Raw genomic sequence first — 288,358 nt, forward strand, 5'->3', positions numbered from 1 at the left:
GGCCATTACATTACCTTTAATCCTAGCTTGCATCCGGCGGGCAAGAAAAAACACACAGTGGGAAAATACTTCCCTTTCCATTCAGGGATCCCAAAGCTACTGACTTATCCAAGTTTCCTAGAATCAAAGGTTTCTAGCTCACCAGCCTTATTCACCTCTGTTCCCCATATCCTTCTCTCTGCACAAACTCTGCACAAACTGGCTTCTCCTTTAGCATTCCGCCATCTTGGCTGCTTTTCCTCTCCTCCACGTGGCCTTTATTTGCTCTCCTTTTTCTGCTCTCTCCTCCAATGCTAATCTCAGGAACCAAGAGAGAGCAAGCTCCCGGTCTGCCCCCACTTTATAGTATAGAAATCAAAACCTTTAATCCAATATACAAACAAGGAAGTCTCTGATACAAAGTCACATATCTGAGGCATAATGGGATTCCTTATGAGAGTGCACCACCCTACATCAAAAAAGGTGGGAAAGGCTTAGTCTTAAAACTACGCCTTAGGCTATAACGACCCTGCCTGCTTACAGCCTGTCCCCCCACATTCAATGTAAACTATAAGCAAGCAAACATATATATCATTATTTACAAACTTGTTTGACCAACAACCAGCAACCTCTGCACATTGGGACAATGCTCTAACCAACCCAGCTATCTGGCTAGGGCAGGCATTAGGCAATTTTAAAAAGTTTGCTTCACAATGGTAGGGCTAGAGGTAAAGAGAAGGCAAAAGGGAGTGTGTGTGTGCATGTGCTCACACGTGCATATAAATTACTGTGTAATTGAAAAATTTTATACAAAAATGATTAAAGCAAATATGATAAAATACTAACATAAATTAGTATTTCTGTTATGGGAATATATGTTATCTACATCCTTTTCTCTATTCTACTTTTATATAATCTGTATTTTTCAAAGTTTTGAATGTTAAAAAGAAAAAAGTATGTTTACCTAGATGTAGATAACTAGAGGATGTGGATTAAAAGGTACTAGAACTCTTTCACAAGGTATGAGATGCTTCTGCTGACCCTTTTTTTAAAAAAATGATTGATTGATTGATTGATTTTAGAGAGAGAGGAAGGGGGAGAGAAACATCAATTTGTTGTTCTACTTATCTATGCACTCATTGGTTGATTCTTGTATGTGCCCTGATTCAGGATCAAACCTGCAACCTTGGCTATTGGGATAATGCTCTAACTCCCTGGTCGGCAAACTGCGGCTCGTGAGTCACATGCAGCTCTCTGGCCCCTTGAGTGTGGCTCTTCCACAAAATACCACATGCAGGTGCTATAGGAATAACCTTGATAAGGAATGTACCTACCTATATAGTTTAAGTTTAAAAAATATGGCTCTCAAAAGAAATTTAAATTGTTGTACTGTTGATATTTGGCTCTGTTGACTAATGAGTTTGCCGACCACTGCTATAACCCACTGAGATACTCCCCCAGTGCTCTTTTTTAAAATGTAGTCAAGGTTCTACATCCTTCACAACAGCCTTAAATGTCAGGTATTACAATTTTCATTTTATAGGAACAAAAAAAGAGAGACACGAAGAGGGTAACTAACTCAGATCACACAGTTGAACTCGGCTTCCAACCAAGCAACCTACCATTGAAGCCCTTCTCTTTAACCACTATTATGATGAATTGGGACACCAAAATTTCTATTATAGAATGGAGCACCAAGAATAGTCCTATCTCCTGTCATCTGTCATCTTCCTGAAGTCAAAAACTGAGCTGAGAACTTGTTTTCTCAAAAGCACTGTTTCTCACCTCTTTCTTTTTTCTTCTTTTTTTACAGAGACAGAGAGAGTCAGAAAGAGGGATAGACAGGGACGGACAGACAGGAACGGAGAGATGAGAAGCATCAATCATTAGTTTTTCGTTGCACATTGCAACACGTTAGTTGTTCATTGATTGCTATCTCATATGTGCCTTGACTGCGGGTCTTCAGCAGACTGAGTAACCCCTTGCTTGAGCCAGCAACCTTGGGTCCAAGCTGGTGAGCCTTGATCAAACCAGATGAGCCCGCGCTCAAGCTGGCGACCTCGGGGTCTCAAACCTGGGTCCTTAGCATCCCATTCTGACGCTCTATCCACTGCACCACCACCTGGTCAGGCTCATTTTTTTCTTAATTGCCCCCTCTTCATGAACTTTGAATACTACAGGTATACTGTATCTCTAGTTATGCAATATGAATGGTCATAAACCACCGTAGTATCTGGTTTTCCTCAAGGAACCAATTTTCACCTCCTTGGAAATATTATCCTCCATTAAGAATATATCTTCTAGCCTAACCAGGCAGTGGCATAGTGGATAGAGTATCAAACTGGGATGCAGAGGTCCCAGGTTCGAAACCCTGAGGTTGCTGGCTTGAGTAAGGTTTCATCCAGCTTGAGCACGGGCTCACCAGCTTAAGCAAGGGATCAAGACATGACCCCATGGTCGCTGGCTTGAGCAAGGGGTCACTAGCTCTGCTGTAGCCTTTCAGTCAAGGCACATATGAGAAAACAGTCAGTGAACAACTAAGGAGACTAAGGAGCTGCAATGAAGAATTGATACTTCTCATCTTTCTCCCTTCCTGTCTGTCTGTCCCTATCTGTCCCTCTCTCTGTCTCTCTCAGTTTCTGTCACACACACAAAAAAATGCATGTTCTACTCCCTTTATTTCTTCTTCTCTCTCAAAAAAAAAAAAAAAAGAATGCATGTTCTTCTTGTTTATTTGTTTTATATTTTCATAATTTTTTTTTATTAATTGAGAGGCAGGGAGGCAGACTGACAGACTCCCGCATGGGCCCCAACCAGGATCCACCTGGCAAGCCTCCTACGGAGGGATGCTCTGCCCACCTAGGGCGTTGCTCTTCTGCTCAGCAACCAAGCTATTTTAGCTCCTGAGGCGAGGCCATGGAGCCACCCTCAGCACCCGGGGCCAGCTTGCTCAAACCATTTTAGCCATGGCTGCAAGAAGGTAAGAAAGAGAGAGAGAAAAGGGGGAGAGGTGGAGAAGCAGGTGGTCATTTCTCCTGTATTCCCTGACTGGGAATCGAACCCTGGACTTCCATAAGCCAAGCCAATGCTCTACTGCTGAGCCAACCAGCCAGGGCCTAAGAATGCATGTTCTAAAGAAGCCAATTTCAAGGATTACTGTAAGACCTTTTATATTGTCACGGTTTATCCCCATGTTATAAAAAATACATATGGCATGAAACAAAAGCTCCCTTGTCACCTGAGGTTACAGGAAATACACTCATGGAAGAATTTCAGTTCTTTCTCCCCAGCTTCTGAGAATGTGTGCTTGAGAGCGCTGGTGGGTTTTGAGAGAATGGGGAATGAGTAACACCAAAGTAACTGCCTCCCAGCTGGAGATTCCAGCCTTCCTTATTATACAGAGTTGGTTTTCAATTACGCGTGCTAATGAGGTCCAGCAACAGGATGTGTAATTGAAATCCACAAAGAATTCCCAAACCTCATTTAGAAAACTATTTCTAGCTCATCTGTGAGCCTGTGAACATGTATGAACCAGACTGGGATAACTGTTCATTTTCTTCTATTGTTTCCAGCCTCAGATGGAGTGGGAGTAACAATCATGCCATGTTCAACTTGTATTCATTTACTCCAGGCCTTCTCCCCACTAGTTGCTTTGTGAGTCCAGTTCACTGAGGTGTCTAAGTTTAAACCCAAGGCTCCATATGCGGTAGGTGTCATCTTTTATATTTTAAAGATGGGACAAATGACTTGCTCCACGTGCTGCCCATAGGAAATGGTAGAGTCAGGTTTCACTCAGGTATTTCCAATTCAAGCATTGAATTGTTCCTTTGTGGTATCTTCAAAGCCTTGAATTGAGTGTATTTTGAATTGTTAAACAATTCAAATGTTAATTATTTGGATTTTAAAGTTAGACAAACTGCATTTATTTCTCTCCAGTCATATGTCCATAATCAAGTATCTTAACAGTTCCTGTGTTTCATTCATATTCATGCCAATTAGTAAAACTGTTTAATAAGTTGAATTAAATAAGACAATGTTTCCAACTGCCTGGTACAGCATCTACATCAAAACATCCTGTTTCCTTTCTCATCCATCAATTTAGCCCTCAAATCATTTATTTGTCTCTTGTCTGACAGTGCCAGGCAGTGTTACCTGTCATTTTATAATATCTTCTGGCTTATTAACTCAACTATAAGAACTTCGGGATTATAATCTGTTCTTATAAAGGTGGTTTTTAAATTTTCATATTTGTATCTTTTCAAGGCATGAAAATGTGTACGTTGCACATTGGCACTCCTAATAAGACAGTTCTAAGCTAATTTTAGACTTCTACATATCACCAGTGAGCAAGAATTAGAACTCTCAAATGGTGGAGCCTCTTGTCAGGATGGCAACAATTTTTGTTCTGTTATATAAATAGTTTATTACATTTGCCCTTCTAATTTTATAATGAGTGAAAAATAAGAAAGTGAAAAATTTTGCCATGGTAGAAGATATTCCTTAAATGACTTATCAATAGCCTCAAATGGACGTTTATTGGACTTTAGTCTGTATCCATATTCAACTTTGAAGAGTAAGAATTAAGTGAAAGGTCATCCATGAAACACTGCAAGTCTCCTTTCTGACTGCCTCGAAGGAGAGGAGCGGTAGTAGGAGACATGAAGACATCTTTAGATTGTGAATTGTGAATCTCTATGAAAATCATTATTACTAGGTTTCAAATACCCAGAGGAATTCAAGGCTGAGAGAGATACTGCCAGGTGTAAACTCAGATTCCTCACTCAAGGAGAGAATGCCATCATTCAACATCCTCTGACAAAAATTTCACATAAAAATTATGATTCTATAAAAATTATCATTATAAACTCCTGCTCAATCTCCTGCACAGTTGTACTTGCAAATCCTTATTCCCCACAATGAAATGATTTGTTATTTCTGTGTACAAGGTGTCATTTTTAGAAAGTTAAGTTTCTCATGGGTAATCATACCTATTATATTCAGTTATGTGCTCCAAGCACACAAAGTACCTGGTGTAGAGTGATCACTTAGTAAATACTTACTAAATTTAATTCAAGTAAACTAGTTGAAATATAATATTACTTTATAAAATTATTTGCTCTATTTAATTTTCTCTGTGCTTAAAAATCATGTAAGACTGGTATAACTTAGAAGTTTAAACCAAAAATGAAAAATAGAATTAGGATTTTATTATTTTAGTTCTCTCAGGTCCAGAAAAATTAAGTACCAGATTCTGTCCTACATTAAGCATGTAATATTGATCAAGTTACTAAACACCCCTGAACCTGATTTGAGATACAAGAGATATACCCACCTCGCAGCATTAAGAAAGCTTATAAGACTATCATACAATAAACCAAGAGAAATACATTGAATTAAAAATATATATATATACACATGTAAGTTTCAAAGAAAAAATAGGTTAAATGAGAGGATATGACAATGAAAAAAGCCTCCATTTTTTTCAGTTTTAAGTTGAGAAATGGCACTAACTTCACAGGTCAATGTGAGTATCAAATAATTGTTTGATACATCAAACAAGTTGAGAAATGGCACTACCCTCACAAGTCAATGTGAGTATCAAATAATTTAATGTGATACTAATTTGTTAAAGTTAGCACATTTTAGACTTCTTAGTTGAAGCAGTTGTAATTTTATCTTAAAGATGAGTAGGGTAATTTAGTGTTTTCTAACTGTACAGCATTTGTGGCATGACTCTCCCCTCTTGTGAGCTTCATGATGGTTGTGGATGGTGCTCAGTGGGTTTTTAGAGGATGTTACTGAAAGTGGCAGTGTGTGGTAGGTTATATGCAAAGATGCCACCAATGAGCCCTCTCATTTCTGCATGCCTTCTGGACCTTTCATCTAGAAGTGGAGTCTATTTTCTTTTCCTTTAAATTTGGGATGGCCTTGTGAGTTGCTTTGGCCAAGAGAATGGAACAGAAGTAACATTGCATCAAGCTTTGAAAAGCTCTGAAACTTGTATTTTTACTCTTTTGGGAGCCTTGAGACATCATGAAAAGTAGTCCATCTACATTGGATGAAGAGGTCATATGGAGAGAAACAGGCCTAGCCATTTCAGCCACCCCAGTTGGAGCTCCAGACATATGACTGAAGCCATCTAAGATATGGAAGCCCAGGTGAGTCACCCCAGCCAATACCATCTGGAGAAGAGAAGAGCTGCCCCCACCAAGTCCTGCCTCAATTGGAGAATCATGGGCAAAAACATGGCTGTTGTTCTTTTTTTTTTTTTTTTAAATTTTATTTATTCATTTTTAGAGAGGAGAGAGAGAGATAGATAGATAGGAGGGGGGAGGAGCCAGAAGCATCAACTCCCACACGTGCCTTGACCAGGCAAGCCCAGTGTTTCAAACCGGCGACCTCAGCATTTCCAGGTTGATGCTCCATCCACTGCGCCACCACAGGTCAGGCGGCTGTTGTTCTTTTAAGCTACTAATTTGGATACGTTTCTTCAGGCAGCAGCAGATCAACGGTGTGGTTTTCTCTGGGCAGAACTCCAGTTTCAGAAGTGCCCTGTCTCACCTTTTATCTCCTGTCCTGAGCAACTTCCCTTTATTTTATTAATTATGGCTCCATTGTCTGACCTATTCATTCATTACCCACAGATTTTTAGGTAAGTTCACTGATGTTGTGGGAAAAGCCTTGACCTTTGGTTGATGTCTCAGAGAAGACTACCAGATGTGAGCACTAGGGGACAATAATATTTAAAACTCAGAGTTGTTTGGTAACACAGAAATGAAATCTGGGTCCTCTATAGAACAAATACCAGAAATCAGATGTTGCAGTAGCTTATTTGCATTAGACAAGAAGGAAAGAAAATGGCATTAGTCAGTGCTAGTGGAGCCCAAAGAGATATTGGTATTGCGCAGGAAATGCAACCTCACTTCCCTTATAAGGTGATAAAGAAGATTAATACACAAACATGCCCCTTTTTATGCCCAATTTTAATGTATTGTACAATCAATATTTTATTGACAAGGAAAAGAATAAACTAAGCCACAATCTTACCACCAAATGCAACCATTTTCATTGTGCTGAGTTCCTTTCCAGTCATTTTCCATGTGTATTAACTGTAAACACTTATTCTTTGCTGGATAATTATCCAACTTCTCTTGCATGAAAACATATGAAAACAAAACAATAAGGAAGGCAAGAAAGGGAAAATAAGACAATTGTGTTTCTTATCTCCCTGGAGGCTTGGAGAGAAGATGTAAATGGTTAATTTATTTCTTCATTTATTCAGGTAATGAACATTACTGAAAATATTGTATGTTCTTTCCTTTTCTTAACATTTTGCAGCTTTGTGATTACTTATTTATCTTCTCTCTAATTCGACTGTAAGCAATAGATGATCAGGTCTGTTTTATCTTATTCACTATTATTTTTCCAGCATATAATATAATCCCCAGCTCTCTGAAAGCATTAACTAAATATATGTCAGATTGAAGTGGGGGAATTGCAAGTCTAGAGAACACGTTTACCAAAGTAGAGCTGAAAAGGAAAGAGATATTGTTGTTGTTAAATTAAACAATGGTGAGTCTATACATTAAAAGGATGGCATGATTGCCCTAATGTACTTTAAAATAAATGCAGTCTACTTGATCAATGCTCATAGTTAAAATTTGGGTCTTCTGGAAAAAATAATTATAAAAAATCTCTGGAGACATTGTGTATTCACTTTATAAAATATTTATATCGAACTTTCTAACTCAGCATCCTCAAGGAGACCAGAAATGATCATTGGAACGTACAGAGTGATACCCAGGAGGCTGAGGTAAGAGCACTCTTCACTCTCCCAGTCCAAGATAAATCAACATAGACTGAGTGAAATTTGGGTTCTCTCCTAAGGGGTAAAGGGAGAACTCTAGAATATTTGGAAATGAAATAATCCTTTCTCATTTCTTTACCCACGAGACTCTGGCAGAGATTTAAGAAATGGATTTGCTATTACAAAGACTAAAAATTAAGTAAGTTAGGGTAGAAGTAAAAAAGAGACCCCAAAGTTATCTTATTTAAATAAGATAAACATTTTATTGTGCTCTCTCACAACAGTTTACAGTGGGCAGAACAGGCTGGCAGATGGCTCTACTCAACAAAAAAATAGAGACCTAGATTCTTTCCATCCTGTTGATCCATCATTCTCTACCAAGGTATTATTTCCCAAATGTTAATGTGCATTCAAATCACCTGCGGGTTTTGCTAAAATGGAGATTCAGATTCAGTGAGCCTGGAAGGGGACCCAAGATTCTGTATTTCTAAGAAGCATCCCGGTGATAATGATGCTGCTAGTTCAAGGACCATACTTTAGTTAACAAGGTGTTAGAGTACTGTCATGGCCAATGTTAGGTGGCTGACACATCTGGAGTATAATTCCCAGAAAGGGGAAAGAGAACAGTCAAGAGCAGGAAGTTTTGTCTTGGAAGAAAACATAGGCAATAAGCTCTCCGATATTTCTTGCAGCAATATTTTTGCTGATTTATCTCCACGGACAAGTGAAATAGAGGACAGGATAAACAAATGGGATTATATGAAACTAAAAAGCTTTTGCACAGCAAAAGACACCATTAACAAAATAAAAAGACATCCCACACAATGGGAGAATATATTCACCAATACATCTGATAAGGGGTTAATAACCAAAATTTATAAAGAACATGTAAAACTCAACACCAGGAAGATAAACAATCCAATCAAAGAATGGGTAAAAGACGAGCCCTGGCTGGTTGGCTCAGTGGTAGAGCGTCAGCCTGGCGTGTAGGAGTCCCGGGTTTGATTCCCGGCCAGGGCACACAGAAGTGCCCATCTGCTTCTCCACCCCTCCCCCTCTCCTTCCTCTCTGTCTCTCTCTTCTCCTCCCACAGCCAAGGCTCCATTGGAGCAAAGTTGGCCCAGGTGCTGACGATGGCTCTATGGCCTCTGCCTCAGGTGCTAGAATGGCTCTGGTTGCAACAGAGCAATGCCCCAGATGGGCAGAGCATCGCCCCCTGGTGGGCATGCCGGGTGGATCCCAGTCAGGTGCATGTGGGAGTCTGTCTGACTGCCTCCCTGTTTCCAACTTCAGAAAAATACAAAAAAAAAAAGGAATGGGCAAAAGAAATGAATAGACACTTCTACAAAGAGGACATACACATGGCCAATAGGCATATGAAAAAATGTTCAACATCACTAATCATTAGAGAAATGCAAATTAAAACCACAATGAGATACCACCTTACACCTGTCAGAATGGCGCTCATTAACAAAACAACACATAATAAGTGCTGGAGAGGATGTGGAGAAAAGGGAACCCTCCTGCACTGCTGGTGGGAATGCAGACTGGTGCAGCCACTGTGGAAAACAGTATGGAGATTCCTCAAAAACTTAAAAATCAAACTGCCCTTTGACCCAGTTATCCCACTTTTAGGAATATATCCTATGAATACCAAATCACTGATTCAAAAGAAGAAATGCACCCCCATGTGTTATGGCAGCATTGTTTACAATAGCCAAAAACTGGAAACAGCCCAAGTATCTGTCAGTGGACAAGTGTATTAAAAAGCTGTGATACATGCCTGACCAGGTGGTGGCGCAGTGGATAGAGCGTCGGACTGGGATGCAGAGGACCCGGGTTCGAGACCCCAAGGTTGCCAGCTTGAGCGCGAGCTCATCTGGTTTGAGCAAAATCGAACCGGCTTGAACCCAAGGTCACTGGCTCCAGCAAAGGGTTACTCGGTCTGCTGAAGGCTCGCAGTCAAGGCACATGTGAGAAAGCAATCAATGAACAACTAAGGTGTTGCAATGCACAATGAAAAACTAATGATTGATGCTTCTCATCTCTCTCCATTTATGTCTGTCTGTCCCTGTCTATCCCTCTCTCTGACTCACTCTCTCTCTGTAAAAAAAACACACACACAAAGAAAACAAAAACAACAACAAAAAGCTGTGATACATATAAACAATGGAATATTACGAGGCCTTGAGGAAGAAGGAAATCTTACCTTTTGTGACAACGTGCATGTTGTCACATGGACCTGGAAACTATCATGCTAAGTGAAATAAGCCAGGCAGAGAAAGAAAAATATCATATGACCTCACTCATTTAAGAAATCCAATGAACAATGTGAACTGAGCAACGGAACAGAGGCAGAGGCGGGATCAAAGGGACCAGAGGGAAAGCAGTCAGAGGGAAAGTAGAAGAGAAGATGGGATCAGAGAAGAGAAGGAGATTAATGAAAGTATATATACATAACACAGAATTATAGAGAACAGGACAGCAAATCCTGGAGGGAAAGGGGGGAAGGCATTTGGGGGAGGTGGCATGGGGGGGCAAAGGGGAATAAGAGGGTAGGGGGAGATATATTCGGTGGGACACTTGAATCTATGTAAATACAAATTAAAATCATAAATTTTAAAAAAAGAGCAGGAAGGTTTTTTTAAGCAAACAATGTAGAAATGAAAACACACCTTCTACTTACATTCAGAAGTCAAAGACTTTGTACCTGACCAGTGGTAGCACAGTGGATAGAGCACTAACCTGGAATGCTGAGTCCTAGGTTCAAAACCCTGAGATTTGTGTCTTGAGCACAAGCTCATGTGCTTGAGTGCAGGCTCACCAGCTTGAGTACAGGGTTGCTGGCTTGAGTGCAGGATCAACATGATCCCAAGGTCACTGCTTGAGCCCAAATGTAACTGGCTTGAGCAAGGAGTCATTGGCTCGTCTTGAGCCCGTCAGTCAAGATACATACAAGAAGCAATCAATGAAAAACTAAAGTGAAGCAATAATGAATTGGTGCTTCTCACTCTCCTTTCTCTCTCTCTTTCTCAAAACCAGTTAAGAAGAAGAAGGAAGAGGAAGAGGAAGAAGAGGGAAGAGGAGAAGAAAGAAGAAGAAGAAGAGGAGGAGGAGGAGCAGGAGGAGGAAGAAAAAGGAGAAAGAGAAAAAAGAAGGAGAAGGAGAAGGAGAAAGAAGAAGAAGAAGAAGAAGGAGGAGGAGGAGGAGGAGGAGGAGGAGGAGGAGGAGGAGGAGAAGAAGGAGAAGAAGGAGAAGAAGAAAAAGAAGTCATGCCTGACGTTCCAGGGGCTGTCATATGTGCTTAATCTCTAGCTGACAGCACGTTACCAGCAAAAATGTGGCATAAAGGGGAAAGCACTATTACCATAGGAACAGAGAGAACGGATATTGAGGAACAGTTAGCACTCTGCACCACAAAAACAAAGGAGGGCCTGACCTGTGGTGGCACAGTGGGATAAAGCTTCGACCTGGAACACTGAGGTTTCTGGTTCGAAACTTTGGGCTTGCCTGGTCAAGGCACATATGGGAGTTGATGCTTCCTGCTCCTCCCCCTTCTCTCTGTCTCTCTCTTTGTCTCTCACTCCTCTCTCTCTAAAAATTAATAAATAAAATATAAAAAAAAAACAAAGGAGGAAGGAGCTTATAATTAAGCTAAAGAGATGAAATGAAATACAATAAAGTAGGATGTATGAGATATTACTCTGAAACCTATGAAAAGGGTTTTAGCAAAAAACTATTGGATAAAAAGTCAAGGGGCATTGGTAGCATTTCATTTTCAGTTTGCAACCCTTGGCATGCTTTGTTCGCATGTCCTCTGTGACTTGCTCCTGAGGCAGGGTGTTGCTGACAAAATGACAGATAACTGGGAATGACTCACACTATTTTAGAGACACTGAGTAGACTCTGAGTTCTGCCTATGGTTTAAAAAAATAAATGTAAACAAGAATCAACAATATACTTAGATTTTATTAAAGACATTAAGCCAAATATTAAGCATAAATTAGAAATTTCTGGACATATTTAACATGAATTTTATCCCTAGAACCATCAGTTTATCCAGGACATACTTTGAAATTTCTGTGTTTCTGACAGCATCAGAAACAAAATTCATTGTCCAGTCCCTTGGATATGACACATTTTCTTAGAACACTCAGTTAAGTAATAAATTTTAGAAGCTTCCAGTAAAAAAAATAACATAGCCTTTTCTGGTATCCCTACTTCATTTTAACACTTAATTATTCTGTATCTCACATAAGATTCTTTTCTCATCTAATCTAGTTAGAGTGACCACATTGGAACACTGCTATATTGAAGGGGGCATTGTTAATTATGCCAGGACAACAGGTGTAAACCAGGACTGCCTGGGTAACTTAAAAGGATATATAACTAAGTCTAGGTAATAACTATAATATATTTTTTCTTTACACACACATACATATATGTATATATTTAAATATAAGATAACATTATATAATTACTTAATATTACATATTTTATACATATTATTTCTTAGGTAGAAGGAAGGAATATTAACTGTGTTACTAAGGCTCTTTAATTTTTTTTTTTTTAAAGGAAGAGGTTTGAACTTTAATTTTTATTTTATTTTATTTATTCATTTTAGAGAGGAGAGAGGGAGGGAGAGAGAGAGAGACAGAGAGAGAGGAGAGAGAGACAAGGGGGAGGAGCTGGAAGCATCAACTCCCATATGTGCCTTGACCAGGCAAGCCCAGGGTTTCGAACTGGCAACCTCAGCATTTCCAAGTGGATGCTTCATCCACTGCGCCACCACAGGTCAGGCCTAAGGCTCTTTAATTTTGCACTGGATAGTCAGTTGCAGATTACCTTTGGTCCTGAGAGTTTGCTTCAAGTATTTTAGTTAATAAAAATAACATGGTGGTGTGGCTGGAGAACTGTGCAGTCCGTCACTGTCAACTCTAATCCTGTATTTTCAAGAGTGTAATGTGTAACAGGCTAGAGTACAACATCATTCTGGGTTCCACTGCCCCCCTCTTTGTGTGCCTTTGTTGTTCAAAGATACTGCCATGTTCTCTTAAAGCACTTGGCCTCCCTAACATCAAGTTCATGCATCAGCCCTGGACAGGTAGCTCAGCCGGTTAAAGTGTCATCCCAATAAGCCAAGGTTGTGGGTTCCTGGTCAGGGCACATTAGAAAAATCAACCAATGAATGCATAAATTAATTGAACAACAAATCAATATTTTTCTCTCTCTAAAAAAAATCAATTAAAAATATTTTTTAAACATGCATCTATTTATTGCACATTTTCAGTATGACAAACTCTATGAAGGATACTATAGTGGATTTAAAAATAAACAAGACATAGTTCCTTCACTCAAAGAACTTTAATAAAGCATGCACAAATTAATACCTGAGCACCAACCAACCAAAGGAGCAAGCTAACTATCAGTCATAACTAGTATGTGCTCAGAGTTTATGATTGTGATTTCCTATGAGACCACATGTTTGTTTAAATCCACAGAGGGTCAATGCCAAGAGCAGACACAGTTAAACGAAGAAATTGAAGAATGGCCAACTGAAGCATAGTTGGTGAATGTAAAATAAACTTGGTTTGTCTTGCAATTTCAAATTTCAATTTTGCTAAAAAATCAAAAGCCCAACTTATCAAAAGTGGCTTAAACAAGAAAAAAGTATATTTCTCTCTCTTAGGGCATCTTAACAATTAAGGATAAGGTGTAAGGCAGCTTTCCAGTGTTAAAGGCCCAAGTTCCTTCTACTGCTGTTCCGAAGATGTTACCTTCTCCTCATAGTTGAAGGCGGATTGCCAATATCTCTCCTTGGTCAGCATTTCAACAAGTAGAAAGTGGGGAAAGATTCAAGAGAAAGACATGCTTTTTGCTTCTAAAACTGCAATCTAGAAGTAGCAAACGTCATTTCTGCTCAAATCTCATTGACTATATATATAAGGGAGGCTGGGAAATATCTTATGTAGCTAAGAGTTCTGGTAAAAGGCAAAGAGGGTGGACACCAATAAACTACTAGCAATCATGCCATAGAAATAAGGATTGAATCTATCAATGTCTAGGGAGAACCAATAGGCATTATTTAGTCAACTTGTATTACAGGAAACCAAGGTTCAAAGAGCTCGAGTGATTTACCTAAGGTTACATAGCAAATTATTAAGAGATCCAGGACACAAATTGGTGTCAGTCAACTTCAGATCATAGACTGTTACTATTACCCTCCAGGGGTCCCCAAACTTTTTACACAGGGGGTCAGTTCACTGTCCCTCAGACCCTAAAACCCTAAAAGCACAAGATGCAGATGCATCCTGTACTCTCACTGACCACCAATGAAAGAGATGCCCCTTCTGGAAGTACGGCGGGGGGGAGGAGGCAGATAAATGGCCTCAGGGGGCCACATGTGGCCCATGGGCTGTAGTTTGGGGACCCCTGGGCATATGCTGTCTTTCAAAGTGCTTTTTCACATAAAGTGGAAAAAAGGAAAGTAATAGAACAATATGTCAGTTGAAGTTTTTATAAGAAATGTCAAAAGGCAGAAATACTGATTTTTTTTTCATTGCATAGTTGATAGAGCCTACATAAATTTAAAACTAATTAATTGTGCTATTTATTTCAAACTAATATGCAATCATAAAAATTCAAATACTACAGAAGTGTTTAATAGTAAAAATCATTCTGGCCAGTTAGCTCAACCAGTTAGAGTGTTGTCCCAAAATGACAAGGTTGTGGTTTGATACCTGGTCAGGGCACACACAGGAAGCAACCAATGAATGCACAACTGAGTGAAACAACAGATAAATGCTTCCTTCCCCCACCCCACCCCCTCTTTCTTTCTCTTTATCTATAAAATCAATCAATAAGTTAACATTTTAACCCTGGCTGGAGAGCTTGTTTGATTGGAGCACCGTCCAGAAGCACAGAGGCGGCCAGTTCGATCTCGGTCAGGGCACCTGCAAGAACAGCTTGATATTCCTGTCTTCCTGTCTCTCTCTCTCCCTGCCTCTCTAAAAAAAATAAAAATAAAAATCTTCTTCCCAAGGGTAACCCCTGGTAACAATTTATGCACATCTTGTGTAGATTTTTAAAGATTCCTTTATCTATTACCAAAGTGAAGGTGTTCCCAGCAATATATTTTCAGTAGAACCAAGGGACAAGGAAAGGCAAGTAAATCAGCAGAACTAGTCATTGCAAATTGGGATGATTCTTTGGTTAGGAAACTCTGGAGGCACCTGAGACCAGGCAGCAAAAAGACGAAGAGCTGCATTGAAGGGGTGGGGTGCCCTGTACTTGTCATCTTGCCAACACTTGGCACCAATTTCTTCTTCCACCTCCACAGGCCAACACCCCCCACCCAATTTGGCATTATCACTAAGGACACCACCATATTTCCTCCCTAAAGATTGGCATCCATAGTCAAGTTCACTAGGTAGAAAATATTAAAGGTGAGAAAATGGGAAGAGAAGGAGTATGAGTTTTCTGTGTGATTTCTTAGCCATCATAGCTGACCGCTCCAGAAGTTTCTCTGTATTGCCAGTTCACCCCATCTTTCCATGAGAGAGTAGGTGCTGAATGGCCTAAGAGCTGGGTTCAAGGCCTTCTGCCACCATTTACTATGCATATGCCTGGTAACAGGTCAACTCTCTGAGCCTTAATTTCTTCATGGTGACTGGGGACAATTAATCTCATAGGTTTAGAAAATTAGTGAGATGCCATACATGAACACTATTGTAACTCTAAGTCTTTGCGGAAGAGATGGTTTAAGATTCTCTTATCAATAGGCCAGACTACCTTTTTTTCTTGATTAAAGTAATTCTTAGTATCACAAGAGTAAACAAACTCAAGCACCATTGACATTAACATTGACAAAATCTTTAAATTTTGATTTATGAAAAGGTTTTAAGCCCTGGCCGAGTAACTCACTTGGTTAAAGAATTGACCTAATACATAAAGTTTAGTGGTTCAATTCCCAGTCAGGGCACTAAAAGAAACAACCAATGAACACATAATAAATGGAACAATAAATTGATGTCTCTTTTCATTCCTCTCTAAAATAAATCAATAAAAATTTTTTAAAGATTTTGAGAAATGAGGACATAACAAAAAATATTAAATAAAACCTAATATTTATAATTCTTTAAGGACTTAGCAAGCCCCAGGTAATAGACTTAAAGTGCCCTGGACATTTTTAACATTAATAATAAAAGCAATCTTCTGAATGAATAGGCAATAATTTTATTTATAAAATTTTACTTGATCTCAGATGCAGTTCAGAGGAGCTGATCCTTTTGGGAAGGTGTTATTATTTCTATTTTTAGTTCTGAATTTCATATGAAGGTTCTCTAGGCCATTACTATGTTGACAAAAAGAGAAATGGATTGAGGGAGCATAATAGGTAAATACCATTAATTTAGACTAAAAGTAGTGGTGTAAAGCTGGCCTCTCTTCTGAGGAATACCTATACCAGTGCTAACACAGACCTTTGCTTAAAAAAGCAAATGTCAGTTTCAAAACCAACTCATTCTTGAGGAGGGTAGAGTAAGTTTAAAACAGCTTTATTTTATTTTGATAGAGAGGTTTTAATCAAATTTTTGTATTGTTTTTTAATTTTCTTAACAAATGTCATTCATAAGTTGACTAAATTGCATAGACTTGTCCTTGAGTTTTGGTACTGTTTTAAGCATAATTTGGGGTTGCTTATTAGAAAACAACAGCAAATAAAGGCCAACCTCCTCCACTGCTTTCTTCACTGCAAATAAACCCAACACACAAAATCAGTGGGTGTCGTTAATGCACTCGCCCTTGATACTCACAGACACAGGCAGCCTGGGTGTCTTTCTTCCCAAGATTTATTTTCAACCAATAGTACAAACAGGTGTTTACAACTAATCCTTCCCAATCCCCTAATGACACTCTGAACCTACATTTTCTGTTTAGATTTGAAAAGCTTTAAACAGAGACAATATTATATTTATTGGCTCTCTGAAGTGTTTGAAAAAGGTAATTTGTGAAGTGATGTATTAGTGGGGTTTTTTGGGAAACATTTAAAGCTAGTGACTAATAAAACTATGATTTTTCAGCTCTTTCAACTAAACATTAGAAACCCTGCCCATTTCTGGAATCTCATAATTTTCCTTCTATTCATAGGACACAAACAAAAGACAGCATGAGGAAATCAATTAGTTCATAAATTAATTCTCTGTCATTTGTATATATAGAAATCAGATACACAGATATAAAAATCAAATTATAAGCCCTGGTCAGTTGGCTCAGTGGTAGAGCATTGGCCTGGTGTGCAGGAGTCCCAGGTTCGATTCCCAGCCAGGGCACACAGGAGAAGCGCCCATCTGCTTCCCCACCCCTCCCCCTCTCCTTCCTCTCTGTCTCTCTCTTCCCCTCCTGCAGCCGAGGCTCCATTGGAGCAAAGTTGACCTGGGCACTGAGGATGGCTCCATGGCCTCTGCCTCAGGCACTAGAATGGCCCTGGTTGCAACAGAACAATGCCTCAGATGGGCAGAGCATCGCCTCCTGGTGGGCATGCCGGGTGGATCTTGGTTGGGTGCATGCGGGAGTCTGTCTGACTGCCTCCCCATTTCCAACTTGAGAAAAATACAAAAATAAATAAATAAATATCAAATTATGAGGAAGATAATAAATTAAAAGAACTCAATATTTTCTAACATGACCAAATCAAAACAATAAATTAGCTACTATACCTTTCCAGGCTACACATAACTTAAGTAAATGAAGAATTAAGTTTGAATTACTCCCAACTATCAAATTATTTCTCTACTGATACTTTTCTACAGTACACTAAAAAATTTGCTTTTTATATTTTAGATTGTGGGTGATCAATTGCTATCCTTTTACTTCAAAGATTTTGATTTACATATATTTCTAAAATCGGTATTAGTTTCTTCCGAAGCTGGAAACGGGGAGGCAGTCAGACAGACTCCTGCATGAGCCCGGCTGGGATCTACCTGGCATACCCACCAGGGGGCGATGCTCTGCCCATCTTGGGGCGTCACTCTGCCACAATCAGAGCCATTCTAGCGCCTGAGGCAAAGGCCACAGAGCCATCCTCAGCGCCCAGGCAAACTTTGCTCCAGTGGAGCCCTGGCTGTGGGAGGGGAAGAGAGAGACAGAGAGGAAGGAGAGGGGGAGGGGTGAAAAAGCAAATGAGCACTTCTCCTGTGTGCCCTGGCCGGGAATCGAACCTGGGACTCCTGCACGCCAGGCCAACTCTCTACCACTGAGCCAACCGGCCAGGGGGTATTAGTTTCTTAATTAGAAAAAATGAATAAAATATAAAGTAATTTTTATTATTAGAATTCTAAAATGTTGATTCTACTGCTTTGCTAAGTTTAAAGAAATATGAAATGTAGGAATGAATCATTTACTTTGCTGTTGTCCTCTACTATTCAATATAATTAATCTTACAACTTTTTGACAGAATCTATCTTTGTTGACAAGATACCATAATTCTAAAGTCAGCATACTTTCATAAAATTCAATCTTTCTCATATGTACTAAGTCTCAGGGAGGTGACAAAAGCCAAATTATCCAATCTAGAAAGAGCCTTAATCACCTCTGGTGGAAGCTACAAGTCATAATTTTTTTTAAATTTTGTCTTATATCCATTTTATGAACTTTAATTTCACTTAAGAAGAGTGAAGTACCAGATTTTAACCAAGAAATGAAACAAAGACTTAAGCATATTTGTTTGAACAAGTAAAGTTTTAAACTTTTAACATTAATATAACCATATATACACTAATCAAAGTGGGGCAAAAGTAGGTTTACAGTCATGAATACATGAAATACAGAATTTATTCTTGTATTATTTATTTATTTTTATTAATGTTTTTGAGAGCGAGAGAAACAGGAGGAAGAGAGAAAGGGAAGGAGAGAGTGAGAAGCATCAACAGGTAGTTGCTTCAATTTTAGTTGTGCATTGATTGTACCTCCTATATGCCTGGACCAGGGATCTGACCAGGAACTTGAGCCCAAGTCAAGCCAACGACCCCTTGCTCAAGACGGAGACCTTGGGTTCCTGCTGGCAACATTTGAGCTCAAGCCTGTGACCCTGCACTCAAGCCGTCGACCTCAGGGTTTCAAACTGGTGATCTTGTGGTAAGGTACCAAAGAATTAAAAAATTAATATTGATGTTTTAAAGCCAGGTTTCTTGTCCTCTCCTTTCTGTAGGGAGTGAAAGTAAAGGGATGTGGGAGTTTCCTAGCTTGCAGAGACATACTGTGTAGGAAACCCTTTTTACCAGGAAGCTTAAAGGGCATTTTATTTATTTATTTATTTTTATTTATTTATTTATTTTTTACAGGGACAGTGAGAGAGTCAGAGAGAGGGATAGATGGGACAGACAGAGAGAAACGAAGAGAGATGAGAAGCATCAATCATCAGTTTTTCGTTATGGCACCTTAGTTGTTCATCGATTACTTTCTAATATGTGCCTTGACTGCGGGCCTTCAGCAGACCAAGTAACCCCTTGCTCAAGCCAGCAACCTTGGGTCCAAGCTGGTGAGCTTTGCTCAAACCAGATGAGCCCACGCTCAAGCTGGCAACCTCGGGGTCTCGAACCTGGGTCCTCCGCATCCCAGTCCGATGCTCTATCCACTGTGCCACCACCTGGTCAGGCTTAAAGAGCATTTTATAATTTAGGCTAAGCATACCGAAAGATTTTGTAATATGATTTTTATACTTGTGTGTGATTTGCACAAACTCAGGATAAACAACAATATTGTATTGATTTTGTGCTAGGGAGACTTAGACCCCCCTCCCCCCACCCCTGTGAGAAACAGGGTAAACACCTAGCCTGGTGTGGGGAGGCTAGGTAGAGATAAGGGAAGCCTTTCCTTTCTCTTTCTTTCTTCTTTAATGGGTCATTCCCAGGGCTTAATCCCCTGGCACCATGTAAATTCCCCCTCCCCTCCTGAAAAACATGTGATTGATGTATATTCCTCTAAACAAATGAATGGTAAATGAACACTAAAAAATTTGGGAATATCTTCTAATATGTAGAACAACATTTTTCACTATGGTGTTACCTTATAAGTTTTAATATGTAGAAATGTTTTTTTATAAATCCTATAGACAAGTGTTATAAGCTTGCTAATGAATTGTGTCATCATTCCACCTAGCCCTTCTCCCACCAACGTGTGTGTGATCAAAGGTATATAACCTGCCTCAGGGCTGTGAGAAGCGCACATGATTTGGGTCAGCTATACCCTGTGTTAGCCATATGTGGTCGCATATTAAATTTCCTCCTTTTATTAAAACTCCTTAAAAATTCATTTGGACTTGGTGTCTCTACATAAACCCAGCGAAACGGTACTTTACAACAATCTCAGCATTTTGGGTCAATGCTCTATACACTGCATTACCACAGGTCAGGCTACTTATTAATTATTGTATTATTTTCCATATGAACAACTGTAAACCTGCTTTTGCCCTACCCTGTATAACCAATTTGTTACTTTTGACTTTTTGTTGCAGGAAAGAAACCCACTGGAGGATTGACACTCAGATAACTATAAGAGGAAAAGAGAGTTTATTAAAGCTGGTGGAGCATGCGGCTCCAAATAACACATGCTCCCCAAAATTAGATTTCTTACATCTTATGTACCTTTTATGAAACACAAGTTCATAAAAATGGATCTCATGATTCCTTTATCTAGAGGTACATACGTCAATCATATGATTTCAGGATGGGAGGGGGCTTATATGATGTCAGAAGATAAGTGTTTGTAAATTGCCCATTAAGGAGAAAAAAAGGGGAGAGGAAAGGGCTACTCAAATCTCCCTTCCCCTCCCACATTCCTGGCCATTTACCTTCTTCCTTATAGGTGTGGGGAAGTGAGGGATTCTGAGTCTCCTTCCTCCTAAAACCTAGTACAGTTCTAAAACCTCTCCATTGACAATATAATAGCCCTTTCTAAGCAGGAATGCGATCGGCCATCTTGAGCTGGTGTAAATCACACATAAGTATAAGAATCATATTTACAAAATCTCTCTGAACACTTGGCCTAAATTACAAAATGCCTTTGAAGCCTCTTAGTGAAAAGGGAGGTTTCTTATCTCATTTTAACCATACAATTTTTTTTAAATATCAACCAACACTAATAATCAATGAAAATCCCATAAAGGAAATATCATAAAATTTTTTCTCAGTTTAATTTATTCAATATGAAATCAGTCAATGAGAGTAAAAGCAAAATTTGCCTCCATAGCAAAGATGAGTGGTTTATTGTAAACTCTGAATATTAGCAGTCAATTCACATCAACATTAGGCAAGAAACATGTTAGTTAAAACACATTAGGACAGGTCAGAGTAATGGCGCCGTAAGGAGCGATACTGATAAATCTCCCCAAAAATTCAACAAGATCTTCAACCAGAAACAGAAAAATCTATCCTTGGAGCCTCCAGAAGTTCCACACTACACGCGAAGGTATGATATAGCAAAAAATCAGCTAAATATATTATCAACCCTGAAGGAAATAAGGAGGAAGAAACACTCCACCTTCTTCACTAAGCTAAATAAGGGCTGCTTTCACTGGGAGCTGAGAGTATAGGAACTAAGGCAGGCAAAGGGGGTGAATAGATCCAGGCCACAGCACAAACGGCCAAACCAGGCTATGGCACAGACATCCAAGCTGAGGAAAAACTGTGCTTGTGGCAACCCAGTCAACACAAGCTAACGTTCGTGCCAAACCCAGACAAAGAAGGACAATTGGGACAGCCATCCACCCCGATCTCCTGGTCGGCATGCACAGATAGTGGGTGAGAGATTCCTCCTAGAGCCCTGGGAGTGGGCTCCCATGTTACCGGACAGAGGGGCAGAGTTAGAGGCCTTGGTGTGGGCCAAAAGCAGAATCTCGGGGTCATCCCTGTGCCCTGAAAAAGCCGCGCACGAGGAGGGAGCAAGAGCTAATTCCAATGCTGGAACTTTTCCGTGCAGGCGAGGGTCTCACTCGGAGAGAGAGGCGGCCGACCTGTTTCACATCCAGGTCGGCGCACGCAGAGAGTGGGTGAGAGATTCCTCCGAGTGCCTGAGAGTGGATGCCCGTGTTACCAGACAGAGGGGCAGAGTCAGAGGCCTTTGTGTGGGCTGAAAGCAGAATCTCGGGGTTGTCCCTGAAAAAGCAGCGCACAGGAAGAGAGAGGGAGCAAAAATCACTATGCTAGAACTTTTCCGTGTGGCCGGGGGTCTCATTTGGAGTGAGAGGCAGCCTGCTTCATATCCTGGTCAGCATGTGCAGATTGTGAGTGAAAGATTCCTCCAAGCACCCCAGGAGTGGGCACCCGTGTTCCCAGACAGAGGACAGAGTCAGAGGTCATTGTGTGGGTGGAAGCCCCACCTGATTATGCTAGCAGCTCTGACTGACTGAGCCTTACCCAGAGCCCTGCGCAGAGTGGGAATAGAGTGGGGATTTGCCGGCTCTTTGAGCCTCTTGCTCTCCAGGCAGAGGCAGCAGCAACCCCATAGCTGGATCATCAGGCTACTAATTCAGGAAGGAAAGACTAGGAGAGAGGCTCCGGGAACATGGACTCTCTCACTGTCGGAGCCTACAAATGCTAATGAGCCTCGACTGCCAACGAGACTGAAGCCCAATATATGACATCGCCATAGAGACCTATCAACTGCAAACCTCTACCTAAGTGTGCCACAGGGGCAGAACTCGGGGTACTGAGTCACCGACCAGAAAGAGGGAGAGAAAGAAAAAGCAAGAAGATAACCTCTCAAAATCAAGAATAATCCACAGACTTTATAACCTATCCCATTTTATTATATTTGTTCGTTTGTTTCTCTTATCTTCTTGTCTTGATTATTTTCTTCCTCTTCCAATTTGGTTTTTAATTCTCTGCCGGTCTTACTCTCTCCTCTCCTTGAACTACACTACCTATAAGTGTTACATCTCCCATTATCTTTTCTTTCTTCTTCCTTTCTCTCTATGAGGGTTGCACTCCAAAACCCTTAACTCTCTCTTCTTTTATTCTTTTTCCTTCTTTTTGTAGTTTCCTCTTTTTTTCTTTTTTCTTTTTCTTTCTTTTCTCCCTCTATATTAGTTTCTTCCTTTCTCCTTTATGTCTCCTCTCATTCAATCCTCAATAATGAACAAATTATTTTATCTGGGACTCAAATTCATTTTTCTGGAGCTTTGGGGGTATTTTACTTCGCTTTTAAAACTCACTAGCAGTGCTTCCAACCCTGGCCATCCATTTTATCTAGTTCTTGCTCCACTAAATATAATAGTAATTTTTTACTTTTCCCCCTTTTCCCTGTTTCCCTCTTATTCCTCTCACTATATCTCTTAGTCAACCAACACCTAAAAGCAAATCATTTTATTCTTGATCCAAATTTTTTCCTTATTTGCATTTTGTGGGTCCATACTCCCTTTTTTTGCCCCTTTATTACTTCTCGCCAATTCAGGCCCTCCATTATAGGTATTGTTTATTCTATTTAGCGCAATATAATTCACAGTTGACCACAAGATTTTCTCAAGAAGGAGGGGAGAGAAGAGGGAAAAAAGGGGGGAGGCATAATTTTTTTCTTTTAATTTTTTTTAAATTCTTTTATTTTTTATTTTAATTTTTTTAACTTTTTGTACTTTATTAATTCTCATTAATACCATCAACAAAACCAACCTCAGATTCCATTAAGGAAAAGGAAATCGAATATCATGGATACAAAAGAAAGAGAGATAACACATATAGATGAGGAAAAATCTATGGAGAAAAAATTTAATATATTGGAAACCTTGGAGCTAAATGACAGAGAATTTAAAATAGAAATCCTAAAAATACTCAGAGATATACAAGAAAACACAGAAAAACAATTTAGGGAGCTCAGAAAACAACTCAATAAACACAAAGAATATATTACCAAGGAAATTGAAACAATAAAAAAACAAATCAAACAGAGATGAAAAACTCAATCCACAAGCTGAAAAACGAGGTAACAAGCTTAGCTAATAGAACAGGCCAGATAGAAGGTAGGATTAGTGAAATAGAACACAAGTAACTTGAGGCACAACAGAGAGAAGAAGAAAGAGACTCAAAAATTTTTAAAAATGAGAAAGCCCTACAGGAATTGTCTGACTCCATCAAAAAGAATAACATAAGAATAATAGGTATATCAGAGGGAGAAGAGAGAGAAAATGGAATGGAGAACATATTCAAACAAATAATAGATGAAAACTTCCCAAGCTTGTGGAAAGAAATAAAGCCTCAAATTCAAGAAGCAAACAGAACTGCAAATTTTCTTAACCCCAACAAACCTATTACAAGGCACATCATAATGAAATAGACACAAACCAACAACAAAGAAAAAATTCTCAAGGCAGCCAGGGAAAAGAAGAATACAACATATAAAGGAAGACCCATTAGATTATCATCAGATTTCTCAACAGAAACTCTACAAGCTAGAAAAGAGTGAACCCCAATATTTAAAGTCCTGAAAGAAAGGAACTTTCAGCCATGAATACTATACCCATCAAAGCTATCCTTCAAATATGAAGGAGAAATAAAAACATTCACACATACAAAAAAGATGAGGGAATTTATCATCAGAAAACTCCCACTCCAGGAATTACTAAAGGGGGTTCTCCAACCAGATACAAAGAACAAAACAAAACAAAACTGCAAGTAAAAGCTTCACCAAGAACACAATAAAACCAAATTTAAACTGTGAGAACAACAAAAAAAAAAGGGGGGGGAGAGGATGGAGATGAACAGTAGTAAAGAATGATGGAGTACAAAAGTACTCACAAGATAGTGCACTGTAATGAACAGGGTAGGAACCCTTTTCATTACTTAATGGTAACCACCATTGAAAAATCACCACACAAGCACATGATTTAAAAAAGATAGCAACAGAGGAAAGATGTATGGAATACCACCAAATAAAAACAAAAGATAGAAAAATGAAAGAGAAGAATCAAACAAGACACAAAACTAACAGAAAGCAATCTATAAAATGGCAATAGGGAACTCACAAGTGTCAATAATTACACTAAATGTAAACGGATTAAACTCACCAATAAAAAGACACAGAGTAGCAGAATGGATTAAAAAAGAAAATCCAACTATATGCTGCCTACAAGAAACTCATCTAAGCAATAAGGATAAAAACAAATTCAAAGTGAAAGGCTGGAAAACAATACTCCAAGCAAATAACATAAAAAAAAAAAGCAGTTGTAGCAATACTCATATCTGATAATGCTGACTACAAGGCAGCAAAAGTACTCAGAGACAAAAATGGTCATTTCATAATGATTAAGGGGACACTGAATCAAGAAGACATAACAATTCTTAATATATATGCACCAAACCAAGGAGTACCAAAATATATAAGACAACTAATTATTGACCTTAAAACAAAAACTGACAAAAATACAATCATACTTGGAGACCTCAATACACATCTGACAGCTCTAGATCGGTCATCCAAACAGAGAATCAATAAAGATATAGTAGCCTTAAACAAAACACTAGAGCACCTGGATATAATAGACATCTACAGGACATTTCATCCCAAAATGACAGAGTATACATTTTTCTCCAGTGTACATGGATCATTCTCGAGAATTGACCATATGTTGGGTGACAAAAACAACATCAGCAAATTCAGAAAAATCGAAGTTGTACCTAGCATATTTTCTGATCATAAAGCCTTGAAACTAGAATTCAACTGCACAAAAGAGGAAAGAAACTCCACAAGAATTTGGAAACTAAACAACATACTTTTAAAAAATGAATGGGTCAAAGAAGAAATAAGCGCAGAGATCAAAAGATATATACAGCCCTGGCTGGTTGGCTCAGCGGTAGAGCGTCGGCCTAGCGTGCGGAGGACCAAGGTTCGATTCCCGGCCAGGGCACACAGGAGAAGCGCCCATTTGCTTCTCCACCCCTCCGCCGCGCTTTCCTCTCTGTCTCTCTCTTCCCCTCCCGCAGACAAGGCTCCATTGGAGCAAAGATGGCCGGGGCGCTGGGGATGGCTCTGTGGCCTCTGCCCCAGGCGCTAGAGTGGCTCTGGTCGCAACATGGCGACGCCCAGGATGGGCAGAGCATCGCCCCCTGGTGGGCAGAGCGTCGCCCCTGGTGGGCGTGCCGGGTGGATCCCGGTCGGGCGCATGCGGGAGTCTGTCTGACTGTCTCTCCCTGTTTCCAGCTTCAGAAAAATGAAAAAAAAAAAAAAAAAAAGATATATACAGACAAATGAAAATGACAATACGACATATCAGAATTTATAAGATGCAGCAAAAGCAGTGATAAGAGGAAAGTTCATATCACTTCAGGCCTATATGAACAAACAAGAGAGAGCCCAAGTGAACCACTTAACTTCACACCTTAAGGAACTGGAAAAAGAAGAACAAAGACAACCCAAAACCAGCTGAAGAAAGGAGATAATAAAAATCAGAGCAGAAATAAATGAAATAGAGAACAGAAAAACTATAGAAAAAATTAATAGAACAAGGAGCTGGTTCTTTGAAAAGATCAACAAAATTGACAAACCCCTGCCAAGACTTACCAAGGTAAAAAGAGAAAGAACTCATATAAACAAAATCCAAAATGAAAGAGGAGAAATCACCACAGACATCATAGATATACAAAGAATTATTGTAGAATACAATAATTGTAGAAATATTGTAGAAAACTTTTATGCCACCAAATTCAACAATCTAGAAGAAATGGATAAATTCCTAGAACAATACAACCTTCCTAGACTGAGTCAAAAAGAAGCAGAAAGCCTAAACAGACCTATCAGTAGAGAAGAAATAGAAAAAACTATTAAAAACCTCCCCAAAAATAAAAGTCCAGGCCCAGACGGTTATACTAGTGAATGCTATCAAACATTCAAAGAAGACTTGGTTCCTATTCTACTGAAAGTCTTCCAAAAAATTGAAGAAGAAGCAATACTTCCAAACACATTTTATGAGGCCAACATAACCCTCATATCAAAATCAGGCAAGGATGGCACAGAAAAAGAAAACTACAGACCAATATCTCTAATGAATACAGATGCTAAAATACTAAACAAAATACTAGCAAATCGAATACAACAACATATTAAAAAAATTATACATCATGATCAAGTGGGATTCATCCCAGAATCTCAAGGATGGTTCGACATACGTAAAACGGTTAACGTAATACACCATATCAACAAAACAAAGAACAAAAACCACATGATCTTCTCAATAGATGCAGAAAAGACATTCGATAAAATATAACACAATTTTATGTTTAAGACTCTCAACAAAATGGGTATAGAAGGAAAATATCTCAATATGATAAAGGCCATATATGATAAACCATCAGCTAACACATAATAAATGGCACAAAACTGAAGGCTTTCCCCCTTAAATCAGGAACAAGACAGGGTTGTCCACTCTCTCTACTCTTATTTAATGTGGTACTAGAGGTTCTAGCCAGAACAATCAGACAAGACAAAAAAATAAAAGGCATCCATATCGGAAAAGAAGAAGTAAAGGTATCACTTTTTGCAGATGATATGATCCTATACATCAAAATCCCCAAAGAATCTACAAAAAGACTAGTAGAAACAATAAGCCAATACAGCCTGACCAGGCGGTGGTGCAGTGGATAGAGCGTCGAACTGGGAAGCAGAGGACACGGGTTTGAGACCCCGAGGTCGCCAGCTTGAGTGCGGGCTCATCTGGTTTGAGGAAAAGCCCACCAGCTTGAACCCAAGGTCACTGGCTCCAGCAAGGGGTTACTCGGTCTGCTGAAGGCCCGCGGTCAAGGCACATATGAGAAAGCAATCAATGAACAACTAAGGTGTTGCAACGCGCAATGAAAAACTAATGATTGATGCTTCTCATCTCTCTCTGTTCCTGTCTTTCTGTCCCTGTCTATCCCTCTCTCTGACTCACTCTCTGTCTCTGTAAAAAATAAATTAATTAATTAAAAAATAATATGCCAATACAGTAAGGTCGCAGGATACAAAATTAACATACAAAAGTCCATAGCCTTTCTATATGCCAACAATGAAATATTTGAGAACGAACTCAAAAAGTAATCCCCTTCACGATTGCAACAAAAAAAATAAAATACCTAGGAATGAACGTAACAAAGAATGTAAAGGACTTATATAATGAAAACTACAAACCATTGTTAAGGGAAATCAAAAAAGATATAATGAGATGGAAGAATATTCCTTGTTCTTGGATAGGAAGAATACATATAATCAAGATGGCCATATTACCCAAAGCAATATACAAATTTAATGCAATTCCCATCAAAATTCCAATGACATTTTTTAAAGAAATGGAACAAAAAAATCATCAGATTTATATGGAACTATAAAAAACCCCAAATAGCCAAAGCAATCCTAAAAAAAAAGAATGAAGCTGGGGGCATTACAATACCTGACTTCAAACTATATTATAGGGCCACGACAATCAAAACAGCATGGTATTGGCAGAAACATAGACACTCAGACCAATGGAACAGAATAGAAAATCCAGAAATAAAACCAACCACATATATATGGTCAAATAATTTTTGATAAAGGGGTCAACAACACACAATGGAGAAAAGAAAGCCTCTTCAACAAATGGTGCTGGGAAAACTGGAAAGCCACATGCAAAAGAATGAAACTGGACTATAGTTTGTCCCCTTGTACTAAAATTAATTTATAATGAATCAAAGATCTAAATATAAGACCTGAAAAAATAAAGTACATAGAAGAAGACATAGGTTCTAAACTCATGCACCTTGGTTTTAAAGAGCATTTTATGAATTTGACTCCAAAGGCAAGGGAAGTGAAGGCAAATATAAATGAATGGGACTACATCAGACTAAGAAGTTTCTGCTCAGCAAGAGAAACTGAGAAAAAAATAAACAAACAGCCAACTAAATGGGAAATGATATTTTCAAACAACAGCTCAGATAAGGGCCTAATATCCAAAATATACAAAGAACTCATAAAACTCAACAACAAACAAACAATCCAATAAAAAAATAGGAAGAGGACATGAACAGACACTTCTCTCAGGAAGAAATACAAATGGCCAACAGATATATGAAAAGATGCTCATCTTCATTAGTTATTAGAGAAATGCAAATCAAAACTGCAATGAGATACCACCTCACACCTGTTAGATCAGCTATTATTAACAAGACAGGTAATAGCAAATGCTGGAGAGGCTGTGGAGAAAAAGGAACCCTCATACACTGATGGTGGGAATGTAAAGTAGTACAACCATTATGGAAGAAAGTATGGTGGTTCCTCAAAAAACTGAATATAGAACTACCTTATGACTCAGCAATCCCTCTCCTGGGTATATACCCCCAAAACTCAGAAACATTGATACGTAAAGACACATGCAGCCCCATGTTCATTGCAGCATTGTTCACAGTGGCCAGAACATGGAAACAACCAAAAAGCCCTTCAATAGAAGACTGGATAAAGAAGATGTGGCACATATACACTATGGAATACTACTCAGCCATAAGAAATGATGACATCAGATCACTTACAACAAAATGGTGGGATCTTGATAACATTATACGGAGTGAAATAAGTAAACCAGAAAAAAACAAGAACTGCAGGATTCCATACATTGGTGGGACATAAAAACAAGACTAAGAGACATGGACAAGAGAGTGTTGGTTATGGGAGGCGGGGGGAGGGAAGGAGGCAGAGGGGGAAGGGGAAGGGGAGGGGCACAAAGAAAACTAGATAGAAGGTGACAGAGGACAATCTGACTTTGGGGGATGGGTATGCAACAGAACTGAATGACAAGATAACCTGGACATGTTTTCTTTGAATATATGTACCCTGATTTATTGATGTCACCTTATTAAAATTAATAAAAATTTATTTATTAAAAAAAAAAGACACATGCAGCCCCATGTTCATTGCAGCATTGTTCACAGTGGCCAGGACATGGAAACAACCAAAAAGCCCTTCAATAGATGACTGGATAAAGAAGATGTGGCACATATACACTATGGAATACTACTCAGCCATAAGAAATGATGACATCGGATCATTTACAACAAAATGGTGGGATCTTGATAACATTATACGAAGTGAAATAAGTAAATCAGAAAAAACTAAGAACTGCATTATTCCTTACATAGGTGGGATATAAAAGTGAGACTAAGAGACATTGATAAGAGTGTGGTGGTTACGGGGGCAGGGGGGAGGGAGAGGGAGAGGGGCACAAAGAAAAGTAGATAGAGGGTGACGGAGGACAATCTGACTTTAGGTGATGGGTATGCAACATAATTGATTGACAAGATAACCTGGACATGTTTTCTTTGAACATATGTACCCTGATTTATTGATGTCACCCTAGTAAAATTAATTTAAAAAACCCACACATTAGGAATTTAACTTTATTTCCACCATTTAAAATTATTATTTCAAACAAACATTTCTCCTAATGTTTCAATAACTTAGAAGAAGAGCCTCTACTGACTAAGCAAAAGCAAAATGTTTATAATTTTTTACCAAGAATTGAGGATAGAGATTATTAGGAATTTAAAATTTTTTTATTTATTAATTTTAGAAGAGAGAGAAAGGGGGAGAGAGAGAGAGAGACATCAATTTGTTTTTCTACCCATTTATGCATTCATTGGTTGATTCTTGTATGTGTCCTGACAGGCACCAAACCCACAACCCTGGTATTTTGGGACAACATTCTGATCAATTGAGTTACCCAGCCAGGCCTAGAAATATTTTCAAGTTAAAATAATAGACATGACTGCAATAAAGTCATGCTTTTCGTGTGCATTGCCTATTTTTACTGAATTCAGTTCTGAATTTCAATGAAGATTCTCTGGGCCATTAATACCATCCATGAAAAAGCAGAATACCCCAATGTTTAAGAGCCAGAATCTTGTAATCAAATCTTGGCTCTACCATTACTAGTGGTGAAACCTTGGACACGTTATATAACCCACTGGAAATTCAGTTCCTTATCCATAAAAATGGGAATATCCTATTGGAATGTTTTAATCATTATATAAAATACAAAACTGCAGTTTCTTATCCAAAACCCTAAGGCTAAATGTATTTTAAAATTTAGAGAGCATGTTTATGAAAGAAATATGGTATATATATTGTATATTATACAACTCTTCCAACAGAGTCTGGAGCAGTACTCCAAAATCAATTACATTGTATTACTCATCTATTGCTTCTATTATTCCTCATAGTAAAACACTCCAAAATTCAATGGTTAACAAAAGCAATCAATTTTTTTCTTATTTATAGGTCTGTAGGTCTGCTTCAGGCTTTAGATCATCCAGGGCTCAGCTAGGATTGACTGGGTTTGCTCCAGACTGTATTTTGGGGAGGCTAATCTGCAATTCTCGTTCTTTTAGGATCCACGGGGCAAATTGTCTGGTGATGCATTATGGGAAGGCCAGGCACAAGTACAACCCAAACCCCACAAGTATAGTTAAAGCCACTACTCTTATCACCTCCACTCTTACTCCATCAGCCAAAACAAGGCTTCTAAGTCCAAAGTTAAGGAAATATATTTCAGAAGAAAGTAAGTGAACTATTTCTGTAACACATTCAAATCTATTATACAAATAAACAATTTTTATTAAAATATATAAAAATATTCATATTAAGTGGAATAAATACAAATTATAAATAACTTCATGATAGTTTGGTTTTCACAACATTTTGGATTTCACATTTATAGATAAGACAATGTGGATCAGTAATGTAGGCAAAGCACTTAGCACAGTGCCTGATAATAGCCTTTTCTTTCTTTTTTTATAGTATTTTATTTATTATTAATTTTTTTGAAAGAGAGAGAAAGGTGGGGGAGGAGTGGGAAGCATCAACGCATAGTAGTTGCTTCGTATATGTGCCTTGACCAGGTAAGCCCAGGTTTTTGAACCAGTGACCTCAGCATTCCAGATCAACGCTCTATCCACTGCACCACCACAGGTCAGGCAAGAATAGCTTTTTCCTCTGTGCTCAGGAATGTTTTATAATCTTTAGGTTACCTAGAGTGTCTTAACTATTAAAAGCTTTTCCCCATGTTATGGCAAGCATATTAAAATGCATCTCTATCCTTACTTGAGTATATAAATAAAATTAAATTATAATTAATTAGATGATATAATTACAGATTGTAATGGTGCCTAAACATTTATTATTCTAATTTATTTATTTTAAGTTTTCTTTTTGAATGTTGAAACCATTCAAATGGTTATGCTTAAAAATGGAATGTTTGGATCTAAAATACATATATGTAAATATAACACAGTACTTATTATGAGTCAGACACTATTAAACTTCACATGGATAACTACCATAATTTAATCTTCATAACCACTCTGTGAGTTAGGCACTGGTGTTATTCTCAGTTGATATCCTCTGATAAACTTGGATCAAAGACATTCTAAAATTTTAATCAACTTCACATACCTAGAAAGTTGAAGAATTGGGATTCAAATCCAGGGACCACCCCTATTCTTTTTTCCTTTCTCTTAACTTTGGGCTAAACACTTTTATAAACACCAAAAAAGCTCACAGCTCCTCAACATTGGACCAGGAACCCACTGTGGAAGAACAGTCACTGTGCATGAATAGGATTTCTCCAGCTACCTTTGAGATTTGGAAAACCTAGTCCTTAGTTTACTTTTTGTAAAATCTTCATCAAATCATGTGGTATTTCCTCCCCTGTTCTTTTACTTTGCAATTTTGATTCCCATGTCTAAGTGCTGCCATGAGGATGGTCTCCCCTCAGCTCAAGGCTGGCACATGCTGCTACTCTCCACGTTGCCTTGGCTGTTTCAAATTTCACCTACTTCTTTTGTTGCCCTCACAAGACCTTAACAGAAGCTTCAGGCTCATAAGAGGGCCAGAAGAAAAATGCTTATTCAATTGGATTATAATGTCAGGAGAGTGTAGACCTCATGCAAGCCAATTGTGAGAAGGCTCAAGGAGTTCAACCCCCAGGGACATTCCAGTCATTCACTGAGTGCATCTCATCCACTCCTACTCTGTAATCTCTGCTTAAAGAACATCTGAGCAATTTGCAGGTGTTAATTAAACTTTGCATTCTCTATTTATTAACTATTTTATACCAACATGTATTTAACCAGAGTGAGATAGTTACTTAAACTTAAAGGGGGGAAAAAGTGTTGGCATTAGAGTTATACTAGTAACATCTAAGACCGACTAATAATTAGTGATTATACCATTTTTCCAAGTCCCTTCATTATCCAAGAATCATGTATCTAAGGAAATTTGAAGGTATGCTGTTAATTTGTGATTAAAGTGGAATATTGCCCAATAGCAGTGCTATCTACAACATATTTATTGCTAGCCCTTTGTAAAGCCAGGAGCCATGGCCAGGGCTACCACTATCACAGCAGCCCGGCCCTTGCAGGTTCGCATTGGATTCAGACAGTCGGTAAAGAAACCATGGAGCCAAAAACTGGTGGGCCATAGCCTTTAATCTAGCTTGCACCCGGCGGGCAAGTAAAAATACACACTGGGCTCCAAAACCCAGTCACATTCAGTGCTCACAAAGCTACTGATTTATCCGAGTTTCCTAGAATCAAAGGTTTCTAGCTCAACAGCCTTATTCTCCTCAGTTCCCCATTTCCTTCCTTATCCCAGATACAAACTCTGTACAAACTGGCATCTCACTCAGTACTCCGCCATCTTGGCTGCTTTTCCTGGCCTTCTCCACGTGGCCTCCTCCCGCTGCTGGCTCTATTCTCTCTGCTCTCTCATGCTAACCTCAGGAACCAAGAGAGCAAACTCCCGCTCCGTTCCCATTTTATAGTGTAGAAATCCAAACCCTTAATCCAATATACATAATGGGGAAGTCTCTAATACAAAATCACTTCTATGAGGCATGATAGGATTGTACCACCTCACACCAAAAGGGTGGGACAGGCTTAATCCCAAAACCAAGCCTCAGGCTACAACAATTCTCAACACACATTAATATCACCTGGGCAATGGCCTCTTTAACAAAGTGAGCATAATACATTTTATCTGCCCAACACCCTTCTAGCCTAGATTATAATTAAAAGAGAGGGTTACTAGAACTGCATGATTATTACTTAATTCACGTTACAAGAAGTTGATACCTTCTTGAAAATAAAGAACTCACCTGACCTGTGGTGGTGATAAAGCAGATAAAGTAGATAAAGTAGATAAAGCATCAGCCTGGAATGCTGAGGTTACTGGTTCAAAGCCTTGCCCGGGTCAAGCAAGTTGATGCTTCCTGTTTCTCCCCACTGCCTTTCTCTCTCTTTCTTCTCTCTCTAAAATCAATAAATAGAATATTTAAAAATGAAAAAAAATAAAAAATTCAACTTTAATTTGAGGTATTTTTCTAAATATTCCAGTGTAGTACTTGAATATGCAAAGTTATGATATCTTAAGTTTTGCAAGCCAATTAAATGAATTCAAATATTTATGAAAGAAAAACAATACAACTGAAATACTAACGATTGAACCAAACAAAGGCATAAAAATAAATTGCATTTATTTTTGAAGCTAGATCATAAAGAAATAGCAAATCAAAGATAAATAGTCTTGACCTGTGGTAGCGCAGTGGATTATGCGTTGACCTGGAATGCTGAGCTTGCTGGTTCAAAGCCCTGGGCTTGCCTGGTCAAGGCACATATGGGAGTTGATGCTTCCTGCTCCTCCACTTCTCTCTCTCTCTCTCTCTCTCTCTCTCATTCTCTCTCTCCTCTTTCTCTCTCAAAATAAACAAACAAACGAAATTGCAATTAAAAATAAAAAAGATAAATAAAAAAAAATTTTATGATCCCAAAGAAGATTTCTGGATATTTTCTGGGACTTGAAAATTGACACAAACACACACACAAAATTAATACAAAATTTTCATCACTTAAAAAATTAACTAGCTTATTTTATTGTAGTGGTAATATAAGTTCAATATTTATAAATAAACAATAGAAAAGTATAAGGCAAAACATAAAATTTTCTTCTTCTTTCTCTCTATTCTATAATTCTACTTTCTGGTGGTAACCGCTGGTAACATTCTCTTTCTTTTAAACCATTGGAAAGATTTTACTTTTACTATTTATATTGCTAGTGTTGCCATAACAAAATAGCAGATACTGGGTGGCTTAAACAACAGAAATTCATTTTCCTTTTTTTTTTTAATTAAATTAAATTTTATTTTATTTTTTAAGTGAGAGGAGCAGAGATAGTGAGACAGATTTCTGCATGTATGCTGGCTGGGATCTACCCTGGCAACCCAGTCTGGGGCCGATGCTTAAATCAACTGAACTATTTTTAGTACCTGACCAAGTGAGCCATCCTCAGCATCTGAAGTGGATGCTTGAACCAACTGAGCCACTATGGGATGAGAAGAGGGAGAGAAGGGGGAGAGAAAAGGGAAGAGAAGCAGATGGTCACTTCTCATGTGTGCCCTGACCAGGAATCAAACCTGGGATTGACTGGACACCTGACCAATATTTTATCCACTGAGCCAACCAAACAGGGTCAAAATTTATTTTCAAAAAGTCCTGGGTGCTGTGAGATCAAGGTATGAGCAGAGTTGATTTCTTTTGAAGCTTCTCTCCTTGTATTTTTTTTAAATTTTTATTTATTTATTCATTTTAGAGAGGAGAGGGAGAGACAGAGAGAGAGAGAGGACAGACAGAGAGAGAGAAAGGGGGAGGAGCTGGAAGCATCATCTCCCGTATGTGCCTTGACCAGGGTTTCAAACCGGCGACCTCAGCATCTCCAGGTTGAGGCTTTATCCACTGCGCCACCACAGGTCAGGCTCTCCCTGTATTTTTAATGGCCATATCCTCCCTGTCTTCACACTGGTCTTCCTCAATGTGTCTCTTTGTGTTCTAATCTTTTTTTATTGGGACACCAGGCAAATTGGATTAGCTTTCAAACCAAGATCCTCATCTTAATTTAGTTACTTCTTTTTTTTTTTTTTTTTTTTTTTTTTTTTTTTCCATTTTTCTGAAGCTGGAAACAGGGAGAGACAGTCAGACAGACTCCCGCATGCGCCCGACCGGGATCCACCCGGCACGCCCACCAGGGGCGACGCTCTGCCCACCAGGGGGCCATGCTCTGCCCCTCCGGGGCGTCGCCATGCCGCAACCAGAGCCACTCTAGCGCCTGGGGCAGAGGCCACAGAGCCATCCCCAGCGCCCGGGCCATCCCTGCTCCAATGGAGCCCCGGCTGCGGGAGGGGAAGAGAGAGACAGAGAGGAAAGCGCGGCGGAGGGGTGAAGAAGCAAATGGGCGCCTCTCCTGTGTGCCCTGGCCGGGAATCGAACCCGGGTCCTCCGCACGCTAGGCCAACGCTCTACCGCTGAGCCAACCGGCCAGGGCAATTTAGTTACTTCTTTAAAAGCCCTCTCTACAAATGTAATCACATTCTGGATTACTAGGGATTAAGGCTTCAACATTGGAATTTTGGGGAGACACAATTTAGCCCCTACCACTATTAAAAGCAGTGCTACAACAAAACTATGGAACTCCTATAGATATATCTTCAAACAACTTTGCAGGTATATGAGTAGGATAAATTTCAAGATGGAGGTCATCTCTATATTTTTAAAATATTGACTCATATCCAAATTAATGGGGTTTTTTTTAATTTATATAGTTCTTCTGTTATATACCTCAGAGTAATTTTAAATTTCTGTGCTTTCTTGTTACATTTATTCTTAGAATTTCAACTTTTTATAGTAATTTGAATGAGATATTTCTTTCCATTCTACTCTCTGACAATCATTATTTTAAAGTAAAGTAATTAACTTCTATATTAAATTTGTTATCCATATTAATAAATCATTTTATTAATTGAAATAAATTTTATTAAAATGTTTTGTCATTTTAAGTGTTTTAATTACATCTAGTATAAATAATTATGTTTATTTCCTCACTGCTTCTCTTTTTATTCTCTTGTCCAATTGCACTGGTTAGCATTTTTAAAACAAACATTAAATAAAGTGGTGACTTTTTAAAAAATTTATTGATTGATTTCAGAAAGAGAGGAAGCAAAAGAGAGAGACAGAAACATTGATCTATTCCGCTATGTGCCCTGACTGGAGATCAAGCCCATAACCTTTGTATAGCAGGGTGACGCTGTAACCATCTGAGCTATCCAGCCAAGGCCATAGTGGTCACTTTTTAATTCTACATTGTACTGGAGGAATTAGCCATTACAGTAAAACAAGAGAAGAAATAGAAGCTACAAAGTTTGGAAAGGAAAAAGTAAAGTTATTATTATTTACCTATGACATGATTGTGCATGTAAAATATCAAAAGAATCTATAAATAAATTATATTCAATTAATTTTACAAGGTTACCAGATATAAAAGTTAATATAGCCAATTAATTGTGTTTACATAAATCAGTATCAAACTAGAAAATAAAAATGTTTAAATTATCATTTTATCATAATAACACCAGAAATCCAAATATTTAGGAATCAAGCCAACAAAAGAAATTTAAGACCTCTTCCCTCCCTAAAAACTATAAAATACAGCTGAGAGAAACTAAAGAATACCAATATCAATAAAATAAATCCTATGTTTATTGAATGGAAATCTCAATATATACGATATTAAGATTTCAGTTTTTGACAAATTGATTAAATGCAATTCTAGTCAAGATACAGCACATTTTTTAAATAAAAATTTACAGGGTGATTCTAAATTGATTTGAAATTCAAAGAATCTAGAAGAGTCAAAGCAATTTTGAGGAACAAATCTGTTAGACATACTGTATATCAAGGATTAGTATAAAGCTTCACTAATTAGAACAGTCTGGTGTTACCACAAGTTGAGATAAATAGACAGATGGAAACTCAGAAGAAGACCTGCACAAATATAGTCACCTACATAGCCACTACATAGCAATTCAATGAGGAAGATATGAGGTTGGGTCAATTGGCGATAAACATTGAAAAATTAATTTGAATGAATCATAATCTATTATGTAAATGTTGGGGACCGAATACATAAACAGGTTATTTTTCAATCTGGACAGAGGTGGTAGGCCCAAACCCCACCTCATTAGCCTAGTTAACAAAGAGCTACACCTGATTCTCATTTGTCTCAACCATGTTCTCTGGAGGAGGCTGGAAACTACTTTCTTATTAGTGTAAAGTAGATTTGGATGGTATGTTGGGGGTTGTCTTTGAGTTGCCTTGGAAACTTAATTGAATTGCTGATAGACCACATTTTTTCTATGAATAAAAGTGGATGTGTTTCTGGGAGCAGGGACCTTATGGCTAAGGAACAGTAGAGACTGTTTGCCGTGGTGTCCTCCTGAACCCATCTGTGTATGTGTGTGTGTGTGTGTGTGTGTGTGTGTGTATGTATATATATATATATCTTTAAGTCCCTGTCTATCATTTATTTCAATTCCATACCTTTTCCCGTTCGAAGACCCCATAATAGACTCGTCGTTGCTGGACCGCGACATGTAAAAGTAAAACAATCAAGCTACAAGTTGAAAACAGAAAAATATCTTCATCACCTTGGGTAAGAAAAGATTTCCTAAATGGAACATCAACACAAACCATAAAAGGAAAGATTGATGCACTGGACTTAGTTAATATTAAGGATGTCTGTTCATGAAAAGACATGATTAAAAAAGAGAAAGACAAACCACAGACCAAGAAATAGTATTTGCAATACAAATCCTTAAAAATGGTCTGTATCCAGAATATATAAAGAACTTCTGCAAATAAATGTTTAAAAAGTCAACCAATTTTAAAATGGAAGGGTTAAACAGATATTTCACAAAAAGAACATATCAGATAGCCACATGTCAATAGCATTAGTTAGCAGGGAGATACAAATTAAGCCTCCAATGATACACTTATACATCCCCACCAGATTGGCTAAAATTAAAAAGAATGATAATGCTAAGTATTGCTGAAGATGTGGAACAACTGAAAGTATGAGTGTATGTTGTCATATCTACTTTGGAAAATTGTTCTAAAATATCTATTACATTAAATATATCTATATATCTATAACCCAGCAATTCCACTTTGGAATATATACCTAACAAAAAGGAATGATTATGTCCACCAGAAGACATATATAAGAATGTTTACTGCAGATTTATTCATAATAGCCAAAACCTGGAAGCAACTCAAATGTCATATGAAGTATATTTACACAATGAAATAAAATTTAAAAATATGACTACATTAAATAACATGCAGACATTATGTTGGGGGGGGGGGAGAACATCAATCCAAAATATATGAAGTTCAAAAACAGGAAAAAAACATGTCAATGGTGATAAAGGTGAAACAGGATTATCACTGGAGGATTAGTTGACTAGACAAGAGAACGGAGGAGCATTTTGAGATGATGGAAATATTCTATATCTTGATCTGGGTGGTTCTACATCTTATATATACACTTGTTATGGCTGTTGTGATCCCCCCTCCAAATTCATATGTTGAAGTCTCAACCCCCAGTACCTCAGAATGTAACTGTATTTGAAAATAAGGTCTTTAAAGAGATGATTAAATTAAAGCAGGCAATTAGTGAGAGGCCCTAGTCCAATATGGCTGTCCTTGTAAGAAGAGGAGGAGAGAGGCACCAGTGGTACAAACACATGCAGCGAAGATCAAGTAAAGAGGAAGTAAGGGAGTGGCCATCTGCAGCCATGAGGTAGGCCTTGAGAAATCCAACCCTTCCAACACCTTTTTTTTTTTAAAGATTTTATTTGTTTATTTTAGAGAAAGAAAGAGAGAGCTAGATGTAGTTGTTCATTGACTGCTTCTCATATGTGCCTTGACCAGGCAAGCCTGGGGTTTCAAACCAGCAACTTCAGCATTCCAGGTCAGTGCTTTATCCACTGTGCTACCACAGGTCAGGCCCTTCCAACACCTTTAAGTTGTTCTTACAGCCACCAGAACTGAGAGCAAATACATTTCTGTTGCCTAAACTACCCAGTCTGTAGCATTTTGTTATGGCATCTCCAGCAAACAGATACAGTATTTATCTGTGGGAATTTGTCAGCGAGTACACCTATGATTTATGCAGTTTACTGTGTGTAAGCTATATGTCTAAATAAAGAAACAACTAAGCAAGTAAGTAAATAAAATTTCCTTTTAGGAAACAGTTCAACTTTCCCCCAGCATGTCTATTCTACACCTCATCACAAACCTGCTTCATACATTTTCTGCGTGGGCCATCATTACTGTTTCTGATTGCCTTTTAACTCTGCCCTTTTCAGGTACAGCATGTTTATCTATTTTTCCAAGACAAGGAGAGAAAGGGGGTTCATGTATGGAATTAGTATGATCTTGTTATTTTGGACACTTTCGTGAACGGCTAATTAGAGACCCATTTCTAGATCCATCAATAACATTTCGAGCAATCCTGGATTTCTGCCTTTCCCCCCTTTCCCATATGAAAAATGGTAGTAATTATAATTGGCCAAACCTCTAATGTTGTGAAGATTACTGAGATAGTATCTTAACTTAAAATTGTACAGAATTGCTGCTTTCCAAACATAGGAGGAGGTGTTATTATTCCCAGTCCAGTAATAAACATGCTTTCAAATAATAGCTTTCAAAGATCTATGACCATAATGAGAACATCATTTCTCAGAGCCCTGGCCGGTTGGCTCAGCGGTAGAGCGTTGGCCTAGCGTGCGGAGGACCCGGGTTCGATTCCCGGCCAGGGCACACAGGAGAAGCGCCCATTTGCTTCTCCACCCCTCCGCCGCGCTTTCCTCTCTGTCTCTCCCTTCCCCTCCCGCAGCCAAGGCTCCATTGGAGCAAAGATGGCCCGGGCGCTGGGGATGGCTCTGTGGCCTCTGCCTCAGGCGCTAGAGTGGCTCTGGTCGCAACATGGCGACGCCCAGGATGGGCAGAGCATCGCCCCCTGGTGGGCAGAGCATCGCCCCTGGTGGGCGTGCCGGGTAGATCCCGGTCGGGCGCATGCGGGAGTCTGTCTGACTGTCTCTCCCTGTTTCCAGCTTCAGAAAAATGAAAAAAAAAAAAAAAAAAAGAGAGATGAGAGAACATCATTTCTCCACCCCTGTTATGTTCCTATCTCCCATGGCTATAGCTTTCTAATGCAATATGCTGGAGACAAAGACATATTATACCCACTTTTCAGCCAGATATATGAGCTTTAGGATCTACTGTTCCCTGACTTTAACCTTGCCCATATATATATTCTGCAGGAGAACACCTACTCATCTTTCAACACTCATCTAGAGTTATCTTTTGCTCTAGAGACTCATCTAAGCTCCTTTCCTTTCTCTGTTATGTACTCCCTTCATTCCTGTTTTCTAATGCCAGTGTATCCTTACATGGTAACACCATGGCTACTACTAACTCTAACTGCTCTTTACTTAGTGTTACCATGTTCCAAGCACTGATCAAAGTCATATATACACACACACACATGTGTATATATATATAATATATATGTAACATACATATATATACATGTAACATATACATATATAAACATATATATACTTAAAATCTTGACAGAAATCATATGAAGTAGGTTTTTAAAAAGGAAAATGAGGCATAGTTTAAATAAATTTTTAAAAGTCACACAGGAAGTAAGTGGCAAAGTCAGGCTCTGAACAGTCTATCTGGCTCTAAGGTCTGTCCTCTTAACCTCTCTGTAGTTCTACATGTCATACTTCATTGTACTAGGTGTTTTTAATGTTTTCAGTTTCTAGATATTTCTTTTTTTTATTATTCTAAAATATTGAATGTATTGAGGTAAATTTCTTGGTTAACAAAATTATACAGGTCTCGGCCACCCAACACTACAACACATCTCTGTACACCGGGATTGTGTGTTCACAGCCCCCAAGTCAAGTCTTAGTCCATTACTATTTATCCCCCCGATACCCTCCTTCATCTCCCCACCAGATATTTATTTTTCTGAGAGAAGAAACATTCTCTGAAGTATTGAAGTATTTAGTGTCTTGTGTATAGTAAGGGCTCAATAAATGTTTGCTGAATGAATGGATTGTCAAATGAATAAAGAGGCTCTCATTCTCATACTAAAAGAGTACTTGAGCCTGACCTGCCTTTGGTGGCGCAGTGGGTAAAAGCATCGACCTGGAACACTGAAGTTGCCGGTTCAAAACCCCGGGCTTCCCTGGTCAAGGCACATATGGGAGTTGATGCTTTCTGCTCCTCCCTCCCTTCTCTCTCTCTCTCTCTCTCTCTCTCTCTCTCTCTCTAAAATGAATAAATAAATAAATAAATAAATCTAAAGAGTACTTGAAAATTTGTGATAAATAATACAAGAAATCTAAAATTCCAAAGAATTATGAAACAAGACTTTTAGAAGAGTAAATGCATACCCTTTTTTAAAAAAAGATTTTTATTTATTAATTTTACAGAGAGAGGAGAGGGGTAGGGAAGCGAGATGTATCTCATAGTTGCTACACTTTAGTTGTTCATTGATTGCTTGTTGCTTCTCATATGTGCCTTGACCAGGCAAGCCCGGGTTTTTGAACTAGCAACCTCAGCATTCCAGGTCAACACTTCATCCACTGCCCCTCCACAGGTCAGGCAATGCATACCCTTTTGAAGTGAATATTCACTTCCAGATTTTTTCATGTTTTCAGTTTGAATTTTTATTTGGCTTTCACTTCCAGATTTTTCTATGTTTTCAGTTTGAATATTTATTTGGCTTTCTTTAAGCAAAGTCATTTACATAAAAGGTGTTGTGGGAATTGAATGAAATAATACATTTAATATATACAGAGCAGTGCCTGACACATAGAAAACCTTAAAGGATGTTACTATTATGGTTATTTGAATCAAAGAAGATTCAGAAGAGAGTAACTGTGAAGTTTATAGAATTTGGTACTACCGTGATTGGGTCCAAAGTAAAGCTCCAGTGTTTATTTATTAGCTGTGTGATCTTGGGTAAATTACTAAAATAGAATAACAGTATGCATTTCAAATGGTAGTGGTGAGGATTAAATGTTCTCTGTCACATGAACAAGAGTACACTTAGAACATTTAATCCACACCACAACCATTTGAAAAAACATATATATTTTTATTATACTATTTTAATTCTGTGTTATATTTTTATATTATCTATCCTCTATCTCACTTCAAACAGTGCCTTTCACACAATAAGTATGATATAAGTGTTAGGTGTTATTATAATATGTTATTTAAGATGCCTGACAGATAATACAATGTGTCCGTCAAGTCATGGTGCACTTTTGACCGGTCACAGGAAAGCAACAAAAGACGATAGAAATGTGAAATCTGCACCAAATAAAAGGAAAATTCTCCCAGTTTCATACCTATTCAGTGCAGTTCGATGTGGGCTCACGCACAGATTTTTTAGGGCTCCTTAGGTAGCTATCCCTTATAGCCTCTACAGACTCGTCACTGACTGATGGCCTACCAGAACGGGGTTTCTCCACCAAACTGCCGGTTTCCTTCAACTGCTTATCCCACCCAGTAATGTTATTCCTATGTGGTGGCGCTTCGTTATAAATGTGCCGATATTCATGTTGCACTTTGGTCACGGATTCGAATTTAGCGAGCCACAGAACACTGAACTTTCCTCTGTACTGTCCACATCTCGACTGGCATGGTCGTGGGCTGCTCCGCTGTATACGTGGTGTTACATCATCATCTGCACATGACAACATGCTGCCACATCATCCTACAGAAACTGGGAGGGTTTTCCTTTTATTTGGTGCAGATTTCACATTTCTATCGTCTTTTGTTGCTTTCCTGTGACCAGTCAAAAGTGCACCATGACTTTACAGACACACTGTATTCTCAGTATCTGTTGACTACATTTATAAAGGAGACATCTAGGATGATTTCTAGGTCTCTATTTGAGTCTCTGGATAATTATCACTTTAAAATAGATAATATAAGAAGAGGAACACTGTGGATTTACAGCTCACTGGCACTATTTTAGGGGTTAACTTGTCTATCCCAATGATCATGTTATAAGGAGAAAGACATGAGCTAGACTGAGAATTATATACAATTAGGTACAGAGAAGTGCCTTGGTGAGTCTGGGAACAAAAGGTAGTCCCAAGCATCTAAATCTTGGAGAGCTCAGTGAGCTTTTGCTATATATGGACTTTAAAAGTTAGGCTTCATTTGTAGGCAGTGGGAAGATGTTGCAGTTACACACAGAAAGTGAAGACAGATCTGTGTTTTATAATGATTACACTTTTAAAACTGTGTACAGACTGAATTATCTATAGTTAGAAACCAGAGACTGGAGATCTGATACAGAAGGTCAAAAGGTCTTCAATAGTCTAAGTTGAAGAGATGATGAGGGTCTGGACTTGCAGAGAGGTTGGGAGGATGGCGAAGAGAGGCCAACCATTATGAATAAGGCAATAGAATCTGATCTTGATAACTGATTGATGTACGGGTAATGAATCAAGGATGGCTTTGAAATATGTAACTTGGGCAAATCGTTGGAACATTAAGCCACTAAATGGGATAGGAAGACATCTGGTTGATTTGGAAATGCATGCTTTTTTTTTTTTTTAATTTTTTTTATTTATTCATTTTAGAGAGGAGGGGGGAAATAGAGAGAGAGAGAGAGAGAGGGAAGGGGGAGGAGCAGGAAGCATCAACTCCCATATGTGCCTTGACCAGGCAAGCCAGGGTTTTGAACCTGTGACCTCAGTGTTTCCAGGTTAATGCTTTATCCACTGCGCCACCACAGGTCAGGCCAATGCATGCTTTTTTAAAAGCAGAGATGACTAGGAAGCCCTTGGTCAAGAAATGAGGTCTAAAGATATAGACTTTCCCACCCACCCTATGAGAAGAGATGACATAAATAAAGTGATACTAACATTCAGGGAATGGTCAGAGGAAATGAAGCCAGTGAAAGAGAGAGAAAGGAATGTTAGAAAAATAGGGCTCTGGCCGGTTGGCTCAGCGGTAGAGCATTGGCCTGGCGTGCGGGGGACCCGGGTTCGATTCCCGGCCAGGGCACATAGGAGAGGCGCCCATTTGCTTCTTCACCCCCCTCCTCCTTCCTCTCTGTCTCTCTCTTCCCCTCCCGCAGCCAAGGCTCCATTGGAGCAAAGATGGCCCTGGCACTGGGGATGGCTCCTTGGCCTCTGCCCCAGGCGCTAGAGTGGCTCTGGTCGCGGCAGAGCGACGCCCCGGAGGGGCAGAGCATCGCCCCCTGGTGGGCAGAGCGTCGCCCCTGGTGGGCGTGCCGGGTGGATCCCGGTCGGGCGCATGCGGGAGTCTGTCTGACTGTCTCTCCCTGTTTCCAGCTTCAGAAAAATACAAAAAAAAGAGAGAGAAAAATAGGAAGAAGACTGAGAATAAAGTAGGGAGAGATTTTTCCCAAATGAGATGTGTTAAATTTTAGAAACATCAAGTAGAATGCTCACCAAAGAGGTTGCTGGTGAGCTTTGGCAGAGCAGAGTCAGTGGAATGTAAAGTCTGAAATAGAAATTGCCTGTAGAGGGTCAGGCTGGGAATGGAAAAAGAGGTTATAAAACTAGCAAATGTGCAGTTTGTTTCAGAAGTTTGATTTACAATCAAAGGCAAAAATCCAGTGAGTGATGAATTATGTAGAATGCAGGGTTGAGAAGGATATATTTTATTTGAGGAAGACTTGAGAGTAATATTGCGAAAAGGTATGAAAGATCATCATCAAAGAAACAAGTCATAGAAGGTAATTAAGAGTAGTTAACATTTACTGAGTTGATATCATGTGCTAAGTACCCTATCTAGTAAGTACCTTGTACATGACTCATTTAATCCTTACTCTCACCCTAAAGTCAAGGATTCAACAAAGCACATACCATTAACCTGAGGCTATGCTGGCCAACTCTCTAAAATAGGTCTAAGACCATAATAAAGGTATAAAGGTGGGTCATTACTTCCTTGAAATAGAAAAACAACTAGTCTGGAAGATGACCTGATTGGCTCGTTCCCTCGACTTCCCCTGTGAAATAGAACATCTGTTTTGAGAAGGAGATAAAGAGGCAAAGATCTGGAAGTATCACTACAGAGCCTGGGTGGGATCTACTGGAATTAAATAAAAAGACTTTCAAGCAAAACACAGCCCTATTATCTTAAAAAGAAATGAAAGAAAACACAACTGTGATCTAGTGGGGTATACATGACAAGTGCCCAGATAACTGCAATACCAGGTAGCATGTGTGAAGGGCCATAATAAATACGGCTTTATGAGTATCCCAAGGGAGAGAGTACATCTGCTTAGGAGGGAAGAGGATCAAAAAGTATTTTAAAGTATGTGTGATACCTGAAAGATAGTTTCAACAAGCAGTCCTGGAGGCTTAGTATCCCATTCTTTCCAAACCATAGCTGGATTGCTTGCTAGGAGTGGGTTATTCAATGAAAGGAGTTGTCAACAAGGATTTCAGGAAACTGGAGTTGAGGGTAACCTGGAACACGGGAAAAAGTGTCCCTGAACAGTGCAGAATGGGAAGGCAGCAGTTGAACCTCAGTTTTCTAACTAAATAATGGGTATTGCCTTTACAATAATCCTACCCCTCCTCTAGTTCCTTCTTATTATTTAGTATTATAAAATACTTGGCACCTTGCTAAGCTCTTTATACACCGAATATATTCAATCCTCCCCACAGGTTTTGTGAATATACCATTATTTCCATTTTACAGGTGACTTAGCTAAAGCTCTGAGAGCTCAAGTTACTTGTCCAAGGTCCTAGAATTTCACCCAGATCTGTTTAATGCTAAATCCTTGCTTATCATACTGCCTCCCATAATTATGCAACAGTACTTGGCATATAGGAGATGCCTAATAAATTAATAATGGATACTAACATTAATTACTAATGAATATATGCTCAACCACATGTGATGCTTGGGGATTTAGCAAGATGTTGAAAGTGAACAGAACCCAAGGCATTTTTGTGGCAGTGGCAGAAGAGGAAAAATTTTTTGTTTGTTTTGAACAAACACATTAAACGTACTAAGTTTCAGGAACTATTGTAAATACTTGACACAAATTATCCCATCTAATCTGCATGACAGTCATATTTGGGGAGAGTATTATTATTCCCATTGTATAGATGAGGGCACTGAGTGACAGAGTGACTAGTCCAGGCACACAACGAGTAAGTAGTAAAGCCAGATTCAGCCCCCAGGTAGTCCGTCTCCAGGACCACACTCATCACCACTACACAATGCCGACCCTGCAGAGAGCCAATGGAACCAGAGTGTGAAGTCCCTGTGTACCCACCCAAGGAGAACACCTTGTTCTGTCTTTTTCTTAGATCTGAGGTCTCCTTCATGCCTCTTACACCTGTGATTCTTCAAGACTTACCATGTTGGGTAACAGAGTCCTTTTACATATCTGAAATGATAAGCTTGCTCCTTTTGTATGTGTAGCCCAGTAATTGCCAGACACCTAGCATATAGTAAACACATAAAATATATTTATGAAATAAATGAAGAAAAGTACAGTCAAATCATTCAGGCTTCTTGTATCAGATTTCTTAAAAAGGTAAGATATGTATCAGAAGTTGGGTAGATGCCTAAAATTTTAAAACATTTATTTGCAAAGATATATGCACCCCTGTTTATTGCAGCATTATTCACAGTGGCCAAGGCATAGAAACAAGTAGACTGTCCTTTGATGAGTGATTGGATAAAGAAGATGTGGTACATATATACTATGAAATACTACTCAACAGTAAGAAATAATGAAATACTGCTGCTTGTAACAACATGGATGGATCTTGAGGATGTCATGTGAAGTAAAATAAGTTAGTCAGAAAAAGCTGAGAAGCATATGATTTTACTCATATGTGGGATATAAAACTGAAACTCATAGGTACAGGCAACAGTATGGTGGTTACCAGAGGGAAGGGGGTTAGGGGGTAGTAAAGGGTAAAAAGAGCCAAATATATGATGACAGAAAATGATTTGGTTTGACTAGTGGGCACACAACGCAATATACAGACTATGTGTCATGGAAATGTACACTTGAAACCTATATCATCTTATTAAACAATGTCACTCCCAATAAAATTTTTTTTTTCAGAAAGCTGTAAGGACTGGGGATTCTTTTTTATTTTTTCTTTTCAAAGCCGATTTTTTTAATTGATTTTAATTTATTGCATTTACATAGATTCTAGTGTCACCCTGAATGCATCCCCCCCTCCCCCAGGGAGATGTTAAATTTAATTTTTTTTAAATTATCAAATTTTTAAATTTAAAAAATAAAAAAATAGTTGGGAAATTTACCCTTATAAATTATATTAGCCTACCTGTGGTGGCATAGTGGATAAAGCATTGACCTGGAACACGGAGGTTGCCGGTTCAAAACCCCGGGCTCACCAGTCAAGATACATAGGGGAGTTGATGCTTCCTGTTCTTTTCCCCTCCCTCTTCAAAATGAATAAATAAAATCTTAAAAAAATAATTATATTAAGTTGAATAATGTTGATAAAGCAACTTGAAATCTTTGTTAAAGAAGGTCTTTATTAGGAATTCATCCATGACAAAAAAATAAACAAAAATATTTTAGAAATCAGTTTCTAGCTTAGCTAAACCAAAATTAATTTTGTGTCCTGAATGTCTTTTGCTAACATGTATTCTTCAAGGATGTCCTTAAAATGTTCTGAAATTGTGCTTAACAATTACTTGCATGAGTCATTTGTCTTGAAAATTGATCTTCAACTTGGAAAAGCCTTAATGACAAAAAACCTGCACAGAAAGACTTGCAAAGATTTAAGGTTTAATTGGAGGGAGTTTGATCTGAGTGGGAGAAAGGTGCTGAGGAAGGAAACAGAATTGAATGTATGAACAAAGGAGTAGCCAAAAAACACTAAAACAGTGCCTGTCTCAGAATTGGCAGGAAAGGAGTTTCTGAATGAATGTCTCCTGAGAGCTCATGGGGCACAGCAAGGAGGTGATTTCTACTCATTTCCACAGCCCTGCAGGTTTCTTTCTTTGTTCAGTTCAAAGGGCACAACTGACATAAAGGAGATAAAAAGTAAGGCTCTGTAGTAAGCTTTCTTTTTCTTAATTCTTTTTTTGTTTGTTTGTTTTTTGTTTGTTTGTTTTTTGCAAGAGAGAGAGAGGGACAGACAGAAAGAGAGAGAGATGAGAAGCATCAACTCATAGTAGTTACTGCACCTTAGTTGTTCATTGATTGCTTTCTCATATGTGCCTTGATGGGGGGTGGGGGCTCCAGCCAAACCAGTGAGGTTAGGCTCAAGCCAGCAACCTTGGGCTTCAAGCCAGCGAACTTTGGGCTCAAGCCAGGGACCATGGGGTCATGTCTATGATCCCATGCTCAATCCAGCAATCCCACGCTCAAACTGGGTGAGCCCACGCTCAAGCCAGAGACCTTGGGGTTTCAAACCTTGGTCCTCTGCATCCCAAGCCAATGCTTTATCCACTGCACCGCCACATAGACAAGCTCTTTTTCTTAAATTTGTTAAAAATTTATTGATTTTAAAGAGAAGATGGGAGAGAGAGAGAGACATACAAACAGACAGATATATCAATCTGTTTCTGTGTGTGCCCTGACCAGGAGTCAAATTAGCAACCTCTGTTGATCTGGAAAATGCTCTAAGCAGCTGAGCCACACTGCCAGGTCAGTAGGCCCTCTAAATGCAGGCTGTACGAGGGCAAGGCCTTTGTTGGGCCAACTACTCTTCCCCAGCATGATCATCAATTCCTGGCATTCATAAGCAGTCAATCAATATTTGGTGGTTGAATGAATGGTGTATTGTATCTATCTCAGAATCTGAACTCCCTCGTTTGCTAGCAGTGTGATAAAACGATTGTTCCTTCATTTTTCTGAATTAGCTTTCCTTCTTTAATAATAAAATGACTACCTACTCCATAGAACTGTTGTATGTATTAATGATGATAATATATGTAAAGTGTTTAATTTAATCTAGTGCTTGGTACCTAGGAAGCAATCAGTGTAAGTTCTTCTTCTTATTATAATTATTGACATTATTATTAAGGCCTATTAGCTGCCGTTAAATCTGATATTTGGGGAACTACTTCCGTCTTCACTTCCTGCCACCCCAGTTTCCTTTATCTAATGCAAAGTGGAAATATGAAAGGTCCTTGACTTTCATGTATTTTATCCCCACACAACCTTTACTTTCTTACATTACATATAGATGCCTGAAGCTGTTTTTTATTAGAAATTATCTTTCGTGCTGAGCTACTTAGTGATAAGTCTGAGCTAATTCACAATTAGCATGGGGTACAGATTGGCCCACTTCAGGGTCTATTCTCACCCCAGGTGGTTTAGGGCTGAGGTTAAATCTGAGCCCCTTAGGCCCAGCCTGGCTGGCTCAGTGGTAGAGCGTCCGCCTGGCGTGCAGGGGTCCTGGGTTCGATTCCCGGCCAGCGCACACAGGAGAAGCGCCCATCTGCTTCTCCACCCCTCCCCCTCTCCTTCCTCTCTGTCTCTCTCTTCCCCTCCCGCAGCTGAGGCTCCATTGGAGCAAAGATGGTCTGGGCCTCTGCCCCAGGCGCTGGAGTGGCTCTGGTTGCAACAGAGTGACTCCCCGGAGGGGCAGAGCATTGCTCCCTGGTGGGCAGAGCTTCGCCCTCTGGTGGGCGTGCCGGGTGGATTCCAGTCGGGCGCATGCGGGAGTCTGTCTGACTGTCTCTTCCCGTTTCTAGCTTCAGAAAAATACAAAAAAAAAAAAAAAAAAATCTGAGCCCCTTATATTTTTACTGGCCATCTTGAGGGGAGGGCTTCCTGATTCCCTGGATAGCCAGGGACTGGAATGTATTCATTTATCATTTATTCATTCATTCAACAAAACTTCTCTGCTGACTGTGCCTTGGTGTTGGTTATCGTCTGCATATCACAGAATTGCTCTACAGAGCAGGTGTATCTTGGCCTGTTCAGGCTTTCCTTCCACTGCTATTCTCCATGGGCAGGAGCAGATGGAGAGAAGCTTATGAGTGTGACAAAGTACAAGGTGAGATAGGGAGGGAAAGTAGTTATGAGGGTATGGCAGGGGGTGGTGGTAGGGGATCAGTCAGCTCAGACCCCATTAGGCTTATGCCAAGGAAACTGGCAGAGGGAAGGACCCATTTTCTTACCTCTGCACCAGAAACAGCACATGCCATCTTAGAGGTGTGCATCTGGAGGCATCCCAGCTCTCAGCTGCAGCCTCTCTCAAGCCTGGGAAACAACAGGAGTCTGGCTAGTTGTTTTGAGATGTCAGCTGCCTCCCACAACTGGCTTCTGGAAACCTATAAAGTGTTTTTTACCTGCCTATTCCAAGTTGCCTGGGTTCAAAGAGGCAGTTTCATAAGAAACAATTATTAGGAAATTTAGAGTTCTTTGTTTTGTTTTGCTATTTGGGAACAGAAACCTCCCTCTTAGGACAAGCAAAACGTGTTGAGTACCAACTTTGTATCAGGCTTTATATGTCGAGGAACTTTAAAACATTTTTAAAATGCTCACCACAATGTAAGAGGTTGGTATTAGCATCTTTTTTAAAAAAATGAGAAAAGTAACTCTAAAAAAGCTAAATAGTATTCTCAGATTTATATACACAACTAGAAAGACTTAAAGCTGTGACTGAATAAGCCTAATGTGTGAAATATATGTGATGTTAAAGAAAAGGTGAAACGGAGTTTATTCAGGGTGAGTGCTGATGTGTAAAATAGGAGAGGGTGTGGGATATTTATGAAACAATCATATTTAAATATCAGGTGGTAAGAGCCAGTTTCCCCAGCCCTGGGTTCTGAATAGATCTGAACCAAGTTAGTGTGCAAAAGAAGGTGCTAGAAAAGGTCTTGCATTTACATACAAAACAAGACAAAGGAGCTCATAGAGAGAAAGGTGATGGGTGGCTCCTTTTGAAAAAAAAGAATAGCATTTTAAAAGAAGTTCTGACTGTATATGTATTCTTTTATCTATTTACCTATTATCTCTCTCTCTCTCTTTCTATCTACCTACCTATCTATTGAGAAAAACAGAGAAAGAAAAGTGACACTGAATAATAGAGTGTGAACCCAAAGCATCTTCTCACATTCACAGGCATTAACTTCGAGAAAATACCAATGACAGAGATGCCATTTATGGATAAAAGCTATTTATAAGAACAAGAGGCCTCAGAGTGAGATTATTACTCTTGTTAGGTCCCTCTGGGAAGCAAATTATGTGTTTGAAGAGGTATATGCAATTCTTTCAGATCTCTACATTACATTTATTGCAATGATGATAATGATATGCTGCCTTTGGCTTCCAAAGGGGGCTTTCTCAGCTTCAGGAAATGAGCCCTCCTCTGTGCAAGGTGCTGTATATACTGGGACTGTAAGAGACAAAGGCTTAGGTCATATTCTTCTTAGTTTTAAGGAGCTTGCAAGCCAAGGGTGGGTGACATGTTACATATATAGATGTAGATGCAAACTAAGACCCAAGATATATGTGCCAGATAGGCATTTAGTCAGTAAATGCTGTATAGGAATGGGGCATAGGGGTCAGGGGGAGAGGAGTTACAGTTAATCCACCTTCAGTTAGTTACTTGCTTATTATACATTTATTCATTCATGCATTCAATAAATACACACTGTACATCATTATGATTTCCATATGTCAAAATCTTCAAATAAACAATGGGTAAATCAGGATGTCCAATTTAAGTCAAGTGAAATGGAGTTGAAATGATTAATTTTGTTTGCAAAGTTGGAGAGCATCCTTGGATTATCTTATTCTCTGAGACAATCTACCTGGTAACCCAAAACACATGTTTTATTAGCGATTGGGAGAAGTTTTTAGAAATGTTTCTATATTTAATGTTCACTGAATGCTGTTCATAGCTCAATACTAGATTTTGGCCTTATTAGCCCCCTTGTAAGTTAGAGTATGTTTCAAAAATAATTATAGCGTGATAAAATTTTAGAGCTGAGAAAGAACCAATGGATGAGCAATTTTATTATATAGTTTTTTTTACATGATTATTGATCTTCCTTAAGGGTTCTTAATCATAATATTAATATCTTACAAGAACACCATAGCTAGGTACTATTATTATCTCCATTTTACAGATGAGAGAACTTAACCTTGGAGTGGGTAGGTGACTGTAATGGCCCATGGCCACAATAGCAAAGGGCAGAGCTGGGAGCTAGGCTCTTTCTCAGATCCAGACCACTCAAACACTCATGCTCTTTTCTACTGGACTGTGTTACTCCTTTGGAAGATGAGAATCCAACAGTTACTTTTAAAAAATACATACTAGAAACTGTAATGTTAAAAAAAGCAGTTCCTTATGATTGATGTTGCATATGTCTGACCCTCCCTCAGTTTGGCAATATTGGTAATCTCACACAAGTTAGAAGCACTGGTTAGCAATTAGAAATATTTCCTTTTAATTAAAATGTTAAATAACAAATGCCCTTTCAAAATAGATAATCACCTTGATAAGGAACTAGAATTTTATTCCAAGTCTCTCATTTCTAGACCTTAAAGAGTTAGGTCAGTTACTCTGAGGACACATTTGAGAGCCAAGGGGATGGAGTGTGTTGTGACAGTTGACAGAAAAGGGAGTTGAGGAGCTCACTAACCTTAAATAAATAAGCCTATTCAACTAGCCAGGAATCACTTATAGATCCAATTCATATTTGAAGCACACAGGACATCATTTCTTTCTTCCTAAATAGTGAAAAGTAGTATCAATGAAGAGTAAATCTTGATGAATCCTATTAACTTTAGTTTTAAAAATAAAATGAACAAACAAACAAACAAACAATCTCCTGGTATTAAAAAAAAATTCTAACCCTAAGGCATCATTATTATTTAAATATGTGGAAGTTAGCAGCTTGCTGAGATGGGAACACAGAATGCAGAATTAACTAGAGTTCAACAGAGATGAGAAGGACACTGTTTCTATTTATGATGCCCTGGAACCTCCTCCTGTCAGAAAAATAAAAAAAATTACATAATCTTCTGAAAAGGTAAGAAAGGAAAGCAAATAACTCCCACTGGTCTATGTATGTTTGGGTACCAGTCAAGCACTTCTGACCACTACTGTTGACAAGAATTCTTTCTCTTCTTCCCGACTACTCCAGAGTAAAGGTTGTTAATCACTACTCAGTGAATAACAGTTAGTTTGGAAGCTTAGACCCCAAGACAAGGGCAAGTGCTTTCACATCTTGGCACCCCCAGGGCTTAGGAAAGCAAGCCTGGAAAGGGATATGTGCTTAATAAGTGACTACTGGAAAGAATGAATAAATAGCAAAATGTATCCAGAACTATTAAGAACTGTTCAATTCTAAGAAAATGGAGTTTTATATGCATAAAGTTTGGTACTAGTCCCTATGAAGTATCTAGTTGAACTCTGGAAACGAGCACCTCTATGATGTGTAACCCACATGGCATCTTCTATGAGGACAATGAAAGTTCAGAAACAGAGTACAGGAGGAGACAGAACTTGGGATATTGCCTAGGCAATGAGGAGGGTTCAGATGGAGAGGAGGGGCATGAAACCAGGTATGTGAGGAGTGGCGGATGGCGCAGCCCAGCATGCATGGGAATGGAGAAGGGAGGTTCCCAGACCAGGGTCTGTTGGGCAATGTGTGTTGTGCTAGCCTGAAACACAGAAAAAAATGAGGTCCAGGAATTTAGTTTTGATAGAGTAGGAAATCTCTAGAGTCCCCTCCCCCTCTTTCTCCCTGGAAGTTAAGTATAAATATAAATATATCCTCACTAAGAGAGAACAAACATTGCAACTTAATATGTATACGATCTAAATCAAAGGTCTCTTTTAGGTTTTTGAAATGCAAACGGTGGGCTTGCTTTCACATTCACTTATTTATTCAGTCAACAAAAGTTTATGGAGGACCTACTAGAGCTAGAATTTTGTTAGGCATCATGGTGGGTGGTACAAAGATGAATAAAACTTGGTCTGTATCTAGGAGTTTAGGCTCTGTGCTGGAGACAAACGTCCTCACAAGTCCTTACAATAGAAGCTAAGAATGTAAACAGGAACTATAGGGGCTTAGTTCCCGGAGATATTAAGTGAAGGTGGTTTGGAAAAACAGCAAGATTTTTCAGACGAGTTGGTTTTCAAATGTTTAAAACTCTGATGGAATTAATTCCCCCCCCTCCCCTAGCAAGAGCCAAGGTCAAGACCCTAGAAGCACACGGAGTGGGGTATACTGTGGTAAGGCGCAGTAGTCTGATTTGGCTGGAGCGCAGGGTCCCTCAGGGGATTCCATGGGGACATTTAGCTGAGTCTGTGCCCAATGACCGAGGCTAGGATCAGGTAGAAGGAAGCTGAGCTGAGACTTTATCCCGCATCACTATTCTTTGATTTAAGCATCTTTGGGTCCCTTTAAAAAATTCTTCTCTTTCCTAAAAGAGTGCTAGCAGTTGGGGGATGGGGACCATTTCCTAAAGTCAATGCCTAAGTTAAAGGTCTGTGAAGCTATCCACGGGTGATTTAAACCTCGCACCAGAGAACGAAACGTGTAAAGGCGGAGTAGGGGAAACCCACTTAACAACAACCTCTACCCCAAAACGACAGCAGCCTCTAGCGGGACGAGCTGCCTGCCAGATTTGGGAGCGGGACGCCAACCCCCGCCAGAGCTCGGTGCCCCGCACTAGCGGGCAAGGGGGTGAGGAAGAGAGGGAGGGAGGGAGGCAGGGAGGGAGGAAGCGCGAGAGGGAGGGAGGAAGAAAGGGAGGGAGGCGGCGTCATGTGATCCGCTTCCCTGCTCCTTTAAGCGTCCACAGGCGGCGGAGCGGCCACAATCACAGCTCCGGGCATTGGGGGAACCCGAGCCGGCTGCGCCGGGGAAATCCGTGAGGGCGCCTACCGTCTCGGTCCCATCTTCGCCGCGCTCCTGCACCCCTGAAGTTTTGCAGCGCCCAAAAGGAGGCGAGGGAATAGGGATCGTGAGAGGAGAGCGAGCAAAAAGCACACCCTAAAACATTTATTTCCAAAAGAAAAGAAAAAGGGGGGCGCAAAAATGGCTGGGGCAATTATAGAAAACATGAGCACCAAGAAGCTATGCATTGTTGGTGGGATTCTGCTTGTGTTTCAAATCATCGCCTTTCTGGTGGGAGGCTTGATTGGTAAGTGCAAGAGCTCCAAACTTTCCCCCCTTTCTCTCTTTTTGGGCCCCTTCCCTCTTTGCCTCTCCGGCTACTTGTTACAGTATCACTGTCTTGCTTCTATGATCTAATTAGTCCAGCTATTGTGCTTAAGAAAGCAGAGCTCCATGGGGCTCCGTGGGGCACAATCCAGTCTAGTGGCTAAGAGAAAAGGAGGGGAAAAAGTTTTGGCCTAGTTTCAGTATCCACTTGAAAGGAAGGAGGGGGGTGGCGGGGGTGGGAATCTTAAGCATGGCGACGGATCGCGCGAGGAAGCGCTGGGTTACAAAGTTGGTTGCTGCTTCCCCCCAACCCCCGCTTTTTCCCGCGTTCCCCTTTTTCCTCTGAGTTTCCTCCCATTCAGCTCCAGAGGGCAACGTTACCGACTTTATTAGGAATAACAGTAGAGTCGGGGAACTGCGCCCGGCGCAAACCCGGAGCCTTGTTACAGGGTTGTACTCCTGGCATGTGTATAAGCATTTGGTCGTCTTGGCCAGGAGCTGAGAGTTTGTATTTTGGGTCCCGACCTTCGCGCCCTCTGCTTCCTCGCTGCACCCTCTCCCACCCACCACCGCCACCCTCCTCCCCCCTCCGTGGTAGTCAAAAGGTCTGTGCGGAGTGCTGGGAGGCGGGATGGGGAGGAGTGCGGTAGAAGAAAGTCTTTGGCTGGCGCTGCGGGAAGTTGGAGAGGTCGGAGGGGAACAGCGTATCCGAAAGGTGTTGCTTTTGGCCTGCTCTTTCGAATCTGCCCTCCCATACTTCTCAGAGCCCCGAGAGCTGGTGAGTCTGGAGTCCCTGGTACTCCGTTGGTGTCTTGGAAAGCTCCCCCGCCCCCGCTGCAGCCCCGCGCAAGTGACAGCTCCCCGGGCCCCCCGACACTGTGCCCGCCCTAAGGAGACCTCTCCTGGCGCACACTGCCCGGACCTCTCAGAGTCTAAGAGGCTTCCGGATAAAGAAGATAGTCTCGTGGACCTTCCACTCGGAAAATTCCCTTTTATTTTCTCTGTCTCTCCAACTTCATCCATTCTCCCGCCTCTCCAAACACCTACGTCCCCTTCGCCCTCGAGATTTAGGACATCCGCCACAAACTTGACCGCCAACTTTGCAGCGCGGATGGGTAGTTTTCCTTCCATACTTCGCGGATTTGTAAAACTTTGCGGAGTGGAAAGTCCATGGAGGGGCTTTCCCTTTGCAAGAGTCGGCGCGGCACAGACGTCGCAGTCTTCCTAGGAATGAAGAGCTTGGGCACCTCGAGACGTGTGCGTGGCGATTATGTCTCCAGACTTGGGTTTGTTGGGAACAAATTAAAGGGAGTCTGGTTCTGTAAATCACTGTAACATTCAAGCTAATTGTTTAAACAAAGGAGAATGGGTGAAGCTTCACCGAGGAGAGAAATTTCTGCAGATCGTGCCTTTCTCACTGTAGGTACACACAAAGCAGAAAGGGGGCCAGAGTTTTCCAAGCTCATATTTTCAATTTGGGCCAAACAGCTTAATCGTTTTATTCCTGGAACCCTTCCTCCCTCTCCCAAACACACACACACACACACACACACACACACACACACACACACACGGCGCGCGCGCGCACGCACACACATACTCACACACTCCACTTGGGCTTTCTGTTATGAGCTCCTGTTTAGCTACGTGCAATCTCCATGTTTCCTTGTATTGGATTTTTCTAGGCTCTTAATACATTCTCTGCTGGGAGCTGAAGGCAGCCTTCCCTGTGCCCTCACAGTGATTATGCCGCGGTTACAATTACACCTCTTGTCCCCCTTGATGAGCAGTTGCAGTTAGATGCCATTGGATCTTGTGTGATTTCAGAGGCAGACCATAATTAAAATTTCTTGCACCTTGTGCTTTCAGAATTAAATTGGCCTATTATCCCTGTCTGACCTTCATCCTCTTTGAGGTTTTTGTGCAGGCAGTGAACCATTACACATAGTTCCCTGGTGTTTGTTGGTGTATGTTTCTTTTTCTAAAGCTGATCTCCTAGCCTTCAAGAGCCCATCATCCACTGCTCTGTGTTTCTTAGGTCACTTCTGGAATTGGTATAATTTCTGGAATCTTAGTACTGAGGAGATGGTTCAAGGACACTGGGAAGTGGCTGGTGGACATTAAAGTTGCAGTGAGATTGGAACAGTTGTTCATTCAAAAGGGGTTTGTCTGGAGTCAGTGGTGCCAGAGGTTGTTTTTCCCAGAGAACTTGGTTAAGGACCATACTTAGTAATGGTCTCAAAAAGTTAGTGATAGATTCTAACTGTAATTAGACTCTCTTCAATGAATAAAATGCTTTATTTCTAACTTTGGGGGGGGGGGGAGGGATGACGAGTTTTATTTCAGTTTAAAACAATTCATTTCAGGAGAAAGATATGAAAAGTCAGTTTCCATCAGGTATCTCTGGATTAAGGGGTCAGGGCCCTACTACACTGAGCAGAGCCTGCCATCCCACCTGTCTGGAACTGACGGCTTCTGCCACAAGTTCAACTTTTCTAAAAAAAGAAAAGATCTGCCTGACCAGGCGGTGGCGCAGTGGATAGAGCGTCGGACTGGGATGCAGAGGACCCAGGTTCGAGACCCCGAGGTCGCGAGCTTGAGCACAGGCTCATCTGGTTTGAGCAAAAGCCCACCAGCTTGAACCCAACCAAGGTCGCTGGCTCCAGCAAGGGGTTACTCGGTCTGCTGAAGGCCCACGGTCAAGGCACATATGAGAAAGCAATCAATGAACAACTAAGGTGTTGCAACGTGCAATGGAAAACTAATGATTGATGCTTCTCATCTCTCTCTATTCCTGTCTGTCTGTCCCTGTCTATCCCTCTCTCAGACTCACTCCCTGTCTCTGGAAAAAAAAAAAAAAGAAAAAAAAAGAAAAGATCTATGTATAACACTTCTTGGGGGAAACTGTTGTGTAAATTTACTCTTTAGCTCCCCTTCTTCCTCAGCTGTCATTGCTACGTCCCCAGTTCTGGCTGGAAGACTGAAAAGAACGAATTCAGTCCATGTTAAACACTTTGAACAGTGACTTAGCCTGTATCTCATCCATTTAGAGCTGCAATTTTCAACTGGTGTGGTGCAAAAAAAAAAATTAAAAACAGGCAATGCCTGACTATTTAATCAGGGGCACTGACCTCTTATTACCTTTGGTTGTCAAATGGAAAAATGAGAACCAACAAAACAATAGCTGACCAGTGTGACTCAAAATTATACCTATTTTTTTAATCAGATCAGCAAAAATTGTATTTTTTGGTGTGCCACAGAATTTCAGTAGTTTCTGTGTGCCAAGAGTTGGAAAAGGTTGAAAAGACCTGATTTAGAGAATTTTTCTTTTATTTTTTTCCTGTTAAAGAAACCTAGGAGCTTGGGTATTCTACAAGACCCAAACATGAGAACATACATATCAACAAAAGCTAAGTGATATGTTTTTCCACCAAACTGCCCTAAATTGGAAAGCAGATGGAACTAAGCAAAGAATATACCTTGAATGAAGTGGACGAGTAGAGTCAGTAGATGAAGGAACAGTTTGGAGGCTGGAAAGTTGAAATAAAGCTCAGAAACTTCCTCTTCCACTCTCCCCAGTGAGAAGAGAACTAACTCCCCCCTCTCAGATGTTGAAGTCTTTCTAATACTTCAAGGGAGAAAGTGAAATTTTAGCATTGAATTGGCCATAATGTATGTTCCTTTTTGATCACTGTTGTCCCAGATGAAATGTCCTGTGGCAACCAAGGAAGGGGAGGATCTATTCAGATCCTCCTGATTAGATGGCAGAGCTCCTGATTACAAGGGCAAAAGTGCGGCAGACACAGATAAAGAGAACAGAAACAGATACCCCAAACAGCAATGACAAACCATGCACCCCAAAGTGACCAGGCAAATCAGTTAACCAACAGGCTTCACTCTCTTTGTTGGTAGGTTAATGAGTTTAAGGTTTCTTTCAGTTATAAAATGTATGAATTTTTCATTACTTAAGAGAATTTTACGTGATAGACTGGTGCTTGGTTGCCACCTTCTAGAATTGATGGGGAAATTTTAAGCACTAGATAAAAAAGCAAATAGGGATTGGGGTTTGGTTTGCCAGCTTAAACACTCCCCTGCTTCAGTGGCCTTCTTGGAACCAAGCTAGTGTGTGTGTGTGTGTGTGTGTGTGTGTGTGTGTGTGTTATTTGTTTTTCTTGTGCCAGTGTCTGTATACTGGTAGATATTTAATGAGATTTTACAAAAAGGCTCTGGAAAGCAATATCTTAATTTGACATATTTGAAAATTCACTGCTCTATAGAGATGTTCACCTGAAACCTATGTACTTTTTTTTTTTTTTTAAACCAGGATCCTCAGCATTCCAGGTCTATGCTTTATTCACAGCACCACCACAGGTCAGGCAGTCTTTTTTTATTTTTTTAACAGAGACAGAGAGAGGGAGGGGCAGATAGGGACAGACAGACAGGAACGGAGAGAGATGAGAAGAAGCGTCAATCATCAGTTTTTCGTTGCGACACCTCAGTTGTTCATTGATTGCTTTCTCATATGTGTTTTGACCATGGGCCTTCAGCAGATCGAGTAACCCCTTGCTTGAGCCAGTGACCTTGGGTCCAAGCTGGTGAGCTTTTGCTCAAACCAGATGAGCCCATGCTCAAGCTGGCGACCTTGGGGTCTCGAACCTGGGTCCTTTGCATCCCAGTCCAACACTCTATCCACTGCGCCACCGCTTGGTCAGGCAAAACCTATGTACTTTTATTGATCAGTGTCACCCCATTAAATTTAATTTCTAAATAAAGAAATTCTCTGAATTATGCTCTGCTTTTGTAAAAACTGAGCCATTATAAAATCTTGCATCTGATTTTTTTCTTATGTATTGGAAAGGTTTTTTAAGAGGCTAGTTTCTTTTTCTTTTATTTTTTAACAGAGACAGAGAGGGAGTCAGATAGGGACAGACAGACAGGAACGAAGAGAGATGAGAAGCATCAATCATCAGTTTTTCGTTGTGACACCTTAGTTGTTCATTGATTGCTTTCTCATATGTGCCTTGACCGTGGGCCTTCAGCAGGCTGAGTGACCCCTTGCTTGAGCCAACGACCTTGGGTCCAAGCTGGTGAGCTTTGCTCAAACCAGATGAGCCTGTTCTCAAGCTGGCGACCTCAAGGTCTCGAACCTGGGTCCTCCGCATCCCAGTCCGACACTCTATCCACTGCGCCACCGCCTGGTCAGGTTTAAGTGGCTAGTTTCTTCAGTATTTAAAACTCATTTAAAAAATCCAAAGAACCCCCCCGAAAGGAAAATAATTTTTTAAAAAATAGCTTAATCTTCTTTATCCTTCTTAAAAATCAGCCTGCAGAAAATATTTAAAAAATAAATTTCCTTTGATTTAATGTTTGGTGAATGCTGCTCCTGGAGAGGAAGCTGCAGGGTGATGGGGGCGGGGCATGCGCCCTGAAAGGAGAGTGCAGCAACTAAAATCCTAAACCCGAATCCCTGGCCCATTATGTGCAATTTGCTCAGCTTCAAATTAGTCATGTCTGGGGGATATAATGTTTGAAAAAGCAGGTCACTGTTCCCACCTCTGTTCTAAAACTGATAAGATTCTGAATATAAGGACTGAATAAATAGAAAACTATTGCATTGTTTTAAACATACACATAAATGAGAATATTTCAAACTTAAACTACAAATAAGTATTAACAAATTATCAATAGTTGTTTCTTTAGGAAGGCGTGCTCTTCTTTCAGAAGCTCACTATGTAAACATTAATGCTGAGACTGTTATGTGTATGTATGTATGTGTGTGAGAGAGAGACATACACATACATAATGAGTTTTCTCAATTTTTATATGGACTTATCTACTGCCTTTCAATGGTATATTGGTGGTTTTAATTATAGTTTATTCATGTGAGTTTTATTTCTGTGATTGTCATTTATTTAGAAGTTGCAGGATTTTATTTTTTATTTATTTTATTAAGTGAGAAGCAGGGAGGCAGAAGAAAAAGACTCCCACAATCACCCCAACTGGGATCCACGCAGCAAGCCCCCTACTGGGGGATGCTTTGCCCATACAGGATGTTGTTTTGTCAACTGAGCTACTTTTTTTTTTTAGAGGTGTTTTTCTTTTTTTTTTTTTTTAATAATTTTATTTTTTTAATGGGGTGACATCAATAAATCAGGATACATATATTCAAAGATAACAAGTCCAGGTTATCTTGTCGTTCAATTATGTTGCATACCCATCACCCAAAGTCAGATTGTCCTCTGTCACCTTGTGTTCTTTGTGCCCCTCCCCCTCCCCCTTTCCCTCTCCCATTCCTTCCCCCCTCCCCCCCCCAACCACCACACTCTTATCAATGTCTCTTAGTTTCACTTTTATGTCCCACCTACGTATGGAATAATGCAGTTCCTGGTTTTTTCTGATTTACTTATTTCGCTTTGTATCATGTTATCAAGAACTGAGCTATTTTTAACACCTGAGGCAAGGCCATGGAACCATCCTCAGTTCCTGGGGCCAACTTGCTACCATTTGATCCATGGCTGCAGGATACAAGGAGAGAGAGAGGGAGAGAAGGAAGTGGTCCCTTCTCCTGTGTGCCCTGACTGGGAATCGAACCTGAGACTTTCACATGCCGGGCTGATGCTCTACCGCAGAACCAATCGGCCAGAGCAGAAGTTGCAGGATTTAAAAAAATTAAATACAATTATAGTTATGCAGAATATATAAGAGTTTGCTCCCTGACACATTGGGTTTTAAGGTTGGTGTGGTATTTATTACATTTTAGCATATGTTAATAATGAAATATTTTTGATCCTTCAGTGTTTCAGTATCTAGTGAGAATCTTGAAGAGCATTAATTAATTGGTCTTTTGTAAATGTTAGTTCACATTTTCTGTATTTGATTCTCCTTTTTATTTTGTAAAATTTTAAATTTGATTAAACTATTTCCCTTTTTCCTCTTTATTAACTACTAGAGTATCTAAATGGTTTGTAGGAATACTATGTAACTTCAAAAAAAATTTTATAATTAAAATTACATTATTTGACTAAAAAACTCCCACTAAACTATCTACTCGGTTATTGTAATAGAATCATGCTTATGCTAACAATCTCAAGTCATGCTTTCATCTAATTGTTCAGTACAGCCAGTCTATCTTTCTGTTGGAATTTTTCCTTTTCCCTGTTAAAGGTGAGAAATATTTCCCTGAGCTAATAGTGTGATATAAGGCTTTGTAAGGTTTTCAGGTCCCCTGCCTGGAACCCATATCTAGATTCAAAGCCTTTCCTACCTACCTAGCTGACATTTTGCAATAACTTGGCCTTTATTTAAAAAAAAAAAACCCGTGAAGACTAAAGAAAGATTCTTACCTTATCTTCCTCATAAAGGTGTTTCTATGGAGATTTAGAGTGAGAATGTATGAAGGTCCTTAGCTTAGAGCTCATGTGTGTCACTTGCCTAACTTGCAAAGTAATATTTAGAGCCTACTGTGTTCCCAAAATAATGTTTAGGGCTGCAGTGCTGACTGGGGGTTAGGACAGAGGGGACTTGAAACCTGGGTGATCTAGAGAAGCCAGAGGTAGAGAAAAACCCCTCTAAACACAAGTTCACCAGCAGAAGATTTTCTATGATAAGGTTTTAGCATTAAGGTAATTGTCACTCATTTACTGGGACTTTGAGAACATATGAAATGAGAAGTCCTATTAATTATACCATCAAATAATTATATTAATATTTCATCTTAAAATAAATGTATTAATAAAATAATATAAATAATATTTAACGTGTGTTAAATGTGCACTGTGTATCAGACATTATCTTATATATATAAAATGTACACAAAGACTTGCCAACTGTTTTATCCAGTTTGCACATAAGTAAACTGACATGCAGAAAGTCCTAGTAAAAGTGCGCAAGATTACTTAGCTAGTTAGGGTCAAAGCTGAGATTGTCAGAATTCTCAACTATTAGATGATTCTGCCTCTACTTCCCAAAGTCTTGACTTCAAGGACAGAATACAACTGGTTTGAATATAGAAAGATTTGATGAGTAACAATAGAAAAACAGCTAATCTCTGATTTTAATCTTTGGGTAACAACATATAAAAAGGAAAAGATATCAAGTATTATAATAAAGGAAATGGAGTCCAACTAAACATCGCAAAACAGAGCCCTTGCCAAGGCTAAGGGAGGACACCTTTTAATATGTCTGCATATACCAGTCCAACCAATTTCTTACAAGTTCTAACCAGTCTCCATAATTGTATGACTCATCCACTGCCTGTTCATTAACCTTAATGTGTTTGTGTTGTACTTTAAGGAAGATTACTTGATTTTGTTTTCTCTAGTTAGTGGTTTTAACATTTATATAGTTATGTAAGTCTGGACTTCAAAGGAAGAGGAGAGAAGGAGTCAACTGAGGTTGGAGAGGGTTTTAGAGGGTGTGAATTGGCAGGGATAGTAGAACAATTGAAGGAAGAGCCTCTCACTGAAACCTGAAAATTCTGTTCCCCAAAGGATAATTTGTGCTTATATTCACACCCATGCATAATAATGAGGGCATTTCAAACTAGAGGCTTCTGTGCTAACACCAGGAAGAGGTACATTTTGTTCTTCGGAAAAAATGCTGATGCACTTTCTCTATTGAAAGATTTGTTGTCCTCAGTTTTGACAGAGACTCTTGAGAGATGATGGCAGATGGGGAGACTCAAGACATGAAATGCTCATATCTATTCCGTTTAGGTCTATGTTTTCTCTGAGCTGTTCTTATGGTGATCTAACAGACAAGAGAGTCAGATATGGACAGTTCCCAGGGAAAGTGCCTGGCTGAGATGAGAGTGGAGAAGAGTAGCTTGAAGCATTCACGTTCTCAAATTTGATGAAATGTTTTGCAATTTCCCTTTTCATAATAGGGCTAATCTTAAAAGATTGCTAAAAAACAGACAAGAGAAACTCATTTGTTCTAGAGTACAAAAATACTAAGGTTTTATAGCCTTTTACTACTCTCTCTCCCACCCCCCCATTCCTCTAATTCAATATTGTAGAGCAGCAAAAGCAATAATCAAATTGTCATCCAACTAGCAGCGAAAGATTTGGCTTATTATGATTTGTTGCTGTTTGAGGATTTACTGATTGACTATGGAAAGCATTTATGCATATTGGTTTATTTAATGATCTTAACAACCTAGAGAAATGGATACTTTCTCCAGTTTTCAGATGAACCCAAGGCACATTTAAGGAACTTTTCAGAGGTTACGGGGATAGTAAATAAGAGGGCTGGCGCTCAAGCTCTTGTTCCTTGACTGGATCCTAAGCCATGGTCTTGAGTGTACTGGCACTCTCCTCCCATTGTCCGTTGAATTTCCATGGGAAATGAGGGTGGAGTGGGATGAAACTGACTACACAGACTCGATGGAAGATGAAGACGCTCTCCCCTTTTTCTGCTTCCATCCTTTTCCCAAACCACATGCTTCCATCATTGCACTGGTACTAATCATAGATCGAGTTCATTCCTAAACATATAATCTCAATTTCAAATATATATTAACCTCTTATACTAGCCACTGAAAATGTTGACCAGTGCTTGCAGGCCATACTGGGGGTGGGGAGCTGCACCGTTGAAAACTGTACCCCAGGATACCCCTAAAAAGAAAGAGTGAATGACAGCTGCACTTGAAAACATGTCAACATTACTCACCTCCTCAATGCTGCCTAGAGTTGGCAATAGTTCCTGAAGATAACTGTTGAATACAAGAGGGGGATGTGGGCATGGAAAAGGGAGACAGGAGTAGGATATGGAATTAGGAAAGAAAAACTAGGCCTCTGTAAACATACAGAATCATATCTCTGGGACACATTGTACCTGGATATCCAAAACCTGCTTCCAATGTCACCCACCGTTTATCCCCCAAACTGAAGTTGGTCTGCTATGCCTGTTTAAATCCTGGGCCTTCAAGTACAATATTCTTCTTTCTCTTTGTCTTTCCTACACCATTCTTTTAATATTCCTTAGTAAAGGTGTGTTCTTTCTTGGCTGGCCTTCTTAAACTTCTGGTTAACTCTCTGGACTAATGCAAAGGGTTTATCTACAAAACACATTTCCAAGAAAGCAGAGGTAACTTGAAGAAGAGGCCAAATTATTACATTTGTTTTGGCAAGGCATTACGATTTTTCTTTAGAAAGAAAGTAACAGGTCTGTAAATGATTGGCTCATTTTTCCCCCCCAAGCTTCAGATGAATAAGTCTTAGCTCATGGGAGCTGGTTGGGGGCCAGTTTAGTCCTGGGTGAGCCCATCCCAAAGTGAGAGCCCCTGATATCAAGGCAACATCATGTCATGGGCAGACACTTGGCTCGAACTCTGCAGATGACTTGTCTCAGTGATCTCAGTTAAGCAGTTAAGTCACAAAAGCTACTTGGCTCCCACCCTCAGCCTGATGTGGACAGATTCTTCCTAAGTCCTTGATGATTATTTTGAGGATCTTGAGGACATGACAGCCGTTGGAGTGTCTCATTGGACCAAGCCCACCAGAGATATGATTCTCAGAGGATTAGTCTCTGAAACTATCCAATTCCGCTCTGTCCTTAGATATGAAGGAAACTTAATCATGACACTTTTTATTTTCCATTCTTTTTCTTCCTTGAGTTACTACCACTTTGTCAAACACCTCCAGATTCATGAATCTATTGAGAGTGAAGGAATGAAAATGACCTAAACCATTACTCAATTTGGGTTTCAAAGGACAAAACAGGTCATTCCATCCTGCTTTCTAACATTAATTCACTTGGTGTAAGTGAAGGTTTCATAATAAGCTTTTCCCAAATAGTAGATACTATTGCAAAAAACTAGTAAATAAAAACACAAGTCTAAACCATTCTCCTAAAGGATACACATCTTGTACCTAAGAGAATCCCTCATGTTTTTATTCTCGGTCTATCTGTTATATGCTTTACACATAATTTTGATAGAGCTTAGTTATGCCATTTCTTTCTCTCTCTTTTTTCTTCTTCCTTTTTTTAAGTGAGGAAGAAAAACAGTGAGACAAACTCCCACATGCACCGCAACCAGGCCAACGTTTGAATCAACGGAGCTATCCTCAGCGCCTGAGGCCGACACTTGGACCAACCTAGTCACTGGCTGAGAGAGGGCAATGGAGAGAGAATGGGGAGAGGGAAGGGATGTGAAGCAGATGTTCACTTCTCCTGTGTGCACTGACCGGGGATCAAACCCTGGATGTCTGCACACTGGGCCGATGCTCTACCCACTGAGTCAACCAGCCAGGGCTGGTTACATGATTTTTAAGTCTACAATAGTTGGAACAATTTGCCATAGGAATGTAGGAGTGTGTGGTAGGTATCATGAAGACAAAGGAAGAGAAAGGGAAGATGCCCAGGAGTCTGGGTTCTGTGTGATATGGGCAGGTCATTTCACACCCCAGGAACCCCATTGGCAGCATTGTTACATTATAAACTGATATGATAATTGATTCTACTCTAAAGTGGTTTTATTATTTGCTGTGAATGTAACTTTTTGGGCGACTGTATTCACACACTTTGGTGTTGTTTGGCCTGAATGACAAACGTGGAGCTTGTCACTATTAAAGTGTAAAGATGAAAGAGCTTTGGGGTCCTGGCGGGAGGCTCAGCCTGTTAGAGTGTTGTCCCAAAACCACAAGGTTGAGGGTTTGATCCCCAGTCAGGGCACACATGGGAAGCAACCAATGAGTGCACAACAAAGTAGAACAACAAATGAATGTTTCTCTCTCTCTCCCTTCGTCTCTTAAAATCAATCAATCTTTAAAAATGAGTAAACATTTAAAAAAATGAGGAAAAAAAATGAAAAATCTTTGGAGACCATCTTGTCCTACGCTTTTTAAGGAGGAATCAGAGTCCCAGGAAAGAGAAAGGGCTCCGTTTACAGAATTGGAGGCAGAGTCCATAGAGTGCTTGGACTCAGCACTCTAAACGTGTATCTCCATAGAGTGCTTGGACTCAGCACTCTAAACGTGTATCTCCTTCAGCATGGAAATTATTTGATTTTTGTCTGAACTCAAGAAAATTACCCACTTGTAGTTCTTGCAGCTCTATTAACTTTTCTGTCACTTGAAAATAAATAGTAATAACTTTATTGTCTTCTTCTTCTTGCCTTTTAATATTCTTCTTGCCTACTTAATATTCTTAGAGCAATATAATGATACACAGTGTTAAGCTGTTCTATGTGGATTTTCAAGGATACTACAGAATTAAAACACAAAACTAAATTCCTTCCTTGCTTGTTAAGGGCGTGGTACATTCCCTTCCTCTTGCTTGAGAAAATGTTGTCAATTTAAAACTTAAAAAAAAAAAAACCACCTCATGACTATGATCCTTACTAATTCAATCAAAAACCCACCTTCTTGTTTAATTTTAAGACTTGATCCATCTGAGGCTTCTTGGACCAAAATTCTGTGACTAACTTGTGTGCATTCAGGTGATGTTTATAGCAAGCATAATTCTGAAGTTGCTTAGGGGAATTCGGAGTCTAGGGGAAGTGGCATGCCCTGTATTTTTTGGTCTGATTTACATACAAAAACACACACAAAAAACCCAACACCAACAACAAAATTGCTTATCTTTTCTTTCTTCCATTTCTTCACTCTGAAGATAATTGCAAACAGAAAATTCAAATGACCAAAATAGGACTTAAAATGTTGAGGGCTGCATGCCACTATGACTGACAAGCATAATTTTGTGATTGCAGAGGTGCACGTATCATACTGTAAATTCTTCCTCCTCTACCTTTCTTTTTGTTGAAATTAAGCAGAGTCACAAAGCACTATGCTTTTCAGCATCCTCTGATTTAGCCCTAATATATTTAGACTTTTAGGTATGTGGTTAATATAACTTGCCTTCAGATGACCACAGTCTAAACACTGGATTCTGTACTTAAGTTGAGCCCTCTCTCAAGGCAAGGAAAGACTTTTGGAGGCTCTCTTCCTTGTACTCTGGGTTCCTATATGTCTTGTCTGCTCTTTGGCTGGGTTTTAACTTGCCCGAGAACAGAATGCCTCAAATGTAGAAAAAGCATGTCCCCACATTCCTTTCCTCTCTGTTATGTTGAGCCAGTTCTGGCTTGTGTGAAGTGGGTTCCAACTTTAGCCCCAGCTTGCTATCAGTTTTGGAACTCACCTCTACTTAGAAATTATCAGCTTTTTCAGAATTGTGAGGGGCTTAGCTGTGACAGTCAACTCTGGACCTTATGTATCCTTTTAGTCATCTTTTCTTCTAATTTTACAGAATTTGCTGTTCCATGAGTGAGCCAGTGTAAAGTCCCCAGTCTCATTTTTTGAACATGCCTAAACAGAACAGAGTTTTGCTTTATGTGAACATGGTATTTATGGATAATAGTTGATGAAAGAGAAAGAAACAGGGTAATTTGCCCAATACCTAAACCAGAAGGATACTAAGGTTACCTTTCAATTAGTATTTGTATCCTTTTTTTTATAAACATCAGAAGAATTCCCTAATTCCCTTCCTCCTCTACTGCACTCACCTATTGAAGGAAGCGAGGGAGGGAGGGAGGGAGGGAGGGAGGGAGGAAGGAAGGAAGGAAGGAAGGAAGGAAGGAAGGAAGGAAGGAAGGAAGGAAGGAAGGAAGGAATGAATTTAGGAAAAAGAAAAGGGAAGAGAAGGAGGAAGGAAGGGAGGGAAGAAGGAAGGAAGGAAGGAAGGAAGGAAGGAAGGAAGGAAGGAAGGAAGGAAGGAAGGGGGGAAGGAAGGAAAAAGAAAAGGGAAGAGAAGGAGGAAGGAAGAGAGGGAGGGAAAGTAGGAAGGGAAGGAAGGGAAAAAGGAAAGAAGGAAAGAAGAAAGGAAAGAAAGCGCTGACCAGATAGCTTAATTGGTTACAGCATCATCCTGATGTGCAGAGGTTGCTAGTTCGATCCCTAGTCAGGGCACACATAGGAGCAGATTGCTGTTTCTCTTTCTTTCTCTATCTCTCTCTCTATCTGTCTTTCAAATCAATAAAATAAACATTAAAAAAGAAAGTAAAAAGCCCTGGTGGTTGGCTCAGTGGTAGAGCATCGGGCTGGCATGGAAGTCCTGGGTTTGATTTTCGGCCAGGGCACACAGGAAAAACGCCCATCTGCTTCTCCACCCTTCCTCCTCCTCTTTCTATCTCTTTCTTCCCCTGTGGTAGCCAAAGCTCCATTGGAGCAAAGTTGGAGTATGATGGCTCCATGGCTTCTGCCTCAGGTGCTAGAATGGCACCGGCTACAAAGGAGCAATGGCCCAGATGGGCAGAGCATTGCCCCTTGGTGGGCATGCCAGTTGGATTCTGGTTGGACGCATGCAAAAGTCTATCTCTCTGCCTCCCTGCTTCTCACTTCAGAAAAAAATTTTAAAAAAGAAAAAAGAAATAAAAAATACCCTTTGGGAGAAAGTTGAGGCCATAATAAATATTTCTGGGTTAGGACTTGGATTAGATACTGATACCAGCTCTGTCCATTAACTCTCTGGGCGTCTTACTTTAGAATAATTCTACTGGCTAAGCAGAACTGCTACGGTAATTTTGAGAGTTACCTTTGAGGACTTGGGCTTCTCATAGGATTCCGAGGAAATAGCCATTCTATAAAGCAACATAGTGCTGGCTGAGGTTTTCATTATTGTTTCTGTTCAATGATAAACTTACTGATCCTTTCATCCAAAGCAATCAGATTTCTTTAAAAAAAAGGTTTTCTTCCTTAAAGATTTTATTTATTGATTTTAGAGAGAGGAGAGAGAGAGAGAGAGAGAGAGAGAGAGAGAGAAGAGGGTGAGGAGCAGGAAGCATCAACTCATCATAGCTGCTTCTGGTATGTGCCTTGACCCGGCCAGCCTGGGGTTTCGCACCAGTGACCTTAGCATTCCAGGTGGACGCATTATCTACTGCATCACCACAGGTCAGGCAGCAGTCAGCTTTCTAACCAATCATTTTCTAACATTTAATTTTATGGTGATTGACAGGCACGATCTGGTTTGTTTTTAAACTTGCTTTATAACCTGGATTACCACTTATATACTCTGAACTTCAGTTTCCTAGTCTAACAATTTCTTCTTCACAGGAAAGTTGTTTAAATGAAGGGTTTAAATGAAAGAATGTGAAGTCACCTGAGCATATGTGTCAGATCAGTCAATATATATTAGCCATTTCCCTGAATTAGAAGTAGTCACTAATTAATTTTTTAAAGTTTGGGGTTTAAAAAAAAAATTTCTTTTGCTACCCTATATCTGGCTAGGCCCATGTCAGCTTGCTTCTGCCTCTGAGGTGGATTGCATTACATTAGAAAGCTAGCAACCCTGCTTGATATTCTTCTATTAGGCATCGTCCATGCCAGCCAGCAGTTCAAGAAGCTGTCACTTGTACATTTGGTGAAGTAGAGTGATTAACTTACTTTTTGATCCAGTTTAGTGATAGTTTTCACCAAGATTTAATTTGAATCTTAAATTTCACCTCTTAAATTGCTGGGCCAGTATCTGTGGCTCTTTATAGCATAAGTAAGCCCAGTTAGCAAAACTTTTAAATGGATATTACTCAGTTTGTGGGAGAGATCTTGTCCATCACCCACGCTGCACAGTAAATCCCAGTTGTTTTTCTTTTTTATATCATGAAATTGAAGTCATCATCCATGGGGAAATTTCTCTGTTTCTAGATAATGGTGTAATTGACAAAGACCTTTGAAAGTCAAGATTCAAAGGGAAAAAATAATGACTTCTTTTTTTATAAAGTGTTATTTCTGAAATATTAGCTAAAGTTATAGTGTTCTAATGTAAGAAGTTATAAACAAAAAATAAAGATGAAAACATAACCCTCTCATAAAACTGTAAGCTACATGAGAGCAAGGATGGTCTGATTTGCTCACCTTTATTTCCAGTGGTTCTATAGGGTAGTGCAGCATAGGTGCCTAGTAAAATTTGTTGAAGAAATAGATAAATGCTTTGCACTTTGGACCTATTGCAGAGGTAGCTGAAATGATCTGCCCTAGAGATACATAATATTGTATTCTGGCTATTCTTTTCTAACTTGAATGAGGGGAGGTTTATAATTGTTCATTTGAACTTAAAAGATTGTGTCACCTTCATGGTTTGCAACTTAGATTTATAAAAAAGTATAATTTTTAGAGTTTTAGAAAGAGAACTTTCTAAAGGGACTTTCCCATTATATTGTGGAAATGAAGACCCAGAGAAATCATGGGGAGAAGAGAAGATTAGAATCAAGAAGTTTCCTGACAACTAATGGAGTCTTTCATTACCTATGCCTACTGTTATACTGATTACTATTGTGTCTGATCTACATATTTGGTCTTTAGTTAGCCATAAAGGTGGAGAACTGACTGTGACTGGTTGTCCATACTAGCTGGGAGGAAGGGAACATAGGCTAGTATATGTGTTTGCAGATTTGGATATTCAAATGAGAATGTTGACTGATGTTGGAAACTTTGTGATTTATTGTCTTTAAGAAGTAAATGTGTTTTCTTACCCTGGTGGGTGGCCTCGTGCATAAAGCATTGTCCTGGCATGCAGGGGTCATGGGTTCTATTCCTGGTCAGGGCACATAAGAGAAGCAATCACTGAGAGCACAACTAAGTGGAACAACTAAGTGTAATGGCGAGTTGATACTTCTCTCTGTCTCTCTCTATCTCTGACTCCTTCTCTCTCTCCCTTCCCCTTTCTCTCTTGCTCTCAAATCAATGGAAAAAAATTTTAAAAGTTTGTTTAAGGAAAAAAAAGCCCTCCATATGAGTTATGTTTTAGGTGCTTTTTAAAGACCGTATTGTTTTCTTAATTTTCTCTAAATTTTTGAAGATGGACAACTCATCTTTCAATATGTTCCCTCTAAAAATTTTGTAGATGTATTTACAGTTCTTCATGGAGATCAATAATGTGTTTATGATGCCAGCTTTTATAACTGCCCTTGACAAGAAAGCATAAATCCCCACCCACTTCTGCATTTCATTGTGTTCAGCTTGTGTATCTGGTGGTTGAGGATGAATCCATCCTCACGTTCCTCTGGGTCCCTAAGCAGCACTGAAACATACCACGTGGCCTGTGTACCTCCAGGTAACGAGGAACCTGGGTCTGGTGACTTTCTAGGGGAGCCCGGCGGAGATTCAGGACAGAAATCTAAGCAGATGTAAGCTGAAAGGGCAAGAAGCAAAAGCTAAAGGGACAGTAACACATAATCTGGACAGAGACTTCTCTTAGCCAGACCTTCCAGCTAGAGGTGGGATTGTTGGGGGGAAAGGGGACACAGAGCTGGCACAGTGTAAGGGGAGGGGGAAACGGTGGGATTGAAGAGAAAATAGGGACTTGAAAGGAAGGTGACAGGATTTCTTCCTCAGCAGCATCAACATGTCATCATACACCCTCCCTCTAAAATAATGATTATGTTTTTATATGGTCTCATCCACTGCACTAAAGCCTAGGTAAAAACCCACTGGAAATGGGAGTTTGCTATTCTAAATGTAAGCAAGAGCTTTGGGGTCAGAACAACTGGATACAAATCTTGGCACTACCACTTGTTGGCAATGTGGCCTTTAACAAATTAATCTCGGAGCCTGAGTTTCCTCCACTCTCAAGTGGGTAACATAGTAGTAGCAATGCTCATGACATTGCCATGAAAAGTAAGTATGTTATAGTATGTGAAAAGATGAATTGAGATATTAAGTGCACAGTGCCCGGCAAAAAGTAAAGACTTTGAATAGCCTAGTTACTTTTTTATTATTAGTCTTATTCTTTTAACACAGGAATGAGTTTCTGAAGTTAAATCGCCTGGAGTCCTTTAGGAGGCTGGCCTGTCAGGTTCTGTGGCTGCTCTCAATCTGGCTATACTGGTTCAGAGATGCAGATGGATCTAAAGTCAGGTTTAGATTGCTTATGTTAATTTTTATTCATTAATTTTAGAGAGAGGGGGAAGAGGAGAGACAGAGAAAGATAGAGAGAGAGAAACATTGATCTGTTCTTATATGTGCCCTGATCAAGGATCAAACCATAACCTCTGTGCTTTGGGACAGTGCTCTAAACCAACTGAGCCAGGGAATAGATTGCTTGTGTAAATTTAAAATCTGGTAACTAGTGACATGCATTTTCATCCCTTCCCAAGTTTTATTTATGTTTTTGAACAAGAATAAAATAATGTTAAAGGAATTAAAACCAAATAAAATAGTCCTCCTGAAATTTATCTTTTTAATACAACAAGTCCATAGTTTCTTAGTCTTTCATTTTCTGTGACTGCATAGTTGTGACTTTATATGAAAGAACCGTAACAGCCTAGTTAGCAGAGCTTGGAAGTTTATTGTTTATGCCTCTACCATTGTGTATTTATTTTAGAAATTCAACAGTCAGTTCCTCCTCTCCTCCTTCCAAACTCTTCTCTATACTTTAATCACGATTGCTTGTTGAACCACTGAACCATGGGAAATTCATTTTCAAAATCTGCTTAATTGCTGTGAGACTTTTAATTTGTTCTGGATGATGGTGCTAATGTCTGGGAACCGGGACTGAAGCCCTCCAAAGTTGTTAATTCAATCAGCCGCTGTGCCCTTGCCATGCCAATGAAGGGGAGCATCCCGATCCTTCTCACAAAGAGGCTGGGGCTCTCCTGAACTTCTTGTCACAGATGAATAAGAGGGGCCCCACAGTTAGGGCTAACACTTGGGGCAAATTACTAGGGTGTCAGGCCATATTAGCCAAAGCTCTGGGTTGTGCTTCCCAAAATAATTATGCAGTGGCTTTTGTGTAAGAATTTTTAAAGGCATGGATTTTGTGTACACATTGTTCACACCTGCTAATCTGCAGAATTCTTTAATTACTGAGGTTCTATTGCAGCTCTGTCCATAATCTATAAAATCATAAACATTACCCCCAGAATATTGATATTCCTGTTAACCACTGAAGTTTTCCGTGGTGAGACCGGTGAAAGCTTGCTCTGTCCTCATGATAAATTAGCTTGTTTATTCCTCTTCTGCTTATTTCTATCCTGCTGTTGGTTAGTGTAATGAAGCAGAAATCTATTGTGTATGTTCATTGGGTAGCGATCCTCTGGCACCAAAGGGGGTAATTGAGTAGAAAGGCAGAATGCTGTTGGTGCATGGGAGAAGTTAACACCACATGAGGTCACCAGGCTTCAAGCTTTAATCAATGTGGACACAATGCAATTGAGATTTTGAAAAGGGTTTGTTTATAGTGTGAAAATAAGGGTCAGTAGTTAATTTGAAATGCTGTAGGTGTGTTTTCCTTGAACCAAGAAGGTATAGAGCATGTGTCATGGAGGATTGTAAATATCCTCAAAGGAAGGATGTAATTTGGGTGGGGGTTTAAAAAGAAGGGCATTTAAGAACTTAAATGTACTTATTATTGACCCATCTATGTTGTATTTTAACTTGACCATTCTTCAAAATGAAAGATTGTAGAAGAAACACAATGAAAGTACATAGAAACCAACATAAGTTCAGAGAAGCACAACCCTACCAAGAAACAGCCTTTTTTTGTTTTTTAGAGCATTGATTTCCTCTCAAAAGATAATTGAGGGGCTAGAAACTATTGCTAATAGTAGTACAGTTTGCTAATTCTAAAAGAATTTTCACTCTCTGAAGTTTACATCTAGACATTTTAACTGTTGTGGCTTGAATGAGGTAATATAAAAACCATTAATTCCTCTACTTCTTCATGCCACTGCCCTTTTCAGGCCCCAGTCTGTCTATTCTTAGGAATATTTTTGGCTTCCCCTACCTTTGTTATTTAATTACCTATGTTTCAATAGCTGGAAACACCATAACCAGTATTTGGCCAATTAAAAAAAAAAAAAAGGTGTTTTGTTTTTCTATTGACTGATTTTAGGGGAAAAAAAGGAGAGAAAGAGAAACGTCAATTTTTTTAAATTTTTTTTTCCATTTTTCTTATTCATTTTTTTTTTAGAAAGGAGAGGGAGAGAGAGAGAGGAGAGAGAGACAGAGAGAGGGGGGGGAGGAGCAGAAAGCATCAACTCCCATATGTGCCTTGACCAGGCAAGCCCAGGGTTTTGAACCGACAATCTCAGCATTTCCAGGTCGACGTTTTATCCACTGCGCCACCACAGGTCAGGCGAGAAATGTCAATTTTTTGTTCTACTTATTTATGCATTATTAATTGATTTTTGTAAGTACCCTGACCGAGGATGGAACCTACAATTTTGGTGTATTGGGATAATACTCAACCTAACTGAGCTTCCTGGCCAGGGGTTTGACCAATTAAAAGTAGAGCGGGCCTGTCCTTTTGTTGCAAGGAAACTTGACAGACCAACATCTGGTTTTCAGAATGTCTATAGAAAAAGAACGTGAAGGTTATGGTGGAGCCAAAGGCTTGACATGAACTTTCAAATGCTTTGTTAAGTATTTGTTACATCTAGGTAATGAAGTCATACTTTGATTCCTCACTCTTGGATAGTGCTTTTTTACCCTTCTCCAAAGCACTTTCATGGAAATCACCTCATTCGATATTATGATACCTACAACACTCTAAGAGAAGCCAATTCACTGGGGATATTCACATTTTAAAGTTATGGAAACTGAAATAGAGAATGGCTGTGTTTGTGGTTAGTTTTGTTTGAGAAGATAATTGATTCATTTGAGGTGGGAATTATTCTGAAGATTTGGAGATCAATTGCTCCATGACAGGATGAGGAACAGGAAAAAAAGCCTAGTTTTTAAAAAATATGTAATTATTTACTATAGAAGTCACTGTATGTTAACCAACCATTATTTTTTGAGCTATTTTCTAAGACAAAGAAATGCCATCTGTAGTCCATTTTCTTTACCTTCCCCATGTAGCATTCAGTTACTCCCGTAAATAGTTGCTAAATATGTAAATAATATCTCTTAGAAGGAACAAGTTTTAGCCTGCTGAGATTGGCTAGATGTTTTGATCATATCCTGGGCATAATCTGGGTCTTTAGAACACATGATAAATCTGAAAGAAGGAGCCAGTGAGTGTCTAGAAGATGAGAGTGAAACTAATTTACTAGTGTCAGCTAGTGAATGATGCTGTTATGATACCTCCCAATATCAATTCTTCTGTGGTGTGCTCTCTCCTTTATCTAAGTCATGTCAATAAATATTCATCAAAAGGTCATTCTTGGTGTCTGTATAATAACACTTGGAATGGATGTACCATAATTAAATTACTACCTAAACTCTTAGTTTTGGACATTGATTATACTTCTAGTTTGGAAGCTATATGATAATCATTCTGGGAACTTCTTTATAGTAAAATCTTTTCATACCCTTAATTATTTCTTTGGCAATTTCACTTCTGTGAATTTATCATAGGTCAAAAGACATGCCTATTTTTTAAGACTTTGATAATAATTGCCAACTTTCCTTTCAGGTCAGTGATAACCACCATATACCCTATTAATCAAGTCTTGAAGTATTCAGATCTCACTGCATCTTAACTAGTTCCAAGCATTACTTTTTTTAAAAAAAACAACACATCGATTTGTTGTTCCAGTTATTTATACATACATTTATTGGTTGATTCTTATATATGCCTTAATCAGGGATTGAACCCACAACCTTGTTGTTTCAGGACAACCCTTGCCTTGATCAGGGCAAGCATTACTTTTATAATTTTTTCCAATGTACCAAGAATATCCTTTTCTTTCTTTCTTTCTTTCTTTCTTTCTTTCTTTCTTTCTTTCTTTCTTTCTTTCTTTCTTTCTTTCTTTCTTTCTTTTTTAGACAGACAAAGATTCAGAGAGAGGGACAGATAGGGGTAGACAGATAGGAAGGGAGAGAGATGAGAAGCATCAATTTTTCATTGCAGCTCCTTAGTTGTTCATTAATTGCTTTCTCATATGTGCCTTGACCAGGGGGCTACAGCAGAGTGAGTGACCCATTGCTCAAGCCAGCAACCTTGGGCTCAAGCCAGGGACCTTTGGGCTCAAGCCAGCGACCTTTGGGCTCAAGCCAGCAATCCTGTGCTCAAGCTGGTGAGCCCGCACACAAGCTGGTGAACCCACACTCAAGCCAGATGAACTTGTGCTCAAGCTAACAACCTTGGTGTTTCAAACCTGGGTCCTCTACATCCCTGTCTGATGCTTTATCTATGGCACCACCACCTGGTCAGGCATCCTTTTGTTTTAATTTTCATTTCTTTACTGGTGAGAGCGAACCTGTTTTTCATATGATTACTGGTGATTTATATTTTTTTGTGACTTTCCTGGTTGTTTCCTTCCTTTTGTATACTATTTTCAAATTTGATCATCTCTGTAATACACTTCTTAGAGATCAGGTAAGAGGCATTACTGGGGAGGATGATACAGCCAAAGTCTATTGGTAGAAGGGCCCTTCCCCACTCTCAGTCTGTGTAATTCAGAAGCATCCTCACCTCTGACTTCAGTGATAGGCATGTGACCACACCACAGTGGACATGTGGCTTCAGTTAGTCTAATCAGCATACATTCTGAGGTTTGGGTGGAGGCTACCAGGAAGAGGTGTCCTCTCCTCTTTACTGAACTTGAACCCTGATAATATGAGTCTGGAACTGCTAGAAGCTTTCCGATGAAACTTTAAAATGAAACTAATAAAATAGAAGGGAGAATTCTTCCTTCTATTTTAGTAAGATCTATTGACAAAACCTGATTTCTCAAAATAACCTCTATCTAAATATTGCACTGACTCTGAACAGTTTTCTGCTTCTCCTTACTAAATGATTCATTAATTTTGGTTCAAGCAATTTTGAGCATGTTTTTCATTCTGTTGCAACCCAAAGATATATCCAATCAGGATATCCCCTGACTTACATACTTGCCACTATGTTTTTGGATTAAAGATAGGTTGATAGAGACTACTAGTATATTGTGGAAGGTGTATTTGGAGAATTTGCTTATGTTTGACAGAATAGGTCTTCTGTAACAATTAAAATATAAAATCAGCTATGGAGGCTGACCTCGGTTAGGCACAGTTCTTCCAACTGGAGCAGTGGTTGAAATGGAGTGTGTGTTTATTGTACCACTGTTGGAGCACCTAGTGGCTGGTGAAATTCATTAGTGACAATTCCTGGAACGAGTCCAGGCTGCTGGCTTTGAAACAAAGCTTACTCAGACATGTACTCCTGCTGAGCTGGATCTCTATGTGAAATAGATGGCAACAGGATATCCAGCATCTAAAATGAAATTCTTGAAGGCACAAAAGAAGCTTTAATGACTACCTAAGCAGAGCAGTATTTCTGGGGATGGTTGGAAAACTTAGTAGATGTTGCGATGGCTTGAGATTTCTTTGGGACATCCAGGAGTCTGTGAGGCAGAATGAAGAATGAGCCAGTACACATTACTACCGTTCCTGAACTGGGTTAGTCATGGGCTACACAAGGAGTGCACACATGGATCTCGCCTTTGCGCAACTTAAATTTGACTGGCGACATAAGGTAAAAAAAAATAAGACAGTTTGTTGTTAAGGTCAAAGTTGGGTGAAATAGTCTAAATGTTCTAAGCAGCTTTTAGATCAGATAAGAAAATTTCTTTTTTGAAGAATTAGCGAGTTTGGCCTGGGCCTTTGAAGTTTGGGGTGGTCGTTTGAAACACAATTTAACGTGCATGATCCAAGAGAAGATTCACCTTATTCAAAGCATTGAATTAAAAATGAGCTTAATAGAAAAAGCCATTAGTGGAGTATCTGGAGATCTGGCTCTAGCCTCTTTAATCTCCTTAGACATATCATTCAATCTCTCTTGCCTCTTCTTACCTTTATTATTTGCTAAGTGGAGATGGTAATGCTTTCTCTTGGCAAATAAAAACAAAGAGTGTATCTTTCTCAAGGCCAAATATGTAGGCATTTTCCACCAATTTCTTTTTTTTTTTTTTTTGTAAAGGTGTTAAAGTAAATCCTCAGAATCTTTAGGTTACCTATAGCTTAGAAATTTTTTATATGGTGATTAAGGTACGGTTTAGACTTTGCTAAATTCTGAGGAAGATAAAGAGGCACAGGACATGATAATCTGCCCAGCTGTGGTGTTATGGAAGGAAGGCATCGGATCTGAAATTAATGAATTGAGATCTCAGGGCATCTATCACATGCCAGTTATGAGCCCTGGTTTGCTTTTAATATCTCTTCAATAAGCTACCATAGATCTGTAGGCTTAAATAAGATGTTGCGTATGAGGGCTCTTACCTTCTGTAATGCATCAAAGACAAGTAAGGTGGCACTGTTTTAACTGAGTAGATAGGCAGGATATATATAAGACTATCTTTAATAAAACAGAGCATCATATGATAAAATATTAGGTAATATTAATTGAGAATTTACTGTATCAAGCAATGTGCTAAGTGTTTTTATATGCCTTAACACAACCCATATGGTGGTTGAGTTAGAGCTAGAATCTTTGTCTCACTTGTTTTCATATTTAAAGATCTTGAGAAACTTAAGTTTCCTTAAACCAGTGATTTGGACTTCCTTAACTTGTTCATTAAAAAAAAAAAACCCTCTGTTCTAAAAGCTGTGGAGTTTTGGGGACAAAACCTGAAGGTGTCAGTAAATTGACCAGAAGGTTCATAAATACCCGTAAGGATGAGCACTGTGTTAGACATCGTGGGCAACCTCCATTCAGCCTAGGGCCTCTGTCTGTACTTCCCTTGCGAACCCTTTTGCTGAATGTCCTATCATCCTTTGTCAAGACGAGGTCCTGTTCATCCTGTCTGCTTTCATGACATAAATGTTTTAGGAACTCTCCACAGACTGGCTGGATTGTCTCTTTGGGCCATGAACAGATTGTGTGGGTGATGAGACAAGTAGGAAAAGACTCAGCAATCAAAAAAGGGGGGTGGAGAGCTCTTTCTTTGGCTTTCAGAATGGAGCTTGGACACAAAGGGAACTTCGTTAATCATGCCTCCTTTTGTAATCAGAATGATGGAGGCATTTTTTTCAACTACCATTATTTTGTCCTCTGTCTCTTCTGAGTTAAACCAATTGTTAATGACTAATCAAGGGGTTAAAAATTTTCCAGACACAGCCAGGGAGAATCAACTCACTTCACTTGATAAAGGTTAGGTCAATTCTGAGGGAAAACCAAATTTGGTGAGGTACCAGGCTTCCTGTAGACATGGTGCTAGTCTTGTAAGAAATCCTTGTCCAGGATGTACGTGGTGGATTTGTGCTTAGATGATGAAAGTTTAATGCGTATGTGAGAAATGGAGACGAGATAAAAAAAAAAAAAAAAGGCTTAGGTGTTTACAAGATTCAATCACTTTTTAGTTCCAAGTCCCAAAAATAAGCAGTGAATGGAAAACTTCAAGCATCCCAAACCACTGAACAACCTGGGACAACTTATTATTTAATCTTTCTATAGTTGCCTTCTTAGAAATCAAAGGAGGATAATAATCTTTGGTATCCACTTAATGGGTGTTGTGTAAAATAATGAGACTGTTAATGTTTTGAGTGCCCCAGAGATAGGGAAATTTCTCTTAAGTATTATTCATATTTAATGTGGAAAGATGAATAAGGTAACTTTTTTTTTGGAACTCATTACGCTTTTAGCACCTCCTTTTTACAGGGGACATTGTGTGCTTTAGCAGAGGTTGACTCTGTAATAATTTTGTTTTCCAAGACAAGTCCTGCAAGTTTACAATGTGTTTGGTTTTTTAAGAGGAAAGTTCCAGGATAGCCTTCCTCTCTCCGTTTCATGAATCTAGTGGTGAGATGTTTTATAATGAATTGTTGGTTGACAGTAAATCAAAGGTAGTAAAATTAAAGGCAATGCCAGTATTTAGGAGAGGGCTAGTCAACTATTACTCTAGGTATTCCCTAGCTGGATGCTTGTCTATTTTCTTCTAAGAATTACATGGAGTTTTAGCCCTGGCTGGTTGGCTCAGTGGTAGAGCGTCGGCCTGGCGTGCGGAAGTTCTGGGTTCGATTTCTGGCCAGGGCACACAGGAGAAGCGCCCATCTGCTTCTCCACCCCTCCCCCTCTCCTTCCTCTCTGTCTCTCTCTTCCCCTCCCGCAGCCAAGGCTCCACTGGAGCAAGGATGGCCCAGGCACTGGGGATGGCTCCTCGGCCTCTGCCCCAGGCGCTAGAGTGGCTCTGGTCGAGACAGAGCGACGCCCCCTTGTGGTCGTGCCGGGTGGATCCCGGTGGGGTGCATGCGGGAGTCTGTCTGACTGCCTCCCCGTTTCCAGCTTCGGAAAAATACCAAAAAAAAAAAAAAAAAAAAAAGAATTACATGGAGTTTTGAAGTCAAACTAATGATAGGTGGCTGTAAAGCCCAAGAAAGAGGTGTTATAGTGTCTCAGGGTTTCTTTGTCCCTGACTGGGGATCGAACCCACAACCTTAGCATACCAGGACGGTGCTCCAAACAACTGACCCACTTGGCCATGGCAGAGCTCCTTGATTCTTAATTTTTTTTTCTTTTTTTACCTCTGTTGCCCTATCCCTTGGTCATCTGTTCAGAACACAAGGGAATAAATCCCCACAAGGTCCTTCTCTCTTATGTCTGTCTCACCTAAATGGTATTTTCTACCCAGGCAAGATTGGAGTATACCATTCCTATTATGTTGATGAGCTACTGTTGGTAGTCCTTCTTTGCCCAGTGCATACCCTGATGTCCCCCATCATCCATTTGTCTGTTTTCAATAGGAATTTAAAGTTTTTCAATTGTTTAGAAAAATTGTTTTATAAGGGGTCTATAAATTTGTCTGGTCCAACCTCACCCACACTGAGGTCTCCCAACGGAGACGACTCTTTAGCCATCACCTTTTTATCCTAGTAGTGAGTTGCTGTCTAGACAGCTTGTTTAATTTTTCAATCCAGTTCAGTTGAAACACTATGATGATTTAAATGTTCTTTCTTATCATTCGGTGGAAAACTGGCTCTATTACCACACTGTAGTTTCCACTTATGAATCCGGAATTTTTCTTTTAAAATAATCTAGTTTGTGTGCTTCCTCATTCTGTTAGATGGTGACCTTTCAAATAATTGAAGATGACTATCGTTTCTCTCTTTTGACTTTCTCTTTTCCAGTGGAAAAGTACCCCTTATCTAGTTTAGACTCCTCACCATACTTGCTGTTCCTATCTGGTGACTGTATTTCCAGTCAGGATTAAGTTTACTTCTGCTACCATGGCAACTAGCTACAGCTTGTTGTTTCTACAGAGAGGAAGCCACCATTTTCCTGTTTTCAGTAGAATGTCCATAATTCAAAAATCAGCTTATTAGTTAGTGAGTGTCGTTAGAGCAAAAGCATCCATGTTGCTGATGGTCAGGTTATTCAGAGAACAGTGAGTTCTAGAACAGTCTATACAGTGTCTCACCATTTTAATTCATATAATTTATGGCAAATGCATTTTCTGTATATTTCTGCATTGATTTTTCTCAGTAGGAGAACTAGTGTGGTCTAAGGGAAAGAGAAATTCTGAGCTCAAATAGATGTAAGTTAAAGCCCCAGTTCAACTACTTGTTGACCTTGGATGAGTTATTTACATTCTCAGAGCCTCATTTTACTCACCCATCTCAATAAGTGTAGATAATATTATCTACCACTCTCTGTTGTGTAAGAATGGATATCAATGCAGTTAAATCCCTTAACCTAATCCCTGGCACATAACAAATATCCAGTAAATGGTGCCTGTTATAATCATTTATAATTTGTAGATGACAGTATGATAAAGCCAGTCCAATATGTAGATAACGTTTAATGGTTATGGATTATTGAGAACTTGGAATCCTTGTAGTTGCAAACTCTGAAAAAGAAGTGTCACATAATGGCTTAGTGGGGTATGATTTTTTTTTTCTAAGGCTGGGTTGTTAGGAAAAAGTAGGGGTTCTCAACTAGGAACAGTTTTACCCTCCAGGAGATAGTTGGCAATGTCTGGAAACATTTGCGATTTTCATTTCTTGCTAGAGGAAGAGGGAAGATGCAGCAGCAACTAGTGGGTAGAAGCCAAGAGCTGCTGCTAAACATCCTATAATGCACTAGGCAGCCCCCACGGCAGCTATCCTGCCCAAAATGTCAGCAGTACCCAGGTTGAGAAACCCTGCAATAGATGGATGGTGGCAGGGCAGCTAGGAGTTCTAAAATGGAGTTGGCAAGTGTAGCTCTCTGATTGTGAGGAGCCCAGGCTTTGAATAAAATACTGAAATAAGATGATGATCTAATGTGGCTGTTGCTCTAACTTTATATAGTCTAGCCTAGCCCCATAATCCTCATGTGCCTTTGTCAATTCTTTCTAATGTCTCAGTGTCACCTGCTAATGAAATAAATCCTGCCAAAAGTTTGTATGAAATTTTTGCACCTGTTATCTTATTTTCGTATATTGGCCTTATTAAAAACATGTTGACCTCTTCCAGCCAAGTCCATTCTCCTAGCTATTCCCTTTCTCTTGATTATGTATTATGAAAACCCAAAGAATCCATCCAGCAATAGTTGAACCCTCACTGGGATGCAAGTGTGGGCATGCAACAAAACAAGTACAACCAGCATTCTCTTTATCTCTAGGGAGGGGGAGGGGGAAGACTAAGGAAGACTCATGTAATTATTTTATAATAATTTATAAGCATAATTGTGAAAAACTATTATCCTATTTCACTGAGGATAAAACAAGGGCTAATTCTTTGTTCCCTCAAGCAACAGTCTGATCAGGGAATCCCTGGGCTATTTCTCAGAAAAAGACATCTTAGATGTTCAAGTTAAAATTTTTATAGAATCATTTCTTCTTATAGGATCTCTTCACTGAAAGACAAGGAAAACCCTTGTCCAAAAATTCAGTCCTTCTAGTACCTTGGGATTAACACACTTTAGGGGGAAGAAGATGGGGCAGAGAGCAGAGATGATGTCGCCATCTCCCACCAGATTATCTCTCTGCATTTACTTGCAGCCTTGTGGTTATCAATATTTAACATTGATCTGACCAGGCACTGGCGCAGTGGATAGAGCATCAGATTGGGATGTGGAGGACCCAGGTTCAAAACCCTGAGGTTGCCAGCTTGAGTACAGGTTCATCTGGTTTGAGCAAGGCTCATCAGCTTGAGCCCAAAGTCACTGGCTTGAGCAAGGGATCATTCAGTCTGATGTAGCCCCCCGGTCAAGGCACATATGAGAAAGCAATCAATGAACAACTAAGGTACCGCAACGGAGAATTGATGCTTCTCATCTCTCTCCTTCCTGTCTGTCTGTCCCTATCTGTCCCTCTCTCTGTCTCTGTCACCAAAAATAAATAAATGAAATAAAAAATTTAACATTGATGAAGGCCTCACTGTGTGCAAGGTGATGTAGTAGGCTCTTTCTATTATTTTATCTTTATAACCAACCTGTGCGATGGGTACCCTTAGTAAAATTTTTCAAAGAAAAAACTGGTATTTTGTGAGGCTATTTAAATTGCCCAACTAAACTGATAGTAAGTGACAGAGCTGGGACTTGAACCCAAGTATTACTGAGTCTAGAGCCCTCACTTTTAATGTTTTGTATTCTGTTCTTGTAGATGTCCAGAGCCACATAAAGAACCCTTCTTATGAAAACTTCACTCTAATAGTTGCTTTCCCTTATGGACTATTTTTCTTTTTGTAGTGGGTAATCAAGGTAAAATTTGAAATATATTTTGAGCCCAGTGGTTTAAACAAAAATCTGAATGAATACAATGAATTGATGCAGGTTATGAATTGATTAGCAAATTTTGTTAATGATCTTTTAGGGCAGTGTGTGACACGACTTCCATTTCTTCTGAATCATAGTAGATAGCTCTGTTGAGCTTATTTCTGTCGTCCTGAAAAATAGAGGTTGGACATGCTCCACATTATTTCATTATATTGGAATGTCTTTGTGTTGTATTGTACTGCGAGTGCATGGGCCATTGGCTGGAAGCTAGAATGGAAGTGGTTTTGGGAGGAGTTTTTTTTCATCCCTAAACATTTTCTTTGTGATTGGATTAGATTCACTTTCCTATAGTGCATATTGTGGAAGAATACTTCATCATGCTGAATGCATCAGTAGGAAGTTTTACAGTTGGCTGTTTTACCTTTACTTTTTGGAACAATTCATTGGTTTCACCAGTTGGTAGATAGAAAACACTCCAGAGCCCATTCTGACCCCTATTGGCAACATAAGAGTAGGATTATTAAGGTCTTTTCCTCTAATAGATGCGAAAATACAAAAAAAAAAAAATGAGGGAGAGAAGGAACTTACATGAACAAGGCTTGGCAGCCTCTATTCTTGGCATAGAAATTGACCCTAATTTAAAGAGATATTTTTAGTCTTAAAAGAATGATTTTAACCATAACTAGAGTATATAACTTCTCTTTAGAGTCATAAAATTTCTAAGTTAGAAATGGCTGACAGTTAAAATATTGCCTTAACAGTTGACAGAACTGGGGCCCAAGATTGGTGGAATCATTTGCCTGGTTGGTGGCATGCCCAGTATTAGAACTTGGCACGCCTGATCCCTGGGATAATTCATTCCACCAAGATTCTTCGCCTCCCAATTTGCAGTCTGATTTGTGGACCAGAATTGAAGCTCCAAATGTCTGAAGAGTGCTCGTAGAAAGTTAATGATGAATAAGGCCCTACCTACACGCTGTCCAGTAGCTCCATCTGCATCAGTGCTTGGGTGTCCGCTGCACTGTTTGCACTCACCAGGTGTTACCAGCGGGAGCACCTTAATTCATACAGGTGTGGGCAGCTCATTATTTTCAACCGGCCAGGTTAACTGGACCATCAGACTTTACTGATCTCGCTGTTCCTTCCTTAGAACTTGCAACAATGGAACTACCTAGAATAAATTAAATTCCTCTTCCAAATCCTAACTATTCACATATTTGAGCTTTTATCTGTAACCTGCTCCCCTCAATGCAAACTGAGCTGTGTAACAAGCTGTATACCTCCAGTTTGTACATATTCTACCTGTAATATGTTCTATCGCTCATTTTCCTTTGATTCCTCTCCTAGCAAAATAACATTATTATACATCTGCTGCTGGTGCAAGGAACTTGGTGATATATTTTTGATTTCTCTTTCTCACATCCCACATAAATCAGTAGGGCTTGCAAATTCTTCTTCTTAAATAACATTTCTCTTCAGTCACAACTGCATCTACTTGTCATCTTTCAGAAGCTCCATGTGTCATCTCGAGACGTATTTTTTAAGAGTTTAAAGTGCAAGTGAGTTTATTCCCGAAGTAATGAGGCAGTGGGCTACTACATAGGCAGAGCAGCTCCATCTCAAGACTTCTGATGCCCCTGCTATATTCCACAGTGCCTGTAACACCAGATGTCTTCCACTGCTTTTCTCTGCTAGTTCTTCCAGAACCTTCCTATGTAACTCACTGAACCAGAAAGAAACACTCATTTAGAACTGCTGGGTAAATAGAACATACATGCAGCAGAAGGTTCCTTTGCCCAGGTTTCTAGGTGAGCCTGTTTTGTAGATTTGATCTCAAAAGTAGGATTTGATGCCTTTAGAAGGGGGTGCTTGCTTTTCTCCCTTGTAGGGCTAGTTTTAAGATATTAATGCGATGGTCACTTTTTTTCCTCTGTGTGTTCTGAAGAATATGGATTTTGTCATAAAGTTTTCAAATATGCAGCCACTGATTATATACATTTAAGGCTAAGAGATGCACATTTCATCTCTTCTTTTATTTCTCTCATGCAGGCCTTGATCCCTTCAGGGCCCTGCTGAAATAGGATAAATAATTGTCAAATCCTATCTTTGAGAACCTCAACTTTCAGGAAATAGGCTAAAGAGTAGTTATCTAAACATGCTTCCATATTTTTATATTAGCTATAAACCCTTGGGGAGAAAATTTTCAAAAATTGCCATGTTTTTGCTTGCCTGTTGTCTGTCTCATACACATTCTTTTGATGTGTAAATTTATTATTTTTTCCCCCTGTGGATTGGTTTGGTAGTGTTCCAGTTTAGGAGAAGTTATTTGGAGCCTCAAATCTAGTATTCATTTTATGTATAGGTTTACACAGATCTGCAAGAACCATCATAATTGAAAATGAGCCTCAATGGGGCACATGTGTAACATTGGGAGGTTGGGATCAAGGAAGGGGGGCCATGGCTTTCTCCCAGACTTTCTGAATGCCAGTCTTAGTTGTACTTTGATGTGGGCAGGCAATGGGTCAAATTCACTGTGGCATTTCTTTGTGGTGATTACTACATGTTTGATAAAAGTAAATAGGTGTCTCTTAAGTAAATAAGTGTTTGATATAAGTTAATTTCCTAACAAGTAAATCAATCATAACTTACTGTGTTTATTATGATATTAAGAACCTCTAATGTATATAGTTCAGCTCAGGTTTGAGGGATTTGCGTGTTCAAATCTTTATGTTTGGTGATATAAGAAGGAATAAGACATGGTCTCTCCTCTCAGGAGCTTATAATTTTCTAGTCTTGTTTGTAAATAAAGTGGAATGCTATAATGAAAGGACAGACTAGGTGATATTGGCATTAGGGGAAGTGAGGATAATTTGTTACTTAAGGGAAACTGGCAAAAACGGGAGACGCTGGTACATTATCTGCATTTAACAAATTAAATGAAGGAAGTAGCACTTAAGCTAGAACCCAGAGCTGATTAAAATATTTAACAATTGCATAATGATCTTAATTTTATTTGTTTTTTAAAAACCCAATAATTTCTAAGAATGTGACTGTTGAAACTCTAGTTTACCCTTAACTTCCAAATGACCTTTACCTCCAGTTCCAGAGAATTTAAAATGATAAGGCCTTACCTTTTCTTTGAAAAAGCAAGAAAGGGGAAGGAATTAACCCTGGCATTTGTGAAATTCCAGATACGTAGTTGTTAATGGACCTTGCTTGACTTTAGCCTCAGCTTGAACTGTCCAACACTAATATTTGTGACCCTTTAGAATGGACTGTATTTTTGTTCCTTTTATCATTTTTATTGTTTTTCTGAAATGGGCCAGAGTATGAAAAATTAATAAACTGCACAAATCTCTTTATTGGGCCGCCATAAGGTCTCCATTCCCTAGTATCCCAAAATGATAGGAGACTTTATCATTTTGGTATCCCTGAGAAAAACTTACTTAGTTCAGGCTCTTATCTATCTGGTTGCTTCCTGGATGTTTCCATAAATGGAGACCTCTCCTTTTCCTGAGTCAGATTGTGCCATTGTTTGCCTCTCTGATTTGTGAGTGAATCTTTCCCATATGTTACTGGGTCCTTACCCTACCTCTACCTTGTGAATTTGGCCTTTACTCTTCCTGCAGGATCTGGCATAGATTCTTCCATGGCAGTTCTATCAGATGTTCCTGAGACAGATGTTTTCTAGTGTTGGGCAGATAAAATATATTATGATAACTTTGTTAAAGATGGCGCTGCCCACCTGGAAGCCAGTCGCCCAGGTGATTGCTTGGGATGGGTGATTATGTTAATATGTGAGGGGGAGGGCTTTCACACCAAAAGTTTTTTTTTTTTTTTTTTAATTTTACTTTCAATTTCTGAAGCTGGAAACTGGGGAGAGACAGACAGACTCCCGCATGCGCCCGACCGGGACCCACCCGGCACGCCCACCAGGGGCGAAGCTCTGCCCACCAGGGGGCGACGCTCTGCCCCTCCGGGGCGTCACTCTGCCATGACCAGAGCCACTCTAGCGCCTGGGGCAGAGGCCAAGGAGCCATCCCCAGCGCCCGGGCCATCCCTGCTCCAATGGAGCCCTGGCTGCGGGAGGGGAAGAGAGAGACAGAGAGGAAGTGGACGCTTCTCCTATGTGCCCCGGCCGGAAATCGAACCCAGGTCCCCTGCACACCAGGCGGACGCTCTACCGCTGAGCCAACCAGCCAGGGCCAACCAAGTTTTTAAAAGGAAGAGAGATCATGTTGTTCTGGAAAAAGAGTGAATATGTTCTAGGAGGAGCCCATGCTGGAGAAGAGGGCAGAGAAAGGCCATGTGGAGGAGAGGAGAGAAGCAGTCAAGATGGCAGAGTGCAGAAGGAGAAGCCAGTTAGTACAGAGTTTGTGCAGAGAGGAGGAGATGGGAACAGAGGTGAATAAGGCTGATGAGCTAGAAACCTTTGATTCTAGGAAACTCGGATAAGTCAGTAGCTTTGTGAGCACTGAATGAGTGGGTTTTGGAGCCCAGTGTGTGTTTTTACTTGCCAGCCGGGTGCAAGCTAGGATTAAAGATGATGGCCCACCAGTTTTTGGCTCCATTGTTTCATTACCGTCTGTCCGAATCCAATGTGAACCTGCATGGGCCAGGCAGCTGTGATGGTGGCCACGGCTACTGGCTTTACATCTAGGTTAAGATCCCAGATGGCCTGCCCGGGATTGGAAGTTATATCCCTAACCCCAGTAATTATCAGAGAGTAGCCATTAGTTGCAAGTGAGTCAGTGCATTTTCAGGAGCCTGTTCTTTCACCGTGTCTTTCTGGCACTCTGCGTCAGTGCCTTGCAGAGAAGCTATCCTGTTGGTGCCCTATGTGTGGAGCCCAGCAGGACTAGGTAGGGCCTTGTCCATGGAGCTTCAGCAGGTTTCTCCTGGCAACCTTCAGTCTTCCTCATTCTTCCTTCTGCTCCATTCACTACCTCTCAGGTGACTGGAGAGAGTGAATAAAGAAATGGGCGAGTGCAAGTGAGAGGCATTGCGGTATATTGGAAGGGGTACTGGATATCAAGTCAGGGGTTTAAGTCTTTGCTCTGCTGCTTACTGGTGGGACGAAAAAACCCATATATATTTTTTAAAGATTTTATTTATTGATGTTAGAGAGAGGAAAAAGAGAAAGAGGGAGAGGGGGCTGGGAGTGGGAAGCATCAACTCATAAGTAGTGGCTTCTCATATGTACCTTCCCTGGGCAAGCACAGGGTTTTGAACCAGTGTCCTCAACATTCCAGGTCGACACTTTATGCACTGTGCCACCACAGGTCAAGTGACCACCCATCTTTTGTATCTGCCATAGAGAGTCATTATAATGACTATCCCTGTTTATTATTTGGATTAGATGAGGCAAGTGGGTGAAACTACTTTGTAAACTGTATATGTAATCAATATAGTATTTGTGTTTATTAGTATTATTGACAATATTGATAAAAGTAGATGTCTGTAATTCATAAATAATAAATGTCTGATAATAAATTATAAATAACAAATGTGTGAAATTTATAGAGTGGAATAAGTACTTTAAAACAAAGCCTCTGACTGTTTCTTCTAGAAAATGTTTGGGGTATTCTTAACTCTAAAATTTTAATGCAAGAGTGTTCCAAGCTTGCTCATAAAATGGAGCCAATTGTCCACCTTTCTGTCACGCCTACCCCCGCAGCTCTTCCAGGGCAGCCTTCGGGGCCTCCACGAGGGCTGAGATTTCCCACACAGAGCTGCTTCGCCCTCCATGCTGGCTTTATGAAAGATCACAGCCAAGGTAGTAAATTATAAGGTGCTGTAATTCACTTTCCATAGGTGGTCCTGGCTGCATTCCACAGCCTTTTGGCTGGAAGGTGGCTGATTTTAAAGCCCTGGCAGAAAGTCAAAAATTCAGCCCCAGACGACTGGTTGGCCGAGCAATGAGCAATAGCATCAACAGATGAGCCATTTGGTTTTCTGTGGAGCTCTTTTGTGTTCAATTCCTGTGCGTTTAATTTTTACTGTTTTGATTATTTCTGGAGTCATGGAGAAACAGTAACTTGCGGGTATTTTTTCAGGGAGAGAGGCTAGAATTAGCGATTTGATGTCCTTGTGTCAAACTTCTTAATTTAGTCTCTCTTTGCTTCTGCATACCAAAGGTGAGGGTCCTTTTTTTTTTTTCATTTGAATTAAGAATTCAGTATTGCTCCCCCAATGAGCATATCTAATAGTTGGCAGATTTTGCATGCTAAGTCTCTGGCTAAGTCCCTTTATGTGTATTTTATTATTTTTTCAAAAAGAGGAAAAAAACTGGCACCAATCTTTTGAGCCGAAAGTAATTTCGTGTTTACCACAGCATTTCAAATACTATGTAAGAGTTTGGCTCAGCGTCCCTAAGTACTCTAATTTTTTTCCCCTCTTGGTTCCAACACTCCTCAATTCTATGGGATCCAAGCCAGACACGTAATGGAAGCCAAGTGGTGCTGCTTGTTTGCTGGGTAGATTCTGACAAATATAGAGTAATTCTTCTTTTCTTCAAAGTTGTTACATCTTTGGCTTCAAAACAATTGAGGTTGCAGGCCAAGCATTTAAAATCCTCATCAGCCTTAGATATAAATATATAACATTTTTCAATATTTTTAAAGTCAGGGTGAATTATACAAGTGTTTGCTACTATTTCTGAAACTGCTGTCCAAATGTCAATGTCATTTTTTTCATAAGTTTATGTTGTGGGGAACGATTTTAAAATAAGTGCCTGACTTTCATGCATATGGTACAAATTATTTTGCATTCAATTCTGCTATTTGGTGTGTTTGTGTGTTTTAGTGGTAGTAGTTTAGAGTAGAGAAGTGTTCTGCTGTGTTTAAAAATTTAGCTTTCCTAGAACAGATGTTAGCATAATTAACTACTTACTGAAAATTGCTGGCTAGAATGAATTACATTTTACTTAGTGCACGCCATTACACACGCTAGGGCAGAGCTAGGATAATTCTGAAACCCACTTCTTTAGATCCTGGCCCTGTAGACTCACTTCTAGTTCTCCAGTAATTGAGATTGAATTGTGAAATAATATTTCACTTAGTAATCTAGTAAGATTTAATTGGTATGGTTGAAATATAGGAAAGTGTTTCTTCAAAGTCATGAATGTCTTGATCATTATAACTTCAGGGCCATTTCAGTAAAGAAATTCACAGACTGAGGTAGTTATTCCCAAAGTAATAAGTCAGTTTTACACAAGTATTTACATTTTCTTTAGCTGAAATTTTTGAAACAGTCATTATAATGAAACATGCTAAAATTTAGATATATGCTGTGATAAATACCAAGAAATCATTTCAGGAACTGACCTAGAGGGAATTAATGGGCTAACGGAGCTGCTGGTTTAGTAAAACCTCACAATTCAACCAGATAATATGATCTGGCTTCATCAGTTGTATAGTGTATCCCACATGGGTCCATTTAACTAGAATTAAAGTAGGAGGTGTTTGAACTTAAGACCAGCAGAATCTGTGAGGGAACTCAATTTAATACATTTAAAAATTAATTTTTAATTTAGCTGAAGATCTTTCTATGTTAAATGAGTATCTGAGGGGAGGCTTCAAATAAAAATTGCAGTTGTATAAATAACAGGAATTCATCTGGTCTCCTTGGTTTCTGCCACCTACCTCCTCTTTCCTTCTTTTCCTCTTTCCTCTCCTTGAGGCCCATAAAAAAATTCTAAGCAAATCCTGGAAGTATCCAAGGGTCTAAATGCCCAATACATTTTATATAAATTCTCATTGAGGCAAGCATAGATATTCAGATGGGCAAAGTTTAGAACCATATTGAGTACAGTAGTCCCCCCTAATCCATGGTTTTGATTACCTACCATGGTCTGAAAATACTACATGGAAAATTCCACAAATAAATTTACAAGTCATAAGTTTTAAACTGTCTGCTGTCTTGAGGACCGTGATGAAATCTTGCATGATCCTGCTTCATCCTGCCCGGGATATGAATCATACTTTATCAAGCATATCCGCAGGTACATGCTACCTGCTTAATAATCATTTAGTAGCCAATCTCAGTGGTCAAATGCACTGTCACAGTGTTTGTGTTCAGTAACCCTTATTTTACTTCATAACGGCCTCAAAGCATAAAAGCAGCTATGCTGGCAGTTTAGGTATGCCAAAGGGAAGCCATAAAGTGCTGTCAGTGAAAAGGTATGTGCATACAGGAAAAAACATGATATTATAGGGTTCTATACTATCCATGGTGTCAGCATCCACTGGCGGTCTTGCACTGTATCGTATCCTCTGTGGATAGGAGAGAAATGCTCTAGATAATATAAATACCATCCATGACCAAGTAGTAGAAGCTTCTTCTACATTACAAAGTGAAAAAAATATTGAGTCACTTAATTCAGGTGAAAGTTGTGGGGGCTTACATTGCCCAACTACTGCTCTTGTTCTCTACTTTTGTAGATATACACATTAATTAGGTAATTCTTAGCCCCCCAAACAATAATTCTATCTTTTAAAATCAGCCTCATTTAAAAAAAATGAAGTCTGATATTCACTTTTTAGGAACCCACAATCTTTTAGGGAACAAAGTAGAGAATAAAATCAATGAAATTATTTAAAAAATAGACTAATAAATTAAGCATTTGTGTTTTTTACAGGTCAAGAGATCATGAAGGCAGTACTTAAGCTGAGACTAGGGTTTATGAATTAAATCTACCTCCCTCTTGAGTTAATAAAAGAAAGTATCTGCCAGCAATGGTCAGAATGATTACTAATGCTGGCCCTGGCCGGTTGGCTCAGTGGTAGAGCTTCGGCCTGGCGTGCAGGAGTCCCAGGTTCGATTCCTGGCCAGGGCACACAGGAGAAGTGCCCATCTGCTTCTCTACCCCTCCCCCTCTCCTTCCTCTCTGTCTCTCTCTTCCCCTCCCACAGCCAAGGCTCCATTGGAGCAAAGTTGGCCTGGGTGCTGAGGATGGCTCCATGGCCTCTACCTCAGGCACTAGAATGGCTCTGGATGCAACAGAGCAATGCCCCAGATGGACAGAGCATCGCCCCCTGGTGGGCATGCCGGGTGGATCCCAGTCGGGTGCATGGGGGAGTCTGTCTGACTGCCTCCCCATTTCCAGCTTCAGAAAAATACAAAAAAAAAAAGAATGATTACTAATGCTTATAAACACGCATTACCCTTTTGCTGGTCTGTTCTCCACACTCCTTCCCCTTGCAGCCAAAGCAGATTAATCTTTAAATATCATTTTTGTTGCAAGCCAGACATTCTTCCTATTATTTAGGTGAAGGCTATTATCTACCGATCTGGACTTCAAAGGCCGTCTGGAGGCCAGGTTGCCAGAATAAGAGGTGGGGCTTCTCTATTCCCTCCCCACCACACTCTCTTGCTTCTCCCATCTTCCAGCAGAGATCATGTCTAGCCTTGTGGAAACCTGCATGGCAAAAATAGTTGTCTCAAAAGAAAAGTCTTCCTCAAATAAAAATTCTTTGTTATTGGCAGATCAGTTTATTATTTCTTTTTCATGTTGCTCTATGGCCTGGAGCAGAGAAGACTGTGAGAAGCCAAGGTGCTCTGATAGGACTGTACCACTGGTTAGAGAAAGCAAAGAGCTGAAACCAAGTTAGAGGTGGTGCTGCATTTCCACCTGTTAAGTGATCTTTTTCAAATTTTTAATACTCAAACACAGACATCTGCAGGATGTACTATGATTTTCTAGGTGTCCTGTGACCCAGCACATGGTCTTCCTCAGAAGCTTCCCTACTTGGCTATCACCCTTTTCCCTCTGGCTAACAAACACCTGCTCTCTTTCAAGGTTAAATCCAAGCCTTCTGCAAGCAGCATCCCCCCACTTCTTGCCCTCTTTCCAACTGATGCATCCTGTAGAAACCTCTGTCAGAGCCAGTTTAAGTCAGGATGTACTTCTCTGCCAACTTCTCAGCTTCCCACATTAGACTGAGCAACTCAGAGCCTAGGACTGTCATTGTCTCTATCTTTAGTTAGCATATTGCTCACATAATAATAACACTCCTAGATAATTGCTAAAAGAATCTTTCTCAATTGAATAAAGCAAAGAAATAAACAGTCTGTGTTGACCTAAATGGAGACCATGTGTCATGTCAACATGTTGTTTTAATTTTAACTTTTCAAGGAGGCAACCAAGTCCTTGCATCTCTGTCCAACTCTAATTACAGGTTCTGGAGGGAGTAGGGGCTAATGATTTGATGTTGACTCAACTTTGAGCATGATAGCGGTAGTAGTTGGCCAGATAGTAATTTGTAAACTGGACAGCTATTTGAGATACCATAACAGGAAGTCAACTGGAGTCAATGAATATTTCTCCAAAAGAAGTACAGGCTTAGTCATTGTTCACTGGCAGTTTTTTCAAGGTTATATTGTAATGATGCATGGAATTTCTTCCTCATTTCTAGAGAATTCATTTTCCCTACCTTTCAAATGACTGACTGTTGCCCTTTACCTGACTGTTGCCCTTTCTCAGGTAATGGCAGGGTAAATTTAGCATTTGTCACAATTACACTTACTCTTTCCTGTAATTATTTGGTTTTTGCCTGTTTTTCCCATTATTTGTAAATTTGACATGATTGGCGTCTATTGGGTTCACTTCAGTTTCTAACAGTGCTTATTAACACATGGTAGGTACTAACGACATATTTGATGATGGATCATTGTCCCACGACACCAAGGTTGTGAGTTCAATCCCCAGTCAGGGCACATGCAAGAATCAATCAAGTAATGCATAAATAAATGGAACAACCAATCGATGCTTTTCTTTCTCCCCCTCTCTAAAATCAATAAATTTTAAAAAAGAACTATTTGGTAGATGGAATATAAACCTTAGTAATGTACTTAATTGAAGGGCCACTAAATTTTCAAAGAGGCTTCAAGTTATGTTGGTGCAGTGTTTTGTACCCTTGCATTAGAAGTCTTATTGATATCATATTATTTTAAAATTAAATGTTGTATAATATCACTTTTTAGAATTCTCATACTATAATAAAGAGTTGGAGGACAAAAGTCATGTGTGCAAATGTAGATGAGAAAAGGGGAGATAAAAGGTCTATATTTGACATAGTAAAGAGAACTGAACTTAAAATGGGCCAGAGTTTTCAATGAAGCAGCTTGTGGTTTTATGACTTATGGGCATACTCTAAATGCCGTCTTAACCTTACCAGAATGTAACCCATCCACAGTACCTGAGCATATTCATTTTGCTCAGATTGCTCAACTAAATTGTACTGATATGGTTATATTATAGCATTTGACCTACTTTTTTTCCCCCCCCAACTAAATGCTACAGATACATAAAGGGGACATTTATAAAGTATGCCGAGGCAGCTGGGTGATATTGCATTACTATCCCAGGAATACTGAGGAGTAGTTATTTTTAGCTTTCACCTGAGCAAACATGACTCAGTTTGTTGACCTCAATCCAGCCAGCCCCTTCTTAAATACACAAAGTCTATGAATCCCTAGAACCACATTGGTTTCTAGGTAATTCTAGGTAAGGCGTCCTTTTCATATACCTGTTAGTTGACTGTCGTGTCTTCAGAGGTTGCAGAAAATTTCAGCTTCTTCCATTTCACCCTGTTCTCTTACAATAATATCCCTCACACCTTTTAGAAAATTTAGGCCAGAAGTAAAACTCTTTTTGATTTTAGATCCTGTTTTCTGATACATTTAGTCACAATTCTGGTTACAACTTAGGCAACCAACTATTAACTATAAGCTTTATTTTTTAGTTGACTTTGATGGCTTTCTACATAAAGGAACACCTGGTATTTCACTTTTAACTGGAGTAGGAAGTTGTCTTGAGCTATAAATACATTACTAGGGAAACATTTACTGTCCATGTTTGGATATCAAAATTTCTGTTTGAATATTAGAATTTATGTTTACTTTCTCCAACAATATAACCATTTTGCCTTTGAGCACTCCTGGAAAAAATGAAGATACTGAATTGTCTTCAAGTTCTTAAGTTATGCAAAGTTTTTTGAGTCTAGAGGATTAGTTTATTCTTGTGAAAGAATATATTTGTGATTCTCTTAGTGTAACTTAAGATTCATTTGAGGTTACTCCAAGTTCATTGCCCAGATCTTTATGAAAATATTAGTATTCCTGGGAGTTTTTTCTTGATGCAGGAAAACACTAGGCTAATGAAAGAATGAAAGTGATCAGGCCGCTGCAGAGGCAGGCGTTCACTGTGTCCATTAAAAATGCAGCCTTTGTGTCCATAAAGTGTTCAGCCTCTCTGTTATTAAGTTTGGAATGTGGTTTTGGAGCTTAGCTGAGGAGCTCAGCTAGTTATTTTTCACTTTGGCCTATGGAGGGAGGGACTTGTTTTTCAAAATGAAAAAAAAAAATGAAAAAAGGTTAGGTTCATTTTGGAAGAATAGAAGTTAAAATGCAGTCACTATTTTTTGCCGCAAATAGTCAGTTTGAGCATGTTAGTCAAAAATAGAATTCATGACTTTTGTCTCCCTGTTTATTTTTCCAACCACATTAAAAAGGATTCGGTTAAATATGCCATTTGGTCTTTTTAATGTCAGTGGGCTATTGAGCTGAGTCAGGATAACCCAAGTTTGATTTTCATTTTTCTAATAATAAGCCAGATGTCTGATTTTAGATGAGTTAGGTGTAAACTGTCTTTGTGATATAAGTTTTGAGTTTTGAATAAAAACTTCCCTGACATGGATTAGGAAGACTCCATGTTCCACTGTTTAGGGTACTACATTAAGGGCTTCCAGCTAGAGTTTAGTAGTGCTACATTTTGGGGACACTTTATTAGGCATTGTCACGACTTTCTGCAAACATAACATTTTACTACGCAAAATTAGGATAAATATTTAGGGATAGGAAAAATATGTATCTGAGCATTAGAAATAGAGAAAAATATTAATATTACACAGTTTTGCCTCCTACATGACTTTCCTCTTGCTTTACAGATTTCTCTAGTTGCTATCTGGTCTCTATTAAATAAAAGATGATTTCTGCTCATAAAAAGTCTGAACGCACAGTACGCCAAATATACGCACAGAATTAAATGTATACAAACCATGCACATAAAACATAATTTATAACGTTTTCCTTTCATTACTGACTTTTAGAGAAAGGTGTTGCTGTTTTTTTAAAGGATTTTCTTTATAAATTTTACAGAGAGCCTGACTGGGCAGTGGTGCAGTGGATAGAGCATCAGACTGGAATGCAGAAAACCCAGGTTCAAGACCCCGAGGTCGCCAGCTTGAGCGAGGTCTCATCTGGTTCCAGCAAAAAGCTCACCAGCTTGAGCCCAAGTTCGCTGGCTCGAGCAAGGGGTTACTCGGTCTGCGGAAGGCCCACGGTCAAGGCACATATGAGAAAGCAATCAATGAACAACTAAGGTGTTGCAATGCACAACGAAAAACTAATGATTGATGCTCTCATCTCTCCATTCCTGTCTGTCTGTCCCTGTCTAGCCCTCTCTCTGTAAAATAAATAAATAAATAAAATAAATAAGTATTTTTTTACAGAGAGAGGAGAGATAGAGGGGGATGGGAACGAGAAGTATCAACTCAGTTGCTTCACTTTAGTTGTTCATTGATTGCTTGTCATATGTGCCCCGACCAGGCAAGCTCAGGGCTTCGAACCGGCAACCTCAGCACAGCAGGTCGACGCTCTATCCACTGCACCACAACAGGCCAGGCGAGAAAGGTTTCTTTATAAATTGATTTGAAATATATTTTATACTGGCAGAACCCACATGAAGAAAACTATGAAAATTTTTGAAGAGATAAAAATGAACTCTAGTTAATAGAGAAGCAATCGCTGTTCTTGCATGGAGAAACGAAACGCTGAGAAAGGATGCTGATTCTGTCCACGGTGATTGACATTGTCAGTGGGGAGGTGAGGTAAAAAGACTGAGTAAGAAAGGACCAAAAAAAAAAAAAGATAGAAACAACTCATGGACACGGACAACAGTATGGTGATTGCTGGGGAGGGGGGAGAGGGAGGAGGGTAAAGGGGAATAAATGGTGGTGGATGAGGACCTGACTTGAAGGGGCATACACACAACACAGATTGGGTACCTGAAAGCTATATAATCACGTTAACCAGTGTCACCCCAATTATATCAATGTGAAAAAAAGATTTAATGTAATTCCAATGAAAATTCCAGCAATAGAATATAAATTTGAAATGGATTGAGGGGAAGGATTTACTCCGTCAGATATTGATACACACCATCAACATATAGAATTCAAAACAATGTTGTGTTGGGCCGTGAATCGACAGTTCAATAGATGAAATAGAGAAGACTTTCCAGAAACATCTGTTGTTACACGTATGATAAAAATGATAACATAAATCAATAATAGAGCCAAGTCAGTGAAAAATAATTTAAATATTAAAAAAATAAAAATAACTAGAAACTTACCTCATTTCTTATATCAAAACGAATTCTAGAAGGATCAACTATTTAGGAATTTTTAAAATGAAATTGCTAAAAAATAACTAGAAGATAATAAAGTTGCCTATTTATTGAATTTGGAGATAAGTTCCTTCTAAGGACAAAAGCATGGAAAAAGCATAAATGAAAAGAGAGATTCTATATAAAATTTGTATCTTCTCTATATTAAAATAGGCCATAAACAAATTTAGACAGCAGATAGAAAAGTTAAGATAAATTACAACAAAACATATTAGGCAAAAAATTATTCTTTTTTATAGACAACTTTTACAAACTAAGGGGTGTGTAGGTAAATTAAATTTGGTATATCATGTAATTATTTTGTGACTGCTAGTTGAAAAACTTTAATTATGTAGAAAATATTTATAATGTAATAGCTAATATTAATTTTATTCCTTTTATGTGCTCAAGTACTATTCTGAGTACTTTTCATGTTAACTTGTTTAACGTACACAATGACTCAAAAAGGCAGGTACTGTTATTATTGCCATTTAAGAGATGATAAAACTATTAATACATAGATGGGTTTAGTAATTCACCCAAAATGTTCCCAGTGTGGATTAGTGGTGACACAACTAGAAATGAGAGAGCCAGGATTTGACATCAGGCGAGTTGGCTCCAGAGCTGGTGTTATTTATTACTGTGCTACTCTGATTCTCTAAGTGAATAAAAAGGAAAAGCTATACAACTATGTTGATATGATTCTTTTTTGTAAAAATGTGTGTTAATGCTGGTATGTATTTTTAAGGTCATACAATTTAATTCATGTATAAATTTTTGTCTAATTATACACTCATAGAAGAGACAAATAGTATTTTGATATTTTTCCAGTGGTGGTTATTTACTTCTAGTGAGATTTTGGGTAAATTTTGTTTCAAACTTTAAAATTTCTGCATTTTTCAGATTTTCTATTATCATATGATTATTTTATAATCACAAAATAGTGTTTTTAATGTCATATAGTTCAAATGTGATGTTCTCTCTTTCTCTCTTGAAATGCATGGATTATATTTTATTATAACTTTGAAGTATCTGTCAGTGTTTGAGTTCCCACCCTGTGATAGGTACCTAAGTAATGACCTGAGTTAACACAGTTCTTTCTCTCAATCAAAAGCAGTACAGTACTGTAAAATTTTTAGAGTTAAGAATCTCAGAAACCAGGTATCTTGTTTCTCAGATGAGGGCCTTGAAGCTGCTATTGATTTAACTGACTTACCCAAGATGAACTGAGAATAAGTTGTTCAAACGGTCTTCAGACCCAAGTCTTCTGACCTCGACATCGTGGTCTTTGAAGCACCAGAGCCCTCCCAAGTTCACAAGCAGGTGGTCACTGAAGCATCAGGGATTTTTGTGACATTTGTTTTGGAGCGAGGAAGTAACTAAACTAATCAGGTTACAAATATATTCTTTCAATAGATATCAGCAATTGAAAACACAATGAGAAGGCTTTGGGGGGATACTTTATGACACCTACGTTGGTCATTGAAGGATCCTCACCCAGATTTGGGAGGTCCCTAGGTATGACTGATTCTAAGTTATAGAAGGCAGTACCAAAAAATGGAGATGACAGTAGTGGAAAGAAGGTTCGCCAGAAGAGAGTACTTCAGTGGATGATTTTTCTAAAACAGTAAAACATTTTCTTTGCAGCTCCAGGGCCCACAACAGCAGTGTCCTACATGTCAGTGAAATGCGTGGATGTTCGTAAAAACCATCACAAGACAAAATGGTTTGTGCCTTGGGGACTCAACCACTGTGACAAAATCCGAGACATTGAGGAAGCAATTCCAAGGGAAATAGAAGCCAACGACATTGTGTTTTCTGTTCATATTCCCCTTCCCTCCATGGAGATGAGTCCTTGGTTCCAATTCATGCTGTTGATCCTGCAGCTGGACATTGCATTCAAGCTGAACAACCAGATCAGTAAGTGCCCTCTCCTCTCTTTCCTCTCCTACCTGGGGGCTTTGCTCTCTTCAGGTTCTTTCGGAACCGGTTCTAATAACACTAAAATGAAATGATAGTAGCTGGCAATTATTGATGGCTTACTACTTATTAGGTACTTTTCTCTACTTGTTTTAACCCATTGCACCTTCCCACCAGTTTCTAGAGGTAGGTCTTCTATTTCATTTTACAATTAGAAAACTTGAGCACCCATGAGGTTACCTAAGTGCAAAGGCTGAGAGTGGATTCAGCCCCAGGCAGCCTGCCTTCAGAGCCCTGACCAAACCACCACGCTTCACTACCTTCTGTGGGGGTGGAGATAAAAAGTATTCCTGTGGCTGGTCTAATCATTAAATTGATATGAGAAATATTAACAAGAGAAAAAAATTAGTATCATGTACTTGAGCCCCAAATATATGAGACTCAAGAGCAAGTTGGATAATTGAAGCTTAATATGCCATCCTGAACTAAGAAATGGGACAGAGACCCAGAGCTCTGAAGGGGAGGAGGGTAATTCGCAGGATGATAGGAAAACAGATGTTTGGTAATTAGAAGCTTGCCCTACCATGCAGTTAAGCCTTTCTGATAAAATTTATCTCTGGTAAAGCTCTCTTTCTGTGCCAGACCCACTATCTAAATTCTTTTAGGTAGTTATGGGAGTAGTAAAAAAAATTTTTTTTGAGTTTGCTAGATTTTGATGGCCTTCAGCTAAAAAGAAGTCACATGACAGAGTGGCATGTTCACCCCTTCAACTCTCTAGTGCCAGGAGGGAGTTCATCTCAGTGGAGTGATTTGAAGATTTCTGAAAGGTCCCATGTTTCAACTGTCATTTTACTGAGCTTTGATTAAAGCCATTTGCCTAAGAGAAAGATCTCTGTCAAAATGGGAATACTCATTGTCAAACAAAACCAGAGTGTGTGTTTGTTTTTTGTAGCTTACCCATTGTGGTTCAAGACTCTGGAGGCATGGGCATATACACATTATGTGAGGAGGAGGTCACTGGGTGATTCCGGGAGCGAGATCCACAAGTGGCACATGGGGCTCGTAGGGGATGAAATAGTAGGATGAGAAGGAAGAAAGCAATTTTTACTGAAGCAGGTTCAGGGGTTAGAGCAAAAAAGTGTTTTGAAGACATTTCTACTTGGGATTTGTCCATGGATTAAAGCACTTTTTCTAATTGTAATTTTCCTCTACCTGCAATAATCTTGCTATACAATCATATTAATTTACTCTGTTTAGAAGTTGAAACAGTGTATGTACCTGATTGACATCTTATCAAACAGATAATGCTGAGATAATTTTCCATATTGCAGACTTTCCCCTCCCCATTCATTTAATCTTTTACCTATTACTTCAAAATATTTTTAAAATTTTTTTTAATGTTTATTTTATTGATTTTCAAGAGGGAGGAAAGGAGAGAGACAGACAGAGATGACAGGAACACTGATCTGCTCCTGCATGTGCCCTGACCAGGGATCAAATCAACAACCTCTGTGCTTCAGCATGATGCTCTAGCCAACCGAGCTATCTGGTCAGGGCTCAAAATACTTTTGAGTGCCCACTACCGCCAGGCAGTGTACTGATTGATGGTTGAACATGCAGTACAAATGAAGATGCTGTCCTTCAAGGGGAAATGACTAGGAAATAACCAATCATCACAGTATGGTGTGCTAGGTGCTGACTAAGGTATACCCAGGAGGCTAAGGAGCATAAAGAAAAGCCTTCAGAACCAGGAAAGGGAAGAAGGCTGCCTTGGCATGTCTGTGTGCATGTGTGCATGTGTGTGTGTGTGTGTGTGTGTGTACAGATGAGCAGTGTTAAACAGTAAAAGCCCTGAAAAGGAGTTGGAGGGTGAGAAAGGGGACAAATAGAAGAGCCTTCCAGATAGAAGAAGAAACAGCTGATAGGAAGGTCCTGATTTGTACAACAGCCCAAAGCATTCAAGTGATATTTTCCTTGTCTCATCCTCTTACAGTTGACTTATTCATTGGTTTTGTGACACAGTCCCAACCCTGTGTTAAGCAATAGGTATTGAGGATACAAGACTGAACAAAAAATGTTCTTGTAAGGGATTAGGGAAGATGGTGGTTGAGAAACGGACACTTAAACCTACCAAAGTGAAATATACATGCTATAATGAGAGGAATATTCAATGTTGTGATACTGTGATTTATAAGAAATAGATATTTGATCATTCAGATGACCAAAATATATTTCTCATATATATTTGGTCTTTGTTCACAGTTCCTGCAACCCTTGGAATTTTCTGAATGATAAAAGCATTGGGAACACCCTTTGTTATATTTGGGCTCTTGTTCTTGGATTTTGAAATTATTTCAGAGTCATAAAGGTGAAATGTGTCTTGTTATGAATAACAAGCCCCTTTCCACAGATACTGAGATTATGTTAATGAAATGACCTTTGGAAAACACCTACAGGTAGGGACAGGTTGCCAAGGAAACCAACCATAAATAGAGGGGTGAAACTTTCAGCCCTCTGCTATTTCTGTGGAGGAGAGGACTGGAGGTTGAAATCAGTCTCTGAAGGCCAGCAATTCAATCAGTTATACCTAGGGGATGAGCCTCTACAAAACCCAGAAGAGGGGAGTATGGAGAGCTTCCAAGTTGGGGAACCAGAACACTTCCATGGGCAGGGCCCCAAGCTCCATGAGGATAGAAGCTCTTTTGTTTGGGACCTTGTTGTATGTATCTCTTAATGTGATTCTTATCTTTTGTAATAAATCTGTAATCTAGTGAGCTTTTCTTGAAAATTAATTGAACACAACAAGGAGTTCATGGGTTATAGTCAGCTGGTAAGAAGCATAGGTGATAACCTGAATTTATGATTGGCATCTGAAGTGGAGGGTAGTTCTTGTGGGACTGAGCCCTCAATCTGTGGAATTGGATGCTCTCTCAAGTAGTGTCAGAAATGAGTTGCATGGTAAGGCACCTTGCTGGTATTTGAGAATTGTTGGATGTGTGGTGAACACCCCCACAGCCACTGCCACACACACATCCTATTGGTAGTAAGGACCTATTACTTACATACCTAAATAACTTTACAGGTAAATTTGTTCCCAGTAAATATTAATGCTAAGCATCAAAAATGCCTATGTTGCCTGACTAGGTGGTAGCGCAGTGGATAGAGAGTCGGATTGGGATGCAGAGGACCCAGGTTTGAAACCCTGAGGTTAGTGGCTTGAGCGCAGGCTCATCCAGTTTGACCACTGACTCAGTTTGAGCGCGAGGTCATTGGGTTGAGTGTGAGATCATAGACATGACCCCATGGTCGCTGACTTGAGCCCATAGGTTTCTGGCTTGAGCCCAAGGTTGCTGGCTTGCTTAAGCAAGGGGTCACTCGGTCTGCTGTAGCCCCCCCTCCTCCCAGTCTGCAAGGCACATATGAGAAAGCAATCAATGAACAACTAAGAAGCTGCAACAAAGAATTGATGCTTCTCATCTCTCTCCCTTCATGTCTGTCCCTCTTTCTGTCACTCTCTGTCTCTGTCACAAAAAAAACCCCCAAAACCCCAAAATGCCTATGTTAGCGATGCTCTTTTTTAAAAAAACTATTTTTATTAAGTTTTTAAATGTATTGTGTTAACACTGATTCAAGTGTCCCACTCAATAAAACACCCTCACCCCCCAACAACGTGCCTCCCATTGTACCCTCTTTGCCTCCCTCCCTCTAACTCCGTCCTCACCTTCCCTCTGGGATTTGCTGTCCTGTTATCTGTATCTCTGTGTTATGTATATATAATTTCACCAATCCCTTCACCTTCTCTGATCCCGTCCCCTCATCCGCCTTGGTGATGATTTGATAAAATATATCTTTATGTAAAGGAAGTTTGAGTGTGTATTCAGACTAAAATATATTTTATCTTCATCTAAGAAAAAAAACTTTACTGAAGATTCTTATCTTTAAAAAATTCTTAAATTTCTTATAACATGAGGTCCTGCACTTAATAAGGACACACTAAAAAAATTACAAGATCCTATCAGAAAAAATTAACAGTTCTATCAGTAAAAGTATAGAATAGCTGAAATCATAGTGCCTCAAGCAAACCAGATTTAAAAAATACTTATTTGAGCAGGGGCAGTGGGTAGGGGCTATTGCCTTTAAATATGAGAAGGTAACCTCTTGAGTTTGTGGGACTATTATTTTCTTATATTTATTCTTTATCCTTGTGTTTATGAACAATGAAGAAGGCATTGATTAAAGAGTGATAGCATGTCTTTGTTCGTTGTTATAGACAAATACATATATATTTTTAATTATAATGATATTTGTAACACTTGATAGGTTTTCCTCTGATCCTTATACATATTTGAAATGCATGAGACTGCTTGTTCACTTTTTAATTTTATTATTGTTTGGATGCCTTTCTGACAACAATAAGTAGGACAGGAGGAAAGAGACTGGGAGTGTGGTGAACAAGATCCTACTATATGTGGATGGATGGCTTTCTATTTATCAGAGTCAGCTGTACCTCTCATGCAAAGAAAAGGCAGGATCAATCTTATTTTTTCTTTAAGCTTTCCTAGGCAGTCTATGCAATGAATTTCCAAATAATGAAGAGATTTCACATATGGATTAAGAAATTTAAGTTGGGATTTCTAATGTGCATATGGTCAGAGTGTTCACCTATCTTTAAAGGGTCTTTTTCTTTTCTTTTTCTTTTTTTTTTTTTCATTTTTCTGAAGCTGGAAACAGGGAGAGACAGTCAGACAGACTCCCACATGCGCCCGACCGGGATCCACCCGGCACGCCCACCAGGGGCGAAGCTCTGCCCACCAGGGGGCGATGCTCTGCCCCTCCGGGGCATCGCCATGTTGCGACCAGAGCCACTCTAGCGCCTGAGGCAGAGGCCACAGAGCCATCCCCAGCGCCCGGGCCATCTTTGCTCCAATGGAGCCTTGGCTGCGGGAGGGGAAGAGAGAGACAGAGAGGAAAGCGCGGCGGAGGGGTGGAAAAGCAAATGGGCGCTTCTCCTGTGTGCCCTGGCCAGGAATCAAACCCGGGTCCTCCGCACGCTAGGCTGATGCTCTACCGCTGAGCCAACCGGCCAGGGCCTCTTTAAAGGGTCTTTGAGCAAATAAAATAAGAACTCTGGTTATTTGAGTTAAATGTTTATTTCTTTTAAGATTTTTAATTTAAGGTGATGCAGATTTTAGCTAAGATTTGGGATCCTGACAAACCCTTAGAAACTAGAGTAGCCTTGACTTATGATTTAAAAGCTGGTCATTGTTTCATTAGTTACGAGATTTATTTAGGCTGATCCTTTGGAAGGAAAATGGTGACACTGAAGGGAAATTTATAGTAATAAAAGTGGTTGAAGAGCCTGACCAGGCGGTGGTGCAGTGGATAGAGCATTGTACTGGGATGTGGAAGACCCAGGTTCGAGACCCCAAGCTCTCCAGCTTGAGTGCGGGCTCATCTGGTTTGAGCAAAAGCTCACCAGCTTGAGCCCAAGGTCGCTGGCTCAAGCAAGGGGTTACTCGGTCTGCTGAAGGCCCGCGGTCAGGGCACATATGAGAAAGCAATCAATGAACAACTAAGGTGTTGCAACGCGCAACGAAAAACTAATGATTGATGCTTCTCATCTCTTCGTTCCTTTCTGCCTATCCCTCTCTCTGACTCTCTCTCTGTCTCTGTTAAAAAAAAAAAAAAAGTGGTTGAAGAATATGTATATTTGATTATTGAGAAAGATGATATTCTATGCATTTACCCCAAAAAGTAACCCACATTTTAAAAAGTAATTTTAAACAGATTCTCTTCTTTTCACAGTTTAAACATAAACATGTTTTTTTACTTACTTTTTTTTTCTGAAGTAAGAAGCGGGGGCAGCGGACAGACTTCTGCATGCACCCCACAAGGATCCACTTGGCATGCCCAACAGGGGGCAATGTGACACCCATCTGGGCCATTGTTCTGCTGCAACCAGAGCCATTCTAACACCTGAGGCAGAGGCCATGGAGCCATCCTCAGTGCCTGGGCCAACTTAGCTCCAATGGAGTCTTGGCTGCAGGAGGGGAAGAGAGAGATAGAGAAGAAGGAGAGGGGGAAGGGTGGAGAAGCAGATGGGTGCTTCTCTCTTGTGTGCCCTGGCCAGGATTCGAACAGGGACTTCCACACACCGGGTGGACGCTCTACCGCTGAGCCAACCGGCCAGGGTCCATAAACATTTTTAACACCTACAATTGTTGTTTAGTGATAAGTATAAAAAGTATTAACCAGTTCAACTTTTAAGTGGTGACAGTTTTAAAATAATAATCTACAAGATCTGGGGAAGGAAGGCCACTTGAAGAGAATCTAGAGACTTAGAGATACCTAAAAACCAGAGTAATTGACATTTCAGTGCCTATCGATTACAAATTCTAAACAGGTCTATCTGGAAATCTATGATTGGGACAGTGATGACTTGTTTTTCTGAACATTTCAAAATCATGGAATTAACCTGTTTGTCAAGGCACAAATGTGGCATTTCTATAGAATCATAAGGGACATAAGGCTTTAGTTTTTACTCCAAAGAGCTAGGACATGGAAGGAGAGTGGGTAGACTGAAAATGTCAGAAAAATGTCAACCTGAAGATTGGTGTCTAGATGTATGGTTAATCATTGGGAAAAATGATTGCTTATCTATGTGATAGGCTTAGATTTTTCTGTAACACCAAATTCTGTATTTGAAAATAAATATCCTCTAGAGTGGGTTTATCTCATTCTTCGTAAAGTGTATTGTCATTCAGTCACTCAATTTATGTATTTATTTGTGAAATATAGGTTTTTGTCAGCTAACATGGTGTCCATTTGTAATGGGATGTCACTCTACTCATTACAACTGCAAGTCACACACTGAACATAGCTCCAGACTCTCCATGGGACTCTTTTTGAGGAACTTAGGTACAGAGATCAATGAAGGAAGTTTTTTGTTGTTGTTTTTGTTTTTTCCTGACATGTCTTAACCTAGCTTTTAAATCTACAGGCTGTTGAAATAAAAGCACTGAGATTCATTGGCAGAAAGACTCAATATGGACTGCTCTGTGTTGAATAGTAGATCTAGGACTTTTCATGGGTCTAAAAATCCCTTAGGCTGAAGGAATAATGGTAAATGATGGGGAAAGCTAGGGTGTGTATTCTGTTCTTAGGTAATGAAGTTGTTGTTTTGCCTTCAGCCCTGTGCTGTACTCTACAGTTGAATGTTAAGTTTTATGTGCCTGTTCTATTATTGTAAATGACTACCTAAAATGATGGAATTACATATTTCTATAACTGATGACTGATTTTTTTCTTAAACTGCAAAAATTTCTGTAAAGCTTATTTCTAGTAAAAAAAAAATACTCAGAATGATACTATTACATAAACAATATTCAAGTTAGATGGCTGAGTGTCCTGAGAGAAGATTGCCTAACTTTTTATGATGTGATTGTGCTCTTCCTTTGTACACCTGTTATGAACTATTAAGCAGACACTACATGAAAACAGTTAGCTTAAAGGAACAATCTGTTAAATAAAAAATAAACCGCCTGACCTGTGGTGGCGCAGTGGATAATGCATCGACCTGGAAATGCTGAGGTCACCGGTTCAAAACCCTGGGCTTGCCTGGTCAAGGCACATATGGGAGTTGATGCTTCCAGCTCCTCCCGCCTTCTCTCTCTCTCTCTCTCCCTCTCTCTCTCCTCTTTAAAAATGAATAAAGAAAAAAAGAAAAAAAAATAAAAATAAAAAATAAACCATCAGTTTATCCAATATCATCAGGGGTGAATTTATAGAAGGGAGAAAGTCATGTAATTCTTCTGTCATATCATTGGCCATCAGCAAGAGTCGTGGTTCTTAATTCCATTTTCAGATGTTTCTTGGGAGGGGTTCCCAAAGAGAGCTGAATGTACACCATAAAACTACAACTGCTGTGATGATTCCATCATAGCATATTGCCATTCATAATATGGTATTCACACAACTGAAATTTCATGCTTAATCAGATAATCCTCTATGACAAAATATGGTGGAGCAACTACTGAGAAAAAGAATTCTACCAGTCCCCTCCCCCCAAACAGACCTTCTTTGATTCACGACCATGTTATAATCTCTGTTTATAAGAAAACTATTTATTTATTTATTTATTTATTTATTTATTTTTATTTAGTGAGAGGAGGGGAGGCAGAGACAGATTCCACATGAGCCCTGACCAGGATCCACGCTGCAAGCCCACTAGGGGGTGATGCTCTGCCCATCTGGGGTCCTTGCTTCATTGCAACCAGAGCATTTTTTAGCACCTGAGGCAGAGACCATAGAGTCATCCTCAGTGCTCAGGGCTAACTTGCTTCAATCGAGCCATGGAACAGCTATGGCACTTTCTCTGATGTGGGCTTGCAGAAGCAAAGAAAACCATTTCTGATTCAATATTTTTCATTTCAGACTGGAGTCACCAAGATTTTCAAAGTTATCTTTTGAATGTCTTTTTTTTGGGGGGGTATTTTTCCAAAGTGTGAAGTGGGGAGAGGCAGATAGACAGACAGATTCCCGCATGCACCCGGCCAGGATCCACCCGGCATCTACCCGGCATGCCCACCATGGGTTGATACTCGGCCCTTCTGGGGTGTTGCTCCACTACAACCGGAGCCATTCTAGTGCTTGAGGTGAAGGCCATGGACCCACCATCCTCAGCACTCGAGTCAATTTTGCTCCAATGGAGCTTTGGCTGCGGGAGAGGAAGAGAGAGATTGAGAGAAAGGAGAGTGGGAAGGGTGGAGAAGCAGATGGGTACTTCTCTTGTGTGCCCTGGCCAGGAATCGAACCCGGGACTTCCACATGTGGGGCTGATGCTCTACCACTGAGCCAACCGGCCAGGGCCCCTTTTGAATTTCTTTACCTACTTCAGTCAGAGTCCATGTGAGAAGAAATAAAAACTTCAAAATTTCTTTCCACTCTCACACTTCTTCCCCTAAAAAAAAAGGATAAGCTCTAATGCTTAAGTTATCCAGGAGACTTGAATGAAACTGGATTTTTAGTGTTGGATAAAGAGATAAGGAGATTGTCAGTATTCAAGGTGGGTTTACATGATTAGTCCCCTTTTTTGAGAAGTCATGCACCCCCTTCAAATAAAGGCTAGGACCTAGAATTTACTAGTGTGAGTCAGTCTTACCTACTGACTTGGAATAGAAAGAAACCAAAATAATGGGAGAAGGCTATACTTGACAATTAACCCAGGATAATGAAGATTAGGGACATCATGTTTTTTCACTCTCATTCATGGACTTATCTTTTTCTTTAAGGGAATATTCAGGCACAACTTTGTAATGAATCATTGCAAACATGTTTATGTTGACAGGAGCATGGGAAACTTCGGCTCTGTTTTATTTCAGTGTGATGATTGGTAAACCCACTATTTGGATTTAAATATAAAGCTGTCTGAATCCCTTTTCTGGGTTATCTTCCTCCAGATTTTTCTTTTTATGAATGTTTAGAGTTTACTATATCCAGTCCCTGTCACCTCCTTCCAATTGTTCATTGGCTTACTGGTCAGTTTAACCTTGGAAAGTATATCATATTGGCTTGGTTCTAGTCTTGAGAAATACTCATCCAGGGTGCTGAATAATTTGCAATCACTGTCACTAAACATTAGCTTTATAATTGCAAATTTTGAGCACTGGAAGCAACGTTAGAGTCCAGTTGTTAAATAATTCTCCACCAGAGTCTCTGGGTAGATTTCAAGGACCAAGTGAGCCTCCTGACATGCTATGTAAAATTTTAGTTATACATACTTAACATGAATTTCTGGAGTAAGAGAATTTGAGAGTTTTGTCAGGTTTTCAAATACAGGTGTGTGACTCTCAAATGTTAAAGACCAGCCCTTGAATTTACCAGACTAAGAGACCTTATAATAGCCAATGGTACTTGCCCACTGGAGCGCAGTGGGCTGGAGACAGCAGGATCTCCTGGTGTGTATCAACCATGGAGGCGGGCAGATGGTGCAGAGCAGTAAGTACAGTATACTGTACAGGTCAGTGAGCTTTCTACCAAACAGTGGCCTCTGATTTTTGGACAGAAGTTGCTCTGGTCTTTCTAAAAATGGTGTATTTTTCTATTTTTTAAAAATCTCACAATCTGTATGTAGTTCAGGCAATGGAGTATAGTCTCGAACCTAGATTAGGAGGTAGGCAGGTCCTGTTTATAGTGCCACAGCTGCAGATCACCCACATGTCTCATTTCCTGCTCTGAGTTTAGAATATAAATGAGGAGATTCTCTCTGCATCCATAATAAGTATATTCTGGTTACTAAAATAAAAGCCTGGTGACATCAATGAGAAATATGAATAGCAAAGCAGCCAGCAGCAGCAGATTCCTGGATGGCACCCCCTCCTCCATATATATAAGGTGCTTTTGTGTTTTTACCTCCTCTTCTAACTTCGAGTTTTCTTATCACAGTTTAAATGCAGTTAGTCATCACATAGCTAATATGAGGTTATTTTATGGGGAAATCATACTTTTATTTGGGGTAACCTAAGAAAATATGAAATAAAATTATTTTTTGAATTAAGCTTTCCAAACAAAAGAAAGTTAGATGGGAGTTGGAAAATCCTTTGTTAAACAAGGCAAAATTCTACCCTCAAAAGCACCAGGGATCCTACACTGGAAAAAACCATTTCTTTCAATATCTATCTACTGTCTTCACAGTGATGCTAGAAGTGGTTCTAGTTACTCTTTGACTTTTGTAAGTTAGTGTTCATTGTAGAGGTAGTAGAAATTATTATTATTATTATTTTGTATTTTTCCGAAGTGAGAAGCAGGGAAGCCAGTCAGACAGACTCCCGCATGTGCCTGACCTGGATCCACCCAGCATCCCCACCAGGGGGCAATGCTCTGCCCATCTGGGCTATTGCTCCGTTACGACCGGAGCCATTCTATCACCTGAAGCGGAGGTCATGGAGCCATCCTCAGCGCCCGGGGCCATCTTTGCTCCAATGGAGCCTTGGCTGCGGGAGGGGAAGAGAGAGACAGAGAGGAAGGAGAGGGGGAGGGGTGGAGAAGCAGATGGGTGCTTCTCCTGTGTGCCCTGGCCGGGAATTGAATCCGAGACATCCACATGCCGGGCCGATGCTCTACCACTGAGCCAACTAGCCAGAGCCTAGAAATTTTTTAAAGAAAGAAGAGGTTCTGGTTTTTAAAATTATTAAGTCTAAGTTTTTTCCTAAAATAATTGTCCAGTGAATCTCTCTCTCCTGCCTTACTGGTTATTCATATTATGACCACTATGGAAAGTGTGGGCCTGACCTAACAAGCAAAATTATGCCTTCCTTAAAAGTAAAGTTTGGGGGAAGATTGGAAATATTTAAATTTAGTATCTTAATAAAAGTTGCTACCACGTACCAGAGTTCTAATAATTGGAGTTGTTTAGCAATAAAAAGGCTATATCTTCGAGTAGTAAGCTACCCGTCACTGGTAGTAATATAGCAGAAGCCATTTGGTGAGGGGTGTCGGGGCTCATAATGATGATGACTACAGTGACAGCTTGCATTTTTTGTACCAGAGATGCTGGTGGTGCTCTTTACTGACAGCCATTTGCTTTGGCCTCATACCATTTTCTTGCAGAACTTGCCTATCTCCCCTTTCTCACAGTGGGCTTCCACGTTGACTGAATGGGCAACTAGCCACATGATTATTCCCCTAGCCTCAGATGATTGGATTAGAATGGGCCTTTGACCCAAGGGGGAATAATCAGATTCTCTCTCTCTTTTTGAAATTGAAGTTCAATATTTCTAGACCTACCTTCATGAGCACTTAAACTGAAAAATCCTGATAACTCTCTGGGCAGCCATCCTTCACCAGATGTAAGGAGAAGCAGAGAAAGTTTATTGAAACCAGATACAAGGAGAAAGGGGAGATGTCCTGAGTTTTTTGAGCTATCTTTATATCCTGCAGTTAATTTCTGCTTAAGCTAGTATGTGCAAAATCCTGTTACTTACAACCAAATCATCTCTGATTAGGACAGTTTTAATTTTATTTCATCTGATCATCTCAATAATTCTCCCTGGCAGAATGAGGAAACTGAGAATGAGAGAGGTCAATTGGTTTGTCCAAAGTCTCCCAGCTGGGAAACAGAGCGTTTATAAGTGAAAGTGATCTTGTGGCTCCGGTTTCTGGCTCCCACCATGAGTCTATCAATAGTGCAGTGTCCTAGCCTGGCCAGGCAGTGGTGCAGTGGATAGAACGTCGGACTGGAATGCAGAGGACCCAGGTTTGAAACCCCAAGGTTGATGGCTTGAGCATGGGCTCACCAACTTGAGCACAGGGTTCCTGGCTTGAGCATGGAATCATAGACATGACCCCATAGTCTCTTGCTTGAGCCCAAAGATTGCTGGCTAGAAGCCCAAGGTCTCTAGCTTGAGTCCAAGGTCACTGGGTTGAGCAAGGGGTCACTCACTGTGCTGTCATCCCCTGGTCAAGGCACATATGAGGAAGCAATCAATGAATAACTAAGGAGCTGCAACGAGGAGTAGATGCTTCTCATCTCTCTCCCTTCCTGTCTATCTGTCCCTATCTGTCCCTCTCTCTGACTCTCTCTCTCTGTCTCTCTTAAAAAAAAAATAGTAAAAATAGTGCTGTGTCCTATTCTGAGTGGGAAATTATACTAGATGACCCCCAAAGTCCCAGCTACTCTAACTCTCTTTTGCAGAGAGTGTGTGACTCAAGATTCTTTGGCTCTATACAAATCTCATGAGTATCCCTTCAGCTTTGTAAATAGGTGACTAAAGGCCCGGGCTGGTTAGCTCAGAGCTAGAGCATCAGCTGGCATGTGGAAGTCCCGGGTTTGATTTCTGGTCGAGGCACGCAGGAGAAGCGACAATTTGTTTCTCCCCTCCTCCCTCTTTCTCTCTCTTTCTCTCTACCCCTTCCACAGCCATGGCTCAAATGGTTCGAGCAAGTTGGCCCTGGGCACTGAGGATGGCTCCATGACCTCATCTCAGGTGCTAAAAATAGTTTGGTTGCTAAGCAACAGAACAGCGGCTCCAAAGGGCAGAGCATTGACCCCTTAGTGGGCTTGCTGGTTAGATCCCAGTTGGGGCGCATGTGGAATTCTGTCTCTCTGCCTCCCTACCTCTCACTTAAAAAAGAAAAAAGTGCCTAAAGAACCCTCCAGTGTGTGGACCATTTTAGAAGACATCTCTCAGTCAGCATGGATGCCCCTTTGTTAGAGAGTAAGCCTAGTGTTGAAATGAGTGAATTTTCTTGCATTTTATTTTGTTACATGTCACCATGTATTCATTTCTAGTCCTTAGGTAGGCAGACAGGGCTGCTGTACTGGAAATGTATTTTTAGTGTGACATTAAAAAATGTATCATAGACACCAACACAGGAAGCAGTTTTTAGGTGAGTCAGTGTATAAATAACCAAAGAGTTTTTATAAAGGGATGGTAGATCTTTTAATTTAACAGTCCAGCTTCTGAACCATCCTTCCCAACTTTCTTTATTCATTCAGTAATCATATAGGGGGCTTCTACCATGTGCTGACATTTTTTTTTTTAATTTAGGATTTAAGATACATAGATAGATAAGTCCTCCTTCATAATACAATTTCAAAAACTGTCATGGCCCCTCTATGTTTACTTTTCTTTATTCTTCAAGACTGAATTTTCAGGGCAGGGACTGTATCTTGTTCATTTTTGTGTTTCCGTACTTAGCACAGCCCCAGACGCAGTGAATACTCAAGATGTAGTCAGAATAATTAGTTATGAGCTCACAGTCTTAGTTCAAAGATAAAGAAATAAAAAAATTTTACCAATGTGTTCAATGCTAAATGCCCAAAGTATTTCATGAACACAGAAAGGGAAATGATTAACTCACTGAGAAGGTACTTTTTAAAGAGTCTTTGTGGGTGGAGTCTTAAAGAGGATGGTGGAATTTGTGACAATCTACTATCTGATGGCAACGAAATAGTCCAAAAGGAGCCTCATTTTGGTATGTCAAGCCAAAGTGTTTGGGCTGAATCCTCAACCTGCCACTTACAAATTATTGTGACCTTTGGTAAGTTTTGGAACTTCCTTGTACTTCATTTTCTTCACCTATAAAAGAGAGATAATAATAGCCCCCCCCCTTATAGGATTGTTTTAAGGATTAAACTAAAAGAATAGTCATGGGGCTTTTATATACTAAGTGCTTGGTACATAATAAATGGTCAATAAAGGTAAGTTATTATTATTCTTGGACATGAGCAGAGAAGAGGAATGTGGGTTCTGGGAGAATGTAGAAGCCCAAAAAGGTAGGTGGCAGGGCTCTCTGTGCAAGACAAGGACCCAGGCAGATGCTGCCACAGGCCTTTTATTACTTCAGGACAGTGGTTCTTAACTTTGGATCAAGGGTCTAAACCTCAGGAGAAAAATGTGCATAGACCCCATTCACACATATTGTATTCATATTAATATTGACACCTGAAAATCATCCACGGAATCCAGAGGTTTGTGAATCTCAGCTCCAACTTTATGTTGTAGGTAGATACAATGAATGCCAAGTATCATGTTGATCAGCACTTTAAAAAAGTGGAGAATATCCTTTTAAAAACAGAAGATGTTATTAACAGAAACTAAAATGTTTGGGAAGAGAGTAATAATACAGAATGCGAGCAGAGGTATAAGGGAGACAACCTCAGAAGTTAAGTGATTTCTCTAAGGTCACCTGGTTTTCAGGTGAGAAAGTCAGGACTAACACCTGTATTTGTCTACCATAAAAAGCTGGAAAAGAAAATGTTATATGCACAGAACAGTAAGCCCATTTATTAGCCTGTAGAAGAATTCTATATTGGAGAGAAAAAAATAAGCTCCTGAAAGACAGGGGTCAGTGTGGTCAGTTACCTTGCTGACCAGGCAAAGAAATTTGGAGCGTGATGCAGGAGAAGAATTGAAAATCACATTATCTAGTGTGGAAACGGAATGTGGAATTCAGGATCTGAGACTCATAGCTTGTCCTTTGAGTTATACAGCAGCTGGAAATTGCATTTCTTTCCGTCTTTTTTTCTTTTTTTTTCCCCATCTGGACTTCTTGCATGGAGGTATTCCCAACAGGAGGGCATCTGTGAACTTTTTAATGGGAGAAGTCATAAAGCTGGGTTAGGGCTGTGTTTGCACAGGGCTGGCTTCGCGGGCATGTAAAAGCTGACTCCCCTTTTGCTTTTCAGCTACAGACACAGCCATCGCTGCCACCACCAGCTGAGTGACTCGGAATTTAGGGGTTGCCAGTAATTGTGGGTTTAAGTCACAGAGGAAAAAGATAAGAGGCTAGCAAGGCTGGTTTTTCTACAATTAAATGTTGCCTCTGGAGCTTCTCTGACGGCAGGAATCCAGGAGGTCAGGAACCACCAGCCATATTATTTTTCTCCCCAGCTGCCTGCTCTCATTTGTATCCCCTCCTCATTCATGGGAACTAAGAAAAGGGGGGGTTGGAAAGAAAAAGCTTGTTCTAGCCTACTTTTCCTTTATGAAACTTGTCAGAAACAAAGCTTGCTCATAAAATAGATGTGATCCCTTCCAGTAGCTGGCTTCTCCTGCGGGTAGCATAGAGATATTATTGGGGGGAGAGGGGAAAAAGTCATTCTTGAAATGCACTGTTGTCCTTTTATAATTATGACTTTTTCTCCCCCACTGCCAAGTACTCTGGTATTTGTTACTGTTTAACTCTTACAGTCCAACTCAAGTTTTCATCCCTTATCACTCCATTATTGTAAGTGCCCTGAGGGCAGGAATTGTTTTCTGTTCTTTGGTTTTACCTTAGTGCTTTAAGTGTAGAAGGCAGTTAAATAGCTGGTGGCAGTTTAGATTTCTACTTTCACCTGAGTGTTAGAACTAGTGGTCTGCAAACTCATTAGTCAACAGAGCCAAATATCAACAGTACAATGATTGAAATTTCTTTTGAGAGCCAAATTTTTTTAAACTTAAACTATATAGGTAGGTACATTGTTATTAACTTAATTGGGATACTCCTAAGCTGGCCTTTGCGCCCGCACGTGGTATTTTGTGGAAGAGCCACACTCAAGGAGCCAAAGAGCCGCATGTGGCTCGCGAGCCGCGGTTTGCCAACCACTGAACTAGAAGGACTTTAATCATCATATGATTCAACCTCAGTATTTAAAGAAAGAATACAATATATAAAGCAATTTACCCAAACTGTTCAGCTAATTAGTAGCTCAGGTCTCCTAACTCATGACATAATGGGAAAGAACTTGACCTTCGGAGTTAGGCAAACCCGAGTTCATATTTTACCTCCCTCCCACACTAGTGGTGTGACTGTGAGCCTGCTTCCTCCTTTTGAGCTTGTAGGTGATCGTTTCTGTCTGGCTGGCATCAGTGTGTGGCTGAAAATGTCTGCACATAGTAGGCACTCAAAAAAGGTGAGGTTTTAAGGATAATTGTTTTATTTATTTTTAAAATACAAGAGCCTCTTTTTAAGAAACTGACATTTTTACGATCTCTTCATTATTAGAAAATGTAGCCCGATTGCTTTTGCTGAGAACTTAGGAGGGAAAGCAGGCTAATAGGGCTCTTAGGTGAATGCATCTTATAATGGACTTAGAAAGAGAATTTGGTCCCACTGATAGGAACAAAAGTGTAACGCCTTTTTTCCTTCTCTCGTCACCCCTCAATGTAAAGGAGTTCAGCAGTGTAGTGGAGTGTCTACCATGCTGAGAAGGACTAGCATAATGGTGGAGAAGAACAAGCCAGCAGGCTCATCTTCAGAAGTGATAGGAACATAAATGACCTCAAGTGATGTGATGATGGAGGAGAAGGCCACTGGCTCAGGGAGGAGCAACCGGGACGATGGTGCCTGGACTTAGCGTTCAGGGGCAAGTTTGTAGAGAGAGAGGCATGGCAAGTCCGACAGAGACAGAGGGGGTGCCAATATTATCTAAGGAAAGGGAGGTCATTTCACGGGAAAGACTGAAGATGTCTGGAGAGAAAGAAGACAAGCGATGGGCTTAGCACTCCTGTTGTGTGGTTGTCTTTTATTGAGGGCAGGGGCAGTGGAGGTATCTTGGGGCTCCACCAAGGGTCATGGTTTTTGATTGTGCTTCCTTCTCACTCTCAAATACACCTGCCTTCTGCATCCTCTTTGTGGTATTATGAATCTATCTATCTTTTGGAAGCCCAGGAGGGAGCCCAAAATTGTTCCATTTGTACCCAGAGTTGGGGTCCTGGGAATGCTCTGGCTGATGGGTCAAGGGGAGGACCCGGTCTGCAAATAGAACCCCAAAAGCCAAGTGCAGTAACCCCACTCCCACCCCATAAGCCATACGAAACAAATAACTCTGTGTGAGTAACACTGGCCTGACTCCAGCAATAACACAGCTGTTGAAACAGCTTAGTCACCAGGGCAATGGAGGTAGTGTGGCGCGGGAATGCTGGGGGGCCGTGCTCTGACATTTAGCTGACTGGCACAGCCCTGAGAGCCTATCCAGACCTGTGGGAGAGCTGCAGAGAGGACCTGCTTCCTGTCCACAAGCATGCCCTTGGTTCTTTTGAAGCCCAACCATAATCCTAGGGATGGCAGACTGAGAAATGGTTCACTCCCTTTTAAACACCTGGTTTCTCCTCCTTAATGATCCATGTTTATTTCCTGAATAACTTTTTTTCTGCCCCAGGCTAAGCAGAGTGTAATTTAGATATGGTGAGGGGGTGGGGGTAGTGCTCATTTATCTTCTCTAGAAATCATAGCTTCTGGGTATCCAGGTGATTGTAAGAAAGAGTTACAAGGGCAAGTCCTGGCCCTTCTGCCTGACCTTGTTTGGATTCCTTTAGCAGCTTCCTGTGCCAAAACTCTTGTCTGGAGGACTCCGGGCAGATCTGGGCAAAATACTTAGCCAGTTTCATTGGGATTTGAGGACAAATAAGCTGCCACAGAGTGACCCTATTCCTCTCTCAGCTCTTTGAAGAAGTGACCTTTGTGTTTTCTCTTTATCCTGGACTTCTTCTGCACTGTTTGTTTTGGAAGTTGTTAAGTTAAATTAGCCATCCCTTTCTCTTCCTAGTTACTGTATGAGAATGCAGCTGTCAGTCTGTGAACTCTGCCATCAGCTATTTTTAGATTCAGTGTGAATGAAGCTCTCTTCTCTAATTGCATTGGGGGGGGGGGAGGTGATAGGGAGGAAAGGCGGGAGGGAGAGATAGCAGATAGTGAGAGAGGTAGATTTTCCTAACCATCAAATCAGCTATTCTATATGCTCGTGCACTGACAGTGTCCTGGGGAAAAGCAGAGAAGCCACCACGTAGCTTCCTCCCTAGGCTGCCGAGATTGTTTTCTCTCCACATTTATGTTGATTGTGGTGAAATAGGAAAGAGCTATTGCAACTTTTGTTTCCCAGTGCTTTAACACTTGCCAGCTTGGATTGTTCTGATTTCTCTAGCTTTGTTAGGAAAAGATTGGTTAATTGTTGAGTGCCAATTCCTGGGAAAACAGACAAGGTGATATGTTCTATGAGATTGAATAACCTTAAACATGCTGAAAACTGTGTTAAGTGCAGTGGGCTTGGTTTCGTCGGGATCTCTCTACCCCATCCCAAATCCCAGTCTGCCTTTCACACAGCTTCCAGATCTCCTTGCTTAAACATCCTTTTAAATAAAATGCTGCAACATTCAGAGCAAGCTTCTTCCCATTGTCAATAGCTTTGCCTATTCACTCCACTCCTTCTCCCTGGTGACATGCTATTGTGTGCTTCCATGACTTTTTATGCATGTGGCTTCCTCTGCATGTAATTCCTTCTCCTACTTTGTTACCTAGTGTACTCTTACTCATCCTGTGATTCAGTGGGCCATCATCTCGTCTGGATGAGGCGATATAGAAGATCACGTATTCTAGTTCCTTGTCCCCCTACCTAGTGCTCTGGGCATCTTTGTACTGACTGTGTACTTTATATGTACTTCTAGTGTAGTAAAACTCACAGGGAATTATACCTATTTGTGTATATGCCTGCCTTTTCCACTTTACTGTGAACAAGTAGGGTAATGACTTTGCCTGGTATGTCTTTTTGTCCCCACTGTTATGCATGGAAACTAGCAGGTGTTTAAAAATATTTGGTGGAGGAAAAAAAGTGAACTGGATTGAATGGTCCATCTAGTGTTCATGTTCTCAGAGGCCTATTGATTCCATCTGGGTGGCACCACCAGCTATTGTGGCTTCTCAGTTCCTGATGGGCTGCTTTTCCAATCCTGGTAGACTTGAGTAGGTTACCGGCGGCATGACATGTTATACCCAAATGAGCACTGCCCACTTTTTCTTGTCTAGAATCTCTTGCTAGGAGTTCCATTTATTCTCTTATTCCTATAAACTTAGACAGGCATGGTACAGACCTTAAAGGCCCACCCTTTTGTTGTTTTACTTAGTTCTCAAGCTCTAGATCAGATCAGGGGACTCGGGTTTCTCTCTTCTGCACCCACTAGCCCCCTCAAGCCGGGTTTCTCTCTTCTGCACCCACTAGCCCCCTCAAGCCGAGCACTAGTGCAACCCTGTGTTGTCAGTCTGATGCGAGGGCAAAGGAGACAGTGTCTCCAGGCCGGGTCCCTTAAAATCTCCCCTTCTATCCAGTTCTGGGAAACAGGCACATTGTTTCTTGATGGGACCATTGGGCCAAATTTAAGAAGCATTCTTTTTTTTGTGAGGTGTGTGTGTGTGTGTGTGTGTGTGTGTGAGAGAGAGAGAGAGAGAGAGAGAGAGAGAGAGAGATAGGGGAGGAGGGGAGGGAGTGAGGGAGGGAAAGGGAAGCAGGCAGTGGGGAAAGTGAATGCCTCTGAAATAGAGTGAGCCATAGACCACACACGTGTAGTATAGAGATGATGAAGTGATAGGGGAGATTTGGGGTTGTAGGAGTATTTGGAGAAAGAAGGATGACATTTGTTAATTTGGCAAGTATTTAATGGAGAGCTATTGTATAAAGACATAGACGATATAGCTGTGAACAAGACTGAGGCAGTTCCTGGCTTTGTGCAACCTGTCTCTCCCAGGGGGAGGAGGGCAGAGAGAGAGATACAGGCTAGTAGTTGCGGGTTGCCCTGCAATTGGATAGATATTAGTGCTGGATGCACAGGCTGCTCTGGGAGCAAGAGCAAGATCAAGTTTTCGGGAGTGAGAGGAGGTGGGAGTGAATTTGTGGAATTCTGGAAGATGGAGTTAGTGTGGCACAGGTGGGGGTGTCAGGTGCTGTTTGCAGAGTACTGTCCAAAGCCCAGAAAAAATGAGCCCTTTTGTAATTCACCCTCACAGTGTAGGCACCTGTTAAACACTGGGTGTGCTAACAGGGATCCCAAGTGCACCGAGGGTATACAACTTTGCGTAGCAGCCTTAAAAATTGCAGTCAGCACTTAGTGAGCGCTTACTGTTTGCTAGGGCTGTGCTGAGTGATTCACACATGTTATTGCATTTCATTCTCACAACCATAGGAGACAGGCATTACTGTTATCTCCATTTCATATGTAGGGAAGTTCAGTGACTTGACGATCGTGGCCCAGGCACCAAGTGACCAAGGTGGGCCACGATCCTAGACAGTCTCTCTTCAGAGCCTGAGCTCTTCTCCATCTTCCACAGTGGGGGGTGTGCGGTGCATTACATGCAAGGTGGCCAGCCTTGGTGGCAGGACTGACTAGGGAAGGGTTCATGGGATAAGAACCTGGGAGCCAGGTTAGCACCAGGAGCCAGATCTTAGTGTTTTAGGCCGCTGATAGAATTTCGACCTTAGACTGAGGACATTAGAAAGGCATTCAAAGTATTTTGGAAATCATCTCTCTGGCTACAGAGTGAAAAACAGACAGGAATGGGGCATAGGTTTGAGTCCTCTAGGCCTGAACAAGGGGAGTGGCAGCGGGCGGGGTGGGGCGGGGAGGAGTCTGCAGGATGTGCTGAACGAAGAGACTTGACCAAACCTGGGGGGAGGCTGGCTTTCTAAACCGTGGAAGTACAGTAGAGACAGGAGCATGCAGATTTGAAATTCAGGAGGGAACTTTGAACTTGAGAAGGTGACTGGCATCCCAGGAGCAGATGATACACCCTCATGGCAAGCGTGCAGAGTTAGAAGGGCAGAGAGCTACTCTACAACCTGGTGAGTACCAACAAATGTAGTTTTTCTATACTCTGTGGTACTTTAGATACAATTGTTTACAAAACAGTTGGTGTCCCAGCTATTTGTCCAACTGAATAGCCAGCAGTGCAGTAGGGTACAATGAGGATAATCTTTTGCAAAAGATGTCACTTTGCAAAGGGACTGATGTGAGAAATGTTCCCCCCATCCCGATCGTGTTTCATAGATTGGTATTTTATCACATGCAGCTGACTTTACCTAGGAGGTATTACTTCAGAACACAGCAAAGGATCATTTTGACAATGCTTAGAAAAATGTCTTCTTACATGTGGAAAGTATCCTCCATAATGCAAGTGCTTGATGTGATGGGGACAAATGAGAGGTAATGTGAACTTAACTGTTAGGCTGGTTTGTGAAATCATTGTACTCATTCATTTTCGTAACTGCTCACACCCAAGCCTGTAGGGCATCTTAAGAAAACAGCCTGGACCAAATTTATAATTAGCTGAGTCCATTTTTGCCAGACATAACCATGGATATAGGACAGGGTTTGTTTTGTTATTTCCTTAATTGAAAGCGTCAAGAAAATACAAGCCAGGTCAGAGAGTTTTTGATTGGGGAAGGAGCGCCTGCATAAATAACCCCAGATTATATGTCTGCTGGAGGCTGAGAGGAGGCTGGTCCAGGCGTCCTCCCTCAGAGGTTACCCAAACAAACCCTGGGCACTGACAGGGTCCCCTATGGGCTGGAGGAATGCATATGAGCATTTTGAAACTTCTGGAACTTATTTTCCCAGAGCAAGGACCCAGGAAAAATCAAGGTTTCTTAGGGAATCCTTGACAACCATAAAATAATTATTTCTCCTTAATGTGACTTTCCCTCCTTCTTCCCCTTTATTTCCAGTTAATTGGTCAATAGTAGAACCTAACCTGTTCTCGAACCGGAGGAAAGGGGAACTAGTCTTTTTAAGTGCCTGTGTGCCAGGTGGTCTTGTCAACCACCTTGGGAAGTAGGTCCCACTCTTTCTGTCTTGCAGAGGTGGATGCTAAGACTTATTCAAGGTCACTGAGCTAGAAAGATATAAAGATAGGATTCAAAAGCATATCCCTTTGGCCCCAAACTCTCTGTACTATCCTAGCTGGCAAATGCCCATTTCAAAAAGTGTGAGACTGACTTATTCCCCTTCGCATAATACCCTCTAGGTCCACCCAGGCTGTTGCAAATGTTAAGGTATCATTCCTTTTTTACGATGAATACCCGAAACTAATACAAAGTGATATTGAATGTAACCTAGAATTGAAAAAAAAATTTTTTTAAGTTAAGGAGAAGCATTCAGATGACTTTCTCAATGAAGCCTCGTCTTTCATTACTTCATTCTCCCCCCCCCCCACAGGTTATTTACATTAACGGCTGCCCTAACTTCTTGGGGGTGCTCAGACTCTTTCCTAGCTATTTGTCTCCCCATCATTTTTGTTCAGTCGAAGGACTTGCTTTTCTCTCTGAGTTTCTACTTGTCTTTGGAAAACTGGTGGGTGAATGCTCTCCTCCTTCAGGGCAGGGCAGTTTAACCAGTACAGAGAGAAATGCTTCCCCGGGACATGATTGATGGGTGCTTCCTATTATAGGCACAGGTCTTGCCACCTGGAACGACACTCCGCCATCTGGGTCTGTCTCTGCAGAACCCTGCAGGGCAGGTTTCCTCGTGTTGGAGCGCTGCCCCCATCACAGGATGGAAATAGTAAGTGAAAAGAGCCACGGTACCTCTTCCCAGGATTCCGAATGTGTTTTTGAAAGCATCTGAGAAAAATGAAGCTTAGACAGCCCACAGTAGAGGAAAGCTGCTTGCCTGGTATATTGTGGAAAACCATGCATTTTACATCTACAAATGCCCTATGCCGACACCTTAGGACTTTACATCATGGAACTGGTATAACCAGTGTCCTTGTTTTATAGGGAAGGTTCTCCGGGTGCCAGAGGTAACCTTGGCCTTCCTGCCATTCTCCCAGGGAGTTCAAATTGTTGGATCCTTTACTTTCATTATCTCGGGGGGTGGCAATGGGGGTGAGTATTGCCCACGCAGTATCCCAGGAGTCATGAAACTGGTCTTTTATTACCTGCAACATAGTCATTAAAGCAGAACTTTATTTCCGAGTTTATTAGAAGCAGAAGAGAAAATGATGCTGGTTCCTTCACCCAGTGCTTTCCTATGTCTGAGTTTTATGTTCCAGGTTTGAATAGGGATTCATAGTGGAAATTTCCATGTTCCAGAATCCTGATAATTATTTTGAGTTAAAGGCAGATATGAGAGTTTCACTTTCCTAATAAAATGATAACAATAATTGATCATACTTTATGCTTTCTGCACTGCTTTAAGCATTTTTTTAATGTAGTAACTAATTTAATAATCACAAAATTCTAAGAGGCAAGTCTTACTCCCAACAGGTAAGGAACTGAACATTTGTCCCGGTGTGTTATCACAACACCCAGTGAAGGAGGGTGCAAGGGTCACTTGAGCTGGCTACTCTCCTTATGGTTTCTAGTTATAAGCACAACATGAACAGCAAAAGGCTAAGCTGGAGGCCATGAAGCTCTAGATGCTTGAGACCAGAGTTTCTAGGGGTGTGACTTGCAAGTCTTGTTTTCTCTACCTCACAAACAGGAATGATAACATCTGCCGCAAACTACGTAGGAAGTAGTTAATATGTGAGGATTAGGCAGGGCATGTGATAAAGTTCATTAATAATAACAGAGAGCTTTAGAAAGAGCCTTCCTTGATGATGGAATGGAGAGAAAGTAATCGTGGTTTGGGGTCAGTGTGAGAAATGTCCCCTCCACAGAGTGACTCAGGTCACCTCATGTTTTACTAGCTAACCTGTGCAGAGATTGTTTCATTTTGTTTTAGTTTAGTTGTTGTTTTTTTTCAGAGACAGAGAGAGAGTAAGAGAGAGGGATAGATAGGGACTGACAGACAGAAATGGAGAGAGATGAAAAGCATCAATTATCGGGTTTTTGTTGCGACACCTTAGTTGTTCATTGATTGCTTTCTCATATGTGCTTTGACCGTGGGCCTTCAGCAGACTGAGTGACCCCTTGCTCAAGCCAGCAACCTTGGGTCCAAGCTGGTGAGCTTTGCTCAAACCAGATGAGCCCGCACTCAAGTTGGCGACCTTGGGTCTCGAACCTGGGTCCTCCGCATCCCAGTTCGATGCTCTATCCACTGCACCGCCGCCTGGTCAGGCTGTTTTAGTTTAGTTTTTGTTTTTAATAAATTAGAGATGTTATGAAACATCTCTCATTGATGTTTCATAACATCAGTCTATCATCTCTGGATTTCTGGCTTCTCTTGAAAAAAAGCAGGTCTGGTAAGAACAACCTGCACTGCGTCATGATGTTTATGGATCCGAGCTGAAAGCACCTGCCACCAGCAGACAGGGCTCATTCCTTTGTCTAAACCCACCCTGTCCCTGGTCACATGTAGTGAGGGGCAGAACCATGATGTGATACCACGTATCCCCAGCCTTCCAGCTCCACAGGGTTTGCCTCACATCATGCTTCTCCAGTCAGTTTCCTAAAATGGTGCTGGGTAGGTTTTAGCGGTTCTTCCTGAAGCTCAGATTTGGGAACTGCAGATAATATTACAAGCCAAGTTTGCAGTCTCCCAGGAACACTGCATATTTCTCTCCTGTAGAAAACTGCAAAGAATGTTTGGTCAAAGTTGAGTGACCCCCTTGCACACAGTGTGATTGATCCATTTGGTAAGTTTCTTTTAAATTCTACTGGTTTCTATCAACAAAGGTAGTAGAAGGTAGTGGGGCTCTGGGCGAATCACACCAAGGTTGAAGTCCCACCTCTGCTATTGTATTTCTATCACTGCAGTAATTACCAAGTATTCTTGGGCAATTAATAGAACCTTTTCTTTGTAGGATGGGTGTGAGGACTTACATATTCAGGCAGAGCATCAGACTGGGATGCAGAGGAGCCAGGTTCAAGGCCCTGAGGTTGCCGGCTTGAGCGAGGGCTAATCCAGCTTGAACACAGGCTCATCAGCTTGCGCGGGGTCACTGGCTTGAATGTGGGATCATAGACATGACTCCATGATTGCTGGCTTGAGCCCCAAGGTCACTGGCTTGAAGCCCAAGGTCTCTGGCTTGAGCAAGGGGTCACTAGGTCTGCTGTAGCCCCCGGTCAAGGCAAATATGAGAAAGCAATCAATGAACAACTAAGGTGCTGCAATGAAGAATTGATGCTTCTCATCTCTCTCCCTGTTTGTCCCTGTCTGTCCCTCTCTCTGTATATCTCTCTTCTTGTCTGTCTCTCACACACACATACACACACGCACAATGACTTACATATTCATATTTTGTGATTAGTTTAAGGGGCTCTTACATCACAAGTTAACCAGTTTTCTTTGAAGCAGTAAAAAAAGGATGGTTACATTTTAAGACAATTTCAAAATAGTTGTCTGTCTCATGTTACCAACAACAATACGACTTTAAGTTACTTAGGATCTAATGACCTTCCTTTATTAAGTAATCAGAAGGAAGTATCCATGCCCATTTAATAGAGTTGTTGGGAAAATTAAATGAGGTAATTTAAACGAAAGCAGAGACATCACAGGGGTTTCATACAGAGAAGTCGTACATGAAAACCGTGTTTTAAATTATTCTTTGTTTTGAACAGCATATTTTAAACAGTCTAGGAATTCCCAACAGATGGGAATAACTCAAAGCTGGGAGCAGGCCCAGAGGCAAACCTGTCCTGCTTCTCTCTGGGCCCCCACTCTGAACCAGGTCCACCCTTAACATTTGTAGGGCCCAGAGCAAGAGCATACTGTGAAAGTATGGCTGCCATATGTCTAAATATTTAAAAGTAATAAGGCCACAAATTGTTAAGATAAATAAGTTCTATTCATAATGGACTGGAAGGCCAGATTTGAATTTAGGGTTCTTGGACTCCTTGCAATTCTGTGCCAGGTTGTGACTGACCAGAAAGTGTGAGCCCCTAATGCACTTTTTCCCACCCTAAATCTGTGCTATGCAGAGAGGGGCTTGTGTGTGGATACCTAGAAGATAAACAAAGCTCTAAGCCCGACCTCTGTTTATAGCCTCTTGCAAACAGCAGCCTTGACCACTGCTGAGCCCAAGGGTACACATGTGCTGTGTGATTTTCCTTGAGAGGCCATAACTGGGGAAGAGGACCCCCAGGCCACAGATGTGGGCTCATAATTGTCTGGCTAGGATATTCTGGGGTCCCAAATTCCTGGAGCATGGTCTAGGAGTTGGGGGAAGTGTAGGCTCTGGGTAGGCACATCTCATTTACTAGGGTTTTCTCATACTGTGAGGTAGGAAACAGCTGAAACAGACAGAGTTGGACCTATTAAAAGTGTGAAGCCCACATTAAGGGCCCCTCCTACCTGTGCTGAAGCCAGTGCTGCTCTGAATCCTAGTGCTCCAAGGAGCCAAATATATGAACTAATAACTTCTTCTACAGCTTTTCACATTTGTATTCTTGAGCTATATGATTGTGGAAGTGCCCTTTCAACAGAATTAAAAGCCCTAGTGTTAGATATAGAAAAGATATCCCTTGGTGTCTAGTACTGAAGCTCTGGCCAATTCTTTCTATTGACCACTGAAGCTGTCCAGTGAGGAGCAGCTGTAGCCATCCTGGCCCCTAACCTAGAAGATAAACAAACTTCAAGTGTTGCTTCTGCCCAGCCGGGCGACTCACAGATTTTTGTTTGTTTGTTTTTTGTTTTCTGTATTTTTCTGAATTTAGAAGCAGGGAGGCAGTCAGACTCCCACATGCAACCAACCAAGATCCATCCAGCATGCCCACCAGGGGGCAATGCTTTGCCCATCTAGAGCATTGTTCCATTGCGGTCAGAGCCATTCTAGCACCTGAGGCGGAGGCCATGGAGCCATCCCCAGCGCCTGGGCCAATTTTGCTCCAATGGAGCCTTGGCTATGGGAGGGGAAGAGAGAGAGAAGAAGGAGAGGGGGAGGGGTGGAGAAGCAGATGGGCGCTTCTCCTGTGTGCCCTGGCTGGGAATTGAACCCGAGACTTCCACACGCCAGGCCAACGTGCTACTGCTGAGCCAACCGGCCAGGGCTCAGTTTCTTTTTTTTTTTTTTTTTTTTTTTTTTTTTATAGGGACAGAGAGTCAGAGAGAGGGATAGACAGACAGGAATGAAGGGAGATGAGAAGCATCAATCATCAGTTTTTCGTTGCAACACCTTAGTTGTTCATTGATTGCTCTCTCATACGTGCCTTGACCCTGAGGCTTCAGCAGACCAAGTAACCTCTTGCTTGAGCCAGCGACCTGGGGCTCAAGCTGGTGAGCTTTTTGCTCAAGCCAGATGAGCCCGCGCTCAAGCTGGCTACCTCGGGGTCTCGAACCTGGGTCTTCCACATCCCAGTCCAACGCTCTGTCCATTGTGCCACCGCCTGGTCAGGCCAGGGCTCAGTTTCTTATACAGACTCTTCCCCATTTTCAGTCCTGGATCTCTGCATTGCCTTGTGTCCTCATGTCCAGTGGAAAGATGTAGGAGAACTGGAGGTCCAATGATTCTGTGTGCAGACTTCAACCCAGTCCCCCTGATGTTGACCAGGTCTCACCTCTGTCTTCTGCAACATCTGATGTTTTCAAATTCAGAATGGCGTGGGGGGTGGTCAATGGGCACATTGGCTCACTTTCCCAGAATATCCCTTTTGTAGGAGTTTAGTCTGTACCTGTCTCTATGGCTCATCTATTTTTCATCTGTAAGAAATTTGTTGAAATCTCTGGCCTGCTCATTTATAATTTTTTCTCTTGTGATTTAAAAGCCTTTAATTTCCTCCTCTCCCTCTCTCTCTCTCTCTCTCTCTCTCTCTTCCTCTCTCTCTCTTTCTCTCTCTTTTATAGAATTTTAGAGTAAAGAAGAGGAAACATAAGCAGCAATGCATCATGTTTGACTGAGGTTTAACACTACTAACAAAATAGCAGACTCCAGTGTTCACAGAGGATTCCATCTACATCAGCGTGGCCTCAGATCCCTTGTGAACGTCATTTCTTTCTCTTCCTGCATTTCCTCAGAGCAACGGGGATTTACAGTACTGTCAAATCAATCTGAAGCCACACAGGGCCAGTGGTAGAAAAACCCTGATTTTCCAGACAGCAGTTATTCTTATCTGTTCCCCTTGTGACTTGTGTGTGTTCAGGTTCTAGAGTTTAGAATTGAGCACAGTTATAGCCCCAGTGGGAACTGGTTCTTTTAATCATTTTTGGAAATGCAGTCTATGCTTTTTTTATTCCCCATTAGAACTCCTCTGTTCTTGAACTTGCTCAATATAGTATGAAACAGACAAATTAGTAGATGCAATTTTTATTAATCTAAATATCTAAATGAGTTCTATAGTAAGTTAAACCTATTCATGGTCCTTACTGATATGGAAGACTGTGTGAACATTTATTTGTACAGTTATGTGCTCATTGATATATTCCTATCTGTGAGAAATCATTCATTTTGGAGGAAAAAAAAACCCTTTAACCCAGACCTTTGGTAGCACAGTGGATAAAGTATCAACCTGGAATGCTGAAGGTCGCCGGTTTGAAACCCTGGGCTTCCCTGGTCAACGCACATATGGGAGTTGATGCTTCCTGCTCCTCCCCTCCTTTTTTCTCTCTCTCAAAATGAATAAATAAAAAATCTAAAAAAAAAGATAGTAGGAATAATGTAAAAAAAAACAACTTTCATCATTTAGATTAACATTGTCCATAATATAAAGAAGGGGCTTTACATGTTAGAGAAGTAGCAAATCTTTTTTGTTTGTTTGTTTTGTTAGTGAGAGAGAGAGACAGACAGGAAGGGAGAAAAATGAGAAGCATCAACTCATAGTTGTGGCACTTTAGTTGTTTATTGATTGCTTTCTTATATGTGCCTTGACCAGGGTGCTCCAGCAGAGCGAGTGACCCCTTGCTCAAGCCAGGAACCTTGGGTTTGAGCCAGCGACCTTGGGCTTTAAGCCAGCAACCATGGCGTCATGTCTATGATCCCGTGCTCAGCTGATTGCCCCATGCTCAAGCTGGTGAGCCCTTGCACAAGCCACATGAGCCTGCACTCAAGCCAGTGACCTCAGGGCTGGGAACCTGGGTCCTCAGCATCCCAAATCAGTGCTCTATCCACTGCACTACCACCTGGTCAGGCTTGAGAAGTAGTAGATCTTATATTTGAGAGCTTATTGGGGGTAATGTGTCTAAGGGTGCTTTCAGACTAGAGTAGATCCAGAAGGAAGCACCAGTGGTACTTTAATCATGTCTCTGAGGAGGGTTGAGAGATCTGGTCATGTTTCTCAGAGAGGAGAGAATACACAGGTAGATGAGATATGGCTTTCAATACCTCGTGCACTTTTGTGGAAGAAGTACCTTCCACAAACTTGCACTGCTAACTCTTAGGAGCAGTAGAGCAAGTTATAAGTGCTAAATGAGCCAGAAAAAGACTATCTGACTTGCCTCAGAGAGACTGAGGCCCCATCTCTGCAGTAGTTTAAGTGGAAGCTGTTTGACTCCATGACCATGGTTATAGGGGGCTACCCAGCATCCAGCTAGACATTCATCCTACGACTTTTAAGTCTTCAGATGTGGAGTTTGATAGGCACTAACATAATTCTTTTGTCTTGTTGGTTTCTACCTCAGAGCCTAAAAGAATTTTGGAACTGTTTCCAAAGCCATTTCTGAATCGTGAGTTCTTTCTCTTACAGGAGAAAATGCAGAAGTTTCCATGGATGTTTCCCTGGCTTACCGTGATGATGCGCTTGCTGAATGGACGGAAATGGCTCATGAGAGAGTGCCCCGGAAACTCAAATGTACCTTCACATCCCCCAAGGTAGGACTCCTTAATATCTAAGTTGATGGGGTTTTTCTTTGGTTTCCAGGTATATAGGAAGATTTGCTTTACAAGTAACAGACATGTTTCTTACTTCCTAGCATGCATGACCCACATCACCCTTTGTTGTAGCTGGGAAAAGAGCTGTGTAGATCTTTCATGTCCCTGAAAAGGAGGAAAGAATAGAAGGAATGTCTGTCTGAAGTGATTTGCTATTTCTCTAAAATACTTCCATAAAAATAAATTCTTCGTGTTTTGGTTAATAGCTGAACGTGTCTGAAGAACATTGCTAAGTTATTTTGAGGTGTAAGAATCTATTTATATTAGATCAATGTTGTGTCTACTTCCCTGTTTCTTAGGCATCTCTTTGCAACCAAAGTTAATGTGCAGAAATAAAGACTAAAAAATCCCAATGACCTTAGACAAAAAGAGGACCTAAAGAGGAAATCTAGTTTCGTTTGAGGCCTCAGTCTTCCAACCCATCTTTAAGACTCTCCATCCTCCTGTTAGTCCAGGAGGACTCATGCAACCACCCATGGGAGGAAGGTTACTATCCTGCACTGAAAATAGGGAGACATTGTCTTTGGGGCAAAGGCCTTGGATTCCTCATAAACAAAAATGCAGAGATTGACTCAGTGACCTCTGAGGATATTGGGATTTGATGGTTTAAGGACCAAATGAGAATTAGCTAGATGCCTTTTACAAAAGCCAAGTGCTGCCTTCATACATGCCTCCCTGACATTCTGATCTCCCCTCAACCCTTACTTATCTTCCTGCTCTTGAAAAGCTGTGAAGGTGAAATGGAGCCATAGTTACTGTTACTCTTAGTTACCCCTATTCCTCAAGGGTGCTGATATGGTGCACTGTCAATGGTAGGTGATCTCCGAAGGCTGTTCAGATACAGAAATGGTGTCATTTTCTTTGTGTGAAGCATGTGAGAGGCCCAACTCTACGTGAGCACATTCTTGAGTACGTCATTTGTCACATGACATCTCCAGATCAGTTCTTCCTGAAGGATTTGGACAGCTTTTCAGTACCTACTCCATTATTGGAATTAGTTCCTCTCTTCTCCTAGCATGGTGTTTTCCTAAGTTTGCTTTTGCTTGTAACAAACGTTGGGATTGCCTGTAGAATAAATTATGAGAATGACAGGTTGAAGTCTCTTGAGTAACAGACCCCTGCCCTGCCCATCCAACCCTGAGAAGAGTAAGATAGGACAGGATCACAGGTTTTTTTGTTTTGTTTGTTTGTTTGTTTGTTTTTTACAGAGACAGAGAGTGAGTCAGAGAGAGGGATAGACAGGGACAGAGAGAGATGAGAAGCATCAATCATTAGTTTTTCATTGCGCATTGCAACACCTTAGTTCATTGATTGCTTTCTCATATGTGCCTTAACCGCGGGCCTTCAGCAGACCAAGTAACCCCTTGCTGGAGCCAGCGACCTTGGGTTCAAGCTGGTGGGCTTTTTGCTCAAACCAGATGAGCCCACGCTCAAGCTGGCGACCTCGGGGTCTTGAACCTGGGTCCTCTGCATCCCAGTCTGACGCTCTATCCACTGCGCCACCACCTGGTCAGGCCGAGGTCGACACTTTTATCCGCTGCGCCACCACAGGTCAGGCAGGATCACAGTATTAACATGAGTGAAAAGTGTGGATTTGGAGCAAAACATACTTCAGTTCACTTCCAGGCTGCATCTTTTATTGTCTGCATGACCTTAGGCAAACTTACTCAATCTGTCTGAGCTTCAGTTTCTCTCCTGCAAAATGGAATCATCCCAGCTAAGGGAGACTTTATAAGGACTACACGAGATAGTTAACATAAAAAGGATGACCTTATCATTTAACATCTAACCTGGGATGTGTCTGAGAATGAAAGGGGTTGTTAATCCGATGGGCCACCAGGATTCTCATGGCATAAGCACCTGTTGGGGCAACTGGCATTTATCTCTATTCCCAGATTCCCTAGATGAGAGCTACAGGAAGTGTGGTCTGCAGACCAACAGCTTCAGCATTACCTGATAGTTTCTAGGAAATGCAGATTCCCAGGTTAAACTGACTGTATCAAAATCTCAGTGTGTAGGATCAAGGAATCTGTGTCTTAACAGGACTCCAATTCTTTCTCTTAAGCTCGATAAAGTTTGAGAGCCACTGGGCTAGATATTTTTTTGCTGAGTACCAAATATAGACCACCTCCAACAAAAAAAAGCCATGTGGAATTGGTTAGGTAGACACTTGGGGAGCAACTGGTAGGTAAAAATGAATGGTAGAGAAACTGGAGATAGAAGGAAAGAGGGATATCTAACATTTTCAGATCTTTGTGTGCAATAGACATAATGAATTAAAACTTTCCCAGCTGTCGCTGCAAGTTGTTTGCATTTTTGAGAGGCAAAATTGGTTGGATCACTAAACTAAAGAATATAAAACTTTAGGATATGGAATTTCATCCTCAGAAAAGGAAGATGTCATTTCTCACCTTACTTTCACACTTGGAGGGCACTGAGAAGCCTACGACTGCTCCTTAATGTTGGTTGCTTAATTATCTTTAGGATGTGTTGATCCCTTTCAAGAAAGATATTAAACTTTGAAAAAGTGTGAAGGAAATGAATCATCAAATCTGTGCTTTTTGATTGCAGTGAAATTTAGTCTTGAGTCTGAAGATTAAATGAGAAATTGCTTTAAAGCTTTTTAGTCCCTGGTGTGTTGTGAAGTTGAAAAAAAAAAAAAGTCAAGTTGCCACCTGCTGTAATTTGTCCTAATTAGTCAGTCTTATACTGGAGTTGGGAGAGGGCTCAGGGAGACTGGAGAAAGCAAAGAGATAGGGGGGAGGAGTGTCTTTCTTTCTAAATGTCCTAAATACTAGCAGAAGTAGAACTTCAGCACGTAAAGGAAAGTCCTCAACAGGATGTAGTGAATTTATCTTTGAGACGGGTAGGCCAGCCCAGGATCCCAGAATCCAATGTGTCTAATTTCTTAAACTTAGATAAATATATTTTGTGGATTGGTAGCATTACCCTCTCTGTAGGAATGGGAAAGTGGAGGACACCCAGAGACTCATGATGGGGAACTAGAAGTAACCCTGGACATTAGTTTATTTTACCTTCTTGTTTTACTTGTGAGAAACGTGAGGCCAAATGAAGTGGATGACCTTCACAAGGTACCCGGTAAGGAGGTAGGTCACAACTAGAATCTAAGTCCCCTGGCTGAGGTCATGACCTTCAGGCATGTCTGAGGTAGTGGAATCCTTTCTTCCTACTGTACTCAGGTACCTCTCCTCCACCAGTGCTGCACCTGGAAGACACATGCCCTCAACCAGATGCTATTACTTTGGAGACCATGGGCACATTGTATAATCAAGTCAGTGGTATTAAAATAAAATTTTGTTACCTTTCCCTCAAACTCTCAATTTCTAGAAATAAAACAGGACCTTGGCTAGAAACATATCAGCATACCCTCCTCATGCTATTTCCACAGAGGGTAATCAGCCTCCTCAATGCAGTTTAATCTGAGGCTAAATTAGAGCTCACGGTGTATTTTCAGTTGTTCCTACAGAGGCCTAATACTCACTCTGATTGGAAGTATAAGAGAGAGAAAGGAGCAGAGGGGAGAGAAAAACCACCTATAAAGGAAGAATCATCTAGCCTGCAAGTGAAATTTGGGAATGAAACAAGATTTTTTTTTTTACAAAAAAATTTTTAAAATCCCACAAGCCAAGTCTAACGAACTGGTAATTCTGCTAAAAGCCCCTCAAACCTTGGAGGATGATTAGCAATGTCTGCCGTGAGCAAGGGAGGGAAACGTGGAAGTGCATAAGCCAGATATTTGCTTGCTCTACGTGTACTGTGTCATGAGCGTCTTTCGTCTCTATAGAGAAGTCTGTTTACTGCACTCTGAGCTCTGACTCTACAACGAGAACACCCCAAGATCACAGAAGAGGCAGAAGATTCTTCTTCATAAACTAGTTAGACTATCTACTCCTTATTATACTGCTCACAAAAATTAGGGGATATTGCAACATTTTATATTCAGTTTGAAATACCCCTAATTTTTTTTTTTTTTTTTTTTGGACAGAGAGTCAGAGAGAGGGATAGACAGGGACAGACAGACAGGAACGGAGAGATGAGAAGCATCAATCATTAGTTTTTCGTTGCGCGTTGCGACACCTTAGTTGTTCATTAATTATTTTCTCATATGTACCTTGACCGCAGGCCTTCAGCAGACCGAGTAACCCCTTGCTCGAGCCAGCGACCTTGGGTCCAAGCTGGTGAGCTTTGTTCAAACCAGATGAGCCCGTGCTCAAGCTGGCAACCTCGGGGTCTCGAACCTGGGTCCTCGGCATCCCAGTCCAATGCTCTAGCCACTGCGCCACCACCTGGTCAGGCAAAATACCCCTAATTTTTGTGAGCAGTGTAACTTCCTTCTGATTTCTCTACTAGGCATTTCACTCTGATGATAAACAGAAAAGTATAGAGGTCTGAGAATTTAGGCTTGGAAACAACAAATTAGGTCTTCCCTGTCACTTGATCAGCAAACACTGAAGCTGGTATATAAACCCAACATCGATGGCAGCCACTCACCTCTTTTATCTGGGAAAAGTCCCTGGCTGCTGAAGCTATCCCTACCCCTTGACAGGGACACAAAGCCAGGAGTCCTGGTGAGGGAAAGCAGAATTTAGTTTTCAAAACAACCTGTGCTCCTACTCTCCAACCCTGCCATGCTAGGCAGTACCACTTCAACTGACTGGCAGGAAGTCCAACAGGTTGTTTTTAGAAACTGGGATTGTTTGTTTAATTAAAATTTCTGCTCCTTCTGCCATCTTGCTTCTCGGGCAGTTGAGAAGTTTTGGAGATTGGCCTGTGCCAGTTAGCTCAGTCAGTTAATAGTGTCATCCCAAAATGACAAGGTTGTGGGTTCCATCCGCAGTCAGGGCACACACTGGAAAGCAGCCAATAAGTACATGACTGAGTGGAATAATAAATGAGTGCTTCCCTTACCCCTCTGCTCTTTTCCCTTTCCTCTCTTTCTCTCTTTAAGATCGGTTGATTGGAGCATCATCTCATAGTGCAGAGGTTGTCTGTTTGATCCCCAGCCAGGGCACATATAGGAACAGCTCAACGTTCCTGTCTTTCTCTCCCTCACTCTCTTTAAAAAAAAAGAAGAAGAAGCAGCTTTGGAGACAGAGAATTCCAAGCGGGTGTCTCTAACAAACTAATTATGATTACTTTTCATCCCTTTCTGTCTTCCCCGAATCCCAAGGGCTGCTAGAGTTGCTTATTTTTCTCTCAAATCAATAAAAGGTAGATATTTTCAGCTTCTTGCAGCCTTTCCTGCTGGCCAAAACCATGTTAAGTAATTAGCCATGTTAAGAAGATGATTGATCCATAGGGCCTTACAGGTCTCCAATAATAGGCTGCAAATAAAAAGCCTGCAGTCCTGAAGACCAAGTTAATTTGATATGAGGCTCAAATAAGTATAAAAATGCTGAGAAAAATATAAAGAGATAGAAGAGATTTCTGCTTTTCATCTAACATTTTAGGTTCTACCTCAAATGTGGCTTTGTAAAGGGGGGGCAGGGCCGCCAGTGGATACCATGCCTCCAGCGTCCCTATTCTCTGTACCCCTAAGGTATGCCTTTAAGCATTAGCTTATTAGAATTTGTGGCAGGAAGCAAAGGTAGGACAGTTCAGACAGTCTACTGGAAATAGTGACCCTGCTTCAAAACCTCTGTTCTTCTTCCAGACTCCAGAGCATGAGGGCCGTTACTATGAATGTGATGTCCTTCCTTTCATGGAAATTGGGTCGGTGGCTCATAAGTACTACCTTGTAAACATCCGGCTGCCTGTGAATGAGAAGAAGAAGATCAACGTTGGGATAGGGGAGATAAAAGATATTCGGTTGGTGGTAAGCAAATGTAATTGACCCAGGTGGCCTGTGATACTAGAACACTGGCTAGGAACACTGGTTACTGAGTATGTGGATTGGAGGGGAACTCACCTCTCACTCTTGGCATCTCTATGCTTCAGTTGTCTCATATGAGAAATGGAAATAATAACATACCCATGATGACTGAGATCATAAATTTGTGCGTGAGATTTCAGAAATGGAAAATAATGCAATTATTGTGCCCATTTAAGATATATAATGATCATGATTACATAATGAATCACACCAAGATAAAAACAGTTTTGTTTTATATGTTTCAACTTGCCAGCACAAATATTAAAGGGACCAATGGTGTTTTAGGTTCTTTCCATTTATTTTCTTTAGTAGGAAAAATCAGGACATGGAATAAGGAGATTGTATTTTTAATCTAAAAATAATCATGCAAGGAATACATATTTATTGAAGAAAATTAGAAAACACAAGTAAACACACAGAATATAAAAATTACCTGTAATGTTCTACTATCTAGAAATAACTACTGTTGAGGTTTTAATTCCAGATTTTTTTAAACATATATAAATATATAATCCTTCACTTTCAAAAAATAGGGTCATACTCAATTAACACTTCTGTTTCTTTAATTTAATGGCATTTTGTGAATATTTTAATGTTATATTATAAATATTTTACATAGAGAGTGAATGAATATTTACACACATGCTGTGATACTGTTGAACATTTATTCCACCATATACATTTACCTTAACACATTCTACCAATCTCAAATTTGGGCATCTAAGGCCCTGGCCGGTTGGCTCAGTGATAGAGCTGAATTCAGCCCAGTGTGTGGATATCCTGGGTTTAATTCCTGGTCCGGGCACACAGGAGGAGCACCTATCTGCTTTTCCACCCCTCCCCCTCTCGCATCTCTCTCTCTCTCTCTCTTTCTCTCTCTCTCTTTCTCTTCCTCTCCTGCAGCCATGGCTTGATTGGAGCAAGTTAGCCCCAAGTGCTGGGGATGACTCCATGGCCTCTGCCTCAGGTGCAGAGATCTGGGTTGATCAGCAACAGAGCAACACCCCAGATGGACAGAGCACTGCCCCCTAGTGGGCTTGCAGGGTGGATCTTGGTCTGGGAGTCTGTCTCTCTGCCTCCTTTCCTCTCACTGAATAAACTAATAAACAAACAAAAAAACAACTTTGGGCATCAAAGATATCTACAATTTTTCAATGAAGGCCTTACAGAAAAATCTTTGCTTGTATTGTTAATCATTCCCTTCATATAGAGTGGGTCCATTTTTATGCCTTAAGATTTGTATTTCTACAATGCCTGAGAAGGGTCTAGGGGTAGTAGAGGGAACAATATATGCAATGAATGTGTAAGTTCTTGATCTTGACAGTTAAACAGACAAGGCCTCCCCTTACCTCTCTCCAAAATGCATTTACTGGTAGAAAATACCACTAAGAAGATACATTCACCTTCAAAATTATGTTGGCCTCTCTCTAGGCAATCCACCAAAATGGAGGCTTCACCAAAGTGTGGTTTGCCATGAAGACCGTCCTTACGCCCAGCATCTTTATCGTTATGGTGTGGTATTGGAGGAGGATCACCATGCTGTCCCGACCTCCAGTGCTTCTGGAAAAGTAAGAGCTGATTTTGGAGCACTTGTAAGGAACACAGCATCGCATGATCTGTCTGGTTTTGAGGGATCTAGTTCAAGTGGTCATTGTATTACTTGGGCTAGTGATTTGACCAGGAGTCATTTCTTTTTCTCCTCCAGCTTTTACATGCAAATTATTATTAAATCCTATAAATTATATCTCTTTCGTCTTTTAATACTGTCCTTGTCCTCATTCCCATGGTCTGAATCAGATACTTCTCTTCGTTACAGTGGGTGAACAGCCTTTCTCCTAAGCCCAACCCAGAAGGACAATGCTACTGTAGCTGTATCCTCTTACTCTCTCATATTTATGACTTTTTTTTTTGCTGAATTATTTTCATTAATGTACAAATACTCTCTACCGTCTCCCATTCTTAAAACTCTTCCTTTTCCCATTTCCCCCTGAAATCATCACAGCATTTTCCCTTTTTTTTACAACAAAATTCCTCAAAGAGCTTGTCTGTATACCTTCTCCTCGTATATTTCATCTGTCTATTCACTTGCTCAAAAATGTATCATGTGCAAAGATACACTATCCCAGGTGTTTCCATCTTAGGAAATGGCTACTCAGTTCTGTCCCCTTGCTTGGGCTAGACATGTGGGAGTCATACTACTTCTGTTTTATTTCACAATCCTCATCCAACCCACCAGGAAATCTCATCATTTTTATTGCTACCTCCCTAAGCTAACCCACCATCATTTCTCACCTGTTTTACTGGGAATAGCTTCTCAACTGCTCTTTTTGCTTCCACCATTTTTCTTCCTACAATGTATGCATGATGCAGTCCGATTATTCTCTTTTAAGTGTAAATCAGATCATGTCACTCCTCTGCTCAAAGCTCTCTGTTGGCTTTGTGTCTCCTTTGCCTGAGCCTATAAAGCCCTCCATGCTCTAGTCTAGACTATTGCTACTGATTTCATTTCTTAGCCTTTTTCACCATGCACCTCCCCTTGATGATGCTCAAACATGCCTAGCATGCTGTTACTTCAGGGCCGTTGCAATTGCTGTTTTCGTTATCTGAAATGATCTTACCCAGATATAGCTGTGGCTCAAGTCCACATTTCCTTCAGGTCCTGCTCTTTTGTCTCTTACCTTAGAGGCTTTCCCCTGTCCATATATAAAATATCACCGCTCTCCATTCTCTTGCCTTGCTTATTTTTCTTTATAATACTATTTATTTATTTATTTATTTATTTATTTATTATCTTTCCTCTCATACCCTCTTCTCCCTAGAGCAGAGTCTTTATTTATTTTGTTTCATATGATAATCCCTGGTGTCTAGAGTAGTGACTGGCACATAGCAGGAGCTCAATAAATATGAATTTGTTGAATGAGTAAATGAATGAATCATGTCACTCCTTTATTGAACCTTTTTTATTGGAGCCTCAGTTTTTTCGAGATCAATTGCAAATTCTCCAATGAGATATGAAGGTTTCCTTATGAGCTCAGCCCCTTTCGCTTCTCTGGTGTGGCCTGGCATTGACTGACAGGTGCTCCGTGCAGGTCCTCAATTGCTTTTATGCCTCTGGCTGTTCCAGACTTCCGCGCTTCCATTCAGGCATTTCCCTCTGCTAGGAATGCCCTTCCATCTCCCTACCCTTGACCTGCAAGTCAGCTCAATTTTTGTCTCTTTCAAAGTTAGACGTCCTGGTAGCAACCTCTGCATACTTCTGTTATATCACTTATCACACTTTGTCTCTTTATCTGGGTGAGACACTAAATATATTTTCATGAGGGGAAGAACTGGTCCTATTTATTTAGGTATCTGTAGCTCTAACAAAATGTGAGGTTCATAATATGTGCTTAATAAACATGTATTTTGGCACTGGATTCGCTGTGCGGAGCTGTAGCCATGGATCAGGCACACCCAGACATCGAGCAGGCTTTACAACCAGTGACCCAGAGCCTCTGGGCCAACCCGGCACTGGGCTGGAGGCTGGAGTCAGTGAGAAAGCGGAGGGGGCCAGGACCAGGAGGGCTCCAGGGACCGCACAGTGACAGAAAATAATTTTTGGTTGAAGATAGAAATCAGTGTTTCAGAAGCAGAAAAGCGAACAAGAAGAAATGCCATGAACATGCAAGAAATCATATACTGCTTACCTCATTGAAACAAGGTCAGTTGAACATATTGATGGTCCGAGTGTCCTAGCAGGCTCAATAGGGAGGCGGTATAGTGAATTGAGTTGTTGAGAAACTACCTTTTAGTTTACTATCCACATATTGTTGTGCCACCTCTACTAGAAAAAAGAGCAGATTCTTTTCTTGGCATAAACTCTCTGCTGACAATATGGACCTGGATATTGTGAAAAGAAGATGAATTGGTGCAGAAAACTTTCTCTTGAGAGTTTCTTCACACCCCATCCATTGTAGAGACGAAATCTTCTATTTCTTTTTAACACAAGAAGGTAACTGGAAGGAGACTGTAAGTGAAACTGGGTTTCAGCTGAAGGCAGACTTCAGGTAAAAAGCACTTAATGCAACATTCAGAGTGAAAAACCCAGACAAGAGATTTACTGAACTAAAGCACTACAGTGATGAACTACAGTCAGTGATCTCACATCTTCGAGTCAGAGCTGGAGTAGCAGGTCAGCTCTGTGGTGTTCACAAAGTACATGGGATTATGGGTGAGTTTTCAGTGAATGGAGCGCCATAGAAAAAGAGATGGGTGATGGACTGCAGAGTATGGGTCATCGTATGGACGTGTACTCATCTTCTATTGATGATATTCTGGAAGATGAAGAACATACGCAGATCAGTTGAAGGAGTATCTTTTTTATGCAGAAGCCCTTTGGGCTGTGTGCTGGAAACATGAACTTATGCAGTATGACTTGGAGATGGCTGCTCAGGACTTAGCTTCCAAGAAGCAGCAATGTGAGGAACTGGCAACTGGGAGTGCGAGAACATTTTCTTTGGCTGGAATGACTACCAAGCTTTTTGGTCAAGAGCAGAGAAAAGCCAGAATAAAGAACAAATAAGTGAGGAAGAACAGCTGCTAAAGTCTAAAAATCTGGAAAGCAGAGAATTTGTGAAAAATGCTGGGGCCAATATTGAATGCTTCAAAGAGCAAAAGAACCGTGACTTAAAGGAGGCTCTCATAAGCTATGCAGTCATGCAGATCAGTATGTGCAAAAAGGGAATTCAAGTTTGGACCAGTGCTAAGGAATGCTTCAGCAAGATATAATCCTGTGAAATGAATGTGTCTTCAATCAAAGTGCCCCAAAACAGAAACACAAGTAAAGTAAAAAATTTAAGTTGTGACCTAGTTTATACAAAAATATACAAGTTGAATAAATTCAGCTTTCTTTAATTTGATTGTAGTTGTATTTACATAGCACAAAAGGATGTATTTTGTGAAGGTTAAATATTATAATTTGAGGTTTTGGGGACTGGTACCGATTCCAAAAAATTAATTTGATAAAATATACCAGTAGAGTGTCAGGCTGCTGAACCAATGACCAAATATGACGATGTTGGGTAATTTCTAGTTGTTCATTTCAGTTCCAGCTGTTTTAGATCTGTTTATGTAGAGAATTTTTTCCAAGATTGAATTTCTATCTTTACTTGGTAAGAACCACTGATCTGTTGTAGGGGGTTATTTTTTCACGCCTTATAGTTGAGTTGTTTGGTTTGACGACGCTCAGCAGAAACAGTGTAAACTCTACGATTTTCTCCCACATTCACTGACTCCCCCTTATAACATCTGCATACACTAGATACAGTGGTCGACAAACTAATCAGTCAACAGAGCCAAATATCAACAGTACAACAATTGAAATTTCTTTTGAGAGCCAAATTTTTTAAACTTAAAGTATATAGGTAGGTACATTCGTTATCGAGGTAGCGCCCACATGTGGTGTTTTGTGGAAGAGCCATACTCAAGGGGCCAAAGAGCCGCATGTGGCTTGCGAGCTGCAGTTTGCCGACCAGGGCACTAAAAAATACCTCCCAATTTGTGTTTTACCAGAATTTTGATACCGGTCAGAAATTTTATACTGCCAATAAAGAAGACTCAACACCTCAGATATATAATGGAGTACATTGTTATGATCTAGGAATTGCTATATAGAATTGAGTATGTTACATTTAAGCATTAAATTCTTCTCAAATAATTCCTAACCTCAGTGATGAGCCTAAATGTACTCTGCTTGGTTCTCTCCACATGGCATTTCAGTGTGGAAGCTCTATGTGGTGAACATATGTGTTAGTATCTTCATTAACATCCTTCTTTTCTGTTGCTTGGCTGTAATTTTTGTAAAGATAAATTATATTGGGGTTTCTTTTGGTGTGTGTTTTTGTGGTCTATGTTCAGAAGGGAAGCACCCAAATTTTGCTAGCTTTACAGAATCTTACATGGGCTCATTATTAGAAATCATGTAAAAAAACAAATCCCAAGTACTGTTTAGCATTTCACTTTTTTTTACACGTTTAAAATGTTGCTGGATTTTTGTGCTGTTTGCCAAACATACATTAGATACATGGAGTATTATGCTGTTTTTCAAAATAAATAAATAAATAAAAAATGAACATGCGTTTCATTGGTATGAAAAGTAGGAATAAATCAGTGACTAAATGAATGATATTTTGATAGAGGAATGTCAATTAATAGTGTGATGGGGAAAAGCAAAATGGAAACTAAGTAAGCTGCTAAAAGAATTTGTGTTTCATATTGTTTGGAGTCATTTATTATTGAAGTGAATATGCTTATATAATTCATAGTTGTGAGGATAGCATAATAATAATGAATGTTCTTAATGATGAAGATAATTATATTCAATGAGGTCTGATTAAGAAGGCAAGGGAGGGTAAAAATGTTGTAGGAGCTGGTACCAAACTAAAGTTCCAAGGATTAAGGAGGTTTAGGTTCAATTATCGAGAAAGGTTAAAATAACAGCCCTTCATTCTGCAGTGGTACCAGCAAAATAAGACACTTTGTATCTCTGAGTAGAAACTCATTTTGAGAGCTAAGAAACTGATCATGTGTGCTTCAGTCCCAATAAGTAACATCACATTTCCCAAAACTGGCTTCTGATTTTTGAAGATCTGCTTCCGAAATGAATAAAGTCATTTCCTGATATTTTCTCGCCATCAGGGTCATCTTTGCCCTTGGGATTTCCATGACTTTTATCAATACCCCAGTGGAATGGTTTTCCATTGGGTTTGACTGGACCTGGATGCTTTTGTTTGGTGATATTCGACAGGGCATCTTCTATGCAATGCTTCTCTCCTTCTGGATCATCTTCTGTGGCGAGCACATGATGGTACGAGTAAGAGGCGCTGGGGAAGGAACAGTGGACAAGGCAGAATCAATGAGTGGTTGTAGGTGTGAGCTCTGGAGTCAGGCACTCAGGTCAAATTTCTGCTTCACCACTTGTTAGCTGAATGGCCTTAGGCAAGTGACTTAATAGCTCCAAATGTCAAGTTCCTCTTCGATAAAATGAGATTTATGTATAGGTTTTTTGTGAGATTTAAATGTGAGTAATATATACTTAGCAGGAGGTAAACACACAAATTCTAATTATTATTATTTCTTGTCCGTTGGCTTCTGCTCTGCTTGTCCCCAGGACCAGTGTAACCACCAGAGACTGTGGGCCTGTTCTTTCCAGCTAGCAATCTGCTCAGGTGGCTTAGTAACCCCATTACCCGGAAATACTGACCTCCCTGGTCACTGGGCACAGACACCAAATTGTATTTCAAGAGGGATTGAAGGGACCACGGATAAAACTAAGAAGGGTGCTGTCCTCATGCTGGGGTTAAAATGACATGCCATCTGGAGCTCAGAGCCCGTGTCAGGCACAATGGCTTCATAGTTGAGTGGGCTGTTTTTACATTTCTTTATGGTTTGATTGTTGCTTCTGAAGCCTTGAAGCCCTTCCAGGAGAACAAGGGGAAGCGAGAAAGGCTTTTGCCCACTACCAGGGTAAGCATGAGGTCTGGCAACAGTGATATACTGGTGGAGAGCCTTCAGCAGCAGGGACAGGGGGTGGAGGTGACTCAGGTGGAGCAGCAGGACAGCCTGCCCGGGGGACTGCCCAGAGTGAAGTGGTATGGACCGTCCCACCTGGGTCCCAGCCTGGATACTACCATATGCCTTTTGCCTTTCTCTATTTTTTCACTTACATTCCTTTATTTTCTGTCTTTTAGTGTCTGTATACATATCAAGAGAAACCATTCTTGTTTTTAATAAAGACAAGGAGAATATATTATTTTCCTAACCATAAGACCTCTTACACTTGACATGTTTAAATGCCTGAGAGTCTTTATTTTGTCCTCTGGGGATAAGTCACATAGCAATTTATTTCTGAAAGATTTAAACTGCAAGGCCTTTCGTTGCGTTCCTGTAGCATCCTGTCGTTATTACCCTGAGAGTCCTTAGGAGCAGATTTTGGTCTTAGGGTCTAGCGTGATGTGGATACACAACAGCGAGGATTGTCTGAATAACTGACTCACCTATAGAATTGTTTTGCTCTCCTCATCTTTATATGATTTCTAAACCTGGCTTTCATCAGGATCAGCACGAGCGGAATCACATAGCAGGGTATTGGAAGCAAGTCGGACCGATTGCTGTGGGCTCTTTCTGCCTCTTCATATTTGACATGTGTGAGAGGTGAGCAGATGCCCGTGGGACTCTGGGCTGAGTGCACATCACCATGCGCGCTGCCAGCTCTTTCGGAGGAACATTTGAAAAAGGGAGAAGGGTGGCTGGAAGCCTGTGGAATAAAAGGGTTGGTCATGGTCACATCTTCAGATAAGGATTGGGATTAAATCAGCGACAAAGATTTTAATAGATGCAAAATATTTGGGCTGATTATTCTTCAAACTCCTTTTCTGTTTGAGTCCTCTGTGACTTTTCTTACCTAAATACTATCCTCATCCCTCTGGCTGAAAAGCTACGAATATGTTAAAAGGAAAGTTCCCCTTTGCCTGTTTGTATTAATTGTGTCTTGCCTTTCCCTCTTGTTTCTCTTTGTAGAGGAGTACAACTCACGAATCCCTTCTACAGTATCTGGACTACAGATGTTGGAACAGAGCTGGCTGTATCCTTCCTGGATGGGTTTAGGGTTTTTTTCTTCCCACAGTTGCCTGATCCCCAAGATCATTTTCTAATGATGTTCTCCATATGTGCTTAGCCAGAGCCTTGATTCTTAGACCAATGATAACAGCACAATTAAGGCAAATAACGAGATGAATTAATGTTTGCTTTCAAGCCGAGTGAGAGCAGGCAAAGTAAGGAGATTGTAGCATGTCCCCACGGCAAGAGGCATCAGAGTTGCTGGTCTTATTGCACCCTGCCTAAATGATCTACTCTACGGTTGTTTACTGCAGTCTGAAGCATGACTAGCTTTTCCCCAAGCCCCTGCCGGTTTGTCTCTGGGCTCCTTGTGGGAAAGCCTGTTTCTGAAGCCATCCGTGTGTGAGATTCTTACAGTGACCTTGGTGTGCAGTCTTACCACTGGGCTGCTATTCATTTTCAAGACCAAGTGGAGATAAGGCTAAGGTGATTAGTTCCAGAGGCAGCAGAGGCTTCTGGTTGGTTGGCATAAACTCTGAGTCATCTTTATGAAGCAGAAGTGACAGTCTTAGCTTATCCCTTTTAGGATGCTGAATTTAAATATTTTATCTTCCTGAATAATATGTTAAATGCTTTGGGAGAAAAGAGATTCTTCTCTGGAGAGGGGAGAAAGGCTCAAGTTATAATCTTTCCTGATGGATGGTACCTTGTCATGTGCTGGTAAATGTATTTTGTCCAGCCATGATGTTTATATTGGCTTCTTATTATTACAAGAAGTTTGTGGACGAATTAAATCAGTAGTTTCATTATCTTAAAGATGAGAGAGTTGTACTCCCCCATCTCCCTATCGCTCTATCCCCTCACCAAAAAATGTTAGCTGCTCCAAACAAGGAATATATATAATGTTAAGTCTTCTCCAATTCTTCTCTTCTACAGATATAACGAAGGTGCAGGAAGGCAAATAGAATGTCAAGTCCTGCAGCAAATCACCCTTCATTCTAGGGTACTATGATTTTAGGAAAGAAGGAAAATTTTAATTACATATATTATTTAGTGAAATGTGCATGCTGAGTTTACAGTTGTTAAAATATTTTAAAATATGCAACTTGGGGTAGAGTTGTAGCAGAAAGGAATTGGAGTCAGGTCACCTGTCTTCTAAGCCAGCTTCTCTCTACCTAAGCCTTGGTGGTTCTCAGAGTGAACTTTAAAGACAGGTCTTAGAGTCACCCTGTTCGGTCTCAAAGTGTATTGCCACCTTTCTCAACTCCCACCGTGGCCGTGTGTCCTTCTGCATCTGACAGGATTGTTTCTGTGGTGGACAGAAGATTGCAAACAGAAATTCGTGCCTGATTTTACTTCAAGACTTTCAGTAGCATGGCCAACCTCCCTTAGCGACTGCTGCACCCAACCCCACTCCATCCCCTCCTGAGGCCAGGGTATCCCAGCCTCCTTCTAAAACTCCAGGGACTAGCCTAGTGGTTCCCAAACATGGTTATACTTGGTGCCTGTACCTTGGAAAATCTGATTCCGTGGACCTGCAGTGAGAGACCTGGGCCACCTGTATTCTAACTCCTCTGGTGATGTTAATGTAGCTGTCCACCTGATCAGTATTTTGCAGCCAATATCTAATATCTTAATGCTTTTCAAATTTATTGTGCAAATGACTCTCCTGAGGACCTTGTTAAAAGGCAGATTCTGATTCACTAGGACTAGGGAGAGCCCTGGAGTCCACATTTTTAACAAGCAACGCTCCATTTCTCTTATTGGGCTTAGAAAACAATTCGGAACATACCTCTCTGTGGTACTTTTGTGTCGGGAGACCTTTCTCACTGGCATTAGAACCGGTTTTTAATATTTTATTGCCTAGCTGTTTGGAGACAGAGTATTGCCAACAGGGCCGGGGATAAGTGCTCGCGCCCTTGCCCACCCTGCCATTTCCTTTACTGGACACCATCAGATGGCCTTCATCATTGTGGCTGGGATCTGTCTCTGTCTCTACTTCCTGTTTCTGTGCTTCATGGTATTTCAGGTGTTTCGGAACATCAGTGGGAAGCAGTCCAGCCTGCCAGCCATGAGCAAAGTCCGGCGGCTGCACTATGAGGTAAGCAAATCTCTTGGCTCATTCAGGAAACGGTACTCAATATCTCCTGCTTGGTGTGTAAACACACACACACACACACACACACACACACACTACCCTATACCTGGAGATTGGAAGCCTTTATTTCAAATATATTATACATACACATTGAGAGATTTACGTGTAATATAGGATCCCTAGGCAAAATAAGAAGCTAAATCCTACTCTGAGAAGCATCTAGCTGGACTATTTAAATCTTGAGGTTTTTTATGGTACAAATGTCTTTCTATCCCCAGTGAGGAGTAAACTTGTCCAGCAGGTTCTTCAGCTTTGGGATGGAATGCAGATGCATACTAGATGAGAGATTTGAGTATGTAGAAGTGGGATTTGGCTTGGGGTTAGGCATTAATTAGTTCAGGCTCCCTTGCTGAAAGTCAGCCTTATGACTGGGGTTCAGCCCAGGTGATCTGATTTCCAGACTCCAGGAAGCCACATTTCCCCTGAAATATGCAGCAGGTGCTCAGATAGAGTTCAGTAATCTCTGTTTATAGATTATATGCCTCATTCAAGAGAAACACTCAGGACCCTCAAATCGCTAATACAGGCAACCCATTCTTAATTTCTCAAGGATCCCTTTGGGCTCCTTAGGGACATGGGCCTAATTCCTCTGTCAAAAAAGAAACAGAAACAGCAGAACCACAGGGTTTCAATGTGCAGTGGATCTGCAGTAAGAGGCGTCCCTCCCCGAAACACAGCTTTCCTTCAGTCCTGCTCTCGGAAACCCTGGGCACTCTCTAAAGCTTTCCTTGTCTCTGGGGTGCTTGAGCTGGGGTGACACATGGAAAAACCAGATCCACTTCATGTTGATTAATTTGAACATTTCCTTTTGTTCACTGGAGCAGAAATTTATTACAACTGCAGAAAACTTGGATTTGGTAACTTTGAACCCTTGCAGAGAAGCATAACCAGCTTAGCAGAGAAATTAGCAGCCTCATGACGTGCCGTGCATGTAATTTCCCAGACTCTGCTATTACTGTTTCATGAGAGATAAGGACGTAGGAAATATTTCACCCAATACGTTTTTCACCCACACTCACCTCTGCTAGAGAAATGTTACTATGTGAAATTATTTTACTATCACTTTTAGTAATTTGGTTTTATAGATTTCTTTAAAATTAGCTTTTTATAGATTTATATGTTGAGATAAGGATTGATGGTATCTGGTGGAATGTTAAACTACTCTTTCTCTCTTTCCTAATAGGGGCTAATTTTCAGGTTCAAGTTCCTCATGCTTATCACCTTGGCCTGTGCTGCCATGACTGTCATCTTTTTCATTGTTAGTCAGGTAAGTGGATTCTGAAGAGGTCAGAGTGAGCATGTCCCTGGAGGGTTGCTTCTACTCTGCACAGAACATGCTGTAGAACTACTGAGAAAGGAGCAGGGAAGCTTTTTTTTAGGCTTCAATCTGGGTCTTGTTATTATCTAGCCAGAGGTGGACTGGATTTTCCCTCTCAGGACAGCCTCATAGGGAGGAAAAGTTGCTAAGTAAATTTGAAGCCTGCAGCCTTATTTATTTATTTATTTATTTATTTATTTATTTATTTATTTAGAGGGGGTTGTATTTTTCTGAAGTGTGAAGTGGGGAGGCAGATAGACTCCCACATGCACCCGACCGGGATCCACCTGGCATGCCCACCAGGGGGCGATGCTCTGCCCATCTGGGGCATTGCTCCATTGCAACCGGAGCCATTCTAGCACCTGAGGCAGAGGCCATGGAGCCATCCTCAGCACCCAGGCCAACCCTGTTCCAATAGAGCCCTGGCTGTGGGAGGAGAAGAGAGAGACAGAGAGAAAGTAGAGGGAGAAGGGTGCAGCAGCAAATCAGCGCCCCTCCTGTGTGCCCTGGACAGGAATCAAACCTGGGTCTTCCACATGCCGGGCCGACACTCTAGGGCAGGGGTCGGAAACCTTTTTGGCTGAGAGAGCCATGAACGCCACATATTTAAAATGTAATTCTGTGAGAGCCATACAACAACCCGTGTATGTTACACATTATCCAGTAAAAATTTGGTGTTGTCCCGGAGGACAGCAGTAGGAAATGAATGGATTGTAATACATGAGAATGTTTTATATTTTTAATGTTATATTTTTTTATTAAAGATTTGTCTGTGAGCCAGATGCAGCCATTAAAAGAGCCACATCTGGCTCGTGAGCCATAGGTTCCCGACCCCTGCTCTAGGGCCGATGCTCTACTGCTAAGCTAGCCGGCCAGGGCTGCCTGCAGCCATATTTAAGAGCACATTTTTTATTTACTATAGAGAATAAACTTTTCAAGCCCAGTAGCAAAACACCAACAAGCAAGTATTAATTTGATTTGATCCTTATCTGGCATTAACATAGATCCTTTTACAATCTATCAGCCATTCTTTGGAATAATTATATTGCCACTTACACGCGAGATAAAATTCAAAAGTTCCCCGATGGAACCTTATTTTTCTGCTGGTTATTTCCAAAACTCAAATGTTTCACTGTACTTGAAATTCTTAATAATGCTAATGAATTTAAAATATTGGTAACTTGTTTCAGAAAGTACTGTTTATATCTAATGTACTATATTCATTTGAGCTTCACAGAAATTCTATGGGTAGTATTGTTATCCCAGTTTGCTAGAATACAAAACCTATTGGCCATAGAAACACTTCCCATTTATGCTGCTTTCTAGTTGGGAGGGTGAATTACTTTACAGTTTTAAGGTTTAATCTTCTTATCTGTAAAATAGGTATAATATACATATTAGTACCACCATAAAAGGTGGCTATAAGGATCACATGAAGTAATGCTTGCAAAGTTCAGCATGAACATGAGTAGATGTGCCCTTAAATAGTAAAAAAAGTATGAATGTTGTGCCAAAGGACGTAGAGTGAGTTAGGGACCAGAACCCAGTCCTTTGGGCATTTTTTTTTACCAACTGCTCTGTCATCCCTGCATTTGACCAAAACTGGAAATGTTAGTAGTGCTCACAGAGCCTTAGCACAAAACTTGCCCCATTCTTCTAACAAGTTTCCTTCTGATACAGGGACTTCTATGATTTTGTGCCATGAACCCCTTGTGTACCCTGGTGAAGGCTATGGGCCACTTCTTTGAATGTTTTAAAATGAGTAAGGTAAAAAAAAAAGCTTTGGATTTCAAAGGGAATCAGATAGATACACACAGATAGATGATGTATATTTATAATTATACGTATCTGTAATAGTAATTGATATGAAAATATGATTACTATTAGTAACAAAATTACAGGTAGTACTAATATTATAGGGGTTTGTTTTCTATATTTAAAATGGAAAGCAACAGTAATTTTCAGTTAGAGACTAGTGAAATTAAAGATATAATTTTTTTTTCATTCCAATTCACAGATACCCCCTACCTTGAGTTCTATTAAAGATACCCAAGGGTGCCTCTAAGCCAAGTTAGGAGTCCCTGGAGTCCTGTTGGCTATCCCCACTGGCCAGTGTTAGTGCTGCTCCTGAAGGCTGAAGTAAATGTGGGGGGAACACACACACACACACACACACACACACACACACGTATATCTTCATAAGCTCTGTTCACCACATCTGCTTTGACTTACACAGTGCTGTGCTTGTATCACACTGTTTGTTTATAAAACTTTAGAAACTTCATTCTCCACTCCAAATGCTGTAACAATATTTCAAATTCTGAATGAATTTTTTATTCAACCAGCTGAGGCTCAAACAAGTTGTGTGGAAGGCCAGATTTTATCCCTTGGCTGATTCTCCCGTTTGACCAGAATGCTGTGCAGTCCTGCTGTCCCTTGGTAATGTGTTTCACACAGCCTCCTCTGCCAGGCCGGGGAAGCAGGGTGCAGCGCTTGGAGACACGGAACCTCGATCCAGCAAGACGGGCTGAGGACTCAAAGGCAATACCGAGATACACTCTCGGGAAGGACACCTGTAGTCCTCACCTGCGTTTCTGCTGCTTTGGAAAGCTGAGGTCATTCTCCCACTGCCCGTCCCACTTACTCTTATCTCTTCAGAGTCCCTGCTACCTGAAGTCAAGAAAGGACATTTGGCTGATGTTAAATAAAGGCAGTTATATGTTGTCCAAATTTAACCTGGTACTGCACATGTTAAATCAGTGTGCCATTTTAAAGCAAAAAGGGCCAGTCTTCCAAAGAGCTGATTTGTGGCTTTTCTTTTAAGAAGAATAATATTCCATTGCCCCAGTATTTTCTAACATAGCTGGAGCCTGTGGCGGGCTTTTTATATCTGCTGTGACAGTCGGCCCGGAGTGGATTTCAACTCGAAGGGGACACCAATGAGGTCTTTTGGATTCCATTAGCTCCTCACATGCCTCCTGCTGGGTTATTTTTTTTAAGGTTTATTTATAGATATCTAAGACATTTTCAGGCATAACTCTCAGTGTTCCAGGTACTGTATTAATAGAGTCATCAGAGGATTTATTTTTTAATGTCATTTTGGAATGTCTCTCGGCAATGAGCTCACCTGAAAGAAAACCTATTGGGTAACTTTTTGAAATAGATCCCAGCCTTAGGTAAAAGGAATATATTAAAACTCCCATTATGCTCTCAGGCTCTCTGGGAGAGCTTGCCTTTAAGCCCTGTGAAATACAATGCGAGGAGATCTCTCCAGGACATTGAAGCACTGAGGCCAGGCATGAAAGGCCTGCGGAGGCTGTGGAATGCAGTGACCTTGGGGCTTTGTAGCTGGGTACCGAGGTGCAGTCTTTTAATGCCTGCCATTTTAATGGGCTCAGTCCTAGCAACCAAGAGATGGCATATCACAGTCTGGTATTTTAGCCCCTTCCCTCTGGAAAAGAAAGAGGCATTCCGTTTAGTGGTGATGAGCTGTAGGGAACAGAAGTACAAGGCAGGGGAGAAGGTCACCAACCTTCACTAAGGGACCCCCAGGTGCCTGACACACAGGTCAAGCCACGAGCAGCAAATTCCGAGAGAGCCTTTCCCCAGCTCTGTGGTGTGTGTGTGTGTGTGTGTGTGTGTGTGTGTGTGTGATCACTTCATTCTGTTCCTCACAGAGGAAATGTTTCCAGTAAGAAAGCCTGTGTCCGGGATTTGGAAATCTTGTTGTTAAGTGGAATGTTGGTTGTCAAGACTACTGGGTGTAAAGAGATTTGACCTTCTCTTGGCTCCAGGGGTATAATTGGATGGTTTCACACAAAAGTAAATTGTTCAAATGTTAAATCAGGAAAAACAGAACTTTTAGTAATAAGACATATACAGAGGGGAGATGATGATTTTCTTTTTATTTTGGTTGAGGCTACCTGGTTTTCCTCTCTGAACATTAAAATAGGGTGACTGTCACCTCTCTGCCTTGGCATTCCTGAGATTTTGGATTTAAAAGGCCTGCTCTGTTGAGGCTGCTTATTGTGATACATATTGGTGGGAATGTGCTCAGACCTCAGGATGGCTCAGGCATGAATAATTGAGAGAGGAGAGGGGAAATACAATCACATCTCCAAACAGCAGAGATACTCTGTATACAGTTTATTTATGCAAATTCAACCCTTTGCCCTCAGCAGAAAATAATATATTTAGAGACTACAAATTAAGTAGTACTGTATGGGTAATTCTGCAATTTTATCTAAACGACATGCATGTGTCTCAAAGCAAACATGAGAGGTATGTGTGAAAATTCTATTTCTTCAGTCTGGGCTCCTGTGTGCCCCTCAGAGTATGAGCATCTCGTTTGAGTGGTTCTACTGTGAAATTGCATTTTGCATATACATCTAGTTCATTATATATCATGCTTTATAGCTAGGATATATAATGCATATATGTTACTATTCAGAGTTGAATAAACAAATCTGTATGTATGTATGCTATATAAATAATATGCATCATGGTCAATTAAGTGAATTTTCAAAAGAAATTTGACCTTATACTATAGTTGCCTCATAATTCACTAAAGAGACTCACCCCTGTTTAAGATAATATTCCTACTCCTGTGTTGTATAATGGCTAAGTACACCTTCTTTTATAGTCAGAACCATTACCTTCTGGCTGAGTGTCTTGGGCAAGATACTGTACCTCTTTGTATCACAGTTTACCCATGTGTTGAGGGGAAATATTATCTACCTACCTCATAGATTTGTTATCGAAACTAAATAATACCTTCCATGTAAAATTCTCAGTGTAGTGCTGACAATCCACTAGCATTGAATAAATATTAACTATTATTATCCTTGTTATTATTGTGAAAGAATCTTAGCTTCTTTTGATAATAAAGGAATACAATAGACAGAAATTTTTAAAAGAAATAACACATTACCTATTGACCTCTATTCTATACTTGAAAGTAAGAAGAATGACATTTAGCAATATATTCTAAGTTCTAAATAGCTTGAATGCTGGTGTATTTCTCTCAAATCAGCAATTATGAAATTCTTCTTCACAGAAAACATTCCTGAGTATGTCATATAAAGTGATTTATTTTCTAAAATAAATAAGAGCTCCTGCTGACAGTTTGTTTATAAATCATAAAAATGAAAAAAAGAAAGAAATAGGTATCACCAATATCAAGTTAAAACTGATCGAATCTTGAATCACTTAATCTGGTTAACTGACACCCTGAGTCTTTCCAAAAGAAATACCCATACTTACTATGCCTGGGGCCGCAGCGGATTATGGGTTATAAAGAGAGGACCAAATGAACATAGGCCCACTGCCTCAGAAACAGAATATAAAGCCAACCTGTTTGTGAAGCATAAATATTTATATATACAGTGTGTCTGTAAAGTCATGGTGCACTTTTGACCGGCCACAGGAAAGCAACAAAAGACGATAGAAATGTGAAATCTGCACCAAATAAAAGGAAAACCCTCCCAGTTTCTGTAGGATGATGTGGCAGCATGTGCACATGTGCAGATGATGACGTAACACCGTGTATACAGCAGAGCAGCCCACGGCCATGCTAGTCGAGATGTGGACGGTACAGAGGAAAGTTCAGTGTGTTCTGTGGCTCGCTAAATTCGAATCCGTGACCAAAGTGCAACGTGAATATCGGCGTGTTTATAATGAAGCACCACCACATAGGAATAACATTACTGGGTGGGATAAGCAGTTGAAGGAAACCGGCAGTTTGGTGGAGAAACCCCATTCTGGTAGGCCATCAGTCAGTGACGAGTCTGTAGAGGCTATACGGGATAGCTATCTAAGGAGCCCTAAAAAATCTGTGTGTGAGCCCACATCGAACTGCACTGAATAGGTATGAAACTGGGAGAGTTTTCCTTTTATTTGGTGCAGATTTCACATTTCTATCGTCTTTTGTTGCTTTCCTGAGACTGGTCAAAAGTGCATCATGACTTTAAGGACACACTGTAGTTTGCCATGAAGGGGCTTCTAAGGATGGCTTATATAACCACGCCTCATTCCACCATCACAGGAAGATATACTTGGACACAATACTTTTTTTTATTCCCATATAAGATTTCCTATGGCAAGCAGAAGTGGTCAAAATCATTTCATTGATCTCAAAGCTAGCATCAATTACTAGTCATTCACCTCAAAAGCTCTGTTTACAGTTCTTAACAGACATCAGACAGAGCTTAAAACAATTACCAAATCATTACCATAGACAAAAGCAGCCTCAAAACATTCTTGCAGGATCGTAAAGCCCAGGAAAGCTCATAATTACTTTTGTGAGTGACTTACATAGAGTGACATGATATAAATAGGGTTTACTGAGTGTTTACTGCATGCCATAAAATTTCTAGAAATGTTTTTACTTAATTCTCCTTAGTAACCCTGCAAGTCCTTCTTCTGCATTTAAGGAAACTAAACTTCGGGAGGTCTTCATCTTTACTTCTCTTACAATAAGCAGAGTAAGCAATGTAGGCTAGATTTGAATCTGGATCTCTGATTTCAGGCCTGTGTCTTTCTGCTTCCCCACACTGCCCCACCCACTAAGGAAAACTCCACTCTCTAAGGATTCATTCATCTGCACTGAGCTCCTGTGATACATCAGGCACTGAAGATGGGGCAGCAAATGAACCAGAGCTGGTCTCCGTCTGCAGGGAGTTCGCAGCCAGCTGGGAAGACAGTTAATAGAGGAGGAACCGTACGTGTGGAGAAGTGTTAGACTCAAACACGCTTCCTTTAAACTAGGGATAATGATGTGCTGCTGGTTTAGGAAGAGACACGCCCCAGGTGATCTTGGTGTGCAGCCAAGATGAGCAGCAGACTCTGCCTGACACATCGAGTAAGCCCTTAATTAATTCGTTCCTACTGTATGATTCAGATTAAAAAATGGAGTCTTACACGGCCCTTCACTTTGCCCCTATGTAGAAGAGATTTTGTGTGTGTGTTGCTTGGTTTCTAGGTTGGTGTTGTGTTTCTTCTTGGCTCTATTTAATTTGTTGTCACTGTCTTTTTTTCCATAGGTGACTGAAGGCCATTGGAAGTGGGGCGGTGTCACCGTCCAGGTGAACAGTGCTTTTTTCACTGGCATCTATGGGATGTGGAACCTGTATGTCTTTGCTCTGATGTTCTTGTATGCACCATCCCATAAGAACTATGGGGATGACCAGTCTAATGGTGAGTTCCAGCCTCGTTAGTATAGCTTTATTTAGGATAAGTAGGCTTCTGTCTCTACAAGACTTACATAGCAGACATTCTGGGTTCCCTAGTCAAACTTTCCCTCCGGGTGTGAATGAGCACCCCAAAGGATTCTGAACAACAACAACAACAACAAAAGCTGCCACAAGGCAAATACTTCATGAAGTCCTCATTTAAAAAAGAAATCTTTAAAATACTGCACATCAGGGATATTGTAATCTAGTCTTAACATATGTCCCAGTTTTAGTACAAAAATGAAATTTGCTTTCCGCAATTTGGGGGGCAAAATTGACTGTCGAAAAGTATACCATTCTCCTAGTTTAAGAAGCATGATCCTAAGATATTGGGTAGAGTGGGAGTAGGCCCTGAAAGTTGAAGATGGAGCTGGCTTCATTCTCCTGCTCATTTTTTCAGCAAGGCTGTTGACGTCTGTCCAAACCGGCAGCCATTCTGTAGTCCGCATAGCCTTTTACTCCTTAAGTGCTGGTAGGTGCCGTCTCAGATATTGATGCTTCAAGGAGCCTGAGAGAACTTAGCCAGTCTGGGCATTTTAGAGATGAAACAGAGGCCCAGAGAAGGGAAGGGCTTGCCTGGGGTTTCTCTACCAACTGTGGCAGAAAGAAATGAACATCACTGGTGGCCTGGTAAACATCTGTTCTAATAGCTCCTTTTTCTTTAAATATTTGATTCTCTACTGTTAGGCTCTACCCTTATTCTTTTATCTCTTTCACACCTGCTTTGCCCTAGCCCCTGGCCTAATCACCCCAAATGGTCTACTTCCTAATACCATTATATTGTGCATTAGGATTTCAACATACAAATTTTGATGGAGATAGAAACATTCCAACTACAGCAGCATTGACTTGGGCCACCAATTGTAAAAAATAAACTTGATTTATGGAATAAAGGCCATCCCTCTGTGGACAAAAAAGGGGCCACATACTTAATATAACAAGCTCAAGGGAGGCCTGCATGGTGAATCTTACAAACTCCTGGCAGATAGTCACATTCTAGGCCGGTAGCTTGCTTGACAAAGGTCAACCATATTCTTATGTAAACCTGTCTATTGTCTTTTTGCATCTAAGATAACATACCTTTGAAATGTCAGGGTCATCTCCTTTTCCAGACCCCCTAGCCACATACTTGCTGCTCCCCAAGTATAAGATGCACTTTTTCAAATGAGAGCTGGTGCCCTTCACTTTCCAGAGCAGAGACCAAAGCTTCAAGTCTGCCTGTCCACCGCGGCACCAAGGATGGCCTTGCTATAAGAAGTGCTCAGCGAGTGTATGGTGAATTAATAGATTCATATCCTGCCTCCATCTGGGTGTGATAAAACCCTACCCATCTTTTAGTCTCACTCAAAATGCCTCCTCCTTCTTGAAACTTTTTCCTGATCACACCAGTTGGAGTTTAGCAAATTACATTCAATAGAGTATTATCACCACGGGATGTAAATAGCTTTTAATAGTCAAATAAGTTTGATACTCATCAGCATCAATGGGGCTTTACTAAAAGACTTCTTAATGACTTTAGCACATGAATATGTACTGTAAGCCATTTATACCTGATACGTGGTGGCACAGTGGGTAAAGTTTCAACCTGGAACACTAAGGTCACTGGTTCGAAACCCTGGGCTTGCCTGGTCAAGGCACATATGGGAGTTGATGCTTTCTGCTCCTTCCCCTTCTCTGTCTCTCTCTCCTTTCCAAAATGAATAAATAAAAGAAATCTTTAAAAAAAAAACCCAGAATATGGCCTAACCAGGCAGTGGGGCAGTGGATAGAGCATCAGACTGGGATGCAGAGGACCCAGGTTTAAAATTCTGAGGTCGCCAGCTTGAGCAAGGGGTCACTCACTCTGCTGTAGCCTCCCAGTCAAGGCACATATGAGAAAGCAATCAATGAACAACTAAGATGACGCAACAAAGAACTGATGCATCTCATCTCTCTCCCTTCCTGTCTGTCTATCTCTCTCTCTTTCTGTCTCTGTCACAAACAAACAAACAAACAAAAAACACAATATGTACTGTAAGCCATTTAAAATCAGTGGGAGTAGCAGCATTACCCCAAATTATTAAATCCTTTGGTCCTGGAACCCTTTTTCTAGGCACCGTGTCTTTTGGAACTAGTGTTCTAAGGAACAGGCCTGGGGGAACAAGGTTTCACTTTTCACCTGACACTCACTGTGTAAATGTGGATGAGCTGGCCTGTCCTCTCTCTCTCCTCCTTGTAACACTGACTCTTTAAGGGCAAGGACTGGTTCTTAAGGGTGCTTTGAAAATGTGGAGTGAATTAATGCTTTACAAATAAGAGCTCTAGGTTAGCTTTTGTATTTCACAGATGAGTGATCTTGCAAGCAGGGTGAGGGCAGTAGGAGATGACATGAGAAGTGGAGCGGGGAGAGGAGGCATCTAGCTGAGAATCAGCAGCAGAGGAATGGTCTCAACCATCGTTCTGCCTCCCATATTACACCTGCTACTTGTGTGCAAGAAGATCCTAGACATCAGGCCTCTCTTCCAATTCCTTGACTTGTCCTATTCAGTATCAGGTTTTACCTTTGGCTCTGGATCCTGGGCAAGAATAAAGACTTTTGACTTATCTTCTTGCCTGCCCAACTCTGGGTTTGATTGACTTTCTCTCTAGAAAGCTTGTGAGCTAGGCAGCCTCCGCTTTCTGCAGCTACCTTCCCACTGCTAGCACTCCACGATTTACTACTGGGACGCGGCAGCATGGAGCCTCTAAACCAGGGGTCCCCAAACTATGGCCCACAGGCCGCATGAGGCCCCCTGAGGCCATTTATCCGGCCCCCGCCGCACTTCCAGAAGAGGCACCTCTTTCATTGGTGGTCAGTGAGAGGAGCATAGTTCCCGTTGAAATACTGGTCAGATTGTTGATTTAAATTTACTTATTCTTTATTTCCAATATTGTATTTGTTCCCATTTTGTTTTTTTACTTTAAAATAAGATATGTGCAGTGTGCATAGGGACTTGTTCATAGTTTTTTTTATAGTCCGGCCCTCCAATGGTCTGAGGGACAGTGAACTGGCCCCCTGTGTAAAAAGTTTGGGGACCCCTGCTCTAAACAGTGGGCCTTCATAACACCAGAGGAAGGGATTCTAGGCTTGGGAACAAGAATCTCGATTTCATTTCATGGTCATCCTGTTGGACTTTGACAGAAACCATATGGACTTGACTTGAGGGTATTAAGCAAGGATCCAAGAGATGGAGCTGCTGCCTTCCACGGAAATATCACGTAAAGCAATCGCTAATTTCCCGAGATGTTGGAATGATCATTGTAGTGGGCAGTGATTATTGAGTACAGATTGAGTATGGTCCTGTACTACAGCACTTCGTGTACATGAACTATCTGGTTGTTTTTGCTGTGTGACTGTTGGCAAACTGCTTAGCTTCTCTGTGCATCACTTCTCCCAATTGTAAGTGATCTAGAGTCTTATGGAACCATGAAATTCTATGGTTTTCATTCTTCCTGATAGCAAGGAAAGGGCAGAAGAGCACCTCCTGTCATAAAACCGCAGCCCAGGGAGTGACTCTGGCATTGGTAAGGAATTTCCAAACAGTAGTAAGAATTTTCCCAGCTCCAGCACTTTCAGGCACATGGGAGGCCAGAGCTGTAGCCAGCCCTGCAGAGACAGAATGACTGCCCACCACCCTGTTGTGCCAGATGCTAGTGTTATGGCCGGGCAGCTCCCATTAGGACTTCTTTCCGTGTACAATCACTGCCCTCCTAAGCTTGAAGCCTTACAATTGAGAATAGCACTTGACCTATTTCCATTAAATTCTTTTGTTGTTGTTGAAGACATCTTGAACTGCAATTTTCCAGAAGGCTCTAAAGCTAGTTCTCAAGAGGAGGTCTCCCTGGCCAGTTGGCTCAGCGGTAGAGCGTTGGCCTGGCGTGTGGGGGACCCGAGTTCGATTCCCGGCCAGGGCACATAGGAGAAGCGCCCATTTGCTTCTCCACCCCCACCCCCTCCTTCCTCTCTGTCTCTCTCTTCCCCTCCTGCAGCCAAGGCTCCATTGGAGCAAAGATGGTCCAGGCGCTGGGGATGGCTCCTTGGCCTCTGCCCCAGGCGCTAGAGTGGCTCTGGTCGCGGCAGAGCGATGCCCCGGAGGGGCAGAGCATCGCCCCCTGGTGGGCAGAGCGTCACCCCTGGTGGGCATGCCGGGTGGATCCCAGTCGGGCGCATGCGGGAGTCTATCTGACTGTCTCTCCCCGTTTCCAGCTTCAGAAGAATATAAATAAATAAATACATACATACATACATACATACATACATACATACATAAATAAATAAATAAATAAATAAATAAATAAAAAATAAAGAGGAGGTCACCTCCCTTGACTCTTTTACAAAGTGGTGTTTGGAAATGATCATGGTTGTTTTAAGATTGTCTCTATGACTTGGACATGCCACTGGCCTTTAGTGACTAGATTCTAGCTATGTTAGATGTTCTGTGTTGAACAAAACAGTCCCTTGTAAACAGCAAAGAAGTCTCCTGCCCCTAATGCCAGTTGGACCCCTGTTGAAAAGCGTTCTAAAAGCGTTCTTCCTGCAGTTTAGTGGGCAGACTCTTTTAGAATCCTGTTTGGACCATAAACAGACAAGTCACACGACTCAGCAGTTCTATGATGGTGACATGGTCAACTGTGAGTTCAGAACAGTTTGTGAGCCCCTGGCAGGTGGCTGTGCCCTTGTTCCCTCGTGGTGCTGTGTCCTGTGTGTTTGGAAGGGGTTCTTCCATGTTGGGTTCTCGGATCATTTTTCTTCTCTGCTCCTCTCACTGCTCATCTCTGCATCTGCCACCAAACCCCACAGTGTGTCCTAGGAATTAGGGTATCTGCCAAGATTTTGAAGCTTCTCAGAAAGAGCTAGTCTGGAATATTACATGAAAACCTAACAAATGAACTTTTAGGAGGATATGCTGCAGCTCTGAATTCTCTGGATGGCATTTCTTCTCCCACCCCCAGATTTTTCACGCTCATTTTCCTTTATTGTGGAAAGTTTTTACTTTTAAATGGGCTTGGACTCCTCCCTGTACCCCTGCTTTTAAGGTTCAGAGCCAGAAATTCTGATCTCTTGCTATGGAGGATGAATCACAGGTGTATTGTGCTCAAGCCTTTTTTTTTTTTTTTTTTCTTTTCATTTTTCTGAAGCTGGAAATAGGGAGAGACAGTCAGTCAGACTCCCGCATGCGCCCGACCGGGATCCACCCGGCACGCCCACCAGGGGCGAAGCTCTGCCCACCAGGGGGCGATGCTCTGCCCATCCTGGGCGTCGCCATGTTGCAACCAGAGCCACTCTAGCGCCTGGGGCAGAGGCCACAGAGCCATCCCCAGCTCCCGGGCCATCTTTGCTCCTATGGAGCCTTGGCTGCGGGAGGGGACGAGAGAGACAGAGAGGAAAGCGCGGCGGAGGGGTGGAGAAGCAAATGGGCGCTTCTCCTGTGTGCCCTGGCCGGGAATCGAACCCGGGTCCTCCGCACGCTAGGCTGACGCTCTACCGCTGAGCCAACCGGCCAGGGCCTCAAGCCTTTGTGAGATGGATCCTGTATAGACCTCTGGAAAAGAAACCACCATTGAGAAGTATTGTTTTGTTTGAGAGGTGGAGAAAGATGCCAAGAAGAGGATAGGGGCCCTGGCCGGTTGGCTCAGTGGTAGAGCGTCAGCCTGGCGTGCAGGAGTCCCAGGTTGGATTCCTGGCCAAGGCACACAGGAGAAGCACCCATCTGCTTCTCCACCCCTCCCCCTCTCCTTCCTCTATGTCTCTCTCTTCCCCTCCCGCACCCAAGGCTCCATTGGAGCAAAGTTGGCCCGGGCGCTGGGGATGGCTCCTTGGCCTCTGCCCCAGGCGCTAGAATGGCTCTGGTTGCAGCAGAGCAACACCCCAGATGGGCAGAGCATCGCCCCCTGGTGGGCGTGCCAGGTGGATCCCGGTCGGGTGCATGCGGGAGTCTGTCTGATTGCCTCCCTGTTTCCAACTTCAGAAAAATGCAGGAAAAAAAAAAAGAAGGGGATAGGAAGGAAGTGGGTAGAAAGAAAGTGGAAGCAGAGAGCATAGATTTTTTGCTTCTGTTCAAGGAATGGGCAGAGAAAAACAAAGCAGACAGCAGATTCAAAAGAGGATTTGGTTTCCAAAAAGCATTTTCTCTCATATATTTGCTTGTGTTTTATTATATGGGTCAGAAAGTGACCCTTAGAAATGAACCACTGAGCACCTCAGTACTCAGCACTGTGCTAGGTTTGATAAGATAGAGTGGTGTGAAGCCCAAAGGAGTGACAGAAACTCGGTTCTTGTTCTCAGGGAGCTGGAAGTTTGGGATGGGAGATGAAACGTCCTGCAACAAAACAGCCGAGCCAGACCAGTTTCAAGTTTTCAGGGGCTGATTAGTGCTGCCCGGTGTGGAGCGCTGGCTTCCCTCTTGTTGGTTGACTTACCATAGCTGCGGTGATATCACAGTCACAAAAATCATTATACATATGTGTGTGTGTGTGTGTAATGTTAACATAATCATTTTATGTATACATGTGTATTTATATATACAAACATGCATATCATTTTTATTTACTTGAACAAGGATATTTTAGACCTCTTTCTTGCAAGTACCATTCATATTTTCTGCTCCACCCTTGCTGCCTTGTCTTTGAAGTTGTTCTTTTTATCTGTTTCCATACCAGTTTGAGAATCATTCTGGTTGTCTTCTCAAGCAGAAATGAATTTCAGCTGATATTAGTCCTTAGCCCAAGGGAAGACACTGTGTCCCAGGGGTACAGCATTGATACCTGTACACACAACAGACTGTCCAATCCCCCCTGTCACCAATTTATGTGGGAAAAAAAAAGTTGGTACTGCTTATGGAGTCAGACAATTCTTGATAATAGCTTTCACTGTTGTGTTCCTTTATCTAGAGAATTCTTGTCAGAATATTTCAGGGGGGAAATAAAGCAAGAAACGGAATTCCTGACTGGATGACTGGGACATAAGGAACAAGAAACACTCAAATTGCCAATTGGTTCCTGCTTATTTCTGTTCCACTAAATGTCTTCGGTCTGACACACTCATTCTGCTGGAAGCCCCAGCAGTGACTCCGGGTCCTGTGTCTTGGTAGCTAGCTACCTCACTGTGACAGTTTTACTTCCAGAGGCTTCTAAGGTCTCATGCTTCTTGTTTCACAGGAAAGGTGGCTTTGGCTTTTGTTACCTCAATAAACGTTTGGTTTGAATCATGAGGCTTTCACAACAGCTGGCTTTTATTGAGGTCTTTCCTCTGGTTGCATGTTAGATGACTCACCCCTGGGCAGCCTGGCTTCTCTGCTGTCTGGGATGGGATTGGTCCTACCTCCAGAGCTGGACTCAGACTCTGAGATGGGGCTCAACAGCCTTTTCCCATTTCATAATTGAGGTGGGAACTAGGTGCCAGGCCATCGCCAGCCGCATACCTCTTGTTCTGCCATTTGTAGTCCAGGAATTTCTGTTCCTGCCTCTCCCAGACCTGCTGTCCTACTGGGGACATGATCTTTCCTTGCCCGGGCACTTAAAATCATATTTTCTGATTTTTAGAATTACTGTTACCCCACTATGATAGGGGTGACATCTGCTTCTCCACCGTTCCCCCTTTCTCTTGTCTCTCTTTATCTCTCCCTTCTCCTCCTGTAGCCATAGCTCGACTAAAGCGAGTTGGCCCCAGGTGCTGAGGATGGCTCCATGGCCTCTGCCTCAGGTGCTAAGAAGAGTTCAATTGTTGAGCAGTGGAGCAGCGCCACAGATGGGCAGAGAACCACTCCCTAGTGGGCTTGCTGGGTAGACCTGGTCAGGGCACAGGTGGGAGTCTGTCTCTGCCTCCACTCTCACTGAATTTAAAAAAACAAGAAAGAAGAAGACAACCACTGGACGCTCTCAGACAAACAAATAATTGTCATTAAAAATCTGTCTGTCTTTAGAAGCTATGCTTATCATTATGTCATTATAGTTCAGTTTATGCAAGTTTCTGGGTTCCTAGTATGCATTTCAGGCCATTAGAATCAAACAGCAGCTACTTACCTGTGGCCATGATACCAAAAATACGGACCCATCAATAGTCCTTTGAAATTAAATCCCATACCAGAGATTGGTCTCATTTCACTGTGGTTAGAAACAAATCTTTATGTTATTGTTAATTAGCTGAAATGAATTGACATTATAACCAGAGAAAGAGACTTATTACAAACTGAAGAATTCTTTTCCTTCCTTAATTTATTATTTTCCCTTTTATTCTTCCTTTTCCCCCTAAGTAAGAAACATTTCACATTTTTGGATGGGTTCTTTTTCTTTGTTTTGGATGGGAAGAGTCTGTGCCCATGTTTGTGTACCACGCAGCAGGAGGCAGGAGAGGGCCAAGAGCAGATGGAACAAGACCTTGGTCAGAGTGGGGGGACGGTCATTAGAATTTGGAGACAAATGAAGAGATCCCCATTCCTGCCATATTACTGCCATGTTTCCACACCCATTCCCTGCAGCGAAACAGTTGGCCTTCAATGCACAATGGAAAAACACGTAAATCATAGATTTGGCTAGCCAGAGTTGCATCGATTTAGGTCTCCATCTCAGCTCTTCCAGGAGAAAACTGCATCACACAGAGAAATTAATCCCCTATCTGAGCCTCGGTATCCTCACATCTCAGAAGGAAACACAAGGCATGCTAAGCCTCTAACAGCTCATATGGTAAATACTCATATAAACAGCTCTACTTACTATCAGTACACTGATACTGGGTGCTATAAATTCTCTTTCACCAGATACAAAAAGCATGCACATTTGTAATAGTTTGCTGACAATCGCAGTGGTTGTTGGAAACTTGAATATTTACAAAGAGTTGGCATAGCCTAAAAGTTGAGAGCTTGGCTGCTGGTGCCACATCGCTCCCCTTCGCTTCTCACATCATTATTTCCCGACGTAGGCCTTGGGCAAGTTGCTCAGTCTCTCTGTGCTTCAGTTCCTTCAACAACAGAATGGGAATGGTGGCAGAAGCACCTCTGTCAAACGTCCGGTACGAACACTAAATGTATTAATATTTGTAAGGTGTTTATAACAGTGTCAGGCACATACTATAATATAGAAACTGAAGTAATGTTGGCTGTTTCTTCAAATGATCTGTAGCATAAGATATATTTTCTGGGGCCTACTAATTGAAATCAAATTTTAAGCTTAAAAGATTCACATCTTTGCCTGACCTGTGGTGGCGCAGTGGATAAAACGTCAACCTGGAAATGCTGAGGTCGGCGGTTCGAAACCCTGGGCTTGCCTGGTCAAGGCATATATGGGAGTTGATGCTTCCAGCTCCTCCCCCCTTCTCTCTCTCTGTCTCTCTCTCTCCTCTCTCTCTCTCTCCTCTCTAAAAATGAATAAATAAAATAAAAATTAAAAAAAAAAGATTCACATCTTTGCTTCAAAAGCTGAAGAAAATTACATTCTAGTATGTATTTCTAAGGTGTCTCCAATGAAAAAGATTCCTTAGGTAAACAGTTGGAGATTCTAATGGTTTACTGGGGTGGTCTGGACTCTCTTTGAAGTGTTGATGACTCAGACATGCAGATCATGATACTGGCTTTGAACTTTTGATGGCTCACCCAGATATGCAAATTTAGAACTGGCTTTGACCAAGCACCCTGCAGGGTCAGTGTGTGGAGTGAACAAAACACTGGTGTTGCGTACAGAATCCTGGAGATAGCAGAATATTCAGAGTGCATTTCTGGTCATTTTCCCTTGAGAAGAAAACTCTTTATTGTTCCTAAATATATTATATGAAGTACCCTGCCAGTCCGTTGGTACTAGGTAGGTCTTGTTTGCCTGCACAAGGCATAACCACTTTATAAGTTATTCACAAGTGTGTACGTGCCTGCTTTCTCATCACAGGGGAAGCCCGTGATGCTGGCTTAGCCCATAGCATACACCTGCCTTCCTTGGCCTAGTTCCTGGCTCTGTTGTGTGTCTGTCCCATTACCTGGGGCAGTCACCTTAATTCCATCCCAGTTTCCTCATCTGTAAAAATTGGCATGATCGACTTAGAGGGCCCTTGGCAGGATAAACACCATCCAGGATAAAGCATTGAGAATAGCGTCAGGCACCAAGTAAGCTCTCATTAAGTGTTAGTAATGACTACAAATTATATAAGCAGGAAGCTGACTCATCTCTCATTAATATCTTTTTTCTGGGAGACAAAAATGGATGAAATTACTGTGAAGTCTGAATGGAAAGGTTGGGCATGAGCCCCAGGTATTTGTGCCCAAGTTTTCTCTGTCTACTCAGACTGTAAAAGATGGCTAGCAATGGGCACTGGTTACTGAGGTGAATCCCAGATTTCTTCTGCTTCTTCCTGAATACATCTAACACCAAAACTCCTGTTTCAGGTGATCTGAGGGTCCACAGTGGAGAAGAACTCCAGCTTACCACCACAATCACCCACGTGGATGGACCCACCGAGATCTACAAGCTAACCCGCAAGGATGCCCAGGAGTAGATGGCTGCAGCACCTGGCTGGGACTGTCCCTCACTTCCCAGACCTTCTAACCGGACTGGGGACTGCGCCAGAGAGAGCTCACCGTGCAAATGCTCAAATGCTCGTGTTCCTTCGCTGTGGATTTTGGACCAGAGGCATGGAGGTTGTCACTTTGCTATTTGACCATAGCTCTTGGAGGAAGGTTCCTGCAGCCACGAATGTGTTGTGTATGATAACAAAACCCTCTGGTATGACACATTATCTGTGATCATTGTTAATTAGTGACGTAGTAACATCTGTAGCAGGTGGTTAGTAAACCTCGTGTGTTAAGGGTATACTCCTTGGGGGGTGATTTGGGCCAGATGGGGTCTGTATGGAGTGGAATATTTGACTCTTTTTCCTATTTTAGATTCTAGGATAGATTTTTAACATCCTTTGCAGTCCATGATAGGCTGTTGTCATAGTTTTTCACTCCTAGATCATGACTTTTTTTTCCTATTTATATCACCAAGTAGCCTATTGAGTTAATATTTAAGTTGTCAATAGATATGTGTTCCTATTTTTTATGGCATACTATAAAAATAACTGAATTTCATGAGACGATCTATCACGCCAGGGGCATTTCAGCTTTGAAACCAAATCTGTGTATCCAATACTAACCAATCTGTTGGATGTGGGTTGGGTCTGAAAAGCCTTTTTAACCTCTTGCATAAAATGTGCTTTCTTTTGATAAGATGTTTCAAACAGCCTCCAAAACTGTAGATCGGATCATTTAAATAAACCTGGATGTATATTCATATATATACACACACACATCATCCTCTGCTCAGCCAGGACATATGCATGCAGATTCTTTTCTGTATCAAGTCTATGGGGGTAGGGAGTAGGTGGGGGAAATAACTTTATGAGAAATTAAAATATTTTCCCATCAAATCACAGTGTTTGGGGGCGGTATCCATTTCTGGAAATAGGTGAACACTTTTCATACTGAGTGGTTACCCTCCCTAAGCTGTATGTGTGGCAACAAGGCTGGGGGGGGTTATAAGGTTTAGAAGCAGATTCCCCCCCCCTACTTATTCCCACTTCCACATAATAGCCTTTTAGATTATATACTACTCACAAAAATTAGGGGATATTTCAAAATGAATATGAAGCGATTTAAAAAAAAGAAGCTTTGATTTTTTTTTTATTAAACAAGAACATCAGAAAAGCAAATGACAAGTCAAAGTTCAATTATGCAAATGAGATGCAAAACTAACTTTTATTTCATTGGTGAAAATGCACCGTACAAAAAAGGCTGAAAGAACTGGAATATCCGCATGTTCCTTGATCCCCTAATTTTTGTGAACAGCGTATTTTAACTCTGCCACTGGGGAGGCAACATGGTAGAGCAGAGAGAAAGAACCCTGAATCTGAGGCTAGAAGGCAGTTTTCTGTTGAAAGGCTGTCCTTTATGAGTGTGATCTGATTGAAGTCACCTGACCTTCACCTGCAAACTGGCATTCATAAAGTTTAACTGCTTCATGGGGTTGCAGTGCCAATTAAATGAGTTAATGTACATGGAAGTGAATTTTAAATGCTAACGTCATGTGACTGTATTCTTCCTGGAATCAAAACAATTTCATGAGTGTCCTGTTTTTCAAATGCTGATTCCTGGAGGTCTGCGTGACAGTCTGTTTAATTCACCCACCACTCATTTCTTCCCCTGATTATGGCTAACGTCATGGTAAGCAAGGGCAGGAGGAAGTACTTTGGCTTTGGCTGTTCTCGTACACCTGTTTTCCTATCCTAAGGAACATCTGACGTTGTGGTGCCAAGAACCGGAGGTAGCCTGTGCCTCGCAGCCTGGAAGGAAAAGATGAACTTAAAATATGGCGAGTGGTCTTCTGTCCCAGAGCATGGAAGGAGAGGTTCTTATAAGGAAATGGGGAATGAGACAGACCTTTAAAAAGAAATAAGATTTTACCAGGGTCAAAGGGCAAAGGGAACAGAGGTACTGAAATCCCAGAGGAAGTGAAGAATGGAAAATGTTTAGATAAATCTGCTCATCAGGCCCGAGTGGCACAGGGGAGTGAACGCAGCAGGGTGCACCTGTGATCGGAATGAGAAGGGTCTTCATACAAGGGTCAGAGCCCTCAGACTGACCCAGCCTTAGGGCTTTAGACAGAGAAGTGACAGGATCTGAATTACCACTGGAGCATGTGGAGCAAAGAGACCACAGAGGCTGAAAACAGGGCAAGAGTCGAGGACATGGAGAGGAGGGAGACCTCTTTTGGAGATGACACTGGCAACGTCTGGGCATTCTGAAGACGGGCCTCAAGAAAAGCAAGAGTGGAGTCACATTCCAAGCCTTGCCTTGCTGGGAAGGGAATGGCAGGGCCCCTGACAGAACTAGAGCTTCCTGGAGAAAGTAGGTGGTTCTGTTACTTAAATGTCTATAAGTAATAAAAGCCAACTCAAGCAAGCTTAGCTAAAAGAGGGACTTTCCTAGAATTTTTCTAGAGTATCTTATGAATCCATGGAACAGCTGAATTGAACAGAAAATTGAGAACTGGGACAGTTCTAAGGGTCTCCAACACCTGGAATTCATGAACCTTTCCTTTCCATGGCACCATTTACAATTAGCCCAAGTCTTTATCTCTCCCACTTCAAGACCAGGAGAGACAACAAGAGTGGCTCATCCTCTGGCATGTGCCTGTCTTTATGCCAATAAATTGTGATCAAGAAGTCAAGTGGCCACCTGACCAGGCAGTGGCGCAGTGGATAGAGCTTCGGACTGGGATGCGGAGGACCCAGGTTTGAGACCCCAAGGTCGCCAGCTTGAGCGCGGGCTCATCTGGTTTGAGCAAAGCTCACCAGCTTGGACCCAAGGTCACTGGCTTGAGCAAGGGATCACTTGCTCTGCTGCAGCCCCTCCCAGTCAAGGCACATATGAGAAAGCAATCAATGAACAACTAAAAGCACCACAACAAAAATTGGATGATTGATGCTTCTCATCTCTCTCCGTTCCTGTCTCTCTGTCCCTATCTATCCCTCTCTCTCTGAAGTCAAGTGGCTTTTAGCAGTTTACCCTGTGGATTGGGGTGAGTTTCCAAAAGACTAGAGTAACTATTTAGACTTGGGCAAACAATCAAAAAAGACCTACCACATGAAGAAGATGATAGATTTGGATTTGCCTGGGCTAGGTTCTAAAAGCTAGGTTTTAAAAGCTGTCATCTGGAGGAATTGACAAGCTGACAATTAGAAATGAGAGCTTGAGCAGACCACTCAGGGCAGGAGGTCTGGCATCATTGTCACCAAGAATGAGAAGTAGGGCTGGGCAGAGCAGTGACCCAGACACGGCCACAGTCAGTAGGTGAGGAAGAAAATGACCTCGATTACTCAGAAAATGTTAAAGAAGCCAAAGAAAGAACCAGATTCATGGGAAGAATGTCAGATATCCTGAGAGATTCAACAGTATTTAAGGACTGAATACAAGGCCTGTTGGATTTGGTAGTTTCAAGGTGGCCTCAGTGCAAGGACAGAAGTTAGAGGGGGAACAGCCAATGGGTAGTCCGTATAGAAAGGAAGGAGGTGGGGTGGTGCTTCCAGGAGGACCCAGAACAGAGGGGAGACTTGTGTTTCTCAGTTTGGGGAGAAAATTAGACTGAGTTAGTGAGAGCTGGCCGAGAAGTCAAAGTGATGATGAGATAACATAAGGCACAAGGAAGGTGTCCCAAGGACGGTTAGAGATGTGGGGTCAAGGACACAAGTTGATGTATTCATTTTGAAAGAGAGAAAGGACACTTGCATCCTGAGATAAGAGAAATAACAGGTGGATGTCGGAGGAGAAATTTGAGGTCAAAAGGAGGGAGGTTGCCCCGTGCTCCTCTGCAGGTTTGGTCTTCTCCACAAACAGGGAAGGGGGCTGGATCTCACTGAAGTTCTCAGTTTCAAGAACACAGGTTGAACACACCCATTTCAATTAGTGGAAAATTCAAAAAACTCTTCATGAAGTGAGGAAAAAGCCTTTATTACGGACCACCAACCTGGACAAAAAATTATTTGCCATCTATACCAGTTTTTATAAGTTGTCTTAAAATTTTTCAGTTAACTTTGAAAAATATTATATGGAAAAGGGATCCTACTTTGCATAACAAAGAAGGAGGCTCAGGGAGGTGAAGTGACAAAGTTGGAACTAAGAAGAGATCTTCCTTCTGTCTTCGGACCTCATTGTCTTTTAAGCAGCATATTTGCAGCAGAAAAGTGAAGAGTTTTGTTTTCAGCTCCAATTCTCATTAGAGGAGGGTGACCTTATTGGGAGATGTTATTTTAGCCTTAAAAAAACCACCAGCTCTCCACCTCCATTAATGGCAAGTGTCTGCCCTCTTCTGGCCAAAGGGAAAATGGCAGCTATCACTGAACAGATCTCAAAAGCCAGACCTTGGAATTTGGGATATTGGTAGTTACTCCATGGTGATGACTGTATATATATAAATTAGGATAAATTCTTTAGAAAAACAGCATTATATAACCTGCTCTTTTCATATCACCTACAACATGATTTTAATGACTTTACTATTGTTGTCTCTGATAACGATATCACAATCGTTAATCCTCTATGTTGCACACTTAAATAATTTGCGAAGTTTGACCATTACAACACGTACTGAAATAACCATCGATGCTGTAAATCTTTTTGTAGATCTCTGGTTGTTGCCTTAGGATCAGTTCCTAAGAGTAGAGTCACCAGGGCCAAAGTTCAATTAATCACTCACTAAGTGTATGTTGAGCATCCTATTATGAGCCAGGTGCTGTTCTAAGCACCTGGGACAGATCAGTGAGCGATGTCCCTGTCATGGGGTGTATAATGATCTGGCAGGAGAAAGTGGGGATAGGCAATAGGTAATAAATAAATACAGTGGTAGCAATAAAAGCTAAGGGGGAGAAGCATTGACCATAGACACCTTAAGCATCAAGCGCCCTCTGGAAGTGTACCAGCAGCAGAATTACGAGCTGTGGATTTCCATCCTTACACTGCGTTTTATTTGCCACTTTAAGAGACAAAAAAAAAAAAAAAATTGAATTTTGCATTTATTTCATGACCAGTGAGATTAAGCATGCTCCATATTTCTGTGAGTTTGTATTTTTAGATTTTCAGTTAATTTTCATTTGCACTCCTCAGATATTCTGACTTAGGTTATTCATCCTGTCTGTTATACGTGTAACCAACATTTTCCCCATTTCTTGCTTACTTTTTAATTTTGTTTTTGATGTTTCCTGGGGCATACAGCCTTTTAGTTTTTATGTAATCAAATCTGTAAATCTTTTTCTTTTGCATTTCTATCTTTGCTTCAGGAAATCTTCCCAACCTAAGATAATAGACTAGGTCACTCATGTTCTTTCTAGTTTTTAACATTTCCTGTGTCAGTTTTCTTTAACTCATCGATTCATATGGAGTTTGCTTTTCAGTAGGAATAGCAATTAAATATTTTCTTCCCCAAGAGTAACCCCAACATGATTTTTGGGATAATAATCGGGGAAGACAGGATCTTAAGCCAGCTGAAGAGGCCATGGCAGCGGCCACCCTGAACCGAGCAGATGCTGTGGGACCACTCCAGCCGCCAGCTGTGCCCAGCTGTGCCCAGCTGTGCCCGCAGCTGCCAGAGGGAAGTAGTGCGTTCCTGGCCCGGTTACCCAGGGACCGCCTGAGGGCTTCCAGAAACTACAGCTTTGATTTTGCCCGTGTGGACCCTGTCCCTGTTTACGAAACGCACCCTCTGGGCTTGAGCCAGGTCACAGGAAACGTGAGAGCTGTGGGCAGAGTCCACAGCTGAGGAAGGGAAAGGCAGCGAGGGCAGTCGTGGTGGGGTGGACCAACCAAAGGGGCTGGCTAGTGCTCTAAGGGTGATACAACTAATGGCTGTGTTCTGAGCCAAGTTAGAGTACCTCTCTGGATCTAATTTGATCAGATCAGATGTTCTTTTTATTATATCACATTAAGCATCATTCGTTTTGCTGGGAAGAATGCTGCGTGAGGATAGCGCACTTTATGGTTTGGAATACAAGTTGCAGTTGTACAGATAAAATCTGGGAGTGTGTACAGTATACTAGCTTGATGCAGAGGACTAAGTGTATGTCTATGGGCCAGAAACAGATACTTAGAGAAAGAGAGGAAGAAGGAGAAAAAGAAGGGAAGAGAGGAAGGAAATTGAAAATAAACTGGGCCTGTGAGAAAATATTGAACCAATGTTGGAATTGGAATTTCTGCTAATCATCCTAACTCTCACAAAAGCGGGTGGGCGGGGGAGGGGCCACACACAGGTGCAACGGCAAACTTTCACCCCACCAACTGGCTCACCACAGCCCTGCTAGCTTTCAAAGTTTACATTTGAAAACCACCCTCGCCCAGAATTAGTGTCAGTCTTAGCTATTTGCTGCCCTCTGCTGGCCAAGATAAATAATGTCTGCATTACCAAAGAGTTTTCTCTAATTGTAATAATTATATTTATTTACCCAACAGATATTTATGGAGTGCCCAATAAGTACCATGCATAGTTATAAAACAGACCAGGAACCAAAACAGACAAAAATTCCTACCTTCATGGTACTTAATTCAATAACAACAGCAATTATAATATCAGACACACACATATATATACCTGGTAGTATTTTAATTGCTTGCTCTGTATCAACTCATTTCAATCCTCAATTCAGTCCCCTGAGGGAGGTATGATCATTTCCCATTTCCCAGGTGAGGAAACTGACACAGAGAAGTTGAACAATTTCTCTGAGGTCACACAGCTGGGAAGTAACTAGCGTGGTGTAACTCAGTCTGGTTCCAGAGCCTGTCCTCAACCACACCGTTCGTACCCTGCCTTTTTCGGCATGTTTTAGCTGATGCCTTTTTTCTACTGCCCCCAATATTGCACAGATAGTGGCAGTATTCGATAGAAAGGCACACCCCAACCACTGGCTTGGTTCAGCCACTCCTGAGTCCCAGCTACTGTGTGGCCGTGAGCCAGCCCCTCAGCCCATGGAGCTGTGGGAAGATTAAGGCAGAGCACGGGTGTGCTCACCACAGGGACCTACCAAGCATTGTCCCAGTCCTCTTCCCTCTCCAGGCCCTTGTCTTGAGGTCCTTGTGGTCCTGCTTATCCAGTTCAGAAGCAGGGTGGGAGGCAACCTAGAAATAAATGCTGAAACTGAAAGTCCTTCCCTGTTTGGCCTAGGTCTTGGGGCAAGAGGGCTTCAGGTGAGCTCTGGGGAGAACTGACATCTGCTGACCAGGAAGGTGGAGACCTGCTAGGCTGCCTGAAATGCTATCAGCTGCTGCCAGGAGGGAGAGGAGGAGAGCAGGAGAGCGGTAGGACACAGGAGTCCTTAGATTTTTAGAAGCCCTTGGTTTCTGCTTGTTAATTTTTTGTATGTGTGTGTCCAACTTCATACAAAAAATTGTAGGGAGAGAAGAACATATTTTTTAATTCCATGTAGACATTGTTGATGTTTTTAAAAGACAAATTAAAAAAAAATACCTTGTGATGGTATACCCCAGAATTCCCTCTTATAACCAATATCCAAAATAACAATGCTAATAGCTACTCTCTAGGAAGCACTGACCACGTGCCCACGCCTCTCAGCAGCCCCAGGACACAGGTGCTTTAATTCCTGCCACTTCCAGATGAGCATTCTGAAGCTCAGAGAGATTATGTCATTTGCCCTGGAACATGGAGCAAACACTCAAGGCTATGAAGGGGTGACTCCATTACCACCACCTATGCCACGTCCCCACGTGAGAGAAGCATCATCAACTGAGTGACTCACCTCTAGGCCCCAGGGAACCCTGAGTGTCATCCCAAGAAGCAGACACAGTTTATCTCTGGGTTTTGTCTGACCACACAACCGGAGCTTTATCCTCAGTGCTTGGATTCTGTCCATGCAACATGGAGGTAGCAGATCTGTGTCCCTGAGAGAGGGATGTTAGGCCAGCTCTCACACAATCCCACTTTGCCAGCCTTGAGCAGCCAGAAGCCCAAGGGAGTCCAGGAAAAGACCTCTTGAGACCTCAGTGAGTTGAAACATAAGATACCAAGGACTGTCCCATGTACTACTAGGTAAGGAGCCCTCAGCAGTCTTATACGGGGCTGGGGAAGAGAAGGGACCAAGGCCCAGGGAGAGGGGCTTGCCAGAGACTATGCAGCAGCCGGGGGCCAGAGCTGGGACTAGAGTCCAGGCCTTACAAGTGCAAGGTTAGTTTTGCCTAGCAGCACCGGCTGCCCTCCCTGCCTGTCAGGACATCCCCAGCAGCGGCGGCCGAGGCAGTGGCGGCGGCCGAGGCAGTGGCGGCAGCCGAGGCAGTGGCGGCGGCGGCACCTGGCAGCATGATGGGAGTGCAGGCTTTCAGCCAAACCAGGTGGCCTCTCTCAGCCCGGGGGTCACCACTGAGGCCACTCCAGTCTGCACCTGCCTACTCAGTGCTGCTTACACCTGAAGTAGAACCTTCAAACTGGGGACAGGAGAGACATTCTCCCAAAGGGGATCCAGCTGTCTTGGTTTACACTATTCCAGAAGGAATTAGCTGATAGCTCCAGAGCTGGCAGTTTTGCTGAGAAACGGATGTGTCATGCCCACTGTCCAAATGGGGCTCTTGTCAAGGCTCTATCTCATGGGGAGCTTGCTGGGAGGCTCAGGGTACCCGGTGACCACCCCATCATCTGGCCAGTTTGGTCTCCACCAGTCACCTGTCACCTAGATCTCAGAATTCACAATCAACATAAAAGGGATTGAATTGTGCCTCAGTTTCCTTGTGTAAAATGATTACAGTATTCACCTCCAGAGTTTCATTGCAAGAAAATAATGAGTAAGGACAGTGCTTGGCATATCAGACACTCTCAATAAATGTTAGCTGTCATTATCATTAGCATGAATTCTTTAGACCTGTCTGTGGAGTAGATATGGCTCAAGACTCTCTTGAATTCCTTAAATGATAAATGCTTATAGTGGCTTCTGCATTTCTCTGAATGACACGTCCTGCTAGAACGTAGTGTTTCCTATGTGTAGTCTCACAAGTAAAACTGCAACTTAAATCATCATGAAGGTTTATCTCTCATGTTGCCAATATTCATTGAGAACCAGTGTCTTTATTTCCCCGTGAGCACTCACACGGATTCATTCATGGGCAGAGACCAACCCAGCCACTTGGAGGAAAGCTCCCTTGGTCCCTCCATTCCCCTGCCCCCAGAGCTGAGGGCTTTGCTCAGAGCCGAAGCGGGGAAGTGGGCATCGTGGCAATCTGTGCCTTAACAAAGCTGCCGATACTATGCTATGGGCTCTTCACATCAGGAATTATTTACACCGAGGAAGTTGAAACTGTAAATGCCAGTGGTCCAACATGGTTTTCTGTAAGGTGCATTTCATAGGACACTAATTCTGTGGGAGGTCTGCAATTGTTGAGCCGCCGTTAGGCTATCTGGTAAGTCTGAGAAGCACTGGCATTTTAAGCAAGTCTCTTTTCTGAGGACATCTTCTTTCACATGCCAGCTTTTTGAGTCTGCAAGGAAGAAAGACTGCTCTTTCTCAAACTCATGGGACTGTTCTCTTCTCCTTGTTTACAGGGCAGCTTGTGGGACTTCATGTTTTGTAACAGTGCTGTTCAAACCTTCACTCGCACGTGGTCCACCAGGGGGCCTCCTAAGGAGCAGATTCTAATTATAAGGTCCAGGGAGAATCCTGAAACTGCATTTCTGTCATCGTGTTCCCAGGTGGTGCTGAGGATAGTGGTCCTCAGAACACACTTTGAACAGTGGCGTTTGAGGAGATATTTCTAAAAGGTGTGTCTGCTGTACTCCCTACAGCAAGACCTATGGGACAGCCGTGCTCCAGCCCTAACGCCTGCTGAAAGGCTTGGGTCGTGTGAAAAGTAGTCGCATTGAGCTGGAGTGGAAGCTTATGGTATCAGGCAGTTTTTCTGCGCCTGGATCACAGAGGTGCTCAGGACATATCTGTGGAATGATAGCATCACTAAAGAAATTTAGCAATGATGCCCTTTTCCCAGAATTGTCTGAAACATTTGCTGTACTGAGTTGTGATAGATGTGAGTCTTTAAGGGGTCTAGGACTGCTGCTGTAAACTCATCAAACATCTTGAAAACCAGTCAAAGTGCTTCCTAAACTTATAAACCAGATTCACCCAAGTATATGTAAGGCCCCATCTGTGCAGACATAGCTGTTTGCCTAGTTATAGGGGTTTTAAGCCCATGAGGTCTCCGAGTGAATCACGGAGAGGGAACACTTCCTGCTCTGGCAGCCGGGGGTGTGGATCTCAGGCAATCAGGATGCAGCAGTTGCTTTAAGGGGGTGCCAAAGCATCCCAGGCCAAGTTCATGGGCAACTTATTTAGCCAGGATCACCAATTTGGCCTCACCCTTGTCCTGATACTCTCATTGCCAATCCAGGCAGGGAGCCAGATTTCACGCTCTTTGACAATTTGTTTGTCTGTTTGTTATTTGTTTTGTTCGAAGAAAACAAAAAGAGAAGGTATTTGTTTCCATGGTAACTATTTAGCCATTCTTAAGGAAGGGAACCTGAGGACCAGAATCTGTTCCAATTAGGTTTCTACCTTCCAGGAACCTATCATCTTAAGGAGCAAGCCTCCCAAAACATGAGCTGTACAACCAGGGGGAGGTACAAGGAGGTCTTTTTAGTGACTCTTAAGTTGGGGCAATCCCAGAGGGCTTTTCAGAGAAGTGAAAATGAGCCAAGTCTTCAAATAGTTGGATAACGGGAGGATAAAGGAAGAGGGTGAGAGAGTGTGGAGATGAGGTTTCACAAGCACTATGTGGGAGGCACTGACGAAGGGAGTCTGCCTAGAGAGTCTGGGGAGTGGTGGGGAGTAAAGCAAAGTCAGAAGCAGAGTGCAGAAAGCCTTGAAAGTCAGGCCAAGGGTGGCTGGACCCCGGGGCCCATCCCTCTGGAACTAGAGTCTGATATGTACATGCTTTTAAGTTCGGGCTGCCCTGAGGCAGTCACAGAGACAGTGAAGCCAAGGTGGGTCATCACCAGATGGATGGGGAGCAAGAGGCTTTGGCCACTGGGTACCGTGGTACAGCTCGTGCCCTGCACAAGGGCGGCCGGCCAGGGGAGCAGGGGAACATTGAAACCCAGCTCTCATTCTTCCCAACAAGTTTGCACCCTGGCATGGGCTGTCTTCTCCAAGGGCACTTCTCCATCCAGTGTTCATCCAGGCATCTGCGTGGGATGGCAGTGGTCTGATGAGCTCAAGCCACAGATCTGGGATGTTTTGTCCTTATGGCTAGGCATTTTCTCAGAGCAGCCAGTTGTGTATATTCCTAGTGTGTCCCAGGGAGGGCACTCTCAGCTTTGCACAGGACAACAAGACCCTGAATACACAGCTGTTCTGAGAATGTAGTTAGAACTGGAGCAAGCCAGTTTTCTGCTGCTGCTGGCTGACAGAGCTGCTAGTGACAAAGTGGCCTGTGATTGTTCACCACAACCGAATCTTACCGCAAGGACAACTTAGCTCCCAAGCAGAAAATAAGTGAAAACAGAGCACCCACAGCCCTATAAGATCCTAGAGTTGTACCAACAGCCACGTGTTCCCAGAGGTTTGAGCGGAGACCTGCATGCTTCAGCAAGTTTCCCTTTACACAGCGGGAGCATCACACACACAGGCGCGCTAGAGAAATGGAGAATACTCGAAGGACTGTGAGAGCCAGTGTTCCTCATCAGATATATTAAAATATTACCAGTAGCTTTTTGTCTGCCTGTGTACTCCTCCCCTACACCACATTATTTCTAAGCTCATCCCAGGTCCTCACTTTTCTGAATGTTGTTTGCTCTTCCTTCGCCTGCCTTATTTTTATATTTTATCACAGTCTTATGATTTTTTTTTTTTTCAGAGACAGAGAGAGAGTCAGAGAGAGGGATAGACAGGGGCAGACAGACAGGAACGGAGAGATGAGAAGCATCAGTCATTAGTTTTTCGTTGCGCATTGCGACACCTTAGTTGTTCATTGATTGCTATCTCATATGTGCCTTGACCGCGGGCCTTCAGCAGACCAAGTAACCCCTTGCTTGAGCCAGCGACCTTGGGTCCAAGCTGGTGAGCTTTTGCTCGAACCAGATGAGCCCGCACTCAAGCTGGTGACCTTGGGGTCTCAAACCTAGGTCCTTGGCATCCCAGTCTTACGCTCTATCCACTGCGCCACCTCCTGGTCAGGCACATTCTTATGAATTTTTAAGCAACATGGACATTATTTCATCTTGCTTTTTTTGAACATTAGGAAAAGAGCATAAGCTATGTGAGCAATTGTTTTCTAAATTAAAAAAATATTTGTGAGATTTGTTCAAGTTGATGCAATTAGCTGTGTGTTATTTATTTTTATTCTTTTTCTGTTTTTTGTTTTTTTTTTTTTGTATTTTTCTGAAGTTAGAAATGGGGAGGCAGTCAGACAGACTCCCGCATGCGCTCGACTAGGATCCACCCAGCATGCCCACCAGGGGGCGATGCTCTTTTCATCTGGGGCATTGCTCTATTGCAGCCAGAGCCATTTTAGTGCCTGAGATGGAGGCCATGGAGCCATTCTCAGAAACTGGCCAATTTTGCTCCAATGGACCCTTCACTGCAGGAAGGGAAGAGAGAGATAGAGAGGAAGGAGAGAGAAAAGGGTGGAGAAGCAGATAGGTGCTTCTCCTGTGTGCCCTGACCAGGAATCGATCCCGGGACTTACACATGCCGGGCCGATGCTGTACCACTGAGCCAACTGGCCAGGGCCTCATTTTCATTCTTGCACATCTACAGTACCTTGTGCAAGACTTTCTCTAGGGATGGAATTGATAGGTGATATAGATGACAAATATTCAACTTTACTACATACTACCAAATTGTTTTATGAGGTAATTATACAAATTTTAGAACTGCTGGCAGTATGTAAATGTTTCTATTAACCCACATCTTCATAAACACTTGCTATTATCTTTATTTTCCTAGTTTAGTGTGTGTAAAATAGTATCTCATTCATCTTAGTTTTTATTTCCTTGATTACTATTGAGATTAAATATATTTTCCACCTGACCTGTGGTGGCGCAGTGGGTAAAGTGTTGACCTGGAACACTGAGGTTGCTGGTTGGGAACCCTGGGCTTGCCTGGTCAAGGCATATATGGGAGTTGATGCTTCCTGCTTTTCCCCCTTTCTCTCTCTCTCTCTCTCTCTCTCTCTCTTTCCTCCTTTAAATTAATAAATAAAAATCTTAAATATATATATATTTTTTTCTAAGTATATTTTTCATTTGTGTCTCCTCATTTGTAATATGCCTATTTTATATCCTGTTTGTATCTTATTCTATTTGGGGAAAGGATTGTCCTATTTGACTTGTAAAAGTTTTAAAAATATAATCTGGGTATTAATTTCTTGTCAGTTATAGCTATAATGCTAAAATTATCTTCCCTCAAGATATTTGGTACTTTCATTATCTCTATAAGGGTCTTGTGATGCTATTAATGGAGTTGATTAAGCAATGTTGTTTCTGCCCCAATATACAGGGTGAGGCAAAAGTAGATTTATAGTTGCGAGTACATGAAACACAGAGTTTATTCTTATATTATTTATTAATGACTGTATTATTTTTCATATGAACAACTGTAAGCCTACTTTTACCCCACCCTGTATAGTGTGAGATACATGCTTCACCTATAGCACAGAGATATCATCAGGACCAAATGAGATAACTAGGCAAGCAGCTTTGAAATATACAAGTGCTATGTACATATAAAAATTATCACACCTATTTTCAAGGATGATAAAATCCCCCTTTGAACCTAGACTGTGAGGCTTGTTGGGACCCTATTGGCCTCAAGATTGTCTCCTCTAATGATTCATTCATCTCTGAGAGAGCAGGGTGTGGAGGACAGCAACGGTTCTAGGGCAGGTCTTTGGCAAAACTGGTCTGTTCCCTTAATCTGCATGGTATTCACTCAGGGCCTGAGCCACGATTCAAGCTGTGTTCCTGCTCAGCTTTGTGCCCAATATAGGGTAGACTGTGCACTTGTCTTGCTTTCCAACTGGGTAAAATATGGCTAATAAAATAGTACTTGCCTTATAGGGTTGCTATAAGCATTAAAATTAAATAAATTATGTAAAGAATAGACAAGTGCCTGGCATATAAGAGACTTACAATAAATGGTAGATAACTCTTAATAAAAATTCTCAAGGATTATGTCAGAGTAATGGCAGTATGAGAGATACTACTGGTCTCTCCCCTTGAAATTTTAACAAATTAAACAACTATAATGCAGAGAAGGAACCCCAGCTGAGCTGGCAAACATGCCCGGAAGATCCCCACACCAAATGGACTAAAGGTGGGACCAATTGAAATGGGGGGGCAGAAGATAAAATGCATTTGCTGTTGGATCTGGAGAGGAGAGGAGACAAACCCAGAGTGATTGGATTTTTTTCTCTCTACCAGATTATAAGGAGAAGGGAAGCTCAGGCTATCTGGGTTTTATCTGAGGGGTACAGAGAAGGAAGCTTGGAGTGAATGGGTCTCCTTCTGCTGGGAGGAGTGGTGAGATAGAAGGGCAGAGGGAGAGATACTGAACCAAAGCAGCCAGAGTGCAAGGTCAGTGCCCACAGCCATTGTTCCCACAGTCTGTCTGCAGCCTACACTTGGCAGAGACAGAGAATACTAAAGTGTGGCCCCCTAGCCTCCCAGATCCTGCCTCCCTTACCTCATGGGTATGGAAAGTGGCAGAGAAAAACCCACCCTCACCCCTGAAGAATAGAAGTGCTTCATGTCTGGTCCCCTTGTCTGTTGAAATGTGGGGAGGGGTTCCAAAAGCCAGAAATCACTATTATTACAGCCATAAAGTTGGAAAGCTGAAGCCAGAAAGGCCTCACAACATGCCCCACCTACCAATGCGATTGTGGCCCCATCTACATTATTGCAACAGCAACATCTCAGCAGAGGATAGCACCAAAATTGCACAGAGTTAAAACTTGTAATACAGTGACACCTACTGGAAGAAAACAGTAACCTCTCAAAACCAAAATTTGCCCTGGCCGGTTGGCTCAGCGGTAGAGCATTGGCCTAGCGTGCGGAGGACCCGGGTTCGATTCCCGGCCAGGGCACACAGGAGAAGCGCCCATTTGCTTCTCCACCCCTCCACCGCACTTTCCTCTCTGTCTCTCTCTCTTCCCCTCCTGCAGCCAAGGCTCCATTGGAGCAAAGATGGCCCGGGCGCTGGGGATGGCTCTGTGGCCTCTGCCCCAGGCGCTAGAGTGGCTCTGGTCGCAACATGGCGACGCCCAGGATGGGCAGAGCATCACCCCCTGGTGGGCAGAGCGTCGCCCCTGGTGGGCGTGCTGGGTGGATCCCGGTCGGGCGCATGCGGGAGTCTGTCTGACTGTCTCTCCCTGTTTCCAGCTTCAGAAAAATGAAAAAAAAATAAAAAAATAAAAAACAAACAAACAAAAAAAAAACCAAAATTTATTTTTTCTTTTTCTCTTATTCTTTTTTTCTCTTTTGAATTTCATTTTCTTTCATTTTTATTATTTTTGTAGGTGTTTTGTTTGTTTTTTAATTTTTGATCTTTGTTTTCTTGGTTTTACTTCTTGTCATTATTTTTTAAATCTTTATATTTTTTATTGTATTTTTAAAATTTTTTATGTTTTAGCCCTGGCTGGTTGGCTCAGTGATAAAGCATTGACCCAGCATGTGGAAGTCCCAGGCTTGATTCCTGGCCAGGGCACACAGGAGAAGCGCCCAGCTGCTTCTCCACCTTTTCCCCTCTCCTTCCTCTCTGTCTCTCTCTTCCCCTCCCACAGCCAAGGCTCCATGGGAGCAAAGATGGTCTGGGCACTGAAGATGGTTCTATGGCCTCAGCCTCAGGCACTGGAATAGCTCTGGTTGTGGCAGAGCAATGGCCCAGATGGGCAGGGCATAGCCCCCTGGTAGGCATGCCGGGTGGATCCTGGTCAGGTACATGTGGGAGTCTGTCTGTCTGCCACCCCCTGCTTCTCACTTTGGAAAAAAATTTAGTTTTTAGGGTTTTTTTTGTTAGAGTTCTTAATAATACCACTCTCAAATGCCATCAAGGAAGAAAATATTAAATACCCTGGCTACATAAGACAGAGAGATAGTTCAGAAAGAAAAATTTAAATCTTCAGAAAATAATCTCAATCACATGGAAATCTTGGAGTTAAAAGATAAAGAATTCAAAAATCAAAGTTTTGAAAATATTCAACAAGATGTAAAAAAACACCAGTAGGCAATTTAATGAGCTCACCAAGGAGACTGAAACTTTAAAAGAAGAGATGAAGAACTCAATACATGAATTGAAAACTGAGGTAGCAAGGTTAGCTAATAGAACAATCCATATAGAAAAAAGAATCAGTGACATCAAAGACAAGCAACTACAGAGAAAAGAGGAGAGAGACTCATGACTTTAAAAAAATGAGAGAGCTCTCCAAGAATTGTCTGACTCCATCAGAAAAAGCAATATAAGAATAATGAGTATATCAGAAGAAGAAGAGAGGAAGAAGGGAATGGAGAGCCTATTCAAACAAATAATTGGTAAGAATTCCCCAAGCCTTTGGAAAGATCCTCGAATTCAAGAAACAAAAATGACAACATGACATATCAAAATTTCTGGGATGCAGTGAAAGCAGTAATAAGAGGAAAGTTGATATTATTACAGACTTATGTCAAGAAACAAGAGAGATCCCAAGTAAACAGCCTAACATCACATCTTAAGGAAGTAAGAAAGAAGAACAAAGGCAGCTCAAAGTCAGCAGAATAAAGGACATAGTAAAACTTAGAGCAGAACTAAATGAAATATAAAACAAAACACCTATAGAAAAAAATAAAACAAAGAGCTGGTTCTTTGAAAAGATCAATAAATTTGACAAATTCTTAAATAAACTCACTAAGAAAAAAAGAGAAAAGAAACATATAAACAAAATCCAAAATGAAAGAGGAGAAATTACCACAGACATCATAGATATACAAAGAATCATAGTATTAATAGAATACTATAAAAGGTTATGTGCCACCAGATCCAACAACCTGGAAGAAATGGATAAATTTTTAAAACTATACAGTCTTTCTAGACTGAGTTACAAAGAAGTAGAAAATCTAAATAGACCTATAAGCAGGGAGGAAATAGAAACAACTATTAAAAACCTCTGCAAAAATAAAAGGCCAGGACCAGATGGCTACACCAGTGAATTCTACCAAACATTCAAAGAAGATTTCATATCCATCCTTCTCAAAGTCTTCCAAAAAATAAAAGAAGAAGCAATACTCCCTAACACATTTCATGAGGCCAACATAACCCTCATACCAAAACCTGGCAAAGACCACACACACACACACAAAAGTACAGACCAAAATCTAATGAATATAGTTGTAAAAATCCTAAACAAAATACTAGAAAATCGAATACAACAACACATTAAAAAAATACATCACGATCAAATGGGATTTATTCCAAGAGCACAAGGATAGTTCAACATACATAAATCAACCAACATAATACACCACAGCAACAAAACAAAGAAAAAAAATCATCATATGATCTTATCAATAGAAGCAGAAAAGACATTCAATAAGATACAACATCCATTTATATTAAAAACACTCAATACAATCAGAATAGAAGGATAGTACCTCAACATAATAAAGGCCATAGAGGACAAACCGTCAGCTAATGATGTACTAAATGGGGAATAAATGAAGGCTTTTCTTCTAAAATCAGGAACAAGACAAGGCTGTCCACTCTCTCCACTCTTATTCAACATAGTTCTGAAAGTTTTAGCCAGAGCAATCAGGCAAGAGAAAGAAATAAAAGGCATCCATATCAGAAAAGAAGAAGTAAAGGTATCACTTTTTGCAGATGACATGATCCTGATATAAAAAACCCCAAAGACTCCACCAAAAAACTATTAGAAACAACAAACCAATACAGTAAAGTTGCAGGATACAATATCAATTATAGAAAAGCTACTGCTTTGTTATACACCAACAGGGAACCTGCAAAAATAAATAAAAAAAAAACAATTCTTTTTACAATTGCTACCAAAAAATTTAAATGCCAAGGAATAAACTTAACAAAGGATGTGGAGGACCTATATACTGAAAACTACAAAACATTATTAAAAGAAATTGAAAAAGACACACTGAAATTAAAAAATACTTCACATTCTTGCACTGGAAGAATTATATTGTAGTTAAAATGGCAAATGCAATATACAAATTTAATGCAATTCCCATTAAAAATCTCAATGTCAGTTTTTAAAATAATAGAACAAAAACCCACCAGATTTATATGAAACCATAAGAGCCTGAATAGGCAAAACAACCCTGAGAAAAAAGAAATAGAGCCAAAGGTATTATACTACCTGACTTTAAATTATACTATAGAGGCACAAAAATTAAAACAGCATGATCTTGGCAGAAAAACAGACATAGAGACCAATAAAACAGAACCTAGAGCCCAGAAATAAAACCACATATATATAACAAATAACCTTTGACAAAGAAGCCAAAAACACACAATGGAAAAATAGAGCTACCACTCTTATTGATCAATGTCACCCGTTAAATTTAATTTTCTAAATAAAATATTTTTAAAAATCTCTCCTACAGTGAGTAACAGTTAAAGGGACTCTCACGTATATATTATTATCACAGCCAATCCCTTGTGCTGTCCTGTTGGGTAAGTCTTGTTATTCTCAGATGACAGATGACACTGAGGCACAGACAGGTTGAACTGGCTGGCTTAAGGCCACATGATTAGCAAATAAGTAACAGAAGTGGGACTTGAATCTAAGGCTTCTCATGATAGACTATTCCCACTCTTTCTACTCTCTCACCTTTCCAGATGTCAAGCATCCTTTTGCTTTCTGACAATTAAGGATCTTTTCTGAAGAAAAGATAAATTGCCACACTGTGTTAATAGCAAAAACATTGTAGCTGTTCAACAGTTAGCTAAATAATGCATATCCATAAAATGGAATATTAGGCAGCAACTAAAAATGTATAGAAGGATATATTTAAGAAAATGAAGATTATTCACAATGCGTTAACTAAAAGGAAATGATTTAAAAACAGTATTGTAGTTCTGTCCTATTTTTATAAATGAATGGAAAGATAGGCACCAACACATTAATAATTGTTATATCTAAATAGTGGGATGGAGGACTATTTTTATCATTTTCTTTATGGTAAAATGTTTTTCCTAAATTAAAGAGTTTTTTTAAATGTAAAAGCAGAATAGATTGAGATGCAATTCATTTTCAACTGTAAAATACCAAAACTGACTTAAAGTGGTACTTATTTCTTTTAAGGAAATTTGCCTTTTAACTGAGCCCAAAGCATAGTGTTTGACAATGGGGTTCGAATATGTTATAAGAAACTGACCCAGAGTGGCAGGACATTGAACATCTCTGGTCACAGGCACCAAATGTTGGGATCCCCTACACACACACATACACACATTGTGACAAAGCAAACCAGTCTTGCACACTTCCACATGCCCCTTGGATGGGAGAATAGGCAGCACCCTGTGTATGCCTGAGAAACACTAAGCCTTCTGCCCCCGAATAGCCAGCATTATCGAATAGCTGATAGTGGGTTCCTAGATTCACCAAGGGATGAGTTTTTAATTAAATCAAATCACAGTACACTTTCCCAGTTCTTGCCTTTGGGGTCCCAGACCTGGAGTACAGCAGGCCTGGGGTTTACCTTTTTCTCAGAGATCCTTTACCCTCCAAACTGCCTTTTGGTATAGTCAAGCTGCAGAGTTCACAAAGGCCGTGGAACCTTGAGGGCACTTGTTGAGGCCCAGTTTCAGGGCTCCATTAGGATCTCCTTGCAGACACCCTGTCCACCCAAACACAGCATCTCCCCTGGAGCACTCACTCGCGACTCCCCCTGGACCTCAGTGGAGGCTGCCTTCCACTATTATTACCTCTGTATGAATGGTTATAAGTGCCTTTTCATTAACCACTCAAGAGTCGATATATTATTAATGCATCTATATTTTAAACACAGAGTATTGCTTTGGGTATGACTATTAGTTGCTTTTACCTCGGATTTTTCCCAGGCACAAATCTGCACCAGGGGATTCTGGAATTCTGGACTCGGTTTGCCCTAGAAAAACTTTGACTGCAGTGACCAAGGTGAAGTTTAAAGTCATTATTCTGAAAGACAAAAGCAGGAAAAGGATAGTATAGTCCCATCACCTTTCTGTCTCTCTTTTTCTTTTACCTCCAGTACTCTAACACCAAACCCATGCCCCTTCCTATTTAGGGCCAAAGGCATTCCTTCCTTTTTCTTCTTTCCTGCTACATGTTTCTGTGCATGCCTCTGACTTTCAGGGCAGAGCACTGCTATTTGCCAGAGATGCAGCTTCACAGCCCAGTCCTATCTTTTCACCCCTAATTCCTAGGTCAGACATATCCTGACTCCTCACTTGAGGCTGAGGTTCCTCACACCCCATATTTCAAGAAATATGTCCTTTCTGTATTTCCGGTTTTCATGGCAGCTGGTTTTCTAGCAAAGCTTGAGCCATGTTTGGAGACAAAACTAGGATCCCTTGAGAGGGACTTTGACCATCATGTCACAGTTTGGAATTTACAAAGCTGCCACCTGTGACCATTTATTTCTTCCTGGATTCTTTCTCTACAAGGAGGCAAACCTTCGTTATCGCTTTGTGGCCCATAAAACTAGCCTTTCCACAAGAGTGGCTGAACTGAATGAGAATTTAATGAATGTGTCTATTTTTTCATGTCCATTTTAAGAGCTTGGAACTCTTCATAAAAACAATTAAATAGCATAAAATCAAGGAGTTCTTAAAGATGTAAAAGGGCTATGCAAAGCATACACATTTAGGGTGGAAGTCTTTTTTCCAAAAATTCTAAATTATTATCTCTTACGACGGTAATATATATATTATCAGATAAGCTGATAGTGGATCAGAGAAAGAACAAAACCCCTCAGTTTCTGCCTTCCCTCCAACTTTCCTGTCAAGAAATTGGAAAAGAGTACAGACATTGATAAAGGGCAGATTAGACATTTAACTTTTATTCAACACGCTGGGCTGGATAAATGAGAGCTGATGAGAACAGAACCAGGTGAATGAGATCACATAAGGCAATGACCTCCTGGAGCCTTAGAGACCAGGAGAGGGGCCAAAGAACCAGAGACAGGAGGTTGCAGTTTCTGCAATCCTGAATTTTAAAATACTGAAGGTGAACTCATGAACTAGACAGCAAAATTAGTCCAGAAACTGCAAGGGGCCCTGACCATTCACAGTCCAGGCACAGCTGAGGCTGTGGGCCATGCGACATTGCACCAGCAAAAGAGAAATAACCTAGGGGTCTTCACTGGTTGTGTAAACCCACAGGAGTCACCAGGGGGATGCAGCTGCCACAAGCGAAAGTGATGTCCTGCATATTACTGAAATTAATGGTGTTTCCAAAAGAGAGCACAAGGACCCCCTGAACTCAGCACACCTGGCCACATTTAGAACACTGAGTCATCTTCCATTGGGCCTGATATTGTATAAAGGAAAGTTCCATGTGACATTTACCTTGGGCAACAGGGTCTGCACTTTGAGTTTGATTTTCATCATAATGAAATAAATATTGCAGGCCCCTGAGAGACAGATGTTTAATCAAACAGTGCATCAAGGAAGTGCAACGGTGTTCTGTTTTTGTTTTTTTTGTCCTACTGCTTCTACCCTTTGTCTGAAGGTATGAGTCCCTGACTGTCTAGATAGTCCTGTGCCCCAGAGCCAGTGTGGCTTGCTCAGTGATGGGCACACATGACAGATGGAGGGTGACTCTCAGACTCATAAACAAGTCTTGGTGAGTTCAGCCAGCCAACTGTATCGTGGAGGGTTAATAGCACCCACTCATACCCCATTTTTTACTTAATATAAGGTATATTTCCTAACCAGTAGGGCTGTTTTAAAATAAAAGTGGCTGCCCTGGGAAGGAGTGAGTTCTTTGTGATTGGAAATGTACAAGGACAGAGGCTGCACGACCCTCTGAATACAGATACAGACCAAGGAGAGCCTAGGCAGACGTGATGTCAGGCCCTCTTCCAAAGCTGGAGCCATGATCCGGCATTTAGACCACCCTGGTTTTTTCTGATGATATTTCCCAAATAGCTTGATTCTCCTAATTTGGATTTGCAGCCCACTATGAATGACAACTTTAAGATTCTAAATCCATTTAAAAATAAAAAGGTTTTGTAGAATTTTTTAAATCTCCATCCCTTCTAATGCTGCCTCCACTCACTCTGCAATGGGCACCTGAATTCATAAGAGCAGAGGAATGGCATGACTTCGCCTTTCTAGCTTTCTGGGTCCACTGGTAAAAACACCATGATGTTCCCTCTGATTCCCTCATTTGCCTTTTGGCAAAGCAGGGGACAAAACACTTTCTGAGTAGTGTGAACACATCACAGTGAAAGCCAACCTCTAATTGTTTTCTCCTCACCTGCTTCCCAGTCTGCTCGTTCCAAATCCATTTGAAACAAGAGCATAAATTACTGCTAATTTAGGGCCATTACAAGATTTACAAATTAAACATATTTCCCTTGGTTTCTCTAGCAACCATCTCTGAGTCACATAATGAGATAAAACTATTGCTCTATTTAACAAAGTCTGATGTTAAGAGAAGTCTAACTATATAATTCACAGAGAGTACCTACCCTGGTGTGGGCAGAAAGAGCATTGGGCAGGTAGACAGGTGACCTGGCTGCGGGTTTCAGTCCACTGGGGTCAGATCCAGGACACAGACATTTCCCAAGACACCGGTGGGCATGTCCCTGCAACACAAAGGAGTCTGAGCTGTGTCAAGGGGAGGGAGACTCAGGTGCTCCTGAGTGAGTGAAAACAATAGGCACAGAGAAATTTTCAGAAACGGGTCTACTTGGACCAAGACAAAATGCGATCTGATGCAGAGCCAGGTCTTCCAGCTCCGCAGGGTTTGGGCAGAGCTTAAAGCAGCAGGGACAGGCCAGGAGATGGCACAGTCTTGGTAACCTGCTTCCATTACGCTGCCAGCTCCTGGGGGGCACCTCGAAAGGGGAATGGCAGGAGGGCATCCAGTTCTCTGCTTTATACCTATGTGAAGGTAGCTAAATATTGATGGCGAAAGAGAGCAAAGGGAATTGGAGATAATATTTTCTAAAACTTGGAAAGCCTGCTTCAGTAAGAAGCTTCAGCATTCCATTTAGCTTAATCTGCTAGGAGGCTATAGCATTTATAGGCTCACTTACATATTCCAGGAGACCACTGTGCCCTCAGCCCTCCAATTTCAAACCCGAACCAGTTAGAAGGAGTTTCCCCAAGGCACTACCAGTCCGGTACTGGGAGAGAACAAGGGAGGAATTCTGCTACTGGGCCTGTGCCGTGGAAGTCAAATTGGCGACCACGAAGGCCTGTCAGTCTAGCCTGGAGGAGATCTGATGTGTTAGTGGGAGGAACCAGTGCAAGTCCATGAACTTTGTAAAAAACTGATTGGCTGGCTTAAAGGAAAGCTAGTGTGTCCCAGCCCAAAAATAAAAACAGAAGCCAAACAGAGATTGGCGGTTTTCTCTGCCTTCCTGCTAGGAGACACACACTTGCCCATTTGCTACTATGTTGCATGGACGGGCAGCCGACTGCAGGTGGTGTCCCAAATGAAGGCTTTGAGCATTGCTCGAATTGGATTAAGCTTTGATATGGGCCAAAGCATGGAACAGAATATCTGGACTTTGGTCTTTATACTGGGCTTACTGAAGACAAGACTAGACCTTTTCCTTGGGAGGTATGGAGAGAGACAGAAATAAGATATAAAAGCCTGTGGGAAGCCTTCAATCTTAGCCCCAAATAAAATTTACTACCAAAACCTAATCTCCAAATATGGGTCCTGCAACATTCCTCTTCTGTGACTCCATATAAGGCTCCCATTTCCACTGGCACCACCTGCACAATAAGGTGTTTGAGCTATACCATTTCAAGGCCTCTTTCAGCTCTTGTAGATAGTAGGACTTCTCTGGTCCTGAACCAGTTTAAAAATAGTCATATTTACAATCAGAAATGAAAATAGTAGCTTTATTGATGGCCATGTTGGAGCACTTAAACTGAACCTGCAATAAAACGATCTTCAAAATAGCATAACCCTGACCTAGTCTGGATCTGTACATGGGTAGAACTGTGGATATAGCACAGACACATGAGGGTGGGTAGACTACTCTAACCTCTAAATTCTGGAGAAACAGAGACATGGTCCCGGGCTGGGATCCAACTATTCTTCCCATGGGAAAGCAGAAGCAATGACACATGTCTCCAGCCTGCGTGCAGTCAGCCTGGAAAAAAGAATCCACAGTGCAGGGTCCTTCTCTAGCCTCCCCAGGAAAAGAGAGGGTTTCTTTCTCGTGGGAAGTGGTGAAGCAGATGGAGAGGAGAGGACAAGCTAAATTCCTAATTGCTCAAAGAGTGCAGATGTTTCTGTTTTGTAAACTGAATGGCAAGAATGCAGAAGAGCAAAAGGTTCCCTGACATAAGGAGGGAGGTGTGGAATGAAATACTCAAGACACACAGCTGGCTCGTGGTAGATGCTCCTTGCCTTTCCTTGCTTCCCAGAGAACAGACATCTGGCCGCTCACACCTCCCTGGGCGGAGAGCCTGCAGCTCCCAGCAGTTGCAAAGAGGCATTTACTGCCACCCACACACATATACTATGACAAAAGTCAAAGTCCCTTTGAAAATTACAATCTGCAATGAGACATTTCATTTCTGTCTATTGACAGGTTTGAGTAGAATAGAGCTATTGAGTTATTGAATTTTTAAGGCCATATCATTTTTTTTAAGTTTTCTGATATTTCTCACTATGACTGAACTATAGAGTTTAATAATTTTGCTTGTAGAGAAAATTGTCTATTTGGCTCTTAATATTTCCATCTGACATGAGTTGGATCAGCGGTCTGCAGTATAGACACTAATGTTGCTTTCAGCTCTCCTCTTACATCTCATGAGTTCTAGTTAATTAGACTCCACTTCTAACTTATTACATCATGCTGGCAATCCATTTAAAATGGAGGAAGAGTTATGTTAGCTGGAACAGGTCACTCTGTGTTTCCAGGTTTGTGTCCTCACCTATCCCTCCTGCTTAATTCTTCTAGGATCCCAAACAAAAGAGTCACACTTCTAAGCTAAAAAATGTTCCTTGGTCCCCAAAACCTTACCCCAGATCAGAGCTGCCATGTCCTTACTCATGAGCAAGTTGCTCTTGAAGGTAGAGATCTGAGTGAGGCATTTCTGAGGTTCGCTCGGGCTCTGTGAGGAGGGGAATATCTGAGAAGACCACCTCTGCCAGCATGTGGCAATATTGGTGCTTTTACAGGTAGGCTTTGGGGTCTTATAATTGTCTGGCCTTTCCCATTCTATTTTTGGATGAACTGAATTAGCAATTTCTACATCTAATGTACACACTACTGTACACACTCAATTCAAGCCTCACTTCAACCCAGGAACTGTGCTCCGGCCCCTTTCAATCAGGAATCCTGGAGCCCCCGAGGCATGCAGGCTTCCTATAGATGCACACCGCAACCCATTGCACAGTGACTCAGGCAACAGTTTTATCAATTATTTTGTCATAGCAAACAGGGCTCTTCAGTCTTCCAGTCTCCAACAGCTGTTTCCTCATGAAGCTGACGTCAAAGGTTTTAGATTTCTGTTGTGAGATCACCCACTTCAAAGTACCAATTTCTAATTTGCTGAGGGTAGTCTAAGCTAGGCTATGATTGCACATAGGCCCAAGCACGTAATGGCTCAACAGGAAAGCAGTTCACTTCTCACCTGTCCCAGAGTCTAGCCGATTGGGTAATTCTTCCCAAAGCAGTGATTCAGGAAACAGAGCTCCTGCTCACCTGTGGTTCTATTCTCTTCAAGCTATGGTCCACACAGTAGTCTGGGAGGTCTTAATTCCAGTGTGATGAAGAGAAGGAAAGAGAAAAAAGAGCCTGAGGATAGGTCTGGAAGGGTCTTCCATGACTTTCACCCACAGCGTCTGTTTGGCCAGAACTCAGTCACACAGTGTCCCCTAATTCAATGTACGCTGGGGAACGTAGTTCAGCTGTGTGGCCAGGAAAGAGGAAATGGGGTTAGCGAGCTTTGTGCCAGTCTCTACTACTGTTGGCTATTGTACTGGCTTCAAGTCCTGTCTATTCTGCCTCTATAATATCTCTGAAAATTCTCTACTCTTCTTTATTTCCAATATCATCTCCTTTATTTTCTATCTTTTCATAATTTCTTATAATACCTCCACTTTTTCTCTAACCTCTTATCCTTCTAATTTTCCTTAGATGTTTGCCAGTTATTTTTCTAAAACTCAGATCTGATCTTATTACTTTCCTCACCTCAAAATGTCAGTGTCCTCCATACCTGTGCCAACAGAGTAAACAGCAAACTCTTTAGCCTGGTGCACGTGTTCGACTCACCTGTGCTCTCACCCATTCGTCCTCTGCGTTTGCTGTGTCAGGACCTTATCTTCCCCAGGCTAGTGCCCGTGCTGTTCTTTCGCCTCCTCTACCTCTTAAAAGCACACTCATATGTCATACCATCTCTGAAGCTGTCCTCAAGTTGCCTGACTGAAAGTGTTCTATCCTCCAACATTCTCATAGTCCTTTGCTTATCTCTGCATTTGAGTCTTACGTTATTACTATGATATATTACATCTTTCTCATTCTGTGTGCAAGGACAACTATATATCAGCGAAGAGCAGAACCATTTGGAAAGCTACAAATATCCACATGGCTCCATATTGTACAGGAAAACAAAATTAATATTTTCGTAAATCTTGTCAGTTTAAAACTTGATCAAATCAGGTTCTTTATGCAATCCTCAGAAGTCAGAAGAAAATGTTTCTCTCACTGTTAGTGCAGAGGAAGGAACGTCTTCTTGTTCTTGTCTAAGAATCCTTTAGTTACTATAAAGCCTCCATTTTTAACACCAGTCACTGGAATTGTATTAATTATTCTTAAATTTTAAAAAGAGGCTTGTGAGTATAGTACGAAAAGGGAGAAAAAGAAAGATTAATTTTACAATGAAGAAATTTGGCATACACTACCTCAACCAGGTGATCAAGGACAGCATCTATAGTAATGTCATGCTAATTGTAGATACTTGTGATATGGTGTGATGAGAATGATTCTGTATTTCTGTGGTCTTCCTCCCAAAACAATTCCCCGGGCTAATTATGAGAAAAACATCAGGTAAGCCCTAACTGAGAAACATTCTACAAAATATATGACCAGTAATTCTCAAAACTGTCAAGGTTATCAAAAACAGGGAAAGTCTGAGGAGCTAGAGCAATCAGAAGGAAACTAAGGCAATATGATAACTAAATGGGATGGGATCTTGAGGGCCAGAAAAGACATTAGAAAAGAAAATGAGGAAACTTAAATAAAGAATGGACTTGGTCCCTGGCTGGTTGGTTCAGCAGTAGAGCGTCGGCCCAGCATGTGGAAGTCCTGGGTTCAATTCTAGGTCAGGGCTCATAGGAGAAGCACCCATCTACTTCTCCACCCTTCCCCTTCTCTTTTCTCTCTATCTCTCTTTTCCCCCTCCTGCAGCCAAGGCTCCATTGGAGCAAAGCTGGCCCTGACACTGAGGATGGCTCCATGGCCTCCACCTCAGGAGCTAGAATGGCTCTGGCCACAATGGAGCAGTGCCCCAGATGGGCAGAGCATCGCCCCCTAGTGAGCATGCTGGGTGGATTCCGGTCAGGCGTATACAAGAGTCTGACTGCCTCCCCACTTCTAACTTCAGGAAAATACTAAACGAACAAACAAACAAAAAGGAAAGAAAAAAGAATGGACTTGGCATGGGGATATAAAGTACAGCATAGAGAATACAGTCCTTAATATTGTGATAATAGTATAGTGTCAGGTGGGTTCTACACTTAATGGAGTGAAAACTTTGTAAGTTTTATACAATTTCCAGTCACTATGTTGTACACCTGAAAATAATACAATATTGTATGTCAATGATAATTGAAAAATAAAATAAAAATTTAAAAATAATGGACTTGAGTGAATAAAAATATATCCATAATTGTTCATTCATTGCGACAAATGTAGCAGCCTAATGTATGATGTTGATAATAGGGGAAACTGGCTGTGGATCTGTGGGAAGTTTCTATACTATCCTGGTTAATTTTATGTGTCAACTTGGCTAGGCCACTGTACCCAGTTGTTTGGTCAAGCACAATCTATGAAGATATTTTTAGATGTGATTAACATTAAGCCAGGAGACTTGAGTAAAGCAGATTATCCTCCATAACATGGGTGGGCCTTATCCAATCAACTGAGAGCCTTAAAAGACTGGGGTCCTCTTAGCAGAAATCTGAACAAAGTATGAACTTGAGCTTATACACCTGAGTTTTTAATTATGTATCAGCATTGGTTCATTAATTGTGACAAATATGTCATACTAATATAAGATGTTAATAATAGAGAAAACTGACTGTGAGGTATATGGGAATTCCCTTTACTATTATTGCAATAATACACTAAACCTAAAACTGTTAGGAAATTTAGAAATTGTTTAAAAAGTCACACTTGTAGAATTTAATTTTACTGGCAGAGACATGATTTTGCTTTAAAAGAGTGAAATGAGGAGCATATACAATGAAATTCCACAATATCACAGAGAGTCCTGCTGAAATGACACAATAGATAAAAACTGCTTCCTCTTTATTGACTTGTACATAGAAAAACACCAATGAGTATTTCACAGTAAAAACACTGTGCACTTGGAAACAAAGAAAAGGGGAGGTATTGGAAAACTAAACTCTTACTTAAAAGAGGTGTGGAGTATACTTTTAATGGAAATTTTTTCTTCATTTTTAAATAATGATTCTTCTTTTTTTAATTTTTAAATTTTATTTATAAAATTAACTTTAACAGGGTGACATTGATCAATAAGAGTACATAGGTTTCAGGTAAACATTTCTATAGTATTTGAACTGTTTATTATGTTGTATACCTATCACCCAAAGTCAAATCATTTTCTGTCACCTTATATTTGTCCCTTTTTATACCTTTCCCCTCATCCCCTTCCGCAGGCCGCCTTCCCCCTGGTAACCACTTCACTTTTATCTATATCCATGAGTCTCAGTTTTATATCCCACTTATGAGTGAAATCATATAGCTCTTAGCTTTTTCTGATTTACTTATTTCACTCAGTATAATGTTCTCAGGGTCCATCCATGTTGTCCTAAATGATACTATGTTCCTTTCTTATGGCTGAGTAGTATTCTATTGCATATATGTGCCACATCTTCTTTATCTGATCCTCTATCAGGGGACACTTTGGTTGTTTCCATGTCTTGGCCACTGCAAAAAATGTTGCGATAAAATGGGAGATGATATTTGCAAACAACAGCTCTGATAAGGGGTTCATATCCAAAAGATTCCTCTCTTTCTAGTAGCTATTTCCTGCCACGTTAATAGATCATAGTGGCAAAGAGAGAACTGGAAGCAGGGGAATGGGAGGTAATGGGAAGAAAGGTCTTTGCTCTTCTGGCACATTATGTTCACAACATCAGGTGAGTTGAAGAGGAAACCATTCATTCAGAAATATTTATTGTTTGACTACCAGGAAGTGTGAGGACTTTTAAAACGAATCATTTACAAATGCTACTCTCAAGCATTTTATCATTGTTTAGGGTTGTAACACACATACACACACAATTTATATAAGTATAGATTATACATATCCTTATATAAATTATGTGTGTATAATAATAATAAATATGAAACCATATATAAATGTAATATATTGCATATATGTATATATGAATTATAAAAATATAAATTATGTGTATATATATCCTGCATATCTCACTGTCTTTCCTTGCCTCCCACAGGCAACTCTTTCAATGTGTTCAACATGTATCTTATATGTGTGTAATCCCAAAAAATCATATATTTTAAATTCATGTAAATGATGAGGTACCATATATCTCATCCCATTTTCTTAGTATTTTTTTTGTAAGCACTGTTTTTAACACATATCCTTGTTATGTAAATATATAATCCTTTACTTATAATTACTAAATAATACTCCAAAGTGAGCACCCTGGAATGAAAGGAAGACCTTCCTCTGCCAGTCCCATTGTGGTGCCCAACACTCTCCTCCCATGACAGCCTTAGAAAATTAGACAAATAAAGAAATGCAAGAAAAAAGGAAATAATAAAAATTAGAGCAGAAATCAATGAGTTTAACTAAAAAACATAGAGAAGTCAATAAAACCAAAAAAAAAGGTTCTTTAAAAAGGTCAATAAATTAATAAACTGCTAGCCTGGCTAACTAATATAGAAAGAGAAAAGAAACAAATTGCCAATATCAGAAATAAAATAGAGGTCATTACTGCTGACATGATAAACATTGAGAGGTTAATAAAGGAATATAATGAACAATTCTATGTCCAAAAATTTGATACTTTTAAGATAAATTCCTTGAAAGGCAAAAAGTACAAAAACACAAGAGAATAATAGATAATCTGAATAAGACTATAACTTTTAAAGAAAAATGAACTAACAATTAATTATCTCCCCCCCCAAAAATTACAAGATTCAGATGTATTTATTGATAAATTCTTCTAAGCACATAAGGCAGAATTGATACAAATTTCTATGAAGATTCCAAGATGGCAACTGAGGAGGCAGACATTCCATCTGCCACCTCCCAGGACCAAATTGGATTACAACTTAATTTAAGAACAATCATCTTGAAAAAGCAACTCTGGACTAAATGAAGAGAAGTCTATAACCAAGAATTACAAAAGAAGCCACATTGAGACTGGTAGGAAGGGTGAAGAGGTGGAGGGGACTGCCCTGCCCCCAGGAGTGAGCAGCAACAGACAGTCCAGAGGGACTCACTGCAAGGAGGTTTGCCCTGAGAGGGGAGGGTCCTCAGCCCCAGGACCGGTGCCCCAGCCTAGAGCCCCAGATCCTAGAAGAGGCATCCAGACAGCATTTAGCAGTGAAAAGAGCTGGGTTTCTGTCTGCAAGAAAGAGATGGAGCACTCAGAGGTGCAGGCTCAATCTTAAAGAGCCAGCACAGAAAATTTGATACACAGCCACTTAACCGGGGCTCCAGCAGGGGAGGGTTGAGAGGACTAGAGTTGTGTAAGGGGAGTGTGGAGCTGGTGCCCCAGGGAGAGACACCATGGGGAACAGCTACCAGAACCCTGGTGTTAAGTCATTCTCAAGTACTGCAGTTGCCATCTTTCTTGGGTGGAGCAGTCCCCTCTGATAGGCATCAGCCTGGAGAAAAGCAACAACCCCACCCTCAGGAGTTTCTCCTACCCCACCCTATGGAGACTGGGCCATTCTGAGAAGATAGCCAGGAAACAGAAGGCCCATCAGTGACTCGGTTTTCTGGCATTGAGGTCGGAGCTTTCCCCTGCCCTCTTCTGAGACTATGACTGGTTCTTCTGTCTCATGGGAAACTCAGTAGAAACTGTCCAGACTGTGGGCAGACCACATCCCTGGGTCTCAGAGGTCATACCCACCAGTCCTGGGGGCCACACCCTACTGGGGTCTGTGAAAAAAGTCTGGGCAGACTGACATGTAGGGCTGTAGGAGGGCAACCACACCCATTACCCTTCCTAATTCCTGAATTACCCCAGGCTCTAAACTCTACCAGAGGTTTTTTCAGTGGCCAAGCCCAAAAAGCAGTCAGCAGACAGAGGCACAGGAGGCAGGGCTTAGGGAACCTTGTTCTTTTGTGGACCTTCCCCCTGGCCCAGTGTAGATAAAAGCCAGTGTAGAAGTGCAGCTTGGTATTTGCATGAGTACCTGGGCCCAGCAGAGGCAGCCACAAACTCTGGATTGCCTGTAGCTCTGAGAAGATTGCTGAGGGCCAGTCACAGGCAGTGTCTTCCACAGGTCTGCACTGGGTTCCTGCCAGGGAGGCCCAGGGCTGGCACATCCAGTGGCCAAGTGCAGAGAGCATTGGTTCCAGAGTAATGATACTTGCTGGTGGTGTGTCCTAAGGGAGGGTTCATTGGACACTGGGCCTAGCTGAGACAAGATCCACTCTCTGTGGTCAATACCAGCACAGCAGCTTGTGCATATTGGACAGGGTGGAGATTCACAGTCAGCAGGCCTGGGTGCTGGATATTCTGCCTTGATGGGCTAGGTTCCACAGGGGAAAGGGTGAGAGGCTTGCTGCATGGACATTTAAAGTGTGGTTCCCCACAAGCCTATTGTTGGGTCCGGCCAAGGGGCTTAGCCACTTTCTGGGGGTGGGGGGCACAGTCAGCCCCAGAGGAGAACTCTCAGTCTTCCTCCCTGAGAGCAGGGGCTCATCATCTGGAAGAACTTCTGCAGAGGAAACTGTGAGCCCCATACAACCTGAACCTGCTGCTCATCTCACTGGGGAGAAATAGAATTGGAGCAGTGGCTGAGCGATTAGGCTCTGGAGTAGGGGCCACATTCCCCGTACTGAGTTCCTGACCAAGAGACCCCTGAAGTAGGGGGTCCCACTAATGTTGTATCCCCAACCTCAGCTGTCCTGACCCACCACGCTCGCAACCTGTAGAGGGGTTGGTGGGGTGAGGCCAGCCTGAGCCCACACCACAGTCCTTCTACAGAAGACTCTGTGGGAAGACCAGGCAGTTGCAAGAGGAGGCAGAGCAGCTGGAAAGTGGGGGCAAATCTTACAGAGCTTGGGGATTTTATGGAGCTGCTGTCATCTCTAAGCAGGAGGAAGCTGATTTTTATACACAGGTTGGTTCCTGCCACACTACCAAGGCACAGAAAATGCTGATACAAACAACTAACAGGACAGTAACTCCAGACAGGTAGCCAATGGCAGGTTACAAATAATTGCTGATGTCAACCCAAGAAAACCCAGAACCAACACAACCAGTAGTGGGAGGCAAACAGCACGAACCTTAAACTCAACTAGCTATACAAGTAGCATGCCCAAAGAAGAAGTCAAGCCGGCACAAGACACGGCAGAGAATAAATATGCCCAACAGGACAGACACTGCACAGAGCCTAATACACACGATCAAAGTTGACCCTTAGAGCCAGCCAGCCTGAAGAGATAACTGCACCCACAAAACGACCAACTGCATTCAATATTCACATACAACAGGAAGGTAACTACCATGCTTGTAAGGCCAGGAGACACCATCATGGTCTTTCACATGTAGGTTCCCATTGGATTTCACATAAGGAAATGGCGGAGTCAGAGGATGGTGGACCATTCTGTTTATTGGTGTCTCACCAAGACAGGCAAGCCACAAGAGAAGCCAAGGGAAAAGCAGAAAACCAGAATTTCCCATGAAGGGCAAGGGGTCAGGGAGGCCCCTGCAACGGTGAGAGCAGGAACCCAGTGAGCACGAGCCCCAGGTCTATCCCCATTTTATAGTGTAGCAATCAAAACCTTTAATCCACTGTACAAATAAGGAAGTATCTGATACAAAGTTGCTTATCTGAGGCATACGTGGGATTCCTCATAAGAGTGCACCACCCTACATCATGCAACAATCAAGGGTGCGGGGAAAAGTTTAGTTTTAAAACTAAGCCTTAGGCTATAATGGCTTTGCCAGCTTAAAACCTGTCTCCCACACTCAAAGTGAGCAAACATATATGTCATATTTAAAAACTTATTTGACCAACATTCCACTCCTTTTGCTCGCTTTACAATCTAAACCACAGGTATCTTCCATGATGGTCACTGTGTAAGGAGTGGGGTACATTGCATAAACAGAAACAGTACAAAGTACAGCAATAGGATTAAACAAATCAAAAGCTATGGGAGAAATGAGACAGCTGTCAGCGGCACCAAGAGAGGCAGATCTTTTCTCTCTGGCAGAATACAGGCCAGAGTTTTGTCTGCAGACAGCACCGTAGCTGGTACCAGAGGTCGCCCTGAGTGGGTATACCAAACCTTATTGGCCAATACACCAGCATCTGCTGGTTCTATGTGTAGTAAAATAGGAGAACTCATTATTGGTCATAAAGAAATTACAAAGGTGCCCTTCAGAATGCTGTCCCCTTGAGCACTCAAGGGATAATACACTTCTACCTTAGGCGGTCAAGTGCTGGTTGCCCAAGGAGTTAACTGGAGGTCCACCTCTAGCCCCTTTCCCCATGGTGCCAACAAGGCCACCCATCTCAGATGGGAGGCCTGTACAGTCCAGGGCCAAGTCCATTGAAGCCGTTGTCCTTTAAGAAGGGCTGTTGGAGCAGGCAAGAGCACGTTGCCCTGCTGTCCGAAACCTGGCTTGAGTAAAATGTCCTTGGTGCATATCTGCAACTGAATGGGGGCAGCTGCCTGGTGCAGGAGGGCCTCTACTGGAGCTGGGCTCCCCCATTGAGGTCTCTCATGAAAAATCTGAGTACTGTCCATAAGCAGCGTGTCCATCCAGTAAGGGAGCCGGTGCCCCTCTCCTGTCGCAGTCCCTGCTCTAAGAGTCCATTATAACGCTCAGTGATACCAGCAGCCTGGGGGTGGTAGGGAACATGGTACTTCCAGTCCACCCCCAGCTCTTGAGCCCATTGCCTCACCACTGAACCAGTGAAATGGGTACCGTTGTCACTTTTAAGGACCAGTGGTCGCCCATATGCAGCACTCAGGCAGTCCAGAGCCTGTATGACTGCCCTCTGGTCAGGGTTAAGGGTGGGGTAAGCAGCAAGCAGATTGGTGGCAGTATCTACACAAGTGACTGCATACTGGTACCCTTCTGACTTTGGTAGAGGTCCAATAATGTCTATCTGCCATCGTGTCAGTGGAACATGACCCCTCTGGATCTGTCCAGGTGACACCAGTGGTCTCCGAGGGTGTTCCTTGGAACAAACTGCACATTGCTCACAGGCTGCAAGTACCTCTGCATAGGACACAGGCAAGTTCCAAGCCTTAACCGTAGCCCACATAGTTTTCTGTCCCACACAGAGCAGGCACTGGTGGAGCCACTGTGCCACATCACCTGCAGGTGCAGTCTCCAACCATCGCACCCTTGCCAACGTATCTGCCTCATCATTCCCAGGATGGGCTAGAGGGGCATGCCCCATGACATGATATACTGTCACCTGCTTCTGGTGTCCTATTTCCCATACATCCTGCCACATGGCCTGACTCCATAGTGGACAGTTCATTATCATCCACTGGTTAATGTGCCAAGTAGCAATCCAAAGGGTTAGTCCGCAATAGACGGCCCAGCTGTCAGCACAGATCACCAGAGGTGAAGGTTCATTATGGGCAACTAGCCAAACAGCTCTTTATTCTGCCCATTGGCTGCTTTGGCCTATACCCGTGTCCATCCAAATAGTCTCAGTGGCCGGATGGAAGGCTATAGCCATCCATTTGGTAGGTTGAACCCTGCTGGAACCATCAGTATACCAGGCATCCTCGGGGATGGGCACTTGCCCCTCCTGGTAGGGACTGACCTCAGGCTCTGCCTCCTGAGCCCCAGTTGCACCTGACTCTAAAGTCGCATAGGTGACTGGACCCAAGACTTCCTACAGTTCTGCCCTCAATGGGCTGGTGCTAAGAGCACAGTGTTGTTTCAGGTAGGCACCCCACTTGGCCAGGGAGGACATCTGGGCCATACCACTACGAGGTTTGGTCACCCAATCTCTCACCCATCCTGCAATAGGGTATGTTGTCTTGACTGTAACTGGTGTTGTGGTTGTAATGCTCTCAGTGGCCAGGAGGGCAGCATACACAGCTGCCAGCTGCTTCTCCACTAATGAGTAACGGACTTCAGCACCTTTCCACAATTAGGACCAAAACCCAATAGGTTGCCGTAGGCACTCTGTCCGCTGCCACAAGCCCCATCCAAACCCCTCCAAGGTTACATGAACATCCAGCTCACAGGGCCTGGCAGGATCAAACACATTCAAGGCCTGTGCCACCTTGACAGCTCTCTTAGCTGCTGCAAATGAACCTTGCACCTGCTCAGTCTGATCCCAATGAACCCCCTTCCAAATAAGGTTGTACAAGGGGCATAGTAACTGAGCCAAATGGGATATAAATGCTCGCTAATACCCCAACAAACCTAAGAATTCCTGTAACTGTTTTACCGTAGTGGGCACGGGGTATGCTTGAATCTTATCTATAACTGCATCAGGGATAACTTTTGTCTTACCCGACCAGACAACTCCCAAGAATTTAACAAATAACCCAGGTCCTTGTAATTTGTTCTCGTTGACTGCCCAGCCACATGCTTTCAAATGGGGTAGGAGGGTAGGGACTGCTTGCTCCAATTCTGAAAGAGAATCACTAGTTAGCATAATATCATCAATATAATGGTACATGTGAACTGCCTCTGGCTGTTTCCATTTAGCCAGGTTGGCAGCCACCAGCCCATGGCACAAGGTGGGGCTATGCAAATAGCCCTGGGGTAACACTGTAAAGGTCCATTGTCTCCCTTCCCAACTCAAGGCAAATTGGTCTTGACTCTCTGCGGCTATATCAATAGAGAAAAAAGCATTGGCCAAGTCTGCCACAAAGTGGTATGTCCCCAACTCATGGCTTAGCCGATCCATCATGTTAGCTATCGAGGGCACAGCAGCGTGCAAAGGAGGAGCAATTTTATTAAGTTCTCTGTAATCTACTGTCATTCTCCAGGTTCCGTCTAGTTTGCGCACAGGCCATACTGGGGAGTTGTAAGGACTGTGTGCTGGCGGGATGATCCTCACCTTTTCTAGTTCGAGGATTGTCCCTGTGACTTCTTCATAACCACCTGGCAGGCAGTACTGCTTGGTGTTGGTCACACGCTGAGGAATGGGTAATTGCAAAGGGGAATGTGATGCGTGTCCCTGCAACACTGCGTTCACAACCCTGATCCGCAGCCGGAACTCCCTGGCTGTAGTTTCCAACCACAGTCCTTGCAAGACATCTACCCCCAACATATATTCAGGAATAGGAGATACATACACCTTATATGGCTTAGGAGGCAGTCTTCCTATCCCCAATGGAATAGTTATTGGCTTCACTTGAATAGTTGGGCTCCCATAACCGTCAATGGCCACTGGGGTCCCAGCAAACTGCTCTGGGTTCCCATAGAGGAGGGAACATTCTGCACCTGTATCCACCAAGGCCAACACCCATTGTATGTTGGAAGGGGACCAGTGGATAGCCAGTTCCACGTGTGGCCTCTGGTCCCCGCCCACCCCCGTTAGACAGGTCCCTCGGCCCTTTTCCTATTCAAACTGGTACAATGGGCTTGGAAGTTCTCCTCTCCCTTGGCCAGTCCTATCATATAATCTTGTAACGGAGCTGCCCACACACCAAACGTTTTATTGGTAGCTGCTGGGGCCTTTCGTCTCAGTGGCTGGAACTTCTGTTCTGGTTTAAGCTGCCGCCAAAGCTCCAAAAGAATTTTATTAGACTGGCCATCCAATTTCCCCTTATCTGCTCCAGCCGCAATCAAGTCTACCCACATCTGTGTTCAGGTAACCTTTATAGGCCCGTTATCCTTGTTAGTTGGGGGGGGGGGGGGACAACATAGGCAGCAGCCCTCATTGCTTTCTGATCCCGAGTGGCCTCCAGCTCTCCCAAATCTGCTACCATCTGTGTAACTGCCTTGATGGCTGTCCCACACAGGGGCCCAAGATAGCCACAAGTGACCCCAAAAGGGCTGACGGAGCGCTAGCAAGGATAAATTCCCTCATTTTTGCCATAAACACTTCCTCGTCTGGCCCAGGGTTAAAAACAGCATTCTTCATATCTAGTTCCCAAAGGACCTTTACTAACTCACTGTAGCATTGCCACCAACTCACTGCCCTTGGCAAGTCTCCAGCATTCTGCCAGACCATATGAATGGCGGCCATCACCCATTCTAATAGGGTATGGTCTCTTGAGTTGCCATGGCAGTTCTGAAGATGCTGCCTCAAGGAGAAGTGTGTGGTAATGGCAGTCAATTTCTCCATCTCTGTTCTGGAGAGCATGATGCCATCCACCCCTATGTCCCATAATCGTAGTAACCAGGTGTGAAGCCAGTAACTATGGCCACCATCATAGCCACCTGGTCCATGCAGGTAGCATTGGATTCGGACAGTTGGTAATGAAACAACGGAGCCAAGAACTGGTGGGCCATTAGCTTTAATCCTAGCTTGCACCCAGCGGGCAAGTAAAAACACACACTAGGCTCCAAAACCCACTTATTTAGTGCTCACAAAGCCATTGACTTATTCAAGTTTCCTAGAATCAAAGTTTTCTAACCTCACCAGTCTCATTCACCTCTGCTCCTCATCTCCTCTCTGCACAAACTGCACAAACTGGCTTCTCCTTCAATACTCTGCCATCTTGGCTGCTTCTCCTGGCCTCCTCCACATGGCCTTCTCTGCTCTCCTCTCTAATGCTAATCTCAGGAACCGAGAGAGAGCAAGCTCCCTGTCTGCCCCACTTTATAGTATAGAAATCAAAACCTTTAATCCAATATACAAACAAGGAAGTCTCTGATACAAAGTCACTTATCTGAGGCATAATAGGATTCCTCATAAGAGTACACCACCCTACAGCAAAAAGGGTGAGAAAGGCTTAGTCCCAAAACCAAGCCCCAGGCTACAAGGATTCTGCCTGCCCACAGCCTGCCCCTAACACACATTAATATAATTACATCCATTCCAAGCATAAGGGCAACTAATATCATCACCTGGGAGACGCGCTTCCATGTGGGCAGCACCATCTTTAACAAAGTGAGCATAATATATTTTATCTGCCCAACACCAGGCTACCAAGGATTCAGTAAGTTTCTACCTAAATTGTGCCCCCAACTCTATCAGCTCTGCCTGGGTATAGGGATGGACCAGAGTGTTCCATTACCTGGGCAGGAGGCTGTGGCTGCCCCTGAGGGACTCTTCGCTGCTGGGTTTTTACTTTCTTGGTGACCACTGGTTGGGCTCTCAGTGTGTAAATGGCAGCTTCAACCTGAGCCTTCTTATCCTCAGAAGAGGAGTTGCAAGTGCCTGCTCCCACTGACTCAAAGCCAATCCACCAGCACAGATGCTGCTGCTCCTTTGGTGACCATTTAGGCTCCTGTGGCTACTGGCTTTTGGCTAGAAGCTGAGACTTGAGCTCTTGAATCCGCAGTTGTTTCTCCAACAACTGCTGGTGCAAACATTCAGCTTATAGGGCAAACTGCAACTCACAAACCCATAATTCCTTTTCCAGTGCTCGCTCCAATTCCAGCCTTTTCTGCCATTCAATTTGCAATTCATACTAAAGCTTTTTACCCTGGGCAACTTCTCGCACAGAACTCCTGGTTTCCTCTTGAGTATAAAACACGCAGCCTATGGCCCCTAAAAGGACAGCCATGGGAAGCCAGAACAGCAACCAGTCTTCTACCCTACCCTTCAAGGGTGGCGGCCCCATACCAATTTCTGAATCCTACCACAAACTACACCAGTTGTATGGCCAGGAGTCACCATCATGGCCATTCACATTCAGGTTCCCATTGGATTCGGCGGAGTCGGAGGATGGACCATTCTGTTTGTTGGTGTCTCACCAAGACAGGCAAACCACAAGAGAAGCCAAGGGAAAAGCAGGAAACCTGGTTTTCCCATGGAGGGCAAGGGATCAGGGAGGCCCCTGCAATGGTGATAGCAGGAACTGAAGAGAGTGAGCCCCCGGTCTGTCTCCATTCTATAGTGTAGCAATCAAAACCTTTAATCCAATATACAAATAAAAAGTCTCTGATACAGAGTCACTTATCTGAGGCATAAATGGGATTCCTCATAAGAGTGCATTATGCCCTATCATGCAACAGTCAAGGGTGTGGGGAAAAGCTTAGTTTTAAAACTAAGCCTTAGGTTATAATGTCTTTGCCAGCTTATAGCCTGTCTCCCACACCCAAAGCGAGCAAACACATATGTCATATTTTAAAACTTATTTGACCAACAATGCTCAAGAACCATTCCTAGAGCAAGGAACTCAGATATCCTGGAGGTCAATACCACCGAGCCAATCTTTTTCACAAAGACACCACAACAGATTTCAAAGTCAGACAGCACTACCTAAAACACAGACAAAATGGGCAGACAATAAAATATGACACAAATGAATCAACAAGAGAAATCCCCAGAAAAAGAACTAAACTAAATGGAAATAACCAAACAACAATACGCAGAGTTTAAAATAATGATTTTTAGGATGCTCAAGGATCTTAGAGCAACAATGGATGATCACAATGAGAACTTAAACAAAGAGATATCAAGCATCAAAAATGATATCAAAATCATAAAAAAGAACCAGCCAGAAATGACAAATACAATATCAGAAATGAAGACTGCACTAGAAGAAATCAACAGCAGGCTGGATGAAACAGAAGATCAAATTAGCAATTTATAGGACAAGATACATGAAAGCATGGAAGCAGAGCAGCAAAATGAAAAGAGGGTCAAAAGACTGAGGAAACTCTGAGAGATCTCTGTGACAACATGAAGAGAAATAACATCCGTATCATAGAGATTCCTGAAGGAGAAGGGAACCAACAAGGGATGGAGAACCTGTTTAAAGAAATCATAGCTGAAAATTTTCCTAAATTGATGAAGAAAAAGGTCACACAGATTCAAGAAGCATAGAGAGTCCCATTAAAGAGAAACCCAAGGAGGCCTATGCCAAGACACATCATAGTTAAAATTCCTAAGTTAAGAGTCAAAGAAAGAATACTAAAAGCTTCAAGAGAAAAGCAGTTAATTACCTACAGATGAGCCCCCATAAGTATGACATCTGACTTCTCAACAAAAACACTTGAAGCCAGAAAGGATTGGAAAGAAATATTCAAAGTGATACAAAACAAGAACGTACAACCAAGACTATCATATTTCCCCATGTATAAGATGCACCTTAATTTTGGGGCCCAAATTTTGAAAAAAAGTATTACATAAAATTATTGAACTCAAGTTTTATTTATTATAAAATTCATACAACTCTTCATCACTTTTCAAAACTCCCATTCATTAGTTTGTCCTCATCTGTGTCTGATGATGAATCACTGTCTTCAACATTGAGCACAAAAACAAGCGTGAAAAAGTGAAAAATGCAAGTAAAAAAATCTACAACCACTGTATAAGATGCACCCAGTTTTTAGACCCCAAAATTTTCAGGAAAAGATGCATCTTATACATGGGGAAATACGGTACATTATTCATCACCATAACCCTATAATGTTGGATCATTCTTATTATTAGGAAAGAAGAGATTTGAGTACATTTGGAACCTAAGAGAAAGTATCTAATGGAAAGCAAGAAATTAAAGAGATAGGTTAGGGATGGAATGATTGATCCAGCAAGTTCTCAAAAAGTAATTTCAAGCTTTCTTTTGCATCAGAATCACATGAGTGGGACTTGTTAAAATGCAAACTTTCAGGTTTCACCAATAGATTTGGATCCTGTAAATGTGGGCTGAGTATTTTCTAAATTTAATTAATTTGACTTGTAACATTGTGTAAATTGTATTGGGTATGTTTAACAGGCATTGCAGGTGATTCTCATACAAGTGATCTTAGGACCACAGGTTGAAAAGCACACCAGGGCTCAGGTGAACGCACTAACCTTGGTTGAGGAAAAAAGAAAATGCTGCAGGATATATGTGGGCCAGGAGCTGGTGGAGTTTTACCTGGTGGCCTTCTTTCTCTGTAAGAAATATCTTTGTGAACAAGAGGGTATTTGTAGCAGAGGGTGCTTAGGAGAAGGCAGTCAAGTGGGAAACAGAAGTGGTTGGAATGGGAGGAGCTGCTTGCGTCAGGTAAGGGGAAAGATTTCTGAAGTAACCTTGATCCTGGAAATCAAAATTGTAAATAAGATACTATCTCTCTGTGAAGGATGGAGAACACAACTGCCATTAGTTTTCCATGGTACTTAAAAGGGGGGGGGGGAGTAGAGAAACCTAGAAAGAAACCAAAAGAAAACAGACTCCCAAAATGATAACTGGGAGGGCCCTGAACATCACCATTGGACTCTACGACAGGGGTAGCATGCAGTAAAACGTACAGGGCCGGGAGCTGGCTGGACTTCCTAGCTTCTACCATTTAGTTAATCTCTCTGTGCCCAATCTCACTACTTGTAAAATTGAGATAGTAATCATCTCCACTTAATAGACTCATAGTAAATTATAAATGTGAAGTTATTAGCGCAATACCTGGGTCATGATGGGTGGATTGTTTTTGGTGTTTGGCTACTATGAATCAAGGCAGCTATTTTCAACCTGTTTCATCTTATGGCACACATTAAAGTAATTACTAGAATTCTCTGAGGCACACCAAAAAATATACTTTTTGTTTATATCTTATTTTTTTCTCCAACCAGATCAAATGAAAGATTTTCAAGGGCAAAGATTTGCCTCTTAGTCTGTGTGTGTGTGTGTGTGTGTGTGTGTGTGTGTGTGTGACAAGAGACATAGAGAGACAGAGAGGGACAGATAGGGACAGACAGATAGGAAGGTGGGAGATGAGAAGCATCAATTCTTCATTATGGCATCTTAGTTGTTCATTGGTTACTTTCTCATATGTGTCTTGAACAGGGGGCTACAGCAGAATGAGTGACCCCTTGTTCAAGCCAGTGACCTTGGGCTCAAGCCAGTGCAAGTTGGTTCCTGGTGCTGACAAAAAAATAAATATAATTTTGATTCATTCACACCAGACACCTCTTGCTGTGTTCGCTGTTATCATTTTTTTAATTTGGCAATCGAAGGGAAAAGAAGTCAGTGACCTTGACTTAATAGTCAAGTATTGCATGGTTTCTTGTGGCACTCCAGTTGAAAATCGCTGAATTAAGGGGCTGTAAATATTCGTGTACAAAATTCAAATATCAATTTATGCATATTTTGTGTGAACATAAGTTTTTCCTTTCTCTGGGATAAATACCCAAGAGTACAATTGCTGGTTGTATGTTTAGTTGCAAGTTTACTTTTCTAACAAACTGCCAAACTGTTTTCCTGCGTGGCTACCATTTTACACTCCCACCTGCATGGGATGCTCTGTATCCTCATCAGTTTTCACTGTTATCACTAGTTTTTATTTTAGCTATTTTGAAAGGTGTGTAAAAATATCTCATTGTGCTTTTAATATGCATTACTCTAGTGGCTAATGATGCTGAAAAGCTTTATATGATTATTATATGGTTATTTACTATATTTACTATCTGTATATCTTCTTCAGTGAAATATCTATTTGTGTCTTTGCCCATTTTCTAATTGGACTTCTTTATTTCAGTTTTGAGGCTTCTTTCTATATTCTATATAGTAATTCTATGCCAGATGCAAACATTTTCTCTCAGTGTATATGTTTTCTTTCCATGAACTTTATAGGATCTTTCCCACAGAAAAAGTTTTTAATTTTTGTGAGATGTAATTTATCAAATTTTCCTTTTGTGGATTGTGCTACTGGTGTCAAGGCTAAGAACTCCACCTAGAGTTGACTCCCCAAAATTTTGTTTGATTTTTGTTTTCTAAAAACTTTATAATTTTACATGTTACATTGTCCATTATAAATCAATTTTTATTAATGATGTGAGGTTTAGTTTGAGATTTTTTGTTTGCTTGTTTTTGTCCAGGATGCTCTAGCACCATTTGTTGAAAAGATTATTCTTTCTGCATTGAATTATTTTTGTGCCTTTGTAAAAAATCTGTTGGGCATATTTTTGTGGGCCTATTCCTGAGTTTTCCGTTCTGCTCTATTGATCTGTATGTCTATCCATCCAGCAATATGACACTATGATTACTGTAGCTATATTGTGAGCCTTAATATCAAGTAGAGTGATTGTTTTCGCTTCATTCTTCTTTTTCAAATGTCTTTTAGCTACTCTATGTATCAAGGTTTTTTTTAACCACTGGTCCAAGGACTAATCTGCCAGAAATTTTTTGCCGATTCGTGAAAGAGTTAACCACGCTGTTGTTGTATGAAGACTACAAACCCAATGATCTCAGTCAAATTTGCTTATGCTCAAGATGATTTCTGCCTTAGCAGTCCCTGAAATAACTCTCCTTTTTCTGCTGGTCCCTACTATAGTATGCCTTTTTATATACACTTTAGAATAAGCTTGTCTATATTCACAAAAAAAATTTGCTGGGATTTTTAACAAGAATTATATTAAATTTATAGATCAATTTGGAGAGAATTGACATCTTTACTAAAGCTGTGTTTTCTCATCTATGACTTTATTATGTCTTCATCTATTTAGGTCTTCTTTGATTATTGTATTTGAATTTTGTTATTTTCAGCATTCAGATTCTTGATGTGTTTTGTTAACGCATATAAAATGTTTCATTTTCTTTAGAGTGATTGTAAATAATTTTTTGTTTTTCATTTTGGTTTCCACATATTCTGTAACTATATAAAAATATCCTTTTACTTTCAACCTATCTATGCCATTGAATGTGAATTTCTTCTCACTTTAAATACCATATAGTTAGCTTGTGTTTCCTTTTGTTTTCTTTATACACTCTGACAATCTACCTTTTTAATGGGTCTATTTACACAATTTGCATTAAGTAATTTTTGACATATTTGAGGGTATGTCATTTTATTATTTGTTTTCTGGTTTTCCTCTGTTTCTCTTTTCTCACCTTTCTGTGGGTTAGTGAAACATTTTTGGGGGATGCCATTTTACTTTAGTTTTAGTGTTTTGAATGTATCTCTTTGGCCTCAGTGGTAGAGCATCGGCCCAGCGTATGGATGTCCCAGGTTCAATTCTTGGTCAGGGCACATAGGAGAAGTGACCATCTGCTTCTCCACCCTTCCCCTCCTTCTCTCTCTCTCTCTCTCTCTCTCTCTCTCTCTCTCTCTCTCTCTGTGTGTGTGTGTGTGTGTGTGTGTGTGTGTCTCTGTCTCTCTCTCTTCGCCTCCCACAGCCATGGCTCAGTTCGAGCAAGTTGGTCCCTGTTGCTAAGGATGGCTCCATGGCCTCTCCTCAAGCACTGAAATAGTTCAGTTGCAGAGCAATGAAGAAACCACACCAAATGGGCAGAGTATTGCCCCAAAGGGGGCTTGCTAGGTGGATCTTAGTTGGGGTATATGTGACAGTCTGTCTCGCTACCTCCCCACTTCTCACTTAAAAAAAAATTAGGGGAAAAAAAGGAATGTATCTATTTGTATGAAAAGTTGTTTTTCTGGATATTACAATATGCATATCTACCTTATCACAGTCTATCGGTATTAACATTTTATCACTTTGAGTGAAGTATGAAAACCTTACTTCTATTTTGGGTTCTCACCTTCCTCAATTTTTAATATTATTGCCTTGAGTATTAGATGTTGTTATGAATTTTTCTTTGTCATCAAATATGATTGTAAAAACTCACAAAAAGAAAATTTATCTTATTTACCTCTATGTTTACATGTTCTGATAGTCTACTTTCCTTTCTGAAATTCTGAGTTGTCTTCTATTATCTTTTCCTTTCTGTTTGAAAAATCTCCTTTAGCCATTTATTAAGGTAGGTTTGTTTAAAAAAAAAATTTCTTAGCTTTTCTTCAGTGGCTGGTTCTCTGCCCTAATGACCGTTTTAAGTATAAAAAAGATATACTAAAGCAGGGTTAGTCAACCTTTTTATACCTACTGGTCCACTTCTGTATCTCTGTTAGTAGTAAAATTTTCTAACCACCCACCAGTTCCACAGTAATGGTGATTTATAAAGTAGGGAAGTAACTTTACTTTATAACATTTATAAAGCAGAGTTACAGCAAGTTAAAGCATATAATAATAATTATTTATCAAGTACTTTATGTCAGATTTTTGCTAAGTTTGGCAGAATAAGTCTTTATAAAACAACTTACTATAGTTAAATCTATCTCTGGTTGCTCAGCTACCACCCACCATGAAAGCTGGAATGCCCACTAGTGGGCAGCAGGGACCAGGTTGACTACCACTATACTAAAGGGTTGTTTTTTATTTCAAGCATTTAATACTTAAATACAAACAATAAAAGAGGTACACAAAACTAAATTCTGCTATTAGAGTTTTAAATATTAATGAAAAAATATTAAATAATACCTGACAAAAAACAAGACAAGTTGTCACCACCACCACCCCGGTTGTTTGGCACTTTTTCTCTTTACGTTATATGTTTGTTTACTGAAGTAACAAATGCAAAGGAATTAAAATGTAATATTTCATCAAAGATATAGTGAGTTTTATGAAATGAATAAATAAATATTATAAGCATAGTTCCATCAAATTTTTTTCACTTATGGACAGAAAAAACATTACTACGGTGCTTAGAATACGCTGTTGCTCAGATGATTGTTAAAAAGAGTAAGGAATGAAATTTGTGATTTCCACTTTGGGCAGCTGCTCAGGAGCCCATGGAGAACCTTCATTACAAGTGCCATTTTAACAACCGGTTCACCGAACTCAACAAAAAATTAGGTATCAGTTCTGCTGAACTAGTGCAAAACCAGCTCAATCCCACTATGGTCATGGCTACTTCCAAAAAGCCATTGTTAAAATGCTCAGAGACTACAGGATTATGTGTACACAGACTTCAGCATACTTTATGAACATTGATAACTGTCATTAATGGATTACTTAATGCATTAAATATGCCTTCTAATAGTGCCTCATGCAATAGATCCTTGAATCCTTCCTACAATTCTTACTCATAGGTGTCTTATTCTACAAAAAAGTAATTTCTCAAGATCCTACAGCTAAAAAGCAAATTAAAGTATATTCAGAAGAAGGAAAAGGGAAACAACACATCAACATTCTAAATCTAGTTTTTCTTTTTTCTTTTCCCCCTAAAGCACATTCCCTGATCTGGACCCAACATGGATGTGCCTTTGGATAAGAAAAAAAAAAAAAAAGCTAGAAAAAAGTTTTCACTGATGAGTAAGAAATAGAGTATCAGTTTAATGACAGAATGATAATACCTACCAGAAAAAAAAGAGAAGCTTTGGAATTGGAAGAACTAGATTTGGGCTTAGGTCCATTGTTTATGAACTCAGTAACCCTGAACAAGTAATTTTACCAGCTGCATTAGTTTTATTTTGCTGTGTAACAAATTACCATAAACTTCGTGGCTTCAAACAAAGCACCCAAACTACAGAACCGACAGTTCTGTAGACGTTTATGGGTTCACTGGGTTCTCTGCTCAGTCGAGGTTAAAATCAAGGTGTTGGCTGGTCTGTGCTCTTACACATATTTTCTTAATAAGAATCTATTTTCAACTTCATTCAGGTTTTTGGCAAAATCCAGTTGCTAGCAGTTTTAGGCGTGAGGTCTACGTTTCCTTGCTGGCTGGCTGCCGGGGCCACTCTTGCCACCTAGAGGCTGCGCACATTCATGCACTGATTTTTTTTTTTTTTTTCTTAAATAACGGTTTTTGCGATGATCAAAGGAGACATTATACAAAGAATAATGATGATTATGATAGTTGTTTAATGTCGCTGGGTTTAGATAGCATCCCTCAACCCTCTTACATATAACCTATCTAAACCACAGGAAATTCAACCAGCGAGAAGGTTCTGCTGTCTCTTAAAACAGATGTCTTAGTATGGCCACATCCGCCGGGGTCTGCCTGTAAACCCATGATCTCCCTCCTCCCGCCCCCGCTCCACCTAGCCCTGGGCTGCGGGTACCAGCATCTCAGGTGTGGGGGACGCCGGGCGGGCGGCAGCAGGACGCGTGGGGATGCGTCTACGCTTGGCCAGTCCTACCAAGCCGGTCCCCCCTCTGCATACTGTGTAAGTGGAGTCTCCCAGCCTGCGCCCCTAGATTTAATGCCCGGGTCTGCGTCCAACAGTTGCAGCGATTCTCGGAACCTCCCAGCGTTCCGGCTGTACCTGGCTGCGCTCCGGCTGCCGCTTCAGGTACGAGATTGGAGCCGCGCACGGACACCGCCAACACCGTCTGGGTAAGGAGGGAGTTCGCTGGTTCGCACACTCGTTCTCTCCTCGCAGAGAGGGAAAAAGCTATCTTCTACCTTTTTGCGGTCACTCAAACGAGAAGCGAGTAGCAGGCGAACCAGCCTGGGTTGCGGGTGGGAACCAGCAGGCACGTTGCCGCAGAGCGAGTACCTTCCCGTAGCGACTCGGAGACAGTCGCTGCGGCTGTGGGTGTCTGTCGGCACCACACACAGAGGTTCCGGACTCCTGTGTGTTTCCCAAGTACCAGTCACCGCCCCCGTGACTGTACCCCGGACCGCGGCATCCGCAGCGGCGAACCCTTGCCCGCGGTGATCGAAAGGTGTCAGAATCGCTTGGCAAATTTTAATACCCTAGGAAAGAGCGCAACAAGGGCTTATTCAGGAAGGAAAGGTTGGGCAAGATTAGTTCTGATTGTATGTGTTAAGGATTGGCAAACTGTCTATTTTTACAGCGTCTCATTCTGCAGTTAGAGAGGAGCAGTGTGTTGTGAAAAAAATAATGGGTGTGTAGCCACCTGGTCAGGCACCCTCGCTGGCAGTGCCGAGCGAGCCCCCCCAGAAGAGCCGGTTTCCGTCGGTGTCTGGGGCGGCAGTGAGGCAGAGAGGACGTGGGGCTGGGAAGCCAGCTGAGAGAGCCTCCCCAGCGTCCCCAGGGAAAAGCTGTCCAGGCAGATACTGCGACAACACCCCAGGTTACAAGTCCCATCTCACACTCGCCCTTTCTTCCTCCCCAGCCTTTCCCAGCCGCAGGCTCAGTGCCAGATAAGTTGTGCACGCGTCTTCGTGCCGAGTTCTGAAAATGGGCAACTCCTGCTTCGGCGTCAAGGAAAAGGTGATGCACCGGCTGCGGCCTCTGCCCACCTTGCTGATCATCCGCACCGTGGTGCCCCAGAAGAAAAACAAAGATTTCTGCGTGGTGATACTTGGCTCCGCCGGCGTCGGCAAGAGCGCGCTGGTGAAGAGATTTGTGCGCGGCAACTTTCAGGAGAAGTATGCGCCAACTGTGGAAGATACCTACCACCAGGTGCCGGTCAACAACCGCGGCGGCGCCACCGTGCACATCACCGACACCGCGGGCGGTCACCGCTACCCCGGCTTGCAGCGCCTAGCCATCGCCAGGGGCCACGCCTTTGTCCTGGTCTACTCGGTCACCAAGAAGCAAACCCTGGAGGAGCTGAAGCCCTTCTATGAGCTGATCCGCGAGATCAAAGGTAGAAACCTGCGCAAGTACCCGATCGTGCTGGTGGGCAACAAATGCGATGACAGCCGCCGCCGGGAGCTGAGCGCGAAGGATGGCGCTGCCTACGCGATGGAGTGGAATTGCGCCTTCCTGGAGACCTCCGCCAAGTCGGATGTCAACGTGCAGGAGCTGTTTCACCTGCTGCTGAACCCCGGGAAGAAGCCCTCCATCTTCCGCCAGCCTGTCCAGAAGATATCCCAGATGTCCAAGATCGCCGAGAAGCTGCTCAACAAGGTCATCATCATGTGAACCCTGGATCGCAGAGCGCGACCTTCTTCTCCTGCAGTGTGTAGAGAACGTGGACCAGTGCCCCTGTAATGTGTCACTTGTGTATGTGCTGTGGTTTGGGTTGTAACTGCTAGATGTCAATAAATGTCCCTTGTAAGTTAATAATTTTTCTTTTTCCCAAGCAAGAGAATTCAAATTGATACAACATTGGTATTGGAAAAGACTGGGGGGGGGGGGGGGATAAGTCTTGATGGACTTCAGAGATGGACGTTTGAAAAAGAGACTGGAATAACAAAATGAACTGAAAGATGCTACCACCCTTCTTGTAACCCTGTTATCATGTATTATTTGTAAACATTTCAAGTCCTGTGACTGTTCATTCAGACCTTTCCATTGTGTACTTAATTGTTAAGAAGTGTGTTTTTGCAACAAAGCTTTGCTGTATGCCTGTGAGACAGATGTACTAAACAAGATAAGTAAATGTTCTATAGCTGAACATTGAGGATGCAGGCAGAGAACATCGTGAAAGTGGAACTTGCTTACTAAAGATGTGCCAGTTTTCTGAGTCATTTAAAAGGGTTTGGATATGCCATGTAGTCGTTTTAAGAAAAAGTGTAACAGTTCTGTGACTTAATAAAGCTTTTCTGCATGCAATCTGCTGTAATCATTTTTTTCCACTGAATAACAACAAAAAATTACAAGTGACATTTAAATTTCAGCCACATCCGGCAAAAGTTTTTAATAAGAATTTCACACACATAAAAAAAAAAAAAAGAATTTCACACATGGACACTCCTGCCCTCTTGAAATTAGCTTATGCGGGGAGGGGGTAATAAGGGATCACTGCAATGCAGACTGGCTCATAGCCATAATCTTTTCTGAAATGACATCCAGAAGAGCCCCAGGGGTCTTTGAAGAGGGGGGTCACTCTGCTGCTGTCTGGGAGGTAGTGGTGGAAAGCAAGCCACAGCCTTTAGATGCCTCAAAAGTCTTCTCTCAAGAATAACTGGATATTGGGGAATGGAAGGTAAAGGGAGAAATTGCTGGGATTTGAAATTTGAGAAACTCTCCCTTAAGGCAAGTTTTAAAAAATATATTTTATATTTGAACATAATTTTTGAGTGAAGGACTACATATCTTTAATTCTCCTTGCTTTATAATGGTTTTTCAATTGGGGGGGGGGAAGCCTCCTAACTTGATGATTTTTTTTGTATTTTTTTTTTAGTTTATTGAGGTGACACTGATTAACAAAAGCATAGAGGTTTCAGGTGCCCAATCCTATAACACATCACCTGCACACTGTATTGTGTGTTCACCACCCCACTCAAGTGAACTCTCTATCCATCACCCTTTACCCCCCTTTAGCCTTCATCCACCGCCCCTCCTCCTCTTCCCCGGGCAGTCACCACACGATCCCATGAGCTTTTTCTTCTCTTCTTTTTCTTTTTTTGCTCAATTCTTCCACCCCCTCACCCAGCCCCCACCATCCCAATAGCTGTCAGCCTGCTGTCCATTTATGACTCTGTCTCTATTTTTCTTGTTCATTTTCCCCCCAAATATTGAAAATTTTATCTGTTTGAAAAAATGGTGTTATATAGCTTGATTTTCAGGTAATACATACATGGTTGAGAAGGAACCATAAACATCTATTTTATAATAGTACAAAGTTTTGAGCTTAGAAAATCCATCCAGTGGTTCATTTTAAAGTCAATTATTTAAGATTTTCCTTTTTCACTTTCAAAGCAATTTTTCTCAATCACTAAAAAATACCTAAATGGTCCTACCATATTGCTTTTTCTGTAACTATTTTTAAAAAGTAGTTCTTAGCTAAAGTTTCTAGTAGAGTTATTCCATTTCTAAAAGAAAATACCCTATCAAGAAAATGACTCTATCTTGGCTATTTTTCAGGAAAATTCTCCTTGAAAAATGTATTGCATTCATTCTTGTAGATGAACAAGGGATTACTAGTGACAAATACTACCCTTTAGAAAGGTGAGGACATCTTTTTCATGTTTCAAGTAGTACATAATAAAAAGTATTTAAAGGTTATATCAAATATTTATATAGTCTATCCACATGCCAGTGTTTCTATATGACATTGGAGCAAATATTTATCAAATCTTTCTACATGCTAATGTCCTACATTATAATATTGAATCCTCACCACAATTCAATGAAGCAGGTACGGTTTTGCTCATTTTGCAGATGGAAACATTGATAAAGGTCACAAAAACATTAGGTGGCAGAGCCAGTGTTTGAATCCAGGTGTTCTGCTCCGGAGTCTGTGTTCTCAGCCTCAATGGTGTACTTTCTTTCCAAGATGACAAGTCAAAGGACAAATAGTTGGTGTTTCTGTTTTCTATATTATACTGGTGTGATGCAAATCAATAACCACAACATGTGTGGAGCTAGGGAAGATGGTGTTTAGAAACAGGGAAGACCAGAACTTTACCTACTGCACTGGAGAACATTTCCCCCAAAAGATTACACGACTGGAATCTTTTATGCCTAGTAGGAGTGGGTTTAGCTGTAGTTGGCGTGGGTGAGGGAAGGAGAGGATGACATTTGTAGGCAAACAGAGCAGTGTGAGAAAAGGTCTAGACAAAGTGTGGAGTCTAAGAGATCACAGCAAGAATCCAAAAATGGATGGAGCACACTGTGGAAAATGACCCTGCAAAGTTAGAGTTAAGAATTTATCATGTAGAGGTAGTGGGGAATTACTAAAGGATTTAAGCAGATTTGATTATATTTGCATTGAAAAGAGATCATTGAAAACTATTAGAATAGTCAGGGAAACCAATTTTGAGTAAATGCTCTAGCATTGCCAAAAGGTATGGAGACAAAGGAATGGATCTGCCTGACCAGTTGGTGGCGCAGTGGATGGAGCATCGAACTGGGATGTGGAGGACGCAGATTCAAGACCCTGAGGTCACCAGCTTGAGCCTGGGCTCATCTGGTTTGAGTAAAGCTCACCAGCTTGGACCCAAGGTCGCTGGCTCGATCAAGGGGTTACTTGGTCTGCTGAAGGCCCACGGTCAAGGCACATATGAGAAAGCAATCAATGAACAACTAAGGTGTTGCAACGAAAAACTGATGATTGATGCTTCTCATCTCTCTCCATTCCTGTCTGTCTGTCCCTATCTATCCCTCTCTCTGACTCTCTCTCTGTCTCTGTAACAACAACAACAACAACAAACAAACAAAGAAATGGATCTGAGAACTATTTTGCCAGGAGAAAGGATAGAGCTTGGTGATGTATTGGAGTTTGGCAGAAAGGAAGAAACTAACAGAAGTGAAAACTTTCTGAGTGGGATTCCTGAGTAGGTTAAGGGGGGCCATTAACCAAGTCCAGTAAGGTGGAAAGAAGGGCTAATTTGGGGGAACATCTATTTGCATATGCTCTTGAGGATGGTAAGTTACATTTTGGGTACCAGTTGTCAGGATAGCCAGATGGACGTTTCCAATGGGAACTAGACTGACATTTGTGAGTTTTCAGTATATAGGGAGAGAGAAAAGAACAAGGCAAGATAAAAAGACAACAGAGTCCAGGGAGGGTGGGGCTCAAGCACTAAAAAAGCTACTAATCCAGAGGAAACTCTGAAGGTCATTTAGAAGTGATCAAAAGATAGGAAAAAAACTCATAACGAGTAGTAACAAATACTGAGGAAAAAATGAGTTTTAAGAAAAATTATGTATGCTATCATAGAAAAAATATTCAACAAACAGAAAAGATGAGCATTTGAAAGTGTTGCTTAGATTTAGTACTTAGATTTCTGGTTCCAGCCAAGTTAGAGTAGCCCCATTCCTCCCAGGTATTCCTTCTTATAACTAAAATAACCCTGTACCTAACACAACAAATGAGTAAAGGAAGGAAAATACCTAATGATGAAAAAAACTAGTGCCTAGGAACCTCAAGATGTGAGGAATGACATGACGATGATGTCCCTGACTTACCTTATCATCTCCCACACATCCTGGACAGAGCATTTCAGAAACCTCCAGATTAGAACTGTCAACAGGCACAGACCAAAAAAAAAAAAAAAGCTCAAAAATCACCCTTTCCCTAGCTAAATAACCAGGAAAGGGTGCTTTAATAGCAGAAAACCTTTTCAGTGATATACACCCTACTCCAGACAAACACCAACAGCAAAACCCCTGCTCGTCTTCCTCCCACAGAGCTAGCTGGTCTTCCACCCCACTACACCCTGCCATGTGGAAGCTGATGATGGTGTTCGGATGTCCCCTCCTGATGCTGGACAAACAGGACAGAACCAGGAGCTAATCTCCTGGGGTGGCAGATCCCCCCCCAGTCCCCACCCCCACCCCAACCCCACCCCCGCCACAGGCAGGGTGATGCCGGTGGGGTTGAGCAGAGAGCTAATGCTCTCAGTCCCCTTTCAGGGTATGACAGAAGAAGTGTGGCAGGGAGCTGATGCAGCTATTCCAAAGTGAGATTTATTACATCATATGATGAATAAAAAATATATATATATATTTAACCCACTGTATGTATTTATATAAAATATAAATTAAAAAATTAAATAATCTGTGTTTTTTTTATACCTTTTAAAATGTGGCTACCAAAAATATTCTAAAGTATATTTGTGGCTCACATTATAGTCCTATTAGGCAGTGTTGATCTATATTAAGAGTGACTGTCGGAACTAACTTCTAATTTGAATTTGATTAAATATATTATCCAGGATCAACAGTCAAGCATTGAAAAATGTCAGCATGTATTTAAAATAATGTGTTGTCAGATGTCTAAGTAACTTCACAGAATACAAGATTAACAGCAATGTAACAAAATCCACTGAGAGATATGTTTGCATATAAATGAATTTGAATATTGCCTCTATAAGCTACATCTATAAACTCGGGTCCACAGGCACAGAGCTTGGAAAAATAAATATGTCAGACAATGAATTCAGGGAGTTGGTAAAGATTAAAATAAATGAAAACTAAGAATATGCCCACTGCACTGATATGGTGATTTCCCAGGCTACTGATACTGACAAACCTGCCTTCTGTTTGTCACTGAAAAATGAAAAACTGGAGGAAAGAAACCTGATGTGGAAAGAAATACAATTTTATAAAATGAAATTGAATAAATTTAACTAGTTGACTCCAGTACTGTGGGTATATGGGGGTGCGTTCACTGCTGCTCATCTGTTTTGTCCTCTGGGTTAACAGACGTGGCGTAGAAAAAAATCTCACAGATTCAGAATAGCATTAGAATTCCCTATATTCTGCCTCCAAATTTCTTTCCCCAACCAGCCTGGACAATTTGCTTCTCCCCCAAACATCCTATGTAGTTATTCCTTAGCTGTTTCCTTATACAGGTAATTTTTCTTCTGCTTTCTGCCTATGACAATTTTATTCACTCTTTAAAAACACAGCCCAAATAGCACATATCTCCCCATCGAAAGTTTTCCTGTTTTTCAGTAATTATTCACTAATGTGTTTAAGAGTCAGCAATATGCTGGCCACGTGCCATGCTAGCGCTACTTCAAGAAGCTCCCAATATAGTAAGGCAGACAGGGAAGAAAATAAAAAGCCCAGCAGAGTGAGACAGATGCTCTAAGATGGGCCCATTCTCCACTCTGCTATCATATTGATCCTTCAAAAGTGCAATTTGATTAAACTGCTGTTTTAAGTCATTATTTGTCAGCTATTTCTGACAAATGTGCACCGCTACACGAACAAAGACTATGTGCATCTCATCTCTGCCACTTATTGTGCGTCTGTGGGGCCAGTACTGAAGTTCTCTGGGCATTGCTTTCCTTAAATGTAAAATGGAGATGATGATAATAGCTTCTATCCAGGATGGCTGCATTTAAAAAGGTTAATGCACGTGGAGTACTTAAAATAGTTCCTGGCACATGATAAGCAATCCAAAAATATCAGAGATTGTTATTATTAACAAAAGACTAGAAATTACTTAAATGACTATCAACATGGGCCAATGTATATTAACACACAGTATCTCCAAGATTTACTTTAAATTTACACCTATTTGAGGGTATGTATATGAATCATAGAAAACTTCTAGAAGGACAGTCAAGTAATTGTTAATAGCTGTTGGCTCGGAGGAGGGGAATGGCAGTTTAGTGGGGAGAGAAGAGCAGCTTTTCATTTTATGCAGATTTTATACTTGTAATACAGTTTGAATTATATTACTATATACATACATTATTTTTCAAATTTTGAAGAAAAAACCCAGGTAATTTCTGTGAGTCTCAGCAGGAAAGGACAGAGTGGGGACTAGAATTCAAATTGTCTAACCCCAACCCCAATACCTTTTCAATTTTATTCAATATTAAAGTAACCCCAGGGAGGAATTGCATGAGAACTATAAATGTATTGTGCATCTACTATATGGCATTTAATAGATAAGGAAGAGATGAAACTCAGGATGGTTAAATCAGTACCTTAAGGTCACATGCTGAGATCACTGAAATTAGGGTCCCTCTGCACCCCATCCACTAGTCACCCAGATGAACCCCAGAGTCAAAAAATGTGGTTTTAGTCCTATGTCTTTCTTTCTTTGCTTTTTTGCTTCTCACCACCTTGTGAGTTGTGCAAATGAAATAAAATAACACCTGCAAAAGCAATGTTCATGATGCCTGGCAAGTAATCAGTCCTCAGTCCCTTGGTTGAATTAGATTGATGCTTCCTTCCGTCTTCACTTCTCCTGGATATTTACTCAAAGACTAATACAAATGCCAATCCACCCAACACCTACTGCCTCTGGATTCTGGGAGATTATATGTTCCCCTGATATTTGCAGGAGAAGCACAGCTAAAAATTCCATTTCTAAAAGCCCTAAACTCAGGCGTGGGAGTTAACTAGCCTACCACGTTAATGCATGTCCTCCTGTTTACTCCTATTGCTCTAAAAGCTCATGTGCCCTCTTTGTGAAGGTAGTCATTAATTTAGAGTGGGAGAGGGAAAAAAAAGGATTCAGCGAGAAATTACTCGTAATTGCAGTCCTCTATTAGTATGTTTTTTTCTGCAACCTGGAGCGGAACATTGTGAAATGTATTTGTTCCCAGTATAATTTAAGTGTGAATTAAGTAGTGCTACGAGGCCCAGCTATTTGAGAAACAAGGCAGTTTGTCACATGTTTGGAATTGCTTGAAAATGCGCACCTGATTGCAAATGCCTCCTATCCTGATGATAGGAGCACTCTTTAAAGTACTAACTTTGATATTTGCTCTGTCATTCTTAACTAGCTGGCAAACTCTGGAAACTTCTGAGAAGTGCAGTATTTTTCATGTTTAAAATGAGAAGATCTCAAACTCAAGGTCCACAGCAGGCGAGTTGTGAGTCAAAACGCTGGTATATGGGAAGACTATGCACAATCTATATAGCGAGCTGCCTCTACTAAGTTCTGTTGGAAAATGTGTACCCAGTGTTACAATTCTTTTTCTGATTTATATGGGGGGAAATCTAACAATTTTTAAATATTGGCAACTAACTATAAAAAATTTTATTTGGGTCTAACTATACCAGACTTACCAGCCACCAGTTAGAGACCTCAGACTGGAGAATATGGGAGATTCCTTACCAGTCAGAGATACTGTGATATCTTCATTATTATCTGGAAGAATAAAAAGCATAGTGTTCTGATAGTGTTTATAAGAGCACCATGGTGGACAGTAGGGCTACAAGCTCTTGACTGAGCCCCATTTCTACTCCGTGGTTGCACTGAGGTTTATCTTCTGTAAACCCCAGTCCTCTATCAGGAAAGTGGTGATACAAGATACAACCTCCCTCCTCACATCATTGGGTTATATGAAATATGTTTAAAGCTGCAAATATAACACAGATAAGAAATTATCAGGATTATTGTTTGAAGATGGAAGACAACAATGATTCAGGGTAAAGAAATTGCTGAAGTTTATGACAGGAAAAATCCAAACTAGACTCGCTTCAATGGAGTGTGGTGATGGAACCTCGTGGTCAAGAGCCCTGATTCTGGGACCAGACCTCCTGAATTTGAAGTCAGGCTCACCTGCTTGCTTATTAGGTGAAATTGGCCAATTCCTTCTGTTTTCTCATTTGCAAAATGGAGATAATAATAGTTCTTCCTTCAGGGTGTTATTGTGCATATGCCTAAAGTGACCCCCAGTGATTATCACCTACTAGTGTTCACAGGTTTTTAGAATACCCTTCTCTGGAGTGGGGTCAATGAGAGAGGACTGGGACTTGCTTCTAACCAATGCAATATGATAAAGTTAATGGAATTTCACTCTTGTAATTATGTTACACTATATAAACTCTGTCTACACAGACTAGGGCTAGAGCTGTTTGTGAGTTCGATAAAGTAAGCAGCTCTTCTGGAGAATCCCACGTGGCAAGGAACTGGAAGCAGCCTTGGAACTGTGGGTGGTCTCTAGGACTGGAAGATGGTCTCTAGCCAACAGCCAGCAAAACTGAAGCCCACAGTAATACAGATAAAAGGAAACAAATTCTGCCAACAACGTGAATGACCTCAGAAACAGACTGTTCCCCAGATGAGTCTCCAAATGAAAATGCGGCCACCTTGCATCTTGATTACAGGCTTGTGAGACTATGAGAAGAGGACCCAACTGTGGCTGTGCCTAGCCTTCTGACTCACAGGAACTGTCAGGTTATAAATGTGTCACTGTAAGCTGCTAAGTTAGGAAACAGCAGCCTTAAATGACACATTAGATCAACTAGATTTAATAGATATCTTCAGAACATTCACCCCAAAGCAGAAGAATATGCATTCTTTTCAAATGCCTATGGTACATTTTCAAGGATAGACCACATGTTAGGACATAAAACAAGTCTCAATAAAATTTAAGAAGATTAGAATCATATCGAGCATCTTCTCTGATCACAATGGCATGAAACTAGAAATCAACTACAATAGAAAAACTGAAAAGCACTCAAACATTTGCAGGTTAAATAACATGTTATTATGTAACAGATGGGTTAACAATGAGATTTAGAATGAAATAAAAATTTTCCTTGAAACAAATGAAAGAAATATATAACAATCCAAAATCTATGGGACACAATGAAAGCAGCCTGAGAGGGAAGTTCATAGCATGATAGGCATACCTCAAGCAAGAAAAAGCTCAAATAAACAACCTAACACTGCACCTAAAAGAACTAAAAAAAGAACAACAAATAAAGCCTAGAAGAGGTAGAAGAAAGGAAATTATAAAGATCAGAATGGAAATAAATGACATAGAGGATATATATATCATATATATATCATATATATAATATATATATATAATATATATATGAAAGATCAACGAAACCAAGAGCTGGTTCTTTGAAAAAGTAAACAAGATTGATGAATCTTTAACCAGACACATCAAGAAAAAGAAGGAGGACCTAAATAAATAAAAATTAGAAATGAAAATGTAGAAATAACAACTAATATCACAGAAATACAAAGAAGTGTAACAATATACTATGAAGTTCTATATGGCAAAAAGTTGGACAACCTAGGTAAAATGGACAAATTCCTAGAAACATACAATGTTCCAAAACTCAATCTGGAAGAATCAGAAAACCTAAGCAGACTGATTACAACAAATGAAATTGAAACAGTTATCAAAAAACTCCCAGCAAATACAAGTCTTGGACCAGATGGCTTCACAGGCAAATCTTACCAAACATTCAAAGAAGAATTAACACCTATCCTTCTCAAGCTATTTCAAAAAATTCAAGAGAAGAGAACACTTCCACACTCATCTTATGAGGCGAGCATAATCCTCATTTAAAACCAGGTAAAGACACAACAAAGAAAGAAAACTATAGGCCAATATCCCTGATGAATATAGATGCTAAAATTCTCAACAAAATATTAGCAAACCAGATTCAGCAATACATTAAAAAGATCATACATCATGATCAAGTGAGATTTAGTTAGGGGCAGTAACTCTGGTATAATATTTGCAAATCAATAAATGGGATTCATCACATAAACAAAAGGAAGGATAAAAATCACATGATTATATCAATAGATGCAGAAAAAGTATTTGATAAAATTTAACACCCATTTATGAACAAAACCCTGAGCAAAGTGGGAATACAGGGAACATACCTCAACATATTAAAAGCCATATATGACAAACTGACAGTCAACATTATAGTCAATGGGTAAAAATTAAAAGCAATCCCCTTAAGATCAGGAACAAGACAGGGGTGCCCCCTTTCACCACTCTTATTCAACATATCATAGTTTTGGAAGTTCTAGACACAGAAATAAGACAAGATAAATAAATAAAAGAAAATGAAGAAGAAAGTGGGAGGTATCACATTTCCTGATGTCAAGTTATACTACAAGGCCATTGTAATCAAATAGCTTGGTACTGGCATAAGAACAGGCATATAGATCAATGGAACAAAACAGAGAACCCAGAAATAAATCCATGCCTTCATGGTCAATTTTTATTTGACAAAGGAGGCAAGAGTATATAGTGGAGTAAAGCAGTCTCTTTAATAAATGGTGCTGGAAAAATTGGGCAGGTACATGCAAAAAAACTGAAAAAGTAAGTTGTGAAACAATAAATATCTTGGAAGAAAGCATAGGCAGTAAACTCTCTAAGATCTCTCATAGCAATATTTTTGCTGATATATCTCCACAGGCAAGTGAAATAAAGGACAAAGTAAACAAATGAAACTATATCAAACTAAAAAGCTTTTCATTTTTAGCAAAAGACACCAATAACAAAATAAAAAGACAACCCACACAATGGGAAAACACATTCGCTGATATGTCTGTCTGATAAAGGGTTAATAACCAAAATTTATAAAGAACTTGTAAAACTCAACACCAGGAAGATAAACAATCCAATTAAAAAATGGTCAAGAAACTGAATAGACAATTCTCCAAGGAGGACATACAGATGGCCAACAGGGATATGAAAAAAATGTTCAACATTACTAATCATCAGAGGAATGCAAATTAAAACCACAATGAGATAGCACCTCACACCTGTCAGAATGGCGCTCATTAACAAATCAACACACAACAAGTGTGAGCAAGGGTGTGGAAAAAGAAAACTCTCCTTCACTGCTGGTGGGAATGCAGACTTATGCAGCCACTGTGGAAAACAGTATGGCATTTCCTCAAAATTAAAAATAAAACTGCTTTTAAACCCAGGTATCCCCGTTTTAGGAATATATCCTAAGAATGCCAAAGCACTAATTCAAAAGAAGATATGCACCCCCCCCCATGTTTATTGCAGCATTGTTTACAATATCCAACACCTGGAAACAGGGCAAGTGTCTATTAGTGGACTAGTGAATAAAAAGGCTGTAGTACATACAGACAATGGAATACTACATGGCCATGAAAAAGGGAAATCTTACCTTTTGTGATGGCATGGATGGACCTGGAGATTATTATGCTAAGTTAAATAAGTGAAGCAGAGAAAGACAAATATCATTTGATCTCATTTATATGTGAAATCTAATGAACACTGTGAACTAAGGAATGGAATAGAGGCAGAGGTGGGATAAGAGGTGGGGAGCAGAAGGACAACTGTCAGAGGGAAGAAGATAAGAGGACAGAATCACAAAAGGTGAAGGGAATAGCTAAATTATATATACATAACACATAGATACAGATCACTGGGGAACAATTTTTTTTCATTTTCTATTGCATGAGGTTTTAGAACTGTTTCTATATATTTCTGCATCACTGATTCTAAATCTGAAATCTGTTTTTTGGTGCATGCTCTAGTTTATATGTAATTTTAATTTTTTTTGTTACAGTTAATGGCATGCATTGGTTTTTATATTTTCACAAAGATGATGCCCAAGAAGACATTCTACTTTATTATGTTAAACTAAATGTGAAAATTTTATAATAAGATGAAAACCTAAAATCTTGAATTGCAAAAAAACTATAGCTTACAGAGAAAAACTAATGTCAGATTTGAGATCAGCACACTCGAATTAGGTAAGAACAAGTGTTTTTGTGGATGCAACAAAATTTTTGTTCCCCAGTGTAATAGGACAGCAAATCCCAGAGGTGAAGGGTAATGGGAAGAGGGAGAAATGAGGGGGGGATGGGGACATGTTGTTGGAGGGGGGAGGCTGTTATATTGAGTGGGACACTTGAATCTATGTTAATACAATAAATTTAAATTTTTAATTTAAAAAAATTTTTAAAAATAAATGTGTATTGTAAGCTGCTCAGTTTGTGATCATTTGTTAGACAGCAGTAGAAAACTAATATACTCTTATAGTGTTGTTATGCAAACTACATGAGTTAATATTTGTAAATTGCTTTTATTTTAATGGTACAGAAGTGTTAACATAATCATATCCGGATGGCCAGCTTATTTTCCAAAAAACAGGCTCTCAAATAATGTTTAGTTCAACATCATTTTGTTACAATGTTGATGAAGTGCCATAGGAACTTGACTCTTGTTTATATCAATTAGCCTACGGTAAAATTGGCTTTTTGATATGTCATTTCATCACAGTTCCAAGTACCTTTTGACAAGATTAAATGAGGATTTACTGTACCAGTTAAACTGCTAGGTTTTTTGCTTCTGTTTATGATTGTAGTAGAGACATGGATTACCCCTTTAATTGTCTCTATATAAAAGACCCTATTTTCACCCTCACTTGTAATACAGCACTCACCACCCCTACTCCCATCAAGAATTTCTGAGGGCCCCTTGGGTTACAACTATGCACAAATTGGTCAACCAACTACTGTCCCACTTGGCATCTGCCATGTTCTTCTAGAGTAGCTCTATCCCCCAAATGAGGTCCAAAGCCAACTCACATGATGCTGTTCCCAATGTCAGAGAATATAAGGGTTTTATGCAGAAGTGGGAATTGCCTTGTCTCTACATCTGTGCACTTTGTCACCTGGTATCCAAAGTGGCATGGCTTATTTCAAGAGTCTCACCAAAACTCTTATGAAAGCAGAGTCTTCACCGATAGCCCTAAACCATAAAAGGCCCAAACTTTTTCCTCTCTCCTTGCAGGCTACTCACCAATATCTCTTCTTTGCCTAGCTCAGTTTCATCCTTACTGCCTCAGTTAAACCTGCCCTCATTGTCCAGACTGGGTTATATCCCCATTGTAAGTTCTCATCACACTCTGTCCTTCCTCTTTGCATTATTATGTGTTTATGGTCTTTCTACCAGATAAATTTTGAAAGTATGAACATAAGGTTGTGTGTGGCTTTTGATCACTGGTATATTCCTAAAGTCTAGCACAATGCATGGAATTTAATAGGTACACTAAGTAAATATGCGTTAATGAAGGAAGTTACATTTTATATAGGAAACTGAGGTTTAGATAGCTTAAGTATCTTCCATAGACATTGAGTTAGTAAGATTCAAGCTGAACCAAGACTCAAGCTTAGAATTACACAATTTAGAAAAACAAAACCCTAATCATCAAAACAAGAGCATAGTCCTATGCTCCTACTTCTCAGTTCACTTTCTCATGGGAGAGCACAACTCAAACAAATCTGAAGGTAAGATTTTATTCTTCAGTCAGAATAATCAATTGACTTTTTCTTGCAGTTCAAAAATAAAAGCTAAATATATTCTTGGAAATGCAATAACCCGGTTGCTGCTGAGAAACTTGTCACTTTGCAGTTGGCTTAATCGGGTCTGAAGCAGAGAAGCTTCCTGAGCTATCATATCCTAGTAGCAATTTCCGAACAGAGTCAGAAGAAAGGTTCCCAAGTAGCCTTTTAACCTCCACAGAACACAGTGTGGGAAGATGGTGTCACAAAAGGACTAAGACTGTTACATGAGGATGAACCATGAGCTTGAAGAGGTCATAGGAGGTCCTATGAGTGGAAGAAGAAAACAGATTCTAGATCTTGGAGTACCAGTGAGATACCTAATGGACTCCCTAATCCAAAGAGAAGTATTTGAAAAAAATGTGAAGTTAATAATAACCAACATATATTGGACTCTTCATTTATCTATTTATTTAACCATCCATCCCTCCATCCATTCATCCATGCATTTATACATCCATTAATCCATCCACCCATTCATCCTTATATATTCATATCCAGCCAGCCCTATTTATTTATGTCCATTAATCCATTAATTTATCCATCCATCCATCCATTTATCTATCCATCTATCCATTCACCCATCTGTCACATATTTACTAAGGGCTTACTAGGTACTGGGACTATTTTCAGTGCTGAGGATATAAAGATGAATGCAACAAATGGTTCTTGTCCTCATGGAACATTCATTCTAGTGAGGTGGAGAGTAAGGGGAGGAGACTGTGAACAAATGCATAAATAATATATAGTGTAACTTTAGGCAGTGATAAGTGTTATAAAGAAAAATAACACAGAATGAAGGAACCAAGAGTGGCATGGGAGCTTTTTAAATAACATAGCCAAGATGCTTTGCTAAGCATGGGACAAAAAATATGATTGTATGTGATTCTACCCCTGAAGTGTATACTACATTTATCCTGGTGAAAAATGTTAAAGGGAACTTAGAAGGATTTTGTGATGAATAATATGTGAGGGGAGAGGAAGGCGGAAGCTGTCTCCTGGGTGAAGATTCCGCTTTCATAAGAGGTTTGGTGAGGCTCTTTGAATAAGCCACTTCACTTTATGTACCAGATAACAAAGTACGCTGGATTTTAAGTTATTTGACTTGAATTATGGGTCAGGTCAGGATGGTCCCTTCTTAAACCAGGTTTGTGCAGTGGACCGGAAATTAGATAAATCATCGTTCCTATTGTGGGGGTAGAAATAAAGGCTGACATCATTGAGCTCATTGCCTGACAGGAAGAAAAGTGACTTGAAAAACATTTTTTAAAGAAATGTCAGGACTAACTTTTCAGACACCTCAGCTTCAACATAGACAATCCTGATTATCTGGGGCCTATCTGGATATTTTTTATGACTTCTTTCACATTTAAAGTAGCACATCCTCACTATAGGAAATTTGGTAAACATAGAAAAGTGCCAAGATGAAAAACAGCATGAGACCAATACTCCAAAGTAATTACTGTTATTATATTCTACTTATTTCCTGTTATTTTTCTAGGCATAAATCCTCTAGGTAGACTGAGAGATAAGAGATAGATGACAGAACTGATTGATATCAGGTTTCTGATTTGAACAGCTGAGTGTATATTAGGGACACAGGAGGAACAAGGTTGGGGTAAGAAATAACACCACTTTCTATATGCAAGTACTGTTGCCTAGTGGACAATGGAGATAGGAGAGGCATCTGAGCAGAAAAGAGTGTGGGCTGGGGAAATTGGCCAAAGGGTAGAGAGACAAATTGGTTTGATGGTCACACAGCTTCTAAGTGTCTTTACATTTTCACCAGGATAAATGTATAAAACTGTTATTACAGTACCTGGTACATGATGGTCATGCAAATAAACTGGGTTGTTGCGGGGGTTTTTTTTGCCTTCGTTTGTTTATTTTTCTCTAACTTGAAGAGGAAGTACATAGGCAGCCCCCCTGCAATTGACTCAGTTTGTGGCATTCATCCGGAATAATACCATGTGTGGGCTTCACAGAAACAGCTAGTGGCAATTTTCTTCAGGCTTGTGGCCAGGAAAATTAGTAAGGTTGGAAAATATAAGGCTGCCTTTCTGTAGCTTGCCATGGAATAATGTGAATAGCGTGGAAACCAGTGAGCAGGATATTAAACATCTACCCCGCAATGCTCTGGAGCGCAGGTAAATCTGGTGCTGAGGTATACAGCTGCTGCAGAGGGCGTGCCTGTGGTTGCAGTAATTAGTACTGATATGACCACATGAATGATGTGGGTACAGTTTATGATCACAGGATACCCAGAAGGGCAAGGGGTGCGGTGGGTAAAGGTCCATGTAACTGTCATTCATTCATACCTTTACTCAAATATTCATTGAGTACCTACCTGGAGGGAGAGCAAAATGCTATTTCTCATGAGAGTTTAAAGTAGAATGAGATCAAGGTCCTACCTTTAAGGAATGCACTGTCTCTAACATGAACACAGAACAGCTCTTGAACTCATGTTACATTATGCCAGGCGCTGTTCTAAGCATTCTTACATGTATTAGCTCTTTTGATCTTCACAACAAATGTATAAGGTCATTTGCTTTCACTCCAGTTCTCATCATACAAATGAGAAAGCTGACCCAACGAGGATTAAGGCACTTGCCTATATCCCTAGAACATGTACTCCAGTTGGGAGAGATGAATGAAAGTCCCTGAGAGGATATTGCATGTGTATTGGGTCTTCCGTGGACCCAGGAAAGACCATGCCAAGGAACAGAAACTTGAAGGGGGAGAGCACACAGAACTGGTCTGTGGCAGAGGCAACACGTGGAGAGGAGAGTAATGGGAGACAAGGAGAAAAGCAGGGAGCCAACATGGCACAGAGTTGATGCTTCATAAAAACCTGTAGAATAAAGATTTGGGAGAAGAATTGCTAATAAAAATATGTGGACTAGATTGCTGAAGGCCTAGAAGGCCAAATTAAGGAGTTAAATCATTATGAGAGAGAGAGAGAGAGAGAGAGAGAGAGAGAGAGAGAGACATACTAAAGAGTTAGAGAATCTTTCAAAGCAAGGGATTATGTTACAAAAAGAAGGTTCGGAAAAAATGATAGGGCAGAAGGGGTAGCAGAACTGGAGGAGAGGAGAACAAAGGCAGGGACCCGCTATAGTTAAGAGGGTTTGCATTTCAAAGAAAAGATAAGGGTTGGCTTGTTTCTGCAGTGAATATTCTTTATGACTTCTTTTACATTTAAGTAGCACATCCTCCCTGTAGGAAATTTGGTAAATACAGAAAAGCACCAAGATGAAAAACAGCGTGAGACCAATACTCCAAAGTAATCACTGTTATCATACTCTATTTATTTTCTGTTATTTTTCTAGGCATAAATCCTCTAGGTAGACTGAGAGATAAAGGATAGATGACAGGACTGATTGACAAAATTGGAATTGTATTGTTTGTAGTTTTGCCTCCTGGGTCTCCATCAGCACCGCTTTGCCTTCATGTTTATGTTGGGAATATTTTTCCCATGCTACTAAACATTTCTTTAAACAACCACATCCTTGGCTGATTGAAATATGATGTAATCTAAGTAATTTACTATTGTTGGATATTTTCTTTGGTTCCCATTTTGTTTTCACAGTTGCAAATCAGGGTTCAGAGAGCAACCTTGTACATTAACCTTCGCTCTTGTCTCTGCATATTTCCTCAGATACTGTTCCTAAGAATGAAATGGCTGAGCTGAGGGGTATAAACAATGTTAAGGTTCCTGGTCTGTATTTGCCAATTGCTTTCTGGAAAGATTGCAACAATTCGCATATCCCCCAACCCTGGGCAAAATATCCACCAGTGGATTGTACATTTTGCATCAGCTTTTTAATATCTAGTCCTGAATTGTGTTGGTTATTCCAGGCTACATTTCGAACTGAATTTTAAGTCATTTGACTTGGATTAAATGTCAAGTCAGAACAGTTTCTTCTTAAAACCAGGTTTGTGCATGGACTGGAGATTAGAAAAATCATCGTTTTTGTTGTGGAAGCAGAAATAAAGGCTGACATCATTGAGCCTGTTGCCCGACAGAAAGGAAAGTGACTTGGAGAACTTTTTTTTTTTTTTTTTTTTTTTTTTTTTTTTTTACAGAGACAGAGTGAGTCAGAGAGAGGGATAGACAGGGACAGACAGACAGGAATGGAGAGATGAGAAGCATCAATCATTAGTTTTTCATTGCGCGTTGCAACACTTTAGTTGTTCATTGATTACTTTCTCATATGTGCCTTGACCATGGGGCCACAGCAGACCGAGTAATCCCTTGCTTGAGCCAGCGACCTTGGGTTCAAGCTGGTGGGCTTTTGCTCAAACCAGATGAGCCCGCGCTCAAGCTGGTGACCTCGGGGTCTCAAACCTGGGTCCTCTGCATCCCAGTCCGAAGCTCCATCCACTGCGCCACTGCCTGGTCAGGCTAGAACTTTTTCTTTTTTTTTTAAGAAATGGCAAGACTGACTTTTCAGACACCTCAGCTTCAACATAGGCCATCCTGATTATCTGGGACCTAATGATTCTGAATTTTTATCTCTCTTCTGTCTCCTCCTGATGAGTTGGGATTTGACCAATTTATTTTTCATTAACACCTCTACCAGATACTGGAAGAAGGAATAAAAGGAAAAGAACAAAGCTGCCCAGGCTTCTTTATTTGATTGGTAGGAGGATAAAATTAGAAAGCTAATACTCTAATAATTCCTACTTTCTTTGACCCCTGAGTTACAGAAAATTGAAAGATTGTTTGAGAAATAATTGGCAAGGTTTTCTTCCCATCAGAACAGATGCCTGCTTTTTCTCGCTTGGGGTATTTGTAATCTTTAAAACCTCTAACATAGAGAAGACCTCGTGTTTCTCCAAGAAACATCCCAGGATTTTGTCATATCTCATCCCATTTGTGATACCAGTATCTATTTCAGGGGGGTGTTGTGAAAATAAAAAACATAAACACATGTAGAATACTCAGAACAATATCTGTCACAGTAAAAATACTTTTGAAGTTTGTTAATACCATTCTATTACATTACGTTACATTACATTACATTACATTACATTACATTACATTACATTACATTACATTACATTACAAACTACATTTATATGTCTGGCATCAATCACTGTGCAAAGCATCGGAGAAACAGTGTTAAACAAGATAGGCGGGGTCCCCCTCAGGGCTAGTAGGAAAAAAATTTTAAACAAATAACGACAAATAATAAAAGTTAGGAGGGCTACAAAGGAAAACTGCAGGTTTCTCTAGGAGCATCCCATATAAAGCTCTGACCAGGACTGGGGGTCAGGGATGTCTTCTATAAGAAAGTAATTTAGCATAGCAAACATTGAAATCTTAATTTTTCTGCAGGAATAGTCCTCCCTTACTTTTCGTATTGCCTCTTCTCTTTTTTTCACCTCCACCATCCAGTATGAATAAGATCTACAGACTCTAATTCTATAATGCACCCCAGTTCTCTTTAATTCCACTGATACTACTCTCATCTGAACAACCAACATCTCTACTTTGCCTCCTGTAAGAGTCTCCAAAGGTTCGCTTCCCTTTATGCATTCTCTCTGTCACTTTTACTGACCAGTCTGCACATAGCATCCAGGGTAATCTTTTTAAAGTATAAATTTAAATTAAAATGTTCCAGTGGCTTTCACTTATACTTAAAATCTGAACCCCTTACCCATGGCTTATAATGTCCTGATGATCTGCCCCACACACCTCTAACCTATGGTATACCTCCCCATCTCCATCACTGTGTGCTAGGAATACAGGCTTTATTTTTTTTTTCTTTGGCTTTACAAAGCTCATCCCTGCTCAGGACCTTTGCACTTGTTGCTGCCTTTCTCCCCGGAGTATCTCTTTTATCATTTATGTCACAGCTCAGACAAGTAAGATGTGATCCAATCAATCCATGCCACCCTCTCCCACCCACCACCACCCTCCAGACAGCCTGCTGTTTCCTATCCCATGACCCTCTTCTTGCCATCTCAATAACTACCATAAGAAATTATCTTGTTCATTCATTGCTTGCTTGCTTACTCTCTCTCACAGCTACAGTATGAGAATCAGGGGACCAGGGGCTCTGCCCTTCCATTCACTACTGTCCCCAACATCTAAAACAGTGCTTGACACATAATAGGCACTCAAAAAATGTTACAGTAATATAATGTTATAGTAATTAAATATATGGAAATATAGAAAAATATGGAAGATACATAGAAATAAATTAGGATATAATATAGTATATTAAAAGCTATGAAGGCAAGTAAATAAGGTTATGCTGTCTGGATAGGAATTAATCTAGTGTGTACAGACATGATAGGCAGACTCTGCCTTTCACGCAGGGCCCAGTTAGTGCGTGTGTGAAGTTATATATAGATAAAAAGTGGCTTGATGTCATAACTTTGTAGGTTAACATAAACAAGAAGCTTTCCTAGGAACACCTTAAAAGTAGCTTGATGTGACATTTCGGAAGATTAACATTAAAAGGGCTCCCTGCTAGGAATTCCCAAAAAGGTGATTTGATGTGATAATTTTGTAGATTGACACCTGTTAGAAGGTGTAGGCCAGAAAAGTTACTAAAGCTAAGGGGCCCCGTTGCTGCGGAAGTCACCCAGACTCCAACATTGAATGTGGACTGTCTCTCCACGCATCTCTTACCAAGGACAGCAGAGGAGAGGAGTACACCAACTGGGCTCCCTTAAGCTGTATCCAAGCACACCAAAAGGATTTGTAAGTAACAAAGTGCCTGTGTGATTCTTGCAACTAACTTGTGTGTCAGTTGTGTCTTTCCTCCGGTGGCAATTAGTCTCGGCACTGATAGGTAGAATCCTCATAGCCACCTCAAGAGTAGTCCTGAAGAGTCTGCCAGCCCTGCCTTTAAGCAGGAGTGTCCCACTGTGCGGGGAAGTCAAAACTGGACTCCTGCCTGACCTGTGGTGGCGCAGTGGATAAAGCGTCGACCTGGAAATGCTGAGGTCGCCGGTTCGAAACCCTGGGCTTGCCTGGTCAAGGCACATATGGAAGTTGATGCTTCCAGCTCCTCCCCCTTTCTCTCTCTCTCTGACTCTCCTTTCTTTCCCTCTCTATCTCTCTCTCTCTCCTCTCTAAAAAAAAAAAAAACTGGACTCCTAATCAACATAGAGCTCAGGCTCTACTGGGACAATAAATATGAAAGAGTCTTCCAGGCAGCAGAACAGCACATTCGAAGGCCCTGGGTGGGAAGAGGTATGGTATCTCCAGTGAACTAAAAAGAAGGCAATGCAGCTGGAGTTCAGAGGGCAGGGAGGGCATGGCACAAGGAGAAGCTGACAAGTGGGTAGAGCCAGAGCATGCCGGGCCCTGAAAGTCGTGCTAAAGATCGTGGATTTAGTCTGGGCAGAAAGAATCTTAAGATTTAAGGAACAGGTTTAGGTTAGGGTTTTAAACAAAAGACATCCTCTCTGGCAAATTTGTGGTTTTAAGATAGATACATAACACCAAGTCATAGTTCCCTTTTCATTGCCTCAGTCTTAACCAAAAACTCTGTGGGGGTAGACAAGAAAAGTAAGATTACCTCCAAAGTGCAAATTAAAATGCAAAGATTCTGAGAGCATAAACAAGTTGCTGATGGTCAGGGTGACTTTGTTCTGGCCTTTCCTGGCTCTAAGCAGCCATTAAGGAAGGGAACAGGGTGGTGATTAAAGAGCTCACCCAGCTGCACGCCCTTGGTGTCCCTCCTCCTCCCCATCCTGAGGAGGGAGGGCTTTGGGCACAATATACATTAGAACCTTTGCTTGTAATAAATCTTCTATTTCTTTGTGAAAAGACCATCATGAATCTTGTCTCTTAAAGAGCTCCTCTGCTTCATAAATTTTAACAACCTCTTTTAGTGTAGAAACGTGGCCTCTTGTTGTCCATGTTAAAATTCAAATCTTAGATGAGTAGATGTGTTATACCATAGGCTGCAAGAGCGATAAGGCCATTCATCCATCTGCCTCTGACTGGGTCAGTCTTTTTCACCTGTAACTGATGAGTCCAGGTGTGCTTCCACATCATTCTTCTCCCCTCTCCTTCCCCGTGGATAATAAGCCCAGACTGTGGCTGTAGCACCAGGGTGGAAGGGAGGCAATAAGCAGTTACTGAGCACCTACTAAGTGCCAGGCTTCCAGACAGATGCTGAATTCATTCATCCATCTGCCCCCACCAACTTCATTTTACCCATTCACAATCATCTTTTTTCTATTTTGCTGATTAACAGATCTAAATCACATTTTTTTTTTAGGTAAAAATACCAATCTATTGGAATCAAAGTCAATGTTCTCTATTTTGACTTCCCCCACACGCTGGATCTGACGCCATCAACCCCCACACTGTAAGAAACACTTCACAGGTGACTCAGCCTCCGGTTTTTCTCCCTATTATTCCATGCTCCATTGCCACCACAGCCCTCTGATTCAGACACAAATCAGGATTTCTACCCTGTTCAGAAACACTTCCACAGTTTACTGTTCAATAAGGAACAAAATCAACCATGCTAGAAGTACAATAATAGAAAAGGGCTGTTAGGGCAATGAGAGGGGAATGAATCATGCTGCCTGCGCTGGGGGAGCGGCAGTGGCAGCGGCGGGGGTGGGGGAAGGCTAACAGAGGTGGCCGAACTGGGGTTGGTGACAGATAGAGGGGACTCTCTGAAAAAAAAAAAAAAAAAGGGCAGCGACATAAGCAAAGGCATGGAAAAGTGAAAGCTGGGCTCTCTGGCTGCCCTGGGACACATAACTGGTTGTTACTGCACCGTGGAATCTTTCTCAGGACTGGAAGGAGCTGCATAGCAACAAGCAATGATTTGTTACAGCTAGGCTGTCTGGCAGTTTATCTGATGTTAGCATCCATGTGAACTGCATGATGATTTATGAAACTCAATTTCTCTACCAATACTGGCAAACAGATTTAGTAGCACAGTCCGGAGAGCTTGGGGAAGGGAAACCTCTAGGGAAAGACCCAGGTGACGTGGTCTGCTGCCCACCACCACTATGGAGCACTGCAGCACTGGTTTGGATCAAGGCCATGGGAAATGAAGCCACTGGGTTGGGGCTGGGTTTCTAATGTGATAAGAAAAATGACTTTTTTATAAAACCAACAACTCTGGAATTCAAATGCCGTAGTGTCTCTTGGCTTTTCCCTTTTCGGTTTCTATATTTGGCTTTGGGAAGTAGATCTTATAGTGTGTACTTGACTTTCCCAGGGTATACATACCCCTTTCTTAGTGCCCTGGGAAAGTCAAGTAGACACTGCTAGGTCACCAATAAAGGGACTCAGGCTTCATCTTGTCTGTCTACCATGGCATTTCCTAGTCTAGACTTAAAGCTAAAGGGAAAAAGAGAGCCCTTAACATTTTTCCAGCTCTGCCTATTGGGACCAATGGCTCACAGAAGCATTAGGTCTAAATCATAGCTAATAATAAAGAGGGTCCAAGTTCATTCTTTATGTATTTACTTTCATGAAACTTGGCAACCTAAGGTCAATGGTAGTGGAGATTTACCCCAAAGTTTAGAGTTTCATATTTAGAGCCACACTGAAAAGAAATAAGAACTCATACTTATACCAAAAGGGAATATGCTAGAATTGCCAGAATAATTTTTAAGAGAATAAAGTATGAATAAATAACTCTTGTTATTAAGGTTTAATAGGTAGTTGCAATGATCAAGACAGTATGGTATTTGCAGAGAGATAGACACACAGACCAAGGGGACAGAACAGAGAGCCCAGAAATGGACCCCCACACCTATGTCCAACTGATTTTTGTCAAAGGTACAAAAGTAATTCAATGCACAAAGGATAGCCTTTTCAACAAATGGTGGGGGAGTGATAGGATGATACTATGAACTGAGTTATGCCCCCTTCTCCCCAATTCAAATGTTGAAGTTCTTACCCCTAATGTGACTATATTTGGAAATAGGGCTTTTAGGAGGTAGTTAAGGTTAAATGAGAACAAAAGGGTGGAGCCCTAACCTATAAGATTGGTGGCCTTATAAGAAGAGGAAGAGATAGAGATACCCTCCATGTGAAGATATAATGAGAAGGCAGCTGGCTGTCTGCCAGCCAGGAACAGGAATTTCATCACGAACCCAACCCTAATCTCAGACTTCTTGCCTCTAGAACGGTGAAAAAGTGAATTTCTGTTGTTTAAGAAATCCAGTCTATAATGTTTTATTATGGCACTTTGGACTGACTAATAAAGACATCTAAAGGCAAAACAACAAAATAGAAAACCCCATACCTTGTACAAAAGTTAATGCAAACCTCAATCATAGACTAGAATGGAAAATGAAAAGCTATAACTTTAGAAAGAAAGATAGAATAATGTCTTTGGAATCTAGGACTAGGTCAGGAATTCTTGGACTTGACACTAAATGTATGATCTTTTTATAAAAGGAACAATAAATCATTTTTATCAACATAAAAATCAAAGCTAAAAATCGTTGCTTTCTGAACATTTCTATTAAAATGATAATAAATATACAGACTGGAAGAAAATATTTGTAAATCATCTATCAGACTGTTGGGCAGATAAAATATATTATGCTCACTTTGTTAAAGTTGGTGCTGCCCACATAAAAGCCTGTCGTCCAGGTGATGGTATTCGTTGCCCTTCTTGCTTGGGATGGGCGTGATTATATTAATGTGTGTTGGGGGCGGGCTGTGGGCAGGCAGGATCCTTGTAGCCTGGGGTTTGGTTTTGCGACTAAGACTTTCCCTGCTTTTTTGATGTGGGGTGGTGCACTTTCATGAGAAATCCTATTATGCCTCCAATAAGTGACTTTGTATCAGAGACTTCCTTGTTTGTATACTGGATTAAAGGTTTTGGTTTCTACATTATAAAGTGGGGCCGACCAGGAGCTTGCTCGCCCCTCCATTCCTGAGATTAGCATTAGAGGGGAGAGCAGAGAAAGGCCACGTGGAAGAGAGGAGAAGTAGCCAAGATGGTGGAATGCAAAAGGAGAAGCCAGTTTGTGCAGAGTTTGTGCAGAGAAGGAGATGGGGAACAGAGGTGAATAAGGCTGGTGAGGTAGAAACCTTTGATTCTAGGAAACTCAGATAAATCAGTAGCTTTGTGAGCACTGAATGAGTGGGTTTTGGAGCCCAGTGTGTGTTTTTACTTGCCCGCTGGGTGCAAGCTAGGATTAAAGATGATGGCTCCAGTTCTCGGCTCCATTGTTTCATTACCGTCTGTCTGAATCTAATGCATGGGCCAGGCAGCTGTGATGGTGGCCGTGGCTACTGGCTTTACACAGACAAAGCATTTCTTTCCAGAATACCAGAATATACAAATAGCTCTCAAAACTAAACATTTTTTAAAAATTCTACTAGAAAATGGGCAAATGACATAAAAATGTAAAGCCAGAAGCCACAGCCAGGGCCACTATCAAAGCAGCCCAGCCAGTGCAGGTTCGCATTGGATTCGGACAGTCGGTAAAGAAACAACGGAGCCAAAAACTGATGGGCTGTCATCTTTAATTCTAGCTTGCACCCGGCAGGCAAGTAAAAATACATACTGGGCTCCAAAACCCACTCACATTCAGTGCTCACAAAGCCACTGACTTATCCGAGTTTCCTAGAATCAAAGGTTTCTAGCTCACCAGCCTTATTCTCCTCAGTTCCCCATCTCCTTCCTTATCCCAGATACAAACTCTGTATAAACTGGCATCTCACTCAGCACTCCGCCATCTTGGCTGCTTCTCCTGGCCACATGGCCTCCTTCTGCTCTCTGCTCTGCTCTCTCCTCTAATGATAATCTCAGGAACCAAGAGCCCAAGCTCCCACTCCGGCCCCATTTTATAGTGTAGAAATCCAAACCCTTAATCCAATATACAAAATAGGGAAGTCTCTAATACAAAGTCACTTCTCTGAGTCATGATTGGATTGTACCACCCCACATCAAAAAGGGTAGGAAAGATTTAATCCCAAAACCAAGCCCCAGGCTACAATGATTCTGCCTGCCTTTAGCCCACCCCCAACACACATTAATATCACCTGGGCGGCGGCCTCCTCGTGTCATCTTTAACAAAGTGAGCATAATACATTTTATCTGCCCAACAGAGACAAAGAAATATACAGATGGCAAATAATTAAATTAAAAATGTTCACGTCATTAGGCATTGGAGAAATACAAATTAAAACTATGCCATCTGTTGGTCAAATAAGTTTGTAAATGTGATATATATGTTTACTTGCTTATAGTTTGCATTAGGTGTGGGGGACAGGCTGTAAACAGGCAGGGTCATTATAGCCTAAGGCTTAGTTTTAAGACTAAGCCTTTCCCACCCTTTTAATACTAAAATCTTCTCAACACTAAGCTTTTCCCCACACCCTTGACTGTTGCATGATATGGGGTGGTGCACTCATGAGAAATCCCATTATGCCTCAAATAAGTGACTTTTTATCAGAGACTTCCTTGCTTGTATATTGGATTAAAGGTTTTGATTTCTACACTAAAAAATTGGGCAGAGGAGCCCATGCTGGAGGAGAGCAGAGAAAGGCCACGTGGAGGAGAGGAGAAGCAGCCAAGATGTCGGAGTGCTGAAGGAGAAGCCAGTTTGTGCAGAGAAGGAGATGGAGAACAGAGGTGAAAAGGCTGGTGAAGTACAAACCTTTGATTCTAGGAAACTCGGATAAGTCAGTGGCTTTGGGAGCCCTAAATGGAAAGGGAAGAGTTTTCCGACTGTGTATTTCTTGCCCACCGGATGCGAGCTAGGATTAAAGCTAATGGCCCACCAGTTCTTGGCTTCATTGTTTCATTACCGTCTTTCCGAATCAAATGGTAACTTGCATGGGCCAGGCGGCTGTGATGGTGGCCATGGCTACTGGCCATACACCATTGTAAAGCCAGAAGCCAGGGCTGCCATCGTGGCCATTCACATGCAGGTTCGCATTGGATTCGGACAGTTGGTAAAGAAACAGTGGAGCCAAAAACTGATAGGCCATTTTCTTTAATTCTAGATTGCACCCGGCGGGCAAGTAAAAACACACACTGGGCTCCAAAACCCACTCACATTCAGTGCTCACAAAGCCACTGACTTATCCGAGAATCCTAGAATCAAAGGTTTCTAGCTCACCAGCCTTATTCTCCTCAGTTCCCCATCTCCTTCCTTATCCCAGATACAAACACTACACAAACTGGCATCTCACTCAGCACTCTGCCATCTTGGCTGCTTCTCCTGGCCACATGGCCTCTTTCTGCTCTCTGCTCTGCTCCCTCTGCTCTCTCATGCTAAACATCCCAGGAACCAAGAGAGCAAGCTCCCGCTCAGTCCCCATTTTATAGTGTAGAAATCCAAACCCTTAATCCAATATACAAAATAGGGAAGTCTCTAATACAAAGTCACTTCTCTGAGTCATAATGGGATTGTACCACCCCACATCAAAAGGGGTGGGAGAGGCTTAATCCCAAAACCAAGCCCCAGGGTACAGGGATTCTGCCTGCCCAGAGACACACATTAATATCACCTGGGCAACGGCCTCCACGTGGGCAGCGCCACTTTAACAAAGTGAGCATAATACATTTTATCTGCCATCATAATTGATTTTAAAAAGTAGGTGATAAGAGCCTGACCAGGTGGTGGTGCAGTGGATAGAGCGTCGGACTGGGATGCAGAAGACCCAGGTTTGAGACCCCGAGGTCGCCAGCTTGAGCTTGAGCGCAAGCTCATCTGGTTTGAGCAAAACTCAGCAGCTTGAGCCCAAGGTCGCTGGCTCAAGCAAGGAGTAACTCGGTCTGCTGAAGGCCCATGGTCAAGGCACATATGAGAAAGCAATCCATGAACAACTAAGGTGTTGCAACGCGCAACGAAAAACTAATGATTGATGCTTATCATCTCTCCATTTCTGTCTGTCCCTGTCTATCCCTCTCTCTGACTCTCTCTCTGTCTCTGAAAAAAAAAAAAAAAAGTAGGTGATAAAATCAAATATTGGGGGGAATATGGAGAAACAGGCATACATTGCTGGTGGGAATTTAAAATCATTCAGCCACTCTGGAAAAACAGTTTGAAAATTTTTTGAAAAGTTGAACATAAATTTACCAAATTTCCCAATAATTCCAATCCAAAAAGAAGGAAACATATTCACACAAAGACTTGCACAAAAATATTCATAGCTGGTTGTATGGCAGGGGCTGCCATTGTGGCCATTCACATGCAGATTCTCATTAAATTTGGGCAGACAGTAAAGAAACGGCGGAGATGGAGGATGGTGGGCCATTCTGTTTATTGGTGTCTCGTCAAGACAGGCAAGCCACGAGAAAAGCCAAGGGAAAAGTCGAAAAACTGCTTTTCCCATGGAAGGCAAGAGATCAAGGAGAAGAGAAAAATAAATCCTCCCAGCTCCTCTCAAAGGTGGGGGCAGAGTCTCCCTTCCAGTAAACATTAGCATAACAAGGGCCCCTCCCAAATAGGAAGGTAATTAGCCCTTTCACCTGAGCAGCAGTCATTTTTTTTTTTTTTTTTTTTTTTTTTTTTTTTTTTTTTTTAGAGAGGAGAGGGAGAGAGAGAGAGGAGAGACAGAGAGAGAGAAGGGGGGGAGGAGCTGGAAGCATCAACTCCCATATGTGCCTTGACCAGGCAAGCCCAGGGTTTCGAACCGGCGACCTCAGCATTTCCAGGTCAACACTTTATCCCACTGCGCCACCACAGGTCAGGCAGCAGTCATTTTTAACAATAAAAGTGAGCAAAACCAGAAAATACAGATTTTACAAACTTATTTGCCCAACACTGGTTTATTCATCATAGCCAAAATGAAGAAACAGTCTTGATGTCCATTTAATGGTGAGCAGATAAAGATGTCAGTTTGAGAACTGATAATCACATGGTAGTACATGCATATGATAGAACACTACTAAGCAATGAAACTGAATTAAGTACATGCTGCAACACAGACGGACCTCAGAAAAATAATGCTGCTTGTCCTTGCCCCTCCTTTCTTGGAACACCTTGATGTGCTTAGCTGAGTGTCCAGAGAGCCCAAAGTGTTTACCTTATTTTTGTTTTGTTTTGTTTTTTAAAAAGGTATTCCAAGCCCCCTGGAAACCACAGCCAGTTTCTCCAAAAAGAAAGAGGACCACAGTTATGTTTTGTTGTTTTTCCGAAATAAAGCTATGGTTTGAGAGATACCTGATGGATATCCATATTGTGCTGCTAGAGATTAAATTCCTGTATAGACCTAAGAACCAGAGAAAAATACTTGTCAAAAAAATAATGTTTTTTATTTTGTTTTTTGTTTTTAAGTCAAGGATGCAAGTCAGAGGTTTAAAGATAATCAGATACCATTGTATTCTCAATCAAAAGCAGAACAGATTAGGGCAAGTGACAGTGCAATTCTCATGACCCTTAGGGCAGCTTCCAGGAAACCCAAGTCTTTGAGTACTGGGGGCGGTATGTTTACAAAGCGTAGAATTATTAGTAGAGATCACTGGAAGAAGAGGAGCCTGTGGTTTCATTTGACTCATCAGGGGATCCTAAGATATAGATAGGACTGACAGCTCTTCACTGGCCATTTTAAATTGGTGGAACAATTCGTTTGGTTAATTCTTATAAAGGAGGAGATTCTGACATGCTAACTGGTTATGTGACCCTGAGCAGCCAGTATCCTCCAACTTCTTAGAGGGACACGTGGTGCTCAGTCACGCCAGACTGAGCATTAACAAGTCTGTGATTCCCTTCGTGGCCAGGACTTCCCCAGACCCTGCCTGGCTGGTGGCATACCTGCAAGTACAGAAACACAGCAAACTCCGTTCCTGATCAGGAACTGCGATTATTCCTCCTAAAGAGGGGTGTCCAACAAGCACAGGTCACAAACTTGAATTAAGTCCCCACTTTTCATGTGTTAGCCAGTCACTCCTACCAACTGCATGGCTAAGTGAAGCACTCAGGCCCCTCTGCAAAGGTCATGGCCACTGTGGAGCACTAAGAAGATGGTCAAATTTGATTTTGTAAAAGAAATTAAAGTCATAACGAGATTTCTGTAGCTGAAGCTGGGGAAAGAGCAAGGTCAGTTGTTTTCTTCCTTGTGCTTTGTAAAAAGATCTGGGGCTGTGTGGCGAGCTGATCAGAATCAAGAACCCTGTGTAGAGGTCTCACCTGTGGCTTGCTCCACTGGCTCCCGCGGGAGTCCCAGGAGTGAAGTGAACACAGCTTTGGTCCAACAGACTGATTGACTTTGAAGGAGACCTAAGAGATCAGACATAGAAGACCACATATGGTAGGATTCCATTTATAACACATTTTCTGAAAAGGTAAACCTATGAGAGAATAAAAGTACACTATTGTTTGTTTAGGGCAAAGGATTCAGAGCCAGGAGTGAAACTGGGCAGGAGGGATCCTTTTAGGGTGATGGAAATGTTCTAAAATTTAATTGAGGTTATGGTTGCACAACCCAGTAAATTCATTAAAAATCATTGCATAAACATGAGTGAATTTTAGGTTATACAGGTTACACCTCAAGAATGCTGATAAATTTTTAAAGTTAATTTATAGTTTGAAAGTTAATTTATAGAAAATTTCTTTAAAAAATGAAAAGCATATTTATTATGCCGATACAGCTTGAAGGTAATTCCCAGGTAATAGAGGTTGGGGAGACTCTTTGTTCTATGCCCTCAAATTCCATTCCAGCACTGAGATTCCTTGATGCTAAGATACTGAGTTAAAATAAAAAGATATCATGATGAATTGCAAATACAGTGGCTCTGCCATCATCTCATGGCATATTGCATATTCAGATTTTCAGATTACCATTTCCCAGAGCAGTAATTATTAAAGATATTATGGCTTTTTGAAGAAATTATTCCATATTATAATTTACATGTTAAATTATGAAATCAGATCAGTAGCAGAAATCAAAATAGTTTATCTTATACCCGTGTTCTGATCTCACTAGAAAAATTTTACCCAGCTACAAAATCATAATTGTATTTTTACAATTTTACCGAACTCTCTGGTGTTCTCAGATTCACCCCCACACTTGAAAAGTGGGAGAAATAACTGTCTATTGCAAAGAAGTTCCGCTATCATTAGAGGACAAATGAACCAAACTAGAGAATTCTACTGCAAGATCAACATGCGAGTCGTCATAATTTATTTGCTAAAAATATGTTTACTGTAGTAACATATTTGCAGACTTCCAAGATGTGGAGTCCTCAGCTCATTCTTTCAACTTGCCATCTGTTCAGTGCTCTGCGACTTTTATTTTTATAGCATGAAGATAATTTAGTCTCAATAGGACAAGAAACTAAGAATAGAAGAAGGTATATATAACATGACGGGCTATAATAGCTTCAGAGGGTTTCTTTTTAATGCACTTTTTTTCTATTCTAAAGAGAAGACTCTACGTTCAGTGGTAATGGGCGATATTATATAAAAATGTTTGAAAACCATTTTTGACTGAGCATTTGGGTAATGAAAAGAAGGCTTGCGTTCTGGTCCCAGCTGTATCTTATTATGTGGACCAGTCACTTAGCATTGAGAGGTCTCCCTTTACTCATGTTTGAAGTTCTGTAAACTTTAGGGAAGATGATCTTTATAGTGACTTCTAGGGCTAAAATCTATAATTCAGAGACATCTAAAAAGAAAAGAATTTCTTCAATTGGCCAACACTTTCATAGAAGATACTATGTACAATTGTGAAATATACAGTGGTCTTTGGAGACAGAGTTCTGCCTCTGCCACTTTCAAATTTATTACCTTGGTCAAGTTGTTTCATCATTCTGAGCCCTAGTTTCACAACATTTAAACATGAGGTTAGTAATATATACTTTAGGGTTGGCATATGGTTTAAGTAACACTAGCTGTTATACAGATACATCACTAAGTTTTAGTTCATTTCTTGCTCTTTAAAGATTACAAGACACCTAACAACCTACAAGGACACAAATTTATTGTTTTACAGTTCTGGAGGTCTGAAGTTTTAAATGGGACTAGGGCTAAGATCAGGGTTAGTAGAAGTGTTTCTTCTGGAAGTTCAAGGGAAGAATCTATTACAGGTACTCGACTTTTCCAGCCCCAGAGCCTGCCTTTATTTCTTGGTTCATGGCTTTATCTCTCCAATCTCCGCTTCTACTGCCCAGGCTTCTTCTACTTTATGAGTCCTCCATTATTAACACATAGCTTTTCAGTTCTCTGAAAAAGCAAAAGGAAGAGTGGAAAAGGGATACATGCTTCCGAACCACATCGCCTCTGCTCAGGTTTCCTTGACAGGAACTGGTCCCGGGGCCATACCTAGACACAACAAAGATTTATAGAAAGTGCAGTCTCCAGTAGAGCAACCGATTTCTACAAACAACTCTGCACCATGAAATGAAAGCATACATTTTTATGGAAAGCTAGCTATCTCTACCACCGTTTGTTAGGAAAATTAAATGTCTTTATTTATAAAGTGCCTAGTATAACATAGACAATGAAAAAAGTTAAAATTTGTTAGGTATAGAAGAATAAAAAAAAGAGTAAAAATTTTGGTTGTATATATGTGTGTGTGTGTGTGTGTGTATACACATACATATATAATCAACATACATACAAATACATTTTTGCTGGAATATACATATATTTATATTCTACAAAATAAAAAGTGGTATCAACAATTACAGTTAAAGTGCAATAGGACACTGTATTAATTTCCTATTGCTGTTGTAACAGATTACCAGACACCTAACAACCTATAAGAACACAAATTTATTGTTTTACAGTTCTGGAGGTCAGAAGTTTTAAATGGGTCTAGGGCTAAGATCAGGGTTAGTAGAAGTAGTGTTTCTTCTGGAGGTTCAAGGGAAGAATCTATTACTTGAGTTTTCCAGCCCCAGAGCTTGCCTTTATTCCTTGGTTCATGGCTTTATCTCTCCAACCTCTGTATCTACTGCCACATGTCTTCTGACTCTGATCCTCCCATCTTCTTCTCTTATAAGGACTCTTGTAATCACATTAAGCACATCTAGATAATCCAAAAAATAATCTCCTCATCACAAGATCTTTTCCTTGGTCACATCTGCAAAATCACATTTGCCTTATAAGGTAATACAGTTATACATTCTGGAGATTAGAATGCAGATGCCTTTTGGGAGGGAGAAATCATTTTGCTTTTCATAGACATCAAAGGAAAAAGAGACACTGCTTCTAATTTAGAATTTTAGAGAGTGATGTGTACTTAAAAACTAGTTTTGTTTTTTGCTAGCTAAATGATCTCAAAATTTGCCCCACTTTCTTCATCTGTAAAATGGGAATATCAGTAGTAACTACCTTATAAATTTGTAAGGATATAAGACATAATATGTATAAACTGCCTGACCCATGGTAGCTGATCAAGAAGAAAATCCATTACTATTTTGCTATTTTATTTTTTCATCATATATACTAGAGCCCATACATTCCTTTTATCATCTTAGGGTCCTCTAACATCACAGTTGAAGCAGAATATGTACCACAGTTACTTTGTACTCTGAGGATACAAATAGACCATCAGTCATGTTTAGCATATCAACCTTCTCTTGGAAGAGAAGCAGATTAATGCATTTTAAGAAATTTTATTAGCAAAGATTGAGCAATATGGTTCTTCTACTATGTCTAATAACTCCTGTATTCTAGGATGTTGTCATGGCCTGAGTTTTCTGAAGACTGTGGTTTTACTGTGTACTTGATCACCCAAGAAACCATTTGCCAGGAGTAAGGAAGCTGAAGCATTTTCTCCCATGAGATAGATGGTCAGACAAGTTGGTCACAAGAATGTGGCCACACAGTGAACAGGAGTAAAAATGACTTCCTAGAAGGCTATCTCCTAGCTCAAGAGCATCAAGGCTTTAGGACCAAACAATCAGCCCAAGCCCCACCCATCCACACCTCTTTTAAGGGGGTTAGAAGCCTCTCTCTTCATTCTAGCCACAGCTATAAGATGCCATTTCCAGTTAGAGAAATCTTCTGGCTGGCATCCTACCACACACCAAAAGATTTGTCATAAACAATTTGGCTTCAGAAATCTTTGATTACCTGAAAGTGTCTCTCAGTTTCCTCATCAGCAAAATAATTGTAATAATATCTGAAAAAACAACTTCATCCTAACATGGAGGAGGAAAAGCCTCCTCCAACGGTTAGCTTTAGATATCAATAGTCTGAAGAGTGGTCCTTTGGTATGAGCGAAGAAGGATTTATTATGCAGGTGGACAAGTTCCCAGGTGAGGAGCAAGAGGGATGGGTCTGCTTAAGAAGGTCCAGCACTCAGAGAGAGAAAGTCCTGGCAGTGGGAGGAAAGCCTGCACTCTGCCTTGAAGTTTGCAAGAGGTAGTACGAGCACCCTTGAACTTAGGGGCTAGAAGTAAGAGAATGTGAACCTTATTGTGTAGTTAGTTGACAGATCCAGGAGGAGATGAGACTCAGAGTTTATTAGCACTAAATCAAATATCATTGGAGATTCAAGTTTCTTTCCTATGCTCTTCACAATTCATCCAAGATATCTGGGTTAATACAGCAACCTCCCAGTTTTCCAGTCAATAAAAGTATACTTTGGAGAGCTCAGATTTGCAAAACCAATCTAAAGTAATAAGGCCAGCAACTGTCATTGTAGTTCCCTGATGCATTGTCACACAGTGAGGAGTCCCATGCCTCAGGCATAGAGATAGCCAGGAGAAGAAATCAATGGAGTCCAGGGAATCTATGGGAATATTTTAGTAATTATATCAGTCATTTTGGTTCATTGTTTCATTTGTTAAGCTCTTTCACAGACCTTGCTTGTGTTACTGACCCACATGCAGTAGGAGGTTCCCTTCAAGGCACATATTCCACTTTGAGATGCCTGTAGGTAATCTAATGCCAGTATGGTATCAGCTACCATAGCAACCAGAGTCTTGTTCCTCATTAATGGCATTTAGGGCTTGGGCTGTTTGATGTATGTGGTCTTCTAGGAGTTGTGGTGTTCCGTGTGACCTCATCTGTGTGTGCTCTTTGAAGTGAGTCTGTGTTATAGAATTGAAAATGCCTAAATTTATGCCTGTTACCAAAGATTGTGATGAGGTCTAATGTAAGAACAGGTAAAGAATGTCTAAGTCAAAAAAGACTTGTTTAGGGAGGGTTAGGACATCTCTTCCTTCAGGGGATGTGGCATAAGGATAGATTTATATAATAGGACCAAATAGGAAAATGCCTATTTTCTATAATAATTGGCAACTCTCTCATGAAATAGTCCAATTCTTAAGGATATTCACATCAAAAACAATGACAGGCCTGGCCGGTTGGCTCAGCGGTAGAGCGTCGGCCTGGTGTGCGGGGGACCCAAGTTCGATTCCCGGCCAGGGCACATAGGAGAAGCGCCCATTTGCTTCTCCACTCCCCCTCCTTCCTCTCTGTCTCTCTCTTCCCCTCCCGCAGCCAAGGCTCCATTGGAGCAAAGATGGCCTGGGCACTGGGGATGGCTCCTTGGCCTCTGCCCCAGGCACTAGAGTGGCTCTGGTCACAGCAGAGTGATGCCCCAGAGGGGCAGAGCATCGCCCCCTGGTGGGCGTGCCAGGTGGATCCCGGTAGGGCGCACACGGGAGTCTGTCTGACTGTCTCTCCCCGTTTCCAGCTTCAGAAAAATATTAAAAAAACCCCAAAAAAACAAACAATGACAGTTGGCTAGGCTATCCTCCATGCTACCCCAGGGGAGGATGGCACAGAAAGGTCAGGATCATGACTGCCTGCCAGGCACGGGAAGGCTTAGACTGGCTGTTTGAGGAGTTAGGCCAGGGATCTCAGTAGATTAAAAATTTAAGGACCTCCAGAGATGCTGGACACCTGGACATCTATCTAATTCTGAGGTGGTTGAGTTCCATGTCTATATTGAAGAGATATAATAATCAATAAGCATTTATTTATAAGATAAATAAATACTGGGGATGTAATGTGCAACATGATGACTATACTTGACACTGCTGTGTGGTATACATGAAAGTTAAGAAAGAAAAACCTGAGAGTTCTCATCACAAGAAACACATTTTTTCTTTCACTTTTTCTTTTTGTACTTATACAAGATGATAGATATTAATTTATTATGGCAATCATTTCACAATATATGTCAAATTATTATGTTGTATACCTTAAACTTATACAGTGCTGTATATAAATTATATCTCAATAAAACTGAAAAAATATGAGACACACACAAACACACAAAATCACTTAAAAAACTGGGATTTTTTTTTTTTTTTTGACAGAGACAGAGTCAGAGAGAGGAACAGATAGGGACAGACAGACAGGAAGGGAGAGAGGTGAGAGGCATCAGTTCTTCATTGCAGCTCCTTAGTTGTTCATTGATTGCTTTCTTATATGTGCCTAGACTGTGGGGCTACAGCAGAGTGAGTGACCCCTTGCTCAAGCCAGTGACCTTCGGCTCAAACCAATGACCATGGGGTCATGTCTATCATCCCATGCTCAAGCCAGCAACCCCTTGCTCAGGCCAGATGAGCTCGCACTCAAGCCAGAGACTTTGAGGTTTCAAATCTGGGTCCTCTGCATTCCAGTTTGATGCTCTATCACTGCACCACCACCTGGTCAGGCAAAAAACTTGGAATTGATATAACAATGCAAAGTAGTAGTAGTATTTTGTAGCTTAGTTATTTAATATTCATTTGGTGAACACCAGTTACTAAATTACAATGACAAATACCAGTTTGTCCTGCTTAGCATGAATGGTGAATGAATGATGCAAAGAGGAAGTTTCAAAAAATAAATTAGGAAAGGTAAGTGCGGAAAGATACTAGGATAGATAAGACATGGAAGACAGACATGCGGAGTGGGGAAGAAATGAAGCAGGAGAAACAGAAAAAAAGAAACTCATAAAATGGCTATATGCAAAAGAAAAATGACTACAAAGGCATAGACTGAGTCATGCTGCTTCCCACTGGAGCAGAGAAAGAGCTGGGTGAAGAAGTGGGGAACTCTTAACCTTCCTTCGCTGTACTTGACAATTCTCTCTAATTCTGCTTGTTGAGTCTGTCATTTACTCACATTAGCATTTATTCTTTTTAAAAATTCTTGAGATAATCACAGTAATTATTCTGAGACTACAATCCACATAATTAACATATCAGAACTGGCTGAATGAATTTTAGAGCAGAACCAAGGTTAAAAATTGTAGTTATACTCTCTTGTTCTTCCAAACTAGAGGTAAATATCTCCCACCCCTGAATTTTTACAGCATTTATCTGTCATGCTTTGTACTCTAGCATTTGTATAAAGTGAAATCACGTCTAATAGACTGTGAATTCTTTGAACGGAGGGACCATGTGTCTCCCATTTTGATCCCACTGCCTGATGCAATCAAGCACTGCAATGTAGCACATTGCAGGTATAATCAGGTATTGTTGTATGTACAATAGAAAAAATGAGTTACTATTAGATAAATCAACCTATTCATTGGCTATTGTTCTGGACATTTCTAAAGTCTACCCAGAAGAAACCACTAAGTTGGAGATACCAGGAGAGAATATTTGACCACATCTTGGAAGCAAAGATTTTTTTGTTAATCTCTGAAAACCAAAAGACAATTTTCACCCTGCCAAAAACTCACAAAGTTTGTAGGTTGTTCTGATAACCTGTGTGGTTTATCAAGACCATTGTATGGGATTTGGGGAAGGTTCATAGGTGTGATTTGGATATATATGAAGGAGGGAAGGGGGAAATGTGAGAGGAGGCAGATTTCTGTCTTGAGATAACTTACATGTTGTTGCAAAAATAAGACATATATTTTGAACAATAAGAGTAAACTCTAAGTCTGGAGCCAATTTGAGCTCAAGAGTGGGGAGTGACACGAGTCGATGCTTCTCCTAGCTCCTCTCCTGTCTGACTCTGTCTCTCTCTCTCTATTTAAAAAGAAAGTCAAAATGGAAGGTCTGAGACTGGTTCAATGTGGGATAATGGAAAAGGAATGAAAATTGCCCTCCAGAGTCCCAGTTATGTGAACAAATGATCTGTATAATTTGGATTGAAGCCTCAGTTGTTTTTTCCCCTCTGTACAAAGGGGTTAATAATGCATACTCTGCTTACTTGTTAGACTGCTTTGTAAATCAAGCAAGCTCATCTATGTGGATGCATTTTGTAGGTGGGAAAGTGCTGAGTAAGTGATAGTTAATATGGCTGGACCTTGAAGGATAGATTTTGTTGTTAAGATTGGCAAAAAGATAAAAGTAGAATGTCCCACAGAAATGACTGGCATGGGCTATGAAGCATAAAGGTAAAAAAGTTACGCGGAAGAGTGAAAATTCTGGCCTAATTGAAGCATTCAGTATAGTACATGTTATAGGGGATATATTGTGCTAAAACATTTTTGTCATTTATCTAAAATTCAAATGTAATTGTATGTCCTATATTTTTATTTTCTAAATCTGGCAAACCTACCAAGGTTTCCCCATTTCTGCTGTCAATGTCCAGGTCATGTCTCAAAGGCCAATTGCTGTTTATTCTACTAGGTTTTTTGTTTCTCCTGGCTATGCAAGATGGGGGAAGAACTGCATCATTTAGTGTTTAAAAGTACCGGCTCTGGAATCAAATGTCCAGGATTTCTAGTATATTTCTCTGGTTGACCATGTGTGAGATACGAGGTTTTTAAAAATCTGTCTGGACCCCAGTTTTTTCTTGTATAACAAAACTACTTACTCTATGGGCTTTAATGATTCAATAAACTTTACACACAGTACTTGGCATCCTTTCCCTGCACAGTTTTCACCCATAACATTTTGAGTACATACAATATGGAAGGCACCCAATATACAGAAATAAAAAGGCATGGGCCCTTTCAGGAAGCTTACAATCCAACAATCCAGAAGTAGATAGAAGTTTACACAATTAAAACAAAACTAAGTTCATCCAGTCCCATGTCTTTCCAGGCATCTAACTGCTAATGATTAGAAATCTTGTATTTTCTTTCACCTACTCTTCTGTATTTTATACCTTACTGTCTCCTGGACCACCTGCATAGCCCACAGACACATCAACCTCAGTAAATCCAAAGTGGAACCCCTTTTTGTCCTTCTTCAGTCCCCCCTTAAGTGAGACAGGATGGCTAGTACTCTCTGCCTTAGTGAACTACACCACCCAGTCCTACAAATCACTTAGTGTTTTCTTGCCTCCAAAATTGGAGAAACAGACAGATGGATACAGAGAATCACAATTTACTAGAGTCAAGACCTCTGTGGAATCAGTGCCAGAGGAGGAACACCTAACTTGCCGTTGATGAGTTGCTGCAGGCTCAGTATGCACAAGTCTGAGAGATAAAACCTCTAGGGGGACCCAGTCATAGAAAGGCCCCCACCTTTTTGTCCATTTTTCCTCCAGGAGCTGAATTAGCTTCTCTCATTGAATATTCAGAGAAAAATCTCCATGTGTTTCCAGCCACGGGAGGGAAAAAGGAGTCATTCTGAAACACACCAGAGCATTCTGTTCTTCCTAACGTTAGGATTTTCAGAGTCAGACCAGCCTGAAGGAAGGAAAATACCCAACTCCAGCCTGCTCTAGCCATCCTGTCTCACTTAAGGGGGGACTGAGCAGCCCGTGTAAATTCATAGTCTAGAGATACAGGCTCATTAAAAGACTGAAACCTAATTATAAGACAATAGGATGTTTCCCCTCCCCCGCACTATACCTTCACATTACTAAGGCCTGTTTACAATAGTTTCTTTTATCTAGTACATCATATCTGGTCATGGTTTACAAACATTAAAAGGCATACTAAGAACCAAAAATATATATAGTTTGTTAAGACAGAGCAAGCAGGCATCAGAACTAGACTTAGAAATGACAGAGATGTTGGAATTACCAGACTGGGAATTCAAAACACTTATGATTTACCGTATTTACCCATGTATAAGACACACCTTAATTTTGGCACCCGAAATTTGAAAAAAAAATGTATTACATAAAGTTATTGAACTCAAGTTTTATTCATGATAAAATTTATACAACTGCTCACTGTCAAAACTTCCATCCATTAGCTTGTGTCTGATGACGAATCTCTGTCTTTAACAGTGAGTGCAAAAACAAGCATGAAAAAGTGGAAAATGCAAATAAAAAAACCCCTACAACCACTGTATAAGACGCACCCAAAATTTTCGAAAAATAGTGCATCTTATACATGGGGAAATATGGTACCTAGTAAAGGCTCTACTGGATAAAGTAGACAGCATTCCAGAACAGATATATAATGTAAACAGAGACACAGAAATTCTAAGAAAGAATCAAAAAGAGCATATACATGAGTATCATATGCATATATGACCATTTTTTCTTTTTACTTATCTGTATTATTTTCTTCAGAAAGTGTGTTTATGTAATAAATATATACACAATAGTAACTAAATAGTAGTAAGAAATAATTTTTTTTACTTTAAAATTTTAGGTTGTTGTTAATTGAAGCTACAGTATCTTAGATAAAATATCTTAGTCAAATGTCAGGGATTTCATGTGATTCAATGTAAAAGGTAACCTTCCTTGGCTGCTGGAAGCAAAGCATGGACATTCAGCTTATTTGGTGAGCAGACAGCATCTTTATTCCTCAGTCTTCATTGCCTTTCTACTCCCTCACTTTATCTCCTACTTCCAAAGATAATTTAAAACAACCTCCAATTCACAGAACTCCTGTTTAAAAGTGTCGTATTGATTGCTTGTGTGCTTTATGTTCCCATCTCAATTGCCCTGCAGTTAAGATTTAGGCAGCATCATGCCTCATAAATCTAGAAGTAAAACAGGAGGCTAAATGCCTACAGTTCCAAGAATTCATTCACACACATACACACACACACACACACACCTGAAACTAAGTTACCACTCCAAGAATTATGGCACAGTGAAGATTTCAATGCAGCAAGGAAAGTTTTAAGATTTTAGAAATATATAGCTTTAAACATTTAATAGGTATGACCTCCAACCCCATGATTCTAGTGGAATGGATGTAATTCCATACAAGAGTCCTGCACATTCATCAGCTGAGAGAGCTCCCCATGAAATGAGGCAGTGCCCAGTAGTGCCAACAACAGATCAAAGCAGGAGAGGAAAGCAGGGGGTCATATCTTGGAACAGAGATTAGTGTATCTGTTAGGAATGCTATTAGTAATAGAATACCCAACTAACATTAGCTGAAACAAATATAGCTATTTATTTTTTCTGATAACAATAAATTTGAGATAGGTGATTGCTAGTATTGGCCCAGCATCAATGAATTCCTTTTCATTTTAGTCTGCTCTGCTCAGCTTGTTGGCATTTTGTTCTTACACTTGTCATGTCATGGGTACAGCATAGCCATGTAGCTTCTTATGCATACAAAATGTCTGGCACATAGTAGGACCTCACAAATGTTAGTTAGAGACTTTCTCTGTCCAGTTTATAGTCTTTAGTGTAGGGCATTAAAAAGTAAGAAAAGATCCACTTTCTCTTTGTTCACTCAGCAAATATACTTCCCCAAAAGGAGAATTTGACTGGAGTGGACCGAGTGGGCAGATGTCCTACCAGGCCCCCTCAGATGCAGAAGACTTTCTGCTACATGGTCCAATCGACCATGGCTGAAATATCAGAGTTGGGCTCACTGCAAAGGCATTGCCTGGGATGCCAGAGTTTATACAGAGGACAGCTGAGCTTAGCAAGTAGCAATGTACATGTGACCCTGATATCTAAGTCTTTAGATGTTTCTCCTGCAATTATGCCAAGTGGAGTGGGGTGCATTAGTGGAAAGATCATTCACAAGAAAGACAGGAATAATAAGTTCCTAGGATTACTAAATCATATGTGAAGTTGTCTGTTTTTCCCTTCATTCAACAGATATTTTTTTGAACACTCACCATGTGTCCAGCACTGTTCCAGGTGCTTGGGATATAACAGTGTTTTTAACAGACAAACCCTCATCTTCTGTATTCAAAATACACACACAAACAGCAATCCTTTCTCCTCCCTCCTCTGCCTGTTCTCTTCTTCAGGAGACTGCCGCTTGTGGACTTCCTGCCAGGATTGCCTTGCTCTGTAGCTTCTGGTAGAGTTTGGACAATGGGAGATACAACAGAAGATTGGAAGCTGAGAGGTGAGAGAAATCGGGGTATTTCTTTCCCTCGTTCTCAGGGCTTTGGCCCATGGATTCTGGTCATAGCTGCATCCCTCCAATGAACTCCTACTAGTTAACACTTCCTCCGTGGCCCCAGCTCTTATTGGAACCTAAACACTTATCTCTCTTCTTGCTCCTAGCATCCTAAGTGTGGTAACATCTTCCTATCACTGTTGGTCTATGGGTCCTTTGACAGTCTCTATTATTTAATTCTTCTCATTCTGTAAGTATTCTCTTAATTCAAGTCTCTGGAACTATCAGAATCGCAATCTGTTTCTGCTAGGATCTTGACTCGAGACTGGCTACATAACTTGTGAGGCCCAGTGCAAAGTGAAAGTAAGGAACTTATTTAAAAAGCAGGAAAATAGTGTTTTAAAAGGTACTAAAATATAAAACTTTTTTCTTTAAAAAATTTTATTGTTTATAAAATATAATAGGAGTAATAGTGATACATGAGTAATAAATAACATAAACTTACATATTGAAAAGCAATATTTCTGGTGTGAAAATTGTGTATATTATGATAAGTAATTTATTAATGTTATTGCTTGATTGATCATAAGATTTATTTCTGGGTCACTTTTCTGCATATTAATTTATGTCATCAAAATTTATACTTTTAACAATTTCATTTCAAGAAATAAAATTGAAAAAATATCAATCACTCTTGTCAAATGCAAGATTGCAAGTATGTTTGACAATTTTTAATTCTGAGAGTCTTCCTGCTGATGCAGCTATGACTGAGCTGCTAAAAATATTTTATAAGCTGTAACAACATTGGGATAAATTTCAGGCAAATTATATTGAAATATAAATTTTATTACATTTAGACCTGATGATTCTCACAAAACCACTTTCCTAAAATTATTTAACCCTTCTTAAAAATGAGTTCTGTGTAATTCTACATTTAATTTTAAATGTAAATTTACCCAATGATACAGTATTTTGTTTCTCTTGACTTTATTTAACTTATGGAGTTTGCATAAGAAACTGAAAGTAACTTCATGATTTGTATATGATTCAAAATGCCTGTTCATGCATTTTTATTATTGTATCTTCAATTAAGAGAAAAAATAATTTTAAAATCATTGTCCTTGTTAATAGTTGGTTCATTGGAAGCTTCATATAAAAATGGTATTCTTTCTGTTATATGCAACAATCTTTATATTTAATGTCTATTTCTAAGGTTGTAAATATTTACTTTGTTATACTGCAGCAGTTTTCAAAACTCTGAAGAATTATAATAACCCCCTGATATGCTTTATTACAATTTCAATATATATGATATGTATTTATTTTGTAATTATTTGCCGACAAAGCTACTGTCAGAGCATCAGCAATTTCTGTCCTGGTGCTTAGGCTGGAAAGTTAGTATTGGTATAAAGCTTTAAGCCCAGGGATAGATGGGCAAGCCAGCCTCCTGCCAGGTGTTCTGAAATGGCTCCCCAACTCAGAATCACTCCTCTCTCCTACAATCATGGCCCCAGCTGCTTTGCCGCCAATGTTGTTGTCACCACCACCAATCTGAGTCTCACCCTGGGCTCAGGGACAAGAGCTCCTGGGACTGCCCTATGGTGTGCTCTCGCACATCAAACGGCAAGGCCAGCTGTGCATGTAGGCGCTGCTGTTGGACCACAACTGAACACGTGTGCTATTGTCCAGTGTATCTTTTCTGCTCATCCTCTGCTCTGTGCACCCTCTCCTGTCACATTGGACTTCGCTTACAGCACACAAGTTCAAAGATATAAGTATTACAAATATCAAGGCAGCAACACCAGGGAATTAAATTAAACCCAGAGACCTTCTGTGTATGGGGCCCTGTTCTATACAGCTCAGGTCACACTTCCTTAAAGCTAGTCCTGATCTCACATGTACAGTTCATGAAATTTATATTCTAGGAGAAGACACCAAAGATGAACAGATAAACAAGAAAATGTATATTAAAGTGCCTGGTAGTGACAATGAAGTATTATAGAAAATAAAGCAGGACAAGTAAACAGTGTCAGGGGATGAGGTAGATCAACTAGCTAGAGTGTTCGAGTTAGGCCTCTCCACTGACAATTGAGGAAAGACAGGAAAAATTTTTGTCTGAGAGAGTGGATCTCAGTAACAACTGGGGGCAGAGCCTTCCCCGAGGAGAGCAGAGCAGATGCTCAGTCCCTGGGAAGGCAGCAGGCTCAGAGAGTTCAGGCAGAAGCAAGAGAACCAGTGTGTCAGGAGGGCAGCAAGCAGGGATGAGAGTAGTAGGAAGTGAGGTTAGTAGAGGTCAATGGGGCCTGAGTGAACTTTGATTTTATTGTACGTGTGTGGGAAGCCGATGGAGAGCTGATTGCTGGGACCAGGCAGGATCAGGAGGTGGGTGGAAAATAGGAATGCATTAAGTTCTTCCCTGCAACCTCACTGATGCCACTGTCTTCCTCTCTCATTACCTCATTTATTGTCTCCTTCATAACAGTATTCTCCTAGGTATTCAAAGCCTTCCTCCCACCCCACCCCCCTCCCAGGGCCCTCATTTATACTGTTGTTTTTCCCTGGATGCTCTCTGACTACTTGTGTCATGGTGGACTCCTTCTTACCCTTCTGGTCTCAGCTTAAACATCACCTCTTCTAGTGGCTGACACCCTATTCCATGTATCTCCCCATGATTCTGTCTGAGCTCTTTTCAAGTTTCTTTCATGACATTGACTTATATCTGCATTATCTATTTACTTACTTGACTATCATTTGCAATTTCTATTTATTTGCTTACTTATTTCTGTTCTCTTTCCCCAACTAAAATGTGAAATCTATGAGGGCAGGGCCTATGTCTTCTTGCCCCCACTCTTAGGAAATAGCCTTCTCATAGTGCCTGGTAAACGTTAGCAATGAACGGCCATTTGCCAAATGGCCCGAAACTCTCTCCCGAATTTACTGCCACAGTCTTCATCCTGTGGCTGGCAAATCTGCACTTCTCCCTGAAATTATAAAATTTCGTTTTCAAATTGTCATCTTATAAGTGTGTATTCAGCTTTCAAGTCTTAGCTGTATTTTTACCTTCCCTGAAAGAGGCGTGCATGTTATACACACCCACAAATACATCTACACACTTTACCTGTCTACCAGTTGTTTCTTTCTGTTTCCAACACACTTCCTGTTTCCAACATACTTTGTCCCTACGTGTCAAAGGACCCATCACGTTGTATCATACTGTGTTATCATTATCTTTTTATATCTTTGTCTCCCATTAATGCTATAAGCCCTATGCTGGCCAAGAGTAAATCCAGCTCACTTTGGCAAACCCTGCTTCTAGCATTGTCCTAGTACAGGGAGGTGACCCATATATGTTCGGGAATGAACATAGATGCATCTTAAAACTTCTTTATGCCTGGGCTGCTTCTGTAATCAGAGCAAACATTACTCACACTATATTAGAATAGCGTTACATAGTTTTATGATTTTTAAAAGAAAATTTAAATGCACTAACACACACTCTTGTACGTTTAGACTTAGTCTTCCATTTGATATCCCATCATGCCCATTCCCCAATTGTGAAAGAGCCTGGTATACATTTGCAAAGCCTCAGGCCCAAAGAGAGGAAGTGCTGATTCACAATGATAGCATGTTGACTCTAAGGTGTCATTATTAACCAGAATTTATTGCTAGACAAACCTGGAGTGGAATGAGAGAAGCCAGAAATGGAAGGAGGATCCACTTGATGTCAGTTCTGACACTAGACAGCCTAGTAATTTTTCTATTATAGGTGCACACAGTGAGGCAGGCCAATCTCTAATTGACTATGCAGTAATTATCCTTAGGCTAGCAGCCAAAACCTAATGCTGACTCTGCCCCAGCCTGGAAGATGCAGCCAGAGACAGTGCATGACAAGGAGGGCTTATTAAATTCGTCAGAGCTTAAGGCTGTTGCTCAGAAACTGGTCAGTTCAGAGACAGATTTGCAGCTTGCTTTAACCCTTCACACTCTGATTCTCCTGCCATAAGCACAAGACTTGGTGATCCTCTAGAGCAAAACCCTCTCCCCAATTGCCTCTCTCTGCCTCCCACTTAAAGTACACATAAAAACACACGCAGTATGTAAGTTACTTGAAATATATCTTACTTTAACCTCAGGACAGCTCAGAGAGGTAGACATTGCAATCTCTATTTTACAAATCAGGACATTGGCCTTCACTAGGTTAGATAACTTGCATAACAAAAGGGACTTATCAAGGATTCAAGCTCCTGTTTGTTGAAAAATGCGTGCTGGTATATGTACAAAATCATTCAAGAGTGGCTAAGAGCAAAAATTTGCCTGAAAGCAGATATTTTTGTGTAAGTGTATCTTACCTGAAAAAAAAAATCTCCTTGGCTTTGTAACTTAAATATTTTAAGTGTAAAATTAAAAACTTAGAGACATAAACACAAAAATATGGGTTTGAGGGATCTTAAAGATGATCTATATCATCATCCTCATAGGAAAGACGAGCATAAGACAGTCACAAACCCACTATGTTCCATCTAACGCTAACCCAACATTCCTAACTTCCCGTTTGTTAAGCTCTGGATGGAAATGCCTCAGATGGAAATTGCCCTGTTGGAAACCCCTTTTTCCAGTTCCCAGCTGTGATCATAGCCTGAGTCTGACCTGGGCATGGTTTCCTTGTTTGTTCCCTTTTCTCATTAAACACCTCAGCACCTAGCATAAGGACAACCTCCTCTCTCCCAGCCGCTCCGCTCCACTCCCCCCGCCCCCGCCCAGATGTGCTCACATTCCGCCACGCCAGATTATGAACCAGACCTCCAAGTTTGCAGGTTCCTTCCAAGTGAAACACTGACATACCACCAGAACTTGTGATGCAAGCATATTTCATGCCCCTGGGGGACCAAGGCCAGAGTTCTAGAAGTTCCATAAGAAGCTACCAGGTCTTTGTAAGCCCCCAAAAGTCAAGTCAGACCCTTATTATTGTTTTAAGACATATCAAAGGAGTTGGATGTACAACCAGTCAGGACAAATGTAAGTTTCTTGCTCAAATAAAATATATTTTATGAGATACCCAGGGTCACCTCTTTGGCCAGTGGGCCTGGAAACTGAGCTTCAAATTCTGTATAGTGGGGTCCAATATGCAGACCTTACGCCCAGAGGCCCAGTCAACCCCAAAGGGAATAAGCCCGTGTGTAACCATGAGCCCAGCTCAGCCTCCTCTCACAAAGCATGAAAAGGAGGAATCCCGGGGGAAAGGTCACATAAGAACAGATGCCAGAACCCATTCCAAGAGTCTGTTTTCCATCAAGCAGAGAAGACTGAACATGTTTACCAGCTCACAAGAAAATGATTGCTGACTCCTTCAGAATCAGCTTAAATTCCACCTCCTCTATGATTTGTTCGTTAAATCCGGAAGCAATATACATCTCTGCCTCTTCTGTTTGCTCCTCTAGGACTCTTTTTAAACAAATGAGTTTATATGGCTCTATGGCTCTCTCTTTATACATCTTTTATGACACAATGTAAGTTAATTACCAGCCACAAATTGTTACTCGCAATCACTGCTGAATGGTTTGGTATACATATATCAGCATGCATATATCAACAAATGAGAGTTAGAGTCCTGGCTAAGCCCCTTCCTTATGCAGGTTTTTAAGCATAGTGGAGGCCCAGTAAGTGAAGATTACAATACCTCCTTCCCTGAGCTGTACTGAGGTGTGAGTACAATGATGCCTATAAAGTGATTTGCATTATATTATATTTGATACACAGTGATGTGCTCAGTGAATGTTTTGCTCTCAAGCCAGTCTCTCTCTTTATACAGGTATGTCAGCTGTACATAGAAATTCTTACAGCCAGAAGCATTTCAGAAGTCAGATTTTTCATATTCATAACACCTGCATTGAGTCTGAGGCAGCCCGCCATAAGTGTAACATATTAATATTCTTTCAGTGAGTTGCTGAATACATGGCATATGTTTAAATAATTGACAGAAAGTATATAAACTGTTTCAAATCAGTTGGGTCAAGTTTGCTGTCAAACAAGAGTTGTAAGCTTTTGAAAAACCTTCTGTTTCAGAGTCCACTGGACTTTAACACTATGGCTAAGGGATTGTGAAACAACATTATGATTATTTATAAAGGCATTGAGTCCCCACTAGATATTAAAGACAGGTTCATGGCCCTGGCCAGTTAGCTCAGTTGGTTAAGATATCATCCTGAAATAACAAGGTTGTAGATTTGATCCCCAGTCAAGGCATACACAGGAAGCAACCAAAAAATACATCACTAAGTGGAACAACAAATGCTTTCCTTCCCCCTCCTCTCTCTCTCCCTTCATTTATCTGTCTATTTCTCTTTTAAAAAAATAAAAGTTAAGCTCTGGCTGCATAGCTCTCGAGCATCTACTCAGAGTGCTGAGATTGCCGAATACCCAGTCAGGGCACATTCAAGAGCAGCTGGATGTTCCTGTCTCTCCCTGCCTCTCACTCTCAAAAAAAAAAAAAGAAAAGGTTTAGCATTTGTTTTCCTCATTACCTACCTTGTAGCAGAAACTCAATAGCCCTTTTTGAGTGACTAAGTGAAGAAAAGGATGTTCTCCTTAAGAAAGGCGATAACATTATGCTGAAATAAGTAAATCAGAAAAAACTAAGAACTATATGATTCCACACATAGGTGGGACATAAAAATGAGACTCAGAGACGTGGACAAGAGTGTGGTGGTTACTGTGGAGGTGGAGGGGGAGGAGAGAGAGGAGAAAGAGTGGGTGTGGGAAGGGGAGGGGCACAAAGAAAACCAGATAGAAGGTGACCGAGGACAATTTGACTTTGGATGATGGGTATGCAACATAACCGAATGTCAAAATAACCTGGAGATGTTTTCTCTGAACATTATGTACCCTGATTTATCAATGTCACCCCATTAAAATAAAATAAAAAGGCAAGATTGGCCTGGCCTGTTGGTTCAGTTGGCCAGCGTGTGGAAGTCCCAGGTTTGATTCCTGGTCAGGGCTCACAGGAGAAGTGACCATCTGCTTCTCCATCCCTCTCCTCCCTCTTTCTCTCCTCTCTCTTTCTCTTTTCTACTCACAGCAATGGCTCAAATGGTTTGAGTAACTTGGCTCTGGGCACTGAGGATGGCCCCATGACCTCACCTCAGGGGCTAAAAATGGCTCAATTGCTGAGCAATGGAGCAACAGCCCCAGATGGGCAGAGCATTGCCTGATAGGGGGTTGGTTTGCTGATTGGAACCTGGTTGAGGTACATGCGGAAGTCTGTTTCTGCTTCCCCACCTCTCACTTAATAATAAAAATAAATAAATAAAAAATAAGGCAAGAGTGGCTCTTTTTCTCTATCACTTACAGATAGAATTAGTCCTTGTTCTTCCTCTGTGTTTCACCTCCTACGTACAGACATTTGATTAGACACTGAAGAGTGGGGGTGGAGATACATCATCAAAGGAAGTCTAAACTCAAGAGCAAGTATACCTCTGGCCTTTTCTTCCTTATGGTTATACAAATTATTCTACCTTAGAAAGAAATATGATTGAATATTTTCTAAAAATATTTCACTCTAAGAATTATTCTGGCACTAGAAAAACATCAGTAACTTTTAATTGTAATATAAATGATCTTAAAGACATAGTTTAAAATTTTAAATTGTCTTGTATCCAAAAGAACTGACATGTTATGATTCCAGTTTACCAAAATGTATCAAAAATTATTTGCTTACATTTGATGTCAACTAAGCAAGAGCCACAAAAAGAATGGCAACATATGTGTGTGTAACACAGTATTGAGTACCTTTAAATGCTGGGAAGATGTAGGACAACTCAGAGAAGTTGAAAATTTGGGAGAGTACTAGAATGATCTGTGAAAGAAGTTCTTGAGGAAACCAAGTCTTGAACACAAGATGAAGGATGGGTTGACCGTAATTAGGATGAAGAAAGTATTTTCCATGAACTTGGAAATGAAAGAGTCTAGAATAAGTGGGAGTGTGAATCAATTTATAGGTGGTGGTGTCTGGAAGATAATGAAGTATCAATCTAGAGTTTGTATTTTCTTAGTGAAATAGAGCACATGGTTATCTACTGAGCGTCCAGGGTAACAGACTGGGGTGGAGGCGGAGAGACTTGAGCAGAGTGAAGTTGGTGAGGTCTATGTGGGAGTGTGGCAGAAAGCTCACTGGAAATACACAGGGTGGCTTGCTATTGAGGGTTCTATGGACTACAGTGGCTTTAATTTTGTAATTATAGCAATTCCCAAAGGTCTGTGGGCTTCTCCAGCAGTGTCTAGCACCTCAGGTATAAAAGAAGAAAAGGTATATAGTTGGTTGACTTGAGTGGGTAGGGAGACACTTGAGTGGGTGTTCTGTGACTATAATAGAAGTATCACAGGAAAAAGGAGTTGAGTACATCCGCAAGGGAAAGTTGAAGTTATCTACCATGTATTTTCATCTTAGGTGTGATAATATGAACACATAAAAGAGATTTAACCTTTTCCCCTAGGTCTGCTCTTCCATAAAGTGATATCACGCAATGGTTAAGAGCACAGACTCTGAAAATTGACATTATGCATTCAAAACCCACTTACTTCTGGCTTGGTCATCTTGAGGAAGTTACCTTACTTTTCTCTAACTCTTCTTTGTCATTTATAAAAAGGCTAATAGCATGTACCTCACTGGGTAGCTATGAGGATTGAATGAGTTAATATACTTTACTGGAATTGACATAAAATAAGGTCTACTTAAGCATTACCTATTATTATTTCTCTAGAAGTCTCTATTCTAGTATCTTCACCTCCATCTACCCGGAAGTTCATCATAGCAACCTGGCATTCATTGTTGACAACATCCTCACTTCCCATACACAATTCATCTCAAAGCACTATTCTATCTCCAAAATAGACTTTAAACTCCACATCTTCTCTATTTCTATGTTTGTTATTTTGGTCTAAAGCAGAGTCATCTCTACTGGAACCATGGCACTTCCTCCTGACTTATTCCCCATGTACTTTCCTAAAGCTCTACAATCCATTTCTCACATGACAGTTTGTCAGGATTTTTTATCCTCAGCAGAAATGCATTGTTTCAGCCCCCAGCCCCCAGTCTATGATATTTTATTATGATAGCCCTAACAGGTTTATACATCTGGTCATAGTTGGTAGTCAGTGAAGTTAATTCTTATTACTTGTTTCATATTAATAAATTTAGGAAATAGTGCTCTTTAGTGGGACTGCATTTGGGAGAAAAGATGATATAAGAAACCCAAGTTCTACTTTTGGCTCTGAATCCCTGGCAGTGCCATCTTGGCAAGACATCATGTTATTTGTGCTTTCCAATTTTTTTATTGATGTTTTCTTTCCTCTAGTTAACAACGGTAGATTGCACACAGATGGCTTTCCCAATCCCTCAGCCCCCATAAAAAGACAATAAAGTGTTTATCTTTGAAAGGTAGAAAGCCACAAGAACATAGAATGGGAAAGGAAAAGAAAGCAACAAAATGTTGCAAGCTAGAAAGCAAAAGGATGAAGGACAACTGACTCAGCGGGCTTTAAAACATTGAACACTGATTTGCCCATGGTGAGTCCAGAAGCAATCACAGAGCTGCAGAATGACTCTAGAATTGACAAAACCAGGGATCCATGGAAGTGTGTGTGTGTGTGTGTGTGTGTGTGTGTGTGTGAGAGAGAGAGAGAGAGAGAGAGAGAGAGAGAGAAAGAGAGAGAGAGAGAGAGAGGAGACCGATTGAAAGTCTATTTACAATACAGTTACCAGAGGTCTCAAACTCGCGGCCCACGGGCCGCATGTGGCCCGCCGAACAATTTTGCGTGGCCCGCAGACTAATCCACGAAGTTCAAAATATTTTGGATAAAATTAAGTAAGCCTAGGGGCCTACTTGTATTTTTTATTTCTCTAGCATCCTAGCTAGATATTAGCTTAGTTAACAGCAGTTGTGATGCGAACTACAGTTTCTGGTCGTTTTGTGACACTGAGTAAACTGCATGTACGATTGTGCTTGTTGTACTGATTTTTTTTTTTTGTTTTCAACTGCAGTGAGAAAAGTGTTGCGTAACAGTTGCCTTTTGTAGACCTAGTGCGGCCTGCTGAATGGCTGTGATCTTGCTCTGCGGCCCACATGCTGAGTTGAGTTTGAGACCCCTGAGTTAGACCCTTATACCCCTTCTCTTGTATCTCAGCTTCCCCTTCCCCAGAAGCAGAAGACAAAAACTGACTCTGGAGACAGTGTGACTCTAGATTAGGGGCCATCTAGATGAACGGCAGGGATAATGAACTGAAAAACAGTGGAATTTAATGAACATCCACATATCGAATTGTGAGACACCCCTCCACCCTACTCACCTCCTCCCTACAGGCTGGCCGCTGAACTTAGAGTCTTCACAAGGGAAACTAGAAAAGCCTTCATTGACTAATCTGCCCACTCCAAGAGAAAAGACATGTAGCTACTGACTTTGCTAATTCTGACCTGCCTACCATGAAGCCCATCCACTAGCCTTGCTCATGCCCCTCTAAACCATATGGCTTTTTTAGTATCTTGTTCTTAAGTATGTGCTGACAGCCCAGGGTTGACTTGAAGATACTTGAAGAGAGTCTCTAACCTGAATGTCTAATGAAGACCAAAGCAAATACCAAAAAGAGGGGAGGGGGCAAGGGAATTTGTAGAAAAAAGAAACAATGTGAGGAGAAATGTATAAAAGAGAAAAATACCATGAATATATTTGTTGAGAAAGGAGACTGTATTGTGGCCACAAAATAAGAACAGGTTTTATAAAAAGTATTCATAAAAAAAAGCACTGTAAATCTAAAAATAAAATAACAAAGATGAAAAGGAAAGTTGGGAAAGATTAAACAAAAAAATGTGTACAAGAAAAGTGCATATCTTATGGCTGAACTGGTCCTTTTTTTAAAACTCAGTGAGAGGAGGGGAAGCAGAGGGACAGATGTACCCCAACCTGGATCCACCCAGCAAGCCCACTAGGGGGCAATGCTCTGCCCATGTGGGCATTGCTCCATTGCTCAACAACCCAGCTCTTATTAGCACCTGAGGTGGAAGCCATGGAGCCATCCCCAGCACCTGGGGCCAACTTTAGTGGAACCATTCGGGCCATGGCTGTAGAGGGGAAGGAAAAGAGAGAAAGAGAGAAGCAAGAGGATGAGGGATGGAGAAGCAGATGGGTGCTTCTCCTGCGTGCCCTAACTGGGAATCAAACCCAGAACATCCACACACTAGACCAATGCTCTACCATTAAGCCAATTGGCCAGGGCCAAATTGGTCATTTTGATGTCACCAGATACTATGTTATAAATATTTTAAGATGGAGAAAGCAGAGTTTATATTTTTCAGGACTGTAATAAAAGAACTGAATTCTCATTTGCCATAGCAGGAAGCCAAAACATAATCCCTAAACTAGAGAAGTAGTAACTAAGAACTTTATTGAGAAATGTGGAGATAAATAACCAAAGAAACTGCTACAAGTGTTCAAAGCAGTAAGTAGTCTTTGGGTCATAGGAATGATTTGATGGAGTGGGCGAGTATGACAGGCTAACTTATTTACCTTTAATAAGCTTTGTAGAAATACTTCCGAAACCATGTACTTATAAGTTTTTAATTGAAATTAACTTTTTAAAAGACTAAAAAGATGTACAGTGTCTGGCACAGAACAGATTATTTATTTAACATTATCATTAGTTTTCTATTCTTACTTCATGATTCATCCTTATTATTCTAAGTCTCTGAATGTTGTTTATAACATTTCAGGAAGAATTCTTTTTTCTTTTTTTTTTTTCAAAAATAACCCTTTTTCTGCCTACCAGCAAAGACACTTATCAGGAAGTTTTCAAGGTGTGATTTGCAGTGAGAATGAACTCGGTGTCCTGCCTTTTTTGTCACCAACCCACTTCCATCCCACTGCTGATGGAACCCAGTGCAGGTTATGTTCAACTCCATCAGCTTAGCAAGGGACTGGGTAAGCTAAGTCTGGTCAGGGAAGGTAGGAAAGTCACTGGTCTTACTCGTATGAACCGAATGGACCAGCTGGAACTTCAAAATTGATGAATGAGAAACAGAAGCGGGTACCAGAACAGCCCAGTTTCCAGTCAGGTGGAGACTTAACAATTCTGATGCTTCACAGACATACAATTAATTTGCTTCTGTGGTCCTTCTAAGTGGCAACTCATCAACACCTCAAGGCTGATGGCTGGCATTTTACATTCTAATTGAATGTACATTAGTGTAATGAAATGTGTGCTATGGCTGCTTCTCTGGAAAAGCTGCCCTAGTTAGTGAGCCTCCCTGGGGAAAAGAGGGAAATTTTCTGGCAGAAGCAAGTAATAGCCACAAACTGCTATTAAACACCTTAGTTTTAACTTTTCCAAATGTTGGCCATTCTTACTATCTTGTAACATTATAAAATGTTGGAAGGACATATTTATTGTTCTCACTTAGCAAATGAAGAAAACTAAAGTACAGATATGATTTCCCCATATAGTCTCACAGATCAATAAGTATGAGTCAGGGAATCCATCTTGATACCAGATCTTTTTAAAAAAATTTTTATTGAATTTGTTGGCATACCACTGGTTAATAAAATTATAGTGCTTTCAAGTGTACAATTCTATAATACAGTATCTGTATATTGTACTGTGTGTTTACCACGCAAAGTCAAGTCTCCCTCGGTCATGATTTATCCCCACTTTACACTCTTCTATCCCCTAACCCCTTCACTCTGAGAATCACCATATTGTTGTGTGTGTTTATGAGTTCTTGTGTTTGTGGGGGGCGGTGGCTTAATCCCTTCACCTTTTCGCTGAGCTCCCCAACCCCTACCCCTCTGACAGCTGTCAGTCTGCTCTGTGTCTATGAATCTGTTTATCTGTTTCTATTTTGTTTGTTAGTTTATTTTGTTCATTAGATCCCACATAAATCATATGGTATTTGTCTTTCTCTGACTGGTTTACTTCACTTAGCATAATACTTTCCAGGTCTATCCATGCTGTTGCTAAAGGTAAGATTTTTTTCCTTTTTTACAGTTGAGTATTCCATTTTGTGAATGTACCACAGCTTTTTTATTCCTCATCTACTGATGGGCACTTGGGTTGCTTCCAAATTTTGGCTATTGTAAATAATACTGCATGAACATAGGGATGTTTCAAATCAGTGTTTTGGGTTTCTTTGGATATATTCCCAGAAGTGCAATCACTGGGTCATAAGGCAGTTTCATTTTTAATTTTTGAGGAAGCTCCATACTGTTTGTTTTCCACAGTGGCTGCAACAGTCTATATTACTATTAACAAGTGCATGAGGGTTCCCTTTTCTCCACATCCTCACCTATACTTGTTTTTTTTTTTTTTTTTTTTTTTTTTTTTTTTTATAATTTTATTTTTTTAATGGGGTGACATCAATAAATCAGGATACATATATTCAAAGATAACAAGTTCAGGTTATCTTGTCGTTCAATTATGTTGCATACCCACCACCCAAAGTCAGATTGTCCTCTGTCACCTTCTATCTTGTTTTCTTTGTGCCCCTCCCACCCCCTATCCCTCTCCCATTCCCCCCTCCCCCCCGTAACCACCACACTCTTATCAATGTCTCTTAGTTTCACTATTATGTCCCACCTACGTATGGAATAATACAGTTCCTGTTTTTTTCTGATTTACTTATTTCGCTTCGTATCATGTTATCAAGATCCCACCATTTTGCTGTAAATGTTCCAATGTCATCATTTCTTATGGCTGAGTAGTATTCCATAGTGTATATGTGCCACATCTTCTTTATCCAGTCATCTATTGATGGGCTTTTTGGTTGTTTCCATGTCCTGGCCACTGTGAACAATGCTGCAATAAACATGGGGCTGCATGTGTCTTTACGTATCAATGTTTCTGAGTTTTGGGGATATATACCCAGTAGAGGGATTGCTGGGTCATAAGGTAGTTCTATTTTCAGTTTTTTGAGGAACCACCATACTTTCTTCCATAATGGTTGTACTACTTTACATTCCCACCAACAGTGTATGAGGGTTCCTTTTTCTCCACAGCCTCTCCAACATTTGCTATTACCTGACTTGCTAATAACAGCTAATCGAACAGGTGTGAGGTGGTATCTCATTGCCGTTTTGATTTGCATTTCTCTAAAAGCTAAAGAAGATGAGCATCTTTTCATATATCTGTTGGCCATTTGTATTTCTTCCTGGGAGAAGTGTCTATTCATATCCTCTTCCCATTTTTTTATTGGATTGTTTGTTTGTTTGTTGTTGAGTTTTATGAGTTCTTTGTATATTTTGGATATTAGGCCCTTATCTGAGCTGTTGTTTGAAAATATCATTTCCCATTTAGTTGGCTTTCTGTTTATTTTGTTATCAGTTTCCCTTGCTGAGCTAAAACTTCTTAGTCTGATGCAGTCCCATTCATTAATTTTTGCCTTCACTTCTCTTGCCATTGGAGTCAAATTCATAAAATGCTCTTTAAAACCCAGGTCCATGAGTTGAGTACCTATGTCTTCTTCTATGTACTTAATTGTTTCAGGTCTTATGTTTAGATCTTTGATCCATTTTGAGTTAATTTTTGTACAGGGGGAGAGACTGTAGTCCAGTTTCATTCTTTTGCATGTGGCTTTCCAGTTTTCCCAGCACCATTTATTGAAGAGGCTTTCTTTTCTCCATTGTGCGTTGTTGGCCCCTTTATCAAAAATTATTTGACTATATATATGTGGTTTTATTTCTGGACTTTCTATTCTGTTCCATTGGTCTGAGTGTCTATTTTTCTGCCAATACCATGCTGTTTTGATTGTCGTGGCCCTATAATAGAGTTTGAAGTCAGGTATTGTTATGCCCCCAGCTTCATTCTTTTTCTTTAGGATTGCTTTGGCTATTCGGGGTTTTTTATAGTTCCATATAAATCTGATGATTTTTTGCTCTATTTCTTTAAAAAATGTCATTGGAATTTTGATGGGAATTGCATTAAATTTGTATATTGCTTTGGGTAATATAGCCATCTTGATTATATTTATTCTTCCTAGCCAAGAACAAGGTATATTCTTCCATCTCATTATATCTTTTTCGATTTCCCTTAACAATGGTTTATAGTTTTCATTATATAAGTCCTTTACATTCTTTGTTATGTTTATTCCTAAGTATTTTATTTTTTTTGTTGCAATCGTGAAGGGGATTATTCTTTTGAGTTCCTTCTCAGTTGTTTCATTGTTGGCATATAGAAAGGCTATTGACTTCTGTATGTTAATTTTGTATCCTGCGACCTTACTGTATTGGCTTATTGTTTCTAGTAGTCTTTTTGTGGATTCTTTGGGGTTTTCGATGTATAGGATCATATCATCTGCAAAAAGTGATACCTTTACTTCTTCTTTTCCGATATGGATGCCTTTTATTTCTTTGTCTTGTCTGATTGCTCTGGCTAGAACCTCTAGTACCACATTAAATAAGAGTGGAGAGAGTGGACAACCCTGTCTTGTTCCTGATTTAAGGGGGAAAGCCTTCAGTTTAGTGCCATTTAATATGATGTTAGCTGATGGTTTATCATATATGGCCTTTATCATGTTGAGATATTTTCCTTCTATACCCATTTTGTTGAGAGTCTTAAACATAAAATTGTGTTGTATTTTATCGAAAGCCTTTTCTGCGTCTATTGATAAGATCATGTGGTTTTTGTTCTTTGTTTTGTTGATATGGTGTATTACATTAACCGTTTTACGTATGTTGAACCATCCTTGAGATTCTGGGATGAATCCCACTTGATCATGATGTATTATTTTTTTAATATGTTGTTGTATTCGATTTGCTAGTATTTTGTTTAGTATTTTAGCATCTGTATTCATTAGAGATATTGGTCTGTAGTTTTCTTTTTTTGTGCCATCCTTGCCTGGTTTTGGTATGAGGGTTATGTTGGCCTCATAAAATGTGTTTGGAAGTATTGCTTCTTCTTCAATTTTTTGGAAGACTTTGAGTAGAATAGGAACCAAGTCTTCTTTGAATGTTTGATAAAATTCGCTGGTATAGCCGTCAGGGCCTGGACTTTTATTTTTGGGGAGGTTTTTAATGGTTTTTTCTATTTCTTCTCTACTGATAGGTCTGTTTAGGCTTTCTGCTTCTTCTTGACTCAGTCTAGGAAGGTGGTATTGTTCTAGGAATTTATCCATTTCTTCTAGGTTGTTGAATTTAGTGGCATAAAGTTTTTCATAGTATTCTACAATAATTCTTTGTATATCTACGGTGTCCGTGGTGATTTCTCCTCTTTCATTTTGGATTTTGTTTATATGAGTTCTTTCTCTTTTTTCCTTGGTAAGTCTTGCCAAGGGTTTGTCAATTTTGTTGATCTTTTCAAAGAACCAGCTCCTTGTTCTATTAATTTTTTCTATAGTTTTTCTGTTCTCTAATTCATTTATTTCTGCTCTGATTTTTATTATCTCCTTTCTTCGGCTGGTTTTGGGTTGTCTTTGTTCTTCTTTTTCTAGTTCCTTAAGGTGGGAAGTTAAGTGGTTCACTTGGGCTCTCTCTTGTTTGTTCATATATGCCTGAAGCGATATGAACTTCCCTCTTATCACTGCTTTTGCTGCATCCCATAGATTCTGATATGTCGTATTGTCATTTTCATTAGTCTGTATATATCTTTTGATCTCTGCACTTATTTCTTCTTTGACCCATTCATTTTTTAAAAGTATGTTGTTTAGTTTCCACATTTTTGTGGGATTTTTTTCCTCTTTTTTGCAGTTGAATTCTAGTTTCAAGGCTTTATGATCAGAAAATATGCTTGGTACAACTTCAATTTTTCTGAATTTGCTGATATTGTTTTTGTGGCCCAACATATGGTCAATTCTTGAGAATGATCCATGTACACTGGAGAAAAATGTATACTCAGTCACTTTGGGATGAAATGTCCTGTAGATGTCTATCATATCCAGGTGCTCTAGTGTTTTCTTTAAGGCCACTATGTCTTTGTTGATTCTCTGTTTGGATGACCGATCTAGAGCCGTCAGCGGTGTATTGAGGTCTCCAAGTATGATTGTATTTTTGTCAGTTTTTGTTTTAAGATCAATAAGTAGCTGTCTTATATATTTTGGTGCTCCTTGGTTTGGTGCATATATATTAAGAATTGTTATGTCTTCTTGATTCAGTGTCCCCTTAGCCATTATGAAATGGCCATTTTTGTCTCTAAGTACTTTTCCTGTCTTGTAGTCAGCATTATCCGATATGAGTATTGCTACACCTGCTTTTTTTTGGATGTTATTTGCTTGGAGTATTGTTTTCCAGCCTTTCACTTTGAATTTGTTTTTATCCTTGTTACTTAGATGAGTTTCCTGTAGGCAGCATACAGTTGGATTTTCTTTTTTAATCCATTCTGCTACTCTGTGCCTTTTTATTGGTGAGTTTAATCCATTTACATTTAGTGTAATTATTGATACTTGTGAGTTCCCTATTGCCATTTTATATCTTGCTTTCTGTTAGTTTTGTGTCTTGTTTGATCCTTCTCTTTCGTTTTTCTATCTTTTGTTTTTATTTGGTTGTATTCCATACATCTTTCCTCTGTTGCTATCTTTTTTATCTCATGTGCTTCTGTGGTGGTTTTTTCAATGGTGGTTACCTTTGAGTAATGAAAAGGGTCCCTACCCTGTTCATTGTAGCGAACTATTTTGTGAGTACTTTTGCACTCCATCGTCCTTTGCTACTGTTAATCTCCGTCTTCTCCCCCTCTTTCTTTTTGTTGTTGTCACAGTTTAAATTTGGTTTTATTGTGTTCTTCTTGGAGCTTTTACTTGTGGCTCTGTTTTTTTTTGTTCTTTGTATCTGATTGGAGAACCCCCTTTAGTAATTCCTGGAGTGGGGGTTTTCTGATGATAAATTCCCTCATCTTTTCTGTATCTGTGAATGTTTTTATTTCTCCTTCGTATTTGAAGGATAGCTTTGATGGGTATAGTATTCGTGGCTGAAAGTTCCTCTCTTTCAGGACTTTAAATATTGGGGTCCACTCTCTTCTAGCTTGTAGAGTTTCTGCTGAGAAATCTGATGATAATCTAATGGGCCTTCCTTTATATGTTGTATTCTTCTTTTCCCTGGCTGCCTTGAGAATTTTTTCTTTGCTGTTGGTTTGTGTCAATTTCATTATGATATGCCTTGGAGTAGGTTTGTTGGGGTTAAGAAAACTTGGAGTTCTGTTTGCTTCTTGAACTTGAGGCTTTAGTTCTTTCCACAGGCTTGGGAAGTTCTCATCAATTATTTGTTTAAGTATGTTCTCCATTCCATTTTCTCTCTCTTCTCCCTCTGATATACCTATTATTCTTATGTTATTCTTTTTGATGGAGTCAGATAATTCTTGTAGGGCTATCTCATTTTTTTTAATTTTTGAGTCTCTTTCTTCTTCTCTCTGTTGTGCCTCAAGTTGCTTGTCTTCTATTTCACTAATCCTCTCTTCTATCTGACCTGTTCTATTAGCTAAGCTTGTTACTTCGTTTTTCAGCTCATGAATTGAGTTTTTCATCTCTGTTTGATTTGTTTTTATAGTTTCAATTTCCTTGGACATATATTCTTTGTGTTCATGGAGTTGTTTTCTGATTTCCCTATATTGCCTTTCTGTGTTTTCTTGTATATCTCGGAGGATTTTTAGGATTTCTATCTTGAATTCTCTGTCATTTAGCTCCAAGGTTTCCAATATATTAAATTTTTTCTCCATAGATTTTTCCTCATCTAGCTGTGTTACCTCTCTTTCTTTTGTATCCATGATATTCGATTTTCTCTTCCTTAATGGCATCTGAGGGTGGTTTTGTTGATAGTATTAATGAGATTTAATAAAGAATAAAAAGTTAAAAAAAAATAAAAAAATAACAAATCGAAAAGAGTTGTTTTTTTAAAAAAAATTAATAATGAAATAAAGAAAAATAAAATAAAATAAAAATTTTTAAAAAAGGAAATTATTCCCCCTCTCTTTTTTTCCTCTCCTCTCCTCTCCCCTCTTTCTTGAGAAAATCTTGTGGTGGACTGTGAGTTATAACAAACAATGCCTGTGATGGAGGGCCTGAATTGGGGAAAAGTAATAAAGGGGCAAAAAAGAGAGAAAGAAAAAAAAAAAAAAAAGGAAAAAAAATAAAAGAAAAAAGAAAAAAAAAAGAGCGTATGGACCCACAAAAAGCAAATAAGGAAAAAATTTGGGTCAAGAATAAAATGATTTGCTTTTAGGTGTTGGTTTTCTAAGAGTTATGATGAGAGGAATAAGAGGAAAATGGAAAAATGGGGGGACAAATTAAAAACTTACTATTGTATTTAGTGGAACAAGAACTAGATAATATGGAGAGCCAGGGATGGGAGCACTGCTAGTGAGTTAAAAAGGTGAAGTAAAAACCCCCCAAAATGCCACAAACATAGGTTTGAGTCCCAGATAAGATAATTTGTTTGTTATTGAGGTTTGAATGAGAGGAGATGTAAAGGAGAAAGGAAGAAACTAATATAGAGGGAGAAAAGAAAGAGAGAGAGAGAAAAAAAGAGGGAACCACTAAAAGAAGAAAAAAGAAAGGAGAGAGAGAGAGTTAAGGGTTTTGGAGTGCAACCCTCATAGAGAGAAAGGAAGAGAAGAGAAATGATAATGGGAGATGTAACACTTATGGGTAGTGTAGTTCAAGGAGAGGAGAGAGTAAGACCGGTAGAGAGTTAATCGGCCAAATTGGAGGAGGAAAAAAAAGTCTCAAGAATGAAGATAAGAGAAACAAACGAACAAATATAATAAAATGGGATAGGTTATAAGGTCTGCAGATTATTCTTGATTTTGAGAGGTTATCTTCTTGCTTTTTCTTTTCTCTCCCTCTTCCTGGTCGGTGACTCTGTACCCCGGGTTCTGCCCCTTTGGCACGCTCAGGTAGAGGTTTGCAGTTGATAAGTCTCTATGGCAATGTCATGTATTGTGCTTTATTCTCGTTGGGAGTCGAGGCTCATTAGCATTTATAGGCTCCGACAGTGAGAGAGTCCGTGTTCCTGGAGCCTTTCTCCTAGTCTTTCCTTCCTCAATTAGTAGCCTGATAGTCCAGGTATGGGGTTGCTGCTGCCTCTGCCTGGATAGTAAGAGGCTCAAATTGCTGGCAACTCCCCACTCTATTTCCACTCAGCACAGGGCTCTGGGTAAGGCTCAGTCAGTCAGAGCTGCTAGCATAATCAGGCGGGCTTTTCGCCCACTCGAAGACCTCTGGCTCTGCCACTCTATCCGGTAACACAAGCGGGCGCCCACTTCCGGGGCGCTTGGAGGAAACTCTCACTCACTGTCTGCAACCAGGATATCCGGCCAGCAGTCTCACGCTCTGAGTGAAACCCCCAACCGCAGGGAAAAGTTGTAGCGTTGGAATTGAGTCTCGCTCCGTCCCCGTGTGCGGCTTTTGCAAGGCGCTGGGGCGGCCCGAGATTCCGCTTTGGCCCACACAAAGGCCCCTGACTCTGCCCCTCTCTGCGATAACACGGGCATGCACTGCCGAGGCACTCGGAGGAATCGCTCACTCCTTATCTGCGCGCGCAAACCAGGATATGAGGCCGGCCGTGGTTCCCTCTGAGTGAAACAGCCTCCAGCACGGAAAATCTCCACCGTTGGGATTAGTTCTCACTCCCTCCCGTGCGTGGCTTTCCCAGGGTGCTGGGGCTGCCCAGAGACTCTGCCCTCAGCCCACAGAAAGGCCTCTGACCCTGCCTCTCCGTGGGGCAACACGGGCACCCACTTCCGCGGCTTAGGAAGAAATCTCTCTTCCACTAACTGCGCACCGACCAGGAGACCGGGTAAAATGGCCGCTCCGCTTGTCTTTCTTTGTTTGGGTTTGGCGCGAGTGTTAGCTTGTATTGCCCGGGTTGCCACAGGATCAGATTTTCCTCGGCTTGGATCTCTGAGCCACAGCCTGGTTCGGCCGTTTTTGCTGCGGGGGCCTGGATCTATTCACCCCCTTTGCCCGCCTCAGTTTCTATATTCACAGTTACCAGAGAAAGCCGCCCTGTTTAGGTTAGTGAGGAAGGCGGAGCATTTCTTACTCCCTATTTCCTTCGGGGTTTGGTTATATATTTAGCCAATTTTTCACTCAATCATACCTTTGGGTGTATTGCGAAGAATCTGGAAGCTCCAAGTATAGGTTTTTCTGTTTCTGGTTGAAGATCTTGTTGAGTTTTGGGGGAGATTTATCGGTATCGCTTCCTACTCCGCCATTACTCTGACGTCATCCTACCTATACTTGTTTGTTGATTGATGGTAGCCATTCTGACAGGTTTGAGGTGATATCTCATTGTGGTTTAAATTTGTATTTCTTATATAATTAGTGATATTGATAATCTTTCCATATGTCTATTGACCATCTGTATATCCTCTTTGGAGAAGTGTTTATTCAGTTCCATTATTTTATTTTATTGATTGATTTTAGAGAAAGAGGAAAGGGGAGAAGGAGAGAAAGAGAGAGAGAAACATTGATCTGGGCTGGGGCACCTAGCATGGGGTTGAGACTCCATATTCCTCAGAGAGAATTTTTGCAGCTGACTATCCCTCCAGAATCTCAGCCACTGCCCATGGGAGCAAAGCCAGCCCTTTTCAAATCTCCACCTTTTCTGCAAGTCTTGATGTGGCTCCTTCCATAAATCCTTGGTTATAAGACTTCTGTTCAGCTAGTCTCTAATAGGTTATTTAGGTTAATTGTTTATATTTTAGTTGTAATTTTAGTTTGGTCTTGAAAGGAGGTGAGTGTCCCTTCCACCTACTTTGTAGCAATCTTGGATGTTGATTCCAAATCTTGAGTTGTTTTCTCTCCTATACCGGGTAATTCTATTACATATGATTATTTCCACATGGCTCTAACCCAGACGTTTAAAGCAGCACAGAGGAATATAAAGATAGTATGACATACTAAGACCCCATAAAAGAGGGCATTAATATACTGCTCACAAAAACTAGGGGATATTTCAAAATGAATATGAAACAATAAAAAAAGAAGCATTTGATTTTTTTTATTAAACAAGAACATCAGAAAAGCAAACGACAAGTCAAAAAAAGTTGTTTGATTATGCAAATGAGATAAAAAACCAACTTTTATTTTATTGGTGAAAATGCACTATACAAAAGGCTGAAAGTACTGCGTCCAAATTTTGGAAAGTACTAGAGTATCTATCTGCATGGTGCCTGATCCCCTAATTTTTGTGCAGTGTAGTAGGGAATAAATATGACCAATGGCCTAAAGCAATTTAAAAATATTTGGGAGGATTGGCTCCTGAGCAGGCTAATGGTAAGAGCCAAGAGAACATGTACTTCTCTAGTGAGACACCCTGGTACTAGGAATGGAAATCCAGAGATGGGCGTTGCAAGGGCCATCACAGGCAGCAGAGTGTCTTTTATCACAGGGCACAAATCAAGGACAGTTGGGCAGAGGAAAGAAATAGGCTTCATCTCTCATGATAGCATTCATGAAATGGTAGTAGCTGATAAGGATTCTGAGGCAGAGGCAAGGTTTAGTAAGAAAGAGTGCCATGATCAATTCCCAGAGTCTGCCAAGGGCTCAAGAGGGTTTTGAAAGCTGTAGCAAGTCTTTGTCATCCCGGACAAGAGTCTCTATCAGACATTCTCTCCAGGATGACAAGGTTGTCCTTTGAGCCATGTTGTTAGAAAATGTACAAAGGTTCCATCAGTCAGATAGTCAAGAGGTTTCTATCAACTACACTAGGCAGTCCATCTTGGATATCCTCTTGAATCAGTAATGATACTTTATAAAAATATACATGTTTGGGCTTCATCTCTATTAGTCTCATTCTGTGGATGTGCAGTGGGGCCCAAATATTTTTTTAAAACTCCGAAGTATATTTTCATGTACATTCAGTATCAAGAAAAATGTGTAGCCTATTTTGCATAGGGCACGATCATATCTCCTTTGTGTGTGTGTGTGTGAAGAGGGCAGTGTTTTGCTACCTCTTCTTTACTCCATTGACAAGGGAGGGAATCATGCCCTCGGGCTCTGAGGGTATACAAACACACAGACACGGACACTAGACAGAAGAGATCTACAATAGTTCCCCTTTATCCATAGTTTTGTTTTTTGTCATTTTACCTATGGTCAACTGTGGTCCAAAATTATTAGGTGGAAAAGTTCGAAAATAAACAATTCATAAGTTTTAACTAGTGTTCTGTTATTATAAGAGGTGTGATGAAATTTCGAGCTCTTGCTCCCTCCCACACTGAATGTAAGTCATTCCGTTGTCCAGCGTTGCCATGCTGAGTGCTGCTCCCGCCCTTTCAGTCAGTCAGTCTTCCGTTGTCCAGCGTTGCCATGCTGAGTGCTGCTCCCGCCCTTTCAGTCAGTCAGTCATTCCGGTGCCCGGCGTTGCCATGCTGAATGCTGCTCCCGCCCTTTCAGTCAGTCAGTCATTCCGGTGCCTGGCGTTGCCATGCTGAGTGCTGCTCCCGCCCTTTCAGTCAGTCAGTCATTCCGGTGCCTGGCGTTGCCATGCTGAGTGCTGCTCCCGCCCTTTCATTCAGTCAGTAGCCATCTTGGTTATCAGATCCACTGTCACGGTATCACAGTGCTTGTGTTCAAGGAAACCTTATGTTACTTAATGGCCCCAAAATGTGGGAGGTGACACTTTTGGATATGACACTTAAGGTGTTTCCTTTAAGTGAAAAAATTGCAACTTCATGCAGAAATTAAAAAAAAATTATGTGCTGAGGTAACTAAAACCTAAGGTAAAGCCAAATCTTCTCTCTGTGAAATTGTAACAAAGGAAAAATAAATTTTTATTTAGTTTTACTGTCATACCTCAAACTGCTAACTTTATGACCACAGTGCATGATAAGTCCTTAGTGAAGATGGTAAAGGCATTAAATATCTGGGTGGAAGACATAACTGTCATGGCCTAGAGTCCTCCGGAAGCATCAACAGGTCAATAGCAGCCTAAGGCTACATCAGAATGCCTGTGCCATTCACTTCACTTCATCCCATCACAGAGGTATTTTATCATTTCACATCATCACAGAAGAAGGCTGAGATAGTACAGTAAGGTATTTTGAGATAGAGAGACCACATTCGTATAACTTTTATTATAATATATTCTTATACTTTTCCTATTTTATTAGTAATTGTTGTTAATCTCTTACTGTGCCTAATATAAAAATCAACTTTATCACAGGTATGTATGTATGGGAGAAAACAGTGTATATAGTGTTTGGTACCATCCTTAGTTTCAGGGATGACTGCTGTGGATAAGGGGGACTACTGTATTAGACACATAAACACCAGCCCACGGACGGCAGCACTGACACCAAGCAGGAGCACATTGAAGTTGCAAGCAGGAGAGCAGAGTGAATCAGCAGGATCTGTAGGAGGCAGGTTTTGTTGTAACAAGAGGGTGAGGTGACCTGTTTCCTGTGGGAGGATGTGAATGGACTATTTAAATAATTCCGTGGGCTGTCAGGAAACTGAAACTCATTATGTTGAGGACTTAACAGGGGACAGCTGATTCTTTTGACAAGAGAAACTTTCCTGCTGTGTGGGAGGCATAGCTGCCAAGAGTAGTGGTGCTCACAGTTAGGACTTTGGGACCGTGATACATTCAAAGGGTTCAAAGCAGCACATGAAATTCTCAACCTTCCAATACAGGCTGGGGTGCAGGTGCAGATGGTGGGAAGGGGTCAATGAAAGTGAGCAAGACAGAAATAGTCCCCACGAGTCTAACAGAGAATAAGGAAGGGAAATGGTAGGACATAGGAGTCAGGTTCTGGGGAAGCACATAAATAGGGCATCTATGCTAACAATTTGGTTTTAGTTTTTGAGGGAATAAGGCCAGAGGAAGTAATGTAACCAGAAATGTAAGGTTAAGAGGAGCTGGTAACATGTAGGTCTTTCTGACTCCTTCGCCCAAACTTCTCTCTCCACTGTACCAGAATACCTGCTCCTTCATGGTGTATCATGTTTATTAGCACAATGCTTTGCATGTGGTACAGACTCAATAGATACATTTTTTTGCAAGAATTTATTTCTTAGAGCACACTTAAAAGTATGTGGTAAGGCTCAACAAAAGATAAGACAAGCAATATTCATATTTGTCAGATTGAGAAAATAAAGGTTTTCTTTTTTTTTCTTTTTAAACTGAGTACCTTCTGTGTATTTGCAGTTATTCTGCTAGGCACTGGGATACAAGGAACAGACATGGTCTCTAGCTCATCAAGTTTATATTGCACTGGGGACACAAAAAAAAAAAATGTCAAATGATGAGAAGTGCTCATCTAAAGGAAATGAGCAAGCACAGATACAGAGCCACTGTGGCACTGTTGGGGAAGCAGACCTGTCTCCAGCAACTGGGATCCACGACCCCATTCCAGCCATTGCCACTGGATTGGAAGAAAGTGGGAGTAAGGAATCCAAAACGTTACCTACGTTTCTGGTTTGAGTATATAAATTGATAGTGATGCCAATCTTTGGAGATGCAAAAAATTGTGGAAGAGTGGGGCTTGGCAAGTAGCAATCAAGGTGTCTTAGTCCATCCAAAAATTAGCAACTTGCTGGAAGTCACAGAACTAGGCAGCGACAGAGCTTGAATTACAATCGATCTTGTGATGCCATTATATTTGTCAATAAATTATTATAAATCATCATGGTTTAATTTTGGCAGAGAGGAAAATAAATTTATTATGATTAACAGGCAATTGCATTCGATTGCAATCAGGCCTTTGCTCTTTTGGAAATAAACCTAAGAAAAATAAGGAAAGAAAATAGGGAGAGGACGGACAGATCAGCCACTAAATGCGCACTTGCTGACCAATGTTTTTATGCATGACACCGCTAGGTACTTAGGACAGGCCAATATTTATAAGGCATGGCTCCTGCCTTCAAAAAGCTTATACTATAATTCAGCAGTTTGCAAATATTTAATAAATATGCACCAAGAGATATTCACGTGTATTACAGAAGAAGATGGTTCCATGGGCAATCAGTTAAACAAAGATGGGCAGAGTTCTATGTTGCAGGGTTTCTCAGAGACGTTAGTCAACTAACATACCTGGTGAGACCTCAGAGGGGAGAAATATGGCTTACACTACTTTCTAAGTATATTTGACCAAATAATTTTTACTTGGCAGATCTTTGTCTTGTAACATTATAACATACTTGTGTTTCATAAAACAGCCATTTGAAAAAAAAATTCTATAGTTGGGAATATACCACATTTTCTTTATCCAGTCATTCATCAGTGGATATTTAGGTTGTTTCTATATCTTGATTATTATAAATAAAGTGCAACAAACATGAATGTGGAGATATCTAGATATCTTTTCAAGTTAGTGTTTTCTTTGTTTGTTTGTTTGTTTGCCTAAGTACCCAGAAGTGGAATTGCTGGATCATAAGGTAGTTCTATTTTTAATTTTTGGAGGAACCTCCATACTGTTTTCCATAGTGGCTGCACCAATTTACATGCCCACCAACAGTGCACAAAAGTTCCCTTTTCTCCACATCCTTGCCAGGCACTGAATCTCGAATTTCACCAGAGTATCTGGAACTCAACAGTCTCAAGAGACCACAGGTAAGGAATTCCCTCAAATAAGTTCAACCGCCGCAGGTCCTAATGGAAACTAAGTCACATCTGTTAGAAAGGCAGTGACATGGAGACAATGGCTTTCCCCCCATCAGGCCCTTATCCTTCTTGCTGTCCTCCATTCTGCCAGCTTCCAGGTTATAGATGAAAAAACTGAGGCATAGTAGCTTTTTAAAATTTGTCTAAAGTCACACAATTAGTAAAAAGTGGAGCCGGGTTGCAAATCCAGGTCTGTGGAATTCAGCTCACTCTCATTGATCATTTTGCCAAGACTAAATGTGTACGAGGGCAAAGGCCAGCAAGGGGAGCAGAGAAAGTATGAGGCCTCCCTCCACCCCCGCCTCATCCTCACCTCCCTGAAGGTTTGTTGAGTCCTGGCCAGAACTGTGGGAGAAAGTGTATCTGACATCTCAGCAAGTGTACCTTGACCTGGGGAAACCCCCGTCTCTCTCTGGTAGAGAGGTTTCAGGCAGCATTCCAGGGAACAGTCACCAAGACACAGAGGCCACCCTAATGTCATGCTTAACTACAATAGCAAACATGCATAGAGTGCTTACTATGAGCTGGGCACTGACCTAAGTGCTTTCCATGTATTAACCTGTACAATCCTTTAACAATTCTGCAAGGGAGTAGTACTATCATTATCCCCATGATTACAGATGGGAAAACTGAGGTACAGAAAGAATAGTGAACCGACTGCTCAGGCAGTAGATCATGGATCCAGGTTGTGAACTGTGATCATCTGTCCCCAAACCCCTGCTCTCCGCATGCTGCCTCTCCATGAGGAGCACACTCTCTGAACTTACACTGATAGGTTCATATTCTGGCTCTGCCTGAAACTTCAAGCATGTTACTTAAGTTCTCTGGACTTGATTGCTCAACCACAATAAAGAAGTACTTCCAAAATTGGTTAGGGCAATGATGACATAAAGCATATGAGGCACCTGGCATGATGCCTGATATATGATAAGTATGCAATAAATGCTGGTGGATTTTGCCACTGGATAGATTTAAGCACTCAGTAAACCCCTTAACTGATGGCTTCACCCATGGTGTATAGATCCAGCCCACGTGCCCATCCACGACGTGGAGAGTGGCTGCATGGGGAGGCAGGAGGCTTCAGGGGTGGGAAGGGGATACAATGTGCGAGTGAGAGGGAAGCTTCCACTTGGGGTTCTGAAGCTTGAAGCTGAAAAGCTACCAGAGGATGAAAGAGGGCAGCAGACCCCACCTCTAAGCTTCTTCATAAACCAAGAGGGGGGTACTTGATTTATAAGGGAGGGAAGGAGAGAGAAACCAGGCTGAGTTTGCAGTGGGGCAAAGCTAGCTGCTTTCATAACACCCATTGCTGTTGGCTCTCTGGATAATCCTGGCTCTTCCCTCCCTGGCTGATTCCTTCCAGAGCTTGGAACTGCATATAATGAGGCCGCTTTCTACGCACACCCTTGCGGTTGGCAATGGTCAGGAACAGGCTGCTCTGAGCCGGTTCCCCCTGACTGTCAGGTCACTGACCTTGGAAATCTCTCCAGGCTCAACCTTTGCTCTCCCTAGATGTTTCTACCTCTAGAAGTCTCAGACACCTGTAATTATTGAAGGGAACTCACAGATGGCCTGGAGGGAAGTGCAGGTCTGTGGTCTGTCCACATCTACCCCCAGACAGGAACTTCATGAGAGAGAACATTTCCTGGAATGTCAGAGATTGGGGAACAGGTATCCAAACTCACAGAATTGGGGGTTGAGCCCAGTGAAAACCTGTAACAGTGTTATAATAACAGCTAGAGTGCTAGCAGTTAGCTGAGCACCAGATGCAGGGCTTTATCTGCACCGTTTCTCTTAAGCCTCATTAGCATCCCACAAAGCAGTTATGATTAGGACTTCCATTTTGAGGACAATGAGAGAAGGTAAGGAAGTGAATCTCTGACTCCCGGTTCACACAAAGAGAGTTGGGGGCAGACCTAGGATGCAAACATAGGTCCAACCAAGTCCTGAGCCCTTGTTCTCAGACCCTGACTGTGCACTAAATCCCCAGGGCCGGCCTCTGTACTCTGTTCCCACGTCTCAGTCCTGCTGTGGCCATTAACCGAGTACCAGAGCTTGCCACTTGAATCAACTATACATTTGCAGTAAAATTGTCGGTGCTTTTTAAAATCAGAAGCAAATACAAAAACAGAATACTTCCAAAGGTTAATTAATTCAACTCAACCTGACAAATACTTTTAGAGTAGCAACTCAGTGACAGACACAGGTTTAAATGCTATGGGGAATGTGAGGAATGGGATGGGGTGGGGGGAGAGGCTAGAAAGAGGAAATAAAATGGGGAAACGCTCAGTCCCAGTGATCAGAACTGGACCTAAACAAGTTTTTTAAAATGACCTAGCTAGAAGAAAATAAAAGTGGATAAAAATATTGTCCAACATGAGCACAAGCCAGGCTGATATTTCACTGGGCTCAAGTATCAGACAGCGACACACACACACACCCTAGTCTCCAGCTCTGCTCCACCTCACCATGGTAACCACCAGAGCCCTCATCTGTCAGATGGTTTTTTTATATCTTCTGTGTGTAGCCAGAAAAAAAGAATATGTGGCTTGGATGATGGCTGAAGGACCTTCACTGTCTCAGCAGCTCAGAGACCCTAAATGTGTCTCTTAAAATGAGTCTGCTTATAAGCAGCACATATTGAGAAGTCCTACTGTGTATGAGAAGATAGATGTCTGAAACAGGTGCGACCAAACCCCAACTGTTCCGGCCTGCAGGGCAGCCCTGAGATGGTGTATTTGTTTGCTTGGGCTGCCATGAAAAGGTACCACTCACTGATAGCTTAAAGAGCTATTTATTTTGTCACAGTTCTGTAGGCTGGAAGTCTCCTCTTTCTCTCTCTTTGGCTTTCAGATGTCCACATTCTTGTTACATCCACACCCGGCCCTCCCTCTGGCATGCATCCCTGGTGCCTCTCTGTGTGTCCAGATGTCCTCTTCTTATTAGGACACGCATCAGATTGAGGACAGCCCATTGGCCTCATTTTAACTTAACCACCTCTGTAAAGACCCTATCTCCAAATACAGTCACATTCTGAGATACAGGTGGTTGGGCTTCAGCATACAAATTTGGGGGAAGTGGACACAATTCAGCCATAACAAGGGACATTGCTCTAATGATTGATTTCTATTCCTTCAGCTATTCCTCACGAAGACCCGAGGGTTAAGTACTACTGTTATTATGTGTTGAAGAAACTGTTGTTCAGAGAGTTTAAGTCACTAACTCTAAGGTTCTATAGCTAGCAAAGGGTCGTGCTAATTTTCCTGTAGTTCAGATGTTTAAAATGGGTCTGACTGGGTTCAAGTCAAGGTATTAACAGGCTGCATTCCTTTCTGGAGGTTCTAGGAAAGAATGTTGCCAGGAACTATATTTTTTATCTTTGTAATCTCAGTGCCTAGGGCAGTGCTTGCATATTGTAGGAGCTCAATAAATTAAGTAAATAAA

At 40.9% G+C, this 288,358-nt stretch overlaps 2 protein-coding genes, 1 non-coding gene and 1 pseudogene across 3 annotated transcripts; 3 read left to right on the top strand and 1 right to left on the bottom strand.

The window, feature by feature from the left end:
* Positions 1-55,496: 55,496 nt before the first annotated feature.
* Positions 55,497-168,235, top strand: WLS (Wnt ligand secretion mediator). The gene is made up of 12 exons (XM_066268914.1): positions 55,497-55,846; positions 101,504-101,776; positions 131,583-131,707; positions 137,442-137,603; positions 139,092-139,228; positions 144,336-144,504; positions 145,753-145,850; positions 146,217-146,280; positions 148,213-148,356; positions 149,597-149,680; positions 156,772-156,925; positions 167,346-168,235. Exons 1-12 carry the CDS (start codon positions 55,741-55,743, stop codon positions 167,453-167,455), a joined length of 1,626 nt encoding a protein of 541 aa, XP_066125011.1. The 5' UTR covers positions 55,497-55,740; the 3' UTR covers positions 167,456-168,235.
* TRNAV-CAC (transfer RNA valine (anticodon CAC)) lies at positions 110,569-110,644 on the bottom strand. Its single transcript has one exon. It is a non-coding gene; the product is annotated as a tRNA-Val (tRNA).
* LOC136329019 (sorting nexin-4 pseudogene) lies at positions 141,099-142,478 on the top strand (annotated as a pseudogene).
* A 46,935-nt stretch (positions 168,236-215,170) lies between the features above and the next one.
* On the top strand, positions 215,171-217,418 carry DIRAS3 (DIRAS family GTPase 3). The gene is made up of 2 exons (XM_066264981.1): positions 215,171-215,296; positions 216,043-217,418. The coding sequence occupies exon 2, from the start codon at positions 216,108-216,110 to the stop codon at positions 216,795-216,797; it is 690 nt and encodes a 229-aa protein (XP_066121078.1). The 5' UTR covers positions 215,171-215,296; positions 216,043-216,107; the 3' UTR covers positions 216,798-217,418.
* Positions 217,419-288,358: the final 70,940 nt, after the last annotated feature.

The sequence above is a fragment of the Saccopteryx bilineata genome, chromosome 3 (genome assembly GCF_036850765.1).
Source record: "Saccopteryx bilineata isolate mSacBil1 chromosome 3, mSacBil1_pri_phased_curated, whole genome shotgun sequence".
NCBI lineage: Eukaryota > Metazoa > Chordata > Mammalia > Chiroptera > Emballonuridae > Saccopteryx > Saccopteryx bilineata.

What these genes read in the sequence shown, in the direction of transcription:
- WLS (XM_066268914.1), top strand. Translation starts at nt 55,741, where the DNA reads ATGGCTGGGGCAATTATAGAAAACATGAGCACCAAGAAGCTATGCATT. An exon ending in ATGTTGGAACAGAGCTGGCT is followed by an intron (nt 146,281 to 148,212) that starts GTATCCTTCCTG and finishes GGACACCATCAG; the next exon opens with ATGGCCTTCATCATTGTGGC. An exon ending in TGGGGATGACCAGTCTAATG is followed by an intron (nt 156,926 to 167,345) that starts GTGAGTTCCAGC and finishes CTCCTGTTTCAG; the next exon opens with GTGATCTGAGGGTCCACAGT.
- DIRAS3 (XM_066264981.1), top strand. Translation starts at nt 216,108, where the DNA reads ATGGGCAACTCCTGCTTCGGCGTCAAGGAAAAGGTGATGCACCGGCTG.